We start from the raw sequence: 288,358 nt of genomic DNA on the forward strand, positions 1-288,358 counted from the left end.
CAGTATCATCACCACTGGGAAGCAACACATTTGAGATGCTCTATCACTGCGTGTCTGGACTGGTACACTGAAAGGTTAATTAACCGCCAACATTTGATCAGTTTGGAGGCTCCTCTCTAGCACTAGGGAGAAGCATGTTTCCTTAGAGATGACGCGACCTTTCAGTCAAGTAGAGGATCCTTGGTGGGACCCAAGTTGGTATTTGTTTGGCGCTACCTTTGGGTTTTGGTAGCTGACTGCCGGGCTCCAGGTACTCAGTTCCTTCTGGACCGCAGGAGTAGGGAAAGGGAGCGGTAGCCACCAGGGAGGCTGGCTGGGGAAGGCTGCCGAGGGCTGGAGGGCTGCAGCTCCGCGGCCAGCAATCATCCCATCTCGCTGCTTAGGGGGGGATGTTGAAAAGCTATTTGCCCCAGAGCCGGAGCAGGCGGCGCCCAGAGGCGAGGGCACTCCCGCAGCCTGCCGAGGCTCGGCTGCGGGCAGGACGCACGCCTCGAGCTCCAGGTGGGCACCTCCTCGCCGGGAGACGGCCTCTCCTGTGCAGAGCGTGCAAGCTACTCCTGGGAGGAGGAGCTTTCAAATCCAGACCGCTCGTCTGGCGGCGCTGGAGGAGAGGGGCGGAAACCAGCCTGGGGGAGCGAGCTCGTGACCGCCAAGCCAGCGGGCAGCAGAGGTGAAGCAAGCACCCCGGAGGCTCTGAGATCTCCTTCGGCAGGACGCATCAGGGCCTCAAGCCCAGCTTACTAGCCCACCACCCTACTGCAAACTCGTTGTAACTCCCAGCTTCCGGTCAAGGGTCCCGGGTACGGCTTGCCGGCCACCAGTAACACCCGGAGCGCGGGCCCCAGCGAGGCCGGAGCGGCGGGCCCGGGCCCGGACGCACCCAGTGCGCACGCGCAGGGGTGGGCCGCCGGGTCAGCCGGAGCAGTGACGAGCCCGGAAGCGCCGGCGCGCGCCCCTCCGGCCGCAGAACTAGTTTTGTGCGGTGTCCTCGGGACGCGAGCCCTTCGGAGATACCCCGGACGCACCCGCCCGCTCGCCGGCACCGCCGCGATGTCTAGCAACAGTTTCGCTTACAACGAGCAGCCGGGAGGAGGGGAGGCGGCGGAGCTGGGGCAGGAGGCCACCTCGACCATCTCTCCCTCGGGCGCCTTCGGCCTCTTCAGCAGCGATTGGAAGAAGTGAGGAACCGGGTGCGGGGACGCGAGGCGGCTCCTGAGCATCTCCTGTTGCGGGGGCGGGTGAGGTGGGCCCGCTGCGGGCGAGGCTTGCCGGGGAAGGCTGTTTTTGCCAAAGGCGGCGCTGGTGGTTTTCAAACTTTAGTGGGGGCAGGGGAAAGACAACCAGTTGTTGAGCCGAGGTCCCACTTCCCAAACCGTTGACCGAGCTCATAAGGGGTTTGAATTTTGAACTTCTGGTGAATTTAAGGTCTACAGGATCAGACCTTGAGAAAGTCACTTATTGAAGGTAACGAGAGTATTTGGGGAGAGGAGTTGAGAGAGGGTCTGCTGCTCGTCGGACCCTGCAATGTAGGGGCTGAGCAGTGGTTTGGGCTGTATGAATAACAAACTGGTTTTACCACCTTGGTTTACCACTTGGTTTTTACATGATGATCTTTGCATCAGCCCCCAAAGCATTGAGCTAAAATATAAGTAGAAGGTTGTTGTGAACCAATCATAATTTAGTTATTTACAAATAACTATTTACAAATAGTGTGGATTAAAAAAATTACCAGCACACACGTAATTTTTAAAAGGTTATTAAGGGATCATGTCAGATACCACCCAGAATTGAAAACATCCTTAGAGGTTTCCTTACGGGGGGGGGGGGAGGGTAGAGGGGGAGATTGGGTTGTGTATAAAAGTACAGAATTATGACAACTATGTTTAATTATTGTTTCCCACCCCTTTCTGACATGTAATCTTGGCTGGCCTGGAACTCATTATATAGAGCAGGCTGACCTGGAAATCAGAGAAATCCACTTGCCTCTGCCTCCCCAGTGCACACACCACCTTGACAGTCCACATTTTTATTACTTTTGATCTCTTAGCATTACACAATGTGGTGAAACTTAATAGACCATTACTAGATTGCGCACATTAAAGAAACTGGGCTGATAGTTTTGTGGTGTCAAGAGATTATAATAAAGTAAGAATTTGGGGGCTGGAGAGATGGCTTAGAGGTTAAGAGCACTTGCTGTTCTTCCAAAGGTCCTGAGTTCAATTCCCAGCAACCACAAGGTGGCTCACAACCATCTATACTGTGATCTGGTGCCCTCTTTCTGGCTTACAGGCACACATGCAGGCAGAATACTATATACTGTATAAATAATAAATAAATCTTTAAGAAGTAAGAATTTGGTGGGAAAGTGATTATAGACAAGAGTCTAGTTCTGTAGCTCAGGTTGGCCTCACACTGGAACTTGCCATCCTCCTGCATCTGCCTCCTAGGTTCTGGAATTACAGGTATGAACTGTCAATACCCATTTTTAATTCAAATTTTAATACAGTTGGGTAGACTATGAAGTGCTAATATTTGAAACAGTTAAATTTTGACTCTATTGACTGCTGTCTTGTATATAGCATATTAATTATCTTTGTGTTCATTATTTCCAGGATAGGAAAGCTTAAGAAAATGATTGATGTTATTTGCCTTTGTGTGGATTTAGGTGACTGATCTAACAAGGAGTTTCTTCTAACCACATTTTTCTCAGCAAAATATTTCAGTTGGTGAATTTGCATGTGACTTGTTCATCTACTTTTCTCATTTGTGAGGATCTAAGGTGTTCTTTTAGATTCTATGAAGTTGGGTCTGATATAGTGTAATTGAAGTTAGTGTTGAATTAAAATGAGCTAACATTGAGTGCTTGTGGGTTTGCGTGTGTTTGTGTGCTGGGTCTCGCCTTGATGAGTGCTCTGCTGGAGTTAACATCACCAGTCCTCAGTCCTTCCGGGATGATATCATGTACTTCTCTGATTCCATTTTATGGGTGAGGTATTTGGAGTCCAGTGGTTAGTCTGCCCCAGGTCACAAAGCTGCATGGATTTGAACCCAGACATTATAATCTCAGTCCTTTTTAATGTTTGTACTTTTAACTACTGTTACTAGCACTACAAGTACTGCTAACTACTTGAAATTTATGCTGTTTTTTTTGTTAGGGAATGCATACACATCAGCAAAGATTTAAAACTTTGAATAGCAGCCATAGATACTATAACCTTGACGTTTTTTTTAGGAGTTGAAACATTTTGGCTACTGAGCTGCATTGTAATGGAGCTAATTGTGTAGAAACAAATAGACTCCTATTCTGGAAGTGACCACTTAATCTCTACTGAGCTTTTATTTAAAAACACATGGCAGAGGCAGAGGCAGAGGCAGAGGCAGGCAGATCTCTGTGAGTTTGAGCCCAGCCTGGCCTACAAAGAGAGATCCAGGACAGACATGCCCCCCTCCCAAAATAAAAGGTCTTTTGAGACAGTATCTCACTGTATCCCAGGTTGGCCTCAAACTTGTAACCCTTCTGTCTTACACTATTGAGTGCTTGGATTTACAAGCATGACCTTTCACACCTGGCACCTTTGTTCTACTTTTTAATGGATTATTTTGAAATCCACTAAATTTCTGTTTGTTTTGTTTTTACTTTAAAATCATTTCGAAAGTTTTTACTTTTACTTCTATTTTTCAGTGTGTGGGTTTGTGCAGTACCCACAGAGGCCAGAAGAAGGCATTAGATGCCTTTGGAACTGGTGTTAATAGGCGGTTGTGAGCTGCCTGAAGTGCTGCTGGATATCAAACTGGGGTCTTTGGCAAGATCGGCATGTGCTGTTAACAGCTGAGCTGTCTCTCCAGTCCAGAATCACCAATAAAACAAGAGTTGCTGTTCTGTGTACATGCTGCCCTCCCTTCCCCTCCGCTCCCTTCTCCACCCTTCCTCTCTACCTTCCTCCTTGTCCCTTTCTTTTCACGTTCATACACACTTGGAAGGTACACACATGTCACATGAATTGTTGTCTTCTGAGCTATGGAGATTAAGTTGTTTATATTGTGCCCTTTATCCTTAAAACCTTAGTATATGTTTTTGGTAATAAAAAGTCTTTTATGCAGTCACGGTTACAGATATGATCAAGAAGTCTAATATTGCTACAGGATAGTGTATAACCCAGTTTTGCCCTTTGTTTTGGTAGTGCCCTTTTCTTTCTTTTAGGATGTTCTCATTATTACAGGAGCCAGTCTAGTGTCACACAGTGTTTTATTTGGCGATCACATCTCTTTAACCTCCGTTAATGATTTCTTAGCCTTTTTCGTCTTACATGACCCCCTGACAGATTTAAAGAGTACTAGCCAGTTATTTTATGGCATGCTAATCAACAGGGATTTGCTGGTGTCTTGTTAGCGTTAGGTTTGGGCTGTATGGCTCTGATTAGAGCACTGCCATAGGTGATCTGTCTTCCAACTGACTAGAGACAAATGACGCCTGATCTTCCTAATTTTCTGGTACCTTGACTATGTCATTACTGTTTTTACCATTACCCCCCCCCCCCCGTTTGTAGGAAGATAACATTGAAACTGTGTAGTTAGTTTTGTCATTAAAGTCTTCAGCAGCCAGACATGAATCTTCTGTTTTATTTTTATTTTTGTGTCTGTGAATGTGTGTGTCTCTCTTGAGTATGTGCATGTAAGTGGAGGTGATCAAAGAGGCCAGGAGAGGGCATCAGATGACCCTGGATTGGAGTTACACATGGTTGTGAGCTGCCTGATGTGGGTGTTGGGAAACACTCAGGTTGCCTTCACTGATTGAGCCACCCCTAGTCTTAAGATACCAGACTGAACCTGCCTTTACAGCTGTGGTTGTGAGTGGGGTGCACCTGTTCCCTGTATCCTCTGAGATGTGCTCTCTCATCCCATGTCTTGGGACCCTGTGTCCTCACTCACTGTTCCGAGGATGTCTGATCTCTTCCTGGTCAGTTACTGATTTTTGTTTCCAGAATCTTACCTGTAATTTTTAACCCTTCAAACAAGACCAGAGGTAGGATTATATAGTTTTATGAAAGCAGATCCTTAACACAGTTGTTTCGTTAATTATGCCCATGTGTTATTTTATTGGCCTTAAGCTTTATTTCTTCACTTTTAAATGTAAAGAACTAATTTCTTTGTCCCCCTTATTATTTTCGAATAGTTTAAACTTTCATTGCTTTTAGTTATCTTCTAAGTTATATTTCTTCATCTTAAAAAAAATAAAGAAAAAACCTTTCTTAGTCTATTTGAGTGTACGTGTAAAGAAATAATTTCATTTTTTTCTAGCTTAAGCATTTAATTGCAAAGCAGTTTCTAGATGAAACATAAGACTAGTCAATTTTCTGATTCTTTTGAATATCGAAGTGTGTTTTATGTATCTCATTACAAAATTTAAGTCAGCATTTAAAAATTTTTATTACCGTGTAGTAATGTGTATATTTATGCTGCTCATTGTATTTCAACGTGTGTACATTATGTATTGATCAAACCAGGGTAAATTAGCAACTCTGCCTCCTTATTTTTATGTTTAGAGCCTTTGGCTTCTCACTTCTTTCTAACAAATCTGAAATCGTTCATCGAGAATTATAATTGGCTCTCTGTTCTCTGGGATGTGTCTTAGCTAGTGCTCTTGCTTTAATGAGACACCATGACCAAGGCAACTCTTATAAAGAAAAGCATTTCATTGGAGCTAGCTTCCTGTTTCAGAGGGTTAGTCCATGATCATCATGGTGCAGACAGGCCTGGCCCTGGAGCAGTATTGAGAGCTTTCTGTTCTGATCTGCAGGCAGCAGGCAGAGGGAGCAAAACTGGCTCTGGAGTGGGCATTTGAAACCTCACAGCCCACTCCTAGAAGTTTATATCCTCCAAGGCCACACCTTCTCCAACAAGGCCACTCTTGCTAAGAAGTCCCAAAGAGTACCACTGTTGGGGACCAAGGAGCCTCTGGAGGCCATTCTCATTCAAACCACCACAGGATGCTAGAACTCCTTTTATCTAGCTAGTTTCTTGTCATCCAACTCCTTTCTTTGTCTTTCTCAGTTCACCAGAAACATAGAGTGATTGCAAATGCATGATGCTGGTAATACCAGAGCACAGGGTTTCCGGAGTCTCCTGTGTTTTAGGGCATTTCAGGAGGAGGAGGAGACTAGGTTTCAGTTAGTGCTTTCCAGTGTAGCAGTGTTTTCTTGTTAAGCTTGGTTGAATTCCTCAAATTTCAGTTTCCTTGTTTCTAGAAAGGGTGTGATTAAAACTTACCTGTTCTGGGAGATTTTTGTAAGACATTGTATTTGAAGCAAAGTGCTCTCATTTTCCCTTCTTCCTTTTCTCTCTTCTCCCTGTTTTCTTTTTCTCCCTCCATCCCTTCTCCCCCCCAACCCCCAACCTCTCTCTCTGGTTGACTGTCTCTCTGTCCCACTTTCTTTGAGGTATGGTCTCCGACTGTTCAGACTGGCCTGGAACTCACTATATGTAGACCACATTAGGCCCAAACGTGAAACAGCCCTTTATTCTCAACCTCCCTGTAGTGCTTGTGTTACAAGCATGAGCCACTGTGCCCAGATGAGGGTGATTTCTAAACTAGAATCTATACTAACTTAAGGAAAACCTATTAAGAACTTCACTGAAGTGGTGATGTTGGATGCTAAGGTCTGAGGAGATTTTAACCACAAGGGTGAAAGTGGGAGATTATTTAGGTCAAGAAGCCAGGAGAGCTGCAGGAAAGGATCCATGTTCAGATCAGAATGATTTGGACCTCAAGGTTCTGGGCAGCAGATAGGAAATCATGAGGACAGTTGACCCAACCAAGGAGAGTTTGTTATAAGAGGGGCAGTGCAGAAAAAAGGCATTTGCTGCTAAATAAAAGAATTATGAAAGTGCAGCGTGAGGATAAATATGAAGGCAGCAGAGGCCCTTGCATTTAATAATTCAACAGTCCATCACCTACTGACCTACATTAAGGTGGCAGTTACCCTCTGCTGAGGTTGGAGTGGATTTGTGACTTTAGGTCCACAGAGCAGGTTTAGTGACTACGGAAGGGCTGCACAGTTTCCTGAAGTGGGCATTATGTTAATGTACATTTTCATTGCACTCTCAGCTTTACAGTGTCTGTCAGCTGTGGGCATCCCTTCATTCCCTCCCTTTTTAAATTTTTTTTTAACATTTTTATTTATTTATTATGTATATATACATTGTTCTGCCTGCTCGTCAGAAGAGGGCACCAGATCTCATTATATATGGTTGTGAGCCACCATGTGATTGCCGGGAATTGGACTCAAGACCTCTGGAAGAGCAACCACTGCTTTTAACCTCTGAGCCATCTCTCCAGCCCCTCCCTTTTGTCTTTAATCCCAGTGTGTCTCACTGCTGCTGAGCAGGGAGATCCACACATACCTGGTTAGTATGAAGTTGCTGCATGTTTAGCTTTATCTCTGCCACTTTTTCTGTCTTTCAGGAAGGCAGTAGACATGCACCAAATGAGATAGACTGTTTAGAGAATGTCCTTAAGTATATTTTCAAAATAAGCCAGTTCGAGGTGTCTGTCCTTCACTAATAGTAAAACATTATTCTTGACAGAGCTTACATGTTGTCACTGTCTCATAATATGAGGCTGTAGATACGTTTATGTTACTGTTTTAGTTTCCATGGATGTTTTGTTTTACTGGGACCTGTATCATGTCTTTATTGTTTTGTTCAATGCTTCTTTATGGTTCCAGTTGTAAAAGCTAGGTTTCCTCTCTTCTTACTCTGCTATTTCTGACTGATATGTTTACTTTGTTTAGTAGTTCTGTGTTCTTGGGATTCTGGACGCTCAGTGGATACTTGTTGAACATTTACCTAGGGCAGTGGTTCTCAGCCCTCCTAATGCTGCGGCCCCCAACATGTCCCCCAACAGGTCCTTATGTTTTGCTGGCCCCCAACCATAGCATTATTTGGCTGCTACTTCATAACCTTAATTTGGCTGCTGTTATGAATCATAACGTAAACGCCTGATATGCAGGATATCTGCTATGCGACCCCTAAGGGTCTGCTGACTTAGAGAAGTCCCTCACACATTGTAATAGGAAATGACCTAATTAATGCAAAGTGGATTAGGAAAATATATTTTTGGTTCATAATTTTGCCAGACAGGTATTTTAAGGTCTTTTACACTGTTCAGGGATTCTGACTGTATCAGGATTGCTGTCTGATTAGTCAGTGCTGTTCCGATGTGGAGGCTTAGGGAGAGAGATGACTGGCACTGAGAGCATGGGCTGCCCTAGTAGAGGACTGCAGTTCAGTTCCCAGTACTGACAGTGCTGGCTCACAGCTGCCTGTAACTCCAGCTTCAGTTATTTGACAGCTTGTTTCAGCCAGTGTGGATACCTGCACACATGTGCAAACTTCACACACTGACACACAGTCACAAAGACACACACATACTCTCACACACTCATACACAGGATGGCTGGGGCCCTTGCTCAGTGATAGATTTCGTATGTAGTCTTCTGTGTTAAACGTGTGGCTTGATCCCGTCCACCTTGTAAGGAGAGGGTAGTTGTTCTGTGGCCCCTGTACAAAAGGCAGCTTATCATCTGAAATGGTTTGGAATAGCTGTTTTCTTCATGGCACTGCTTTTGTCTTGACAGTGTAAGGTTTCATTAACTTGGAATTGTCATGTCAATCAAGATTTTAAGTCTCATACTCTTCACAGGCACGTTTTATTAAAACTTGGGATCATCACATACACGTTCCTTTGTGTTTCTGTTTGCCTTGGTGCTGTGATCTGATGCAGGGTCTTGTCATCTGCCATGAGCTGGACTCCCAGCCCATGTGTACAGTGTTTCTCCTGTAGATATTCATCTCCTGACAGTAATATAGTCGGGTAATTACTGTTAAATTGTGTTAGAATTCCTGCCTAGTCGGTATATGTATCAAATGCCATTTGTTAATATAATTTAATGTTTGAGACATTTTGAACTAAATGTGATGAATAAAAATTTGATGAAACATGCCTGTAAGCAGAGCCCTACTTTCTATAGTGTTTCCTCTTGCTTTGCTTCATGTGGGCTCATTCTTGGAGGAGAGTCAGCTCTGACTTGATACTTAAGCAAATCAGCCAGGAAAACTGCTTACCTCTTGATAGAGGCTACTTTAAGATCACTGAAATGTCTAATAATCTGAATTGTTACATTTCTGGTTTGTCAGATGACAAGCTGTGAGGTAGTGTTATCTTAGGAGACATTTAGAGCTTTGAGCATTATTTCTGGGAAGGAATGATTTTAAACATCAGCAATACCAAAAAGCAGACAGATGGTTCACTGAAATGTTTTTTTTTTAATGTGTTAAAGTTACACTCACAGAATGACAAATGTGTCGTAGTAAAATAATATGACAGCATCGTGCATAAATGAACCACTGACAAAAACAAATTACCCCCAGTCCAAATTGAAAATTTAAAGTGAAGAGCCCAAAGTAGAATAATCAGGGAGGAAATGATTTTTTGTATTTCTTATTATGAGCAGTGCTGGTTGTATTTAGGAAAGACATTTAGCAAATCAGCTGTAACAAGTCTACAGATCCACAAGCAGACATTTTGTAGCCAATGCCTGCTCACTGAGGGGCTGATTATTTTGTATTGCTGATAGGAGCTGATCTCCTAATCCGAAGGCCAGCATCTAATCCTTCAGCAGAATGTGTGGGCATGGAGGTCAAACAAGGGGGAGGCAGTAAATGAAGCTGGTTCCAAAACCATGGTTTGGCAGAGTGCATCATCTTTGCTCTTGGAATGGGTGAAGAATATGATCCTGAAGGATGGGGAAGAAATTGGTACATGAGGGCAGAATGGTAAGGAGTAGAGTGCAAGGTGGGGCCAGTTTGTACAGGCTCCAGAACTAAGGGGTTTGGAATTTGTACAGCCAAGCAAAGCCATTGGAGAGTTTGAAGCAGAATATGTTTAGAACATGGGTAACTGTTAAGTGTCACTTGTGTGACAGATCTATTTCAATAACCAAAACATTTTAGAAGTAATTTATTGATTGATTCAACACATAGAAATGTCTGAATGCTAGGCATTGCTCTTTAAAAATATTCTTCCTTCTCTCTCCTCTCTCCTCTGCCCTCTCCCCTTTCTTTGTGTGTTGTGTGTGTGTATATGTGTATGTGCATGCACCTGTAAGTATGTTCCATTCCATATTGGGATCCGTGGACAGCTTTTGGAAATTGGTTCTCTCTTTTTGCCAAATGGTCCTGGGGATCAAACTCAGACTGAAGGCTTGGTGGCATATGTCTTTGCCCTCCAAGTTGTCTCAGTGGCTCCAGCCACTGTTGTTGATGCTGAGAGTAGGCTGTGAATAAGGTGCTGTCCTGGAGTTGATATTTCTAGCTGGAAAAGATAGGCACTAAACAAGTTACCGTGAGGCCATCTGATGATAAAAAATGCAGTGGATGGTGGAGTAAAGGATAGTTTAGAGTGGGGTTGGGATGGAGTTTCCAGTGTAGAGCCAGGAGAAAATCTGTGGGCATAAGTGAAGGAGGTGAGGGAGTGTTGTGGCTGTCTGCTCATCCACAGGGAATAACAATTGCTTAGGCATCAAGGCAGGAGAATTTCTGACCCATGAGAGGATCAAGAGAGGGGCCAGTGTGGCTGGAGAAAGCAAGGGAGGAACAGTGAAAAAACAATATGAGTTGAGAAGAGGTAGGGTTTGGGATGCAGGAGGGGGACCAGCTTGCAAAAGGACCTTGAAAAGACTTGGGATATTTTCCTTCCTTCTCTGTTCTTGGAGTGGATTAAGAACTGGAGAAAGAAGTAATGCCATTGTGGGGTTTGAGGAAGATGACCCCTTTAACTTTTAAAAGATCTAAAAGACTCCTCCTAAACTAGTAGTTATTTACAGGTCTGAAATCATCACCACAAGAAGATGATCAAACATCTTGCTGATGCTTTAGCGATGGTAAATGGGTTAAGAGTAAGATACAGTGGTTATATTAGGGTTTTATTGCCGTGAAGAGACATCATGACCACAGTCGTTCTTTTTTAAAAAAAAATTAGATTTATTTATTTATTTATTTATTTAATGTGTGTGAGTGCTCTATCTGTATGTATACCAGAAGAGGGCATCAGATCACATTATAGATGGTTGTGAGTCACCGTGTGGTTGCTGGGAATTGAACTCAGCACCTCTGGAAGGGTAGCCAGTGCTCTTAACCACTGAGCTATCTCTCTAGCCCTGACCACAGCAGGTCTTTTTTTTTTTTTTTTAAGATTTATTTATTTATTTATTATATATACAGTGTTCTGCCTGCATGAATGCCTGCAAGCCATCAGAGGGCACCAGATCTCATTATAAATGGTTGTGAGCCACCATATGGGTGCTGGAATTGAACTCAGGACCTCTGGAAGAACAGACAGTGCTCTTAACTACTGAGCCATCTCTCCAGCCTCTAGCAGGTATTAAAAAAGAAAACATTTAATTGGGGCTGGTTTACAGTTCCAGAGGTTTAGTCCATTATCGCCATGGTGGGAAACATGGCAAAGTGTAGACAGACATGGTGCTGGAGGAGCTGAGAGTTCTCTATCTTGACCCAAAGGCAGCAGAAGGGTACTGGATTCCACACTGGGTGGAGCTTCAGCATAGACCTCAAAGCCCCCCTCCCCCCCACAGTGGCACACTTCCTCCAACGGGGCCACACCTACTCCAACAAGGCCACATAGCCTAATAGTGCAACTCCCTGTGTGCTACCACTCAAACACATGAGTCTTTGGGGGCCATTCCTATTCAAACAACGTTTTGCGTATGTGGTGGAAGTTTAGAATTGCCACTGAACACAATGAAGATGACTATATGAAGACAAAAAAGCAGACAGACAAAAACCGCAAAGCCAGCGGCCAGGGACTTGGATACGTTAAGGTTGAAGGTTGTGTTGGGTATGGAAGTAGAGTTGGTAAGTAGGCAGCTGGATCTGTGAGTATGGATCTGGAGTGCAAAGGAGGAACGAGGCTGGAGACACAATGGAGATGCCATGGGGTGAGAGTGGGGAGAGAAAGGAGCTGGAGCACGATGCACTAGGACATCTTTGGGTTAACAGGGTCAGAGCATACAGACAGGTCAGGGAAAGTGACCACTGAGAAGTGAGTTTGGGTTGGTTGGTGTGGAGAATTTGGTAATCCCTCCTACCCCACCCCACACCTCCCGAGACAGGGTTTCTCTGTGTAGCCTTGGCTGTCCTGGAACTCTCTCTATAGACCAGGCTGGTCTCAAACTCACAGAGATCCTCCTGCCTCTGCCTCCCAAGTGCTAGGATTAAAAGTGTGTGCTGCCACCACCTGTCAAATTTGATAATCTTGACCAGCATCTTAGGTACAGTGCCACGTCCGAGTAGACTTGAGATAAAAGTGAGGAATTATAGTTAATTGTTATTACAGGGAACAAAGAAAAGGCAATGCAAGGAGAGATGTGTGAACGGGTTTTGTGTAAGGTGGCAGCAACTGCTACCATCCTTGTTTATGGGACCAGCTGATGGAGAGCGCCAAACACAAAGAAGGAGAACCATGGGAACAACACAAAACACTTAGCACATGCTCACCAGCTCTAAAATAAGCCCCATTTGATGCCCAGAGAGAACCCGTTAACTCCGTAGAGACTGGATTCCTCCCTTTTCTGCTACTCTCCCTGGATGGGGCTTTTTTGTAAGAAATATGCATTTTAGATGTTGATAGTGAACACAGACGTAGAATAAACAACTGTGGCATGCAAAAATATATATTTCATACACATACACAGAGAATGAAACCTTATTAATTATGATAGAATTACCTAAGGAAGAATGAGTATTTCCTCATGTACCTGTCTGTAGCTTGCAGAGGGAATCAAATAGACACAGGTTCAGAGCTGTGCTGTTTATTAGGGCTATTAGCCAAATGGAATTATTTAACTTTAATTGAAATCAAAGACTCAGTTTCTCATTCCCACTGGAATGAGTCTGTAGGACCCTGTAGCTAGCAGTTACCATATTGGGTAGAGGGATAGTGCAGATATATTCTTTTTTATTTTTTAAGATTTATTTATTTATTATTTATATAGTATTCTGCCTCCTTGTGTCCCTGCAGGCTGGAAGATGGTACCAGATCTCACTATAGATGGTTGTGAGCCACATGTGGTTGCTGGGAATTGAACGCAGGACCTCTGGAAGAACAGACAGTGCTCTTAACCTCTGAGCCATCTCTCCAGTCCCAGATATATTCTTTTATCACAGGACATCCAAGGACAACTGTTGGTTTATGGGCAGTGATGTAGAGCTCATTGGGAACATGAGAAAGTTCAGTTGGAGCAGAGTGCAGAGCTGGGAGGAAATGAAGGATGAGGTTTAGGTAGCCAGAGCCTGCATACAAATCATGTGGCACTCTGTGCTGAGTGTTTTGGACTTTGTTTGTACTATAAGGAAGTTTGTGCAGTAAGGACCTGTAAGGAATTCTAAGTAGAATTATGAATTTAATGAGATTTGTTTTCAACACGTATGGGATATTAAATTGGACCAGCATGAATGATGGTATTGTATGATGTTGGAAAAACAAATAGAACAAGTTTGAAGTGAGGAAGGGGGGGGTGTTGAGTTCTGTTTTAGATTGCTTGAGTTTGAACTGATAGACAAACATCTCTTAAGCAGTCATGTTGGCAGGTGTAGCTTCATACCTAGGCTGGTGACAGACATCTGCTAGTTACCATTTACTAGGTGATGTTGGACCCCATTGAGTAAGCATGTGAAAGGCCAGCGTGGACTCTTGGTAAAGCCTCCATGAGGAGAAGGAGGAACTAGCGCTCACTTGGAAAGCCAAGAACAGAGAATTCAGTTTGGAGAAAGCTGTGGAGTTGACTGTACACACAGTTAATGCATTGTGGTTAAGATTTGCCACAAAGGCCAGATCTTCTGAAAGAAAAAAGATGGGTATCTGACTTTTTATGAGCTTCTGAGGCAGGAGGGCATGCTGCTCAGCCATGCCCCCTTGGGCTAGTCTGCCTGGTGGGAAAGCCTGTCATAAAGTGGCTGGTGTGCGAGGCAGGCTACTTAACCACTCTTGGCCCCGGAATTTCTTGGGTGTGAAATAGGGATGAAGGTAGCAGTAGAACCTCTGAGGATTAAAAGGTCTAACAAACTGTTAAATGTAGACTGTTAACTTATTTAAGATAAACTGTTTGTATTTACTAATAGCCGTATGCAGTTAGTAGTGCTTGCTTGATATATAATACAGTAGTTAGTACCACTATTGTAACACCATTAAGATCCACTGAGTTTTTAAAGATTTGTTTTGCCCTTTTCTGCTTTTATGATTATAAAATCATTGATAATTTTCACATTAACCATTGCTGTACTTTTTCATTTTTCAAATTATTGCTGTTTTTGTATTGCTGTTTTTTTCTGAATCATATTTCACCAGTATCTGGAATAACTAAATTATATAAAGTACCTTTTATGTGACCGTACAAAAATAAATAAGGTTAATAAGTACCAGGTGAATTCTTCAGGGTTTTGTGAACAGTGTTTATATAGTACAAGGTGATAAGGTTTTGTCTTAAACTTTTAGTTAACATTTACTGTTTGCTTTTGCTTGCTTGTGTGTCTGCAGGGCCAGAGTTGTACCCTGAGCTGCATCCCTGGCCAACCTTCCAGGCATTCTGTTCTTTTCAGGCAGTCTCTCAAGCTCATTTCTGAAAGAAGAGAACTTCCAGCAGAAATGAAAAGTGTTTCTAGAAGGTCTACCAGCAGGAGAGCTAGCCACTGGTGATAGTGAAGGACAGTGAGGTCAGGAAATGTGATTGGATTTGGTGGCTCAGCATTTGTCAGTGACCCTTGTGGTGATGAAGCAACATAAAAGTATCTTGGAAATCAAATTGTAATAGATGGACAAAAGAATGAGCAGTAAGTGAAAGATGGCCATGTCTCTAGAGAAATTTGGCTTCCAGGGAAGAGAGAAAATAGGCGACTATAGGAAGACACAGAATCTTGGGTGCTTTTTTTGAGAAAGGATAGACGATGCCAACATGGTGAGCAGAAGGAGACAGTAGAGGAGGGTGGGAATGTAAGAGAGAGAGCCAGGTAACAGCAGAGGAGGACAGGATGGATTTGGAGTCTGCACGTGAAAAGGCAGATGGTTAGGTCATCAGAGAAATGGAGACATGGCTGGAGAAGACTTGCGGGCAGTGGAGAGCTGGTGAGACAGTGGAGGCTGGAGGCTTGTGACTGAGCAGCTAGGGCGTGTGGTGACTGAGATTAGAGCCTTGTCTGTGTTGTCCTGTTCTCTGGCAATGCTCAGTTGTCAAGGTTCACTGTATGGACTGCGGTTCTGTTAAGTGGGAACTTTGAATGTCTGTTTGGACAAGAAGTTTAGGATATTGGTACCAAAAGATGCTAGGTTAAAAACGATATATAGGCTGGAGTGGGAAGAATAGTAGGGAAAACTTACTTGTTGAACTAGAAGTTTTTAAGAAGACAAAGATGTAGGAGGAGTAATGATTGAGACTGCTGTAAGGGTAAGTAAAAGACTGATTTTAAAAGTCATAGGATTTTAATGATTCAGAGGTTGAGCAGTTTTGGGTGTTCATAAGGCTTCGGACTGTGGAAGTGGCCAGCTGAACTTAAGACTATAAGGGCAAGGAAGTTAGAAATCATGGCATGAGATGGCCTTTTCAGCTTAAGGTGGAGCGCCTAGAATAGCCAGGTTAAAGTGTCTCAGTGGAGTGGAGGAATGGTAGGTGACAAAGCCAAGATGGCAGGGTTCTGTGACAGCTGGAAGACTCAGAGCAAAATTTATAGTACTTAGTTAAAGTGTGTGTGGAACTGTGTGGCATCACTTTGGGGCCCTAATCTTCTCTTGCCTCTATTTTAATTTTTCTTTTCTTTTTTCCACTATATGTTGTAAGTAATTGAATACCTCCTCTTTATTACTTTAAAGTTGTGAACAGAGATTGGTGAAAATGTGTGTACTTTTGGCAACAATGAAACAGTTATTTTTGTCTTTTTCTCTCTGCCTTTCAATGCTACCATCCCTCTCATGTTATAGCCTCTGTTCTCAGCTTGGAGATGTGAGCCAGCACATACATACATACATACATACATATATATACATACATATATATACATACATATACATACATACATACATACATATATATACATATATACATACATACATATGTATACATATGTATGTATGTATGTATGTATGTATACACCTTATATAGTTGCTTTAGCTAGGGCCTCACTATGTAGCTTTGGCCAGCTTGGAAGTTTCTGTGTAGACCAGGCTGGTTGTGACCAAAGAGATCCACCTGCTTCTGCCTCCCCAGTGCTATGATAAAAGTGTGTATCACTGTGCCCAGCTTTATATAGTTTTGTTTTTTTTTCCAGTAATCTTTGGCCCTTCCTTTCATATACGTCAAGAATTTCTAAGTCTTCCCAGACATGTTACTCCCTCTGAGGAGTGAACCAGGGCTCTGTACAGGCTAGGCAGGGGCTCTGCCACCAAGTTCCATCTCCAGCCAAACATGACTCTGTGGGGATCTCTGTGCCCCTGAACCAGGCCTGTATGTCTCAGTAATTTGCACTGAGCCTCTGGTAACTCGTACCGTGGACACCAGTTACTCAGCCAGAAGCTTTTCTGGACTTGGGTGTACATGTGTTTCTGTGAGTATACCATTGCTTTCATGTCCAGAGACTCTTAGGTTCCCTCTTTGTGGACCATACCTTCAGCATCTTTTGGTCATTGTATACTTGGTACTATTTCATCTTTTTTTTTTTTAAAGATTTATTTTATTTATTTATTACAAATACAGTGGTCTGCTTCCACACCAGCAGAGGGCACCAGATCTCATTATAGAGGGTTATCAGCCACCATGTGGTTGTTGGGAATTGAGCTCAGGACCTGTTGAAGAAGAGCCAGTGCCCTTAACCTCAGAGCCCTCTCTCCAGCCCCTATTTCCTCCATTTTGACTCTGTTTTTGATTACACAAAAGGTCTCTTTCCAGAATAGTAAACTAATTCCTGTGTTGTTTGAGAACATGGGCCTATTCCTTATACTTTGGAAGGCTATGGCTTTATTTGTCCCTGAGAATTCAGGGCTCCTTCCCCTGTGCAGTTTTCATGTGCTTGTCTTTCCTGGTGTCAGAGCAGGCTGTGGAAAATGTTAACTTTAAGTGGGCCGAGGAACCCTAAAGCATCACTGTAGTAATCACTTCTAATAACTTTGTTTTTAGGATGGCAGCTGAAGTCCAACCTCCTTCAACTCTCACAGCCACCCCTCAAGCCTCCAGCTTCCCCTGATCTTTTCTTTTATCCAAATGAGCCATTGAGTGTACCTTCACAAGTATTGTACCTTCACTCTTAGTTTTCTTCTGGAATGCCCTTTATCCTTTCCTGATGTTCATTTAAAGGTCTGAGTCACAGCCACCTTGGCTAGTAGTCCCACCCTCTATTCCTCACCCCTTATCCCACTTTAAAATGACATAGCTGAGTGGTTGAAGACATTTGCTGCCTAATATTACAAGACTACCAACTTCCATCCATACCCCTTACAAAGGTGGAAGGAGAGAACAGACTTCAGAGTTGTCCCCTGACAACACACTCACCGTGGCACACCCTTCCCCAACATACTAAAATAAGGAAAATTAAAATTAAAAAAGACAATTGGAGGTAAGTATCTGTTTTCAATGATCTATAGTTTTAGATTGTATTCTGGTTGCTAGGTGGTGGTGGTGGTGCACGCCTTTAACCCCAGCACTTTGGAGGCAGAGGCAGGTGGATCTGGGTTCAAGGCCAGCCTGGTCTACAAAGTAAGTTCTGGTATAGCCAGGACTACACAGAGAAACTCTACCACAGAAAAACCAAAATAAATAAATAAAATAAAATAAAATAAATTACATCCTGTTAAGTAGGAGGGCTGGGGCATTTTTGTTGTTTTTAGATCTGCCTATGAAGCCTTCATCAGGCACTTGGAGTGACCACATGACTTAAAAAATCTGCAACAAAAACATTGATTTTTACCATTTCATATCCGCACCCTCCTTTCCTTTGAGACAAGCCCAGGCTGCCCTGGGCTGACTGAGCTTCTGATGCTCCTACCTCCAGGCGTGCTGGGATTACAGGTAGGTACCGTACCACTCCCAGTGTTGTGCTGGCCATTCTTGCCCAGACCGTGGCGTGAAGCCCTCCTCAGGGTAGAATTCAGTAGTGTAAGAACACACATGTTGCAACTCCATAGAACTTGTAGGCTTGACAGTGTCACCAGGTCACCTTTTCAAAGCTGAGTGTTAGAAACATACCTTTTCAAGAGCTTTAGGGACAGACTTATCTCAAGTAGAGATTGCATAGCAGTCTCCACAGTTTGCCCTGTGCGGAAGGCTGGTCCAACACATCAGATGGGAAACTTAACCTCCTGTGGCCTTGGAAACATGTTTTCTTTTCAAAAAAGAGTTTAAAAATTAATCTAGCTTTGAGTTGGCATGTCCTACTAACGCTGTTGTAGAAAACTTTTACTGTCATGTAGTTTATGAATTTTTTGGAGGAAGAGTGAATACTAATACTCAGACTTGATGCACCAACTGACTGCCCTGGCATGTCTGTGTTTATGCCCATCTGTTGCTGTGGCATCATGCCTATTATCATGGTGGCATGCCAGTGGCAAAGAGGTGTATGAGCCAGCAAAGATAAATTGTGTGCATGGAGTGTACTGTTCTGTAATACTGACTAATTTTGAGCTGATGAATCTATATGAGTTAATGTTAACCAAATACAGCCCAAGTACTATCAGTGAAAATAAAATGTACTTTGACTCATGCAGGAGTATATCATAGACATTTTAGATTGCCACTGAGAATAATTACAATCAGTATTTACTATAGTTCCAACAATCTATTTTCTTTGTATAAAATTAAGAGTTTAAAAGAAAATATGTAACTTTTTTCTCATGGTAGAATGTGATTAACAAGTTTATATTACTTGTGTGGTTCTTTACAGTATTGGATTTGAAAATAAGTTTTGTTTAATTCTGTGTTTTACCAATCCTAGTGTTCGGATTGTGTGCTAACACAAGTTGAGTACGGTCAGATGGACTCTTCCAGTTTGTTTTCTGTACTGGTTTCTTTATTGGTTCCATGGGAATAATGCCAGCTACATGCACTTCATCCAGCCTTTGTCTCTGAATATGACAGCAAAAAAAAGTGAAATTGGTAAATTATGGAAAACCTTGGAGCTGAGTTAATTACATGTTATAAACAGATGATGTATAGCTTCCACTCTCATATTGTCACACTTAACCATAATGAACAAGTTCTTATGTATTTTTTCATAAGAAAGAAATCAAAGGATCTTATGTAGCCACACACACAGTTCTTTCTGTGTCTTTATTTTTACTTAATAAATTTTGGAGATCTTTCTATATAACCGTATGAAACAAGTTCAGTCTCTTAACTGCAATACTGTATTCCTTGAGGTAGTAACTCTCCTCTTGGAGGACATTTGGTTGATTCACTTTTGTCAGGTATAAGCAGTTCTACAGTATATATTTTTGCACACAGCTGGTGTGAGTTTATCTGCTTACAAGAAAAACTTTTAGAAGTAGACTTATAAATCAAAGTTTATTGAACATTAAATTATGGTGGATTTGGCAGAGTTACACCAAATAACATGTTAATTTGCAGGGTTATACCAAATCCCTGTGACTAACAGTAAAGCCTGCTTTTCTTTCAAGCAGTGTCAATGCTGCATCAAGTTAAATATATTGTAATTTAGTAGGTCTAGACTTATATGTTCCCATTTCTTTTTAATTCCAGGTCTTTAAAAAACTCATTTCATGGGCTGGAGAGATAGCTCAGAGGTTAAGAGCACTGGCTGCTCTTCCAAAGGTCCTGAGTTCAATTCCCAGCAACCATATTGTGGCTCACAACCATCTAAAAATGAGATTTGGTGCCCTCTTCTGGTGAGCAGGTGTACGTGCAGGCAGAACACTGTATACATAATAAGTAAATAAATCTTTAAAAAAAAACTCATTTCATTATCTTCAAGTCTTGATATAGTGTCTTTTGAATTGGCATCAGTGTTATGGAAGGCCTGCCCATCTGTATGAGTCTTATTCGGACATAGTCAGGCCCCATAATGCATTCTCTGTCTCTTTCATGCTGCAGTGGAGATGAGTACATCAGCGATAGTTACATCAGTGATGTTGTGGCTGTGGCCCTTTGTAGAGGTTTCCAGACCTCTGTCTTAAGCTAATGTGTTTAATTTTAGATGCTAATGAGGCGGGTTTCTCATTGTTCTGTCATTTGAGTGCTACATTTGGTGTGACTTTATCTTTTCCTCTTTCCTAAGATTTTTGAAATATGTGACTTCAAGTCTCTCAGTTTGGTACAACTTCTTCAGGTATCTTTATACTTTGATTTCCCATCCTTGTTTTTGACTCTAATTAGAGCTGTTAGGTGTTTTGATGACATAGAATACATCTGGGCTGTTTCCTAGTCTTGTCTCTGAGCTTTAATTTGCTTTAATGTTTTCCCTGGACCCTGCCTTCAGTTCTGAGTCTGGTGTTAACCTGCCCAGACAGCTTTTAATTTTAGATCCTGTATTTTTCTTTCTGAATATTCTTTGGATTATTTTGTTTATATTCTTCTGGCTGGCTGTCTTTATTGTATTATCTATTTTGTCCATCTTTTAGTTGTGATTTGTAACCATATTTAATATTTAAAAATTTCTACCTGGTGACTCTAGTATTGGATTTAGTTATAGAATTTTTTCTACATTTGTTCTTTTCCTTCCTTCCATTTCCCTTTACCTTTTAGTTTCTGTCATTTGTCCCCCTCCCCATCCCTGTCCTTATCTCAAGTTTTGATCAGAATCTGGGTATGTAGGATAAAAGCTTTGCTGAATCTGAAAAAAAAGTAACCCAAGAAGGCTGACTATCTATCTATCTATCTATCCGTCCGTCCATATCTATGTTTTTTGAGACAGAGTTTCTCTCTGTAGCCTTGGTTGTCCTTAACTCATTCTGTAGACTATGCTGGCCTCCAGCTCACAGAGATCTGCTTGCCTCTGCCTCCCAGAGTACTGGGATCACAGGCGTATGCCACCATGCCTGGCTAGTTGTAATTTTTTTTTGGGGGGGGGGCAGATGTTTCTGTTCCACACTGTCTTCAGTGTCAGCTGACCACTTTGAAGTAACCACTTTAGTTTTAGTACACTTTAGTTTTGTACATTCTTTTCAGTGTCATTTTTGCTCTGTACCTCTAGTGTATCATGTCTGTGTGGCTCTTGCATGGTTTGAAGAGCCCAGGGATCCCTGGGTAAGAGGGAAGTTTATTCTTGCCCTTCTTTCTCCAGCAGTGAGCTTGTAGAAGGAAGCCTGTCCTCATATACTTACCCTCCCATGGGACATTTTCTACCTGTTTTCTTAGAATCTTCCACCCTGAAAATGTGCCAGCTACTTGAAGGAAGTGTGCAAACAGTTTTTGTGTACCTTTTGGGTACTTCTGTCTTCTTTGATTTTGCCCTTCAAGTTCCAGTCACTCTTGTGACTGAATTTCAGTTTTTGTCTCTTCAGTCACAATGTGGCTTCTCAGGTTCTGTGCTTACCAGGGGTGGCCTGGAAGTCCTGTCTGTCTGTCCTGTGTGTGCACCTGGTTTAAAGATGGCTGGTCTTTCCTTTCCTCCCTTCTTTCCTTCCTTTCCCTCCCTCCCTCCCTCCTTTCCTTTCTTCTTTTCTTTCTTCCTTCTTTCCTTCTTTCTTTGATGGCAGTTTACAAGGTGGTTTCATGAACTGGAAATCCTTATACTATGAAGATCCCCATGTTTAGACCATAGCAGCCAAGAAGGCCCTGCTAAATATATTAGATTATAGTTCTTTTTTTGAAAAACACCCATTGCTCAGTGGTTTTTAAAAAATCTCAGAGTAGCCAAGTGTGGGCGGTGCATGCCTGTGGTTCCAGCACTCAAGGAGGCAGAGGCAGGTGGATATCTGTTAGTTCCAGGCCATTCTGGCCTACAGAGCAAGTCCAGGACAGCCAAGGCTACACAGAGAAACCCTGTGTCAAAAAACAAAAAACAAAAAAAGAAAGAAAGAAAAAAATGGGATCTCAGTGTAAGCACTGCACTGCTGCCTTCCATACAGTGTCTTGTTCTCCCGCCCGTCCCACTCCCACCTGCAAAGTTAACTCTCATTTGGAAAGACCTTATTCTTTGTCCAGTGCGACCACCCTAAAACAGCTTGCTCTGTTTTCTTTGTTATCTTCTTGCCTTTTTGCTTCATTTCTGTAATGTAATGTGTTGTCTTATGACTTAGAATTTGCTTCTTAAGTGCACTTATTTTCCTTTATTTATTAGAATGAAATTTCGTGAGGGATCCCTTCCCCCCCCACCTCCCTTTTTGTCTTTTGTATGTCACGAAATGCAAATGGAACATAATGGAGGCAGGCACTTCCAGGTGGAAAAGTAGTGTTTATTTGTCTCAACCGAGAGGAATAGCCTGAAGGTTATTCCTCAGGGATGTCTACACTGGTTTTTAAATTAAGAGATTATTGTCTGTATGGGAGAAGTTTTAATAAAAGGTAAGGAGGGAAAGCTTAGCAAGGGTTAAGGGAGTGCCTATAACATAGACCCCATGTAGTCCTGTAAGCCGTATGGAGAGAAAGCTGTTTCTACTAGGGTGATTTTGGTTCCTCCTTTTATAGGGGTGATGGTAGGTGACTGGATGGTTAAAGGTTCTGGCTGGAGTAGCTGGAGTTGTTTTTTGTTTTTGTTTTCCGAGACATGGTTTCTCTGTGTAACATCCTTGACTATCCTTTGTAGATTAGGCTGGCCTTGAACTCACAGAGATCCACCTGCATCTACTTCCGGAATGCTGAGATTAAAGGCGTCTACCACCATGCCCAGCTTGGAATTTGTTTTTTACATTTTTGTTGGTAGTGAGTGAACGGCACATGCCTAAAGTATGTCCTGAAGGTTGTGGAGAGGAAGTGTAGGCAGACTGGAGCATCTCTGGAGCTGGGGCTGGTCCACAGCTTGTCGGGAAGGCCAGCAGCCTTGCTGTGGAGTTCCCAGCCCTCTCCTGCAGGGCCATTCACAATAGTAATCAGAGTTTTCTGCAGCTTTGGGGAATGTATCTCCTCTAGTCTCCACAAGATTTTGATAGCTTCTATTGGGGTACACCTCTGATGGAAGTCACTGTCCCTTAGCACGTGTGCCACACCCTTATTTTTAGATTTAAGTCTCAGATGTTGGTCTTTGTGGTACACAGCTCTTGAACTGTTTTGAGGGAAGGGAAGGTAACTGTGTAGGGTGACTGGGTAATGATTACTATTGTATATTTCAAAAGACCTCACAGAGCAAATGCTTAAGGGGCCGGCAAGTTGGTAGAAATCCTTGCAGTATAAGCCCAGAGATCTGAAGGGATATACACATACCATAAAGAAAATGTTCAAGGGGGTAAATGTCCTTACCCTGATTTGAACAGTGCAGTGTATCTGTATATCAGATATTACATGGAACCCCATAAATACCTACATTTATATCAAAAAACAAACAAGCCTGGCACAGTGATTCCTGCAAGCCAGTAATCCTAGCACTAGGGAGGCAGAGACATGGAGATCTCAGCTCTAAGACAGCTTGGCCTTTGTGGTGACACTGTCTCAAAACTAGTCATCTTAAATAAATAAAAATTAAAACTATTCACAGATTTGTGATAGCTAAAACCTGGATGAGTATTATTGAGGAAAGCTGTTGATAGATACAATGGATCTGTCATAGAAGGATCACTTAGTCTGTGTTGGCGTGGACACACAAAATGCCAGTTGCTGTGTGGTCTCTGTGGATATCCAGTTCTAGAAAAGACAAGGTCAGAGTGGTAGCAAGGTCAGGGTGTTGGGGGCTGTTCAGGAGTGTGATGGAGCCTAGCTGGAGGGAATGTCCTGTGGTTGGTTGATGGAGTGAAAACTGAACAAAGTATATACTCTTAGAATTAGAGAATGTTATTATTAGTCAAACCACAGTAAGGCTGACAGGATAATTGTGTGATGCTCTGTTCTCAACTGTTGAGGAGCTTTTCTTTCTTTGAAAAAATTCAGTCTGTCATGGATGAATACTCCTATAAAGTGCCATAAAAATAAATTACTAGAAAAATGCAGTGGAAAAAAGCATGTAAAACACCACCCCCTTTTTTATTAGATTCAATAAACATAAAATTATACTGTCAGATTGCTCTTCCAAGTTTCCAAGTGTGTATACTGCGTTTCTTCACGTGTCTGGGACTTTCTCAGGTAATGCTTGGAGCGGCACTAATGAGTGCTGGTGCCGTGTGGTTTAGATTCCTCTTAATTTACACTGTCTTTACAAGGGGTAGAGGAGGAGTGGGTGGGGGCGTGATGAGCTCTGGATTTTAGATTTATGAAAGAGTTAGGTCATTAATACTCTACAAATGCACTTCCACCTCCCCGGCTGTTCTGTGGAACTTGGTCCAATTTTGCTTTGGGCTGTATTCTGGTTCTTTTTTTTTTTTTTTTTTTTTTTTTTTCATGATAGAATACAAGCTTGCCTTGTGGTCAGAATAAGGTTTGCTTTAGCTTTTCAGTAATGTGTTTCCTGTTCCTTGAAACTTTTTGAAATGGGATAGAAAAAGTTATACCATTTAATACCACAAGATGTCACTTATGTAAAAAATAAATTTGGTTCCCTAATACTGCAGGTTAATAGTAAGTGAAGAAGCAGGTAAATAAAAAAGAAGCATGCATGTACATGTAAAAAGGTACAGCTTTTTAGCACAAGTGCTTCAAACGTTGCTAATTCAACATCATTTCAGAACATATAAACATTTTGTAATTTCTTTTTAAAAATTAATTTATTTTTTATTAATTACAATGTATTCATTTTATATCCCAGCTGTAGCCCCTTCCAACCTCCCCTCTAGTTCTGCCCTCCCTCCCTCTTCTCCTCCTATGTCCTTTTCCCCAGTCCACTGATAAGGGAGGTCCTCCTCCCCTTCCCTCTGACCCTAGTCTATCAGGTCTATCAGGACCGGCTGCATTGTCTTCTGTGGCCTGGTAAGGCTGCACCCCACCTCAGGGGGAGGTGATCAAAGAGCCAGCCACTGAGTTCATGTCAGAGACAGTCCCTATTACCAGGGAACCTACTTGGACACTGGGCTGCCATGGGCTACATCTATGCAGGGGTTCTAGGTTACCTCCATGCATGGTCCTTGTTTGGAGTATCAGTCTCAGGAAAGAACCCTGTGCCCAGATTTTTTGGTTCTGTTGCTCTGCTTGTGGAGCTCCTGTCCCCTCCAGGTTCTGTCTCTCCCTTCTTTCATAAGGTTCCCTGAGGGTCATCTGGTAGCACATGCTGCTGGTCGTTTGAATATATATCGGGAGGCGGAAAGTTAGGAGCAGGAAGCGACAGTGTACCTGTGAGCCGGAAGGTGTGAGCTTTTCTGATTCTTCCCGCTTTGGTAACAAGCAAAGGGAAGCTGGGGAAGGGTCGGTAATTACACTCGCTGTCTGGGTGGGAGGTCATTGTGACAGCTGTGGAAGGTTGGGCACTGCAGCGGGCTGAATCAACCTGGGAGTCTTTCCCTTGGATGTCAGAGTTACTAGCTTTTTCCTGGGGCAACACAAAAGGCACCCTTGTTTGTTTCGAAGACTGTCTTTTCTGTTAAACAGGAACCAAACCTTTGTCTTTAATATCCGCATCCTGTTCTCTAGTTTTTAGTGTGAGCAAACAGGTCAGGATATAGGGTGGCTAGTAGAGGCCTTGTCTGCTTGAGTGGAAGAGGAACTAGTCAGGTTTCCACTAGGACCGAACAAGGTGATGCCTGGGTGAGAGGTTGGCAGGTCATAAAATTGGTGTTTCATTCTTCATCATTGTTCATTTCTCTCTCCAGGTAACACCGGGGAGGAGAGTTCTGGAACATTCTTATGGAAAAGGAAAGGGAAACACAGGAGAAAGGTTTCCTCTTTTCTGTCATTTGGGTGTCTGATCATCTCTTATTTAGTTTCTATTCCATTTGTGTGTGTGTGTGTGTGTGTGTGTGTGTGTGTGTGTGTGTTTTAACTTGGATATAATTTAAAAGGTTTCTTGTCTTTTACTTAGGCAAATATCATTATGGAAAATGGGAAAATGGACCAAACAGTGGGAAAAGTTTCCTTGAGGTGTCATTACCATTCCCCCTAATCCCTGCTTTCTCTTGTTTTTCAGTTTTAAAGAGCCTGAGATGTTGTAAGTTTACTACAGTGAGAGTTTATAGCATTTTCATATTTAGTAGTTGTATGTCTTCAGAGACAGCCTTTTCTCTTAAAATATGTACATTTTAGGTTTATTTGCTTTATTTTTTGTGTACAAGTGTTTCTCCTGCATGTATGTATGTATACTCTATGTGAGCCTGGTGCCCTCAGAGGTCAGAGGAGGGGGTCAGGTCTCTTGGAACTGGAGTTTCAGATGGTGGTAAGCCATCTTGGAAGTGCTGGGAATGGAATCCCTGTCCTGCAGAAGAACAGCAAGTGCTCTTCACTGCAGAGGCATCTCTCCAGCCCCAAACATTTATTTACTTTTTGTTTATTTGTTTTGTGGGGGGCACATGTTCCATAGTGTGCATATGGACTTAGAGGACAGCCTGAGGCTGGTCTCTCTCATTCGTGCAGATGTGCTATGTGCTCCAGGATGGCTGGCCGAAGCTTCTGGATGATATTTCCCACCTGCCTCCCATCTCACCGTGGAGAGCTAGCATTGTAGATGTGTGCCATTGCTGCCAGCTTTTTAAGTGGGCTGTGGGACTTTGGCTCTGGCCATTGGGCTTACATGTGTGATGTCTTTACTCACTGAGCCATCTCCCCAGCCCAGCAGTTCTTATACATAGCTATTTCTACTATTTAATTCACATAAAAGCTGAGCATCTCACTGGCCCATCTTTCTCGTTGTTCTCATTTGCTGGTTGAATGTGCTGCTTGAAGGAGCCATGTGAGGGGGTTTCTTTTAAAGATGTATTTCTCCGTTTGCTGTAGACTGACAGGAGCTCATGAACTAGTGCTTGCAGTTAGTTTCACTTGCTCCCCTCTAGGCTGGTGCTTCTCAACCTCTGGGTTGTGACAGCTTCACAGGGGTTTCATATTACAATTTATAATAGTAGCAAAATTACAGTTACGAAGTAGCAATGAAATACTTTTATGGTTGGGGGTCACCACAAGGTGAAGAACTGTGGGTTGATGCTCTAGGAAGGTGAGAGCCGCTACTTTAGGCTCTGCACCCCGACAGGCTCTCTCAGTAATTGAAAGGTTTCTTCTGATGGATTTCAGGGATTTAAATTCTTGAATAAACACGAATTTACACTCTCATTTTGAAGTCTGCAAATCCATAGCCTGTCTGATCCCATATGTTGTTCTAGGGTGTAGTTTCCCATTGTGTTTAGAACGAAATGTTGTGTTTATACCTGTAGTTTCTTCTTACCCATCTTATTAGAATTAGGATTTCATGTAACCAGCTGCCCACTGAAAGCTTACACTAGAACCCCTGACAGAGGTGTGTGCGTGATCACCACCACAGGGGCAGAGTCTTCTCACCGTCCTAGACATAGAGCTTCTCTGTGCTCCCTTTCCTCCTCCGTGGTCCAGTTAACACGCAGCTGCTTCCTGTGCTGTAGCTGAGTGAATGTTACATGAATTAAGCACCACCTTACCTTTTTGTGTTTGCCTTCTTTGACTCAGACTGACGATTCTGAGCATTCCTTTAACCTGTAGCCTGGATCAGTAGTTGGTTCTTTATCATTGCTGAGAGATAAACATCCCAGCATACGGCTTTGCCACATTTTGCTGATGGACATTTAAGTTTTTTGAAGTTATTACTATTATGACATTACTATAACTAGATTTACTACAGATATTTTCATAAGTCATTTTGTAGTTACGTGCTTTTATTTCTCTTTGGAGAGGAATGGCTGAATGGTATGCCAAGTGTATACCTTAATTTGTAAGAATTTCCCATTTTCTTATATGTTTGTTTCATTTTATATTTCTGCCAACCATAGTGTGAGAATTCTGATTGCTCTGTGTTCATGTCAGATTATTATCATTCTTTTTTAGTTCCTGTATGGGTAGTAGTGCCTCACTTTTCGTTTCTCTGAAGAACCATGCTAACTTGTCATGAATTTATGTTGTTACTCTGCCTTCTGTGGTAAAGGGGATGCTTGGCGCTAACCTTTTAAACTAACAGTCAACTGAGGTGCAGTCTCTGCAACCCAACAGTTGCATGTCCTCATGTTGTGGTGACCCCTCAAGCATAAAAGTATTTCAGGGTCCCTGTAGAGTCATACTGAGTTGAAGATATGCTATAGCGATGTCCTGCGTCTCTCACCATTTCTGATGCATTCCCCTTTGCTAGGCCCGGGTAGAAAAGCACAGCCAGGATGTTGACACTGATGCAGTTCATCAGTTTTTCACACATCTTCCCAGTTTCTCTTGTGTCATTCCTGTTCGTATGACTAGCTCTGTCTTGTCATACATGTAGTTTATATGTTTGAAGTACCAAGGAAAGGGCCTCCTGTGTCCACCCCATTTCCTGTTGTTTACCCCCAGCAATCTCTAATGTGTCTACCTTCTAGCTTTGTTACTGTAAGATGTGGCCTTACAGGACTGTAATTCACGTTCAGCGTACTTCTCATAACAGCAAGGGCAAGCCACATGTGGTCAGCACGTTGTACCTGTCGAAAACATGTTTTTTCCATGTGGAGGCATGTAGACAAATAACAATAGCCAGTTGTGATGAATTCTCTAAAGTAACTCACTCCTTATCTGCTGCACTGGGGAGGGGCATGAAAACATAATCCAAGAATAATTTTGTGTTTTTGAAGAAACTGGGGTCACAAGACTGTTGTCTTGTTTTCTTGGAGTTTTCTCACAAGCACTCAGGATTCTCCTCACACAACTCCATTCTAGATGATATTCTGGGTCCCAGTACACAGACCTGTTGGCTTGGTCAGTTTATGTCTTCCCTCTTAGATTTTACTATTAGCATCCAGGAAAAACTAGGCCATTTCATCAACATGCTGCTTTAGAAATAGCCTCATTTAAATAGCCAGTGTCTTGCCCTCCCTTTACCCTTCCTCTCATCTGACTTCTCCCTCCCCTTCCTCCCTTCCCTTCCCTTTTTCTTTTTCCTTTCTTCTCACTCCCCATCCTTTGCTGTGGATTCTCCCTATGTAAGTCAGGCTGGTCTTAAACCCAGGCTCAGTTTATTCTCCAGCCTCAGCCTCCTAAGTAGCAGGATGTGCACCACAGCTTCTCACCGGCCATGTCTACTTTCTTGAAGATGTCTACTTTCCTGAACACAGTTCACCAAAGGTCTCTGCTGCTGCTTCTAACAAGAACCACCTTTCCTCTGTCTTTGCTAACAGACCCTCCTTTCTGACTGAGACCTCACAGACTCATCTTTAACACATGCGCTTCTCTCTGCTCCCTTTTCTAATGTGTGTTTTGGAACTCTTAAGTCCTTTCCCTAGAACCTACTTGGAAAAGCAATTTTTGTAGTGTCACTCTGCTTCTGGGTGCTTAGATCTGTGTTAGCTTGTCAGGCTTGTCATAACACCCAGACTAGAAGTTCGAAACACAGAGTTCCATCACACAGCTCTGGTTGTAGCCCAAGGACAGAGCATTGGTGGGCTAGTTCTCCTGAGTGTCATGAACTCTTTATCTAGCAATGTGTCTTCAAAAATTATTTCATTGTATTTAATGAAAAGTGATGAGAGATTATGAATTAAGTATTTTCTTTGGTGGGACAAGTGCACATTTGTGAATTTCCCCAGAGAAGATTAGAAGGCTGGTCATGAGCAACAAATACTGATCAGATGACCCTTCCCCTTTTCAGCTCTACCAAGTAAAGGTACAGACAGCTTTAGATTGCCTTAAGGCTGTTTAAAACAGCAGAGAGCCTTGAGAGAGAGAGATGTCCCTTCTGGTGTGCTTGCTGTACAGGGTAGCCACGCTGTCTTGGTGGTTTCTGCCCGGGAATGATGTCACCCCTCCTGGTGTCTGCTGCAGGGCTTAGTTGCTGCAGCCCACTGCCTGACTTCTCAGTAGTTCTTTCTGGACCCTGTGCTCTCCTCTTACAGCAGATGTTAAAATGATTTTAGTCTCAGCATGAAGGAGGTGTTCCTACTTACTTGTGCAGTAGGAGGTAGGAAGTTGGGATGATGTGAATGACACACAACTTAGGCAAGGCTCTTGTATACTACAGTCTGAAAATGCTTTAAGGTTTTTTTTTTTTGATGTAATATTTTTGAGCTGACTTTCTGATTATGTCAAAGAAAATTTGAGGTAACAGACTCTGATTGCCATGTTCTCGTTGACATTTCCTCAGCAAATGTAAGGCTGAAGGGCCTTTGTGTCACTCTGGGCTTTATGACAACATGCTGCATAGACTTTGTAAGATAACAGAAGAAACTAACCCTTTGATTATCCGAGTGCAGCTACTTACTGGTGTACCATTGTACTGTTTCCACTGCTCATAAGAATGATGAATTTTAATAGCTGTCTTTTGCAAAAAGTGCAAGTGTAGAGTTATGACTTCTTTTTTTGTAATAGGAATGAGGACCTGAAGCAGATGCTGGAGAGCAACAAGGATTCTGCCAAACTCGATGCTATGAAGCGGATTGTTGGGGTAGGTCAGACATCCAAGTGCTGTGAGGACTGTTGGGGTAGGTCAGATGTCTAAGTTCTGTAACTTTTGGAAGCTGAGTAGGCAGTGATTATATCCACTCTGTATGCCAAGTGGGTAAACAACATTGATTTGTTTATTCTAATTAATTTAGATTACCTGTTTGAAATGTTAAGAAGGCAGTAGCGTAAGAAGAAACTTGTTCTAATTTTAACTTTTATACCTCTGTTAGCAAGATATTTCTTCTATGAGATAGAACCAATACAAAATAAGGCAATAGTATAACCCTATTTTTACTTGAAGGTACTTGAGGACTTTTGTTTGTGACCTTATTGCCTACAGTTGTGAGCACACAGTGCCATGCGTGAGAGCTGAAATCCTTTCTTCTCTTCTCATACCAGAGTCTAAATCCCTTTATAAAGCAAAGCCCCAGGTGTTACTAGGTTGTTTAAAGTGAGGCAGTGGGAAGGGTCGATCTGAAAGGATTACTTGGTTCTTGCTTCCATTTGAGTGATGGATGACACTTGGCAATGTCAGCAAAATGCTGATGAATCTATTTTCTATATTTTACTTATAAATATTATGCTTTATACTTAATAGCATTGTGTGAACAAGAATTTCAGTCTTCATAATTTAAAGAACTCTAGCTCCCCAACACTTTCAGATTCTGCTTATAATAGTAGATTGAGTAGTTTCATCCGTTGAAATTCCGCCTGCCAGCCGTGAGTCTACAAATTACTACATAAATTCTCAGTGTTCTCATAAATCCTCAACACTTACCAGTCATTTCAGTTTTTTCAAATCAGACTGATTGGTCATTATATCTATTATTCAATTTAGCTTCAGCAGCAAAAAGTGTTGTTGCATCCTTTTTTCCTGTGATATTTTCCAAAATGAATAACTGGAAGAAGGACTTGGTCTCCAAAGAAGAAACTTTAGCAAATGAAATGAAAAGTTATTATATTGCCAGTGAGCCTCATCATTAGGATTGGTAGATACTGTGGCAGTAGTTCCTGTGGAAATGGACACTGTTTTCAAGAATTAAGTTTCTAGCTGAAGGGACTTAGAAAAAGTATTTACTTAAGCAAATAAGGGGGTTTGGTTAAGAGAGCAAAGCTGACTGAAGAAGTAGTGGTATTAAAAAAAAAGAAAAGCAGCACTTCCTATTAATTAAAGGATTTCTAAGAGGTAATTGACATTACAGGTACAAAAGTTAAAATATTGGGAACCAATCAAAACTTAGAAAGGTTAAAACTGTTTACTAAGGAAGAGAAAAGATGCTGAGCCCGAGTTAAACTATGTAGCCCTGTCTGTCTGTCTGTCTGTCCTGGAACTTGCTATATGGAACAGGGTAGTCTTGAACTCACAGAAATTTACCTGCTTCTGCCTTCCAATTACTGGTATTAAATGCATGTGCCACCATACCTGGCTATTTCAATTTCTTTCTTTTTTTTCTTTTTTCTTTTTTTTTTTTTTTTTTTTTTTTTTTGTGGTACCGGGAACTGAATGCTGTTGGTTGAGAATACTAAGCAAATTCTTCACCACTGAACAATATATTCATCTTTTTTTCTTTTTTTTTTTTTTTTTGAGGTGGAGTCTTGCTGTATACTTAGTTGGCCTGGAACTTAGTATGTTGGCCAGGTTGACCTCAAATTTTCCTGCCTCTGCTTACCATGTTCCTGCCACCTGGCTTACATAAATGTATTAAAGAATCAAAGTATGGCTGTATGTACTTCCTTGATAGACTATCTCTTTATCTAGGTTTAGGTAAAAATAAATTTGGAGTTTATCTTAAAGCGATTGGTAATTATTGCTCTTATAAAAGTGATATAATTATCATTTATTACACAAATATTTATGTACACTTCCTAATTTAAAAACTCACTAAAGCTACAGTAATCAAAATGGTGGTGTGCTGAGATGGACATAAAGAGCAGTAGAGCACTGTGATGAACCCAGATGCAAACAGTGAGATATATGGCCAGCTGTGTTTTGATGAAGGCTTAAGACCATTCAGTGGAAAAAGGAGAGGTTTTACAAGAAAGTGGAGTTGGATTCCTGCCTCGGTCATACACAAAACAAATCAGAGCATAGAAGAACTTCGACCCTGAACTGATACTTTTTGAGCAGCGTTTTTCAGAAGTTCCTGGTTTGAAATAACTGTGTTTGTTATGAATAGACCAAAAGTGATGTATTCACAGGGTGGACTATTACTAGGAAGGAATGAAGTTCTAGCACACACTGCAGCAGGGCTGATAGATGATTCACATTTTGTGTAATTCTATACATATGAGACAGATGCAGAGACAGAAATAGAAGGTGGTTGCTGAGGCAATGAAAGGGAAATGGGGTGGGATGCTTTGGGTGTGTGAGTGTGGAGGTCAGAGGTCAGCCTTGGCCTTTTGAGGCAGGTCTCCTGTACCTCTTTTGTGTCTGCCAGACTAGCTAGCCTGCAGCTTCTGGGAGTCTCCTATCTCCCTGGAGGAGTGCGGGGATTACAGGCGCCCCTGCTGGCTTCTGGCTTTCGTGTGGGTTCTGGGACTAAGTGCAGGCCTCACAGTTGCACATAAGGGCTTTTTTCCTGCTCAGCCATGACCCAGCACTTAGTTCTATAAGTATGGATGGCCTCTGTTTCCTGCTCAATGTATTTGCCCATGGCTTGCTCTTTTCTTTTTCTTAGAAATCACGTCTTACTGTTTAGATGTTTGGTTTATTTTCAGAAACATTTTATTTGGGAAGAGGATGTGAGTGGAATTCTGAGTCCTTTCTGTGTGAAAGTAGATCATTTAGTAGAATTATTGAATTGTAATGTTCTTTTTTCTTCTGAAATAACATATATATATGTATATGTGTGTATATATATATATTTCTTTTTCTTCTCAGTTTGTTTGACTTTATATTCAGGAGCAAAAATATGATGCTATACTGACTGCTTTTCCCTTCCTCTTTTTGAGAACTTATTTTATCTGTCTGGAAAGATTCACTATTTTGAAGAAAATTTAATTTAATAAGATTTGGTTTGTGTTAGCTTTGGGGTAGTATTGATGAATTAGTTTTTTAAATTTTCTGCCTTGTATGATGGGGAGTTCAGTTCTGTTGCTTTCTTTCCCTTTAGCTCCCGGCTCTGTCAACATACCTGGGTTGATACAGTTTTTCTTTCTTTTATCTGACTTTTCTGTCATTCTCATGTCACTTGTGAAATTGATAATGGCTCTCCTTTCCCATCTAACTTTTGATTATATATCTGGTAAATACTTTGAGCTGGCATTGTAATTTTTTCATAAATTGTGTTTTCCCATTATCTTTTTAAAGTTGGTAATGATAATTTTTTCTGAAGGATTTCTTCCCTATTTCAAAAGTACTTTTCCATCCAAAATGCGATTTTGTCTCAAATCTTATTAAAACATAAACTTAGATATGTTTTCATCCACTTTTGTAAAAGAATGTCTTGTTTCCTTCTCCAGCAAGCTTTGTTCTTTGGAACTCTGGGATGCTTATATGTGCCTCATTTTTTACCTTGTTAGGTCTTATTTATGTATTGGGTTCTTTGAAGGGAACTACATTTGTCCAGAATGTCCTTTTGGGATTGGTTCTTTACAAACTTTCTACACTATTTTTTAAAAAAAGATTTATTAATTTATATACATGAGCGCCTGCCTGCATGATAGAAGAGGACATCAGATCACATTATAGATGGTTGTGAGCCACCATGTGGTTGCTGGGAATTGAACTCAGGACCTCTGAAAGAGCAGACAGTGCTCTTAACTGCTGAGCCATTTCTCCAGCCCAACAAATTTTCTACACTATTAACTAGTATGGTTAGGCTCAGATGCTACTAGACAAAGTGTTTGCAGAGCAGAGTGGAAGGACCAGTTAGCCAGAGCTCTGCATCCTTTGTCTCTGTAATTGATACCCATGTTTTATTAAGTATACCAACAGACGTAAATTTCATCCTTTTTTTTTTTTTTTAAAGTTGGAAATAGGTAGAATAGTTTGCTTTGGTATGTGTAGGTGTTAGAAAAGCAATATGAGAGCCAAGATCTATTAGGATCAGGTGGAACTTATTCTGTGGAGGGGTGTTGTCCTGAACCTGCTATTCCCTAGATTGTTACTAATGAGCAGAAAGTTATTTTCTAAAATATCACTAATTAATCCCTATGCAGAAATCTATTCATTTTTCATGGTGTGGATGGAATATAGGTGATTAAAAATATTCTAGATTCACTCAGTAGCAAAGTGGAGATGACAAAGAACTCAGAAGTTGTAGCTAGATCATTAGAGCTATATTCAAGCTAAGAATAAGCCGTTTACAATAACAGAATAGAAAGAAAAAATAATATGGATCCTCAGAGTCCTTTCGCTTGATTTCCACCTCCACTTCCTCTTCCTTCCCACTTGCCTTTCTCTTTCTCTTTTGAGACATGGTCTCACTATGTAGTCTAGGCTAGCCTAAAACTCACTATGTAGACAGACCAGCCTTGAACTCACAGAGTTCTTCCTGACTCTGCCTTCTTAGTGCTGGGATTAAATCAGCATGTGACACCATGCCCAGATTTTGTTGAATATTTCAAAAAGTCTAAGTTATTTATCATTGGAAAGTTGAAAAGAAAGGAGAAATAGACTGTGGTAAAAAAAAAAAATCATGTTTAGAGAAGCAGTAGTTAAAAACATCTCAAATTTGAAAAAAGATATAAGGAGACAATCAGGATAAAGCAAAATAAAACCATGTGTAAACATAATATTCAAACCATTGAAAACCAAAAATACAGATTGTTGAAAATAACTGAAAAAAAAAAAAAGAAAAGAACTGGGAAAAAAAATGATTCATTCATTTAAGAGAGCAGTGGATTGGAATAAACACTCACTGGTCTTCAGAAACCGTGTCCATCAGAAGAACATGCTAAAGTGCTGGGAGAAAGGAGTTGTCAATCCAGAGTTTTTACATCTAGTGAAAACACTCTTCAAGAATGAAGGACTAATATATCATCAGGCAAGGGAAGCTAGCAAGACCCATTTTTATAAAATGTTAATAGAAAATTTTCAGGCTGAAGAGAAATGATATCAGATAGAATTTTAGGGAGCTCTTTCAATGTGGTAAATATTTCGGTATGCAAAAATAACTAATTTTTTTCTCAAGACAGTTTTTACCTGTTTCTATTTTTTTATCATATTTTTCCTCCAACTTTTCCCAGATCCTCTTCTGCCTACCCCTACCTTATTCTCTTTAAATCCATGGAATTTAGTTTTTGTTTATCAGTTACATGGGATCTGTCCTAGAGTATAGTAGATATTCCTGTTGTCACCATTAAAGAAAACTGTCCTTCCCTTCCCTAGCATCCAGTAGCTCCTCTGCTAGGGATGAGACTTAGTGCCCACCTACTGTCCTCCACACTAGGATTTGACCGGCTGGAGAATGTGCAGGTCTTGTGCATGCTGTCAAATTTGCTGAGTTCATGTTTGCATCTGTCCTATTGTATCTGGAAAACACTTTTTTCTTGAAGCCATCTAACTCCTCTGACTTAATGCAACTTTCCCCTTCTTCCACTTATATTCCTGAAGCTGAGTGTGGCTGTGAACAGCTATAGTTCCAGCAGTCAGGAGACAGAGACCACCAGATCTCAGTGAGTTCAAGGCCAACGTAGTCTACATCTCAAAGCCCAGGACAGCCAGGAAGACATGGAGAAACCCAGTCTCAGAAAACAAAAGCAACCATTGCCTAGTAAGGGGAGAAGAGACAGTCTCTGACATGAACTCAGTTGCCTATTCCTTGATCACTTCTTCCTCATGGGGCAACCTAGCCAGCCCACAGAGGAAGAGGATCCAGACAGTCCTGATGGGACCTGAGAGGCTAGGATTAGAGAGTAGGGGAGGAGAAACTCCCCTGTCAGTGGACTGGGGGAGAGGAATAGGGAAGGAAGAGGGAAGGAGGATAGGACTAGAAAAAAATGAGGGGGGAGGCTACAACTGGGATTCAAAGTGAATAAATTGTAACAAAACCAAGCAAAACAAAACTAATAATAATTAAAAAAGAAAAAAAAGAAAGAAAAAAAATAAACAACCAACCAACCAAAGACAGCTCTCAAACTTGGGAAATGAAATTAACTCTAACACTGGCTTACTTAATTTGACTGATTTAACCCATGTGCTCTGAAGCCACACACATCCCTGATCCTTGTGAGGAAGGATGGGTTATAGACATTCCATTTAGTGCTGAGCACTCCATGGTCTTTTATTCTCTGCGCGTGTGGGTCTCTGTGTTAAATACCATCTACTGCAAGAAGAAGCTTCTGACAAGGATTGAATGAAGCAGTGATCTGTAGGTAAAGCAGTAAGTTACTGCTGTGTCCATTTAGTATAAAAATAGTAGTACCTTTTCCTCTAGGGCTCATGGCCTCTCCAGCCACAGATCTGTCTAAGAAATTCTTAATGGACATAGATATCATATATATGACAGCTGTATCAGGAAGGCTAGTGGGAAGATAAGATTAAAAGAGTCCACACTGTCATAAATTTAATGTGCTTTAGGTGGCCTGACCAGTGTTAACTCTGAGTAGATTAAGATATATATATATATACATATATCTGTCATTTATGTATCTATTTGTTCATCCCTGTTCCTCCATCTCCCCTTCTACTCTTTCACCCCTCAAGAAAAAATATGCATATATTATTATTATTTACAATTTATTCACTTTGTAACCCAGTTGTAGCCCCCTCCCTTGCCTTCTCCCATTCCTACCCTCCCTCTCTCTTCCTCCCTTATCCCTCTCTCCTAGTCCACTCATAGGGGAAGACCTCCTCCCCTACTCTCTAACCCTAGCCTCTCAGGTCCCATCAGGACTGTCTGGATCCTCTTCCTCTGTGGGCTGGCTAGGTTGCCCCACGAGGGAGAAGTGATCAAGGTGTAGGCAACTGAGTTCATGTCTGAGACTGTCTCTTCTTCCTTTATTAGGAAACCCACAGGGAGACGGAGCTGTCTATTGGCTACATCTGAGCAGGGGATCTGTGTCCTCTCTATGCATGGTTGATGCATCAGTCTCTGCAGTCCTCCATGACTCCAGCTTTTTTGTCTTTGTTGGTCTCCTTGTGGGGCTGGCTCCTGTCTCTTCTGGGTCCTTCTATCTCCCTGTTCTTTCATAAGACTCCCTGCCATCTGTTAGGCTGTGAATCTCTGCACCTACTGGGTGGAGTCTTTTAAAGAACATCTACGGTAGGTTCCTATCCTGTTCCCTCTCTTTTACCACTTCTGATGGCTATCCTGATTTTTCCTTTGAATGAGAATTAAGAATCTTCCCTAGGGTCCGCCTTGTTTAGCTTCTTTAGGTCTGTAGATTTTAGTATGTTCATCCTATATTATATGGCTAATATCGACTTACTAGTGAGTATATATGATATGTGTCTTTCTGCTTCCAGGTAGCCTCACTCACGGTGCTCTTTTTTAGTTCCATCCATTTGCCTGCAAATTTCATGATTTCCTTGTTTTTTTTTTAATTATTTATTTTTATTTTATGTGCATTTGTATTTTGTCTGCATGCATGTATATATGAAGGTGTCAGATCTTGGGGTTACAGACAGTTTTGAGCTGCTATGTGGGTGTTGGGAATTGAACCTCTGGAAGAGCCGTCAGTGCCCTTAACCACTGAGCCATCTCTCCAGCCCCGATTTCCTTGTTTTTAATAGCTGAGTAGTATCTTGTAAATGTACTACAATTTCTGTATCCATTCTCCCATTGAGGGCATCTAGGTTGTTTCCAGATTTTGGCTATTATGAAAAAAGCTGCTATGAACATAGTTGAGCAGATGTCCTTGTATGGTTGAGCATCTTTTGGATATATGCCTAGGACTGTATAGCTGGGTCTTGAGGTATAACTATTCCCAGTTTTCTGAGAAAGTGCCAGATTGATTTCCAAAGTACAATTTTACACTCCCACCAGCAATGGAGGAGTGTTCTCTTTCTCCATCATTTGAGATTTTGATTTTAACCATTCAGATGGGTGTGAGATGAAATCTCAGAGTTATTTTGAATTGTTTTTCTTGATGACTAAGGACGTTGAGCATTTCAAGTGTTTTCTCCCCCATTAGATATTCTACTTTTGAGAATTCTCTCTTTAGCTCTGTATCCCATTTTTAAATTGAATTATTTGGTTTGTTGGTGTCTAATTTCTTGAGTTCTTTATATATTCAAGATATTAGTTCTCTATTAGATGTAGGGTTGGTGAAGATCTTTTCCCAGTCTGTAGGCTGTTGTTTTGTTCTGTTGACTGTGTCCTTTGCTTTACAAAAGCTTTTCAGTTTCATGAAGTCCCATTTATTGATTGTTGATTTTAGAGCCTGAGCTGTTGGTGTTCTGTTCCAGAAGTTGTCTCCTATGCCAATAGGATCAAGACTATTCTCCACTTTTTCTAACAGGTTTAGTGTGTCTGGTTTTATGTTGAGGTCTTTGATCCACTTGGACTTTTACTTTTGTGCAGGGTGATAAGTATGGATCTATTTGCATTTTTCTTCATGAAGATGTCCAGTTAGACCAGCACCGGTTGTTGAAGATGCTATCTTTTTTCCATTGTATGGTTTTAGCTTCTTTGTCAAAAATCAGGTGTCTGTAGGTGTGTGGGTTTATTTCTGGGTCTTCTATTTGATTCTATTGATCATCTGGTCTGTTTCTATGCTAGTATGATGCTGTTTTTATTACTGTTGTTTTACAGTTCAGCTTGAGATCAGGTATGGAGATACCCCCTGAAGCTCTTTTATTGTACAGGATTATTTTAGCGGTTCTGTTTTTTTTTTTTTTCCTTATGAAATTGAGAATTGTTCTTTTCAAGGTATACAAAGCATTGTGTTGGAATTTTGATGGGAATGCATTGAATCTATAGATTGCTTTTGGTAGGATGGCCATTTTTCACTATGTTAATCCTACTGATCTATGAGCAGGGGAGATCTTTCCATCTTCTGATACTTCTTCAGTTTCTTTCTTCAGAGACTTGAAGTTTTTCTCATACAAGTCTTTCACTTGCTTAATTAGAGTTACACGAAGGTACTATGCCTTTCACTCTGGTTGGCTAAAGGTTTGGCTATCTTGTTTATTTTTTGTAAGAACCAGCTCTTGGTTTCATTGACTCTTTGAATTGTTTTCTTTGTTTCTAATTTATTGATTTCCTCTCTGAGTTTTATTACTTCTAGCCCTTTACTCCTCTTAGGTGTGTCTTTTTTTTTTTTTTTCCTAGTGCTTTCAGGTATGCTGTTAAGTTGCATGTATGAGATGTTTCGAATTTATTTATAAAGGCACTTAGTGCTATGAACTTTCCTGCTTTGTGCCCCATAAGTTTGGGCAAGTTTTGCCTTCAAATTCATTGAATTCTAGGAAGACTTTAATTTCTTTATTTCTTCCCTTACCCCGTTGTTGTTGAGTAGAGAGTTGTTCAGGTTCCATTTGTGTGTAGGCTTTTTGTCACTTTTGTTATTGTTGAGGTCTCGTTTTAGACCCTGGTCTGATATGATACATGGGATTATATCAGTCTTGTATCTGTTGAGGCTTGCTTTGTGACTGACTATATGGTCAGTTTTGGAAAAGGTTCGGTGAGCTGCTGAGTGTGTTTGGGGGGAAAAGTTCTGTAGACATCTATTAGGTCCACTTGATTTAAAGACCTCAATAAGTATTATTATTTTTCTATTTAGCTTCTGTCTTGATGATCTTCCCCTTGGTTGGAGTGGGTTGTGAAGTCTCCCACTATTAATGTGTTAGGATCTATGTGTGATTTAAGCTTTCTTTTATAACTGTAGGAGCCCTTTATTTGGGGCATAGATGTTCAGGATTGTGATGTCCTCATGGTGGGTTTTTCCTTTGAGAATGAAGTGTCCCTTCCCATCTCTTTTGATTAATTTTGCTTAAAAGTTTATTTTATTAGATATTAGAATGGCTACTCTAGTTTGGTTCTTGGGTCTGTTTGCTTGGAAAACCTTTTTCCATCCCTTTGCTCTGAGGTAGTATCTATCTTTGTTGCAGAGGTATGTTTCTTGCATGCAGCAGAATGTTATATCCTGTTTCTACAACCAGTGTGTTAGCCTGTGTCTTTTTGTTGGACAGTTGAATCCAGTGATGTTGATAGATACTGATATTAGTGACCAATGGTTGTTAGTTTCTTTTATTGTGGAATTGGTGGTGATTGTGTGTTTGTGTGCTTGTTTTCTTGTGCTTTTTTGTTGTGAAATTTGTCTTTATCCTGTGTTTTCTTGGTTGTAGTTGATCTTGTTGGGTTTGAGTTTTCCTTCTAGTCTCTTCTGTAGGGCTGAGTTGCTGCATATATATTATTTAAATTTAGTTTTGTTTTATTTATCTATGTTGATTTAAAATTTTGCTAGGTATAGTAGTCTGGGTGGGCGTCTGTGATCTCTTGGTGTCTGCATGATATCTGCCCAGGCCTTTCTGGCTTTTATAGTCTCTCTTGAGAGTGGTGTGATTCTGATAGGCCTGCCTTTATATGTAACCTTGCCTTTTTCCCTTGCTTCTTTGTTCTGTAGATTTAGTGTTGTGAATATTATGTGGCATGAAGGAATTCTTTTCTGCTCTAGTCTATTTGGTGTTCTGTAAGCCTCTTGTATGTTTAAGGGCATGTCTTTCTTGAGTTTGGGGAAATTTTCTTATATGATTTTCTTGAAAACATTTTTCTGGACCCTGGAACCTGGAGTCTTCATTTTCTTTTATTCCTATTATTCTTAGGTTTTGTTTTTTTCATGGTGTCTTTGATTTCTTGGATGTTTTGTGTCAGGAACTTTTTCGTTTTTATGTTTTCTTTGAGAGATGTATTGATTTCTTCAATTGTATCTTCAATGCCTGAAATTCTCTTCTCCATCTCTTGCATTCTGTTGATGATGCTTACCTCTGTGGTTCCTGATCTCTTCTAAGTCTCTATCTCCAGGTTTTTTTCGGTTTGTGTTTTATTGATTCTAATTGCATTTTCATGTATTGAACGATTTTATTAATTTCCTTCACCTGTTGATTGTGAATTCCTGTCTGTCATGATGGCCTCTATTTGTATGTTCATTTCCTGTTTATGTGTCTCTAATCACTGCATAATCACAGATTTAAGATCATTTTCCAGTGTTTCAGCTTCATTAGAATATCAGTTGTTTTTGGGGGATACTGGTGAAGCCATGATGTCCTGGCTTTTGTTGGTTGTATTCTTATGCTGATCATCTGGTTGTTCGTAGCCTTGACCTTTTTTTTGTTCCTGGAGCCTATATTGCAGACTGGATCCACCTGTCTCTGGAGTCTGGAGTAGTCTACCGGAAGATGAGAGCATTCTAGGGGCTCAAGATTAGGTGCAGGAAGGGAAGGGAGGTTACCGTTGTCTTGAGGGATGTGGCCCAGGCCTGGGGTGAGTGCCTTGAAGGGCAGAGCACAATTGCATGCATGGACGCATGAGAAGAGAGCAAGGCCTTTTTGTAGTTTCTGTTATCTAGGACTTTAATTTTTTTAAAGTCTCCCCTCTCCCCAAGACAGGGTTTCTCTGTGCAGCCTTGGCTGTCCTGGACTTAATTTGTAGACTGGCTGGCATTGAAGTCACAGAGATCCACCTGCCTCTGCTTCCCTGATTACAGGTGGATTACAGGTGGCCACCACCATGCCTGGCTTTTTTTTTTTTTTTTAATCTTGAAGACCAAGTTTGCTTTCAGGCATAGTGACTTTGGGGTAGGAGAGGCTGCTGCTGATACGCAGTTAAGGAGCTGAACCTCAGTCTAGGAGTTTGACATAGAGCTCTGGGGCACTGATTGTGGGTTGTAGATGTGGGAGTTCTAGGAGTAAAGTCTTGGGAATCTGGGGATCTGAAATGATGGTGGTACACAGACCTTCAGTGGCCAGAGGAGGAGACACACTGAGACGACTTCCGAAGAATTCTAGCCTGGGAAATAGGAGCACCTCTGAGAAAGCCAGAGTTAGCTTGTAAGGTCCCTGCACCCCTACCATGTACATGGTTTGGACGCTTTTTTTTTTTTTTTTTTTGAGACAAGTTTCCTGTATGTAACCTTGGCTGTCCTGGACTCGATTTGCAGACCAGGCTGGCTTCAAACTCAGTGATCCACCTGCCTAGCCTCCCTGAGTGGGTTGTGTTCTTAATATAAGAACTTGGAAGATAGGAAGATCACAAGAACACATAGGGAAAGGATATTTTCAGTGCAGTTAGCCTGTGGAAATGTTGTATGTGTGTCAATACATACCTTAATTTACTTAATATTCTGCTCCTCTTTTCCTCCTTTTCTTCTTCTTCCTCCTCTTCCTCCTTCTTGAGACAGTCTCAGATAGGCCCTGGACTTCTGATCCTCTCACCTCTGCCTTCTAGGTGCTGGGATCACAGTATATATTTGTGTATTTATGTTGAAACAGTATATATTTGTGTATTCATGCTGTGTGTAGTTGGGATGTGATTGGCACTAGAAAGGAGTTTAACTGTTATTATATAGCATGTTTTGTAACAAAATCTTACAAATACTTAGTTTGTATAGAATTTCCCAGAAAATATATTTTGTTTTCAGGTTACTAACTTAAAAGTTTCAATGCTAATTCTTCTCTTTAACCTTTTAGATGATCGCAAAGGGGAAAAATGCGTCAGAGCTCTTTCCTGCTGTTGTGAAGAATGTGGCCAGTAAAAACATCGAGGTACTGTTTGCTTTCATCGGTCTTATGACTCCTGTTGTGTAAGCCAACCCACACTTGTTATTCAGAATTCATCATATTTAAATATCATTAACTTTTTGTTATGGTAAAATGTCAGCAGTCTTAAAGTACAGCCCCAGGTGGGTTTGAACTTAGCTTTGAATTTTTGATGGAAAATGTGAAAAATAAAATTGAAGTTGTAGTGATGGTGATTCACCCAGCTTTCATGAATTCCCAAAGGCAGCTGAGTTTAACTTTTGCCATAGCGACTTAATTTTATGACAGCCCATCTCCAGTGAGGCCTAGTCAGTTCTACCCAGACTTGGGAGAAGTGGCCCTTTTGCCATGGTGTTTTGCAAACACCAGAGTTTCTCTGAAGGTTTTCCGATTATAGTGGCAGGCACTAAGTCCTCAGGATGCCTGCTAGACTGAGGCAGTAGCCTAATGCCAAAGCCGTATGCCTACATCTCTACTGCAGAGAATCTCTGGTTAAAGTGACAGATTTGTTTCCACTACTCTAAGGTTCCACCATCCTCCATATAAAATTCAAAACAAGTCACTACCACCGGTATTTGGTTGTCACTGTGATGACAGACAGCATCACAAGTGACACATATAGTGGCATTCTGAATCAGGAGACCCTGATGACATTTTACAAGAGTCCCTGTGAGTAGGAAGAGGTGATGTCAGGGAGTACTTATTTTGTGGTTTTGATAGTATTTTCTGTACATTATATGGCTTTCCCTCCTTGTACAGTTATCTCTACTTTTTATGATGATATTTGTCTTAAGAGTTTCTGTTACTGAAAGTAGCCTGAGGATGAAAAGGTTTATTTCAGCTTACAGCTCCACATCACCTTTCGTCACTGAGGAAAGAAACAGGAACCTGGAAGCAGGAGCTGATGCAGAGGCCAGGGAAAAGCACTGCTCACTGGCTTGCTTCTTCATGGCTTGCTCAGCTGCTTTCTTACAGAGCCCAGGACCACTAGCCCAGCGGTGGCACTTCCACAGTGAGCTGGGCCCTCCCCCACCAATCAAGAAACTCTACCACAGGCTTACTCAAAGGCTCATCTGTTGAGGGCATTTTCTCAACTGAGGTTCTGTCTTCTAGAACGACTGTAGCTAATTTCAAGTCAACATAATGTTAAGCAGTACAGAATTAAATATCTAAAGCACCCTGGTCAGCAGTTTTTTCCAGAGGGAAAGGGTAAGCGTTCTCTCAATGTTGATTTAGGTTATGTTCCTTTCTGCTGAGTCTGCTCTTCCAGAACATGGGCTTGGTGAAGAGAGTCCATCAGTGTGAGTAATTGTCCTTGTTATGGAGTGTGGTTGGTTGAGGGGCACTTAGAGACCTCTGTTTAGTAAAACTGGAACAGAGAGTAGCTTGGCATTGGTGCAATGATGTTGAATAGAGCTGTGGTCTTCAGGAGGGCACGGGACTTGATGCCAATGGCTGCTCCTCCTGCACATGCATACTGCTGCTTCGACCACTCTCATGCCTGAGCAATACATCACTGAGTTCCACCCAGCCCTAACTGCAGCTGCAGGCCTGTCATTGAGTGAACTCTACTGGGCAGTAAGGAACGTTCTGCTCAGTTTCTTTTTGAGTTCAGTGGTTGTTAGTGTGCTCATAGAATTTATCACAATTCCATGGTGTTTTCCTCACTCCAAAAGAGACTGATGGCAGTCACTCCCAACTCCTCCTACTTTCTGCCTCTGTGGATTTGCCTGTTCTGGGCATTTCATGTGGATCATTTTAAATGAAATCACAGGAGGTCATTGAGATTGTACTAAGGCCCCAACAGACTGACTGTAGAACATGAGCCCTGCTGAACGTAACTTGTCTCTATGCAGTGTGTTTTTGGGGTTCTCCATGCTGAAGCATTCCAACTGAAAGGCTTTTGTATTTTGTACTAAAAGAGTGTCTTGGCGATCAGGGCCATCCAAGTGCAACAAACCTCACCCAAGAGATTTATTGGATGATCCTCTGAGTGTGGATGGAAAAACAGATAGCAACAGACTAGGTTGTGATGGGCGGGCATTGTAGGGTAATGGAGTATAGGGAACACAGATGAAAGTGGAAACAAGTCGCATTAGGTATGACAGGTCCAGGGCGCTGAGTCATCCAAGGTAGGGGGAACCTGGCTACGGGTTGAGTGAGGTTCTTGGTGTACTTGTATGGCTGAGCAGCATTCTACTAAATGGCCACCTGCATTTTGTGTATCCATCCACTTACGGACATTTAGGATATTTCTGCTTTTGGTCTGTTGGAAGTAATGCTGCTCTGAGCACAGGTATCCAGGTACTCATGTGGACATTCGATGTCATGGCTGTGGACCTTAGCCTGCTGTTGCTGAAGATCTGAGAGCATCAGTTTGTATTTAAACCAGTAATGCTTGTGAGTTGTACTTTTTCATACTCTTGCTGACACCTCCCTTTTTCTCCCTCCTGTCCTCTATGTGTTCCTCCCTCTGCCTTGACACATCCCCAACCCCATTTTTCTCTCTCTCTCTTTTTTTTGATGTTGAGTATAGAACTCAGGGCTTTGTGCATAATTCAGAAATATGCTACCACTGAGCTCATCTCCTCATTAACTTTAAAAAAATGTCCATATTTTCAGTTATGGGATTTGTATTTTTCTTTGGCTGACCAAAGGCATTTGGGGTGTGTATAACAGTCTCTGTGCCGTTTTGGAGCTGCCCTGTGCACTGCATTCCTAGGTTCCGCCCCCTGGCCTTAGGTACTGGCATGTCACTTACGAACAAGCCTAAGACTTGGTGGTACTTCTGTGCAGAGCAGGTTTGACCTTTAGACTTGTGAAGCATAGTTGAAGCTGGTCGTAGTGTTACGGGAATAGGATCTTTTAACAGTAATGATTACTAACGTATGAAAATGGTCTCCATGCCAAGGTTGTTAGGGTTTCACACAAATGAACAACACTGTGAAACTCTGTGTGCATTTTACAATGAAGATTCAATGGAGTAGTTACTAAAGTCAAAAGCAGATGTATGGAAGTCAGCATCCAAGCTAGGAAGCCATCCCAGACCATCACCCTGTCAGTACCTTTTTTTGTATGTTTGATGCTTTTTAAATTCACTTGATATTCCTGGAGTTTTCATTGTGGAAATAGAACTTTTTTTGTTGTTGTTGTTGTTAATTTTTGCTCACTCAGCTGTTTATCTTGGCAAGTAGTTATCAGTAGGGAGACCTTGCTGTTTGTTCTTTTTCCCTTTTTGTGCTATGGGTCTGGTGTGTTGCCTGACATCCTGTAAGAAAAGTTTGAGTAGAAACATATCTTTTTTCTTTTTCCTTTAAAAATGTATTGAATTTTATTTTGTGTGCGTGGGTGTTTTGCCTGCTTATATGTCTTTATACCATGTGTATGTAGTGTTCATGAAAGCCAGAAGAAGGTGATGGATCGCTGAATCTGTGTCCTCTGCAAGAGCAGCCAGTGTTCTTAACCACTGATGCCTCCATTGCCGTGGGCTGTTTGTTCTTGATGTCTTTGTTCCTTAAAACTTTGTGTGTGTATGTGTTTTGAAACATACTTAATCTTCTAATATTATGGGGAAAAAATGATATAAGCTTCTTAGAAACCTGTGCTCAGAGAATTGATTGATGTTTCCTTGCTGCCAAGTGAGAAATTTCATTTTTATAAGCATATGCTGCCTTAGATACACAGATGAGGCCCATAGTACGTCATCTGATATTAGCTGTCAAATGATACCCAAAGTGACCTAGAAAGCAGCCGGTGGTTATTGTGCAAAAATAATCAAAGTGTTAGTCAATATCTCATGAAGTTTGATGTAGTGGTATCGATAAACTAATTAAACAGATCTGCCTGTGTTCTTCCAGACGGCCGGCGTTCTGCTATGATTAGCTTTATAGCGAGCAGTGTTGTAACATTGAATGAAGGTAACTGGTCAGAGAGTAGCGTAGGCACGGACCCTTAACTACTCCCATTTCTGCTCACAGAATGCTCTCAGGGAAAGTAGGCATTCTGTGCACACCTACCTGGCAGTGCATAGGCCTCTTGTGGTCAATATTGATTGATTCTTATAGCAGAACTGGAACAAATTTAGTGTTTTGCAACCTTCTGTGATTTAATATTGTTATGCTTTTTGCCATAACAGTCACAGAAATCCTTCTCCAATTGTGAATAATTATAGTGAAGCCTGCTAGCTCAGCTGTGGTTCTGAATGTTTCTGGGTACCCATTATAAATCCTAGCTGCATCCTGGAGTTCATAATAAAGTTTTAAAGCTTGCTGGCTGTCCTGATAAACAAAGGTGCTGTTGGGAAATAAATCCCAAGGAGATCAGGCCAGAGTGGATGCTTAGTTTCTCCTTTAACACTTTGCCGTGAAGAGTCAGCCTTGAGCGTTATTAGTAAGGACAAAGAGCACTTCAAGTGATTGTTAAAAACAACAGAACAAGTTGCATAGTCATCCTAATACTCGTGGTTCCTATCAGTGTGTTGATGGCTGTTAGACATTGCTATTCAGCGACTACAACTGCGTGGGACATTAGATCCTAGATGTAGTAGCCTGTTTGGAAAGTCCTAATTTTGTCAGTCCAGTGATGTTGGACTGAGATATGAGTATCTGGTGGTTACTGACCTCTTACCTGGTAATCCAATGAGTCTGGCAGAGAACAGCTTAACTCAAGCACATTTAGCTCAAGCGCCTTCATTCCAGGTGATTGAAGAACTTTCTGAGATGCGAATTTGCTATGAACCTGTCAAGCAGCAGCATTGGCTGCTTTTTAGGAGCTGTGTTCTAAGGGACTTAAAATTCTAGCTGCAGAGTTCTGGTCATCTGTTTTCAAAGAACCATCTATCGTAGTATTAAAATTATGACATCACTACTTTAATTCAGTACTTTGAATCAGAAATGTTAGGATGGCGTGGATCTTTTGGTTTCTTCCGCTTTTTTTTTTTTTTTTAAGATTTGTTTATTATGTATAGTGTTCTGCCTGCATGTGTGCCTTCACACCAGAAGAGGGCACCAGATATCATTATAGATGGTTGTGAGCCACCATGTGGTTGCTGGGAATTGAACTCAGGACCTTGGGAAGAGCAGACAGTGCTCTTAACCTCTGAGTCATCCCTCTAGCCCCCAGTTTCTGTCACTTTTAAGTTGGCTTCTCTCACCTGGTTTGGTTTATATCCAAACTGGCCTTGCTTGGTTTGGGAACCAATGGTTTGTATCTTACATAAAAAAAAATTCACTTAAGATAATTTAATGGCACGGTACTACATTTGTACTTTCATTTTTGTATTGTGCAAATTCTGAAGCTTGATAAGCACCCATTTGAACAAAAGAAATGACATGGAGTCTGATTGGAAATTGAAGCAGGGATTCTGGAACAGCATACCCTGATGTCACAGCTTTCAGGGCTAGGCTCCTCACAGTGCACATCTGGACATGGAGGTAGGGACAGGTCCTACGTAGCACGGTGTGCTGGATGTTCTATGTGACCTTGGGCCACTTGATTACTAAAGCAAAAATTGTGTTTTTCCTGCTTTAATGGAGAAGAGATCTGCGAATAGTCCTCTATATTACCAGCACTGAGAAGGTCAAGGAAGGGGATCATGAGTGCCTGGCAAATTTAGGGTATAGGGAGGCCCAGTCTCAAAGGAAAAAAAAAATCCTGATACTTTATGAAAAATTATTTTTGGGTTGTGTAATTTTACCAGGTTTTCAGATGTCTTGGGGGAAAGGTACTAACATATTTTGTTAGGGAATACTTTAATAGAAAAATTAGAGGACTCATTGATCTCATTGGCCAGAACATGTAGGAGTTAGAAAAGTGTCCCTGCCAACTTTGGACATACCCATTTGTGTCATTTTCTGGCTCTGTGACCAGCGGCAAATCTGCCTCCTCCTTGAGTGTTAGGAGTAACTACTTAGTAGGATGTGAGCATTATATAAGTAGTGGAGTTGTAGGTGGCAGGCCTTAAAGTGCTCAGCAAGTTTTAACTAGGAAGTTGGAGAGGTTGAGGTGAAGAATAAGGAAAAATGGGCAATAAAAGCTGAGCCAGAGGGAGCTTGTCTTTTCTAACCAGTATTTCCTGGTTAATTTGAATACTGGCTGGGATGATAAAAGTACTTGAAGAAAAGAAACACTGAAGAGTTTCCTCAGATGAGAGACACAATGCCTCTGTATAGTGGGACCCTGAGTCAGATTTTGGAAGTTTAAAATACGGAATACATGTAAGATAATGGGCTTGAATTGATGTTTGAAAAGTGTATGGGAGGGTCTTATGTGGGCTGCTCCAACCAGCAGTTGAAGGGACTCTCGGGGAAGGCGAGGTAGGTCTGTTGTTACCGTAGCAGGAGTTAGCACGCTTCCCACATACACCTCCTATGAACACAGAGATCTTCATCTTAGAGTAGCTTTGGGAAGAGGGAACTTTCGGAGTCCTGAGTGGGTTGGTGTCACCTGTAGAAAGAAGTGTGACACTTGACCCCTATAGTGGCGTTAGTTTGTGCCTGTCATGGCAAGGGGGCGCCACATATTGTTGACTTGGAAAAGCTCTTCATCAAGGTCAGGTTTTGTTGGTTTCTTGAGCAGGTTTAAGTCAGTTTCTGTGCTGGCAGAAGTGATCCTGTCCTAGGAATATGGAAACTTAGAAATGTTCCTGGTTCAGTCTGGCACTGCAGTCCTAGACGTGGGTGGCTGAAGCAGAGGGTTGCCGCAGTTAGCTGCTCTGTGACTTCTAGGCCAACCTGAGTGACCTACAAAGTGGGACCCTGTCTCAGGCTTCCCATGTGTATGTAGCTAGCTATGATTTTGTATTTGTTTCTTCTTTTGAGATTGGCAAAAGTGAGGTCCTATAATTTATACCATTTAATATATTAATTTTTATATAAAATTAATGCTAAATATTAGCATAGTTTCCTTGGATATAGTTTATTGTTTGTGAATTAGTCAGCATTTCATTTTTTAATTTTTGGTCTCAGAGAAGATCTTAAGTGGAATTTGGCCAGGGAGGATTTATCAGGGACAACCTGAGTGTAATTGAGATCAAAGTGAGAGTTATATTTAGGGAATTTTTTTTTTTGACTGAAAAGAAAGTGTGGGGCAGATTATTAGCTGTACTGAGTGCTAGATTAAGATTTTATTTTTAAGATTTTGTGGAACTATTTGGACATGAAGGATATGTAGAGTTTTTTTTAATTAGTTTCCTCTATAACATTGTCATATATTATAGATGAATGGATTAATACACATTCAGAATGTTCACCGTATTTACTAATTATGAGGTTTAGGAAGTGTGCTCACCAAGTTTTCATTTGTGTTTATTATGATATGAAGGTGGCTAAGAAGGTTGAATCATAGAATTAATGTCTGAAATTATCTCAGGAAAATGCTGAGAGGAGCCAGGTCTTACGTGCTGAACTTTCCTATTGATGAGTGCACAGTTTTGCTTCGAAACCCAAAAGCTTATAATAAGCACAGCTGTTCAAATGCAGTGGGCTTCCAGGTAAAGTGGACAGTTGAAATCCTGGGTTCTATTAGTGGAGGTAAGAAAACAAAATTCATACCTAGTTTGTTCTACTTAGACTTTAGTTTTGTTTGGGTGCTACACTGAAAGAAACACAGAGACACTGGAGTAGCTTTATTTATTTTTTTAATTAAAAAAAATTTGTTTATTCGAGACAGGGTTTCTTTGTATAGCCATGACTGTCCTGGACTCGCTTTGTAGATCAGGCTGGCCTTGAACTCATTTTTCTCAGAGACTCCCTGTGAAAGAAGGGGAAATTTTGAAAGGATATTTCTTCTGTGGATTGGATTACTAAAATCCTTACTTTATAAGCCTTTTCCTTTGCTGTCATTATCACACAAAATAGCATCAGCTTTGCAGTTTAAGCTGTGACTAGATTCGCTTACTTACTTGAGGAAAATTGAGAATGGATTTTGGTATATAAAATAATTGAGCTTTAAGTTTCCATTCTAGTAAGAGTGAGTGACTTTTTTTTTTCCCTCCAAATAGATCAAGAAGTTGGTATATGTTTACCTCGTCCGATATGCTGAAGAACAGCAGGACCTGGCGCTCCTGTCTATAAGCACTTTTCAGCGAGCTTTGAAGGTAATGAAGAGTGAGCAGGTAAATTACTACAAGGTGTCTGCCCAGTTGAAGGTGTGTCCTTTAAAGAAGTGGGGCAATAATCTACTAAATTGCCTAGCTGTGGCTTGAAAGGGCCCCCCAGAGTGCAGACTCAGTAGCCTTCAAAAATGATTTCTGCATAACCAGGTGGAACCTTGCCATAGAAGTTGTAGCTTGTTTCTTGATGTCTGTTTGGTCATTGTCATGTATTGAAGGACTCTTTGTACCTACTGGTTGTTGAAAGTATACGGAGACAAGACAGTGGGACATTTTTAGAAAACATTTAAATTTATGATGCATTTTACTATGAAAGAATAACAATAATGTATTGCCAGTACATTTAGTAATAGTCAACCAGCATCATACCCATCACTTTTCTTTAAAACACTGTTCAGAAAAGATGCATTTACTTCTCTTTTTCTTACCTGTTTTCAGATACCCTTGCCTGTTTGAAATTAAGGCACTTTCTTCTGCTGCTGATGCATTGATTATGCTCTGTAACACCTGCTAACTATCACACAGGTGCCCTTGAAAGTATAAACTTGAAATTTTGATGGGTGTTTTTACTGTTTTAGGACCCAAATCAACTAATTCGTGCAAGTGCCTTGAGGGTTTTATCAAGCATTAGAGTGCCAATTATCGTGCCTATCATGATGCTTGCTATTAAGGAGGCTTCAGCTGATCTGTCACCGTATGTTAGGAAGAATGCAGCCCATGCTATACAGAAGTTGTACAGGTAGGTGCTTTGTGATCACATAAGGCATCCGTAATTACATGGACTGTTGAAAGCCCGAGATACTTTTTTTTTTTTTTAAAAGATGTCTTTTATTTTTTCTTTTATTCTTCCCTCATACATTACATCTTGATCACAGTTTCTCCTCCCTCAACACCTCCTAGTTCCTCCCCCCACCTTCCCTCTCTCAGATCCACACTTTCTCCATTTCCCTTTAAATAAAAGAACAGACTTCCCAGGGATACCCACCAAACATGGCCTAACAATTTACAATAACACTTGGCACAAACCTTATATCAAGGCTGGACGAGGCAGCCTAGTAGGAGGAAAAGAGTCCCAAGAGCAGGCAAAGAGCCAAAGACACCCCCACTCCCACTGTTGGGAGTCCCATAAGAACAAGGTGCACAACCATAAGGGACTTGGCTCAGACCCATACAAGGTTTGTGTTTGTCATGTAAGTGTCTGTGAACCCCTATGAACCCCGTTTAGTTGATTTCTGTGGGTTGTGTTCTCATGGTGTCCTCATGCATTCTGGCTCTTACAGTCCTTTCTCCCCCTCCTCTGTGGAGTGGGAGGGGGAGTTTCTCTTGGCTCCAACTAGTATTGCCTGTGGGTCTTTGCATCTGCTTCCATTAGTTGCTGAATGAGGCCCCTTTGATGACAGTTGGGCTAGACTCCAATCTATGTGTATAGCAGAATACCACAAGGAATCATTTCATTTAATTTTTTTGTTTTGAATTGACAGTTGTGTTTGGTTTTATCCTTAGTCTCTGGGCTGTCTGGCCTCTGGTTCCTGGTCACTCAGGCTGTGTCAGGCGTGTGTTTCCTCTTGTGGAGTTGGCCTTGTTGGACAAGTCATTGGTTGGCCACTCCCACAAGTTCTGTGCCAGCATATCTCACAGGCAGGACAGATTATAGGCTGAAGGTCTTGTGGCTGGGTTGGTGTCCCAGTCCCATTGCTAAGAGCCTTGCCTGGTTATAGAAGATGGCCAGTTCAGGCTTTGTTTCTCCCATTACCAGAAGATTTTGCTAGGGTCACTCTCACAGATTTCAGAGAGTTTCCACTGCACCCAGATGCCCCCCAATTCCAGTCATCTCTCCCTGTACGTTTTCCTTTTCCCGACCGCATCCTGTTCCCATCCCTACCCACCCCAGTCCACCGTTCAAATCTATTCCATTTCCTCTTCTTAGGGAGATCCATACGTCCTCCCTTGGGCCTTCCTTGTTACTTAGCCTCTCTGGGTCTGTGGATCATAGCATGGTTATCCTTTCTTTACAGCTAATGTCCATAAGTGAGTACATGCCATGTATGCCATGTTTGTCTGTCTGGGTTGGGTTACCTCACTCAGGATGATTATTTTCTAGTTCCATTCATTTGTTTGCAAATTTTGTTATGTCTTTGTTTTTAACAGTTGAGTAATACTCCATTGTGTAAATACACCACATTCTTTATCTATTCTTTGAGGGACATCTACGATGTTTCTAGTTTCTGGCTATTATGAATAAAGGTGCAATGAACATGGGTAAGCAAGTGTCCTTGTGGTAGGATTGAGTGTCCTTTGGGTCCCTCCATCCAGGAGTGGTATAGCTGGGTCTTGAGGTAGATGGATTTCCAGTTTTTTGAGAAATTGCCATATTGACTTCCAAAGTGATTGTACAACTTTTCACTCCCACCACAGTGGAGGAATGTTTTCCTTGCTCCACATCCTGGTCAGCATGAGCTGTCACTTGTGGTTTTGATCTTAGCCATTGTAACAGGTGTAAGATGGAATATCAAAGTTATTTTGATTTGCATTTCCTGATGGCTAAGGATGTTGAATGTTTATTTCTTTGTTCTCAGCCATTTGAGATTCCTGTATTGAGAATTCTCTGTTTAGCTCTGTACCCCATTTTTTCATTGAGTTACTTGATTTGTTAATACCTAGTTTCTTGAGTTCTTTATATATTTTGGATATTGTCCCTCTGTTGCATGTGGAATTGGTAAAAAAAAATCTTTTCCCATTCTGTAGGCTGCTGTTTTGTCTTATTTATGGTTGTCCCTCAGCCTTACAGAAGCTTTTCAGTTTCATGAGGTCCTGTTTATTGATTGTTGATCTTAGAGCCTGTGCTGTTGGTGTTCTGTTCAGGAAGTTGTCTCCTGTGCCAATGAGTTCAAGGCTGTTCCCCACTTTTTCTTCTATTAGGCTCAGCATGTCTGCTTTTATGTTGAGGACTTTGATCTACTTGGACTTGAGTTTTGTGCAGGGTGATAGATATGGATCAATTTACATTCTTCTACTTGCTGATAACCAGTTAGACCAGCACTATTTGTTGAAGATGCTATCTTTTTTCCATTGCATATTTCTGGCTTTTTTTTTCTCAAATATCAGGTGTCCATAGGTATGTGGATATTTTTGTCTGGGTCTCTGATTCAATACCATTGATCAACCTGATTGATTTTATGCCAATACAATGAGTTTTTTTTTTTTTTTTTTTATTACTATTGTTCTGTAGTACAGAAATCAAGAATGGTGATACCTCCAGAAGTTCTCTTATTGTACAGGACTATTTCAGCTGTCCTGTGTTTTTTTTGTTTGTTTGTTTTGTTTTTCCATATGATGTTGAATATTATTCTTTCAAGGTCTGTAAAGAATTGTGTTGGAATTTTGATGGGGATTGCACTGGATCTGTAGATTGCTTTTGGTAGGATGGCCATGTTTTGCTATGTTAATCTTATTGATCCATGAGCATGGGAGATCTTTCCATCTTCTGATATCTTCTTTATTTTCTTTCTTCAAAGACTTGAAGTTTTTGTCATAAAGACCTTATTTGCTTGGTTAGAGTTAGACCAAGATATTTCATATTGTTTGTGAAGGATATTGTTTCCCTGATTTCTTTCTCAGTTAGCTTGTTATTTATGTAAAAGAGGGCTCCTGATTTTTTTTTTTCTTTTTCTTTTGAGTTAATCTTGTATCCAGCCACTTCACCAAAGGTGTTTATCAGCTGTAGGAGTTCCCTGGTACAAATTTTGGAGCTGTTCATGTATGCTATCACATCACCAGAGATATTTCTTTTTTTAGGTTCTGATGACAAGCCTATCTTTCTAGTAAATGAATCTGGCTATGGGTTTTCCCCTACAAATAATTTTTGCACATCTTTCCTTTTTTTTTCAGTGCAGTTTTTTCAGGAACCTTGAACAATCATCTGACCCTGGGGAAAGCCAGCCCACAGCTTAAATAGCCTCTGGGTAGCCAACCCAGGCGTGCCACGTGGGCAATGCAGATAGGTCCACATACATGGAAGCAAGCCAGATCCTCAGCCTTAGCCAAATGTGGAATTGTTCGTGACAGAGAGCACTCACCATCGGGAAGATGGAAGGCGGAAACCAGCTCCATCTTTAAGGCATAGCATTCCGCAGCTCTCTACAGTTCCCCCTTTTTGTTTTAGACGCATCAGGCAAGAGTAGAGGTCTGATCTCTGATATTAGAAATAAATTGGGACTTTGTGCTGTGGATGACACCTAAATGAACATCTTTACTTTTGTGCTGGTTATAAAGACTTTGAATTCTGGAGCTTATTAGAGACTGTGAATTTCTAGATTTCAAAACTTTAAAACAATCAGAATTTGAATTTTCAGTTGTATCCTGTGTCTTATACATGCCCAACATGTGCATGCATTTTCAGAAAACTGAGGGGCTGGGAGGTGTCTCAGTGGGTATGAAACATGAATGCCTAAGTGCAAATCCCCAGCACCAGCTTGTAAACCCAGCGCTGTGGGGGATGGGTGAGTAGAGATAAATAGATCCTGGGAGCTTCCTCTCAGGTCAGCCTAACCAAAATGGTGAGCAACTACTTCAGCAAGACACTTTGTCTTAAGGCAGTAAGGCGTAGAAGCATTGAGAAAGATACCCATTTTTCTCTGCTGTGCTTGCAACCACACACATACATGAAACACATGTGCGCGTACACACACACACACACACACACACACACACAGAGAGGCAGAGAGAGGTATCTTTATTTATGTATAGTAGAATTTCACATATTTTCCTTATAATTCATTTTTGTTTTCTTTTCATCTTTTCATTTTTGCTGCTCACTTGTGAAGTGTGATTCTTGCTCAGAGCCATTTTATTAATTATTTTTCAGAATGTAATTTTTTTTCAACCAGGGTCTAGCTATTTTTTTAACCTTTAATTTTATTTCATGTGTATGGGTGTTTTGCCTGCAATCCATGTCCGTGCAGAATCCAGAAGATGGCGTTGTAGCCCTTGGAGCTGGAATTATAGGTGGTTTTGGTGAACAGCTGTGTGGGTGTTGGGAATTCAAGTTGGGTCCTTTGGATGAACAGCCAGTGTTCTTAACCACTGGGCCATTTCTTTAGTCTCTATCCAGTGATTTTCAAGTATATGCTGTTGACATTTAGTAGATATATGACATCTTGATGTCTGCGAAAAAAATACCATGTAGATGAAGTTATATATCACAGTGTGTTGCTGTTTTCTGTCATCTAGTCTGCAACCCTCATGGGGATCCCTTTTGTTTCTGCTGTGCTCTCAGTGTTGTGTTCAAAAAGTTCAGTGCATGAAATCAGCAAATGTGTGGACTTGTGAATAGCATATCATATCTTGAAGGTAGAAATCAACCATATGCCAAATATCAGTTGTTTTTTGACTGCCTCATGCACATTATAGCATGTGTGGAAACTTTTCTAAGTAAATACATGTAGTTAGACTGTTAAAGAGATGTAAAGCCTCAGTAATAGTTTCAAAGTGCACCTAGTGCCAAGGCTCACTGCCCACTCCTCTCTTCCAGCTTTGCTTTCCTTAGCACTGTTTCTCTTTTCCACCAAGTGCTTTCACATAGCCCGGCCTTGCCTTCGCCCTTGCGTTTTTAGGTGCTGTGTTCTAAGGGACTTGAAATTCTAGCTGCAGAGTTCTGGTCATCTGTTTTCAAAGAACCATCTATTGTAGTATTAAAATTATGACATCAGTACTTTAATTCAGTACTTTGAATCAGAAATGTTAGGATGGCGTGGATCTTTTGGTTTCTTCCGCTTTTTTTTTTTTAAAGATTTATTTATTATGTATGGTGTTCTGCCTGCATGTGTGCCTTCACACCAGAATGATGCATGTTTCTAAAAGCTAATGTAATGTAATTAGGTTTTCTTTAGAAATGCCCTTTTTGTTTTTGGCAGTTACACACTCATAGTTTAAAACATTTACTATCTTTCTCTTTTTCCCTTTGAGGTAAAAAAGGAATTTCCAGTCAGGTACTTTTAACTCCTTCTTTAAAGTTCTCCAGCTGGCTTGGAAAGTGATTGACACCTTGTTCAGTTAGCATAAGGTGCTTTAGAGAGGAAAGGTGGCTCACTGACTAAAAAACCCACCCCAGCATTCCTAAAGTGATAAGCACTTTTGAATCTAGAACTAAGGGCTATAAATGCATGCAACTTATTTCTTCTCTTCTTCTTCTTTTTTTTTTTTTTTAAATGTTTTAGTCTTGATCCAGAGCAGAAGGAAATGTTAATTGAAGTCATTGAGAAGCTTCTGAAAGATAAGAGTACTGTGAGTATTCTTTTGATATCATTAAAGTTGTGTTTTATTTTACTATGATTTATTATGGTAGATTGGCCAGAATTGTTTTTATTGATTCCATAGTGCTATAATAATTAATGAAGCTCATGTCTAAAGTATTTAAACTGGGAATATTGGTGCAAACCTTTACTCCAAACACTGTGTGTTTGAAACCAGCTTGGTGTACGTAGTGAGTTCTAGGTTAGCAAGGGCTACAGAGCAAGACCCTATTTCAAAACAAAATAACAACAACTACCACAAACAAACAAAAAACAAAGAAAGCAAATGTTACAGACCTGTTGAAAAACGAAGAGAAGGGTTTTAGTATCACGAATGTGCATTCTTTTGTTCTCGCTGTCTTTGTTGGTTGTGTGTTTGGTTTGCAGGACAGGATCTCGTGCAAGGCAGGCTGACCTAGAGTGTACTGTTTATACCAGATTGCAGTATGACTGCAGCTTCCTGAGTGCTGCCACTACAGACACCCTCTACCATGCCCAGCTTCTGCAAATTTTCTGGACATACTGAAACAATTTCTCAAAATGTTTCTTCCCTAATAGAAATTTATAGTTGAAGAATGCTCTTTTTTTGTTTTGTTTTGTTTTGCTTTTTGTTTCTAAGGGCTGTTGTTCTAATTAAAATGAGTAGTCTTTTGAGAATGTGTGTGTCTGCCTGCATCCCTTTTTCATGTACAATTTATATGTGCAGTGTCATGACAAGACTTGGGAATAGAGGTGACCTAGGGGTGTGTGAACAGGTGACTGGAGGCATTGTCTGCTGGAGTTGGACATAGCTTTTGTACCCACTGTTTACAATTTGAAACTATTTAGCAGGTGCTTATAGGCTGCGCTGGGAACATGGGTTGTTGCCATCTGGCAGGCCTCTGTGTTTCTGGATCCTTTAGTTTGGGGGTAGCACCTGTCCCCAACACTGTGCAGTATTCTGTTGAGTAGAATGTGTGCCTGTTTGGTTAGGTAGAGTGTTTCCTAGATGTCTCCTAGGTCTGACTGCTGTATGTGTTGTTAAAACTTTCGGTTTCTTTGTTGTGCCTGTTTATTGTTTTTAATTGTACTTACTATTTTGTTTGTGTACATATGTATATATGTGTGTGGAGGTCAAACAAGTACTTGCAGATTTGGTTCCCTCTTCCTTCCCATCATGTGGGTTCTGAGGTGAGAACTGAGGTCATGGTTGTCAGACTTAGTAGTATGCGCCTTTATCCACTGAGCCGTTTGCTGGCCCATGCCTGCAGTTCATATTGAAAAGGTGGGGTGTGGAATTTCTCTTCACTCTGTCAGTGTTTATGTCGCATACTTAAGAGCTCTGATATTGATGTACTTGTTTATAGTAATATTATGTTTTTATAAAATTTATAAAATGCCTGTTTTTATATTTAATAATAATAATGCCTTTTACTTGATGTGTAGTCTAATTATTTCACTTTTATTTTTCAGAAATTCATATTCAAATGTATTTTTAATCTAGTTGCCTTCTATAGGTAGGATATAGGTGCCTTTTGACTTAATTAAATCTAGCAGTAACTGCATTCTGATTAGAACACGTGATTTACTTTCGCCTAGTTTTGTGTTACTTGAATCAGTTGAGTTATCAGCTGCTCTTTTGCTCATTCTTCTGCCTTGTTTAATTTTCATTCCTCCTTTGCTGCTGGTTTGTACAAATGAATGTTTTATTGTTTTTTGTTTTTTTTTAATTTTTTTTTAATTTCTTTATTTTACATATGAGTGCTCTATTTTGCGTATACATCTGCATGACAGAAGAGGGCACTGAATCTCATTATAGATGGTTGTGAGCCACCATATGGTTGCTGGGAATTGAACTCAGGACCTCTGGAAGAGCAGACAGTGCTCTTAACCTCTGAGCCATCTCTCCAGCCCCCAAATGAATGTTTTAATAGATACATCATATCCTTTATTTTCTTCACTGCTTATCTTGACAGTATCATCATGCTGCCATAGTTATACATGGGTAGTTCCTGGGTTCCATTACTAAGCCATCTAAAACTTCTTCAGTGCAGAATGTGTTGAAAATATTCATTGAATTTCTTCTATGCATAGTTGATATGTAGGAGGTATCAAATATAGACAAACTCCCTAAGTAAATTTAGAAAAGTCATGCTCCTTTTTGTCTGCTATATGACAGGCATGCTCTCTGCTTCAGGGATCCAAATATAAAGCCTGTTATCCATACTTGGATAACTTAATTGTAGATTAATTACTTTTTCTTTTGTCCATAGGACATTTGCTAAGTATTGTGGAGGATAGTGAGATTTAAAAGAACAGCTCCTTAGTTTATATGTAGTTTATTTTTACTTCTGCTCCATCATAAACTTAAAGAAATTTGGAGACAGCTGGGTGTAGTATTGCATGGCTCTATTCCCAGTACTGGAGAGGTAGAGGCATGCTGATCTCTGTGAGTTAAGAGTCAAGCCTGGTCTACAAAATGGGTTTCAGGACATGCAGAGCATCCAGAGCTATATAATGGTTTAAAAAAAACCAAGACAAAATGAAAAGAAAAAGAAATAGTGTTTGGAGGCTGTACTAAAATGGAAACTTTTATACACATGTATCTTTCCAGATGGGATATTGGCTCCTTCCTTCTCCTGTGTTTTTTTTCCTGTGGAGTCAGGTGAAGATTTCGTGTATAATAGCTATTGTAGGAGTCAATTCTTTCCCTTCACCGTATATGTTGGGGATTGAATTAAGTTCATTAGATTTAGCAGTAAGTACTTTTACTCACTGAGCCATCTGAGCCATTTTGACAGCCTGCTTTCTTTTTCACTTTTTTTTTGGGGGGGGGGGGACGGGGAAACGACACAAGTTCTCTTGCTGTCCTGGAGCTCACCAAGTAAGTTGCCTACGTTGACTGACTAGGGAGCCCTAGGGATCCTCCTGTCTCTTCTTCCCACCCTTGAATTACAGCCATGTGCCACCATGCAAGACTATCTTCCCCACCCCTGAAGAACAGCCATGTGCCACATGCACACTGCCTTCCCACCTCTGGGATTACAGCCACTATGCATGACTATTTTTATGACAGTTTTGGGGCTTGCTCCTCATTCTTACAAGCAAGCATCTTACTGAGTGTGCTAAATCCTCAGCCTAAATTTTTTTTTTTTTATGATTTAGTTTAAGAGATTTGATTTCAGCTTTTCCATTACCTCGTCCAATCAGTTTTTAAGTAGTCTTTTAAGAATGTTCCTTGGTTATTTCTCTTTTGTGTGGTTATTACTCAAGATTAAAAATATCTCCTAAGCCAGGCATGGGGGCACACACTTGTAATCCTAGCACTTGGGCAGGCAGGGGCCAGCAGATCTCTGTCATTTAAGGCCAGTCTGGTTTACAGAGTGAGTCCATGACAGCCAAGGCTACCAGAGAAACCCTGTCTTGAAAAACCATTTATGTATATTGATATTCTACTATCAATGTAGATATTTATTAACTTCTGGTTGTGTGTGATACTCTATTGAGAAAAGACAGGTACATCCTTCTCCATATTTATAATGCTAACATTGACATCTAAAATTAACAAGGAATCATGGATCACTCCCCACGGGGGAATAAAGACTCATGAAAATGTGGGGGGAACTTGTTGGGAAGAAGATCATCAGTGGAAGGGCAGAGGATGAGAGAGAACAATGAGGGAGTGTTATCAGAGTACACTGTATGTGTGCGGAATTGTGAAAGAATACATTTAAAAAATTAACCTCGAACCACAAATTGCATAAATTAAAATTTTCCCCTGTCAAATGAACCAGTCTAATTACTTTCATATATTTAGTTTATTCACTGGTAATGTGGGGATCATTATAAAGATGGTTTTTATGTTACTGAAAGTACAGAATGTGAAAGATGTCACTATATTTAAAACTTTTTTATTTAAGCTCTGTTGGTTTGGGGAAAAACTTACTTTTGCTTTTCTTAGCCTGTGGGGGTTTCCAAGGCCTTTTAGTGTGTGAGAGGTATGTAGCTGCAAAAAAACAAGTGTGTAGTTTTTCCTAAAAAGAAATCACTTTGGATTCAGGCACACAGTTCTGGTAAGAGCTGGACAGGCATGGCAGTGGCACATAGGTCGCTGTTGTCTGAAGGCACCTTTGTGTTTACAAAGACATTTAGAAGCTTATACCTGCAGTCAGTATATTTGTCATCTCCAGTCAGTGGTTACAGTATTTGTTTTTGTAATTTTTGTCATATCTCTCTGTATTCAGACCACTTTCATCTGCCTTCTGTGTTTAGCACAATCTCTTCGAATGTTCCATTATAAATGCATTCTTTTTTTTAAATAATTTATTTAATTTTATGTGCATTAATGTGAAGGTATCAGATCCCTTGGAACTGGAGTTACAGACAGTTGTGAGCTGACATGTGGGTGCCGAGAATTGAACCCAGGTCCTTTGGAAGAGCAGACAGTACTCTTAACCACTGAGCCATCTCTCCAGCCACCTATAAATGCATTCTTACATTTGTAACCCTTGCTTGTATTTTTTTGAAATACAGAAATTCATATTTGTTGAGCATTGAAAACATGGAACCAGGCTAGAGAAAGATGGCTCAGCAGTTAAGAACACAGACTGTTCTTCCAGAGGACCTGGGTTCAATTCCCAGTACTCACATGGAAGGTCACAGTTGTTCCAGGGGATCTGACAGCCTCATACATGCAGGCAAAACACCAATGTACATAAAGTACAAATAAACAAAGTATTAAAAAAAAAAAAGAAAACATGGAACCAGACATTTAGAATGCCTCATAGCCATTCTTATTTTCAAGTTAATTTCAGAGAAATCCTGTTAAAGGATTTAAATCCTATCAAAGGCATTTAAATTTCTCAGGAAGATAAACTGCATTAATACTTCCTGAAAAGCTGAGTTGTTTATGTATTTTTGATGACTCAAAGTTTCCTTAATTTTAGCTACCGAATTCTGTTTAATGAATAGGTCGATAGCTCATAGCTAAATTGTAGGGTTAAGATAACATTTTCTAAGTTATTAATTTAATGCTGGCAAAAAGCCTCACTGTTCTGGGGCAAAGAAGAAAGCCCACTCCTGAGTTTGTGCAGATGTTTTATTGTGATAGATCTATTATCCAGCTATTAGAAGATAAATGACTGATCTTTCCTATTTTCCATGCCTCAAGAAAATTGAAATAAGAAGGGGAATATCATTTGGGCTGTATGATTAGGGCAGGTTGGATGGCCATTAATTTAAGGGAAGAAAATCTTGGCAGCATTGCCTAACTTATACTATCTTATCAATCAAACTGTGATGCACTTCTTGTGATGACCCAGCACTCAGATTTTTTTACCGTTAATTAGAATTCATGACAAAATAGATGCAAGGAAACGTTTTGTACCCTTCATAATTTTATAGAAAATTTATTGTTATTAGGGGAACCATTTGCTTAGTGTGATTTTTTTCATTACCAGCTTGTCAACTAGCATAGATAATCTAGAGAAAATATGAACTCCATAGATGGGATGTCACTTTTGTTGATGGTTCGTGTAGTTTACCTTGGAGTACAGCTAATGGCTGAAGTTCATAGCAACAGCACAGAATAACGTGGCAACCAATGGGAGATAAATGAACCACGTTTATTGCTTTAATATAAAAAATACATAAATGGAAAGCTGCATTTGAATCTGATGAGCTCATTGCAGTTTTGTTGGAGTGATTTATTTCTACTATGTGAAGAGCTACTATTGACACAGTGAGATGGAAATTAACTGTTTGTTTTTTGGAAATCAATATTTTTGGTTTTGAAATATTCAGATCATTTTATTTTAATTCTGAATGTTTTATGGATATTGAACATTTCATAGACCCAAATGATCAGTTCTTCTGCCAGTGTTTATCAAAAATATTGTTTAAAACAAACAAACTGAACAGTGAAGTAAGTTTCTGAAATGGTCAGTGTCTTTTTGTGAAGGTGCTCTCTTTTATGTTCTTCCTATTTTTAGTGTTTCCTGAAGCCTCATTTGCCCTTAAATGATTATTTTCTTTCCTTCCTGGGATGTCTTTGGTGTTTTATACTTTGTTTTTAGTGCCCCACAGTTGCATGTTTATTGTTATGGCTTGATAAATTTAATATCCTGCAATACCTGATTTGCTATTTTGTTGTTTGGTGTCTTAATCATTAGTAAGGAAATACTTTCTGGGTTTTAAAAAACCTTTCTTGTATCTAGCATTTAAAAAGCTATTTTAAATAGCTTAAAATGAACTCAGTCCTATAGATTATACTAAGAAATACCTTATTTTTGTAATTTAACATTCCTTACCAGTTACTACTTATGATAGTAATTATTGATTTGTATATAAAATACATATTGATGTTTATGACTCATAAATAGTAGTTTGTTCTATAGTTTCATGTTCTAAACTTGGTTGTTTTAAGAGATTTTTAAATTGTTAGTTTTAGTCGTATATAATTACAGGTTATAAATTGCTGTGAATGTATTTGAAGAGTAGTTTATGTAGAACATATCAAAATGTGGAGTTGAAAACATACATTTAACTTGCTTTTCATGTCAACTGCAAATAGAAAATTAGATGTATAATACATTTTTATTTAGTTCACACATATAATCAATTCTTTGCTTTTTCGATTGAGGTGCATACATGCTGGGACCAGCAGGCACCAGTACATGGGTAGGGCTGGAGTCAATAAATGCAGCTTCACGTTTATACTGATTGGTAATTCATAAAATCCCCACAGGACTTGAAACTTGTTTAGCATAATAGCAGGTCTATATTCTGAGCTGTTTTCTTTCAATTGTGTTGTTGGTTGCATATTAATAAAGTAAGTGGCAACCAAGAAGAAGAACAAGCGCTCAAAATAGGAATATTATTGTAACTAATATTTTTCAAAAAGTACCATTTCAATAAGTTGTATTTTTATTTAATTGCTTATTTTTAGTCATTGGGGAGATTTTAGATACTAAAAGGAAAATCTGTAGGGTTTAGAAAAAATATATTAATTTGTTTTTTTCAAAACCATATTATATTGCTGGCTGACTGCACATATATCTGTGGTACACATATAGAAAAATTTGTATAGTAAAGCCTTTGCTTGCCTTGTAGTCTTATACTAAAGGAATCTTAGTTTCACCAGTTCAAAAGTCAACATTTGTGATTTCATTAATTGGGCTAGGGGAAAGCTGCCCCCTTTTGGCAATACATCATTCTAATTTTTATGCATAATATGCTAACATTTCAGTCACTATGGGATTTTTTTTTTAAATAAATTGTATTGGTTAAAAACAAATGGATTAAAATGTGGGCCGCTTAAAGTGTGTTTGCATTAAAATTATATGGAGTTCTTTGTGTACTTTAATGTAAGTCACTGTGGAGCCACTGCCAGTTAACTTTCAGCGGACAGTGGCATCTCTGTTGCCTCCAATCTTCTTAATGTTGTTGCAACTATGAAAGTATCTTTACATTAAAGTTTAAGTTTGATTGAAAAAGAAAACTGAATTGTTACTATTTAATGCATGCACAGCTTTTAGAATTTAGCCCCATAAAATGAAATAACCTGGATTTATCTATTTTCAGAAAAAGATTGGTTTTCTATATAACTACAGATCTTAACAGTATTCTTCAAGAAATGCTACTTTTGTATTACTCATTTTAGCTGAATGGCTAAAACTTCCAGTATCATAACATTGACTGTGCTAACACCAACTAGGATGTCAGATGGGTGAAGATTGTATTTTAATGCGTTAGTGTTTCTTTCTTCTTAGCTGGTGGCTGGCAGTGTGGTGATGGCTTTTGAAGAAGTGTGCCCGGATAGAATTGATCTGATTCACAGGAATTACCGAAAGCTCTGTAACCTGCTGGTGGATGTTGAAGAGTGGGGGCAGGTTGTCATCATCCACATGCTCACAAGATACGCTCGGACACAGTTTGTCAGCCCCTGGAGAGAGGTGAGTGCTGAGTGCTCTCCTGCCTACGGCGTGTGCTCAGGGAGCAGATTAACTTTACCAACCGTACAACAAACGAAGAGTAAGAAAGAATCGAAGTCTGCATTGTAGTGAGATCTCATTTTTCTGACTGTTAGGTGTTTTGTCCTTGGCTGATTCCCAGTTAAAGATGTACCATGTGATCCTTGCATGACACCTGGCGAGAGGCCCCTGCTAGGACTCGTGGTCACATGGCGTCATCAAGCCCTGGGTGTTTTGTTACTTGTAGTTGATTTTACCTTTTTGAGCTCCATTTATCGTTTGTACCTAAATTTGCAAATTTATATAATATGACTCTACCACAAATTTACAGTTGGGGTGACTGATTTCTACACTTTATAAATGAGATACTGTTGAACTTTTATAAACTTCTTTTCTCCAGTTTTATACTTTCAAAATGTTTATTTTCTTTTTTACTTGAAGTGTAGAGTCGATAGTTAAATATCTTATAAAGTGAATTTATTTTCTTTGGCAGATTATTGTTAGAAATTTGTCATATTCTTCAGAGAAAACTTAGAAATTGTAATGGTATCGTATAGTTTGCAATAGAGCTCACTTAAACTTGTATAAGGAAATCCTAAGCAGCACTATAACAGTACATTGTCTTTTCATGAATTTTTAATGCAATATTTTTTATTTCTGTGTATGTGTGCATTTTTGTATGTACGTGTGTGTGCATGTGCTTGTTTGTGTGTATATGTATGTGCATGTAAATGTTTATGTGCATGTACATGTGTGAGTTTGCACATGTGCTTGAGGGTGTGTGCTCATGTATATGTGTGTGCATATGTGTGTATGTATATTTGTGTTTTCATGTTCTTGCATGTGTGTGCATGAATGTGTTTGTGCATGCATGTGTTTTCATAATGTGTGTGTTTGTGCTCACATGCATGTGTGTGTGATCCTGCATGCATGCAGTACTCATTTGCAAGTTCCTGAGTAGGTCAGAAGAGGGTATGGATCCCCTAGAGTTGGAGTTACAGATGAGATACTATGTATGGGTCCTGGGAGCTGAGCCCAGGTTTGGAACAGCAGCAAACACTCTTAACAGATGAGCCGTCTGTCCAGTCCAGCCCCAAATCAGTTGTAAGCGCTACCAGATGAATTATATAGTGTTTAGAACATTCTGCTTTTTAAAATTAAAAATAATATATACTGAAAAGTGTTAATAAAATTTCATAAAATGGGAATAGTCTCGTAGGTATTTTAAGTGACATATCAGCTTAGAAATAATTATAAAACATTTTTATTTATTTTTATCTCCTTGAATGCTGTGTCTCTATTTGTTTTTTCTTTCTGTTTACTTTGGGGAATACTGTGTATTGACCCTTAGGCATTTGCAAGATGAGCCTATCCCTGAACTGTTACAGGCTCCTCCCAGCTCTTTCTGTGTGTGAATTCTTGTTGTTGTGTTTTTATTTTTATTTTTTTTTATTAATTACACTTTATTCACTTTGTATTCCTCCATAAACCCTTCCCTCCTCCCCTCCTAATCCCACCTTCCCTCCCCCTGTTTTGTTTTTGAGAGGTCTCGTTGTGGAGCCCCTTAACTTCTTTGTAAGTAAAGTTTTTGTATTTTTCTATACTATGTAAAGAGACTTAGGCTACGTATGACTCAAATCAAAGCACTTTTACTATTGATATACACTTCTATCTTAGAAAATTAATTTAATTCATTATTGATCAGCAAGCGCATTTTTTTGTTTGTTTTCAGCCAGCCTCTGCCACGGGCACTGCTTGGATGTTTTTCTTCCTTGTGTGTATGCACATAATTCATGTTTGTTTTTTTTTTAACCAGTGTTGTCACTTGAAATTTTTATTTTGTTTTCATTTTTATTCTCAAATTATTCCAGCACCTATATGCAAATGATCTGTTGCCTTGTTAGTGGATAGAAACTGGAGCTAAGTATACTTGTATCTTCTAAAAATATGTACCACATATTAAGACTAAAGTTTTGTAGTACATTTTCACTTTGAGTTTTATTTCATCTTATTTTAGATGAAGTAAAACCATATACAAAAGCAAAGATAAGTTAAATTGTACTCGTATATGTATATTTATGCTTTTTATGAATATAAATATTAGAGAAGACAGCTCTGGCCACTGTCTTAGCATATGGGACTTGTGTCACTTGTTTGTCACTCATCCATCTGACAGTGGTGTCTTTGTAGACCCTGTGGTTTCCAGACTGATAATGTGTTTTTAGATGTGCAGCAGTGCCAGGGGATGGAGTGTGGCGTGTACACAGGCAGGGTGTTGGAGACGTGTGATTGAGTGGCGTGATGGTGGTGGGGAGCCAGAGTGTGGAGCTGAGGGTTTCACCAACAGGGGTTTTGACTTCTCAGTGCAGCTTGCCTAAGGTTTCTTTTGAGAAGAAGGGAAATCATTTAGATAGATTTGTAAATTTTAATTTATTCATTCCTTTTTTTTAAGTTACAGAATACTTATAATGTATAAAATACAAATTAATGTATTTTTAAAAAATAACCTTGGTTGACCCTTGAGAGGCCATTGTTGGTAACCATTTAATTTCACTTATGCCAGGAGTTATAATTTTACTATGAATAAACATTTCACTTTACTTCTTAATGTAAGATGCTGTCAACTTATCTCAATCCATGGGAAAATTCTTTGATTATGTTCTATTTGAGTATCTTGTTTAGCCCAACATACTTTGGATATTAGGATTGTATCTGTGAGTTGTCTTATTATTCTGTAAAGAACCTTGGGAGAGAATGATACAGTGAATCCTTGCTGTAGTTTCATTATTAGTAATTGTAACAAGGCTCTTTGTACACACACTCTATGAAATTACACTTTGAGTGTGTGAACATTTGGGTCATGTCCACAGCACATTTCTTCCTTTAACCTACCTGAGTCTTTCTTGACTCTGCTTGCTGCAGATACTTGAGTGAGAAGCTGAGGTATTTGTACTCCTGGAGGCTTTCTGACTGTCTTCACGTTGCTTTCATCTCTGTAGTGAGAAGCTGAGGTATTTGTACTCCTGGAGGCTTTCTGACTGTCTTCACGTTGCTTTCATCTCTGTATAACCGCCTGTGGTTGATTTAGTGTAAAAGTTGTTAGCCTCGGGTCTGAAGATAGAGCTCAGTGGTAAGTTCGATGCTTTTGAGGAGCACCCAGGTTCTGTTCCTAGCACATTTGGTGGCTCACAGCTTCCTGGATTCCAGCTCTGAGGGGATCTGGTACAGGTACCTGTACTCATGTGTGCATATGTATACACAGATGTATACTTATACATATAATTGGAAAAATAAATTGTAAGATTAAAGCTCATAAAGACAATTTAGCTGCATTTGAAAGAAATAGACATATTTAGGTCTTTATCTGTTTTCTGTCTGAGATTGTTTAAAATGTTTTTATAGTAAAATTTTTTATTATAGCTAAGGTCATCACAGTGTAGAATGACACAATGGAGTAGTACTTCAAATGAAGACTGAGGAGTGACTGGCCTTCCTGGAATCAATGGAGAAAAAGATGTTTGTTTGAGTGCCTCATTCCTACATCCATAGACAGAAGTGATTCCCAAAAAAGCTGTACAGATTCCACTGTACAGTACATAAATCAAGGACAGTTTACCTTGAAAGAAGAATGTGCCAATGGGTAAATAGTATCATCAAATTAACATATCAACTTAGAAGTTATTTAAAATAGAAAATTTCATATCATACCAAATTTAGGGATTTTGGTTTCCCTCTTTTGTATTAAGGGAAAAATGATACTCTAATTTATCATTTTGCTATAGGTATGCAATGGATAGGTTGTGTTGGCCATGGGATTTTTTTACAGCAGGAGGTAATAAGGTAACTAAGGCAGGAGTGGGCTCTTGCTGTAATAGACCTGACTGAGGCAGTTTAGAGAAGAGAGAGCTTATTGTAGGCTTACAGATTCAGAGGGTCGGAGTCCATGGCCATCATAGCAGGGGTCACAGCAGTAGGCAGGCTCTGGAGCAGTAGCTAAGAGCGCTTCACACCTTGAGACACAACCATGCGACATAGAAAGCTGATTGCGAATAGCAGGAGTTTTTTGTAACCTCAAAACCCACCTCCAGTGACACATCTCCAACAAGGCCACGCCTTCTTATCCTTTCCAAACACGTCCACCAACTGGGGATCAAGCAGTCAAACCTGAGCCTATGGGGGCCATTCTATGTTGGGCTGTCAGAATTTTCTTATCTATTTATAGGCAAAAATACCAAGGCTTACAAATTTTAGCAATTCACGTAAAGTAAAAATACTGTTTAGGAAAGGTAGACTAGAAACAGTTATCTGATACTCAAGGCAACCATTCTTTACATTATATTACCTATTGACTTTAATATGGTTTATGTTCGCTTATTGGCTTCCTGTCAAAACTGATGTCAGGGCCCCTAGTCTGTGGTGCTCAATTAGATGATATCTATCATTAAATATACTTTCCAAAGAGAAAACTTTCTTTCTTTCTTTCTTTCTTTCTTTCTTTCTTTCTTTCTTTCTTTCTCTCTCTCTCTCTTCCTCCCTCCCTCCCTCCCTCCCTCCCTCCCTCCCTCCCTCCCTCCCTCCCTTCCTTCCTTTTTCCAGAAAAATACTTGAGGTTCCTGTTCTGTCACTCACACCTAAGGGTTCACTGAGATGGGATCTCTCACTGAACCTGGAGCTAGGCTGTCAGCAGCAAGCACCAGAGGTCCTCCCACAGGATTGGGTGTGGATGATCTAAAGTCAGGTCTTTATGTTTGTAAAGCAAGTACTCCTACGGTGATATCTAAAGCCCCTTTAAAAAAAATTCCTGAGACCATCTATGTAGGCTTACATTTTTCACCAAACCTACTTTACCCCCCTCCCCCACCTTATATATGAGATTAGTAGGGAAAAGGGCTTAAGTCCTCTTTTATCCACTTCCTGCTGATCAGGGTGGTTGAGTTGTTAGGGGATTACAGACTCAGTCCTTAGAATACCAGCAGTCCACTCTGAAGGCAAATTAGAAGCAGTGAAAGCCAAAAAGACTCAGTTGGATTGCCTGGGGAAGCCCTGTGGAACATTTCTCTCTGCAAAGCCAAGTGTCAAAGCATGAATATTAGGATAGTGATGTCGATCCAAAAATTGATGTCTCCTTCTACTCTGTCCTCTATATATGTCCTCTCCTCAAAGTCTACCCACAGATATTTTCAGCTGGCCAAAGTCACACCCCTCACACATAAGGGGGTCACAGCAAAACATCATGTGCCCTCACAAAGCCAATCTGGGCAAAATGTCACATGACTAAACAGTCTAGTTTTCACATCTATGTTAATATTCTTGAAGGGTAGTAAGATGTTAGCTTTTAGGAATTGAAAATTATTAGAAATAGTTCTTTAGGTGAGCTGATGTGCGTACTTTTGTCAGTCAGTTCTCAAATGAACACATCATACACAAATAAGCTTCTTCGGAGCCTGAAGAGATTTTTAATTTGGTTTATTTGCATCATTATAGATCAGTATTTAGGCTGTTTATATGTAAATGTACGATTTGAGGAACAATTAAGTGTTGACAAAGTATATCGCAGTCATATCAGTTGCAGTGCATTTTCCATAATTTTTCTAACTGACATCTTTGATGATAAATAGTGGATGCCAAGTCAAAGCCGATTATGCAGTGTACTAGGAATTCATGGGGCTGTCAGAGAGAAGACCGATTGACTTTACATTTACATATTAATGAGAAGATTTGTTAAGAGGGTGCTTGACTATAGAAAATAACAGCATATTTATAGGGCACGACATTTTATAAATAAAGCTGATGCAGGAAAATGGAAATTAAACCTTTTAGGTTAATAAATTCAAGAGACTACTAAAATTTGTATTTGCATTTTTGTTTTCTTAAATTTACCTTACTCGTTGCAGTCTGTGTCAGCTGGTTTTCCATTCTAGGTCAAGTTTGTATAATTTTCAAGGATATGACATTATTTAAGTATTTTCTTTGTCATTGAAGCCTCTTCTGGGAGAGCATGTAAATCTCTAACATAAAGTTGCTTTTATAAGAATAATGGATTGAAAATAAATACATTTACTAAGAAAATAAAACAAAGTGATTGTTAAGGAGTGATTTAATACTCTAGTTTCTCTTCAGATCATACAAATCTGCTTCTTTTAAGAGTTAAAGTAAAATGAAACCAAAAAAATGAAGTCATCCCCCCATCAAAAAAAAAAAAAAAAAAAATCAAGAAAGCTGAGCTCTGTTCTGGCATTAGCTTTAAGGTGATATTAAATGAAACTGTTTGGTCCAGACATTTCATTTTCATTTATAGATCCAATTATGTTACAGTTGCTAGGAGACGAAAGATTTATAACAATTATCAAGACTGCTTAATTCGAAACTTAAAAGTAAATATTTACTGTAGCTGTTTAGACTATGAATCCAGGTGGTGCTATTCTTGTGGCATTTGGCAACTTGGGAGTGATACACTTTTTTTTTTCTCTGTATTTATGTACTTTAATTTATAGAACCTTAGATAGATAGAAGGGCATTCTGTGGTTAGAGTTTTAAGTGTTTTAGCATGTGTCTTTTTAGAGTTGTTATAAAATAACTCATCAAAATGCAAAATGTATTGTGACCATATGCATGTATACATATTGTGTGTAGTTTTTTTCAGTAGGTTAATTTAAAAATGAACAAACATTGTAATGTGTCTTACCAATGGACCAATAGATTTTCCTGATCTATAGAATCTTTAAAAATGAAATACTGAGGATTTATCATAGATTATGGTTCTTACAATACAAATGAAATAAGATAACAACTGTTGACAAAGGCTTTAGCCCACAGTTTACTGTGGACCTGGAGCTGGGAGGAAGAGAGGGCTCTCCTCCACTTGGTTCTGAGACAGTAAAAGATACCCTGTTCTTTTGTCCACTGTTCTTGATTGAATGTTTTAACCCTATGAGATTACTTTTGTTAAGTGTTTTAATTTTATCCAAGTAATATGTACCTGTCTTCAAACCTATTTTATTTAATATTTGGCAGTTTCATACTTGTGTTCTTGATTATGTCTCTTTTCAATTTCCTGCCCCCCTTTTTTTTGGTTTAATAATACTATAAGGCTTAGAAGAGATATTTTGCTGTTGTATTCTTCACCATGCCTGACTTCCGTTATGTTTTTTGTGTGTGATTATGTGTTTACAATTACTTTTAAAATTCCTAAGTAAGGCCCCCTCTTTTTTTAAACTATTTTTTGACAGCAGTTTTACTATCAATCAACTTTCTGCTGTAGAAATGGAGACTCTCCCATTTTCGGTTCCAGAAGTTCCATTTGTTATTTTTCTCCTCAGCCTGAACAGTTTCTTGTGTGTGATGTTCTAGAAGACCTCCTGTGTGTGAATTCTTGAATTTTGTTCATCTGAAAATATCTTGGTTCTGTAGAATTTTTTCGTGGTCCATTTTTTTTTTTTTTCTGGTCGGGAGTTAGTTGTAGCCACTGTACCTCTCTATATAAAGTATTTGTATTTAAAAGATTTTATAATAATCATAATTGTATACATTGCAGTGTGATTACATTTAACTCTACTACCCCCTTTTGTCCCACTCCCATCCTGCCAACCCCAATTTTTTTCTCAGCTTGTGCTTCTTTCCCTCCCTCCCTCCCTCCCTCCCTCCTTCCCTCCCTCAGCATCTGTGTGTTTTGGTGTGCATGTGTAGTCACAACTGCTGTATGTTCATGATTGCAGTGGGCATACCATTTCCAGATAAAGAGTGCCCGCTGCATTTCTCACCATCCTTTGGTTTCTACACTTTGCCCCATTTTCTCCTCTCCCTCTCCCTCTCCCTCTCCCTCTCCCTCTCCCTCTCCCTCTCCCTCTCCCTCTCCCTCTCCCTCTCCCTCTCCCTCTCCCTCTCCCTCTCCCTCTCCCTCTCCCTCTCCCTCTCCCTCTCCCTCTCCCTCTCCCTCTCCCTCTCCCTCTCCCTCTCCCTCTCCCTCTCCCTCTCCCTCTCCCTCTCCCTCTCCCTCTCCCTCTCCCTCTCCCTCTCCCTCTCCTCCTCCCCTCCTCCCCTCCTCCTCCCCTCCTCCTCCCCTCCTCCTCCCCTCTTCCTCCTCCTCCTCTCCTCCCCTCCTCCTCCCCTCCTCCTCCTCCCCTCCTCCTCCCCTCCTGCTCCTCCCCTCCTGCTCCTCCCCTCCTCCTCTCCTCCCCTCCTCCTCCTCCTCTCCTCCTCCTCCTCTCCTCCTCCTCCTCTTTTCCTTCCCTTCCCCTCCCTCCCCTCCCTCCCTTCCCCTTCCCCCTCCTTCCTTCCTTCCTTCCTGCCTCCCAGATAATATTTCCATCTTTTGCTATTTCTCTTTACCAACTCTCTTTTCAGCTTCCTGGTACCTCTGGACTGGGATTGTTTTTGCCTTCTCATAACTTGAAAAGCTGTCTATATATTCTGTGCTTTTAGTGCACCTTTATTTAGTGCTTTATGCTGATTATGTTTATTTAATTTCTTTTTTGAGATCTATACTGTGACTAAGAGATGGTTTAAGTTCCCAACATTTTGTGCAAAACTTATTAAGTGTAATCTGATACTAGCAAATATGGCAGAACAGGGAACTCCAGGGTGTGTCCTACATAGAGACGTGTAAAATGGGGCAAAACAGAATAAACTTTAAAATTTTTAAAATCTTTTTATATTAATTACTGTTTATTCACTTTGTAGCCCAGCTGTAGCCCCTCCCTCATTCCCTCCTAATCCCACCCTCCCTCCCTCATCTTCTCCCTTGCCCAGAATAAACTTTTGAAAGGAGAAAAATAAGCTGAGGTTTACAGCAATTATTTGAATATTAAGAAATAAAAAGAGTGCTTTACATAGTTGAATTTAATGTCACCTCAGTGATAGTCCTTAACCGTAACAGCTCAGGACCACATACAGCTTAGGTTCCTGGGATGGAGTGGGGGAGGGGTCAGGGTAGGCTTTGGTCTAAAGAGTCGTGATTCTGTCTTTGATGTTTAGAGGGCGATGGTGTAAAGAATATGACTTATTTTATCTGAGCTGGAGCTTCCTCAAAGCAGATGATAACTTAGCCACAGACACCAGTAAAAGTAGTAAACACACGTAGAAGCAACGAGCGACAGGCTGCAGGGAGAAAGCCTTGGGAGAGTGCCGCTAGCAGCCTCCTGGACTGTGTGGAATTTAGGCTGAGATGCTCAAAGACTGCATGAGAACCTGAGCTTTGCTGTCTGAATGACCATAAGCTCTACAGAAATGGAAAGCAGTGACAAAGGCATAAGTAATTTTAGTGTTATGGAGGCTGCATAGCCACAGTAAAAGAAATTTTTTTCCTTTGGTAACTAACTCTAGGAAATCTCTGTTAAATCACTTGCTGATTATAAGGCTAGCAGAAGAGCAAACTCTTAAGTGACTGAGAGAGAGAAAGAATACAGCCTTTGCAAATCACTTAGGATCATGGCAAAGCAGAACATAACAGCAGCAGCAGACATGTGGGAAGGGGTAGAATCTCAGTTTTATAGAGTTATCATATCATATTATATCATCATAATCTAAATGTCAACATTAGGAAACATGCAAAGAAATAAAAGAATGGTACATTAAAAGAAAAATGAAGTAATAGAAATTGTGGCTGAAGAAGCACATACATTTAAATTGCACATGCACATTTATATTTTCGGTCTAAAACACAATAAAGCAAGTAAATGAAGTTAGATGTCCCTCCAAGTAGAGAATACCAGCATGCATGAATGCACACACACACACACACACACACACACAGAGAGAGAGAGAGAGAGAGAGAGAGAGAGAGAGAGAGAGATACAAAATAACCCAAAAGAAGCTTTCTGAAAAGTTGAGTAATTAACATGAAACATTCATGACTAGGGTTCAACAGTAGGTCTCAACAGACAGAAAATGAGTCAGTGAACTAGAAGATTGGGCAGTTTAAATTATCTAGGCTGAGGAGCAGAACATATATGAAGTAAAATGAACAGTACAACAGTAAAATCCTCATGAGGTCTGGTGGGCACCCTCAGATGTGCCCACACAATGGAATGCCCGAAAGAAAGAGGAGAGAGAAGAAGCTAAAAGGAATATCTGAAGAGACAGTGACTAAACACTCCCTGGACCTGATAACTAACAGCCATTGATCTAACGAAGAAGCTCAAACTTGTAGGTAAGAGAAACTCCTGGATCTATTCCAGGGCCAGCATCCTCCTCTGTTGAAAGTCAGGGGAGCAGCTCGAATTAGCCAGGGGGAAGGGGGCACTGTGTGCACGGTTTCTTCAGTGACGTGGCAGCTGCCTTCCTATCAGAAACCACAGCTTCTGGAAGGGGTAGTTCAAGAAGCACATGCACCCACGCACCCACCCACACCCGCCCGCCCGCCCGCCCACCCATGATTGAGACAAGGTCTCTCTGTAGCCCTGGCTGTCCCAGAATTCTCTGTAGCCCAGGCTGGCCTCAAACTCAAAAAGATCCACCTGCCTCTGCCTCTTTGAGAGCTGGGATTAAAGGTGTGCACTGCTACCTACATCTTTCATAGTATTGAAAGAAGAAAACAGTGTCAACTAGGAAGGCTGTATCTGGCAAAATTAGCTTTCAAAATGGAGAAACCAGCACACTGTGATATGGACATATCTATTCATCTAAATTTCTTGATATTTCTTTATATTTCAAGATAAATGTAGACAGCTGGTCACAGAGTTCCCAAGCAATTACTATCTTTAAAGTTCAATAATATTGAGTATTACAGTTTCTTCTGTTCATGTGGTTTCCTTTTCCTAGGTGTGGATTGCTGTTTGCTGCTGTGTGTGTGGTGTCACTATTTCACTTTAGTTCCTCCTCAGGCAAACATCCTCACTCTCTTTCCCTTCTAGTGGTATCCCCTTCTCCTTTCTTTTTGTCTTGTCTGTTTTGGAGACAAGGGCTTAACTTTGTAGCTCAGGCTGTATTTGAACTTGTACTCTTCCTGTTTCAGCTTCCTGAATGTTAGGATTACACATACACACCAGGACACATGAGTATAGTCAAATTGCCTTTATTGTTATTAATTCATTTTTTTTATCTTTTTATGTGTTTGGGGTCATGGTAGCATTATGTTTGCATACCTCGTGTGTGCCTGTTGTCTGCATGTGATAGGAGAGTCCAATCCCCTGGAACTGGAATAACAGACTGTTGTGAGCTTCGCTGTGAGTGTTGAGAATGGATCCCAGTCCTCTGGAAGATTATCCACTAAGCCGCATCTCCAGCCCCAGTCATTGAGACAGTTTGTTTATACAGCTTTTTCTAATGATTCAATGTATCCTTTAGTTTAGATATAGAATATTTGGGGATTAATTGAGATTAAATAATCCCTCAATAAAACTTTGTGTTATGTAGAGCTTTTTACTTCGATATTTTCCTTGCCCCCTCCCTTTTTTTCCCCCAAATAATTGAAATGGGAGTTTTCCAGAGCCCTGGTTCCCTACTCTTAATTTAGAACACAAACATATGTACATATGTATTATTTTCTGCTCTAAGTATTGGGGTTCCTTATTAATTAAGGAAAGGAAGTGTTACAGCCAGGCATGATGGCTTAGCTTCTAATCCTAGCGCTTGGAAGGCAGGGGCAGGAAGATGGATCTCTATGAGTTTAAGGCCAGCCAGTGCTCTACATAAGTGTTCTTCCAGGGCTACATGGTGAGACCCTGTCTCAAGGAAAAAAAAAAAAAAAGGTGGGGGCTTTATCTCTCTTGTTTAGAATTTCTAAATATGTTATGAAAGTCTTGACTTAATGCCCTAAAGAAGAATTCACCTTATCAGTTTCAGTTCCCTGTCTGTAGTGTGATCTCTGTTCCAGGGATTAGGATGAGGAAAGAGTGAATGCATAGCAAACATTTACTTCTACTGAGGATGCTTTGTAATTGAGCAAGAACTGTTCTAAAATACATCCACATCAGCCTTTGTAGCTTTTTAAATCAGTGGCTCTAGGATAATGACAGCTCTTTTTTCCAGGCTTTGGAGCCTCTGCCCTGATCAGCGTAGCTACAGGCACGTTTTATTTTAGGGAAATTTGATTTATTTTGGAAATGGATGCATTCAGAAAGTATGTTTCTTATATACTAGAGCTGAACATATAGCTGAACATATAAATGAGAAGTGTTGTGGGCAATTGAACACTGAATATTCATAGTGGCTCAACACAAAGTTACTGTGCACAGGTGTTTCCATAATTGTGATGTATTGGGGAGATTCAGTGTTCAATGGTCCTCAGCCCCATACTTCCACCTGTGTGGTAAGAGTGGTTACTGGGCTGTGGTATAAACCATGCAAAGGGAAAAGCACAGCAGTTTTCTCATGGTGGGGAGGGGGTGTCTCACAACACTGTACATACCCTGTGTTGCATAGTGAATTCTGGGAGATGACATTTCACTTTTTCTTTAGAAAAAAATTATAAAAGTATTCTTGCTGAACTCCTGCTTGCCTGTGTGCAAATAGTTGACTCGTCTGAGCAGTTAGGCTAACCACTTAGCCCTCTGCTCCTGTTAGAATAGCTCACCTTATGTCAGGGAATAATGAAACTTTAGCTCTCTAGGTAGTAGTATTTGGAGATAGTCTTTTGGAGGTAATTAGGTTTGTGTGAAGCCATCAGGGTACCTTTAGAGCAGTGGTTCTCAGCCTTCCTAAGGCTGCGATCCTTTAATACAGTTCCTTGTGGTGAACCCTAGCCTCTAAATTATTTCATTACTACTTCATAATTATAATATTGATACTGCTACGGGCTGTAATTTAAATATCTAAAATGCAGAATATCTGATAGACAACTCCTATGAAAAAGTGATTCAGTCTCCCCTGAGGGGTCGTGAACTGCATTAGAGGAACTTCTGTCCTTATAAGCAGCTGTAGCAGAGAGATTGCTTCCTTGTGTTTACACTGTGTGAGGTGGCTGTCTTCCAGGATGTATATGGCTACCACTCTTATGGTGATTTGAGGCAGTTAATGGACTGGCCTGGGTGCTGCAGGCGAGCACCCTTAAGGAACCATCTAAACCCGAAGCAGGCAGCAAGGTTGTATGATTTTGGTGTACATCTTAAGGACATTATTACAACCCTTGAGGCTGTTGTAGAATTCAGAAGGCTGGTGGTCAGCAGTTGCCAAAGTAGTAAACGGGAGACTCCGTTGACAGGAAGAAGAAAAATTGTCCCTGTGTTCAGTCCAGTCCCTTTAACATGTGAGACTATGGCTATGCATGTCTCATGTATCTTTGTTCTCTACCTGTGGACAGCGATAAATACCTGCTTCACCTCAAAACACCTGAGTTTAGAGGATTAAAATGTCCATTTCTGCCAGCACGTTACTCATATTTGAGAGGCTTGTGGTGCATGGCACCTTTTGTTTTCATGAGGCCCAGGATCTTTGTTCATATGTTGGGCAAGTATATGTTTTAGAAATATTTTCTTTTCATCAAATTTTAGACATAAAATGTTTATGGTTTTAGCCATTGCAACTTTTTTTTCTTTGTTGCTATGTAAACTGACAAAAAGATGATAGTTTGTGTTTATTTCTTACCAAACCCAGATAAAATGTCTGTCTCCTGTTTTCACATCCTTCTAAAGACCAAAGATTATTCTCAGAGCCTGGGTGCTGTGTTTGGAGCTCCCAGTGCAGGGCCTGCGGAAAGGATTGTGTGAAGTGTAGTTCCCACAGTGTGGCCTCCTACAGAGGCAGCCTGACTGTGCCTCTTCAGACTCCACCTGCAGAGTGACACATTACCTGTGGCGTTGCCGTCAGGGAGCCTGTGTGATATGTGTGTCTTCTGAGGTGAGTGCCCTATGCACAGTCAAGCTATAGTGATTAGGGAGAACTTGTCTTCCTATTCCGCAGGTTGAGATATTCCAGCCCACTGCTTTTGTTTCAGTTGTTCAAAACATAGGTTTTAAAAAAGAGAAGCCTTGGTTCAGAGTCAGATGAGTTGTAAGTGATGGGATTTCTGTGTGCCCTAGTTCTCATGCATGGATCTGTACCTTTAATGTACAGTTCTCATGCATGGATCTGTACCTTTAATGTAGCTACATTAATACATTGGCACCAGCTAAAGCCTGTAGGTTTCTGGTATGATCTGTTCATTATGTGCAGTAGTTCCCCTGTTGTAAAAATCGGCCTGGCCTGCCCATTAGTCCTGTCTGACAGGTGTTGATGGTTGTAGCTTCTCTTGGTTTATAATTTCTTAATGACATAAGCTATTGACCATCTTCTCATGTGCTTATTGGCCATCTTTAAACATGATTTTCACAACTTCATACACATACAATGTACATTGATTATATTTTCCATCACCTTTTTCCCCCACCCCCACTGAACCCTTTCTTTTTCCCAAGTACTGCCCATACTTCCATGTCTTTTGTGTGTGTGCCTTACCTCATTTAATTAGGTCATTTACTTGAATAATGGCAAATTGCCAGAGCCTACACCATCAAGGAGTATGACTCTCCCACCGGCTCCCATTACCCAGAACTGACTATAGTTCCTCCCTTTGAGCCCTTGCCGTGTTCCTCCATGCAGTGCTGATGACCCTTCACAGGCACTCAGCACTCTAGGTCATGTCCAGAAGATAGTGTTTCAGCACTCCTTCATCCTCTCACTCTACGTTGTTTGCTGCCTCTATTTCTGGATGGTTCCTGGAGGTAGGCATTAGATTTTGAGACTGAGTGAGTGTGTGTGGGAGGGGGGAGAGAGAGAGAGAGAAAGAGAGAGACACAGAGAAATAAAGAAATGGGGTAAGGGGAGAGGTTCTCTTGGGTTGCCTGTTCTCTTGTTCTCAGGGTTTGAATGTTGCTGGCATATTATGAGTAAGAGCCTTCCCCATGTGAGGCATATCTAACTCTCTTGACCTTGTCATTTTTGAGCTCGTGTGGATGCGTTATTGACAGAGGAAAAACACAAGACCTGTTTTTTTTTTTTTTTGTCTTTACTCCATAAGTACCATTTCTGCTTCTTGCATGTACTCTAGAGTGTTAAGACTTCACTAAAATTCCTCGTGAATACCGAGACTATTTCAAAGTGCAAGAGTATAGATTTTTGGTTATTTTTCCACAAAAGTGTGTTTCTTGGATTAGACTCTGCATTTTAAGTTATGAAAATGTAAACACTCCGCTGCCTGGCTCCTAGTCCTCCGTGATCCCACAGCACTCCTAGGTTCCTGTGTGGCACTCCATCACAGCATTACAGCTGTGTCTGCTCAAGCATACATTCTTAAATGCTTTGAAACCACAAAGCTTTCCTTAATACAAGTTGGACCCCACTTTTCAAAAGAGATGAGAAGATTTAAAAACAAGTCTCTGTGTGTCTGTGTCTGAGGGTGTCTCACTGTCTATGAACCTCTCTCCCTTCATATGTGGCTCCTCTGACAGTCTGAGTTACTTTTGTATTGCTGTGAAAAGACACCAAACAAAGCAACTTAGAGAAGCAAGCATTGAATTGGGCTCTTACAGTTTCAGAGGGTGAGTACATGACCATCATGGTGGAGAGCATGACAGCAGGCAGACAGGATGCTGGAGCAGCGGCTTAGAACTTAGATCTTAGCCACAGGCAGCAGGCAGAGAGAGGCATGCTGTGAATAGTGTGGGTTTATGAAACCTTGACGTTCACCCACAGTGACGTGCATCCTTCAAGAAGGCCGTGCCTCCTAATCCTCCCCAAACAGTTCCACCAGCTAGGGATCAAGCATTTAAATATATGAGGCTATGAGGACTCATGCAGTTCTCATGCAAACTGCAACACTTCCTCAATAGGAACATGTATAGTACTTGAATCTTTAAAAATTTTTGCATGTATACATTTGTGTGCAAGTGTGCTCACCCATGTTTTGTATGTGGTAGCAAGAGTTTAATGTTAGAATGTTTATTTTTTCATCAATTACCTTTTAATATTTTATATGTGTGAGTGTTTAACCTGTGTGTGTGTGTGTGTGTGTGTGTGTGTGTGTGTGTGTGTAGTACCTTCAGAGGCCAGAAGAGGGTGCTGGATGTCTTGGAACTAGATAGTTGTTGAAAGGAAAAGTATGGACTCAGGACCCCGAAGACCCAGTTCTTGCCCCAAAGGATATAAAAAGACAGAGGGCAGGGAATAAGAGGCTGCCATGAGGAATAGAGAATGGGAAAGGAGTAAGGGAGAGGGAGGAGGGTATTTGTCCCTGGGGAGAAAGGACTGCCTCTGGATAGAGAGAAGACAGATGTGGCCCTTAGGCAAGTGGCAGTTTATAAAGGTTAGAATGAGGTGTTTACATTTAATTGGGTGTGTTTATTAGGTGAGCCAAAGGGGGCTTTTGATTGCTAGACTTGAATAGCAGGACCTCGGTGTTAGCTTGAGGAGGAGGAAGTGGCCAAATAAGGGAATAAACCTTGGTGTCTGGCTGTAGAAATGTAATCTAACAGTTTTTATCAAGGCAGAGGAAATAGGAGAGAAGGGCAAGGGCTGCCAGAGCCATGCTTGACATGCTCAAGCTGGCCAGAGTCCCTTCAGTTGTGAGCGGCCATTTGCGAGCCAGGAAGCAGACCTGGCTCCTCTGCAAGAGCAGTGAGTGCTCTTAACCTCTGGGCAATCTGTCCAGCCCCACTACAGCTCTTTTAAAGGCAGTGTCTTTCCCTGAGCCTGAAGGATGCTCTTGTGGCTGGACACGTGGGCCAGTGAACCCTGGAAATGTGTTGTCTTTTCCTCCAGTGCTGGCATTGCAGGTACGCATCACCATGTCCAGCCTTTGTACTGTGGGGGTCCAAACTCAGATACGCGTGGTGGAGCCTGAGCGTTCACCCACTGAGCCACCCATGTAGCCCAATAATTGAATATTTTTGGTGGGAGCACCTCTAAAAGATGTTTCTCTTTCCATGCCCCTTGAAATAAATAAATTAGTGGGTTTTTTTTGTTGTTGTTGTTGTTATGTGTTCTGAGAAACCAGAATAACAAATACAGTAATATGAGCAGGGTACTCTGATAAGGGTTTCATGTGTGGGAGAATAGTGAAAGGCTTCCATCATAGCTTCCGTAGGTGTATGGGAGAAGCCTTTCTGCATAGCACCAAATTAACAGAGCACACTAGAGCTACCTGGTGTCACTTTACAGATCGGAAAGTATTCAACACTATAGTGGACACTGAAAATTAAGCACTTCTACTAAAAATAGAATATTTATAGATGATGTTTTTCAGTATGAGTGGAGGTGTTAGAATTGGTTTATCTTTTGTGTAACATTCTAAGTAGAACATTGGGTAATTTCTATAAAGTTCATTTCAAGGTCTTTCAAATTCATTTGTTTTTACTCTTAAGCAGACAGACCAGTTAGCTTTCTTAATATAGCTTGTTTCCCTTCGCTTGTTTAAGTTTCTATTCTGTTCCTAGATGTGGGAAAAGTAAGATTCATTCCACAATTCACATAACTTTTAACAAAGAATGACTATCTTTCAACTATTCAGTGGTGTCAAAGGTATGGCAGCTCTGAACTCAGTTAAATAAGTTATTTATTATCTTTAAGATCACACAAATCTTTTCCCATTTGATGGGTCAAAAGTGTCACAAAGTATAGTCAGTCAGTTGATATTTTTTAAAAAGATTGACAAATTTAATTAACTCTGTAATTGATTACCAAAATTATATAGCCCTTTATATAAAAATGACATAAAAATTAAATCTGACATTTCTATAAAAACTTTTTATCTCTTAATTCCTTGAACATATGAACCATGTTTGTTTTATGGTGTGTTGAGTGCAGGCTGCTCTCCACAGCTCTGGAGGCAGGAGCCTCTCCTTGGGTCGTAGGGGCCCATCTTCTTCTTGTTGACTTTGTACCAGAGGCTGACCCTATGTAAGCCTCACTAAATGAATGTAATTTCCATAGCAGTTTTATAATTCTCCTTCCCTCAGGTTTTACCATAAGTAATGACAACATTGAGAGGTTCGTAATACACTAGCAGTGACGCCGGATCGGTGTGTCCTTGTACACCCATGCTGAGCCTAGGTATCTGGCTTCCCTTTTGTTTGAAACATTTTCTCTTCATACTAGTTAAAGATCTCAAAAAACCACATCCATGGTCAATACAGACTTAACCCTGTTGTTGCTCATTGATTCCCGCCCCCGTGGAACTGTTTCTGTGTTCACGTAATGAGCCTTCCGACTCCTACCCACCTTCCCCTTCTTCTAAGTCCTGTCTCCGGACATTTGCATGCACCTGACACGGAGCCAGAGAACGGAGAGGTGGGCATGGTGGTGCATATCTGTAACCCCAACTCTCAGGGCCTGAAATGGGCCTGCTTACAGATACATAGCAAGTCTCTTTGTCTCCAAAGAAAGAAAAGATGAGAGAAAAGAAAACCAAACTGAAATTTTGTAAAAAGGTAGAGTAGAAGTTTTGAGGTGATTGTCTTTAATAAATAATTGATGTCAGCTATTTTGTCCACAGGCAATGTGCTTTCTTTTCTTTCTTCCTTTTTTTTATTTTTAAATCTCATTTTAACTTTTTGAGGTATTTAACTTTTTGTCTTCTTAGGGCCATGTGTAAATGTTATTTCAAATACTCTCTTATTTTAGGAATTTGCAAAAATTAATATAAGAATTTCTAGAAAAAAATTAAATAGTTATATAAGATCTTTGACTTTTGTGTGGGAAAATAGTAATGAAAGAAAATTACTTCGTTGAAATTTTTTGACTAAAATTATTACCATAATCCTAAACATTTTTGAGTAAAAATTGTATTAAAAACATGTTCTCCATTAAAGTAATATAATAAAATTCTAATAAAATATATTAATTAATAACGAAGAACAGAACAAATAATTGCTTATTAAAAGCAGAGTTTTTGAGCATTTTGGAATTTCATTTGCTAGCTGAAGTTTTGTGTTTGGTAGAATTTAAACATGTTTATTAGTATTGATTTAAGGTTTTAAGCAAGTGCTTATAGTTCAGCCATGATATTTGGAATACAGTAATTGCATGCTTTATACTTGATTTTTTTACACAGCGTTTCTTGGTATCCTAGAACCTGGAACCGCTTTGGCCTGGAGCTCAGTAAAGCAGCAGCCACCTCTATCCTTGCTATGAAAGTGTGTCTTACTTATAGTAGTCCTCTGTAAACACTACGAGAAAGTAGTTTGTTTAAGTGAAGGTAGTAATTTCTAGTTTACGTTTAATTTTAATTATTCAATTAATTTTGCTTTAGAAAGTCTCCCTGCGTATCCCCATTCTGGCCTGGAGCTCTCAGTCCTCCTCTGTTCTTCAGAGCTGGGCTTAAATCTTGTACCATAATAACTAGATAATTTCTAGTTTAATTTGAAGGTAGATATTATATTGTTTTTAAAAGATGTTTGTTTTCAATGAGTTTAAATTGAGTGAATTTTCTCTGGTTAACCAAGTTATTTCTTGTTTATGGGGCACGGTTTTATGGAACCTGAGCTTGCAAGGGTGACTCTGTGCTTCATTCCTCCTGAGTGCAGAGACTCCAGTGATATGCTACCAAACCAGTTTATGTGGTTGTAGGTTTCATCCCAGGGCTTTGTGCGTGCTAGGCAGGCCTTCACCAACTGCTTTGGGTTCATTCGTTTGTTCTTTCTTCTTTCTTTATTATTTTTTTAAGATTTATGTGTGTGTGGATATGCACACGTATGTACAGTTGCTAAGGCATTAGTTAGAAATTCTGGAGTTAGAGTTGCAGGTGATTGTGCATTACCTGCCTTGGGTGTTGGGAACTCAACTGAAAGCACAGTAAGTACTTTAAGTGTGGAATCATTTCTACAGCCCCATGTTTAGATAATTTCTATAAAAATTTTAATTTAGATTTAGAAACCCTTGGATAAGCCCTAAAATTTACTTTTGGTGAAAGTTTGTTTTTTTTTTCTAGTGATATTTGTGTAAGGTAAAAACTTAAGTCTTCTTGCCAAGTACTTGCAAGTGGAAGCTCTTGCAAGTGAAAAATAATAGCTTTTTTGAGAATTTCATTTATTGTTGTAATATATACATATAGAAATTGCTTTCAAGTGAGTTAGTGCTTTTATCCCCTTAATTTTTATTATTTAAACTTTTATTGTAAGAATTTATTTTAAGAAACTCACATTCAATTTTAAGAATTAATTTAGAGGGCCAGGTAGTGGTGGTGCTCGCCTTTAATCCCAGCACTTGAGAAGCAGAGGCAGGTAGATATCTGTGAGGTCAAGGCCAGCTTGGTCTACAGAGCAAGTTCCAGGACAGCCAGGGCTCTACAGAGATACCTTGTTTTAAAAAACAAATCAAACAATCAGAAAGAATTTAGGAGATCTGGTGTCCCTTTACAATAGAGACCTTTTGCAAAACTGTAGGTGAGCAGTATAATCAGGCTACTGAAAGTTCAGTAATTCCCTTTCCCTTTAATGTCTGCAGTGTTCAGCATAGCAACTTCCCCAGTCCTGAAACTCTGCTAACCACTTGTATGATTTCATCATTTCAAGAATGTTGTATACAGACTGATCAGGCTGAGCCAGCAGTCTTATGAGTTTAAGGCCACGTTGGGCTCCCTAGAAATAACCTGAGAAATTAGCCATTCTGTGGACATGTAGTGTTTTCCTATAGCAGTTTTACCTGCTCTGAAGTGACTGTGTGAGGGTGATATGTGTACAGCTGCCTCTAACACTGTTACACTTTTTTTTTATTTTCTTAGTTAGAAGTGTTAGTCTACCTGTGCCTTTAATGTCAAGTAAGTTTCTTGTATGCAGCATACAGTTGGGTTATGTGTTTTAACCTACTGGACTGGTCTTTTTAAAAATTATTTTATGTACACTGGTGTTTGACTGCATGTATGTCTGTGTAAAGGTATGTATGTCTGATCCTCTGGAACAGGAGTTAAAGACAGTTTTGAGCTGCCATGTGGGTGCTGAGAATTGAACCTGGGTGCTCTGGAGGAGCACTAGTGCCCTTAACTGCTGAGCCATCTATCTAGCCCCTGGACTTGTCTTTTAATTGACAGATTTATTTACATTCAGTCAAGTTATTGTTAAAGTTTGGTATTCAAGCTCAGTGTTTACTTATATTCCTACCTGGGATGTGATCCATCCCTGTAACTTATGTATTCTTTCTGTCCAGTAGCCTGAACTCACCTGCTATCTGTCCAAGACATTGACAGCTTCTCACACTTCCACTCTAACCCCACTCCCAGCAGAGAGTATGAACATTGCTACTAAGAATACTTCATAAATCAAAAGTTAAGAGTTTTTTTTTTTTTTTCCTGTAACTTTCTGCAGTATATTTTTGGATCTCAGATGACTCAGATAACTAAAACAGAAAAGTGAGAACAAAGTGCTGATGAAGGAGGTGCTGTATGTTTCTTGCTTTTTTTTTTTTTTTAAGTATTACCTGTAAATTGTACTTGAATGTACATAATATTGCTGTGTCTGTATATATTTGTTTGGGAGACTAAGAGTCTGTTTATAAACAGAAGCCTAGATCCCTACAGACACTCCTAATGTGAAACCTAGGCTTTCTCTTAAGGAGCTGCCTAGTTCTTAGGGGTTAGACTTTCTGCTTCTTACCACTGTCCCCAGAACTCCTCCCTTTTCTTATCCTTTGGTCCAGTTGGAATGACTACAACTTGTACACAGAGCTCCCGGTATAAGACATATATTTTCATTATGTGTCTTACTAGAATCTAATCATCATTTCCTCTCTTTGAACAACTGTGAGAATCTCTGTGATTTGCTATGTAGTATAATACAAATATTCTCTATTATAATGAGAAAAATCAACCTTTCCATGTCAGTTGTATAATGTTTTGTGTTGCCCCTAAAGCAGAATTCTACAGTAAGTTATTATTGTAGTTTTTTTTTTTTTTATTTGTTTATTTGGGTGCATGCATGTACAGAGAAGGCAGCTTTCAGTGTCATTTTTTAGGAGATGGCCACTTTTTTTTTTCTTTTTTGAGATGGTCTTTTAGGGCCAGTGAGCTTTGGGGATGACTGTGTCTCTCTAGGACTGGGATTACAAGTGTGTGCCACTGTGCCCAGCTTCCACGTGGGTACTGGGGATGGAACTGGATTGAGCCATCTCTGTATCCTCTTACTGTAGACGTTTTCAAAGTTAAAGTCCCTTTGGATGGATAGGGTGTTGACTTCGGTCTTACCTGATCTTGGGATTGTATCTTTTCTTCACAGGATGATGGTCTAGATGACAACGAAAAGAATTTCTATGAATCTGATGATGAAGAGAAGGAAAAGAATGACAAGAAGAAGCCATATGCTATGGATCCAGACCACAGGCTCTTGATTAGAAACACAAAGCCTTTGCTTCAGAGCAGGAATGCAGCGGTATGTTGAGACCAGAAAGAACTGTTTCACAGATTTAAAACCAAAACAGTGACTGAAAGCGTGTTAGTCAGTGCTGAGTGTGTGAGTGGTGTGTTCACACAGCACGTATTAATGGGTAGCTGGAAATATGTAGGATATAAGATGAAGTCTATATTCTAAATATTTTTTTAGCCTTCTTCGTTTCTAGACATGCAAAATCAGGTTTTGATGAGAATGCCTGGCTTGATACGTCATTTGCTTTTCTCTGGTTGTGTTAGCTGGCTTGTTCAAAGACGTAAGTTTACTTTGTTTCTGATTGATTGGTGACTATTAGGGCATTTGAAGGATGGAGGTGTGTCTGTCAGGTATGCTATCATAGCTGAGAATAGCAGGTACAATGGTTTTCCATGATGTTAAATCTGCCTGGTAAAGTTCCTAAGAGGCTGAAATGTAGCAGAAATGCTGGTGGTGTGGAGCACAGGGATGGGTGCATGCCTTCCATGTCTGAGGCCTCCAGCACTCAGGTGACATGCCTCATGGCAGTAAGCTTAATTGGAATTGTTAGTAATTAAAAATCATCTTTGTTTGCATCTTACATGCTTTTGCTTATTTGTTTGATATCTTTTGTCTAAAATAACCTTAAAGTTAAGACAAATATATACTAAGAATACAGACCAGAAAAACAAGTAATGCATTATAATATGTCCGCCCTCCTCACTGAAGACTTTTAAGCCTAGTTCATGCATTCAAAGTGCTAGTTAAGTATGCATTCATTTTAACCAAGAGGATTAGATTCTAGTAAGACATATAATGAAAATATATGTCTTATACTGGGAGCTCTGTGTACAAGTTGTGCATCCTGCAGATCTGCAAGGTTAGAAGAGGGTGTGGAATCCTTAGGAACTGGAGTTATAGATGGTTGTGAGCCAGCATCCTCTGCAAGAACAGTAAGTGCTCTTAACTACTGAGCCATTTCTTCAGCCCCTGACCACTGCCTTTAAGTGTCACTGAATTTATTCTTTTCTACCTTACATTTACTGATAGCAGTTATAAAGGCTTGACAGATTGAAGTTAAGCATTTCTTCAAATTTGTTTTAATTAAGAAAATAGTGAATTGTTTTCTCCATTTAGTAAAACTTTAAATATAAGGAACTTTACTTACTCTTACTCCTTTTTTTTTTTCTCCCCTGTACTTTTTGGAGAATTTAGCCTTTAGAAGTTTGTTTAACTTAGCAATTAGCAGAAGTATTTTTTTTATCTTACTATGAATAATATGATTTCCAAATCATTATTCAAAAGCCCACTCAGTCATAGTAAAATGTAAATGCATAGTGGTAAATATATGCTGAAGTTTCACTATACTCTGTAGTCTGCTTAGTGTCTGTCACTTGCCGTCTATTATTAACTCACTGTTAGCTTCATTTTGTCTAGGAAGTTGATTTTATGATTCAGATGCTTGCTGACAATGCCAGGTGTTGAATCCTAGCGTTTTTTGTTGTTTCTGTGCATATTTGGTGCTGCTTATTTGCTAGCTCACCAAATAGGCTGCCATGGTTTGGAGTACATTATGTTACCTTGTTTTGTGTACATTTAAATGAAGCCTGACTTTTGAAGAATTATGAAAGATTGAAACAAACAAACCCCTTATTCTTGCCTGATGTAGTGGCTCATACCTTTAATCCCAGCACTTAGGAAGTAGAGGCAGGTGGGTCTTTGTGAGTTAGAAGTCAGCCTGGACTACATAGGGAGTTTCAAGCCCGTTGAGACTACATAGTGAGACCTTGTTTCAAAACACACACGTGCGCGTGCACACACACACACGTTCTCAAGTTTCAAAGGCAATTTGGGAATTTGTTTCAGGAGTGTGATGGGTCAGTGTTGTGACTGCATTGGAGGCACAGCTAGGAGAAGGCTCCGAGGCTGCTCTGCCAGTGTGAGAATGGTGATGGTGACATGGGCAGCTAATAAGTGTGTAGTGATACTCTAGCTAAGGACCATGCATGTTCAAGGGAAGCCCATTGGCTGCTCAGTTTCCAAGTATGTTCCCTAGTAAGGGATACAGAGGTTGTCTCCGACATGAACTCAGTGGCCAGCTCTTTGATCAACAAACCCTGGGGCCTAGCAGCCTTACCAGGCCACAGAGGAAGATGATACAGCAGCCTTGATGAGACCTGATAGGCTAGGGTCAGATAGAAGGGGAGGAGGTCCTGCCCTATCAAGGGACTAGAAAAAGGGTATAGGGGGAGAAGACAGAGGGTGGCTGAGACTGGGAGGAGACGAGGGAGGGGTTTACAGCGGGATACAAAGTGAATAAATTGTAATAAATAAATATGTAGATAAAATAAAGTTAAACACAAAGAAGTGTGTAGTGTGGGATGGTGTACTGGAGAAGGCCTGGGGGTTGAGATCTTTTAACCAGTCTGGATTTTGGAGTTGGGAGAGTGTCCTTAGTGGCTATTAAAAATTGACCTTCAGATTTCAGATTGGTGTTAAAAAAAAATCTTAAGCTATTGTTTTCATACATAATTAAGCAAAAGGAAGGACCTTTTGGATTTGGGACTGGTATGACTAATATATTGAAAAGATGACACACCAAGCAAAAGCTCTGTCTTGACACATACAGAACAAACAGTTTATATTCTTGCATATGGGTTTGAATGTTTTGTTTATGGAAGAGACCTTAAGATCACAAGTGATCATCTTGTTCTAGAATTCCTAGGGTCTGTCTGAAAGCCACAAAGCCAATGTAATTATTACTTTTTTAAGTATTAACAAAGAACAGTACATTTAGGATCCCATAAATTGTTGTTTTTAAAGATGATTTTTAGCTCCGGAAGAATGTCTTTAGGTCAAACACCCTGGGATGTGGCATGCTATCTAGGCATGCCTAAAACTCATGCTATATACCTTTTGAACTTGGACTGAGCAGAAGTAAATTCATATTAATTTGTCCTCTGAGTCAGAAAAGTTGCTGTGTTTCTGCAGTTCCTGTACTAATCTGGGTGCTTGGTGGTGAGGGGTCTATGCTCAAATCTAAATGTAGAGGCATGTAAGAGAAGCACAGCACTGGCTTATTTTGAGAAACGTTCTGTCCCCTTAACATAGCTCTGGGCTACTTTAAGGCTGGTTTTAAAGTTGTGCATCTTAAAAAGTCAAGAGTTTTGTTACATTTTGAATGGTTTCCCTTTATTTCACAGAGCTTGCTGCTGCTCCTGCAGTCTCTGCATGGCTTAGAAGTCATGCTTGCTGCTCTTTAGAACTTCTGTGTGTCTCAGCCCCAGCACAAATGGGCAGCACACAGGTTTTTGCCCAGGGCTGCTGTCTCCTTAGGCAGTTCATTAAATGTCATTTTCTTTTCTCAGTATGTGTTAGTTTCCTGTCCTTGCTATATAAATTGCCACAATCTATGTGGAGGAGAAGGAAGGACAGGAGTTTCTTAGATTCCAGGAAGCCTGAAGACTGAAGTCAGGTGTCCCTCTCGTGGATCCAAGGGAGAAGCTGTCTCCTCATCTGAAGGTCCTTGCATTTCTTGGCTTACAGATAAATCACTTCCTGCTTTCATTTGACAGTCTTTTTTTTTCACTTTGTATCTTGTAAGGAGACTCTCACTAGATTTAGGGCCCCTTCTACTCAACACGATCACATCCTTAATGCTACCATCCTTAATGACACTAGCAGTGTTCTGCTCTCAAATGTGAGCACTTCCTGAAGTGACTTCAACCCACTACCAAGACTTGGGTATGTCATTTCACTTCACAGAAATTTTGAAGTGTTTAAAGGAAACACAGTGTGAGTATGCATCTTGACGCTGTTGCTCAGGTGTTCACTGTGCCTCCCGTGTCTCTTCTTCCAGGTGGTTATGGCTGTTGCTCAGCTGTATTGGCACATCTCACCCAAGTCAGAGGCTGGCGTTATTTCTAAATCGCTGGTGCGCCTACTTCGTAGCAATAGGTAGGTCATGGTCTCTCCGAAATAGTGTTGGAACAAATGTAATCTGTTGTCCAGTCCTGGGATATATAGTTGACTATTTCATAAATAAGATCTCATATTTAATGGATTATTATAAAATGATCTGAATGTTAATGGGGAAAAAAAAGGAAAGTTTTTAGCTTCAGGCCTAAAAGATTAAAGTATGATGTGTTTTACCTTCTAGTCATGACAGTCTTGCTGTTTCAAAGTTTTAGTTAGTCTGGAATCTCTGAAAACTTGACTGATGTGTTCTCAGTTTGGTTTGCTCAGTGTGTTAGATCTGATCGTAGAGCAATGCAGAACATGGCCACCTTTTAAATTTTTCCTCCATATAATAATTCAGTAGTTCAGATCATCAATTTGAAAAAACTTAGAGTTTCCATGATGAGTTCTTTCAAATTTAGCATTAGATTTTTATTATGTTGAAAAATATCATTCATTGTTCTGCTGTTCAGTGTACCCTAGACATTTTACAATACTAGCTGTTTGATTTAATTGTTTTCTTTTGGGATGGAAGGTGTGTGCTTATTTTTTCTTTACATATATATTCTTTTACTTTTTATTTATTTTTTTTACAATTCATTAATTTTATATCCCGATTGTAAACCCCTCCCTCATCTCACTGTCCTTCTCTTCCTCCCTTCCCCCCCATCCCCTTCCTCTAGTCCACTGAAAGGGGGAGTTCTCCTCCCCTGCTATTTGACTCTAGCTTATAAAGTTTCATCAAGACTGCCTGGATCCTCTTCCTCTGTGGCCTGGAAAGGCCACATCGCCAGGGGCAAGTGATCAAAGAGCAGGCAGTCAAGTTCATGACAGAGGCAGCCCCTGCTCCTCTTACTCAGGGTTCCACCTGGGACTGAGCTGCCAGTCAGCTACATCTGAGCAGGGGATCTAGGTCCTCTTCATGCATGGTCCTTGGTACATATTTTTGTTCCTAACTCCTTGGTCTACAACCTCAGCCATTGCTCATCTGTAGCTGATTGAGAAATAAGCCAGAAGTAGTTTCATTCAGTGATGTTCTCCTTTGCTTTATCTCTAACCATTCCTTGTTACCAGCTCAGTAATATTTCTTTCCAAAGAAATAGTTCAAAGGACACTAGAAGGATCTGGAGTGGTTCTTTGATATAAAGTCCTTACTCACATTAATGTGAATTTAATACCAGATACAGATCCTTTATTTGGTATTAGGATCTAGGGGTAACATGACTATCTTCTAATCAGGCTTGCATTCTGATTCATGATTCAATGACACTGTGAGCCTTCTGATAAGAATTTAGGCTAGCACTACGATAACATTTCCTTCAGTCATCCTAAGAATATTCCCTCCTCTTAATGTGTGCAAAGCAATGATACTGGCCTTATATTTTAGAAGTACAATATTATAAAATAGGTTCTAACTGTAGCTTTAAAATTTTAATATTCTAGAGTAAAAATGCATTAAAAAGAAGATGAAGATACCATATTTATGATCTTTGAGTATTGCATTTAAGAATTTTGTTCATACTGAGTTTTCATACAGATTCTTTTTTCTCAAAGATACTTCATTGGATATATCTACTGAAATTTCTTTTAACTTCTAGGGAAGTACAGTATATTGTCTTACAAAATATTGCAACTATGTCAATTCAGAGAAAGGTATGTATATTGTAAGTATTTAATTCAAAGAGCAAAGAAGTACCCCTGATGTGATAAATATACTTACATGTTTATTTTTGTGGACTTAGGGTATGTTTGAACCTTACCTGAAGAGTTTCTATGTCAGGTCCACTGATCCAACTATGATCAAGACACTGAAGGTCTGTATGTTTCATACAGGTTCTCTAGCACCTGTGTCCTTTGATGAGCTGTTGCAGTAGCATCTGCAAACTGTAGTCTTATGTGTGTGCGTAGGTGTGTTCAAGTGTGTATGCATTTAAGTCAAAGAACAGCCTTGCTATCATTCTTTAGATGTCTGTATTTTTCTTTTCTCTTTCCCTTTCCCTTTCCTTTTCCTTTCCCTTCCCTTCCCTTCCCTTCTTCCTTCCCTTCCCTTCTTCCTTTTCTTCCCTTCCCTTCCCCTTCCCTTCCCTTCCTCTTCCCCTTATCCTTCCCCTTCCTTTCTCTTTCCCTTATCCTTTTCTTTTCCTTTTTCCTTTCCCTTTCCTCTTTTTTCCTTCCTTCTTCCCTTCCTTTCCCTCCCTCACTCCATCCCTTCTCATTCCTCTGGGTGGCCTGGGACTCCCCAGGTAGGCAGGAAAGGCTGTCTAGAATGCCAGGAGTCCTGCATCTGTCTCCTATAAGGACACAAGTGCACACTGCATGCCCAGCGGATCGATTCAAGTCCTTGCTTTTACCAACTGAGCTATTTCCCAGCCCTGTAAATTGGAGTCTTCCTTTTTTTTTTTTTTTTAATGTATTTGAAAATTTTCTTTATACTTTGCAGCCTATTATTATATGCTGGTTATTGTGAAACATTCAGATATGTTACCTGTATCTTGGTTAACTTAACATGCTAAAATGGACAGGTGTATACATAAATAAATTTAGTGCTTTATTCTTTAGGTGGACAGTGGAGATTTGAATTAAGTCCTATAATTAAAAAAAAGTGGTTTTGATTCTGAGGGAGACTGATGAAAAACTTTCTGTGAATGTTTTTGTGGTTGGTGGGTGTGTGGATTTTTTGAGAGGCTGGGAGTAGAGATTATAAAAGCCCTGTGGTATACACTGCAGGAGAGCTACAGATTGTGGTGGTGAGACATCATGGCATTTAGACAGAGCAGTAAGTGCCTAGAAATATACCCAGGCACAGAAACATTTCTGTGTAATGTGTGTTATGTAAGAGACATTAGAAATTAATGAAGAAAGAGTAAACATTCTTCATATATCGAGACTGAGTTTATTCATAAGAGAATTGGTGAAAGACAGACACAATATTTTTTTTTCCAGTTTTTCGAGACAGGGTTTCTTTGTGTAGACCTGGTTGTCCTGGAGCTTACTCTGAAGACCAGGCTATCCTCGAACTTAGAGATCAGCCTGCCTCTATATCCTGAGTGCTTGCATTAAAAGTGTGTGCTGCTCCTGCTTTGTCATTATGAAACATTACAAGTCATGAATGTGAGCCAAAGGCATTTTTACATCAAAGGGAGTGACTAACTGCAGCTTAGGATGTCTTTGTGTTTACGTACAATTGAGGTAGTTAGTAAAACATAAACATAGAAAACAGTTGTGTGGAAGCAAAACCTTGATGTCTCATCTGCTAAGCTTGTCTTTCTTTACTCATAGGGAACAGTGTTTGGGGATGATCTTGCATCAGGATGGCAAATCTTTCCTATGTGTGTTAGTGAAAAATAGTTCTATGTAATATATACACTTAGAGTTGAGAATATTTTTTGAAAGCCGTTTGAACAAAGGCTTATATAATGTGTTTCGGTGGAAGATTGCTTGCTTCACTTGCTCAGACTAACCTAGGTTAGTTCCCAATTCTGCCAAAAAGAAAGTTTTTAAATTTGAAAAATATTAACTACTCCATGTGGTAGTACAAGTCTGTAATGCTAGACTTCACAGGGAGAGAGAGTAAGATTGGGTCATTAATTACATACTACATTTGAAGTCTACCTGGGATCCATGAAACTTTGTTTCTCCCTGCACTAAAAAATTGTTATCTCAATATTGTTATCAAAATAAAATCAATATTCAGGCCATATTGTTAGCAAATAGGTTCCCAGCAGATACAGCGAAATAAGGGATGTATGTACAGAATGTCTTAAACATTCCTTTACAATCTGTGCTTTTTAAGTGGAGAGTATATGTCGTTTACTGCTAAGGCAGTACTCGGTATGAATGTGCTGATGGGCACGTTGGGTGTGGTTTCTGCTGGCTTCATTGTCTGTGCCTGTCTGCAGAGTAATTAAATCTCCTCTGTGGGTAAAGCATGTTTCTAGTAACCTCAGTTGGTGTAGATTTTTAATTTTACATGTCTTATATTTATAAATCCAGGAATAGAGATTAAAATTGTCTAAGCATCTGGGAAGGTTGGATAAAAGATAGCCAATCAAGAAAATTAATTTGTATCTGGAAAACAGAAGTATTACATGAAGGGCAAATTGTTTTCTAACTTTATTAATAAAAAATAAAAGTTGAGCTAACAAATTGTTTAGGTTAATTAGATATAAATTGTAAAATTAAGACAATTAGTAAAGATGTGGGATTCTTTTCCTAATTATTTTTTAAGAATTATGTAATTATCTAGTTTCTGTAGACTTGAGGAAACAGATGAAGACCACCTTAAGGATACAGAGCCTCACATGATATTGATTTAAAAATATCAATCTTTAATTAGATGTTTAGCCTCTATTAAATTCACCTTTTCTGTGTTTTAAAATGTTTACTTTCTCTTTTTCTCAACTGCAGCTTGAAATTTTGACAAACTTGGCAAATGAAGCCAACATATCAACTCTTCTTCGAGAATTTCAGGTTTGTATACAATGCTAATTATAATTTCTAAAATATATTCAATCTTAAGTTAAATGAGTCTCCTACTCAATCTAGAAATATGTAGTTGCATAAATAAAACAGATTTAGGAAAAGATCAGTGACTAGGAATTTTTCTGTTTTTGAGAATAAACATTAACTACAAATATATGACCTAAAATAAACAGTCTTGTATTTCCTTTTCCATTTCTGTAGCACTGGAAAGGCTTTGGCTCATTATTTGGCTCAGAATTTTGTTTTCTATCCACACTGTAACCATCAGCTGTCCTCTCTGTTCTCTGAGAGCACTTTCTGTGCCTGTGAAAATGCATGTGTTAGCTGGCTGCCGATTCTGGTCCTTTAACTTAAGCTGTATTAAGAACAATTGTGTGGGGAGTGGTGACTCCAATATGTTGTCTTCTGGTAAAGGTGCTTGCACCTGAGCCTGATAACTGAGTTCAATCCCCAGGCTCACGTGATAGAGGAGAGAACTGATTTTGATTAGTTTATTTCATTGGCTTTATGCACTTGATGATGAAAGGACCAACTCTGAAGCCTTCATGGAATTGCACAGCCATAGCAAACCTGTGTCAGTGTTAAGAACCCCATGTCCTATACCCTGCCCTATACCATGCCCTGCAGTTACTGGTTTTCAGCATTTATAAATTTAATGAATTCTGTTGCCATGATTCTTCCATAAGCCCACACTGAATTTCTTTAACCTGAATATGGATACCAGGTTGTTTTTTAACCAGGTTCTCAACCTTCCTAATACTGTGACCTTTTAATATAGTTTCAACTATAAAATTATTTTTGTTGCTACTTCATAACTGTAATTTTTCTACTGTTAGGAATTGTAATATAAATATGTTGAGAACCACTGTTTTTTGCTATATTACTTACATTGTTTGGGAATATTAAAATTTTACTGCATGCCCATGAGTCCTTTGTTTTTACCTGGGTTACTGAACTTCCATGATGTTTATTTTTTTTCTAGAAAAATCTGTGATAATATTAGAATACCAGAGAGCATGCCAGAATATTGGGTTTCCCAGCTCTTCTAAGGCTCTTAGGCTGGAGATAGTTGTTTAGTTTTTAACTTTTTAACTCATATACTGAGGAGGAGGAGCAGCCTAACTGTTGGTCTTTGCTTGTGTCCCTATTACCTCATTTCTGGTAATTTTGTCATCTTTCTGCACACATCTAGCGCCTCCAAGACAGCAAGGCAAGCCTTTTGTGTTCTCCAGAGTAGTCAGTGAGCAATGAATAGTTAACTTGTGTAGGTTTTGTTCATCCGCTTATTTCCTGTACTGTGAGCATGTTGTATAAGATCTTTTCAGTGAAACTTTCAAATCCATCCTTCCTTTATGTGTTCATTTTTAGCACTGTCTAATTTAATACATTATTTATGTTTATGTATTTTCCTTATACTTATTTATAATTTGCTTATAACTTTGTAAGTAAAATATGGAATTTCCTGAACGACTCCAATGTGTTTTTGCTGTTGTTGTTGTTGTTGTTGTTATAGCAATGAAATGATTTATTTGGAAGCAGTTTTCAGTCTACTTTGGTTTTTCCTTTCATGAAACTAGAAAACTCCACTTGTTTCTTCAACATTTAGTCATCTCCTTGAGACTTTGCACTAAATATCTTTTATGGTTTTTTTGTTTTATTTCTCATTTAGATAACTTTTAATGCATATTTTTTAGATAGTCATAGAATTAATTCTGTAATGCATACTTAGAATTAGAGGTTTGAAATTTTTTTTTGAGAAAAAATATAAAAGCTTAAGTGTAACCAAAGTCAAAAAATATATAAGGTTGCCAAGTTGACTACTTGTAAGTTTACATTAATACGTGTCTACCCTGTGTACTTAAGGAAGTTCTGTTGGAAAATGATCTTGACTTTGTGAACATGTAGCCTTAGTGACTATCACTGTCATTCCTAAACTGTCCTGGTGGCGATTGTCGTACCAGCATATTCGCCCTTTTTTCCTTTTCTTGAACTTTTGGATTATGTTCTGAGAAGGTGGCCCCCTTCTCTCCAGGGTCCCACAGATACTGCTGGTTAAATGAACTGAGACCTTTACAGAGCATGTTCTCAGCATCTTTTCAGCCCAGCTCCTGAGCTAATTGCCATATTTGAGTGATAGATGCTCTCTACTCTATATTTGGGAGCCTGGAGCCACTCCCCACAGTGAATGACCCTGGCTGTGGAGGAAGCACATTAGGTAACAAGAGAAGAAAGATGCTATACAGGTATTCAGCCTCCTCTTGGACTTAGGAGAAGATTATGTGTTCTGAAACTTTTTGTCTTGACAAGGCTATCAAAATGGCCTTTGCTTTACCTGATAGTACCAGTATTGAGACTAATCAAATTGTTTTTAGACCTATGTGAGAAGCCAGGACAAACAGTTTGCAGCGGCCACTATTCAGACGATAGGCAGATGTGCAACCAGCATTACTGAAGTTACTGACACTTGCCTCAATGGCCTGGTCTGCCTGCTGTCCAACAGGGATGGTAAGTTCACAGTTTTATTTATATATAATTTATAATTGGATATTATATACAATATACAGGCCTATAGCTGTTATCTTTTATACTATCTTTTAGAGTTTTTCTGTATCTCAATATTCTCACAGGAAGTAGCAACTTTGTTCTCGATTTGAATGAATATTCATCTCAAAAAATAAATAATTAACAGTATTTGTTTTGCCCCCACTAAGACAATTTATCTTACTCATTCAGTAACACAGGTTCTCTGTGACTGTCTTACTGGCATGGAAGGCATGCGTACTGTCACTTCACCTGCAGAGGGTGCTAGAAGCAGGCAAATGAGTGTATAACTTGCAGCAGTGGCTGGGCCCTTAGCCTTTCAGTAGTCTCGAAGTTCACCCAGTGCTTTCCCATTGAAGACGAGCTAGCCGCACAAGCCATCACAGTGCCACAGGCTTGTGTGTACCCAGATGTCACTTCAGTGTTTGCAGAAACACGATAGAAAATCTGTTGTCTGAATGTCACTCTGTTCTGTCCTGAAGTCCCAGTTCTACCTTTGGTCATGGTTTGCGAATAAGATGAACCAGTTAGAGAAAAACAAGTTACCTTCTTACTTTTAGAAGACTTTTATTATTATTGTGAAATAGATTAAAATTAGTGTTTGCCTAAAAAAATGTGTAAGCTTGTGTAAAAATCATTTAAATGATTTATTGATTCTTATATATAGCTACGTTATGTATAGATATATATGAAAAAGTGCCCAGGAAGTCAAACTGAACAAAAGCTGATTATATTTACATTTTACTTGCTTGAAGAATAACTTTTTGCTACAATGGTCAATTTATCCATAGGCCCCCATATGTAGATATTCCTAGAAAATGCTGTTGTGTTGTGGTGAGTACTTCTAATGGGGAACCCGTGATAAACTGAAACCAAGCAAATAGTAAAACAAAATTTATTCCTGAATAACACTGACCTGTGTGTGTGTACATAGGAGATTACAGTTTAACCTATAAACTTTTGCTTGCTAGAACATTTTCCTATATAGATATTAAAACTCCAATTTTACCAAAATAACAAGGAAAGAAATTTCTAAAAAATTTATCTGTGCAGGTAAACAAGAAAGGGTAGCATGATAAATGTTGTTCACGGTGTCTGATTCACTTGGAACAGTAATGTCTTTTTGTCTGTTTCTGGGTAATAGTTTCAAGTACAATTTTAGAAACACTTTATTTTCCTGTATCTTTGGTAATCTATCAGAAATTAGTGAGAATACTGCCAGTCTTTTTAAATACAAAACATAGCACAAGTGTCTTCCCACCTATTTTTGATTCCTTTTTTTTCTGATAAGAAATATTTATATTAATTTTAAAGTAATTATTTCTGCCACATACTGGTTATTTTTTTTAAAGTTTATTACTTTTTTATTTCAAAGAATCTTTTAAGGCAGACTTAAAGCTTGCTGTAAAATAGCCCATTATCAGTGTGAAAGATTAATTTGAAAAACAGATTTCTTAAGGCTCTTTAGTTTAAGAAATTCACATTTCAATTGACTCAGGATAATTTAATTGACTATGGTAGTTTATTTTAGGTAACATATTAACAGAATTTGTTTGTCTGAATAACCTTGTTGGCACCTACTATAAAGTAAAAGAATTAGATGGAAGATTAGTTTTCAATTTTGTTTAGTTTTTTATAATTCAGTAAGCATTTAGTGAGAACTCGAATCTGTAGAGATATTTAATAAATGTTGAGTAGTTTAATAAGATACTCATTTAGCTTATACAAGTCTTTGCCTTTATGGCACTCACATTCTGATGGAAGGAGACAGTAACATAAAGTAAATGTTATAGTTTTCCCATCTACTTCTCTTACTCCATTGCCGGCTATTTGTGTATATGTAGAACTGGATTGCCTGCTTGGATGTTAATGCTCTCTTGAGTAATTAGCCAGCCTACCTGTACTCCAGATTCCTCATTTATAACATGAGGGTGGCCGTCCACTTTAATAGGTATAATATGGTGATGCTCTGTTGAGGACAGGAAGGAAACAAGAAAAGGTCCAGAACACAAGTAGCATTTGCTCATAGTTACAGAATTTTTTAATGTTTCAAAGATATTGTAGGTGCTGTGCTTGAGTTATAGACAAAATCATATAAACTCTGCTTCCGTATTTGTTTCTAAAATGATACATTGTAAGGCAAAAATGAAGTTTATTTTTTGTAAACTAAAGCCTTTAATTTTAAATATTAGTTTCCTAATATTTATTAATTTATTCCTAGAGAAAAAGATATAGCTTAAAATATGTATATTTACTCATGAATAGGTATAATAAATTTTATTTATATTCTTTGGAGTAATGTATTTCAATGAAAAATCTAACAGAACATAAACTGTGATATTTTGTATAGTAGTAAACCTTTGAAGTATATGCCCAGGGATTGTCTAATATCTGTGAAGTTCTTAATTCTTTTAAAGTCAAAATTCTGCATAAAGACACCAAGTCCCCCCCCTTTTTTGAGGGGCCATCTGTGGCATAAATAAGAGTTTGTAGAGGCTGGGGAGATTTCTTAGTCGGTAAGGACTTGCCATACAAGCCGGAGGACCTGAGTCGAGATTCCAGCACCGATAGCAGTAGGGCAAGGTGGCGTGTGTCTGTTGGACAGTTGAGGAGGTGAGGACAGAGGATCCCTGAGGCTTACTGGGTAGACAGTGTTGAATCAATGAGTTCCAGATCAGTGAGCGGGCCCATCTCAAAATATGTGGAAAATGACCAGGAAAGACACTCAGTCTTGGCTTCTGGCCTCTGCAGTTCTGCACAAATACAGGTACAGCACATGTACAAACAATGAGTCCTACATGTACATGCACATACACACAAAATAATAGCTCACACAGTAGTTACTCTGTAAGGTCAGATGTCATGTGTCTCTACTGGTGCCAATACAAAGGTGGCTACTGATGAGCCACTCCTCTGTGAAAACTTCATATCTAAACCTCTGCTTGTGAATCTGCCTCTTAGTCATTTACAGAGTAATTGTATTAAGTAAAGTCCCTGCAAGAAACAGGTGGCATGCTTGAAAAAGGGGTAATTAAAGGGAATCACTGAAGGGCTGTTTACAAGTTAGGAAGAATTAGGGCAAAGGATAAGATATTGGGTAAACAGTATGAGAAGCCAGGCACAAGGCATTTTGGATGATGCATCTGCATGCAGAGCAGCCTCTGAGGGTACCAAGTTGGGTAGGTAGGTACATGGCTTGATAGCACACATGTAGGCAATCAGTTCATGGTTATACTCACTTTGGCACTGAAGTGAATGCAGTTTCTACGGTGATTCCATTCCTGCTTCTCCTAGTCCTTACTGTTTTAAGTGTCTGGATGCATCTCTTTGGTAGGGTTTGGTATGGTTATCTTTCCTACTTCCCTCCCTCCCTGTTCAGTCTAGAATAGAGGAAAATGTTTAGATGTTAGGTATTTGATTATAAAAAAGTTCTGGCTAAAAGGCAGAACATAATGTGGAACATAATGGAACTCTTGTTGCAGGGGTGAGACAAGGATTACAGAAACTAAGAGCTAGCTACAGAGGCCAGAGGTTAGAGTGAATTCTGCATAAGACACATTCATTGCAGACCCTGGAGAGTATGCTCAGAATTACGGTTTTCATGGATTTAAAGCATTGAGGATGTTTTAGTGATTGAAATTTGCATTTTAGCAGGCAGATTACAATTGAATTGATTATACGTCTTTAATATGGTAATCTCTGTGTCTTTTAGAAATAGTTGTTGCTGAAAGTGTGGTTGTTATAAAGAAATTGTTGCAAATGCAGCCTGCACAGCATGGTGAAATTATTAAACATATGGCCAAGCTCTTGGACAGTATCACTGTGAGTATCTCTGTGTCCTGTGGACTTTGTTCAGTAAAGTGTACTTTCCTTAAATCGTTATCCCGAAGTTTACAGTAAAGGGAACTATGATGCCTGGTTTAAATTCTGACATTAGATTTGGTTCTCTTTAAGGACAGATTACAGACCTGAAGGAGGGAAGAGAAGAGTGAGCCCAACAGTGCTGGGTTCAGCGTAGGTGGTACCATCTTGGTAGGACCTAGGTGCAGATAGAGAGATATTAAAGAAGTACATATGCATGCCTGAATTTATGTGTCATATGTGAGTCCCCGATGTGTATAGCAACATGTATTTCAAAGTGCTGTCCTTTGAAAGACCTTAGCAACAGTAGTCCTGTATCAGTAAGCACACCAGGTGCAGAGATCTTCTGTTATTGTTGAGATGAACTTTAATTCCATAAAGTTTGCATTTTTAAAGTATATTATCTGGTAGGATTTGGCATACTCATAAAAGTTTGTAAATATTTTCATTACTCTTAAATAATAATTCCATACCTAAAGCCCCCGCCGCCCTTCACTGTCTCCCCTCACCACCACTAATTTACTCTTTGTTTCTATGAGTTGTTTTTTTCTTGATATTTTATATAAACAGATTTATATAGTATGTGACCTTGGTTTGAACTTCTTTCACTTAGCATGTTTTCAGGTTTATGCTTTCTTTAAATAAAAATATTTTTTAATTTAAAGAAATATTTATTTATTTATTTATTTAAAAATATTTATTTAAAATTTTTTTTTATAAAAATAGAGAAATGGCTTGTTTCAGAGCTAGGATAATGCAATAAAGAACAATGTAAACTTGGACCATTGTGTTGGGATAAAGGAAAAAGAAATGTAGAAATGTATTTATAGGCCAATAGAGCCATATTTAAAGAATGCAAAAGAAAGAAAACCAGCAAGAGCCCAGCATGAGAAGATGAGGACCTTCCACTGACTAATTTAGCAACAAAGTGAAAGACAGTAGTAGGAAATTACTTGGTGGGTACATGGCAGTCTCCTAGTCTACCCTGGAGTGAATAAACAATTGAGCAAATGAATAGAAGACTAACAGAAACTTCCATATAATTCCAAAACAGCTGAGGAATGATAGGATGAGAATTCCACTGCTGCCAACCTCTGAGATGCTAATTCATGGGAGAATTCTCAAGATGCACTATAAAAGTTTTCACCACTAGGATCAGAGTAATTGCAGAGCTATAAGTATATTCCCAGAATTACTTCTTAATTTCAAAGCTTGCAATCGGTGTTGTCGATTGCCAAGAAAAACTTAGGCGCTGCTTGGTGTGCTGACACTCTCCTTTAATCCCAGCACTCTGGAGGTAGGGCCTGGTGGATCTTTGGAAGTTCAAGGCCAGCCTGGTTTACATAGTGAGTTTCAGGCCAGCTTGGATTACATAGTGAGACCTTTTGTCAGAGTACAAAATCAAAACAAACAAAAGAACATCAGTAACTTCTCTGATTTAGGGAGACTTAAATAAAACGTTATGACAGTACCATGCAACTTAATTTAGGTATCCACTGTAGAGGACATCTATATTGATGAGGATAAGAGATAGGTCCTAGTAATAACCATGGCTGTAACAACACAGAGAACTCCAGATGGGGCTCTTGTGGAAACAGCAAGAGGCAGGAAGCCATTGTGTGCTGGGGAAGCAGAAGAGAGGACAGAGGTGTGTATTCCTGCATTGGAGCAGATGAGGCCCACGGAAGTGAAGTTACCCCCACCATGATGTGAGAGCCATGTGAGGTTAACGGAGTCCCTGCCTTCTTTTGTCTCTTCCCAGTGGACCAAGGGGAACTGGAGGGTCACATTCACACTCCAGTGCTGGTACCACCACTGATGAGCATGTGGGGGCAACTCTTTGCCCCTGTTGTTGCTCCAGTGTCCTTACGTTTCTAGTGGATTTAATGCTAGAGCCTGCGGTATACTACTTTTGTGGACATCTAACTGAGAAATCAGCGAGTTTTCAAAAGCACTGTGACAAACTGTAGATAAGGACTCTTTGGATGTTAGATGTGCAGGTTTCAATCTTTGGTTTATTTATTTATTATGTATACATGTATACAGTATTCTGCCTGCATGTGTTGCCTGTATGCTAGAAGAGGGCAGCACATCTCATTACAGATGGTTGTGAGCTACCATGTGGTTGCTGGGAATTGAACTCTGGACCTTTGGAAGAACAGCCAGTGCTGTTAACCTCTGAGCCATCACTACAGCCCGATGTGCAGATTTTAAAAAGAGGAGAACATTGATACATTTGTCATATTAAACTGATTCCATTGCTTGTTTAGGGAGTAGCATAGTCAAAAATATTAAGACTAATGTTTACATTGTGCTGCCTTTGAAGAGGTAATGGCTGTACCAGTCATCTTGTGTGTCTTGGCTGTGACCGCATTGTCCTTTGCTGTGTTCTTCATCTGCAATGAATACTGCTTTACAGTAAAGTTGCTCTGGGACAAACTGCACACTACCCAAGGATCGCCCTAGTGGCGTTTTGCATAATATTTACTAGGATAGGTGTCATGAAGGAACCCTTGGAACGTTATTCTGGAAGGACAGCTGAGTAATTCTGGAGTGCCACAGCATGCATGTTGGCCCAGATGCCTCACTGGACGCAGCTATTGATCAAGTGCAATCCCCCTGTACCCTGCCACCCTAATGCAGTTCAGATCTAAACTTTAATGCACGTTGAGCCCAGACACAGGCTATTGGGATCTGGCTTGCTGTTAGCATGCAGCTTGTTTAGATGTATACTGATTCTGCCTTTGACAAATTTAAATAAAATGGGTGATTTTGTAGGATTTACATTAGACTGTTGCCCAGTGCAGCGGGCTGTTGTTGAAACACAATACCTTTTCAATTGAACTGTTTACAGAGCAATCTGTAAAATCTTTCTAGATGTCTCTTTATAACTGTGGTGGGAGGAAGGGAGGAATCATCATTTGTTTTTGCAGGCATGTTAATGGGTTAAAATGGCAGGGGCAACTACCTCCTCTTAGAAGGCTTGAAAAGTGCACTTAACCACTTGCTCAGGGCATTTAGAGTAAAGAATCATGCAGTCGTTTACAGTCCAGTTTGTCTTTTGAGAATATTGAAAAGCAGAAGATCATGAAAACAGTGTTACGTTTGACTGTGTAGTTGTGTGTCTACATGCATGCATTCTCTGTGTGTCTACATGCATGCATTCTCTCTATGTATGTGTGCATATATGCATGCTCCTGTGTGTCTCTGTGTGTGTATTATTAGTGGAGTTTTAGTTCATTGTTTCTGTTCATTATGTGTTTGAATAAAACTGCGGAATAAGGAGGTGACTGTTTTTGTTGTTGTTTGCAGTTTTAGTTTAGAGAGAAAAGGAAGGATTGAATTTGAAGATCTTAGTTTTCTAGCTCTAGCCAAGTGCATACAAATACTGACAAATAAGGCTTAATTGTTTGGTTTTGGTTTTCAAGGCAGCCTCATGTCTGGCTGGATTCCTGCCTGCTTCCTGTTTGCTGGGTGCTAGGACTCTAGGCATATGTTTCCATGCCTATCTTCTGAAATGCTGGATAATACACTATTACCAAGCGTTTGCTATAATATTTTTATCATTTCTTATTATAAAGGGGTTTCTACATTTTTAAAATGCTTGCTTAGGATTTTTTCCCCTCAAGACAGGGTTTCTCTATGTAGCTTAAACTGTCCTGGTCTTACTTTGTAGACCAGGCTGGCCTCGAACTCACAGAGATTCATCTCCCTATGCCCTGACTGCTGAGACTACAGGAGTGTGCCACTATTAGAAATTGTGTCCCCAATTAGAAATTGTTTTTAACTCAGCTCTAGAAATTTCCAGATGTTATTTTTTTTACTCCACCATCTTGACTTTTTTTATTGTTGGCATTGATTTGTTATTTTTTTAATTCTTTCAAATGTTATTATTATGAATGCTTGAACTATTGAAATACTGTTGTTTTAATCTTAATATATTCATGAGTCTGAAATGTTTCAACATTTTCATTTTGTGGTTGTCTTTTTAATTACAAAAGAGAATTATAAGTATGTTGCTGAAAGAAAAATACTTAAAATCAAACAGTAAATTATGTTATGTTGTAGAATTCTGATTTCTAAGAGTTGCAGCATATAATAAAATATTTAAGAAAAATAAATGTAGCATAACTGAGCTCTGAGTTGCCTATATATTCTCATTTAGAAGTACCTCTCATTATGGAAGGCCACTTGAATTGCTCCAGGCTGGAAACTTAATGCGCCACTCAATTACTATTCTTTAGCCCAATTTAAAATAATACATTGGGAGTAAGGTCTTAATGCAGTGTACCCTTTGGAACATTAGAAATAACCTCTTTCTTTCCAGAACCAGGGTACAGTAAGGGTATTAGTTTTATCACACTGGGTGAATAGATTTGACATAGCCCTTAGGCCCTTTTGCACTGCATAAGTAGACTGATTTCCTCCTGTCACTAAGTTCAGCTTAAGCTTGATTTCAAGTCAATGCTTTTATAATGTTGGGAAATGTATACTTATTTCCAAGCATTTTTGATGACCTCTGATTCTGCTGACTCAGTTTGGACATTTTAATATTTTTACGTTATTATGTCTTTATTATGAAACAAATGTTTTAAAGGAATTTGACATGGTTGATACTCTTATGTTACAATTATAGCCATGGAAGGGTTCTCATTCTTGCCTTCTTCTTCTGTTGAAGTCATGCTGTGAGCATCTGTGCCTCTCTACAGGAAGCAGTGAGACTGAGGTCTCCTGAAGGGACTTGATGCAGGGCGTGTTGTCTCCTCTTGTCAGGCTACCACTTAATGGTAGCCATCAGCTTTCTCACTTAGTATAAAGCATATTTTCTATGCTAGGTGAAAATGTTCACAGGAAATAATTTACATGCCCTCTCAAATTCCTTTTGGAATAGGGGAGGGTACAAATAAGCAAATAGTAATAAAACTAATTTGCATACTCTAAAATGTTGGTCTTAATGGGTCTGATGGAAGGTTTCCAATTTGTAACAAGGCAGCGATTTTTAGGAAAACAAATTATATTGAAGTGTACTTTATTTTAAAAAAATTATAATACTAAAGTATAGTGCAGCCCACTTCTGCCACAGCAACATGAAACAGTGTCAGGAACAAGCAAAGGCACTCACCCAGATTAGGTTGAAATTTGCTGGACTCTGAAGGGACCAGATTCTAGACAACTAATTCTTACTTACTAATTCTTTCCAGGGCATTTGTTTGAAACCCAGTTGTAAATGTTCATTTATATAACATTTAGGAGCATTTTGCTTGCATGTGTGTCTGTGTACTTCATGTGTGTGTGTGGTGCCTGTGGAGGCTGGAGTTAGAGAGGGATGTGAGCTGACATGTGGGTGCTGGTGCTCACACCAAGCTCCTGTGTCAGAGCAGCCAGTGCTGTTAACCACTGAGCCATCTCCAGCGCCGCAATCAGCTTCAATGAGATTACCTTTGTGTTTGTACTTGATAACTGAAGCTAACCTTCAGTGTGGGAACAGCGCCTAGACAAGACATGCAGTGAGTAAATACGTGGAAGTCCTTGCAGTTCTAAGCCTTTTCTGTGCTGACGCTGAGAGTGTGGTTTTCCCATTTCTAATACTATGATCTGTTTTCTCATACTAGGTTCCTGTGGCTAGAGCAAGCATTCTTTGGCTAATTGGAGAAAACTGTGAACGAGTTCCTAAAATTGCCCCTGATGTTTTGAGGAAAATGGCTAAAAGTTTCACTAGTGAAGATGATCTGGTGAAATTGCAGATTTTAAATCTTGGAGCAAAGTTGTATTTAACCAATTCCAAACAGGTAAGACTCAGGTCCTTATTCATGCTGATAGGTGCTTCCAGCATTCTTACCAAGCCCCTGGCGCCTGTTCAAGAGCTACCCTGTGCACTCAACAGGATCAGGGCCTGCTTGTATTAGGTCCTGTGGTGGATGGCAGGAGTGCAAACAGAAGTCACTCTGGTCTAATAGAACAAACAGACTTAAAAGAAGACCTGTGGTAAAGGAGTTGAGACAGTGTTGGTGAGTGAGTTCAGACGGTCTGGCCTGGAAGAGGTCAGCAGACATTTATGAACTTGCTTGAGAAAGGCCTGGGGGAGGTCAGGGTGCAGTATGCAGAACAATGGAAGGAGAGAACAGGGCAGAATGCTAAAACTACCTGGGGAAATTTGTGGAGGTGCATTCATTAACATGTTTACTGCAATCTCAGTATGCATGCCCTCAAGTTAATAAGTTGACCTGCTGTCATAAATGTGATAGTTTAAGGGGGTGGGGCCTTTGATAGTTTTAGTTCAAGAGGGTGGAGTCCTTCTAAATGACATCTGGTGGCTCATACAGAAGTTGTTTTTTGTTATTATTTTCATTATTGTCACTGTGCCCTTTTCTTCATAGTGACAGATAGCCAATACCTGGATGGAGTCCTCCATTTAGAAATCCTAGAATGTGCTCAGGGTCTTTTTATTCAGTGAATTTGGAGGCACCTTTCGTGGCACTCATGATTTTGTTTGAGCTAAATCTTTATGACAATTTTGGTACAGTTTCTGAAGTATGCTATTGTATGTTTCAGGATAATTCTTCCAGATGGCTTCTGTAATCGTTACTACTTATAGGGGAAAATGCAGAATATTTTAAAACTATTTTAATATTTCATAGGGCTTATTATTTTTAAATGATATAAAAATAAATGATGTGGCCTGTGGAGTTGTGTTTTGTTTCCAGTATTTCTCACCTTTTTTTGTTTTGTTTTGTTTTGTTTTAAAAAAAAGGAGGTTGGGAAAATTACTGAGTAAAAATTAGCACTAACAAATGGTTTTGTGCCCCACCAGCTTGACAGTATGTTTTAGTTAATGTGGTTCATAACCCAGTGGATATTAGGAGAAGACTAAAGTGATTGCTTTGACTGAAATGTAAAACTGTTTCTACCTGTGTTTACTTTAGCCATTTTAAAAGCTGAATAGGGAAGAGCAGCCAGTGTTTAGAGCTGGCTTTCCACGAGATGCTAGGACTTCTTTCTAGACCTGATATCCTGGGATCATAATAACGCATTGAACCGCTCCAGAACGTTCACTAAATTACATGCTTCTAGAGAACGTGTAAGGTGGTGTTTTTTTTTTTTTTAACAAGGTTTAGTAATATTTATATAGTATTTACTATTTTTTATCTGTATGCATAGAGAATAGTTGAATACTAATTTTGCTTCTTCAGAATATCTATGCTTGCTGCTAGGGAAATGCCACAATCAGTAAAGTTCTAGCTATACAAACATGAGGACCTGAGTTTATTATTCAGGACTTCTGTAAAAACAAAGCAAAACAAAACAAAAAACACACACACACACACACACACAACTGTGGCTGTCCCTGATTACAGTCCAGCACTGGGAAGGCAGAGAATAGATCCTGGGCTGCTTGCTCACTCAGCCTGATTGGTAAGATCCATGTGAGTGGAACCCCACATCAAAAAGAAAAGGTGTATGTGGAGGTGAGGGGGCTCAGCGGGTATGAGTCTTGCCACCAAGTGTGATAGCCTGTATCTGAGCTCTCAAGAAGCACAGGATGGAAAGAGAGAATGGAGTCCTTTAAGTTGCTCTCCAGCCTTCACATCAGTGTCGGGGCAGGCTTGTGGTTGCTCTTAGGATTGCTTTGCTTCCCCTCCCCTTCTCCTCCCCTCCCCTTCTCTCTCTTCCCTTCCTTTCCTTTCTCTGAATAAATAAATAAATAATAAAAATTAATGAGGACAAACAAAAGTAAAGTGGATGGCTCCTGAGGAACAGTACCTATGGTTGACCTCTAAACTCCACAAGCTTACCCTCACAGGAACACATGCACACACACACACACACACACACACACACACAACACACGTAGAGAGAAGGACAATGACAGGCAGACACAGAGAGAGACATAACAAGAGAGAGGGGAAAATGTCTCTTCTGATCAAAAGAGAAGAGAACCAAAAGGTAAGTTTAACACCCCACTTTCAGTTGGCAAAGTAAACTCTATTTAGCGTGATCTTCCCACAGATCAGATCAAAACTGGAAACTTGAAAGCAGAACAAAAAAGCACAGCTGCCTAAGCACTCAGAGCAAAGAGAGGCAGAGCAGGAAGCTGTTGCAGGGCATGCGGAACCTGGAGGGAGCAGGAGGCACACACAGGGTAATGTCCTGAGCTGCAGTTGGCACTGTACATGGTAACTGCACTCTAAACAGGACAGTGTGCAAGCAAGCCGCAGACACAGAGTGAAGGCAGAACTCTAGAGTGCTGAGAGTGGAGGAGCCTGGGTGTCTGTGCATAAACTGCCCAGGTAGCTTTGGCTGACTCCTGAAGCAGCAAAGCAGCACCCTAACAATGGAAGACCTGGCCTGAAATTTGAGGTACAACTGGGAAATAGAATATACACTTTGAACGTCATCATGTTAATAGTGTGCTGAAACTAACAAAAACCTAGTACTAATTAAAGAATGTTCACAGTGATGAGAGTGGTGTCTGTAATATATCTGTAAGGCCAGGGTTACTCAGTATAAGGAAGACTACAGTGGAGGGTTGTGTTGTGGGTTAGCGGGTTTCAAGTTTCACTTGGGAAAGCTGAAAGAATTCTAGAGACAAATGTTGCTAATGGTTTCCTAAAAGTATAAATGTCATTGACTTATAACCTTAAAATAATAAATTTCATGTTCATTTAACATCAGTTAAAAAAAAGATAATTGGGAATATATGACCAGTTTTCAAGAAGGAAAAATCAATAAAAAAACCCAAGCTATTCTGACACATATTAGAATTTGCAGGTAAACATTTTGAAGCAACTGTTAGAAATTTGCTTTGTGATAGAAAGGGAACTATACTCATAATGAGTGACAAGATAAGTCTCTGGAGAGAAATATAAATTATTTTAAAAAGTCAAATAGTTATAAAACTGAATTGGGTGTAGCATACACCTTTAATCCCTATACTGCAGAGGCAGAGGCAGGTGGAGGACATCCTCATCTGCATAGTGAGTCCCAGGCCAGCCAGGGCTACAGAGTCAAGCCCTGTCTTGGAAATGTAAAAGTAATTCTGATAGCTGAAAATGCAACATTTGTAAAATGAACACCCTTCCTGTGGGGAGCCAGAGGCCCAGATGAAAAGACAAAGGGAGCTTTACTTTGTTGTCTTTGCCCAGGAGTGCAAAAACAGTCCTAAAACAGTCTAGGGCTGGAGCCAGTGCCTTGACTCAGTTAAGGTTCTGTTCCTAGGAACTTGGCTTTTCCTCCTAAAGAGTTACCAGTTCCAAGGTTGCTATGTGCTCTGTCTCTGAGGCTCTAGAGATGTCCTTGTTCCCTTTGTGTAATGTTGCTTGATTAGACTCCTGTTGACTCTGTCCCATTTTTTCCTCTAGAACAGTATATGAAATGCTATACTTTTCCCCCAATTTTATTGTTATTATTATTGATTACAATTTATTCACTTTGTTTCCCAGCTGTAGCCTCCCCATCACCTCCCAATCCCACCTTCCCCGCACCCATGTCCCTCCACTAGTCCATGGATAGGGGAGGTCCTCTTCCTCTACTATCAGGTCTCATCAGGGCTGTCTGAATCCTCTTTCTCTGTGGTCTAGTAAGGCCACCTTGCCAGGGGGAGATAATCAAAGAGCAGACAGCTGAGTTCATGCCAGTGACTGCTCCTGCTCCCCTTACTAGGAAATATCTACAAGACTGAGCTGCCCATTAGCTACATCTGAGCAGGGGGTCTAGGTCCTCTCCAAATGCTATACTTAATAAGTTTGCTTGGCATAAGACACAACTTATGCAAGACCTTCTGATACCCAATTTTTTTTTCAGTCTTCTTTATCTTCTGTCCTTCAGATCTTCTGATCTCCCGATCCTGTCTTTTAGGACCCTTTCACTAAAGAACAGTCTACTGGTCCAGGTCATTTACTTTGAGTGATGTGTGTGTGTTGTGTCTGTGTGTGTGTGTGTGTGTGTGTGTGTATGTGTGTTACTAAAACAGCCTAAGTATTTGTGCATGTTAGGCAAGCACTTTACCACTGAGGTAGTATACTACTAGCAGAATTACAAAACTGCTTTTTCTGGTATTAAAATCTGAATCTGTATAGCTTAAAGCTCCTTTATGTTTTTTAAAGTATGTTATAATATGACTTGAAATTTTTATTTATTTATTTTCAGGATTGGAGAAAAACCTCTATATTACATTTAATTCTCTTTTTTTTCTTTTTTAATTTTAATTTTATTTATTTAATCACTTCACAGCCAGATCCTAGTCCCGTCCCTCTTCTGCTCCCAAATAAACCTAACGTCTCAACCCAGTCTCTTTCTCATTAAAGTTTGTTCTTAGAATCCTTTGGACATATGTTTTGATTATTTTTTTCTTGTTTAAGAATTTCATACAAGCTCAGTCTTTAAGTGCGTTCCCTAGCAATGGGAACGGGGCTTTCTCTTTTATGAACTCAGTGGCTGGCTCTTCTATCACCTCCCCCTGAGAGGGGAGCAGCCTGCAGAGGCCAGAGAGGAAGATAATGCAGCCAGTCCTGATGAGACCTGATAAGCTAGGGTCAGATGGAAGGGGAGGAGGACCTCCCCCCATCAGTGGATTGGGGGAGGGGCTTGGGAGGGAACAAGGGGAGGGTACTACAGTTGGGATATAAAGTGAACAAACTTATTTATAAAAAAGATAAATTTAAAAAATTGTTCTGATTACATTTACATATGCCCCGTTATTTTCTCTCATCTTCCTCGCCCTCTGCACCTTTTTTTTTGGTTTTTTTTTTTTTTTTTTTGGCAGCAGCTTTTAATCTGCTGTGTGGTGGCTACCCTACAACTGTGTGATACCGGTGGTGGGAGCTTGTGTACATGTGAACAGGACATTATTATCTCACTGCATGCTTTCCCACTGGTTACAGTTCCTGTGTGAGACAGTTTCCCCATTAGATGAACCAGGATTTAAAATAATTTAGTCAGCCTACAGTGTTTGTGTTCTTAAAAAGCATCATGTTAAACAAAACCATACCATATCAAATGTGGGAATTGCTGGAGAGATGGAGCTCCGCTCACAGTGCTCAAAAAGCTTCAGAAATATGCTACATATTTTTTTAAGTGAGAACCTAATAAAAACAAAACCACAGTTTTATATATGGTAGTTCTTAAATACATAGACTGTTAAATGAAGCCGGAGGTTGAGTGAGGAGGCATGTGCTGATAGGTTCTGCTCCTCTGTTAGACTTCAGTAATGAGAGTCATTTGAAATCAGGGGCAAGTTCCTTGACGAGTGTGGCTCACAGCATGCAGATGTTACTGGCTCAGGTAGATGCCTGAGGTATGTATTTGGTGGATCCCTGAGCAGACAAGTTCTGCTGGGTCCATTTTTCTGCTCTCACCCACTGCTTCTTGCAGAAGAAATCAAACATAAATTCACATTATGCCTGAATTTTTTCTGGACTATGCCACCTGAATTAGAGCAAATACACGTTTACAAAACAAGCTTAGAGCAGAACTGACTAGTACTATGGGATTGTGAGGATGAAATAAGACTGTCCTGCACGTGGTGCTTAGCTCGTGGTACTTCCTCTTTTTTACTTGAGCCTAACCTCACATTTCTAGTCAACTGCAAGATTTTCTTAGGGGAAATGATTTTTCATACGAAAGAGAAATAGTTCCGCTACCAAGAATCACTTACCCCCCATCCCTGGAAGAAACCTACTCATTTGTGCCTATTCTCTTAAGAAAAGGATGATGGGGCTGGAGAGATGGCTCAGAGTTTAAGAGCACTGGCTGCTCTTCCAAAGGTCCTGAATTCAATTTCACAACCATCTATAATGAGATCTGGCGCCCTCTGCTGGCATGCAGGTGCACATGCAGGTAGAATACTGTATCCATAGTGAATAAAGTCTTTATTAAAAAAAAAAAAGAAAGAAAAGGATGATATGATCCCTCTTTTGTTATCTACTGTAGAACGACATTAGACAAAAAAATCCAGTGGCCAACACTGTTGGAGTGCTTATAAGAAAATAGTATCTGTGTGTGGAAAAGTAAAGATTTTGTGACTTGTAGTTGCTGATGTCTGGAGTTCTTGGGACAAGGCATGAACACTCAGCTTGGGTTTGGTTAAAACAATTAATAGCAATTAAAAGTGAATAAAGGGTACTTTTAAAAAACATCTTTAATAATGTCTTATAGAGGAATTTTAATTCAGAACATGGGTGCTCTCTCAAGAGATCACATCCAAAGACCTTTAGGTCTGTGTGATCCTGCTGGAATGCTGACATGCTGGGTGATGGCACCTACCTTTACTCCCAGGAGACAGAGGCAAGCAGATCTCTTGAGTTCAAGGCCAGCCTGGTGTAGAGCAAGTTTCAGGTAAAGAAAAGCGTAGATCCAGGTGTGCTGGTATACAGCTTAAATCCCAAACAATGAAGGTAAAGTTAGTTTATAGAAGGAAGTGATGTTTTATTGAGTGGCAGACAAAGTGAAGAATCAGAGAAAGATTTGACAGAATAGGATGTACCCAACTCTCACAAGAGAGGAAAGGGAAGCTGCTTAGGAGAGCAGAACAGAGAATGAGGGAGAGGAGGCACTTTTACAGAGAGAGGTTGAAGAGAGCAAGCTAGACACAGATGAAGACAGAAGGAACCAGAAAATTAGAACAGATTGCTGGAGTTAGTTTAAGGCCAAGCAGAACAATTCAGAGGCTGAGAGAAAAGCCGGATTGAATAAATCAGCAAGGAGAGAAGTTTAAGCCAGAACTGCTGAGTTGAACTAGTTCAGAAAGAAGAAAGGGTAAGCTTATTCAGCAGTCTCAGAGGCTGAAAGCATTCTAGGCCTAGCTTAGATTGTATGGCGTCTAGAAGCTTCCAGGCCTAGGCCTAGGTTAGCAGACGAGGCCTCTGTGACAATTACATTAAGCAAATAAAAGTTACTCTTATAATATCTGATGTTTTATATGTAGAGATAACTGATAGGACAATGTTGTCTCTAAGCCCTTGTTTTTATAATTATGGCAAATTGCAAACTTATAAAAAAATAACATAGCAGGAAAAGTACACATATCTGTCTACCAGTAGGACCCCATCTCGGTCAGCATTTGTTATACTTTTCAAAAATGATAGCTCTGAAGCTTCAAGTTCCTTTTCACATCTTCCTTCTTTCTCATTGGTGACCACTACTATACTGTTGCTGTGTTTCATTCAGTAAAGCTTATTTTCATTATATGGGTATGGATTAATAAAATTATTTTGCCTTGTAGTTTGAAATGTGCATTTTCCTTTATTAATGTCATGTCTTAGAAATAGTGATATGTACAGATGTGGTTCATTTGCTGTTTTACATTCTGTGAGATACTCAATTTTTACTTCTCTGTTACTTAGAGTAAGCACTTTTTACTCACTAGTGCATTTTGATTCTTACTGGGAAACTGGGAAACTGGGTAAATTGTACTGATACTTTAGGGACCTCTCCTAAAGTTAGGAGCATGCTTCTTTATTTGGACTTTTTCAAATATCTCCTTGCTTTGCCCTTTGTTCCCATTTGACAAAAGAAGGCTTTTGTGCTATGCAGTGACATCACTGCTCTGTTTTAGCCTCTCTCTCTCTCTCTCTCCCCCCATCTACTAAGAAAATTAAGTAAATATGAATTAGAAAGGAAGACTGCACTAGCGCTAGAGTGGTATACAGTGGTATTGCTCCTGCCTGACATGCCTGAGACCTTAGGCTCAATCTCTGTTACTCCTTGCTCCAGCAAAAAACAAAATACGGATATCTTATAGACAGCCTTTCAAATAGACAGGGAAGTGGTTATCAAACTAAAAATTGTGACTTAAATAGTCACAACAAAGAATCTTCTGTTGTTGAATGTATAGAACAGTAGTGCTGCTTGGATTTGCCTCTAGGGTAGGTTAAGAGGTCTATGTAGTTTCCAAACATATTCATTGATTTTTTTTTTTGCCTTCACAAATAACTTGTTATTTATGACTTTTACACAACCTTAATTATTTTGTACTGACTGTTAAACCATATTCATGCATTGTATAATGATATATTGGACATTAACAGGCCATGTGTATAGTGGTGGTTCTACTGGCCCTTAGTGATTCCAAGTTGTCCGTTTGTATAAGTGCACTCTGCCCCACAGCTATGGAGCAGCCCAAAGACAATTCCTCAGGGCATATCTTTGTGGTTAATGCAGAATTGTAGGAGAAGAATACTATGATCTGAATAAACATTGGCTACCTTATTACTTGTTTAGAATATTCAGGTAAGGATATCGTGCTCATCTCTTAGTAAGTTATTTTAAATAGTAAATTCCTTAGTTTTGTAATATTTTTTTAGATTCCTTTTTTCCTGTGTACCAATCACTATGAGGAGCATATAATTTATATATATAATTTACATATATATTATATATCTAATATATATATATGGTTTTTATATTATATATCTAATATATATATATGGTTTTTGATAGCCTTAGCTATTAGTTAGCAACAGTAGTAGTTTCTTAAATCTAAACAGGAAAGTTAAAGTAACATCAAAATTTAATAAGTTAGAGCAGAGGGTAGTGAATATTTCTGTTAGAGTACAACATATCATATTTTCTTGTTTTATGTAACTTAGTGTTTTTGACTGATATTAATATGCTGCTTTCCCGAAATGCCATCCCCTTTCTAAGTTGCCCTGGAGAGATCTAATTCATGATGATGCCTTAGTGTCCCACCCACTTACAATGTGTCCCAGTTTTAATTTTTAATGAAGCAATGTCCTTAATGGTTATGTTACAATAACACACAAGTAGATTTACTCATCTCTGCTTTGAATCATAATGCTCTTCAGTGCCACGTGAGATAAGCGCAGTGCCCCTACACTGGAACCACAGTGCTGGCAGGAGGGGAGGAGCAGACACAACTAGATCCCTTGTGCTTTTGTCCAGTCACTTACACAATCTGTGGGCTCCTCGTCCATTGAAAGACCCTGTCTCCAAACATAAGGTGGAATGCAACAGAGGAAGACACCCAAGCATACACACACATACACACTATGCATACAGCACACATATACACAAATATTTCATAATTTCTAATCATAAAATTCAATTTTGAAAAATATAAGACTGAAAATGGACTATTTTAAAAATATACATTCTTCAGAGAAAAGCCTTTGTTTCTAAATGCCATTGCTACTAAAGGCAAACGGCAAAGAAATTGGTGACTGTAGTATGTGGTGAATAATTAATATGCTTATTTAAATGCATTGTTGCATCCAGATATACCTCTTATATTCTAAAGAATTTTATTTTGAAAATATTTTAATAGAGGTGTTCTATAAGCTTAGTAATAATTTTATAGATAGAAATACATCTTTCTGATTATTTTCAATACAGTGCTTGTTAATATACCTTAAAAGTTTAATTTTACAAAACTTAGTTTATAAGCGAAATGTGTAACTGCCAGTTTGAAAAGTTGCATTAGTAGACCTCATTGCTCCAGTTAGAGTCAGTTGCAGGTTCTCAGTCTCAAAGCCCGGCTAGACTTTAGCATTCACTAGCTGTGAAGTTTCACTCTGACCGGAGGATAGTAAATGTTTCCTGAGTTCACAGCTCTCCCATGCAGGTGTTTAGGCCTCCGTGTATCACACCCTACGCAAGTTAGTGTTGAGTTGCATTTCTTATCTTTCAGATATTGGCTAATTGACATTCTTTCAAAATAACATTCTTTATAATATAATAGGAATCATAAGTCCTTTCTTTCTTTATCTATGACGCAGCATGGACAGCAGTTGTTTGTAATCAGATTTGGGAAAGATCTTTAACAAAGCTATGTTAATGCTTTTAAATACCTTGTTTCCAAAATAAGCCTACCCCACCCCCACCCCCAGTCAGTTCTCTCAGCTGACTATTATTTAAAGGGATTCCTGGTCCTGACATACTATTCTAGCATTGTCGTTGCTTCTCCCTACTTGACTGAGTCTATTTCTCTCTGTTTCTAATATATGTAAATGTTCTAATACTAATAGTCTTTGGTTGTTTTTTTTTTCCTTATTTAGTGAATTCTATTTAGTTTATATTTACAGTTGAACACATGTAGCCTTCTAAATTAAAATTGCTTTTTCATTTAAAAACACTGTAGTTTAAAGTACAAACCTATTTTGTTACATTCCAATTTTGGTTTATTAAAATCATCTCAATATACATTAATGTAGTGCGTTCAGAAGTTGACTTAGCAAGCCTGATTATGGTGTAAAAGCTTACATAAATAAATAAATGACCAATATTACTAGAGGCTATAAGCAGCATGGCGGAAAAATGGAAGAACTCTTTTATCCTAGTTTTTAGAGGGCATCAGCAGCTTGCTTTTATGAAAAAGTAACAGCTAAATGCACTGCAAATAATTTGCAGTAATCCAGTTCAGTGATTCATGTGTCTGCTTTAATGGGTCATAATTCAGGGTGAAGTAACTGAGTGCAGTCAGAGTGCAGACACTGCCTATGCCAGGAGCAGTATCTCTTCATAAAGCGCACCTCAGGAGAAGCAGTTTGCCAGCCCCTAATACTCTCTGATGTTTTGATGTCCTGCATATTTTTCCGATTAAGTTTTGAGTGCCATGTTTTTAGTTGGATTTCCACATTCATTATTCTCACGTAGACCCTTCAGCGGGTTTGCCATATATGATTATTTTTTTAATGATGCCTTTCTTTCCACTTCAGCGGTTTAATAATCTAGCACATGGCTGCTTCTCGATGCTCAGCATTCACTCCCCAGCACAGAAGAGGACATGTGCGTTGGCTTCAGAATTCCATTTGCCATGTTAGAAATGCATATTCCCCATGGAACGACATTTGTTTGACATAACCATTCATTTTTATTACATCTTTAAATATGTTTATCCAGAGTTATCAATAATCATAAATAACCATATTCTCAACTTGTTCTGTTTTTTTTTTCTAACAGACAAAATTGCTTACCCAGTACATATTAAATCTCGGCAAGTATGATCAAAACTACGACATCAGAGACCGCACAAGATTTATTAGGCAGCTTATTGTTCCGAACGAGAAGAGTGGCGCTTTAAGTAAATATGCCAAGAAAATCTTCCTCGCCCAGAAGCCTGCACCGCTGCTCGAGTCTCCCTTTAAAGGTACTATCAGGCGCAGCGCCACAGAGCACTTACCTAAGACTGTGCCAGTGTGTCCTGGGCCTGGTGTGCTTCAGATTTATGTCTGGGACGCGTACATGGCTTCTGTGTCCATACCTTGGGGCAGTGCGCGTGCGCTTGTTCGTCTCCTCAGGGCAAGTTGTAGCTTTATGTTTGTTAGCAGTCTGTGTTTCTGAAGACCTGTCCTCCCAAATAATTTCAGGGCCTCTGGGCTTTTATTCTCATTAGGCAGTTTAACTGTACAGTAGATGAAATAGCTGTTGTGTTCTTATAGATATGGGTTTTATTTCTTTTTTAAATACTTTTATTTCCTACTATCTTAATAGTATGTTAGTAATTAAATATCAGTGCATACTAATGTCAGCATCTCTAGGAGAAATTATTTCATACAAACATTTTTATGTTTAAGTACATTTTTCAAAGAAGAAACTTGTGTTCTTTTCCCCAGCTTTTTTTTTTTAAGGACTAATTAAATATCTTATTAGGTAATAAGTTGCTGTTATAGTTGGAATCACATGGTTATGTAGCTTGGCTTTCACAATGTTTCTTAATTGTTGTAAAACAGTAAATGCAATTCAGTTTGGTATAAAAACTATTGAAATTCTGAATGTGTTTGTGCCAAGGCATGTATATGGATTGTTTAACTGCGCTGTCATTCCTAATATTCACTGTAAAGTAATTTTTAGAGAAGCTACATTTCAGAGCAACACCTCTAAACACACTGACTGATTAGCTTTTTTATTGACCATTATGGGGGAGATTTTTGTAATCTATGGGCTGAAATCAGTTTTCTGACCTATTGAAGAGCTTCCTGGTTTATATTTATTCCTTGACATTTGTGGTAATATGCCAATTGCCTTGAGCTCTGATTATGATTATTATCTGTTATATACAGCTCATATTGTTTGTTTTCTATTTTCCTCCATTTTTAATAGATAGGGATCATTTCCAGCTTGGCACCTTATCTCATACTCTCAATATTAAAGCATCCGGGTACCTGGAATTATCTAATTGGCCAGAGGTGGCGCCTGACCCATCGGTTCGCAATGTAGAGGTAATAGAGCCAGTAAGTTGACCTTTCTGAGATTAATTTTGTTCTAGCAATAAGAGCTTCTGAGGTAACTACCATTTTATAGAAAGCCTTTCGGCTGAGAACGAAATGCTGTTCTTGTGTATGTGACTGTAATGTGTTAGATATACCTTGCCTCAGAAAAACTAAATAGTGTGGTTTTCTTTGCCGCTGTACGTGGACTGTTCTTTGCTTCAAGGAAAGAGAGAATTGAATTCTCTGCATCAGTGCCAGCCACATTTGTGTGATCGCATTTGTAGCAGTGTAGATTAAATTTCTAAGGTATTTAGTTTCAATGGATTGAGCTTTTTCTACTTTGTTAGAGATTCGTAAGCTTCCTGTCAGTGTTTTTATAAAAAATTTTTGATGTTCTTTTCCAGAAAATAAAAACCTGTACAAAATGTACTGGGTTTTTGGATGAGCTCTGTTTTTTATGTGACATTTAAAAATTAGTAGGGAGCATTGTGTACCAAAGATGACCTTGATGAGGTCACAAAGATGAATAATACACTTTCACATTTTTTTAAATGCCATATTAAATTTTCTGAATATCTTCCTAAAGGTACTAGTGTACATAATTAATATTCTTTACTAATATTACCTGTTTATTATTTCATAAATAAGTTGATAAAGAAAAAGGCATTTTTCTTATACTTAGAAATTGTGTGGAATATATTCATTGCTTTTTAAGGTAGAATTACTTTAAATGGAGCCATTGGAATTACATTCTTGATGCTTTCCTCATGTAAGTAGCACAGTCAGCTAGAATTCAGGTAATTAGAATCCTTTATCATTAGCTCCAGTTGTAAAGCTAGGTAGCCGCCTTGTTCCTCTCCACATGCAAAGAAGGGAGACCATCCTCACTTTAACTATAATCCCTTTAATGTGCATAGCCATTGATGATTCCCCGATAAGTGGCTTTCTTTTTAATGTGAAATTTACACTGACTTTGGAGCACCCTGCAGCAGATGGTTAATAATATCACAAACATCAAAACATCATCATTTAAACCTCATATTGATATTCTTTTTTTTTTTTTAGACAGTTTCTTTGTGTAGCTCTGGCTTTCCTGGAACTCACTGTGTAGACCAAGCTGGCCTCTAACAGAGATCCACCTGCCTTTGTCTTTGCCTCCTGAGTGTTGGGATTAAAGGGGTGTGCTATCATGCCAGACTTAGTATTTCATTTCATAGGTGAAGAAACCAAGGTTTAGAAAGCCTGTATAAATGTAAGTTCCCAAAGCTCCTGCAGACTGGGATTCTACTCTTGTGTCTGCCGTGTGCTGTGCTATCCATTCTTTTCTATATGACCAAGGAGAGGACACCTGAGCTGGTTTCTGTGCTTACTGCCATCGTTTCCATGTTATAGCAAACTATTATGAGAACTGGGGCATGGGAGATGGCTCAGTTGGTAAAGTTCTTGAAAAGCAAGGGTGAGGACCCAAGTTTGATCCCTAGTACCCATACAGATTTCCAGCTGTGGTGGGGTGGAGACATGTGGCCCTTGGCATTTGTGGCCAGCCTGTCTGGCTGAATTGCTGAGTGCCAGGCTCAGTGACGGACCCTGTCTTGTTTATGACTCTGCCCTTCACACTCAGCCTCTACCCCATGAACACATAAAACACGTGTTAAAAATAAAGGATAAGTATAATTAATAAAGTTGTGAAAATCCATTGCATGATTGTTCATCCTTGCAGGTAAGTTTGCTTATTTTTCTCCCAAACAAAAGCTCTGTTCAGCACAGTTGTCATATGTCAGATGCTGGAATATGAAGTGAGTGTTCTTCTGCAAACATGCTCTCCCTGATGTTTGTTCTTGCTTGCTGTTATGGTGCTGTCCTCTTTCTTGATTGGGTGCACAGTGCTTTGGCTCAAGTAGAACAGTCTCCTTACCTTCGAAAGAGCTTATCTTCTCAGAAGTTTATAGCAGTGCAGTTGAATTTTGTCTTGGTAGTGTTCTTAGGCTGTCTGGCTTTTTCCGTTTTCATGTGTTCTAAGCATTAACTTTTTTTTTATTAATTACACTTTATTCACTTTGTATCCCCCCATAAGCCCCTCCCTCCTCCCCTGACTTTTTTTTTATAGGAACAGGACACAAGTAATCTATTTCCTTCTCTTTATTTCAGTTGTCCTGTTTAACAGAGACAAATTGATTCCTTATTTTGCTGACTATATTTCTGAAATTAATAATTAATAACTCATGGAGAATAATTACAACTGATAGAATTTGATTTAAAGTTGTCCATATAAGCCATATAACAAACAGATTCAATCTATCACTTTCTGAGATAGTGGCTTGAAATGTTGTACGAGGGATGCAATGAAATATAAACACAGTGGAACTAGTTCTGTTCTGAGACGCAGTCATAACTGCAGAAGGTGGTGTACAGATCGCTGAACCACTCCTCCCCCCCAAAGTCATATCCATGCATTTTGTGCACATGATACACTGTATTATTCTGGGTTTACTATTGAGTGATCCTCTAAGGTCAAATCTCATTATCATGAAATATAACTTAGGAAGAAAAATGGCTGAGGCTTAGATAATTTGACATTTTAATCAAAACAACAGGGAGCCTAGTCAGGTTGACACTAGAAGTCACTTTGAATTACAAAACACCATTTCCAGGACATCAGGTGTAATGTATATTTATATTAAGGTACCCATAAGTTTTGTGGCTCCTTTAGAGTTTTTTGTTGTTGTTATTGTTATTTGTTTGTTTAGTTACAGAAAATCCTTTTTTTTCCAGTAACACAAAGACTATCTTTTGCATAGCAAGGACATTTTTCTTTATAAACAAGTAATTAACGTGCCTTCTGGAGGACCTTTTCGATTATCTCTCTCCATCTCTTCTGTTCTTTCCTTTTGTTCTTTCATTTATAGCATGGTGGCTGACATGCCAGAGTGAGAATCTAGTGGTATTAGGCTTTGGGCCTGTAATGTGTGAAACTGTGTGAGTGTGGACACTCATGTACTCAGATTGTTTTTATTAGTTTTCATTTTCCAAGTAATTTTTCAGGCTACTGGAGCTTCTCTGGGGTAGTTGGGGGTTTTTAGCATAAATATTTTTGTTTGTATTAGTATTTTAAAACATATTCCCAGAAAATTACAATGAGCCTTTGGTGTTGAGAACAGTTCTTGGATTAGAACCTGTGTTGTGTTGTAAATTCCATATTTATACACACACGTACACACACGCACACACACACTATCATGCTGGCACACACTGGAAACTCAATTAAAAGTGTAATAAATAAGTGAGTCTTAATCATTTTGACCTTTTAATAAATCTACATTTTCCTATGTTTCAGGAGAGAAGATAGGAAACGTAATTTTTTTCACAGTGAAACAAATTCATGGTTGTGACAAGTTTATAGTAGAGACTTCTCCTAATGCTGTGTTTAGTGAACACCAAAGAACATTATTTTCTTAAATGCAAACAAATATTTTCTGGCTATAAAATTCAAAGCTTTAAGGGTATACTAGGTCTAACTAATATTTATTGTGACATATTTGCAATGCTTCAATATACAGGTGCTAGAAATAAAAGTAAGTCATATAGTGTATTAGAAGGCAGCTAGTACTACTTTTTAAAGGAGTTGGAGTTTCTTTTGAAGTAGAAGAGGTGAGGGCAAGACTCTCAGAGGTCTTGGAGACTTTGAAGGAATAGTAAGAACTGGCTGGAACAGAATATGCAGAGGGAAAAGGAAGTGAGGGGACAGCCTGTCCTGCCTGGCTAGGTGGACTGTTGTAGGTGTGCTGTTTATCTGAGTGAAATAGGGAGCCTCCGAGGTTTGACAGCAGAAAACAGCTGGGCCTGACTCTATAGCTGCCATGTTCAGCAAACTTTGGATGGAATCAGTGGAGAGGAGAAGCAAATAACCAACTGGGATCCTCTTCCAACAATTGAGGAGAGACAGGTGCCTAGACCAGGGTGGAACAGCATTTCACCCTGGGTTAGACATAAGGCTAAGTCAAGTTTTAGCCTAGGAAGATGCTGAGGGCTCCTTATTGCCAATGTTCACTTTGGTTTGCTTGCTTTTTTTCTCTTAAGTATCAAGCTATAAACATATGTTGTTGTTACTGTAGGTTAAGTCATCTGTGGATCAACAAATACAAATGTTTGTTAAATAGTCTAGAAGCATAGTGTGAGTGATCTAACACTGGGTTCTAGTGAGAGTGTGTGTTCTGTGTTTAGAAGTAGATAACATGGCTGTTAGGACTTCTAGCAGTTGCTTTCTCTGTTGAGGTCTCAGTTTTTGCTGAGTTCACAGTGAACTTAAGTGGTTACATTTGCCAGGATCCTATATCCCATAATAAGAATTCCTCAATGTTTACTCTGTTTATATAAACAGGCAAAAGAATGGACCCCAGTTGGAAAAACAAAGAAGGAAAAACCTGCTAAGAAATTTTACTCTGAGTCTGAGGAGGAGGAGGAAGAAGGTGAGGAAGAGGACTCCTCTGATAGCAGCGGTGACAGTGACAGTGGTGGGTTTCATAATTTATCAGACTGTACGTTCACGCTATAGATTGCATATGGATGCCCCTATTCTTTCACCTTCCAGTCTAGTGCTAAATTTAAGATGTCTCAGCATTCATTTATTTTCAGAGCTAGGAAGCTGAGAGACAGTATGCATTGAAAAAAGCATGCTAGGTATGGATTCAGAATCCTGGGCTTCAGCTGTCCCAAGTAAATGAATCACCTACTTTTCCATCTGATAGGTGAAGAGAAAGACTTTAAAAAGTATGCCTTTAATCCCAGCACTCCAGAGGCAGATGCACGAAGATCTTTTGAGTTCAAGGCCAACATGGTCTACAGAGAGACTTCAGGATAGCCAGGGGTACATAGAAACTCTGTCTCAAAAAACAAAAAAAACAGAGAAACAAACAAAAAAATAAAAAGAAAACAAACAAACAAAAAACAAAACAAAAAACTTTATAACTAAAAATGTTTATATGATTTACATAATATCATACAAGACACTTGGAGTGTGTGTAGAACATACATATTTGCAAAAGTTTAACATGGTGGCAGCTCTGGCCTAAGACTGTCACTATTTCCTAGTTATCTACTACTTTTTCACCTGCCCTACCAAAATCTTTGTAGTATCTGATAAGTCAACTCTGTCAGCCCAGAAAGCTAACATGAAAAGCGTATAACTTGAAGAGTAATGTAGACCATTGAGAAAGATTGTTTCTATCGTTAATCATGTGTTTTATTTTAGACCCTACACATGTCTCCATCCTTTTCATTTACAAGCTTTTACCTGTTCCTAGATTATTGTTGTTCAGCATCCATTTGAAGTTCCGTTAACACTGCTATTCGTGAGCTTGTCTGAATACACAATAGTGAGCTCTGTGTGAGGGGTTCTCCGTGCCCCCACAGGAAAAATAACTGCCTAGTATGAGCTAGACCTAAATTGCCATTGATTCCCACGTGAAGACAGAAAGAGAGTGACTTTGAAGCTGTAGCTCACCCCCTTCCTTGTTCTTTGTGTGAGGGGTGGATGCTGGATGGGTGGGTGTAGTATATGCCTGTGTGTGAGAGCATTCACCTGTATGCATGCACGTGTAGGGGACAGATGTCATTGTCAGGTGTCCTCCTGTCACTGTGCATCTTATTTTTGTAAACGTTGTTTACGTGTATTCATTTTCATGTGTAGAGAGAGGCACAATCCATGGCACTTGTGTAGAGACCAGAGGACAACTTGAAGGATCAGTTTCCTCCTTCCACCCTGAGGGTTCAAGGGATCTAACTCAGTTTGGCAACAAGCACCATCTTTGCAGCCCTGCACCTTATTTGTTGAGACAGTCTCTCCCTGAATCTAGAGCTCACTGTTTTCTTCTAGGCTGACTAATGAGCTACAAGACCCCCCCCCATATGTTCTTCCCCCTTACCCAACACTTGAGTACAGAGATACACACCAGCAAGCTTGGCTTTCACTTGTGACAGGTACTGGGGAGCCAAGTACAACTTCTCATGCTGGTGCAGCAAGCACCTCCCCGCTGAGCCATCTCCCAGCTGTGTGTGTGTGTGTGTGTGTGTGTCTTTGATTTCATAACACGCTCCAAGTGTCTCTGTCTAGAAGCTTTAGGTGAGGTTTGTGAGAGATCCCATAGTGAGTGCCTTTCCATGTGCCAGTCCTGTTGTCCTCTAGTCACCTGCACATGTTTTGGATCATGTACTTGTCACAACAGCTCTGAAGTATTTTCCTTGCTGAAAGGAAACTGAGAGCCAAAGGTTGCATAACTTCCAGACTTAGAGCTGGTTAGTGTATAGCCAGGATTTGAACCTGGACATTCTCATGGAAGAACCCTGCTTCATACTCCACTCTGTGGCAGTCTAAAAGTACCAGCCATCCTGGCTGTGCACTGTGATGTAGAAAGGAATCTTGATGAAGCATGTGTTGGAACAGTGTTTAACTGCAGGTTGTTTGTGCTAAGGACACTGGGTAGGTGATAAGCAGGGACAGTGGTTTGTTCTTTAGTGTACAGCTCTGCACCTATAATCATTTGTAATAGTAAAAAATATGCTGCATTTTAATGCATATACTAATACGCACATATTTTGAGAGAAGGGCCCACACATAGCCCAGGCTGGCTTTGAACTCAAGCTTATCCATCTTGCCTCAGCCTCCTGAATCCTAGAATTACAAGTGTACTCCATCATGCCCAGCCCTTAATGCATCGCTTCTGCAAGAACACTATTATGCCATGTTATCTCAGACTGGGAGACTCCTAGGCTAGCAAAAGTAAGTCACAACTCTAGGAATTCTTAAACGCTCTTATCTCTCTCAAAATTGGTTCCTAGGAAGATCTAACTATTGCTTTACTTTTTACTAAGCAAAAATTTCTGGAGCAAGTAGTAGAATTTAAAATTATTTCTTTCTTATACCACTGTTAAGCATTCTTAAAAAAATGCATACTGTAGCTAGCTGCTTTAGTTTAAAAGAGAGACTCTCTCAAATTGGCTTCCTTGTGTATCTTGTCTTTGCTCTACCCATTGTCAGGGCATCTTCTCTCTGTCTGGGTACCTTCCAGAGCACCACGTTGAACCCATGCCTCGCACCAGACAAGGTGCATCTCAGTCAGCAGCTCTCCCTGTCAGTGTCCTCTCTCCCTGTTGGTAGTGTGTACTTCTCCATGTCATTAAATGGTTCTGAGTGAAAGAGCAGCCTGTCTGTCTTTCAGAGACTGGGTCTGGAGGTGAGAGTGGAGACACAGGCAGGAGCAGTGAGGACAGCAGCGAGGACTCCTCCAGTGAACAAGAGAGCGAGACTGGAAGCGAGGCAGATGCAGAACGCAAAACCAAGAGGAAAAGGTGAGGTACTTTCTCAGTTTTTCTCTAGAAGTTTCCCAGAGCTACTATTTCTCCTTAATTCTCCGAGTTAGAAAATGCCCATGTAAACCTTGGCTTACCTTATTTAGATTTCATTTTGAACAGATTTTAGGGTACATTTTTAAACGTGGTATCACCTTGTAAGGCTGCCTTCAGTGACCAAGCAGTAGGGATGAAACACTTAATTACCTTTTGCAGCAATTTTGCTGAGGGCTAAAATTAAATCCTTCAGCACTTTGCCATTGTATAACTAAGACAATTGATTTTTCTAAATAATGTTACATTAAAAGATCATGATCCGGATATCAGAGTCAAGGGCTGTGAAGGAAGACGGTCAGAGGATACTTAAAGGTTAGTGCTTTTCCAGCTCTGCCGTTACAAACAGCGTCCTCATGTGTTAAGGTGTCGTTAAGAGTTTGAGTAATTGGGGCTAATACTTTGGATTGTGTGGCTCTGTTCTCCCCGCTGCTGCTAGAGTGGCCTGCACTGACTCCCTGGCCTTTCTCAGGGGCCTGCTGCCCGCTCCTGTGATGAGCTTGCAGCTTGGGCTCAGTGGTGGCTGACAGCACTGATTGGGCGCAGTACGCTCTCTGCTCCTTTTATTACAGACAGTAATTAAAGCAGCTCGCCCTGCCACTTCCATAACAAACACAGCATAATGCCCTAATTATGACTTTATTAATTTAAGTCAGGATTTAATGATTTTAAAAGTGATTTATATTGTTTTTCCTGTTCAGAACAAATGAAATCTGTAGGTTAAATTAATACAGGCTTTTCATCATTGCAAAGTTAAAAACCTAGTTACCAGTAAATTCCTCTCATTAGGTTAACATCTGAAACTCTAAGCAGTAAGGTAAACAATAATTACCATCAGAATTGAGTGATGCGTAATAAAATAACACTTTTACCTTTAAAATCCTATCTGCAGTGCCAGGAGTGATGTCTCCTTAGAAGAGCTCCCTTGCTGCGGGGAGTGCCTTGGCTTGTAATTGCCTGGTGACCGCAGGCTCTGTGCTTGGCTTTGACTGCAGGCTAGCTGGGATGATCGGGTTGGGAAAGTGTTTTGAGAAAAGGAACATGGTCATCAGCACAGCAGTGTTTCCTCAGATGGCAGATGTCATCATAGAATATACTTTTAATCACATGTTAGTTTCATATTTTTTTCCTTCAGAAATGTTTTTGTTAAATTTTTATTTATGTTTGAATTTAAAGTAACTGTTACACCAAAGTGAACCACAAATACATTCTAAGCCATTTTATTTGCAGGTACTTGTTCTCAGCAGTGCATTGGGAATAATATATATTGCTATTATTTTGTAGGAGAGAAAACAACATATTTTTCCATCTTCAGATATAATTACATGTGCTCTGAGATGTTGCCATTGCTCCATTTTTTAATAAACAGCAATCATATTTCCTCTACAAAAATCAATTCTGAGAACTATTGATTCTTCTTTCCTCACCACTCTGCCTCCTCCTGTGTTTCTCAGCCTGTCTCTTAGAATTTGTTTATTGTTTGCCAGCACATTTAAAGTTCTTGATAATCTTTAAGTATCTTCAGAAACTACTTTTTAGTAGTGACAAGTGTTTGTTATTAAATTTGAATTTTACATCCCGAAGTATCTTCATGATAGACACAGTCGTATATTACAGGGGAAGTTGGTCCTCAGAAGGAGACAGATGTGAATTCAAAGTATTTGAATTCAGAGTTCATGATTTCCTCTCCTGCCAGTGTGTCCTTAAAGGTATTTAACCTCAAATGTTGGTTTCCTTACCGTAAGGGTGTTAATGTACCCAGTAAGTGAGTGTCTACAGCAGATCACTGGGATGAAGTACCCAGCACTGCCTGGCCCAAGGTAGATTATTAAAACCAAAACCACAAACCTTAGGTTGATTGATTGATTGTGTGTTTGAATGTGTTATGTACATACATGTGTGTGCGTGAGTGCATGTGCACCATATCACATAGGAGCCTGAGGAAGTTAGGACAAAGTCTTGGATTCCCTGGAACTGGAATTCTAGGTAGTTGTAAGCTGCCATGGGGATGCTTAGAACTGAACGCAAGGTCTTTTTTAAGAGCTCCAAGCTCTCTTAACTGCAGAGCTAGCTCTCTAGTCCCCAACGTAGGTTTTTAAAAGAGCTGGCACATGTGCATGCATTCATGCACACATGCGCAAGCACACACAGTGAAAGGAACTGGACTTTGCATTTTGGGGGAAAGTCTCAGCACCTCATGGCAGCTAGTTTGTCTCTCTTCACTCTCTTTGTTCTCTTTGGGGAATATTTCTAACTTGCCCAGTTACCTTGCTTCTGCTCTCAAGTTATATCCTTTGCTAAAGAAGATTCCTAATCTTGGTTATCTAGTGTGTGTGCCCCTTTGAGTGTTCTTACAAAACCTCTGTACTTTGCAGCTTCTTGCTTCCGTGTCTTGTCACTGCCGTTGTATTTCTCTGTATGCGCCAGTGCCCCACAGACACTGTAAGCTGACACACAAATCATCCGTGTCTCACCACCACTATCTTTAGTACCTAGCATGGGCCTAACAAATTAGTAATAACTACTAGTTGACTAAGAGAATAGCACTTTTAGTGAAATGGCATATTAAAGGAGTCCTGTGAGAGTGTGATGTGGCATGCACCTTCTCAGCATTTAGGGGTGTGAGGCTATCCTGGGCTACATAGCAACAAAGCAAAACCCTATCTCTAAATAAACAAATAGGAATTTTCTCTTGGCTAATTTAATATTTTCTTGTATAATATATTTAAGATCACATTTGTGTGCTTGTCTAATTGATTTTTTTAAGAAAGAAACAAAATCTACCAAAGCAGGTCTGTTGACAGAAGTAGATGTGTAAACATTTGTTTGTTTGTTTTTGTTTTTCTTGAGACAGGGTTTTTCTTTGTAGCCCTGGCTGTCCTGGAACTGTCTCAGTAGACCAGGCTGGCCTTGAACTCATGGATATCCACCTGCCTCTGCCTACCAAGTGCTGGAATTAAGGGTGTATGTCACCACCACTGTCCAGCATTGTCTGAACTCTTAAAATTATCAGTAAGCAATATTTTGAGATATCATTTTAAAAATCAGCCTAAGTTCTGAGAATTTCTTAATGTTAGCTCTTAATTCTAGAAAACCAACTGGCTGTCTCGTAGTATTTTTCTGTGTTGTTGTTGATTGTCAGTTAGTGTTGTTCTATGATTCTGCACTAGCTGTCGGGCCACCTTACTTGGTTGCAGGCAGCATTACCCTTAGCGTTCATTAAATCGAATTTACTTGTGTGTAAGCACATCTTCCTCGTGCCCTGCGTGGAGATCAGGGAACCACCTGTGGGATCCCAGTCTGTCCTTCTGTGCAGGCCCTGAAGATCTGACTCAGGGTGTCAGGCTTGTCAGCAGGGACCTCCACCCAAGACCCACCTCAGCAGCTCTTACTTAATTTTCACATTTTAGAATTTTAAGCCATCTTTATTATGTTTTATAAAATCATTTATATTTGTATACATAAGGGATTTGCAATTTATATTTCAAAATTTGTCTTTATTCATAGTGATTCAGAAGATGGGGAGAAGAAAAATGAAAAATCCAAAGCTTCTGAATCATCCAGTGAGGACTCCAGTTCCATTGAAGAATGTTCTTCAGAGTCAGAGTCAGGGTCCGACAGTGACCCTGCACCTCGAAAACTGGCTAAGGTGAGACCAGGCCTGTGCTTTGACTGATGGCCGTACATCATGTAATTCTTGCCACTTAACTTAAGTATTTCTTAAGTATTAAGAAATACTTTTGGTGGGGCAGTGGTGGTGCACGTACCTTTTTGTCTGACTCAGGAGGCAGAGGCAGGTGGATTTCTGGGTTCGAGGCCAATCTGATCTACAAAGAGTTCCAGGGCTACAGGAAGGAACCCTGTCTCAAAAAACCAAAACCAAACAAACATAAAAGAATCAACACTTTGGCAGATTGAATGTTTTGTTAGAAAGAAGGTAAGGACAATGCCTTCAAGAGTGTCACTACAACTCTGATGGATACATTATCCTCACCCCCCCGCCCCGCCCCCTGTGGTTTCGCTCCCCAATGATCTTCCTGATAACCCAGCTCTGTACTCACTCTTGCTTCTGAGATTTTCAGGTAGGCCAAGACAGAATTTACTTTTGCTGAGAGGAATGTGAATAGAAGCATCAGAAATAGATAGCACTGAGCACAGGACTACAAATGTAGAGACATTAAGATCCTGATTTTGGCATGCGTTTAAAAAAATATTTAGCGGTAAATATGTGATACATAAAAAGTACAAAATGTTTTCAAAGTTTTAAGTTATATGTTATTTAGCTAGTTACATTTACTTCTTTTAGAGCAAGCATTCAGGAATCATGTATTTGAATTGCATATGTGTGAATTGCACATTGAATGTTTTATCTGGTTAGTATGAAAGCTCACATTGTAAATAAAGGTGTGATACGAAGTTGAGCTCTGCCAAGGCTTGTCTTTGTGCTCTCAGATTGTCACAGCTTTCATGTAAGTGATCACACTGATAAACAGGGTTAGTATGCTCACCTCTCTCTTCCCCCAAGTCTAGAATAGTGACTGTCAGAAGTTGCCATTCACGGAATTCTGTTTCTTCCTAATCCAGTATTGTAAGAGATTTACTTTTTAATTCTGTGAATTTGAATTTCCTTAGTATGTTATCTCAGTAGCCAGAAATTAAAATAAAGTCATTCAAATAGGCCCCCCACATCTGGATTCACTGTTAAGAATAAGTATATTTAAAATGCTGCTAGTGTTTATCTTGTCACATTTGAAATACTCTTGCAAATGGTAAAACTTATGTTAAAATTGAATTCTTATATAACAAAATTTAAGATTTCTGTTTTCAAAAATTCATATAAACTTGTAGAGATTTTGAGTTATTAATGTGGACTCATAAAAACATACGGAGGATTTCACATGTCCTCATTTTTTACTTTAAACAAGCTAAACATATTATTTTAAATAAAGAGCTTTGGATGGTGACAGGAAGTACAACCCAAGGGGGGTAGGAATCAGTGTTTTATAAATGATGTATAATTAAAGTAAGTTATTTCTTACAGTTTTGTAAAATTAAAAAATTATAGACTCCATTGCCTATGCTGTGCTAGCACCCACAGAGGCACCCCAAAGTTAGCATCCCCTTTGTTCCCTTCTCATTGGGGACTTCAATGATAATTGATGATGTTAAGAGCAGGGTCCCAAGCCAAGCTTCTTGAGTGAGAAATTCAAGCTGTACATTGTTTTATGCCTATGAGTTCCTCAGGTCACACACTGTCTATCCTAGAGTGCCATTTTCTCCCGGAGTTAGGTGGAAAGGCTAGCATTTGTGTTTATTTATTAACTTCTGCTTTAATTTTACAATTGAACCAGATAATCCCTGCATTTCAGCTACCATATTTTTATCTTCGTTTTATTCTGAATGTCTTGAAGAGTACCGTGTGATCATAAGTGTACCAAATTTTTAATAATAGGTGACTTTATAGTTGTGAAAAATTTCCCCTTCTATGAAATGCTGTGGCTTTTACTCAAATTATGAGTAATGAAGCCAGATGGTGGCCCCTTTGCCTTCATTTAGCTGGCAGAGTGTTGGCACTGAAAATTCGTGTCTTCAATTTGCAGCTTGCATCTTACTATTTTTCTTTCATCTGGACAATGCATTTGGGGGCACATTGAGTATGAACATGAGACCTTGGAGATAGCTTGAGTATATGGCTTTCAAACTTTGAAATTTTGTGGTGGTTCATGAGGCTAGCATGGTGTTCCTGTTGTCAGGTAGTACCTTATGCTCTAGTCTCCGTCTATAAAGCAGACCCCAGTGCCTACTTTGTCACGTTATGTCTTATGGGAAAGAAATACACAAAAGCAGCATGAAGTGCTGTTGGGGGTTTTTGTTGTTGTTTGGTTGGTTTGGTTTTGGTTTTTTGAGACAGACTAGATTTTCCAAATAACCAAGTATCTTGAGATATGTGAAATATCTTTTTTCTATTTTTTTTATCTCAGATATCTTGAGATAGCCCTGGCTACCCTAGAACTTGCTTCCTCATCTCACTGCGGTTTTCATCCTGTTTAACTAGGACCTGTACTGAAAGAACCCTGGACTCCCTGTGGCTCTTGTCTCCTGTGGTTTTCTACTCTTTTTAAATAATACTGACCGAAATATTAAGTCTTTTTCAGTTGTGACAACTGTGAGTCACATAGCACTCTGTCTTCTGAGCTCACAATCTCCAGCTACCCACCTTTTCTGTAAGATTTAGCTCTGGTAGGTACTCTCCACTCATATAGCCAAGATCAAGCTGTGCCTCCTTGGACCTGCTTTGTGAGTCAGCATCTACCGTTTTGGTTCTTTAGTCTTTATCTGCTAGTTTCTCTTTGGCCGTCCAGACCCTCAAGTGGTTTAAAGGGGAGCTGGAAGTGGAGCAGAGTGAGAGTCAAAAGAATAATTTTCATTCCCTCCATCTCCTACATTTTAACTCGGCTACTTCTTAGTAATCTCATAGCTGCAGATACTGCTCTGCAGGCGCCATCAGGATCCTGTGTGTTTCCTGCTGTGAAACCTCCTTTGCTTCTATAGCCCACTAGTGCACTAACACATAGCACTAATGCCTCTCTGTCACTCTATTTGCACATCTTTTCCCCAGTTTTTGACCAGATGCTTAGGCCTGTGAGGGGCTGTTGGATCTTTAGCCTAGCACTTACCTGACACTGCACACCAGCTGTCTACCCTGGTTCTGTGCTTTCCTGTGACTCCTTCTACTCTGTGTAGATAGTTTCCAAGGCTCCCAGATTTTGCCTCCAGTTTTTCATATCTGTTTTTCCTTTCCTCCTGTCTCTGTCTAGATTCATTCTTCTTCAGCTTCAGTATACCTTTGCCATAGTCATCCTTAGACTGAGGCTTTTCCAACCCCTGCCTTCAGCACAGTGGCTGGATCAAGTGATGCTTGCTGCCATTTGAGTTCAGTAAACTCCTTAGCTACCATATGTAAATCCATCCTCTCATTTTATTCTGTTCGTTTTTGGGCCTAATACTTAGGCTTTTCTTGTGAAACTATGTGCTTGGCTGTTTCCGAGCCTTTCTTTGTTCATCTTTGCATTTTTCTCTTACCAAAGAAAACAGAAGGTGAGGAGGCAGAGGCCTATTAGACTGCAGTCTTCACTTCTCCGCAAGGATGGTGACTGCAAGGAACTGAAATGGTACTGATGGGAGAGAGTCACTCCTGGATATCTATATTCAGGGTTCATCACTTAATACTGTCTTGTGATCAGTAATGGCCATAGAACATGATCTTCCTTCAGATTTAATTATTTTATGGACAAGTGTACCTTTACGTACAGGTGTTCTATTCTGAAAATGTATCCAAAAATGTTTTGAGTATTGGCCTTTTTATAAAATAATTTTTTTCTGTGTGTGTGTGTATTTTGAGTCAGGGTTTCTCTGTGTAGCCTTGGTTGTCCTGGTCCTGTTTTGTAGACTAGCCTGGCTTCAAACTCACAGCAATTTGCCTGTGTCTGCCTCCTTGAGTGCTGGGATTAAAGGCATGTGCCACCATGCTCTGCTATAAAATAATTATTTTTTTCCAAGTAATACCTATACCAAATTTTTTTTTTTTTAGATTTATCTAATTTTTATTTTGTGTGTATATTTGTTAGCCTGCACGTGTAAGCATGCATGCCCACAGTGGCCAGAAGAGGGCGTGGAACCACAGTAGCAGACACTTGTGAGCCACTGTGGGCACTAGGAACTGAACGTATGTCCTCTGCAAGAGTAGCCAGTGCTCTTAATCGCTGAACCATCTGCAGCACCTCAAAACCCCTCTCAATAGTTCCATATTGTAAGCACTTTTACATGCTTTATATGATGTAAGGGAAAATATTTTTATATGGAAGAGTAGAGAAAAAACTTAGCAACAGAGACATATGTGGAAATCATTTTCATTTGTACCCATGTCTTAGATTTTTTGTAACATAAACAACTTATACCATGCACATTAAGATGTGTTTAGCAGCCGGGTACAGTGGCGCACTCCTATATTCCCAACATTTCGGAGGCAGAGGCAGGTGGATCTTTGAGTTCCAGGCCAGCCTGGTATAAAAAGTGAGTCCAAGACCACAGAGAAATGCTATCTCGAAAACAGAAAACAGACAGACAGACAAAAAGATGTGTGTAGCAGATGGTAAGCATTTTATACTTAAGCAAACTCTGTTTTTCCTTCATTGAACCTAGGGTTCAGTATTCCTGTAGCAGCATGTTGGGATGCTCCTTCATCCTAAGGTTGTGTCAGTGGGGTAATATTCTGCTGTTCATACATTAGCTGTGCTGTCCTGTGATCTCTGTGCTATGTGTACCAGCTCCTACAGAGAGAGAGATAATGAGGAAAGTGGTCTTTTGAAATCATGGTTATAATGTGATGTGAATGCATCTGTTGTATACGTGTTAACACTGTTTTGTCTGGGGTATTGTGTGGTGCTGAGTGTAGGTACTAACTGAGTGCAATGTATGTGTATGTATATGAGTGTAGAGGACTGAGGTTGGTATCAGGTGCCTTCCTCAATCACTTCCCACCTTATTTTTTGAGCAAGATTTGTCATTGAACCTAGACTTCCCAGATTTGGTTCGACTAGTTGGCCAGTGACCACTGGGGATCTTGCCTGTGTTGGCATCATAGGTGCTAGCATTACAGTCAAGTCCTGTGCCGGGCTCTGTGTGTGTGTGGTAGGGACCTGAATTTAGGTTCCATGCTCGCATAACAAGCATTGACCACTGACATATCACTCCAGCTCTGTTAACAATGTTTTCATTACATATACCATATTTAAGGTGGAATAGCCTATCAGTGTTAAATAAGTATGAAGTATTTAGTATTCTTGTCCCTAACACTTAATAAATGTTAAAAATATATCTTTATGGCTGGATCATGAGATTAATGTGTGACCTATCTATGGAAATCTGTGTATTTCTAACAGTGTGTGAAAAGTCCATAATTATCTCAGGGTTTCTGTACCTTAGAACTTCGCTGTTCCTCTGTGGTGGGTACTATGAAATTTATAATCTCCCTAGTGGTCTCAGAATCAGTCACTGTCTGCAAATGTTAAGATTTCCTTAACATAAAGGCCTAGTGATACAGATAACTGACCTGTGACAACGCAGTTTTACTACTTGGTATGGAGTGAATCCTGCAAAAGGTCCAAAGAAACGATGTGCAGGCTGCCTTCTGTTCTTTGTGAAGTAAGGTCAAGTCTGTCTGCTCACAGGCTTGTACAGCTGTTGAAATCCTTAACTTCTGTGACTATTGAGGAATGTTGGTCTTTAATCTAAAAATTTGAAGCTTTGTCTCTTTCAGTGTTTTGTCTTTCTCAGTTTAGTTCACATTTTAAATTCTTCAAGAAAGAAATGTCTGATTGTTTTGAGATCTTTAAAGCAAAGGGAGACCACAGTCAGTCGTTGCTGCTGAGGCAGGAGTTTCTCTGATGGGGAAGGTGGCCAGGTCCCTTGTATTGCTCATTAATATTAATCTGATCTAGATTTTAAGAACAGTAGGGGATGGAGAAGCTTTTCATAGGGTCGGTCCTGTTATATAGTTTTGCATTCCAACCTTTGTACAATAGAAGCATGTCTTGTGCTTATCACACTTTTCTGTAATCAGTATGCAAATGGATATTCATGATGCATGAAAAAATATCACAGATTGTTACATATTTTTGCTTGTGTTTCGAACTTAAGATCCTTTATTTATTTATTTTTTGAAGTGAAATACATTAACTAGAATTTATTTTCTTAACCCTGTAATTTTGTATTTCATTTTGAAAATGTTCCTGTGTTGGTGTAATGAATACCATAGGGACAGAATGGAGATTTGTAGGCAATGGGTTGATAGATAAGTAGATATGCTTTGCAGCAAGATCTTAAGATCAGTAACTGTTGTCCTTATAAAAGTCAAATACAGTTACTCAGCTGTTAAAAACCTAATTCTCTATTTAAAAAAATATACAAAAACAAATTGTCTATCTTTCTGCTTGATCTCCTTTCAAGTACTAACACAATGGAAACAGTGGGTGATCTGTCAGTGTGTTTGCTTTGTCAATGGTGGTTTTTATAAATATTGGGAGGGTAAGAAATAAAATTCACAGTAAAATATGATTTCATCTGCCTTTTCTCCGCAGCTCCGTGGCTCATGCCGCGGTGTGAAATCCTCATTTTACACACTTTGCAGGCCGAGTACATGAATTATGCATTGAGCAAGAAGAATCTCCTGCCTCAAGTCCTATATGCATTTGCCCAGGTTCTGTCTCTATTACCAAGATGAATTGCAAATGGAGAAATGTTTGATGGAATGGGGCTCTTAACTTCTTTGTTTAGAATTCAGATTTTTATTTTTATAGTAGATCCTTTAAGTATGAAAATGTTGTGAACTTACTATGGATTTCTTAAAATGAAAAATGAAATATAATGTAGGAGAAGCGTGCTAGCATATCATGCAGCGTTTTATAGCTGTGATTCGGAATGCAAGGCTTTTCCAATTTGGTGGAAATGACCGTCATCTATTGCTAATGTTGTATTTCAGTCACTGCTTATTTGCTCTCCTTAAAAAGTCAATGGGATTTTTTTTCCTTTTTAGGGTCCACTTTCTTCTCTTCTAGCCTTCTGGTGAGAGACCACAGCTGATTCACATGTAGCTCTCCTCTGTGTTGTGTGGACCTGGTTTGTGCCTGATAGACACTGCCACACATTCTTGGCTTTGAAGTAAAAAATAGGGTGTAGGCTTGCCTTCAGCTCTAATTTTATCTGGCAGTGAATAGGTTTCTAATTTTTCAGGTGGTGAGCTTACAGTTTAATAAATTATTAGACAGTTTTGTTATTGCAGCTGCTGGGAAGCTACACCCATTTAGCAGCATTTTGATGAGCCATATACTGATAACCTTTTGGTTATGTTTTTGTTTGGAGGAATGAAAGTCTAGTTGGAATGACGTTTGTATTCTGAATTGGCTTTCATTAACTTGTAACTTAAATTTCAGTCTCAGAACTGACATCTCTTCTGTTTGTTTTCCTGCAGACTAGACGTTGTTTCTCACATGCAGAGCTTAGACAGGGGCAGGTGCTGTTTGGTGGTTAAAGAAGTATGGAGTTAAAAGATACCTAGAAGGCTTTGAGCTTTCAGTGGTGGGAGGAAAGAAAACAATGCTGATTTTTCTTTTAGTTACAATCTTTTTGGTTTTATCATGCATTCTTTTCTAACCCTTGAACAAGTCTCAGAGTGTTGGCATGCAGGAGAATATAAGCAGAATGTTAAACATATGAAAACATTATTTCCCAGATGCTTTTTGTGGGTGTGGTTCCACCCACACTGTTTGAAGTGCACCAGGAGTAGAGTGGACCCTTTGCTTCAGTGACATAATCTTTGCTTACAATAAGCTCAAAATTCTGTTGGTAAATCCTGTTATTTGGAAGTGGGAACTTTATCTAAGTAATTATTTCCATTGCTGAGCACAGAATCTGATACATATTTAAATTTCTGTATGTATCTATTGAATGAAAGAATGAACGAATAAACAAAAGAAAATTTTTTTATTTTGAAATTGAAAATTTATCAAAAAGAAAAAGACAGATTAAGTGGCATTGATACAGATGTGTCCATTTAATATTCTGTTTCTTTTTCTTTTTTTGCTTGCTGTGCTATTTAGCTGTTCTTATTCATGTACTAGGGGGCAGGGATGAGTGTGTGTTCCTGTGTGTGGTTGCATGTGTGTGTATGTGTACACTCACCTGCTTATTTGTGTAGAAGCCTGAGATCAACATCTAGTGTTTTTCTCATTTAAATTTTCTTCTAAAGCTCTTTTATATTCTTTAAGCATGAAGTATTTTAACATAACAGTTTGTGTGATGAGGAAGATATATTTTATGCTAACAGAAACTTGACTTGGGAAAGGGAAAGCATTCCTATCACTCTATAGAAGTTTAAATTGTTTCTGTTTCTAAGACAAAGAATGGAAAACATGCTGGTTTTGTAGTGGTAAGAATACTTCATGGTTTCCTTTAGACAGGAGTTGAAGGGAGGTTTTTATATTTTACAGGCAAAAGAAAGAAAACCCCAGCAAGAAAGACAGCCTCCCTCCAAAGATGTTTTTCTTCTGGATCTAGATGATTGTAAGTACTGGAACAGCTTAGTCTTTTTTTTTTTTTTTAATAATTTATTAACTTATTTTATGTGTCAGATCACTAGAACTGGAGTTACAGACAAGCTGCCACATGGGTCATTTGGAAGATTATCCAGTGCTCTTAACCACTGAGCCATCCCTCCAGCCCACTGGAACTTCTTTTTGTTCTGTGTTTGAGTGTTCTGTATTTTTATAGTACTTCTGTTGTAGTAAATAAAATGGTATGTGTTGGGTTATATATGTTTATTATTAGACATAAGATGATCACGGTGGTATTATTTAACCCGCTCTTACAAATAATAAGACATAGATACCTGTTAGATTTATAATTGCCTTATTTACCTTGGGCTGGGCAGATAGTTTCTTTACACTGTCTCAGTATCCTCACCATCCATCTCCCAGTCCCCATCCAATGCCGTCTGCCTTAATCCTCATCTGGTCTCCCTTCTGTATATAATCCCACGGTACTGGCTTTTATTCTTCATCTGGCCTTTCCACACCATTATTGGAGTCCTTTCTTTTGTCTCACATGGTTTCTTCTCCATGCTAACCCATCGTGGCATCCTCCTTCCTCTCTTTCTGTCCATCTGTTTCCCATGATTCTCTCTTGAACCCGAAAGCCCAGGAACCTTAGCCATACCCCATTCTGCCCTGCCTAGATATAGGCCATTTAACCAACCAGTCAGGTATGTCTTAGGCAGGTTTACAAAGCAAGGATAAATGGAACCAGATCTTGAGGCCAATAACATGCATTAGACTAACCTCCAACATACTTCTCATGCAGGTTTCCTAATTTTTAGATAGATTTAAAGATTTAAAAGATGTAAAAGATTTTAAAGGTGGGAATTTTGCAGCCAGTGGTTTCAGTGCCTTTCATTGGTTCAGCCTTTCAGTTCTGTGTCATGTGAATAGAGCACCAGATGTGTTCTGCTTTGGTAATTTGTCCTTGCATTACCAAATAATGATTCTGCCTCACGGCATCCACATCCTGAGGTCCTAGCTGTGGGGACTGACTCAGGTAACTAAGAAAACAGGAGGGAACTAGGAGAGTAATGGAAGAAAGACAGCACCATCTTCTATTTGCCACAGCAGCTTATGAAGCCTTGTCTGGCCACCTTGGCACTTCCTTCAGTGCTTTAACATCAAAAAGTCTTCATTCAAGCAAATATGCTTCTAAGGATTCAGACACCTACAACTTTACTCACCAAAGTATACATAGTCACAACTCTTAAGTCATTAAGCGTGGTGGGCGCTGGGTAGTGCTGTGAAGGTTTTTGCTAGGTAGACTCTACTAGGAAAGCAATTAAGTATATGTTCTTAAATATTAAAGGGTCTCATTTTCAATGTACTTTTCTTATGTGAAGGATGAGTTGGTTTGGGGTTACATTTGTCATAGATACATTCTATTTCTATTTATGTTATCTATTGTGATAGCCATAGCAAATTCTTAATAGAAAAAAAGAAAAGTGTTTAATATAGAAATTCTTACTTTAGAGAAATTGAACATGTTTGACCGTATTGGCACTGATAATAAGGTTTGGTATCCTCATGTGTTGCTGCAGTTAGTTGAAGTAGAGGGAGTATATATGCAGCATTGATGGAACTAGAAGTCACGTTAAGTAAGGTAGAATAAAAGACAAGCATTGCCATTTTGTCCCATGTGGCATCTGGGCTTGGAGAGATCATGAAAGCAGATAGAAGACTACAAGAGAAAAGAGAAGGGACAGGGAGTGGGTAAATGAGGGCAATATGATAGAACTTATCATATGCATAATTGAGAGTGCCATACAAAAGCCATTGCTTTTACAACTAACATGATGCTTTTTAAACTTAGAAGCAAGTCTGGATCATTTTATTTATACTAGCAAAAGATTTGTAAAGTTTGCAGCATCTGGTACCACTAAGGGTCAGAGTGACAACACTGTGCTGTGGAGCATGTGCTCTCCACAGGAGTGCAGATAGCACTGCATGGGCTGAATATTTTGGCTCATGGATTCAGCCCACCTTACCTTGGGCCTTGAGGTGAAAGTGAAGCATCATACCAGCTCCTATAGCTAAGGACTCATCACCTAAAGAAACGTGTAGCATCTCTCAAAGGTTCACTATCACTGGGGACCACACCTCCAACACTTGACCTCTGAGAACAGGTCATGTTCAGACCTGACAGCTGCATTGAGAATGCCAGGAATGAATTTTTGAAATGAGAGACACACCAGTGTACTCTTAGGGTTGTGGCCTCTAATCAGTCTCCCAGCACTATCAGTACATCCCGTCAGCCTGTGTTAACAAAGTGATGGGATGTGGGAGAGCACACTTGGGAGGCGTCGCTAAGCTGGGCTGAATAGGGGCGTGGAGAAGAGTAAGAGCCCCTCCAGAAGTCTCCAGGAAGTTCCAGCAATAGACTGGTTGAGTCACAAAACAATTCTGCAGTTTGAATAAACCCAACTGATGCAGTAGTTGAGGACACTGCCATAAGCACAGGCATGAGCCCAGCAGACCTTTTACTAGTTTCATAGGTTAATTTCTCTGTCTCATTTGTTCTTAAAATGGTAATGAAAAAGGTTGTTCAGTTTTTGCCAATTCCTTTAGATTATGAAGTTACTTGACTCTGTGTGTGTCAGGAGAAAATATCCACGCCAGAATAATGTATGACCTGTAGCCTGTTGTTGGACTTTGAGAAAGCAATTTTCTTTCTGCGTGTGTGTGTGTGTGTGTGTGTATGTATGTATGTATAAGGGGGTCTTTTATCTTTCTGGAAACTAGAATATCTTAGTCCTCTATACCAAATTATCTAAAGGATTTGCTCATAATGCAGCAATCACTCCCATATTCTTTTGTAGGGAGGGTAACCTGTTCAGTGCACTCCGATTTCAGCTAGCTGAGAAGCCTTTCAGGATAGCAGCTTCATAAGCTGTGTGGTCTCCAGCATCACACTATTGGGTGGTGTGTGGCTAAGTCAGTACAGCAAGATGGCTAAGAGGACAAGACGAGTGTGAGGGTTTGCTTTCCATGTTGAGACTGTCTCAATTGTGGAGCCCTGGTTGACCTGGAAATGACTGTTTAGACCAGGTTGCCCTCAAACTCACAGAGCTCTATCTGTGAGCTTTTTCTGGAGTGCTGTAGTTACTAAAGTCATGTACCACAATACCTGGACAGCAGACAGTTTGAATCTCAGTTCTTTTTACTTATCTGTGTTACATTGGTTGCTTTGTTTGGCTTCTATATTAATGAGTGTTCTTTCTAGGAACAGAACCAATAGAATGAATGCATATTGAAAGGGCTTATTATTAGCCTGTCTTACATGATGTGGTCTAGGTAGTCCCACAATGGCTGCCTTCACACAGGAGCCTGGCAGCTGCTCAGTTCATATGGACTTGTGCCTTGGCAGTTCCAGTCTTTGACTGAAGGCTGAGGGTCTAGAGGATTCCTAGAGTCACTGGTCTTCGGTTCTCCTTAGAAGGCTGAAGAAGCTGAACTCTAATATCAGTGAGGAATGGTGGCGGTGGCAACAGAAGCCTCAGCAGCCAGATGCCAGCAGGGAAGAGGAACTTGCCAGCACAATGTGAAAGCAAGCAGGCAAGAAGCGAAAGTTTTTCCTCTGCAAATCTTTTTACCTAGCCTGTCACCAGAAGATGCTACCACACTTTGGGTGGGTCTTCTCACTGTGGTTGAACTCATCCAGAAAGTCCCTCGGAGGCACACTCAACACTATGTCTCTTAATTGACTCTAGACACACTCACACTGATAACTAACAGAAACATCACCCCTCTGTGCTTTAGTTGCTGGGTCTACAAAACTAAACAAATACTGTCCTGGGGACTGAGTGAATGGTGACATGTGAAAATATTTGTCCATGCACCTCATATGTGGCAAGTGTTTTTAAGAGTTGATGACTGTAGCCAGTGAGGCAGCCAGTCACCTTGGATATGCAGAGTAGCCACAGACTTGGCCTTGTGTACTACTGCTGCGTTCAATTTTGAACCAGAATTTTAATCACAAGAGTAATTGTGTAACTGCTGTGTTATACTTACTGTAGCAAAGAAGAGTGTTTTGTTGAAAGTCTTAAAAAAATACAGGGTTGGGGAGATGGCTCAGTGGGTAAAGCGCTTTCCGTGCAAGAAGATGGATGTTTGAGACACAGAAACCTGGGCGTGTTCGCACATACCTGCAGTCTCAGCACTCCAGCAGATTAGGAGGGAAATAGGAGAATGCATGGTGGCTTGTATGCCAGCGAGCATGGGGTACATGGCAGCAAATAGAAGAGATCCTGCCTCTGACCACCATGTGGGCACCCCCCAACACACCAAGCATAGGTGTGTATCAACAGTGCTTCAGCCATGCTCCGTATAAAGGCAGTGGGAAAGCCAAGGACTGGAGTCACGCCGACACCCAGGCCTGCCTCTGCTTTTTTGTGGTATGTGTGTACATTGTTGAAGATTTCCTTGAAAGGTTTTCTTTCTTGGCACCATCACTTCCAAACTATAGTGTTTCTTTATTTTTTTAGGGGTGTTTATCTTTTTCCCTCAAATAACTTGACAAAGACCTTATCTTGCAAAAGAGACATTTCATTATTAATTTTATGAATTAACACTTTTCTTCCTAATTCCCAGGATATTGTAAGAAATCTGAAAAGTGGCATCAAATTAAGTACTTTACAGCTTTACTGTGGAGAGAGGGTTTGTTAGAAGCTAAAACTTTTCTGCATTCTAGTTTTCTTTTAGATTCAACAGTTGAGACAGTACTAAAGACTAAAAGCCAGTAAGGCAAAGTATTCATGGTTAATAAAACCTAAAACATTCAAGGCACAAACTGTGTCAGGGTTTGGCTACATAAACCAATGGTGGAGACTGCAGTGTCTTTGAAGGCAGGCTGATTACCATCATAAGAATGGTAATCAAGTCACGTAATGTTGTGGTTTTTTTTGTTGTTGTTGTTTTGTTTTGTTTTTAATTTTGAACAGATTTTCAGGATCTAGGTTTCTGTTCTCGGCTGCATGCCAGCTTCAGCACATAGCTTTGCGGCAATGGATAATTATCAGGCAATTATCCAGCTGGACCCTAATTGGTTAGAGGAGAATAAACTAAAGAAATGAGTTAAGCATCCTTAAAAAACTTCTGACTCAGCTGGAAATCTCTCCTTACATTATTCCTATGTTAGTGTGGAAAATGTATCTTACCATTTTCTTTTAGTGAAGTTCTGGGTGATAAATGTTAGCAATAAAAATTTTCAAAAACTGTTGCTCAAGTTATTTATACCTTGCTTTGTTGTAGCTTTGCCTTATGTTTGAAAGCTCAGACTAATCACTGCTGTGATTCAGTAATAATGCAACTAAATCAGGATGTTAAATAGAATTGTCATACTTCCATTAATCAAAGTAATTTAATTAGATTTACTAACAAAGTAGATTGTTGCTTTTAATAATAGGAATTAAATTTTCATGCACACTTACTTATTTGGGCCTTTTCTTCCAGTTAACCCAGTTTCCACTCCCGTTGCCCTTCCTACACCAGCCCTTTCTCCGAGCTTGATAGCTGATCTTGAAGGTCTAAACTTGTCAACTCCTTCGTCAGTCATCAACGTAAGTGATTTTCGTGTAACACTTATGACCATATGATAGATATGGTCTTTCTTATGAAAAAATTTTTTTTCTTAGTCTTCAGTAGTACCTCTTCTAACAGAAGTTGGATTCAGACAGACTTTTGATTTTGTAATTATTTTTAAATTTATCCACCCTTTATCTTCTCAGCTTGCTTCTGCTTGTTAGCTACATTTAACGTGTACTTTTTTTTTTTTTGATGTCTTATATAACATACAGGGGTTCTTTGCCAAAGAGAGGTATTGTATAGACAGTCATGTGCCTCTTTCTGATGAGGATATGAAGTGTGATGCTTACAAACTCAAACAAGCAATCATCGTACACACACACACAGTACATTGTTAGGTAACTTTATTGTGGGAACATAGACTGCTCATGCGCGTGCTCATGTGCGTGCACACACACACACACTCATAGACATATACTGTGCATTGTTAGATAATTTCAATCTGGACACACAGACTGTGCCTACACAAAGTAAGGCAGAGAATAAACTTTAATTATTGTGTGTATTAACCGATAATCCTTCTGTTCTCACCACAGGGCTACTAAAAGTTCACTATTATCTTCATTTTAAAAGCCCAGGATTGAATTTCTTATTGTGTCATCTTCACAGATTTATCTATATATACTGGTATCTTAAAAAAAAAATTGTGTTATCTGGGGCTATGACTTTAATGATGTGAGAATTCTGCCGTCACAAAACATCAACCTCTCAATGTCTGAAACTGCAATAATTTTTCTGTATGTTAGCGTGTTTTGCCCACCAACCTTTCACTTTGAATCAAGTGTGCTTCTGAGGATGTACAGCCTGTTGCTATGGCTGGCCTTCTGCTGAGCAATACTAGTAAGCTTTCAGTGAGCACACATCGCTGGACAGGAAGTTGCAGGGTACGTTCTGCTGATCTGAGCAGCCCAGGAAACATGGAGCTGCTTCCCTTAAAAGAGGAGAAGCATGTCAAAGCCTTGTATGTCATTCCAAAGGTATTCCTCTTCAGAGTAATGCTCCACAGGGCTGTGCTGAGAAGAGCAAGTTACTTGCATTTGTTCCTTCTTGGTGAGCTCACACAAAGCACTGGTGAAAACTAGTAAGCTGCGGTGGCCTGTTCAAATGTAGAATGCGATTTTCTCTTGGCTGCTAAGAAAAGTAAGTGGTGGTTGGGGTTTCAGGTTGTTACTCTTTCTAAAGGAAAATGCATATGAAAGTATATTTTAAAAGATGAGAAAGCTTTGAAAATTGGTAGTAAAGTCTTTCATTTACTCAGATAATAAGTGTTTATTGAGCATTTGTGTTAGCCTCTGAGGAGAAAGTGGTGATCTACGGTGAAAATCTATAGTAAACTCAGGCGGCAGTAAGGTAGGACACTCAAATACCAGATGTGCAGGACACAAGTCCTTGTTTTGACACTCACTAGCTTCTGTGACTTTGCTGCAGCCTGGCAAGTAGCACCTCTGTACTTCATTGTCCTATGACAACAATGTCTTCCTGGATTGTGACATTGCATTTAGAGCAGAGATTGGCACATTACATCATTCAATAAACTATTCTTGAGCTCCTCTCTCTCTCTCTCTCTCTCAGTTTGGGATACGTAAGACTTGGGAGCATATTTGCCAGACTTGGGGTCTGTGTTTTTTTATTTGATTGTTGTTTTCTTCACTTAAAACAAGGATGTGGCCTCACGCAATTGGCTACTCTGCCTATCTGCTCACAGAGAGATCATATTCACCGAGGTAACAGTTTATGATCACTTATTAATCTCCCTCCCTCTCTCTGTATATGTACACTTTTCTATAATTAGCTTTTCTATAATTAACTTTTCTATAATTTCTATAATTAATTAATTTCATTTAATTCGGTTTAAACTTTGTTACTTTGTTTTCTTTGTTCTTGGTTTTGAGATCTTTGTTATTTCTTTTGAGACAAGTTCTCTCTATAGCCCATAATGTTCTGCCACAGTATTGCAAGTATTATTATAAGTGTCCCTACCTTTACTAATTCTTAAAAAAACAAACAAACAAAAAAAAAACAAAACAGAACTGTTAGCACAAAAACAGGCAGGAGCACAAAGCCAGTCAAACTCCTTAGGTGTTGGAGCAGAGGTTACTCTGAGGAGAGAAGTGGTGCTCAGAAGGGACATGAGGAAGCTCTGGGGTACTGCCCATGTTCTGTCCTGTGATGGCTGCCCTTGGGTGGGCGTGTTCCACTTAGGGAGAAAAGTCATTGAACAGCTGTGCACTTAAAACATGCTTTTCTGTATGTATATTATATGCTAGTAAAACAGTTTTTAAGTAGACAGATGATAAAAATTGATTATAAATACAAGAGGAAGTACAGATGATAATGGATGGATGGAAATGTGCAGTCACAGTAATGATTAAATGTAAAGTTGAAGAACCGTTTTGCCTGGCTTTAGCAAAATACTGCAAAATCCAGGATCTGCAGGTGAGGAGACAGTGAAATGGGCATTTTGTTACCAGCTCGTTCCTGATAACATCAAGTGCATCCTTCTAGGTGATATCATGGCTGCCTAAAGCAGAGTCATCTAAACACTTATTCTTCCACTTCTAGGGAAATAATAATAAATGCAGAGATACATATGCATGGTTATAAACCTATTTGTTTAATGGAAAATTAATGGTTATATAAAATTGGAAAATAATTTAAGAAAATGTTTATAATCAATAAAATATATTCTAGTATGAAGAGAAGGAACAGATCCATAAATGTAACATATATACATTTCACTTTTACAAAATTATACAATGGTAAACTAGGAAAAATAAAGATAGTATAAACTTATCATAGTGTTCATGAACTGTTTTATGAACTGTGAGATTATGGATTTTTGTTTATTTTTTTATATTTTAATTTAATCAAGCTGCAAGTACATATATTGTACAAAACAGTACTTTTAAAAGAAATACGGAGAGGGCATCTATGACTAAGATGTTTCCAGTACAGCCCTTTTCTGTTTGTCTGTCTGTCTGTCTGTCTGTCTGTCTGTCTGTCTAGATTACTACCAATAGTTAGGTGAGTGAGACTGAGGCTATCATTTGATTTGTCATCTCTCAAATGATGATGGTAGGACAGAATTCAAATGTTTGTTTTTAATTCTAGCATTCTGTGTATATGTAAACCTAAGAAGCAGTAAAAAACAGCCATGGTGGGATGATTTCAAGTAGGTTTGTTAAAATAAATAGGTAAAACTTTTCTTTATATGTGTGGCTGTGTTGTTCATAGGTTTGTTTTTTGTTTTTTTTTTTTTTTAAACTTATTCCAGTAGATTGTTTTCTTCTGTCTCAGATAGGTTTTGTTTCTTGTAATTAATCAAAACATATGTATAGAAAACCAAAGAACAATTTTTCACACCAAATGTTTTTTAATAAAACATTTCCTACAGACTTGAGTATGTTGGCTAAATGGGAGGGTGAGGTAGGAGGATCGAAAATTTAAGGCCTGGACCACACAGTGAGGAGGAAAGAGATTACTGTTAAGAAGTGAGTTTAAATCAAGTCCTGATGACACAGATGGAGCAGTCTTCTACATATTTGGCTTCTTGTGGGGATGAAGAAAATAAAGAGATGGTTTTGTCTTTAAGAAAAATGTGAACAAAAATTAAATACTTCTAGAATTGTTGAAATGACCTAACAATTTGGATGGCTTTGTACTTTTGGATCACATATTACTATGAAAATAACAGGTAATGTTATCCATCTGGGGTAGGAAGATGGCTCAGTCGATGCAGCATTGTGTTTCCTGTGTGAAGATGTAGGTTGGCATCCCGACGTCCACATAAAAGCTAGCCACAGTAGCGCGTACCTGCAAAGCCCAGCATTGGAGAGGAAGACACAGGAGGACAGCTGGGTCACTCAGTTCCAGGTTTCATGGAGAAGACACCCAATGTCACTCTCCTATCTCAGCATGCACATACATGAACACATACATACCATATGTTTTTTAAAAGCCATTTTAGTTTGTCTGATCAGTAATGTCACCATGAACATGGCTCATCCATTTCAATTTTTATGTTTCTTCCCAGACTTTTAATGTTCATTAATTTAGTCGCCTGGTGGTTAAGATTGTGTTTCTATGGAAACACCTTTTCTGGGTTATAAAATTCTTAGGCAGTCTACCACATTGCAGCAGCTATAATGGATGTACAGTGCCCATGTTTCTTTAGCACCTGCCCACAAGCCAGAAGCTCACACGGGAGGACTGGGTGATAGGAGAAGTGCAGAGTTGAGGACACAGGGGCCTGATTCTACTCTGTTCTAGGCTGCTTTTTATTGTTGTGACTTAGATGTATTAACTTGGAATTTGAGCCTTACAACATTGGTATCTACAAGTATTTTGTGAAAATTAAGTAAAAAGACAACCTTAACCAATGTTTGGTTAACTCCTAAAATATGGCTTTATATCCCTGGAAGGTAGTATGCTTGGTCATTTGGGGATAGACCATAAACTCCAATATGAAGATATCAGGGCTTAGAGGGCTAGAGGAAGAACTTGACAAAGATTTGGGGGCAGGGTTTAGAAGTTCTGGGCCTTTGTGTTTACTAAATGCAGAGTCAGCTCACATGGCCTACCCCTCGCCCTCCAACTTGATGTTGGATAATGCACACACCAAGCTGAAAGAACCAGGAAGCAGGCACCTGGTGCTAGGCCCCATGGCTCAGGAGGTTCCCTTGTGCCCAAGAACCCAAACCCACCTAGGCAGCATAATAAAACTCCATCTCAGAAACCAAAAGGAAAGCAGAAGGAAAATTTACTGAGTGAAACAAAAAGATACGGTCCCCAGGAAGCACAGAGAGCAGCAGCATGGGAAGCCATCTCTGTGGAGGAAGGCACGGTTTCTACGGTTTCTGTTTTTTCATGCTTAAAAATCACTGTAGACCAATTCTAAACATTTGTTGTGGAAGTCTGATTTTTTTTTTAATGTCTCAAAATTCAAACTGAAAGTAACACTTAGCTTTAAAATGTTTGAATTCCCTCTGTAGGTGTTACCTCTAGAAAAAGAGTATATTCAGAATCTTTAAAGAAAGTTTTATACATCTATTCCTAAAGAAACATAGGAGGGACAGTGAGTGATGCATGTCATTCCTGAGTCACATCTTTTTAGTTATGTTTACTGTGACTAGGGCCAGTGTTTTAGTAGCCCATAATATACCACAAGCCATAGGCACCACTACGAAAAGTGGGGTTTTCTGGATTTCATGAAGCTTGCTTCTGAGCATGCTTCTTCCTTGTGTGAGAGTGTGTTGAAGAAGACATCCACACTCTGTGAACTGGAAAGAAACACCCACAGGTCCTGCCATCTCTGTGTAGACTTCTTCGACTTAAGAGCAGGGGGTTTGCTACACCTCTAGCAAGTATAATTCAAGGCTGTCTGAACCCCAACCTCTCATTGGTCTTCCCGTGTTGTGAATGACCAAGGCACCCTTCCTCCATGTGTGTTTGATGCTGCATGGGCCTGTGCCTCTGTTCTCAGCTGGCTTAGAGTCTTATATCTCCATCTGATTATTGAATTCACACATGGGGCCTGGGAACTGAGACTTAATAAGATGGTGTCTAGATGGCTGCAGTGAAGGAATCATACCCTTAGCAGAGGCACCTGAAGGCTGCAAAACTGAAGAAGCTAAGAACTACAGAAATGGTCCTCGTGGTGGCTACAGTAACCAGGCCTGGGGCCAGGAACTGTGCTTTGTCATCCTGGGAATTGTAGTAACGATCCCTTAACTCCTTTCTAATCTTGCCTTGTCCTGACACAGATTAAGCGGTAGTATGTGTGACATGCTGAGGTGAAGAGCATGCTAGGAGTGTTTCAGACACTCCAGCTGCCACAGGCCACCTGGCACCTGACACAACAGCACTGTGCAGTGGGGAAGCTCTGACTTTGTGACCATAAAAAGTGGCCTACATGGATCACTTGTCTCCTTATGGAATTTACTTAGCATAGTGAATTATGGCTCATTAAGAAAGCTGATCAGTGTAGAATAAAAGTATAGTGTATTGTGGAAGAAAAGTGACGAAAAGTGACAGAGCTGATGGGAGTGTGTGTTAATTTGTTAAAGTATAAAAGTACAGTGTATTGTGGAAGAAAAGGACGAAAAGTGACAGAGCTGATGGGGTGTGTATGTGCTAACTTGTTAAAGTATAAAAGTACAGTGTATTGTGGAAGAAAAGGACGAAAAGTGACAGAGCTGATGGGGGTGTGTGTGCTAACTTGTTAAAGTATGTTACTATAGAGTTAGTTAGCCAAACTCAAGGTAAATTGGGCGTGGTCCTTCTACAGAGTCCTACATCGGCCCAAGATCTCTGGTGACAAGTACATCAAAGGTTTTCCCCAGACTACCCTCAGGTTTAGTAAAGAACTCAGGAAAGGTTAAGATTTTTTTTTTCATCCAAAGAGTTAGTCATGTAAGTGGATTCTGAGAGAGTCACAAATGCCACACCCTGTGTGACAGCAGGATGTGGTGCTGTCCATACTCTTGCTGAGCAGGGAAGCTCACTAACTTTGCTGTTGCAGAGTTTTTACTGAGGCTTCATTATGTGGGCAAGGTTGAATCGCTGCTGTGTGTTTAATCTGCAGCCCTTCCCACTCCCTAAAAGTTGCAGAGAAGTGCCTTGAAGCTCAGAGTGGTTGCTCGGGCAAGGCCAGGTCCCATCCTGCATTCCCTTGGTTTGTTTGTTTTTCATTTTTTTCTTCAAGATTTATTTATTCATTATTTATACAGCATGTGTGCTTGTTCACCAGAAGAAGGCACCAGATCACTGTAGATGGTTATAAGCCACCATGTGGTTGCTGGTAATTGAACTTTGGAAGAACAGCCAGGGTTCTTAACCTCTGAGCCATCTCTCCAGACCCCCTGAATTCCCTTTTAATGTAAGCTGTCTGGGTGCCTCCCTCCCATGACTCATCACAGTGACATAGGTGGGCAGGTATAGACCCTTTGGGGCCTGCATGTAACAGTTCCTGTTATAACTGGGGTGATCCCAACATTTCACAGTGGCCTCTCAGGAGCTAGTCTTTTCTGGGAGTGGAGAGGGAGGCCAAGACTCCATTATTCCAGTTTTTTTCATTGGGGTATTTGTTCAGGCCAAGACTGAGTGGTGAGCAGAATAGGGAAGACTTGGGTTTTCCCTGTGGCATATGAAGAAGAAGAAAATGTGCCCAACAGCAAGTGCTTTTTCTTTTTTCTTTTTTTTTTTTTTGCAAGTGCTTTTTCATCTTTGTAGTATGGTCTTGCTCATGGAAATTCCATAGCTGTAATTGCCATTATGTGCTGTTATTTTTCTCATATTCTAAACAATATTGCTATTCACTGAGCCCTACATCCCTGCCATGATCTTCTACCTTTAACATGGATTAAGGTTGAGATGTCCAAGCTACTTTTGCTCTTAAACATACAATGGAAGTCTAAATTTTTACAACCTTCTCTTCATTTGCTTTCTTCAAGTTTGCATGTGTGGGCCCTTGTTTCATCCTTCTCCGACACTGTGGTGCAAACAGTGGCAACACTAGCATCATGCCAGAATGTGTGCATTTTCCAAGCTGAGAAAAGATGGAGTTAAATCTGATGACAGCACGCCTAAGAGACATGCGGCTAATGGCCCTTCTCCCCAGGGAATGACAGTGCAGTGTGTGGAAAAAAAAAAAAAAGCCCACATGGAACTCATGGATTTGGCCAAGGAAACCCACACTACACTCATACACAAAAACAGCTTCTAGAGTTAGTTTTGCCATTAGTTGTGGCAATAAATCTAGAAATTTAACTGCCAAATACGCTTATGGCTTTTTGCTGTAGGAAAATGGCATCTAATGATACCAGCATTCTTCTTGTTAAGGGGTGTGGTCTTTACCAGGTTTTATAAAAATTTAATGTAAGAACAGAGAAGAGCCTCCATCAGACCTGCTTTATTATGGAGATCATTCAGTTGACTTAAAAATATTATGAAAGCAAAAGCAAACCAAATCTGAGGCTGAAGAAATGGATTTTCCATCTGAAATATCTTAAAGCGCATTTGGAATTCTGGGATAATTATACATAATAATGATGATCATGATTGAAGTTGCTTAGCTCCAAGCTAAGAGACAGGTCCAGCTAAAATCAAATTCCTTTGAGTTTAGAAGAGAAGAAATTATGAGTCAAATTTTAAGATAATTTTTGTCATTTTAAATTTGGGGGAAGCCCTTTATTTGTTCTGATGAAAATGTCAGTAGTCATGGAACTGTGGTAAAAATAATGAAAAATCACTGGCCTGGGTCTGCTTAAATTGAAAACATTTTTTAATTAAAGTTTGACAGTATTTTGTGCTTCCATTGCCTAGCCACGTCCTGTCTCATTCTTTTATTCAGTTCTTTTCTGGGTGGGAACTGATTTAATTTTGAAATTAAACTTGAAGGCATGCCCATGCTGTGGCCTGGTGTTTTTTTCCCTGTTTTGCTCAGAGGCTCCATTGTTGCCAGAGGCCATTCTCTTCCATCCCTATTCCTTTTCTAGACTGAGAAGGAGGCTGCTTTTAAAAGGGGAAATGATGGTAACTGATTTTGAGTTGCAGTATTGTAATTGGTTTAAACAAACACATGCCAATTTAAGTCTTTTATTTTAAAAATTGCATTATTATAGGGAAAGGTCAGAGGACAACTTGTGGGGGTTGGTTAGTTGCCAGTAAGCAACCTGGGTCTTGGGATGTAATTTGAGTCGTCAGGCTCAGCTGTGGTTGCCTTTGCTCGCTGAACATCCCAACAGGAGAGAGAGAGACAGACAGACAGACAGCCACCAGGTTAAGTCTTAAGTGTGAAGAATACTTCTAGTACTTTGTGTGACGATAGAGCTCTCCCCAGTTAGTGGATGCTAATTATAGATAGTAGTGAGCACAGAACACAGAGGACATACACATCTACAAAGTTAACAGATGGAGGAGTTGGGAATAATGAAAGCCCATGCCCCTCTCCTGGGTCATTCTCTTTGTGTGGCTCTAGGTCATCATTTTCAGAGCTGAGATGGTTCACTGCTCATCTGCTGCTGCTTTCTTAAGATTAGGATTTTGGCTTTTACTTTTTATACTCCACTACAGTAGGAAATGGGAAGGACTTTAAAATGTAATTTGTTATTAACACTTTGTGTGGCTGTCAGCTGTAAGCCTTCAGGTGTGGCTGCTTCTGTTGAATTTTGCCATTTGCAGTGAAAAGGTCTTACTCTCCTACTTTTTAGTATCATAGATAACTATATGTTGGCCAGTCACATTTTAAATACTTGTTGTGTGTCATTTATACTAACTTCTGTTACCACTCTTCACTCTCTCTGTTTCCCAAATACATAGCATGATAAGAAAAATAAATAAATCTTATTTAATAGTGTTAAATCTTTGAACATGGAAGCCTGAGAAATACTTTGGTAATATTCATAAAGACTTTGTTTCCTTTCCAAGGAAGATAAAATGAATTCAGCTGTAGGGTACATCCCCAACTAACACTACAAAATTAATTTATTACCAGAGACGAGAGCATGAAGTAAAAATAGATAAGTACAGTATATGACCCTAATATCTAAGAAAAGTAAAAACCACTTATCTTGGAATAGATCAGACACACTGTTATTCAAACCATTCAGGAATATAATTACATACATCTTTTATAAGCCTATCAACCAGGGTTATTTCTCTAAGTTTGCAGTTCTACATTACTGGATTTATAAATACCTCCTCAGAATGTTAAAGAAGCACTAAAGACAGATATCACACTGGCTCAAAGAAACAACCACTCCAGAAGTGTACATAGAGAAAATTTGAGCAAGTTTGCTGTTATGCAAACTTGAGATGTAGTGAAAGCCATGTGTAGTGTGTGTGTCCTTCTGTGTCTGTTCAAGCAGAGCAGCTCCACGAGGATGTACGAAATAGCCAAGGAAATAGGAAGATGAATTCTTGAAGAGGAAATTAAGGAAATGGGTTTTAGGTATGAAATACAGTATTTTGGGGTTTTTTCATAAAAAAGACATAAACCAAGTTTGTTGATAAAATTATGTTGAAATTTGTTTTTTAGTGTCTCAGAAGTAGAATAAAATATTGGATTAGACAGACTAGCCAGATCCTAACACAGATGGTCTTTGTCTTCTCCCCCTCTGTTGTAGTGATGGGGTCCAACCCAGGGTCTCATGCATGTAAGCCCACATACTTTCTTGGTGCTAAATGGACATGACATGTGAAACTTAGTGAGAGGGCCTCAGTGTTTATTAGATTAGTTTCTCTGTTCTGTGTTCATTTGAAATTTTCTCTACTGAGTTTTTTAATATGTAAATTCATATGACATTTGCTAGAATTATGATCTGGTGCAGTAGCTTGTAATTTTAAACCCATCGTTAGTGTTAAAATAAGTTAAGAACCTCATCTGTGAAATTATGCAAGTGAAATAATTGCATCTCAGCTCCTTTTCAGCTCTAAGTTTTTGGAAATCTATATACATTAAATAAATATATATATCAGATAAAGGAAGGTTGACTTTTTTCTATTCTATAGAAAATAGAATGAGACTTGGAGTCTGAGTCCCTACAAAACAGGGTAGTGCCTCTTCCCTCACACACACACACATACACACACACACACACACACACACACACAGTGCTCAATCTGAAAGGTGTTCATCAGACATGTTTTAAGTCGATGAAATTACTCCTTGTCATCTTCCCGCTTCATAGGACTTGTTCCCACTGATGTCACTTTAAAGAGCTCTGCTGTCAGTGTTATGACATCATTAAGTAAATTATCCCCACCAGGTGCTCATCTAGAAAGTAGAACTCAGAGGCTTCCAGGTGGCTCATTCGGTGAAAGTCCTTGCCGCCAAGCCTGACAGCCTGTGTTCCGTCCCCAGAACTCACGTGGTGAAAGGAGAGAGCCAACTCCCTCAGGCAGAATTCAATGGGTGTGTTGAGGCATGTTCACGTGCGCGCACAGACATGCACCTGTCAAGTAGATGTCAGCCTCTTAAAGAAAATAGTGCTTATTGACACACTTCTTTTGTTACTCAAGGTCTGCTGTTTGAGACCGTGAGGTGGAAAGTGAGCTGCTGCTCAAAGGTATCTCACTGAGCGCATCTTTGTGCCCCATGCTCCACATTCCTTGTGTGCCCTCTTAATTTGGTTAAAAGTATGTCATGAGAAACTGGGACTCTGAAAATAAGATTGTGAGCTTATTTTCCTGTCAACAGCTAACTCCTTCAAATTGAGAGCACATCTCTCTAAGGTAACATTTACTTGCTCACATCTTCAGCAGCTGTCAGACATAACATCGGACATATCCATTGACCCTAAAATTTTTCACCAGAACCTGCACTGAAAGGGGGCAGCCCCAGCCAGACAACAGGCTCATTTCAATTTTAATGGCTGTAATTAAAGGTTAATTCAGTGAGTCAGGATTAACGAGGAAAGTACAAATGATAGGCAAGCAGCTGCCTTTATGATACAAGATGAGAACAATGCAATTACAGTAAGAATTAGAAAGAAATCAACTTCCAGAAGAGGGTCCTCTAATGAGCGAATTGAACTGTGACCACTAAACACAAATGTATGAAATGACGCTTCTTAAGGAGTCGTATAAATTGACACTGTACACCTAAGTGCATTCTGTCACAGCAGGAACAAGGGCTAAGACCAGGAAGTCTCTTATTTCTAAGTTGCCAAAATGTATGAGGCTCTATTTAAATATGATGCTTTCAGGTGGCAGAGTGCCCTCTGCAGCTGGGACCACCCTCTTCTTGACATTCAATGCTCTCTGTGGAGTTATAATTGGTTCTTTCTTCCTGCCCAGCTCTGCCAAGTACTTTTTATATTTTGGACCCATTTTTCTTATTATAACCATCCTAAAACTCCTGTTTATCTAATGTTAACTTGAAAACTGACACATAACATGATTTTCAGTTATATTATATTTGTATCTTTTATAATTTTTCTTAAAACTCAAGCTCAATTTTATATTTTATCTAGATCATTTTACTTTATTTCTGTGTGACACATCTTTAACCTTGGGGCACTAATCTAAGCTTTCATATATGCTGTAACCCGCTAGAAAATTATTAGTTACTTTTTATCCTTGACATTCTTTTATGGAATCCTTCTGTAGTGGTTGGTACATAGTAGGACTTAGGATATGTTACTGTCTTAAGCTGTTTTTATGCTAGTATAATCCAAGCTACATACTTGTTTTTAATTTTTTGAGTCCTATGTTCTGTCGTATAGTTATCACCTGTCACATAATGCAAAAATAAATTATGCACACTTAAGCTTAAGCCTTAAAGGTATAAAGAATATCATAAATACAGACTGTAGGCCATTAGTCCTGGAAGCTTACATTTTGTCCATTGCATTTGAGCTGGTTCTATGCGGTAAATCATATGCTGGAGCAAATCTGAATATTGATGCCCAGAAGCTAATAATCTGGTAAGATGCTTCCTGGAAAAGGAGAAAATGTTACGTGTAGATTGTGTCATCTGTGATACATAAAACTAGGAGCTACTGCTGCTTGTGGAAGAATTGGCACAGGTTTACCTGAGAGATGATCTTTTTATTTGTTGTTACGTTGCTGGAGAATTCACTCTGCATGTACATCATGGGAAACCTGAGGAAAATTGATAGTGTTTCCCTGGTATTTAGATTAACCCAAGAATTTTATGTGGAGTGGTACAGCATGCTGTTTTGAACAATATTTTGACATTAAGAACTCCACAAAATAGTATTTAAGCCCCTTTTGGCGTAGGCAGTTGATAACTTTTCATTCATAATTAGCTCATAGAGAACCGGGAGACATTTCAGGGAAATTGAACTGTCAGTGGGTAGAAACAGGCATTTGACCTCATCACATTGAGTGGGGCCCATCATAATTTGTTCATTTGGTGCCCATCAGCTCAGCCTCATCCCTCATACAGCACCTTGCTGACCTTCCCTCTCCAATTCCGCTCAGTTCAGCTTTAATTATGACTCTGCAGACCTGAAGAAATATTGCAGCTTGCTCTCAAAAACCCTGAACTGCCACTCACCAAAAGATTGGTTTTTAACAGGTAATAAATGCCCAGAGGAAATGGTACTGTGTCCACACACACACACACACACACACAGAGCGTGTGCTTCCGTAGAGCTTTGGCTGGCTCTCCATGCACCACTGTTGCCCACAGCCTTAGGAGTAATGGAGCTACTGACTGGCCCCACCCCTAGAAGGGAACCTCACAGGTTCTTAGTGTGGGCGCCTTTGCGGTTGCTTGGTTCTCTGGTGACTCCCAAAGCCTGTTGAGGAACAGTGGGCCAGTAGTTGAGGGGGAAGTGTTAGTGCTTTTATGATTCTGCATTTTCACTTTTCTATTTTGGCTAATAATTGCGCTTTTAAATTGGCTATCCCAAAGAGAGAAAATGAGAACAATAAGAGCCTCTTCCATCAGGAAAATTCCCTATAGTCCTTTCACCCTGGACACAGGAGCCCTGCTGAGTCAAGTGTTGACTCTAATGACAAGCAAACAATGAGGTGTAAAGCAGCTTCCAAGCTGCACTCCCACTCCCTGCTGCTGAGTGTTCTCTGTCCCACCCGGGCTCTTCCTGAGCCATTTCATATCAGGGACTGCTTAGGAGGAAAGCACAAAGCTTCACAAAATAGATAACTTAACCTTTGCTTTCAAATTCTGTCTCTCTAGACTTCAATGCAAATAAAAATACCGAGACCTGTAGGCCCATACTGCATATCCTTGTACTGAATGTTGAACTGTCAGCAGGATTTTCAGGTCATTTGACAAAAAGGATACAGGTGCAGTAGCTAGCACTGAAGGTGACTGCTGGCTTCATCAATCACTTTGCCTTTCTTTAAGTTGATACATAATGGACCCCTTCAATCAGCTTCCATGTTCGTTGTCACTTGTTTGGAAAGAAGAAAAAAAAAAATAAAAGGGAAGGAAGGTGGAAAGGCTGGGCTGTGAAGTCAAGGTTAGGAAATGAATTGTCATTTACTGAGGGTCTAGAGGTGTCATTGTAAAAACATTCAGTTTGAGCTGGGTGGTGATACATAGCTTGAAGCTCCTGTAGGTCTCTCCATGGACCATGCTGTTCAGAGTAGTGATCTGAAATGTGAACTTGAATTAAGACATTGTGTTGTGGCAGAGACATGTTTTTTGTGCCAGGAAAAGAAAGTTGAAATCACCATTCCTTTTACTTCCCGAAACGACACCACGTGCTTGATTATGAGAGCGCCCTCTCCGGGGAGTGCGAGACGGACCAGCCGCCCACAGCTTAGCTTCCTATCTTCCATCGTGCTAGTCAGAACTTTGCCAGGTTGTTGGGAGGAGAGAAAGAAGGGGGAGTGGAGTTTGTAAGGTTCCCCTGTTTTCCAGAATGCATAGTTAATACTGTTCACCAGGTTTGAATTGCCCAGTTTAAACAGACAGCAAGGCAGCAGATAGGACAATTTAAAAAAATTATTAGAAATTAGCATCTGGCATGGCAGTTTCCCCTGGGAAAACAACTCCCTTTAATTCTTTGAAGAATGAGACACACCTAGAGAAGGTTATTAACTCATCAATATTTTGGTAAACAGGCACACAGGAATCCTAACAAAGCCCTCCCCTCCCATTCCTTCCATCTTCAATGAGGTTATATGTATTCTAAGATTGACCAGTGTGTTTCATAGGGGTCTGTGTTTATAAATATGCTGCTTTAAGCCTCTATTTTACTTCAGAGCCTCAATCAGAAGGCTCTTATGTCAGCAGGCAGTGTGGTGACCTGAGCAGGTGTTAGATTACACAGGGAAATTATGTATCCTAGCTGTGTGAAATTTGCTTCCCAGTTTGCAAAGGATGGATTGGATAGAATAAAGAATATGGCTTAATGTTCTTTTTAGTCTTTGCAGATTTGGCTTTTGTGTCTGGGGTGAATTCTCTTTTGCTTTCAAGTAAAAGTTTAGAGATTGGGTTTTTTGTTGTTGTTGTTGTTGTTGTTGTTTGTTGTTGTTGTTTTTTTATGTGCACTGGTATAAGGGTGTCAGATCCTTTGGAACTGGAGTTATAGACAGTTGTAAGCTGCCATGTAGGTGCTGGGAATTGAACCTGGGGTCTTTGGAAGAGCAGACAGTACCCTTAACCATTGAGCCCCCAGAGGTTATGGTTTCTTTATGAAAGTTTTCATTCTCAAAGCTAAATGATTCTATTAATAAATGTGTGTGGAAGGTAGGTGCAGAGGCTCACATGAAATCCAAGGTACATGGAGATAAGACCAGAGTATCTTGAGTTCAAGACCTTGTCTGGGCAACATAGTGAGACCCTGGCTCAAGAAATAAATGTGCACAATGTCTTCTACTTTCTGAATATTGCAGTCTTAGGTTGTAGTAAACAATTAAGCCATGCTGCAGTCTCCAGGCGTGTCTTACATACTAGGGAGGGAGAAATCATGGAGAGCTGCTGTGGAAGAGGAGAGCTGAGCTGCAGAGATGCTTATGCAGAGGGTGTGTGCAGGACAACGACCAGTGTTGCCTGCCAAGTCTGCAGGAAAAAACAGCCTGCTTGTACTTGTAATAGTGGCCTGAATTAAAGCAAATGCCTCTTTAACATCCTTTACATTTGTGGAATTTCTACCAAGACACATTTGCCGTTCCATCCATACTGGCTTCTGTCAGATTGGTACAGGCCTAAATTGATGCTTCTCGGTTGCATTTGCTGCATATCTGGTGACTTTTTTCCGAAGCACTCATTGACACGTGTTCCTCATCCCTACAGTTGTAGCGTGTGACAGACAGGTGAATTTTTTCATACAAAGAGCTGCAAGATGATTAGAGCCTGCATTCAGAGACCCACATAACCTTTGTAAACATCAGACTCTTTTTTGTGTGTGTTTGTTTTGTTTTGTTGTTTTTTGAGACAGGATTCCTCTTTGTAGCCTTGGCTGCCCTGGAATAAACTCCATAGACCATGCTGGCCTCAAACTTAGAGATCTGACTGCCTCTGGGCCCTGAGTGCCAGGATGCAAAGTGTGTGCCATGCCACCCAGCTAAACATCAGACCTTTGTTATTTTTGTTTCCAAAAGAGATGTTTCTAGCAAAGTTGCCTTTTTAAAAAAATTTTTTTTAGGTAATGTTCTTTGTTAATACCTCCCCACTCCTTTCTAGCTCAGCTGTCTCATTATCATTTTATTCTGTCCTGCCCAGAGTACCTTCCATTTTTGTTTTCCTTCCTTTTTCCTGTTGAAAAGTGTCTGTTCTGTAGTTCACCAAAGTCTATCACTGGTGCTAATATTAACCTAAGAGTAATCCCATTTTGCATTCATCTCTTACCAAAAAGACTGGTACCTGCCACCTGAAGCAGGTTAAGATGCAGTGACCTTGTTCCTAGTGCCTGCCAGTTAAGACCACAATCAACTCATGGTACTCACTAAAATGAAAGGGTGGCTGCTGGGGTGAGTATCCTTTTAAACCAATCCTTTGGCAAACAGATCCAGGCTGAGAACCATTCACGCCCATTAGTGTCTGTGGCAGTTGTGTTGATGCCAATGCTGAAGCTCTGCAGAGGGAGGCTGCTGCCTCTCCTGTCTCCCACCTCCTGCGAAAGTTTCCTGCTCTCATTTGTCCCACACTCTTCACGTGTAGATCTCAGCACAAGAATCCACAGCAGGAGGTTTTAGAGACACAGTTTTCTTCCTAAGGCAAGTTATTTCCACACACTTGATGGTTTAAAGCAATGCAAACTTATTGTCCTTTTGAATTTCATTTTATGTATGAGTGTTTTGCCTATATGTATGTATGTATACCATATGTGTGTAATGGCTGCAGAGACCATAAGAGGGCATTGGAGTTACAGATGGTGCTGAGTCATACCACATGGGTTCTAGGAACCTAACCCAGGTCTTCTATGAAAGCACCAAGTACTGTTAACTGTTGAGCCATCTCTTGAGCCCCACAGACATATTATTGAATACTCCTTGAAGTCAGGGCTCCAAAATAGGTCTCACTGACCTAAATTGAAAATCAGCCTGGCTCTGCTCTTTCTGGAGATGTAGGGAAAATGGAATTCTTACCCTTTCTGCAGTGCAGCCTTCTAGAGACAGCTCACATTCATTGGAGGCCATTGAAGGCCACTATAATATGTCTTCTTTGACCATCTTAGGTTCAGTTGGAGTTCTTGCTATTATGGTTTCCTGCCTAATTAAACCATTGCCTCTTTCGATCCTCTCAAATTTTTTTTTGAAAATTTCAGAGTAAATTAAGTTTCACCTCTTCTTAGTGCTATTTTTGATGTGTAAGAAAATAACACATATTTCAATAGAGTCAGAATTACAATAGGTTTTTTACAAAAACATTAATTTATCTCATTAAATAACTCATTTATGCTTTTAAGGCATCAGAGAAATGTTATTTGTGTTTTGGAAAAACTAAAACATACAAAGAAATTGTATTATTTAGGATTACCACATTGCTAGTTAACACGGGGCATAAGAATATGTATAAAGGTAAATGACAACTAAATTAAAATAGTGATGTCAAAATGGAGGGCAGTTAAGACCTGTGGCAGCAGGTGTAGCAGTGAGAAGAGTTGGCCTGCAGATGGCCCCTGTATTCTCAGTAATATTTGGTATTTAACTTAACTTACTAGGAAAAGGCTGGATAACAAGTAAGTGATGGTTTACTGTGATTTAAGTAAATTAAAAGTGCAGTGTTCTTTGTGCAAGACCGGAAAAAAATAAAGTCACTAAGATCTAAGGTTGAGGCACACTGTGCCTAGGAAGCTATATTTTGAGTTGTTTTTTTTTTTTTTAAACATCCATTAAAGTGTTGTGAATCTAATAAAAGTTATTTTTAAAATGTGGTGATTCTTTTAGCAAAGGCCCATTCCAACAAGAAATGTAAAAATTGTCTCATATCTTGTATTCCCCAGGCTAGTAGTGTTTTGTGTTGTTATGAAAGGGTTAATCACTGCTGACCTATCTCAGAACCTACTGTCTGTCAGACTTAATGCTTTAAACCAAATGATACCATTCATGCTGCCCTCCCTCACAGCTGAGTCTGGCGAGTAAGCCAGCATGAATACCACTGTCTCCTTCTAGTGGAGTTTAAAGTGGTGCTCAGTGGGCAGAAGTTGGGCAATCAGAACAGCAGGATAGGAGTTGAGAACAGGGTTAGCCCTGAGGTAGGTGGAGCTTTAATGAGGGAGCAGTGAGGCGGGGTTGTATTTGTGTCCTAGGAATTCTTAGACTGGTTTGGCTGCAATTCTGTTCCTATTTGTATGTTCAGCAAGTAGGCAGAGGAAACAGTAGAAGGGCACTGCTCAATGATTGGGTGGTGGACAGCATCCTGTATAGATGTGGTACTTGGCTTTTGAAGAGTTGGATTTATTTCCAGACACCAGCCTTCTTAAAGGCAATGCATCAGCCTCCATCCACGGATGCTGCTATAGCCAGTAATCTGTTGGCTTGTCCATTTTCAGCTCGTAGTACAAAATAAATGAAAGCCAAGGGCATTACAATTGGGAGGGAAGGAGGAGGACTGTTATTTAAAAGGCTTTTAAATGATGTCTCTATATATTCTTTTAACAACATCCTCTAAAAGCCTTTGGAAAAAAAAAAAAAAAACAGTCCCTACCTCCCTTCGTTGTTAACAAAGATGGTGCAGGGACTGCTCTTTAAAAGGCTGTTAAATGGTGATCCTATATATTTTAACATCAACATCATTTAGAAACCTTTTAGAGACAGTCTCCTCAGCTACTGCTAACTGAGAGGGAAAAGGACATGGGGGAAGGGATTGCTTTTTTAAAGGCCTTTGGATGGCACTATCAATAAATATAGCAATATTGTTATAAAAGCCTTTTTCCGATGATGATTCAGCTTTTTTGATGTGTACTTTTAACCTCATGACCCTTTGTCATCTGACAGATTGCTGCTTCAACATGACTGAAAACTCAGTTTACTAATAATCCCCCAAATGCCATTTATTTAATTTTGTAGAGCTTAAAAATCAGTTACACATATACTATCTCATTTGGCCCTCACAACAACTAGGTAAAACAGGAAAGATCTGTAGAATTAGCCCCATTTTGTAGAGAAGAAAGAGAAGCCTAGGGAGTTGTGATGCTAGGCATCCAGACTAATGCCTGAGCTCTGCCCACTATCATGTCACCTTCCCTCACTGTTCATTCACTTCCTCTCTCCCTCCCTCCAGTCATTCACTCACTCACTTGTTTACTTATTTGTTTATTTATGACAGGATCTCACTATGTAGTTCTGGTTGCTCTGGAATTTGTTATATGTGTATGAGGCTAGCCTCAAACTCACAAAAGATCTGCTTGTGTCTGCCTCTCAAGTGCTGGGATTAAAGGTGTGTGCCAACACCCCAGACATTCTTAATAGTAGTATTCTGACTTGTTTTTCTGAAGAGTGCCCAAATACTAAGAGTTAATATTTTTGATTAGCGTGAAAATAAAGTTCTGCAGCTGAAATTCTGAAGGCAGACATGGAGAGGTGCAGTAGAAGGCAGTTAACACAGAGACCCACAGCTGGTCAGTGACAGAGACTTTGGAGTGCACAGTCCTAAATGGGACATGTAAGGTCCCTCCCCCCCTCAAGATGCAGTGATCTTCACAGAGATGGGGTAGAAAGAGGAGAAGAGCTCAAGCGATGAATGATTTCAAGGACTTAGGAGTTTCTGAATGTAACAGGACAAGTAAACATACGAATTTTGAACTTTCATGACTTCATGCTCAAGACTTGCCAAGATCAAGCCAGACAAAATCCCAGGTGCGGGAGGGGAAGTGGAAAGGAACCTGGTTGAGAAGCTGTTGTCCCTGAGTGGGTGCTGCTGGGTGAGGGAAAGTCAGTTTTCTTTACTGATGTGATTCCTGCACGGTGGACCACACTCCAGGGCAGGCTTCATGCCAGGGGTAGTGGGCCAAAACAAACTGGACTTGGAAGAGGTGAGGGAATGGAATGAATATGATTAAAATACATTGTATAGAATTCTCAAATAATTAAAGCATTTAACCTAGAAAAACAGATTAATGTAAATTTGAATAGGGGTGCAGGTCATCAAATGGCTTTCCTTCACATACTTGGACTCTAAAGAACCTAAGGTTCCTGTGCAAGTTCTCTGTCAGTGAGAGATTTTAAATATCTGTACACAAATCAGAAAGATTGTGTATATGATTATACAAGTGTTTGTGTCTCTCTTTCTGTCTTTTGATCTCGGAGAACCAATTGCCCATCTTTGGAGAAGACTGTTCTGTCAGAGTTAATAAGGCATCCTGGGTGGGTCTTTTATTTCAAATTAACATATATGTACATGTGTATGTACATATGTAAACATACAATGTAACATAATGTACATGGACTGAGATATCTTTTCATATTCCTGAGATGAGATCCATGTCCCTCATCCTGGAACCCATATCCCTAACTTATAGTTCAGTTGACTGCAAGGGGGATACAGCACATCTGTGAACATATGTGCATCAGTCTGTGTCTAGAAAACAGTGTTTGCTGGATGTCCCCCAATCCTCTCTAGCTCTTATACTCTTTCTGCCTCTTCTGCAAAGTTCTCTGAATCCTTGGGGGTTAGGGGATTGATGGAGACATCCCACTTAGAACTGTGTGTTCCAGGCTGTCTTACTCTTTGCACATTGTCCAGTGTGGGTCTCTATGCTAGTCCCCATCTGCTGTGGGAGGATGTTGAAGCCCTGCTTTTAAGAGAAGCATTTTTATAGGGGCTTATGGTACTGATAGGAATAGAAGGGATTTAAAAGCACACTAGCATATCATTATGTAGTATGGGAAAGAGAAAAAAAGAAAACGGAGTTGGGGAGCATTTCCTAAAATCAGGAAAGAGACAAGGATGCCTACTCTCCACTCTCTTAGCCCATATAGTGATTAAAGTCTTAGCTATGGCAAGAGAAAGACAAGAAGGTAGAATTAAGAAAGGAAGAATTCAGATCATTCTTATTTGTGATGACATAGAGACGATGGGGTTCTAAGAAACTCTTAATGTTCATAAGCACAGTAAAGTTTCAGGATACAAACATCAGCAACATAGCAAGCCTTCATATATACCAGGAGTGTACTATCAGAGAAAAAGACTGAGAAAAATATATCCCATTCATAGTAGTTTCCCCCCCAATCTCCCTTAATTTAAGTACCTAGGAATAAACTTAACCTAAAATGTGAAAGATCTCTACAATGAAAATAGAAGACACAGAAAGGAACTCAAAAGAATATGCTGGAGATGAAAAGATCCTCCATGTTCCTATATTGGCAGAATTAATATTGTGGAAATGGCTGTACTGCTAGAATTTACAGATTTAATGTAATACCCATAAAATTCCAGTGATATATTTTATAAATCTAGAAAAAAATCTAGTAATTTCAGTGGAAGCATAAAAGAACATGAATAGCCAAAGCAATGCTAAAGGAGAACAACACAGCCAGAGGTATCTAAAGTCATGTGACCTACCAAAATTAAAGCTAGAAGATATAAATAACTTAAATAGACGCATTACAAGTAGTGAGAGTGAAACTGTTAGCAAGTTCCCCAACAAGGAAAAGCCCAGGTCCATAATAACTGCTGAATTCTTACCAAACTTTTAAGGAAGAGTTAATGACAATTCTTAACTTAGTCCATGAAATAGAAGGTGAAGCACTAGAAGAGTTTATTCAACAAAGCCACTATTATCCTGATACCAAAACTAGGTAAACAGGACAATCTATAGATCAATTTTTTTTTCTGATAAACACAGATGCAGAATTTCTCAGCAAAATACTTGCAGACCCAGTTCAGGAACATGTTAACAAGATCTAGAGCATGAGCAAGTGGTTTTCATCGTGGAGATGCAAGGGCAAGGCTGCTGCACGGTACATAAATCCAGAAATGTAGTACAGCATATAAACAGACTGATGGGCAGGAACTGCGAAATCATCTGTTGATGCAGAAAAGGCCTCTGACAAAGTTCAACATGCTGAAGTCCTGGAGATGTTAGGAAGGAAGTCTATAAACAGCAAGCCTATAGCCAAATTCTACTAAGCAGATTTTTGTTTTAATTAAATGTGTTGCTAGTAAAGCTTATAGACTTGTCTTTGGAGAAAGGAAAGAACAGAATGTTGTGAAGTAACTTCTTCTACAGAATAAGTGCAGAATGACACATTCTTTATGTGGGGCCAGAAACCTTCATAGGTAGTGTTAGGGATGGAACCATAGGGCCTTGTACTTGGTGAACAAGTACTGTACAGTTGAGTCTTCAGCCCCAGGTTCTTTGTAAAGGAGGGCCAGACAGTGTGAGACTTGTAGACTGTAGCCAGTCAATGGCGTCATCATGGGACAAAAACAGCCTGAGAGAGAGAGTATAAAAATGAACATGCATCTGTTCTAAGAAATATTTTAGAAACTAAAATATAAGCCTTACATGTTTTTAATATCATAAAATACATGATTTTACAACCACTTAAAATGTTAAAGCCATTTTTAGGGCACAGACTCACACAAATAGACAATGCTTCCTGGTCCCTGTTTACTGGCATGCATATATTAATGACTTCATTAAGTGTACAAGTGTTCAGATATGCCTACAAAGAAATTTTCCATTCTTTACTTTTTGTCTGAGTCTTTTGCTAGCTTGTATGTCTGTGTACCACATGCGCACCTGGTGGTCACAGAGGTCAGAAGAGGGCATTGGATCCACTAGAGTTTTACATGGTATGAGACACCAGGTGTAATCAGACCCAGGTACTACACCAAGGCAAGTGCTCTGAACCATTGGTTTCTCTCTCCAGACCCTACAGATTTTTACCATGTATTGATTGTTACCAAAAAAAAAAAAAACTTCCATTTTTCATGATCTGTGCTCATTACTCAAAATATTAGAAATTAGCACAGTTACTTTGTACAATAGTCAGATTTACAGACGTGACTAAGAAGTTATCCTTAAGATAACAGACTATTAATTTAAAGTAATGCTTTCTGGAAGGTTCCAATATATTTCTTTGAATCTGTGTTTCCAGGTAGGGGTAAAGCAAATTTGCCCTTTGCTTTTTGAAATCTATACTAGGTGCTGTCCAGTGCAGTGTACTGGTGATACAGTGGGCTCGCTTTCTGCATTTACTGGGTAAATAAGACAATATTGAGGCCTTCTGCCTTATAATTCTTACCAATTGAGATGTATATTGGTTTTAAAAACAGTAATATAAAAGATGCGGTGTACCTCTGCTTACAACCACTTCTTACCTCATCACTTTTATAAATCATATCTGAGTAGACACTGCTGTAAAATAAGCCAAACAAACAAGGCACAAAGAGAGCAGCTTATTCTATATTACAGCTCTTCAGAGTTTTTTTTGAAATTTGAAAACAAAACAGATTGATAATACTTAAAGATGATTGTGTAACTAAATACAGATTAAAGCATAAAAGGCTGAAAAACATCGTTTTCATAAAGCTTTATGTGGAAATGTCATCTCTGAAATAGTAGAGCAGCTGCTGACAGAGGCTTGTTATAATCCACTCAGTCGATACTCTGTGTTTTATTTTTCAAGTCTCATTTCAAATTTTATAATTCAATCATTTTGAACAGCTATGTTCAAAAGAAGTTTTACAACTTTAATCTTAATAATCTGAAGAAAAAGCAGACATGCTATGTCATAAAATAACTATTAGTGACTAGTTTGTACCCTATAAATCTAACTTGAGTTGATAATATGGTCCATTACCTGCTAACTGCACAGAGTATTTTTCACTTTACACTCTTCAGTTACTTTTTAGTGAAGTGTTAAAAAATATGAAGCCTTTCTCCTCTCTAAAATCGCACGCTGTCTGTCTGTTATTAGGGAGATAACAGCTCTTATAAATGTTTCAGTAAGCACTAAGTAGACAGTTATGTGCGCTCTCATTCCACGCTTATTTGCTTACTGTAATAAACTGGTAAAATATGTGTGCTTTGTCTCTGTGTATCTACAGGCGTCATGAGTCACATAGATTTCCTTTAGAAATAATGTTGTGGCTGCAGAATTGATTGCTTATTTTTATAAACCATCTAAAGGTACACGAACGACGTTTATTATTTAAACATGTGCTGGGGAAGATTTGTAGAGAGCATCTTTCTGGTGCTTGATACTTTTTGTTCTCCTCCCTCTAGGGAAGCTTTTTATTGTAGTGTCACTGCAGCTGGTGAACTAATTACCTTCCAGGAATCCGTGTGAGGATGGCCCATGTTATTGGCTTAGAATACAGCAAACTTTTAACTTTTAGAACATTCATTATTACAAAATTAAAACTAGTGCTTTCAGGGCTGAAGAGATGGCTTAGCGTTTGAGAGTATTCTCTACTCCTCCAAAGGATTGGGGTTCAGGGTTCAACCCACATGGCCACCACAACTGTCTGTAACTTCAATTTCAGGGCATCTCACACATACATGCAGGCAAAACTCCAGTGCACATAAAATAAAAATAATAAATCATTTAAAAAACCTGCTGTTGTCAGCATTATTTTTCATTCAGTCTTGGGTGGTACAGATTTTATTAAAATTTTATTAAAATTCTTATTAAAATGCATCTGTATGTTTCTAACATTTTTTCATAGAACTCCTCATCAATAAAGGTATACACCTTTAGAAGTAGGTTTTTCTGTTGTTAATTCTGTTTTTTATATATGTACACACACACACACATACATACAAAATAGAAATTTTAAGCAAATGTTGATGCTCATTGACACTCCACTTACCACCACACTGTGCTCCAGTAAGCCTGTAGTATTTTTAGGAAATTTGAACACTTAGTATCAAATAAAGTATAGTTACAGCCAACACTACAGGAGATTATTGGGAAATTCCATAATATTTAAAATGGTGAAACTATGCTTTGAGTTTTAAAAATGGATAAAATTGTTTTAGTGGGAATAGGAAGCCAGATAAGAAATATAATAAGTAAATTAAATACTGAGTTATGATTGTGCTGGAATACACCTTCAGTATCAGTACGCTGTGAGCAGAGACAGGTGGGTCTCTGTAAATTCTAGGCCAGCCTGGTCTACAAAGCAAATTCTAGGCCGTACAGGGCTACTTAGAGATGTGGGGTCAAAATGAAGGAAATGAGGGAGATGAGTGAGAGGAAGAGGAACATGGTATTAAGTGACAGTGGGAAAAGATAAGGGAAAACAAGGAAGAAAAAGAAATTATATTAAGCTTCACTAGGAAAGTAACACTGGAGGCAAAGACATACCAGAGCTGAGACGGGTGGGTATACAGAGAAATCACACTCCAGGCAAAGTGAACTACAAACACCAAGGGCTAATGGTGGGTGTGTGGGCTTTTGTGTTAAAGGGGGCAAGGACATCGGGGTCACTGGAATAGAGTGAGCAGTGGTGTGGAGGAGAGGAAGTCAGCAGGGACCTAAGCACTGTTTTTTTCTGGGCCTTTGTAAAGGCTTTTTACTTTCACTCCTCATGAGGCTGGAGGGGCTTCTGCAGAGGGATGACACAGTGCTAGCTTGTCACGACGACTGGTTCTGGCCACTGTTCCCATAGACTGCACACAGTACCTGTTGGGTAGGATGCAGGAGCAGAAGCCAGAAAACCAGTGAGACAGCTGAGAGACTGCGGGTGAGAGGGGGCTCAGAAGAGGGCTCGACAGTGGAAGCAGAGAGCACTGGTGCCATTGTACTGAGTTTGCTCAAGTAGCTGGACGCTTTCCTGTCTCTAAATTGTCAGTCCTGTCTGTTTAGAGAAGGCTGCTGGGGCTACCTTTGTTGTAGCATTCATCACACTGATTGGTTTGCCTAGTTCTCTGAAAACTTTGTATTACAGCACTTAGTATCATGGTTAGCACAGAGTGTCAATAAATGTGAGGTGAAAGTAAGAGTAAATAAGTGATTAGAGAGAGTAATCTCTGCTTTGTGCTTGAAATGATGGTGTCCTCCTTAGAAAGCCTTGAGATAACTCATCCTTACATGAGCCCATGGAGAAATAGCTTTGGAGTTCAAAGAAAGATAACTGCTAAAACTATAATGCATGTTCTTAATAACTCAAGCCTTGTGGTAGGCCCCACTCTTAAAGACGTCCAACCCTTCCCACAGTGCCAAGCTGACCTTTACCACAAAGCCTTTAGGATTGACGACACAAACTCAAACGGTAGCAGTGTGCTGCACTTAATCCTCTCTGGCCTTCTAGGCACCTTCCTTTCTATACTGTGTGAAGCCGAGCCTTTATGGGTTTCCAGAAGAGCCAAACAGCCTGCATCAGCATCTCCTGAATGACTTAATAGGGTCACATCTCAAGAATGCTGTAGGTTGAAGTGACCCGTTTAGACTCCAGTGTACACAGTGTCTACTTAGGGAGTCAGCTTGTGATACTGGAAAATAGCCACTCAGCAGCTGATGGCTTGTGTTTAGATTGGTTGTTGTAACGTCAGTGGTGTCGCTCTACCCACATGTAGACACTCTTTGTTTTGAGACCAGGTCTTGCTGTGTACCACAGGAAGATGCCAGACTCATGACCAGAGTTGTGCCTGCAGGTGCGTACCACTGAGCCTAGCTGAAAGAAACAAACACTAGGGCTCACCAGGCATCTTTGAAGACCTACGTTTGATCCTTAGCACTGCAGAAGACCAACGTAAACCTAGTGGAGACCATTATTATCATCATCAGGAAGGTTAGGTGGAGGAATTGGCTTAATGGGAGGAAAATGCTGAACAAATTTTGAGATTTAAGCAGCTTTTTTTTTAAATTTATCATGCAAATAAATTTACAGAAGTTTACAAAAGTTACTTTAAATTCTAATACTAGTTGGTTTTTTATAGAATATAAATATTATATATATTGTATATACATTAGGCAGGTTTATCATTTCATATTGTTATTTTGTTGAAGTTAAAATTATTAAAACGTATTTATTGTCAGTTATTTGTAGCAAGCCTGATGTACTATAATACTTAGATTTTGAAAGAAAAGATGGCTATCTTGTGGTTTTAGAATAGACAGCTTCTCTTTCTTTAATTTGCTACTTGTGATTTCAATTAAAATACAATTAAGGGCAGAATTTAACTAGTAGACAGAGATGATTTCCCATTAAAGTTCTGGAGGAATTTCAGTGAAGATCACCTAATCTCAAAATAGGTGTATTGGTTATTTTTCTTGGTCCTGTGACAAAACACCAGAAGAAAACATTTTTAAAGAAGAGGGATTTCTTTGGCTCGTGGCTTAAGAGCAGACATAGCCTATCACGGTGGAAAGCTTGGCAGCAGGGCTGTGTAGAATATGAAGCAGAGAGAAATGCTTGTAGGGGCTCCTCTATTTAGGGTGGATTTTCCTTAGTTAATCCAGGCGCTTCCTAGGCGACTAAATCTCCTCCAGTAGACCTTGAAGATTATTCATCCCAATAGGGAAGGTCATTTTAATCAGTAAAATAATGGGTGAAGCCACCTCAAAATGGAGTTCACAGTGGAAGAAGTTTAAAGAGAACCGATGTTCATGGTTGGCCACACCTGACGGTGAATGCCATAATCCCAGGACTCAGGAAGTTGAGGCAGAAGGATTGAAGGGTCCAGGCAAACCTGTGCTACCCAGTGAGAAGCTGAGGCAGTCAGGAAGGCATAGCATTTTCCTTATTGGTATGGATGTCACAGAGTTGAGCATCCAAGAAAACAAACTGGAAAACTACCAAAACCGATTATAAAGTTACCATGAAGGCTATATATGAACTATTTAGGTTAAAAAGTAAAAACAAAGCTTACATACTGTTTGTAAAAGGAAAATGTTTACATATGCAGGGCCTACGGCCCACTTCTGTCATTCCAGCTCTCAACACTAAAACCGGGGGTTCCCGAAGGTCTAAGCTAACCTAGGTCACATAGTAAACAGGTCTCCCCACCAGAGTCATTCTTGTTTTCTACTGTTAAAATATTTTAATATATACTGTTATTCGCAGATCTTAGGGTCCCCAAAGACCACCAGGGTCCTGATCACATATGCAAGAGCAAATAGCTTTATTTGGGCTCAAGCTTGGTCTCTCCCTGGTCACAGTGGATCAGAGAGGAAAGTCCCGAGCAGCTGCATGGCAGGGTTTTTATTGGGGTTTGAGCAAGAACTGGGATTCCCAGCTTTGTAGTTACACGATTGGATTGGATGACATTCAGCAAGGGAAAGCTTGTTACAAAGTGGTTGGCTAACTAACATAACATTGAGCAAGCTTTAGACATCAGGAATGTTAGGTATTTTCTGTGCCATGAAATATTCTACTACAAGGTCTGTGGGCTGCCCAGCAGAGATGCCCCACCTTGAGATAAGATACCTTCCCATTCTTGTGGTTATCCTCAGGCTGTTCCTTGGGTAGGAAATATTATGACCTTGTTTCTGGAATTGGTGAATTGTGGCTTAGTTCCTGGTGACTTTTGGGGATGTCAGCCCTGGTTCTCTCAATACCTGCAGAGTAAAATAAAGCGGTTTGGTTGGGCTTTTTTTGAGACAGGGCTTTTCAGTATTCCTGGCTGTCCTGGAACTTACTCTGTAGACCAGGCTGGCCTCAAACTCAGAGATCCACCTGCCTCTGCCTCCCAGGTGCTGGGGGTGTGTGCCATCACTGCCTGGCAAAATAAAGTTTTAATACTCCTTTGAAGGTATTAACTTTGTAATTTTAAATCATCTGTGTGTTATCTTCTAATGTTTGTTGTTGTGTTTTATATAATAACTTAGGGCAAGCAACATGTCATACTTTATTTTCTAAAAGAAATAATAAGTGTCTGAACTACCTCATTCTCTCTTCCTCCTATGCGTATAGGTCAGTACACCTGTCTTCGTGCCAACAAAAACCCATGAGCTGCTTCACCGAATGAGTGGGAAAGGACTGGCAGCCCAGTATTGCTTCCCAAGACAGCCTTGCATTTTTGGTGACAAGATGGTCTCTGTCCAGATAACCCTGAATAACACTTCTGACCGAAAGATAGAGAGCATTCACATAGGGGAAAAAAGGCTTCCTGGACGCATGCAGATGCATGGTTTTCATCCAGTAGGTAAATACTAATTCTTATTTGATACTTGGTAGCTAAGTGTTTTCATTTTAAAGCAGATCATTTCAGAAAAAGAGAAAATACAGCATTAGTTTACTAACTGTGAGAGTGCCCTGGGTCTTCCCCGGGATTCTACCCCTAGGCTATATTCTCAACCTTCTTCTTCTTCTTTTTTTTTTTTTTTTTTTTTTACTGAATTTATCATGTAAGAGAAATGTATTTGTTTGCCCTTAGTGAATCAGGTCTTAGCAGTCATAACCTCAGTGATGAGACGTGAGTCTGAGGAATCCTAGTGGCCACCTGTTTCCCCTGTGTGCATCACCTCCTCTCCCCTCTCCTCACTTTCTTCCCCTCCCGTTTTAAATAACTAACTGTGTACTACAAGCAGGAAAATCAGACTACCCGTGGAATCTAGTGCCTCTTGCAGCACTGTCCTGATTCGTTTATAATCCATTAGGTGAGAAGGAGAGGAACTAGGGTAAACACTGTTCTGCTATCTTCCTGTTTGTGCACAGGATATAGAGCACCTATGGTGTGTGGTTGCATTTATTTGTGTTTTAAGTGTCTTTGCTCTGTTACTGCCATTTAGAATTAAAAAACAAAAACAAACAAAAAAAAAAACAGAAAAGGGAAACCTGACTTTCCCTAAAGCACCAGAGGCAGCTGCCACTGGATGCTGATTGCCTCCTAGGTGCCCATCAGAGTGTCGGGGCTTTCGGTTGTACCTCTTGACAGTTTCAAGTATTTTCTCAAAATATTTAGTTTTTATGAGTGGAAACAATCCTAAGGTACAGTTGGAAGGAACTTCAGGCAAAATCTCCATTAAAGGTAGTGAACTTTGTTGTCTGAGTTGTGTTTGAAGACACCTGAGTATGACCACCAAGAGCCTCACATAAACCCCACCTGAGGTGGAGGCAGGAGGGTCAGAAACTCAATGTCCCCTTTAGCTACTGGAGGGCAGTCTGAGCCATTCAGCCTCTAAAAGAAGATTTCTGTCACTGTAGCCTTAATATCAGCTCTAGGGAGTAGAGCCCTTGACCCAGGACAAAGTCAGGAAGCTTCGCTCCTTACCCCACTGCACAGGACTGTTGTGGTTTTCTCCATCTGAGCCCTGGCACTGTGGAACTTCCCTGAGGCTTTTGGTAAACAGCAGCATGCTTTGTATGGGTTTTATTTTTCATAAGGGGAATAATGATTTCTAACACAAAGCCTAGTAGAATTTCATAAGCAACCAGAGTAAAGTGGAATTAAAGTTTATTCAAACCACACTGAATGCTAGTGTTTTATGCTTTGATAATTAAGAAAATTTAAATAGTGCACACTATTCTAATTTCTACTGGATTATTTTGCAGATTTGATATGTTGCCAAGGAATTACAGAATATGTCAATTTGTGTTTTGGTTTTTTTTTTTTTCTTCTTTTTCTTTTTACTCTTTGCAATCTAGCTCTTTTTACCTAGTTTAAAAATTAGTTTAGTTAAGTAATGTCGAGTAGCTGATGTATGGGTTGTCTGGGTTGGAAATGTTATCCAAAGGTTAAAACAGTAGAACAGTATTAATGCTTCCTTGGGCTGGCATAATGAGTTGATGAGTTGACCTTTTATTGGCCTATGTAGAATAGAAGAAATAAATACAATAAATTTCATAGTATGACGTTAATACAGCATTAAAATATGAATACCATTGCCTCAGTACTACTTACAGGCTTTTTGTTCGGAGGAAATTTTTATGGCTACAATATTTCATTCATTTTTGGGGCATTGATTGAATGCTTATAAGATAAAGAGTTCTTTTTCATGTGGGTTAACATGGCCCAGACCCTACCACTAATAGATTTGAACCAGTTACAGTGTGTGATAGATCTAAATTAGCCCTCTAAAATCGTCTTAAGAGTACAACAAAACGAAAAGTTTTGTTTATGTTTTAGTGAAAAACAAAAGGAAGGAGCCAAGATCTTTTATTCATTAAATGTGTGTCCATCTTAAAGGGCCCAGAAGTATTCTTAGTGGTTACCAATCTGTTTTATTTTGCCTTCAGATCTCTGGAATGTGCTCTTCTATTAGCAGGGACCTGGATTCCTTCTAAGAATATTAGGATTTATTTGCCTAGTTTTCCAAAGAAATTAAGAACATAAAGGATTTGGTGAGCAGGGGATCAAGACTAGCATCAGGCCATTTTCAAGTGCACAACAGCAAGTCCAGAAAGAGAATGCGAGTATAGTCACCCTCTTGGATCGCCCCAAGTATTATAAAACTTGATTATATGGATAATTTTATGCTGATCATTTTGCCCTTGAAGTGTTCATGTAGTAAAGCATGCCGTTGATCATGTGCTGTCCTCCAGAATTAACACAACACTAAGCTTGATGTTCATTATTGTAACACTGAAGTGGGGCATCTTGAGAGCTGTCACTTCCTCATGAAACATGGGAGCATGTTTAATGTGAGAGGTCTGAATTGTGAATGCAGTCATGTTTGAGAGATGACAGAATTAGCTACCCACTGTAGTAGATGATACAAATAAGACCAAACCTCAGTATGCTTGTAGTGCAAAAAAATGATGTCAGGGATTCACTGAAGGATAGCGGGGCTGTGCCTCAGAAGTAGAATGCTTTCTTGCCTGGGTTCTATCTTCTGCATGGAAAGGGAAAAAGAATAGCCTTAAGTTACAAGATTGACAGCTGGGAGCTCATGTCAGTGTGCAGCTGTAGAAGAGGTAGCAGTAGAAATGGACCTTGTGTGTGCATATGTGTGTGATTATATGACTGTAGTCCTAAAGAAACCCTGATTGCCAGAGATTTAAGCAACAAGTCTTACAGTGGTTGGATAGCTAGCTAGTAAAATGTAAGTTATGTAAGCAAATGAAATTGAGAAAACCAACGTAGATACCACTGAGCAAAACAAGAACATTTTAAAATGAGTCTCAAACATGGACCATTTTTTAATACCGAGTCTGCATTGAGCCTGTGAGAAATAAACATAATTTTTATATAGTATCTTACTGAATTATTCTTAGTTCTATTTCTATTATTCCTGTCTATGGTGAGCATTAAGGGGCCAGTCATACCAGCAAACTCTGGGAGGTGTTTCAGTCTACTGAAATAGAAGTGTGCTTGCTAAAATATAATGGCATGATGTGCATAAACAGATAAAATTGGGTATAAATGTCTTATATAATGTAGTTGTAGCTATTCTGAAAACTTTGAGCACAGTGAAATCAAAGATATTTTCTACTTATGTGTTATATCTATATATTTGTGTGTATATATATATATATATATATATGTTCATACATACTTAGGGTACCCCATTATTGTATGATATCTTAATGACAATGAACATTTGTAATTATTTGCATTGTCTTCTTTTTCCACCACCCCCTTTAAAAAAAAAAAAACAAAAAACAAAAGGACAACAGTATTATGTCTTTAAATACTTGTTTCCTACACTTGGTTAGTTTATAGTTGAAGCTTCAAAATTTTCAAATACATACAAATACTACTTTTATTTGTTAAGATAACTGAGCCTACCATTAATTTCACCCTTGTAAGTCTCTGAATAGTGCAGTTAGACTTATTTTGGTTCTGGTAATGCCAGCATTGTTGGCTAATGTGGTTACATCTTTTTTTTTTCTCTCTCTCACAATTACAGACATTTTATTTCAGAAAAGAAGCTGCTGCTTAAATTTTACTATGTTATGCACATTACTTATTAATTCAATTCATAGACAATATAAATATTCCAATTGTAATTCCATGACAGTAACTGAGATAAATAGTACATGAACTAAATACCTCTTCTCTTTGTTATTTTTGGGAGTATAACAGGGCATTGGTTGGCATTTGAGATTCTCTATATAACAGGCAAAACAATCTCTGCAAAGGGGAAGGGCTTTTAAACAGGTTGAGCCTGTGGCAGCTTTATTTGTAATAGCCAGAAGCTGGAAACAACCCAGATGCCCCTCAACTGAGGAATGAATACAGAAAGTATGGTACATTTATACAATGGAATACTACTCAGCAATAAAAAAACAAGGAAATCATGAAATTTGCAGGTAAATGGTGGGAACTGGAAAAGATGATCCTGAGTGAGCTGCCCCAGAAGCAGAAAGACACACACGGTATATGCTCACTCATTTAGACATATAATATAGGATAAACCTACTAAAATCTGTACACCTAAAGAAACTAATCAAGATGGAGGACTCTTTTGGTTAAAATGCTCAATCTCCATCCAGAAAGGCAAAGAGGATGGACATCAGAAGGAGAAAACAGGGAACAAGTTAGGAGCCTGCCACAGATGGCCTCTGAAAGGCTCTGCCCTGCAGACTACCAAAGCAGATGTTGAGACTTATGGCCAAAACTTCGGGCAGAATGCAGGGAATCTTATGAAAGAAGTGGGAAATAGTAAGATCTGGAAAGGACAGGAGCTCCACAAGCAGAGCAACAGAACCAAAAAATCTGAGCACATGGGTCTTTCTGAGACTGATACTCCAACCAAGAACTGTTCATGGAGATAACCTAGAACCCCTGCACAGATGTGGTTACATCTTAATGCCATCATCCAACTTTACTTTAGCTTGAATTTTAAGTTGGATCCTTTTTCTTGTTGAAATTTTAGACCAATGTTTAAATTTTACTTTTTATATCTAAGTATTCAACAGTTTTCAATGTATTTTTTTTATACATTTCAAAAGCTCAATGATTGCCATGAATTATAGTCCATTTTGATCTACATACAGAGTCCAAGACCAGCCAGGGCTGCCTACCTACACTCTGTCTTAAGGGGGAAAAAAAAAAAAAAATGAAAAATGTCCACTGCCTATGGAGGCAGGAGACAGTCTAGAAATCATGTGTCTCTGTCCTCAGAAAAAGAAATAGGAATGGCCAAAAAGCACTTGGCAAAGTATTCAGCACCTTTCTCGATCAGGAAAATGCAAATGAAAACTGCTTTGACATTTTATCTCACCCCCCAGCCCCTGCCCTTGTCTGAGTGAATTCATCATGAAGACAAAGGGCAGCTAATGAGGGAAAGGTGTGGAGAGAGTGATGTGCATTGCTGGTGTGGATATAAGCCTACTTAGCTGCTGTGAGAGTCCCTGTGGAGTGTCCTCAAAACACTGATATGTACAAAGAACTGATATGTGACCATTATGTGTACACTTGAGGACTGTAATTACAAGCTCATCTGCTCACTTCAAAGATACTTGCACATGCATGTTTATTGCTGCACTGGTCATAGTAGCTAGATGACCATAAAATGACCACAAACAGAAAAAAAATGCAGGACATGCACAGAGTAGAATTTTTCTCAGCTGTAAAGAGAAATGGCATGACATCTGTAGCAAAATAGAGGAAACTAGGGATCATTGCAGGATTATTACATTAAACAGAACAAGTTAGATTCGTACCTCTTGTTTTTGCTCATGTAGAGAGAGAGATAGATTTTATAGATCATGACTGAAAAGAGACCATGAGTGGGGAAGAGATCTCTTAAGAGACGTCTTGTTTGCTTTTCTGTCACTGTGTTAAGATACCACAACCAAAACAACTTATAAAGCAGACCATTTAATTTGGGACTCACAGTTCCAGAGGATAGTAGAGTCCATGTCCATCCTGGTGGGAGCGTGGTAGGAGACAGGCAGGCAGGCAGTGTAGCTAAGAGCTTATATCTTATCTTTAAGTTGGGGGCCTAAAGAGAAAAAGCTAACTGGGAGTGGTGTGGGCTTTTGAAGCCTCAAAGCCCACAACCAGTGGCACCTCCTTTAAGAAGGCCACACTTCCCAGTCCTTCCCAAACAGTTCCACCAACAAGGGACCAGACATTCAAACATATGAGCTCATAGAGGCCATTCTTATTCAAACCACCATGGTAGGAAAAGGCAAGGGAAGTTCATGGGTAGTGGAATTTATGTGACATGAAAACAGTAGAGAGGACTGTTTGAAGAATTGAAGGGGACCAGCAAAATAGGGGCAGTTTGAAGGGGAAGACAAAGAGAACTAATATAAGTGATATAATACATGAAAATGCTGTGAATCCTTCCACCGAGTCAGTAACTTAAACAGTGAATTTTAAAAATAAAGGAAAAAGTGTCTCAAATGTAATGTGATCATTGCAGAATGTTCAGAGTTACTTTGAAGAGAGCAGCTTCATGAGTTTATAAGTTCCTTTAATATTCTTAGTTTAAATTTTCTTATGAGCCATAATTAAATCTTTTGGTGTGAATGGCACAAATGTTCAGTGTTTCCTTTGCCTCTTTCTCATGTCCTCCATGTGTTAATGTCTAAATTACCCTCTTTCCTAGATTCCCTGGAGCCTGAGGGGTCCGTTACTGTCTCAATGGGTATTGACTTCTGTGATTCTACACAGACTGCCAGTTTCCAGTTGTGGTAAGTTCCATTGTTGTTCTGTTTTTATATTGCCTGTAAAGAACAGAAAATGTAAAGTGAGGCTCTGAGTATTTTTTCCTGTAAGACTAAACATTTAAACAAATGTGTCTGACAATGCATACCTTCCATGGAATGCTTGCTTAAACGTCATGTTCTGTGTGGGCATTCTTAGTAGTTCTTACGTGCCTACCATTATAGTGTGCTGTATGCAAATGAAATCTGTGCTTTGTTGGCTAAAGATAAAAGGCTATTACTACTTCTTCTTTTTAAATTTATCACTATAGTACTAGAAATTCAGGAGAAATGGACAGTTTGAGAATATTGCTGAATAGCCAGGACAAGGTACCTTGGGAGGCAGAGTATCTTTTTGAGATACAATGAGTTTCCTGAATAGAATATTATTGATTCTAAACCTTTCTAAAACATTTTTCTTTTTTATGTTAATTTTACAAACTGCTTGATTAAGATGTCGTAACAAATGTGAGTTCTAGACTTTATTGCTTTTATGTAGTGTGTCTATGCTGATGAACTCCAGAGGCCACTGGGGAAGCAAAGCAGAGGTAGAGCAGCTGAGGGCCACCCTTGAGTTCCTTTTTCTGTGGCTTTCTGATACAGGGTGTGATTGTTTTATAACTGGCAGTTACTTTTTTTTCTTTAAAAATTGAAGTATTTTATGTATCTGAATTTTAGCCAGCTTAGGATGGGTTTAATTAGGATTTAAAATTTTTATGACCAAAATACTTTAAAGTAAATGTATAGGTTAAATGCACCAAACTTTTCTTTGTCATTTTCCCAGGAACTCAGGCTCATGTTATTTCTTTTATTTCCAAGAGCTGGCAGTGATGAATATAAACAATGCAGTTTGCACATTGATTTTATGCAGATCATCACCTTTATGTTTTGGGAGGTCTGCTTTATTAGTGATATATAAAAACTGATTACTTTTCCCAACATTGCCTAGTAATTGTTTATTATTTTTCTATTAGACAAACAACACAGATCAATATCAGTGAACACAGGCCGTGAGTAACACCACTCTAAACAGATTTGCTTCCCGCACCAGAGGTGTATTCATTTTAATGATTCAACGATGTGAGCCCAATGACAAAGCCTGTACCAAGTTAGACCAAAATTAAAACCTAAAATATTCTTTTATCTTACCACTTTACAGTCAGGTGTGTTCTTATCTTTCCATTTTTTTTCTTAATTACAAAGTCTTTCTTATCATTTCTTAGACTATATTTTCATTTTGTCTTCTACAGTTAGCCAAGACCTTTTAGGGAGAAATACACACTGTAGTGTTTGATTTTTGTCTTATATTGAGTAGTATGTGTGAACAGTTTTCTTTCAGTGTCTCTTTAAGTTAATTTTAGGAAAATGACAAATGTATCTCACATAGCAATTAGCTTTCTGTTATAAACACTTGCATTAATACATTTTCTGCAGTGAAGGTACAAATTACTAAGTTATTTTATATTTCATCTTGCACCAAAGCATGTTAGATCAAAAATTATTTTTTTGTGTGTTCTGAAAAGAGCACTTTGTCTTGCATCAAGTGTAATTGATCCTGAAGCAGCGTAATCACAATTACTCACTTTCTTAATTGGCCTGCCCAAAATCAGAAAATGGAAACCGATCGGCAGTGCCTCAATCAATAGCTTCATAGTAGTGCTAGTGGGGGTAGGGAGATGGTGGTAATGGGGAGATCAATTGGTCTTAGGTGCCAGTCACTGACTGCCTTTTGCATAGTAAGTGGCACCTTTTGCTTAGTGATGTGCTGTAATACTCTTGGTAGTTCATTAAAAAAAGAGAAGAGTTAGACTGGCTGGTATTGCTTTTTTATTTTGTCTGAAATACATTATATAAATCAATATGTAAAATTATGGGTAATAAGCGTATTTGATAATAAGCCTTTGGAAATGCTGAAACATTTAGGTCTCTTTTGTTATGAGGAGAATAAGAACAAAGGTAAAGTGATACTACTTTATTCAAGATTATGATAAGATGGGTAGATGGATGGAGAGATGTGTTTTATAACAATTCCTTTTTACTTTGTATTATAAAACATTAACAAATTAATTTCTTGCTTAAAATATTCAATTAAAAATACATAACACCCATAGATAGAGCTCTTTAAAGTGAATACTGGATGAGCAAATTCCTGCCCTGGCTGTGAGTGACTAGAACTATGTCAAAGATAACACACTGTGGCTTAAGTTAGCTACAAGACACACTTGCATCCACTGTTTCTGTCCAAGATCCACTAGAAGGAAAAATAATGCATCTTTACAAGATGCGTGCAGAGCTGAGTGGTGGTGCACACTTTTAGTCCCAGCACTCAGGAGGCAGAGGCGGGCAGATCTCTTGAGTTCAGGGTGAGTCTGGGCTACACGGTGGGGAAAAAAAAAAAGGTAAGTGTAGAAAGAGGCAGAGAGACAGAGAAAATACCATTAGCTGACCAACCAGAAATTGCAAAGAATTATTGGCCATTAGAAAACAAACAGGGGCAGATGAATACTTAATGAGAAATGAAAACCACAGGGCAAATAAGAGACAACATGAACAGTGAAAACAAACCAGGAGACTGTTGAGCACTGAGTGTGTGAGCAAGAGAAAGTTAGGAGGAGTAGGGAGGCCACTCAGGGATCAAAGAGCTGCTAATCCGGCCTCCGCCCCCAGCTTCACCTCTGTAGCAGACATCATCTGAGGCCCAAGGCTCTCTGGAAGGGCTTCATGGATATGAGGGCCACAGGAGCACAGCAGGGACTACACTTTTGCTCAGGGAAGCCCAAGTGATCAGGAATGGAATAAAAAGCAGTTCTGTCTTAGAATAGAAGTCTCAGATCCTCCCTGGCTCAGGGAAAGCAGCCTCAATGAGTGTTGCCTTCCTGCCTCCTCTGCTTATACCCACGTATACTAGTCCATATCTCACTCACTTACTGAACTCCATACCCCAGCCAGTAGGACTCCAGTTTCTACCAGGACTGTAATTGCTAGCATTTAAGTAAGTCCTTAGAATGTGGTCATTTCTGTTGCAAACACTTACAACATTTGTTTAATTTCCACATTGGTTCTTAACGTATTATTGCCCCCATTTTACAGGTTAGTAAACTGAGACATAGGAAAAAAAGATGTCATTACTACTGTGTAACAGAACTTTGTGTGTTCTGTTTTTAAAAAAAAAAAAAAAAAAAAAAAAACTGCACTGTTGGGGATGACCAAGCTTTGGAGAAAAAGCTAAAAACTGCAACTTAAAAGAGAAGGCTGAAGATGGATACAAAGACCTAAGGGATTGTGAAGGAAGCAGATATGCAGTAGAGTGGACACTCTGAACACTGATTAGTGCTCAAGAAAACAGGACCAAGGAGATAACTAGAACAGAGAACAGAAACAGTAGGAGCTTGAGACTAGGAAATTAAAAAAGATATCAAAGGACAGAAAAGAGATAATTAAATTATGAAAAAGCACTTCCCCAAACAAAAGAAAACACAACTGTCAGATTGAAAGGGCTTAGGAGATGAGAGAGACTCAGAAGACTACATTCTGCTGAAAATGTTGAAAAGAAAACTATCCCAGTAACTTCTGTAGTTAAAAAACAAAACAAAACAGCTTCCCTAAAAATGAGCAATGGGAAAGGAGTGAGATCTCTCCCGTGTTCTCTCACATTCTCTTCAAACAAGCAGGGATTCTATCTTTTTGCCACTAATAAGTCCTCTGTGAAAGATTCACTTAAATTCCTTTGTCTGCTACAGAGAAAGACAGACAAATGGGAAGTAATCGATGGAGATTTCACCTGAAAAGTCTGTTGCTGTGTGAAAAATAAGTATAGGGAAAATATAAAATATAAGTGTAAAATCATAAACCAAACCCAGAATCTCAACATAGATGAGTATGAGAAGGGATACCAGGCTCTTCCTGTCATGTTTTGTGTGTGAATTGATTGATGACAAATTTAAATGTTTTAAAATAATGAAATATCACTAAGATCATTGACAACCCAGACAAGAAAGGAAATGAAAGAGTCATTAAAACATGAGTCCTTTTAATTTGAAATGGAAATAAGTGAGCTAAATAAAAAACTAAATAATTTAGCGGGGTGTGTGCCTCTTCCTGCAGAGACGAGCAAACCATGTATACATCCGGCTAGAGTACTAACAACAAGCTAAGGGGAGGCTAAGGAAACAGTCTTTACCTGTCTGTGGTGAGCGAGTGTGTTTGCTAGGGTCACTTACAGGAGCACAGTTGAGGGGCTGCTGGCTCACAGGAGCGTGGGTGATGCAAGGCAGCTGGATCCCTACAGAGCAGGAAAGTCCCTCCTGTTATGGGGGAACGCCGTGAAAGCTGCGTTGCTAGTGTTCCCTGCTCAGCTTATGGACAGCTCCATCCCCCAGCATTGGCTGTATGTAGAACCTTGGGGCAATGCCCGTGAATCTTGTAACATTCTTGAGCTTCCTAAGCTGTGGAATTGTGCTAGCTCCCTGAGTCCTGTGAGCCTCGCCCCTCCCTCAGGAGTAGCCCCTCTGCAGCCTGTCCACACTAGTTTTTACAAGTCATGTATCCTTTATTGAACAGCTAAAAGATAAAATTTAGAGCATTTATAATAACCCTACCTGAGAGAGAATGACATAGAAACTAAAGAAAAGGATGAAGTACATGTTTACCTAATGGATGCACAAGAAAAGACTAAGCATAAATAATGTTTGTTGCAATCTTAACAACACAATATAAATTATAAACCTTTAAGGTGTGAAATGTATAAAGCAGAAACAGTAGAGGAAGTTGACAAAGCTGTGGTGTGTTTAACACACATCAGAAACTGTACCTTGCCCCATTTATATACAGCTATAAAGTTAGTATTAATAATTCAGTTTCCAGGGCTGGAGAGATGGCTCAGAGGTTAAGAGCACTGGCTGTTCTACCAAAGGTCCTGAGTTCAATTCCCAGCAACCACATGGTGGCTCACAGCCATCTATAATGAGATCCTGTGCCCTTTTCTGACATGTAGGTGTACGTGCAGGCAGAATAATGTATAAATAATAAATATTTAAAAAAATAATTCAGTTACCAAAATATGTAGGTTCTCCCCCCCCAAAAAAAAAACCCAGTTGTTAGGTTTCTGTTCAAGTATAGAATATAATTTGAAGAGTAGTTGTAAAATGTATTATTAATATGTAAAAAAAAAAACTGAGCTGGTATGATTAAAGAAAAAGACAAAGATTTGAAATGAAACTTAAAAGAGCTTTGCAGGAATTTAAAATAATGCTGTGTGTAATTTTCTAATATGTTGGGATGTTTGTATGAAGTTAATTTCTTTCATAGAAAAATATGAATGAGAATAAAAAGGACTACTTGAACTTCGCAGAAAGCATCTTTGTTTTAAAAGTTTGTAGAACAAGAAAGAAATCACCTTTGCACTCCTTGTCTTAAGCCTCCCTAACGCCTCCCCCAGGGTAACCCACAGTGAGCACATCGCCTGGGTGGTGAATTCACTGATATCCGGGAGCCACAGGTTTTCCGTGGCCTGGAGTCATTGGAGCATCCTAAGTCAGAATGGGATGAGAGAAGTGCCCTCACAGCTGTTCACATTCTGATGGAGGTTCTAGCCGGCATCGAAAGACAACTAACTAACTGAAAGCAAAAGATTCCTAGGATTATTTGCTCCCAACATCTTGGAATGAAGAGAAAGTCTAATGCGCTTTAAGAATGTTATAGACTTCTGGGATTGGCAGTGCAACGTTCCTAAAAGCCTTAAAAGAATACACAAACAAAATACTTTAATTGGGAGGAAGCAAATACTAAGAAGAAAAACATGGTGTTTGTTTTTAAGTGGGAGGCCGGATGTTCATCAGGCAACCACTCTCAGCATCTTTGTCTTCACACACAACATGACAGCCTGGGTTCCATGCAGGAAAGCTTTTAGGGAATTCAGAATATTTTTTAAAATTTTATTAACTATTTATTACAATTTATTCACTTTATATCCCGGCTGTGGCCCCCTCCCAATCTCCTCCCAATTCCTCCCTCTCTCCCTCCCTCTTCTCCTTCTAAGATGACTCTCCCCTAGTCCACTGATAGGGCAGGTCCTCTTCCCCTTCCATCTGACCCTAGCCAATCAGGTCTCATCAGGACTGACTGCATTGTCCTCCTGTGTGGCCTGGCAAGGCTGCAGCCTCCAGGGGGAGGTGATCAAAGAGCCAGCCACTGAGTTCATGTAAGAGACAGCTCCTGCTCCCCTTACTAGGGAACCCACTTGGAGACTGAGTGTATGGGCTACACCTGAGCAGGGGTTTTAAGTCTTCTGCATGCATGGTCCTTGGTTGGGGTATCAGTCTCTGCAGGTCCCCCAGGGCCCAGGTTTTTTTGTTTTGTTTTGATTTTGTTTTTGTTTTTTTTGGCTCTGTGGGTCTCCTTTTGGAGCTCCTGTCTCCTCCAGGTCTTTCTATCACCCCACAGAGGTTTTTTTGTTTTGTTTTGTTTTGTTTTTGTTTTTTTGGCTCTGTGGGTCTCCTTTTGGAGCTCCTGTCTCCTCCAGGTCTTTCTATCACCCCACAGAGGTTTTTGTTTTGTTTTGTTTTGTTTTTGTTTTTTGTTTTTTTATTTAGGCTACAGGAACATTTCCTTTGGCATTGTCATGGGTACCAGTAAAATAGAATTGAGAATTTAGAAATTGTATCTTGAGGGGGCTTTCAGGTCACTTGGGGAAGAACACACTTTCTGTAAATGGTGTGAATTGTGCCTTGGGAAGCAGTTAGAGAGCTTCCTCCATAGATCACTCCTGAATAAATTAACGATTGTATCTTCAAAACTGTAAACATGTTAAGTAGAGACCAGGGAAATATTCTGAGACTGTTTGTAGGCAGGAATCTTAAAAGCAAAATATATCCAGAAAAAAAAAAAGGAAAATTATTTCATTAAGAATGTAAAATTTGGGCTGGTGAGATGGCTCAGAGGTTAAGAGCACTGTCTGCTCTCCCAGAGGTCCTGAGTTCAATTCCAGCACCCACATGGTAGCTCACAACCATCTATTACAAGATCTGGTGCCCTCTTCTGGTGTGTAAGTATGTAGAACATTGTTTACATAATAAAATAAATAAATCTAAAAAAATTAAAAAAGAATGTAAAAATTTTCTTACGTTAAAGAAACAGTAGGAGCCATAGTTAGGGAGTAGAAAACACCGGAGCATCTGGAACAGAGAGGAGTTCAGTAGGCCAGATAAATAAGGACTCACATAATGTGATTAGCATGCAATCAAAAAGTGGACGAGGAGGCAGCTTATAAAGAAGGCTGGAGAGCTGGCTGTGTGGTTGAGAGCGCTTGCTGCTCTTGCAGAGGACCACAGGTCTGTACCTAGCCACATCGTGGCTCACAGCTACCTCTAGGTCCAGTTCTGAGGACCTGACACCTTTCCGTCTTCCATAGGAATCAGACACCCGGAGGGCACATGCACACTCATGCAGGCAAAACCACTCACACACACACATTTTTTTTTAATTTAAAAAAGAAAATAAATGCAAATTGCAAGTAAGCATAAAAGGATGTATAGCATGCCTAGGATTTGGGGAAAATAAAAAATTGAGATGTTTCACCTATTATTGACTAAATTTCAAAATAATTATAATATCTGGTATTGCTGAGAAAGGCAGAGAACATTGTGTACTTCTTGTACCATGTATGATTCTTAAACTGTCATCGCTTTATTAATTTGACACTTTCTATCCAAGTGCTAATACTCATTGTTTTTACTTGAACAATTTCATCTGTAGAGAAAAGCAGTTGTGTTTGATTAGAGAAAGATCTGTGATCCATCTGGATCTTATATGTAAGTTTTGAGTCCCTGTGATGCATTGTCCTGGATGTTTTATTTCATGTAATAGTTAAAACTATCTCTGAGGGGTTATTACTCTCCGTAGACAAGGACCTTGAGTCTCAGGACCAGTAAGCAGCTTGCACACTCCATCTCTTCTCTTACTAAGACAATTTACCAATTTGGATCATAGGCATCTGTGAAATGGGGGTGTATGTGGGTTGCGTGTACATCACAGTTAAACACACAACAAGTAAATCTTACCTAACATTAAACTGTTGTACCATCCAATTCTGTGTAGCTTAGTTGTATTGAGCTATCGTGATAATACTACTTTATTTGTCTGGTCATCTGATAGGTTAACATCTCACCAGTCCTTATCTATGTTGAGATATGTATGAGTAGAAAAGGACATAGTGATTTCTCCATGTTAAACCAAAGGAGATGTAAAGAGAAGGGGAGATAAGGACAATCTGGGTCTGGCAACATGTTGTGTGAGCCAAAAGCCTGAGTTTGATACCCAGAACCCACATAAAAGTGGAAGGAAAACTCTACCTTCTAAAGTTATCCTCTGAGCTTACCCATTTGCTATGACACATGTCTCCCACCCACCATACACACAGATACACACACACAAACCCATCATACATACACTTAAATTTTTAAATTATTCTTTTTTAAATTTTTTATTTTATTAATTATACTTTATTCACTTTGTATTCCCCCATAAGCCCCTCCCTCCTCCCCTCCCTATCCCACCCTCCTACCCCCTTCTTCACACATGCCCCTCCCCAAGTCCACTGAGAGGGGAGGTCCTCCTCTCCTTCCTTCTGATCCTAGTCTATCAGATCACATCAGGAATGGCTGCATTATCATCTTCTGTGACCTGGTAAGGCTGCTCCCCCCTCAGGGGGAGGTGATCAAAGAGCAGGCCAATCATATTATGTCAGAGGCAGTCCCTCTTCCCATTACTATGTAACCCACTTGGACACTAAACTGCCATGGGCTACATCTGTGTAGGGGTTCTAGGTTATCTCCATGCATGGTACTTGGTTGGAGTATGTGTCTCTGGGAAGACCCCTGTATTCAAATTTCTGGTTCTGTTGCTCTCCTTGTGGAGTTCCTGTCCTCTCCAGATCTTACTATTTCCCACTTCTTACATAAGATTCCATGCACACTGCCCAACAGTTGGCCATAAGTTTCAGCATCTGCTTTGATAGTCTGTAGGGCAGAGCCTTTCAGAGGCCCTCTGTGGCAGGTTTCTAGCTTGTTTCCTGTTTTTTTCTTCTTCTTCTGATGTCCATCCTCTTTGCCTTTCAGGATGGGGATTGAGCATTTTAGTCAAGGTCCTCTCTCTTGATTAGTTTCTTTAGGTGTATAGATTTTAGTAGGTTTATCCTACATGTCTATATGAGTGAGTATGTACCATGTATGTCTTTCTGCTTCTGGGATACCTCACTCAGGATGATCCTTTCCAGGTCCCACCATTTACTTGCAAATTTCATGATTTTCTTATTTTTCATTGCTGAGTAATATTCCATTGTGTAGATGTACCACAATTTCTGCATCCATTCTTCAGTTGAGGGGCATCTGGGCTGTTTCTAGCTTCTGGCTATTACAAATAAAGCTGCTACAAATATGGTTGAGCAAATGTCCTTATTGTGTACTTGAGCCTCTTTTGGATATATGCCTAGGAGTGGTATGGCTGGATCTTGAGGAAATGCTATTCCTAGTTGTCTGAGAAAGCGCCAGATTGATTTCCAGAGTGGTTGTACAAGTTTACATTCCCACAATGAGTGGAGGAGGGTTCCCCTTTCTCCACAGCCTCTCCATCATGTGTTGTCACTTGAGTTTTTCATCTTGGCTATTCTGATGGGTGTAAGGTGAAATCTCAGGGTCATTTTGATTTGCATTTCCCTAATGGCTAATGACGTTGAGCATTTCTTTAAGTGTTTCTCTGTCATTTGATATTCCTCTACAGAGAGTTCTCTGTTTAGCTCTGTTCCCCATTTTTTAATTGGATTACTTGGTTTGCTGCTTTTCAGCTTCTTTAGAAACTTAAAAAAATCCCACTGAAATCAGGGACAAGGCAAGGCTGCCCACTCTCCATATCTCTTCAACATAGTTCTAGAAGTCCTTGCTAGAGCAGTAAGACAGTTGAAGGAGATCAAGGGGATACAAATTGGAAAGGAAGAAGTCAAATTATCACTATTTGCAGATGATATGATAGTATACCTGAGTGACCCCAAAAACTCTACCAGGGAACTCCTACAGCTGATAAACACCTTCAGCAAAGTGGCCAGATACAAAATTAACTCAAAAAAATCAGTAGCCCTCCTGTATACAAAAGACAAAAAAGCTGAGAAAGAAATTAGGGAAACAACACCCTTCACAATAGCCACAAATGACATAAAGTACCTTGGTGTAACCCTAACGAAGCAAGTCAAAGACTTGTATGAAAAAAATTTCAAGTCTCTGAAGAAAGAATTAGAAGAAGATATCAGAAGATGGAAAGATCTCCCATGCTCGTGGCTTGGCAGGATTAACATAGTAAAATGGCCATCTTACAAAAAACAATCTACAGATTCAATGCAATTCCCATCAAATTACCAACACAATTCTTTACAGACCTGGAAAGAAAAATTCTCAACTTCATATGGAATAACAAGAAACCCAGAATTGCTAAAACAATCCTCTACAATAAAGGATCTTCTGGAGGTATCTCCATTCCTGATCTTAAGCTGTACTGTAGAAAAACAGTAATAAAAACTGCATGATACTGGCATAGAAACAGAATGGTGGATCAGTGGAACTGAACAGAAGACCCAGAAATAAACCCACACACTTATAGCCACCTGATCTTTGACAAAGATGCCAAAACCATACAATGGAAAAAAGTTAGCATCTTCAACAAATGATGCTGGTCTAACTGGATGTCTACATGTAGAAAAATGCAAATAGATCCATACTTATCACCCTGCATAAAACTAAAGTCCAAGTGGATCAAAGACCTCAACATAAAACCAGACACATTAAATCGGTTAGAAGAAAAAGTGGGGAAGAGCCTAGAACTCATTGGTACAGGAGACAACTTCCCGAACAGAACGCCAACAGCACAGGCTCTAAGAGCAATAATCAATAAATGGGACCTCATGAAACTGAAAAGCTTCTGTAAAGCAAAGGACACCGTCATCAAAACAGAACGACTGCCTACAGATTGGGAAAGAATCTTCACCAACCCTTTATCTGACAGAGGGCTAATATCCAGTATATATAAAGAATTATTTAAAAAAAAAGAATAGCTGTAAAGAGAATGAAACAAATAGAAAAGAAGGCAAAGCAATAGGAAAGAAGAAATGAAGTAATGATAAGCATGGTCCCTAAACTACCTCACCTTCCCCATTCTAAATGCTCTTTGACCCATAGAGGCAGCATGGTCCAGCAGAATAAGCCTGGGCTTTGAGGCAGGGACCCTGGGTGCACAGTCCAGTGCACACTGCTGCTTACAGTTGTGTGGCCCTGCCTGTACTGGTTAAATTCTCTTGGGGTTTTGGCTTTGAGTGTTGTGGCACTCAAACCTAGGGCCTGCACATGCCAGCAAGCACTCTACTGCTGAGCCACAGCTGCAGCCTTCTCCCATTGCCAGTAAATTTTGTATAACAGAAACTGCCTCTTAGAGACACTATTAGGATTTAGTAAGTAAAATATACAGTAAATGCTAGGAACACCTGCCCCTTACCCAGACTTCAATGATCTCTCAGCTCACTGGTTTCTTAGGTGCAGATGGAATCTATGCTTAAGAGATGGTTTGTTGTTGCTTTAAGAAACATTAAAACTGGACTAGAGAGATGGTGCCATGGTTAAGAGCACTTGCTTTTCTTCAGAGTACTCAGGGTCCATTCCCAGCACCCACATCATCAGCTCCAGGGCATCTGATGCTCTCTTCTGGCCTCCTGGATACCCACATGCATACACAAGAACACACATAAATAAAAAGGAATCTTTAAAACTTAGACCTTGAAAGTGCTTGGTGCTGGTTCTATGAACAAAGTGTGCGTATACCTCTCTGACCATGCTTATTATTATACTTTGGAGAGTGCAGAGATGGGATGGCCAGGATTCCAGGAAACAGCCTTGAACTGGAGAGCTCCATAGAAAACTGGGATGGGTGGGCATGCTGTATATAGAGCCTGCTCTGTGCGGTGGTCCTCATCCATAGGCTTGCCTGGCTGCCCTACATTCCTAAAATGCAGGCTCGGCAGAAAATTTCTCCTCCCTTCAAAACTGTTAAGCAAAGCAGCCTGGGCTGCACCTTTCCCCATCGCTCTAGTGCCCTGATGGTCACTCCACTACACAGGAAGTTTGTCTTCATCCTACTGGACCTGTATTAAGATCCAGTCGCACTTTAAATTCCCCAGATATTTATACAGTACATAAGAGCACAGCTTTGTTCAGTAAATGTTTCTTGGGTGTACACATAAAGAGGTTATACTGGTTTGCCTTGAACAATCCATGTGTGGAAAGGTGTAAGTAGCTTACACTATAGAGTATCTTGGGCAGAGGGGTAGGGTGAGTAAGTTTGTGCTACATTTGTCTAGAATGCATTAGGTTTGGCCCCAAGCACTAAGAAGAAAACAAATCAGTAGTAACAGAAAATATAAGTAGGTTTTATGTTTCTTCTGTCAGCCCCTACTTCACCTTACCTTAATCTAATGATACATTGTATCTGTAACACCTATCTCCCAAGTCACTGTAGCCTTGCTCATTGGGATCTAGTGGGACCTGAAAGGAATAATCCCTCTGTAGACAGCTCAGAGAAGCTTTTGTTTTCCTGCCTCAGAAAAAAGAACAGGTTTGATTGGCTCATTTATTCACCACAGCTTTACCATGTTCCCTCTTCAGCTGGAATGGAGACATTGTACCTGGAGATTTAGCAGCCAACTGGCAATCACGAGGAAAGCCAGCATCCTGTGGATGGTGGAGTGGAAAGCTAGGGGAATCTGGGCCCTTGAGGGTTTCTTTAAGCCACATAATGAGCCTGTGTCTGTCACTCTAAGACATGTATTCTAGACAACAAACACCTGCTTCTCCAGCAACCCTAGCTGGGGTTCCAGGTTCTCTACAGCCAAGTGCATTCCTAATGGGGGTGCTCATCAGCCAACCTCAGCTGCATTCCCACAGTATATCTGGAAGTTTTTATTAATAGGAATAACATAAGGTTTAAGAAAGCAATTGTACTCTGTATTGTTCTCCATTAACACTAGAAACAGTGATTTTCTTAAATTTGTCACATCCTGTCAGTGAAAACAACTTTTCATGCCGGTGAATGACACAATTAGAAGAGAACATTTTCATGTTATATAAAGGAAGTTTGGATCTGGGACCTGAGTTGGATCCCCTCAAGACACATAAAGGTGAAAAGAGAGAACGGACTTCACAAGTTGTCCTGTGACCTCCACACTTGGGCATGTATGTGCGCAGTGCGCTTGTACACACAGCTTAAACCCGGTAGATAAATAACAAAAGCCAGATATGATGGCAGGAACCCACAATCTCTGTGCTTTGGAGGTTGAGGTAGGATCAGAAATGGAAGGCCATTCTGGATTACAGGAGACCCTGTCTCGCAATGCGAAACAGACTGAAGAATAAAGTGCTGAGGGTGTGGGGATGTGGCTCACTGTGTGGAGTGCTCGCCTCATTCGGGAAGCCTTGGGCTCTCTTCAGTGCATGGAGTGAGCATGGTAGCGCAAGCTGGAGTGCACCATCCCGGAGGCCGAAGCGGGAGGGTCGGAAGTGCAAGTTTCACTGTTTCCTGTGAGACTGTACACTGTTTAAAAGTACAGATTTTTTTAACCATTTGGTCATCTTCGGGTCTTTTGTTTTTGTTTTTTTAGCACCAAGGATGATTGCTTCAATGTGAGCATCCAGCCACCTGTTGGGGAACTACTTTTACCTGTGGCCATGTCAGAGAAGGACTTCAAGAAGGAGCAAGGTGAGAGGTGACTACAGTTTGCTAGGAAGCTCTGCACTAAACAGTATACGTACGCCTGTGCTTCCAACCCAGCCCTAGGAGTTCCACTTCTGCCTAGCCATTGACAGTCCTTTGCACACTCTTGCCATTTTTTTCTAAAGCGTGCACTCATACTTTAAAAGTACATGTCTATGTGTATTCCTGGCAGCCTGGGAAATGAGTTACTACGTCTTTAAAATAACAGATTGATCCTTAATCAGTTGTTCAATTCTGAGAGTTGTTTTTAGCCCCACAGTATGCTCATGTGTGTTGAATTCCAGGAATTGGAGCCTCATTGATGTTGCACCACTGTTAGCCTTAGGTCTGCATTTGTCTGGGCTCTTATAAAGCTGGTTTCCCTCTCCTCCGAATGTGTTTTTCCAGATTCACAGTAACACACTTTGCCCTTCAGAATAAAGCCATAATTGTACTAGTGAAATACCTCTATTTTCTTTTGATCGGATTCTATTAAAGAAATACTTTGACGAAACCAGCTCTGAAAGATTTTAAATACACACCAAAGAAAATATGCAGCAGAATGCAGCTGCTAATATTGTTCTTGCCCAGACTCAAGCATGCTTTCTAATAAAAGTGAGGGACCTTTTATGTATGGATTTTATATGTTTAAGAACAGTGTTCATAATGGGAGGGTTTATTTAAAGGCTGTTATCAGCAATGTGTAAAAGTTTACGTGAGCCTAAAGAAGTTTTCCCTTTGGAGGGCATATTCAAAGATCCTTTTATGTGGAAGCCATCCAGTCAGTTCCATCCATCTTCCAGGAATTACTGCACACACAGAACTCCCCAGTTATGAAGAGGCTGTGCTTCCTGGCACTGGGTGATTGTCTTGTCGAGTGTTTATTTCACATCAGCCCTGACTGTTTGTGGGATCAGAGACCTGTTCAAAGCATCCCACCATGGAGACCTCAGACAACACAGTCAGTGTAGAATCTGCCCCTGCCCCCACCCCTCAGGCCTTGCCAAGTGCTTTTTAAAAAGGAATAACTAAATTCAACTTTGCATTTGTCTTTCTAAAAGTTGAGTATTGCTGTAGAAGAAATTGTCTTTGTGGCTTTCTTTTTCCAATGACAAACAAATTGATTCTCGTGTTTGCTATTCTGCCCTTTGCTGGCTAAAGCCTGCCTCTCTGCTTTACATCTGCTCAGCAAACCAAGGTGAGTGGCGCTCCAGGAAGGAAGGCGCCGACGGCAGGGGATATCCTGCTTTCGGGGTGCAGCTTAAATCTACCCCAGAGATTACTGCATGCCCTTGCTTTCCTTCAGCTTCTGTTTAGAATACTTGTGATTTTCATCAGATGTTTTGTACTCTGCTGTGACTGAGGGATTTTTCGCTGACTAGCCATACAGAACCACAAGTGCACAAGAGAGGCTCACGTGGAGAATAGCCGCTGTCCTCTGTGGGCTTGTTGCCAAAATTCCTTTTTCTTCTGCCATTTTACTCCTATGGTTGTTGATTATTTGTCTGAATAAATCTGGCAGCTGTTTGCTATGTTTAATAGAGCAGAAAGGCTACTCTGAATAAAGCTATTTGAAAATGTGTTTATATGAAGTATTTGTAAATCCTCGAAGGTCTCTTGGCATTTCTGTATCATTCTCTCTGTCTTCCTGAATTCATCCTTTGATGTGGGACTTGATTCTGGCAGATTTACCACAGGCTTTCTTAGTACCATCTTTTTAGTTACGGGTTTCAGCGGGTGTGGTAATGGAAGTCTCAGTCCATAACTTCACACTCGGATTTGTGAAACTGCTCCAGGAAAGGATCTGACCTCTCACAGAAGATCCCTTAAAATGGCTTGCCAGTGAGATATCCTAAACCAAAATGAAAAATCACTTATTTGTATTTTGTCAGTGTAAAGTTCTAGAAGGTGAGATGCAATTCAGTTGAAGAAGTGTGTGTGTATGTGCTACACACTAGCTTTAAAACCTGTTTCTATTTTGATAAATACAAATAACATAATTAGTATCTCATTTCACAGGACATATGTTTTAAGACTCAAAAAGTACATTGAAAAATTATGAAGAAGAAACAGGAAGAATTTGGTTCCATTTTACTTGAACAAAAGTATTTTTTTATTTTATTCCAAAACTGGAAAGTATGTACAGTATTAGAAGTGTCTTAGCAGACATGCTACATTCATATGTCTTAAAACTAAAGCTTTATTTCAAGTATACTCCTAGATCCGTCGCTTTCTCTAAGTTGTGGAACATCCATGGTCAGAACGACAGAAGTGGAGGCCAGGTCCTCAGTCAGATTCAGCTGTCCTGTGTATTGAAAGTGCTAGAGTATTCATATTATTGAGCTTTCACTGAAGTGTGATATATTTGTTACGAGTTTGGAGCATTACAGTTAGTTAATGGGCTATGTGTGAGAGCCTTTGAATACTATAAAGTGTACTGGAAAATGAATTTAGTTTCTTCAGACAGTATTCATTTCAGAAGCCTCAGGCCAGTGGTTTATTCCAGGCTGCCTGCTTTCCATCATTCTCCTCCTGCCACTTAAACTGCAAATCTAAAATTTAGAAAAATCTTTTTAAGTAAGATTTCATTGCATGTCATGGTTTTCATTTTAGCTATTAATTACATTCAGTGAGCCTAAATTAAGTCTTGTCTGATAGCTTGAACAAAATGTTGTTAGGTTACAGTGAACCACAGCCTTTCCCTCAGACGGCTTCAGAGTACTCCCCTGCATCTTTACTCGTATATATGTGTGTGGGCAAACATTAATGATCACCATGGTACATTTTTTTTTCTTGTTAATTCAAGAATACCTGATACGTTTTCATTAAGCAAAACCTCTGGTTTAAGGAACCTAAAATGCTTGCCTAATTTTATTGTGATTTATGCATCCATCTTATGGGTTCCTAGCTCGCAAGATGCTAATTCCTTAAATGGTCAGACATTCGCTATTTTCTGGCCCTTAACTACCACAAGCAATCATATTTGATGCCCCTTAATTAGAGTACCTTTCCCTTTCCAGGTTCCTTTCCACCTCAGCAATCGAGACAATACATTTGCTTACCATGCTGCTCTCCTAAGTGTGCTTTTGCATGTAAATTAATCTTGATTCAGTTTACACTGTCATGCTGAGTGGTACAAATTGCCTATAACAATAAAACAGCATGAGTTAAAAATAAAGGGGGGTGGAAAGGCAGATTGAACGTGTGCCTTACTCGATAGGATGTTACTTTGCTTTATGCCAATACATTAGCTGACGATAATGAATCTTCTGTTCTGAAAAGCATGGTTTAGTTGATTTTTTTAATTTTACTTCAATGGAGCAGTACCTTGTCTTTTATAGAACAAGTTAGACAAACCATTAATGACAAGAGTGTTAAGGTTAAATATGAAGCAATGCATTCACTTCTCTGAGTGCTATCCATCTTTCCATTTACAGGAGCTTGACAAAAGTACTGGCTTTGTGCAGCATTTCCTTTAATTACATGCTGCGGGAAACAGGCTTTTAACATAAACATAGTTGCATTCATTTATTCAGCGGTTGCTCTTCAATAGAGCTTAATGGAGACGGTTTAAATCCTAAATGAGCACACACATCTCCTGGCAGTCTTATGTCAGCCTCTGTGCTTCACTTAAAAGCAGTTTGGCTGCTTGTGTACTTGTTAAGGCTTCTGCCTAATGCTCCAGTTAACCGGCCTAAGACAGAACATAGTGTTCCTGGGGCTTGAAAGCGGTTACTAAGCGCGCTCCTTGTTGGATGTAGATGGCTCTGGGTTTAGGACAGGAACAGGGCTTTTGCAGTGTTGTTAGCCTGTAGTGTCGCTCTGCTGTTGACCAGGGGGCTTTTGAATTGTTCAGATTTCCTCTGCAGTAAAGAACTAAAGTGCATATAGGCTTGAAGGTTAAATAAGAAGGACGGTGTATGTTTTTTGAAAACATGAAATCAGAATTTACCATTTTCATAAATTATCTACCATTTTTATAAATTGTCATAAAATGTCTCAAAGTTGTGTTTAATAGACACCATTAGTGCTCATCACTTAACATCACAGATGCAAATGGGTGTGGCTTTTACTGACATTATTTTGGTTTTTAGCCCAGGTACTAAATTTCAATATTTTCCGAGTTTGGTATATTACTGAGTTTGTTGTCTAAATATTTCCACAATCAGCTCTAATGTTAATGGTTTGCCTGTTGTTCACTGTGGGGTTTGTTTATAATTTGGCTTCACTTAGTTTCTTTTCTGCTATTATTTGAAATGCCCTGGAATTTAGAATTTTGTGATTTACATTTTTCCTATTGTCAAACTTCTCGCTTCAAAAATTCCCATTTGTGTCTTTGGCTCTAGTTCTGTTCACCAGACAAATGGCTTTATTGTTGAATGTAGCTTAGAGCATCAGTGTTCTAGAAGTGCATTGACTGTTGAATGACTTCTAGTCATTGCTGCCATCACAGAGCTGTCACTTGGAAGCCACTCATCAGGTACCACTGCTGGGGCTGGATCACTGAGTTTGTTGTCAGACAGCATGATGCTAATCTTGGAAGGAACAGGATAAATAGCTAATGATATTAAGAAGTAAGTATATAGCCACGTAAGAGCAAAGCAGTTTACATGACCCTGGTTAATTTTATTTAGAGTTCTTGGGTTCCATCCTGTGCTAGTTAAAGTCAGATTTATAAAGAATGCTCTTTTTGTTTTTTTTTTTTTTTTTTTTTCAGCATCTTAGGTATTTTCCTACATAGTAAAGATTTTTTATCTTCTAAACACTGGTATCATTCTAATGTTATGTACTTAATACACTAAATTCTAAAGTAGTGTCTATCCCTTTCACTGAAGAATGGTAAAGTTTGTAAGCTTAGAGCTGTTCAGATCCCTTTTTCAACAAGGCCAGCTGAATGGAACCTCCTTCGCTGTTACAGGAATGCTCACGGGAATGAATGAGACCTCGGCTACAGTCATCGCTGCACCACAGAACTTCACCCCCTCCATGATCCTCCAGAAGGTTGTAAATGTTGCCAATGTCGGCGCAGTGCCTTCCGGCCAAGATAACATACACAGGTGGGCCTACTGATCTGTGGTGTGGGGAGAACTCGTGTATTTATAAGCATAACTTTTAACCCATTGTGAACTTTGGCGGTAATAACCACATTGCTCTGGTGGTCTTCTTGATTGTGGGTTTGAGGCAAAGCCACATCCCCTGTCACAGCACCCTCCTGATGCTAGCATGGCTGCTTCTAAAGGATGTTCCAACAACAGCTATGATTTACAATAACATTTCTTAAGATACCTCTTTGGAGGCGGTTAAGAATTCACTGTATCTTTCTAGATTTGGGTTTCTAGGGAACTTTGCTCTAACAGTAGACTGGGGCACCAGGCACCTCAGAGTCAGCCTTCCCTGCAGGCTCTTCCCTCAGGCTGCTTCCGGTTTATAAAGGGCTGCTAGGTAGCCAGCAGTCCATGTGCAGCTTCTGTGCTCACCCCGAGCACCTCCTAACCCCATGAAGCCCAGCACTCAGGTCCCAGGTCCTGAGAGGCAGTGGCAAGGGTGGCTTGTTTACACTATCCTGATGATAGCTGCACCTTTAAGTGAAGGATAGGAAGAATCGCCGCTTACCCGCATGTTGTGAGCTCAAAGGAGTGATCACAAGCTGCATCATGGCACACTTTCGCCATGCAGATACGTGCACGCTGTATTTGCTCTGTCCTTTCTCATATAGTCACCAGTTACAGAAGTAAATCTGGGCTCAAAAGGCAGAGCATCAGGCCTGTTGTGTTTTGCTTGTCTTCTTCAGTGGTGCAGAAACAGTAGAGGCTCTGTGTGAAGCAGGCCATAGGTGGTTTGGCTGTGTAGACCTGCTGTATGAGGCAGGTTATGCATTCTCCTTATGGGCTTACCTTTGCCACTTATTCAGAAATGGGGAGAAAGCTAAAGCAGGGGCTGAACTAAAATCCCGTGACGGCTACAGAAGAATGCAGGCCTGCTCTCAGCAGAGCTGAGAGGCCATTGTTCACAGCTGCCTGATTGCTCTGTGCTCTGTGGGACAGAATCCAGTGTGTGTGCTACTCAGAAAACACATGTGCTTTATTTTTATGTTTGTTTACAGCAATTCAAGGGGATGGAATGTTAGGTAAATTGGTCTGGAACACTGAGGTTTACCATCTTAATTTGTAAGAAACTATGTCCATCTCAGGAGGGAGGGTGGGGATTAAAGTAAGCAAATGGAAGAAAAGTCATCACTCCAGCACCAAAATGCAAACTCCACCGTCTGTCAAGTAATGTTCGACAGGAGAGAAAGGGAGTCTTGGTTCTGAGTTTTTCTGTCTGATTCCCTGTTCTTCCTCTTGTACAAGCAGGCTCTCCCCATTGAGCTGTCTCAGCCGGACTACTTCCTTTTGCTTTCCCGTGGGTTTTCTCTAATATTTATGACTTCCTGGAAACATGAAAACTCAACAATGCCATTGTCAGGTTTACCTTCTGGCTCATTGGGGAGTGTTCTGTCCGCTCGAGAGCCTCAGCATACTGTGGGCTTCAGCACCCCCATATGAGCAGGAGACAGGATGGTTGTCGCTCTTGCCCGACCTCTGCTTTACTTTCTGTGTTTGACTTTAGGTTGTGCTTCTTTCTCTTTGGAAAACTAGGTGGTCTGCAGATTTTTATTTCTGAGATGTAAAGAATTAAAATTACCTTCTTAAATTAATCCAAATAATATGAAATGTATGTTACTTATCTAAGATGGAAGAGCAACAAAGGTTTTTTTGGTTTTGTTTGTTTGTTCCCCCCCCCCCCCCCCCGACTACCGACAGAAATAGACAGTTTATTACAGAAGAAAAAGTCATGCCTAGGAATGGAAGTGGACTGGATTGCCAGGACAGGTCTGAGATCCAAAAGCGAGCTTTATAATTTTGATTATCAGAAATTTCCTGAACCTGCTCTGAAGGTTTGCAGCCTCCTGCCTGGTCAAATGACTTTAATTAAAAACCACAGTCAGTGCTCCATTATTATTGCTAATGCAAAGGAGGCAGATAACTCAGAGCCACTTACATGTGACTTTAGTGCAGATATAGCACTCAGCCGTAATATGCTCCAACCTCATGTACCAGGATCTCATGGTGCTTTTCTGTTTCGCTGCATCATTAATAGCCTGGCTTTGGGCTTAGCCTGGGGAGGAGAGTCAAAGGGAGCAAAATGTCTGTGTAGACTTAATAAACTGTGCTGTCCTAACTTGTCTACTACACCAAAAAATGTTTCATGTGTTGCAAAAAAAAAAAAAAAGGTTATATAATGCCCTAAACATTTTTAAGCCTTTCATGCCATAAGCACCTCATCATTGTATTTTTTCCAATCAAATTGATTGAATTTATTTTGCTTAATCACCTAACATTGTCATTCTTTCAGTGGTTTATAAAACCTATACCAGTGCTTTTCTTCATTTCCCTTAAAAGAAGTAACAATTGCTGATGACAGTTTGACGTAAATTGACAGTTTACTCATTTTTTGAGCCGTGTTTCGTCAAGACTGTAGTGTTTGCTCTGTTATCCCACGGGAAGTCGTTCTTTTCTCCAAGCCTAGACATCGTCTGCTGATGCCCTTGAAAATCCTACAAGGCTTTTAATGACTCCCGTACTTTTCTCCAAGAGCTTTTTTGAGTTTATGAAAGACCCGGGCCAATCACACTCTAACATTTCTAAACAATAATTTATTATTTTTAAAATACCAAGCATGGAAAGCATTTGACTGTTAGTACTGAAGACAGTAAATTTTGTTATATAACAAAATGGCATATGTTCTCCTTAATTTTCAATATTGTTTCTTTCTTCCAGGATTTTAAACAATGTCATTGTATCTTCCTAACCAATCAATGAATAAAATTCTCATTGCCTTGCTTTGAAATAGTCTAGTCCTACAGCTCCCCCAAATTTGAATATTTTTGTGTTAAGTACCAATTTTTAAAATGTGTAAGAGTTCCTAAGAAGAGTAAACCTCATTGAATTTGTAAGGGTGTGCAACAGTATGAAGCGGGAGATTTCATTGAGCAAGGACCTGTCATTTCCACAGTAATACCCTCACTAAGAAAGAGGTAGCTGGCCCTGCTAACGTAGACTTGTAACGTAGCTACGCAGGGGCTGAGACTAGGGGCTAGGAAGTTCAAGGCCTGCCTCAGCTTATGAGTGAGTTCAAGATCAGCCTGGACAGTCTAGTGTGAGACTGACTCTAAATAGAAAGTAAAGCACAGGCTGGGAATGCAGCTGAGTCAGAGCACTTGCTGGGGATTCATGCTGCCCAAGGCTCCTCCAGTACTGTGAGAAAAGAAGGAGAGGCGGGAGAAGGACAAGTATAAGTTGTATGGGTTTTACAGAACTCATTTCAACGACATCTCCTAATTAGTTAATATTTTTGAAGATCAACTGAGGAAGTGTACCCACCTTTAGATTGTGTGCTATTTAAATGGGATTTTCCTGAACAGCTGGTAGAACCAGGAAGCCTGTGTACCATGGACCATCTGACAACTCCGTCTTCCTTACTGCTATTAGGAAAGGTTCTGGGAGAAGAGCCTTCGCAGCCATCTTAGTGAGTGGCCAGCCAGTGTTCTAGCCTCTGCTTTCCAGGTCACAATTACACTTAGGAATGGACAGCGCAGGAATGAGAAGTTCTGCTAATACTGCCAACATCTACTAAAAATGTAGTGAAGTAGCTTTCTTTCCTTTTGTAAAATGTATGAGGTACACTGTGCATTGGAGGAGTCTTAAGTCAGAGCTACAAAGGTAATCCACGTCTGTGTGAGTCTGTGTGAGGCAGGATGGCCAGTATTACTCGTGTCCAGTGTTTCTAAGGAAGGCTTCTGTGGGCAGTGTTAGGCCTGAGGTGCCATTGCTCAGCTGGACTGCAGATAAGTGATACTGTACCCAAACCCAAATGTCCATCTGTAATGCCCCAACCTCTAAAGATTTTCTCTGAAAAGAACTAGCTGGGAGATTGTGTGACACAGGCGAATGTGGGCACTCATTCGCCTGGAACTTGTGTGAGACGTCAGCATGGCAGGGACCAGCCTGGGATCTGCATGTATGTTCCCAAGTCCACAGCTTGGGGTGGCCCTGGGTTACCTAGTTAAGGAGAGCTACGTGACATACATAAAACTACTATATTTTCCACTGTTTGATTTTTTTCAAAACCAGATCAGTCAGTAAGGGATACTAGAGGGTGAAGTGCATATGGAATCCAGGCCGCACACATGCTAGCAGTATCAAGCTGTGCTCTGCCGCTGAAGCTGCCCTTTTGCCCCAGCTGAGCAGTTCTACAGGCTCTTTTGTGAGACCCCCATTAGCTGCAGCCAGGCCTGTAAAGCAGTCTTTGGCATCGCCACCAGGTTCAGTTCCAACATTTGCATCAGTATTATATATCTAGGTCTTTTCTTGTCATGTCACGGACAGCAGGTTTATCCAGTGGCCATAAACTGGGAAATGTGATATTTGGGTGCAGGCGGACGTCGGTGCTGCCATGAGTCTTCGGTGCTTAGCTGTCCAGCTAGGTGGTTGTAGACCCTCTGTCTTTATTAGCGCACATTCACTGCTTCTGTTCCTTTTCCCGTATGTATTGGTTAGGGTTCGTCTTCTGTCTACACTTTTTTAATTTTAAATTTGTTGACATATACACCTTGTAGATAGTATCGATCTTAAGATAAGTGGTACACTATTCTTACTCTTGAGGCTAATTAGTAAGAAAGCCAGGTGTTCTAAATTAAATAGTATATCCATGACAGTCTTGGTCACTGATTTATCAATACATATTAATGTTTATTTCGGGCTTAAAATTAAATCTTTCTAAAGTACGGGTACAAATCATTTTTTTTTTTTCTAGCCTTAAGCTCATCCCAGTAAGTCCTATTACCATGAGATCCTCATGAGTCTCTCATGGACGGTCACCTCTCGGTGAGGGGCCCAATAACTGCCTTTCTTTCATCCTTAGGTTGATTAAATTTGGGATAGTTTATGGGGGTTTGTTCTGTTTGCTTGTTGTTTGGTTTCAGTTTGGTTTTTTGCCTGGTATGGTTGGTTGTGGGTTTTTTTGTTTTGTTCTGCGATTACAGCCTTGCCTATCTCCTGGATTGGCCTGGAACTTGCCTCAGCCTCGCAGATGCTGAGATTATACGTGTAAGCCACCATGTCTGGCACCAGGGTACTGTTTTTGTTTATTGATTGTTTTCCTTTCTCATAGAATCTTTAGATTTAAATTCCTTGTGTTCTTTGAGGATGGTAATGGAAGGAAATTTGACTTAGCCTGTGATACTGTCTCTGTGCACACATTTCAGAAGTTCTGAGACTACTGCCAATCCTTATTTAATCTGTCCTGAAAAAAAGGGTTTATACAAACATTTATTGATGTAATGAGAGCCAACTGGGTCTTTTCTCCAGTCTGACACATTTTTGAGTCCACCGGAACTGAGAGTTAGGAAAACATAAGTGACCGGTGCCTCTTTCGCGGACAGGCGGCTGTCCACTAGAGGGCAGCACTGCTTTTGAATAAGCTTTCAAACCTTAAGGCCCTCAGAGCAGAGTCTCATTTGAAAGCAAATGCAGACCTCTGTTAATTTTACACAGAAAGCCAGTGTAAATAATTCAGGCATAACCAGAATACATAGCTGATTTTTCCTTTAAAACATTCTGTATTTAACTTTTGTTTCATTTCTCCATTTGTAATGTAATAATACCCTATAATGCTGCAGTTTATTAAGAATAAATAGATGTTTTCATATTAAAAATAACGATGAGAAAAAAGTATTGTGGGCTGACAGTTATGTCAGGGATCAGTGAGAAGGGGGAAATTGGCTTTACTCTTGGTTTCTCTTGTGAACAGTGTCTCGACCCACACCCCACCAGGCAGGCAAACCAGAAAGGCTGTGGAAGGATGGGCCGTTGCATTTTCTTTGGAAAGGCACATAAGTTTTAGCTTTTCTGTATGCAGAATGCATCCCTGAGCTGGCGGGTTGGGTGATTTTTACACTACCTCTCGTGGTTAGACTAGGAATCTGAGTTCTAATGGAAGCTCGTTTCTCCTCACTCTTTTCACCTACATGTTGAGACATGCATCCCCAGTGTTCCAGGTCAGTTTTTAAAGCACTTGTCTTGGATAAATAAATACTCTGAGTTTTAATCTCCTGTGATTGTTTTCTTCCCATTAGTAATATAGTGGACTGATCTTGAAATACAATTTTATAGTCATGAAATAGAATTCTTTGCAACATATAGAATCTCCATCTGTTTAAAATGTCCTACTCTATTAAGCCAAGGCAGTAAAGATTTACAATTTTGAATCCTTTGGAAGATAATGTTCCAAATCACACGCTTTAGTATTGATGTTTAAGACCTCATTCAAGCCAGCCTTTCTTACATATAATGATTGTGCGACTTCATTACACATTTGTCAACTTTGGACTAATTATTTTTATACAGCTAGGGCAGGGCAGTGCATCGTGTGGTCGTCTTTCTTACTAATAGGATTCTGTCTGCTTCAGCAGGCAGTAATTGAAGGCTTCATGTACAGAGCCGGGGAAAAAAAAGTTTTAGCCTGAGTGGGCCATTGTCACAGTTTCTGATAACCAGTAGAACAGAAAGCAGGAGAAAATTGAACTTAGAATAGAAAAATCAGAGAGCAGGAAGACTATCCAAGAGAAGAAGAAGCATGTTGTCAGGCTGTTGTTAGTCAGCCAGTCTGCCTCTGTGAAAGGAGCTTATGTGTGTGGGTGCGCTGAGGTGGGCTCAGCCTCTCAGGGAGACTTGCATTCATTCATGTTCTGCTGTTTGCCTTTACTCCTTAGAACAATTCAGCTGTGGTGCTTCCTTTCTTTGGGTGGGGGGGGGGGGGGAATGTTTATGGTTCAGAGCCAGTGTTTCACAAACTTAAATGAATTACAGACAATATATTTATTCAGAATTTGTTGTTATGTACCAGTTTTCTTTTTCCAACAGTAGTTACCAAATAACTTTTTAAAAGGGTAAAAAGTTTTCTTTTGTTTTGTTTTGTTTTTTCTCACTTAGGTCACAACAAGAGCTTATTTGGCCTTTTTCTTGAATCTTAAAGATTCAGCAAAGATTAAAGGTCAATTGCTAGAGATAGCGAGTAAGACTTTTAGTAGAATGGCGTGCAGATACATCCCGGCAGTTCTGCTTCTCAGCCAGTGATTATAAACAGTGAGTGCTTGGTGTTCGGATGAAAGGAAAAACAGCCAGACGCTGTCCTCTTACTAACACAGAGCCGTTGGGCACAGGCAGTGCAGCTCTGCCTGTTGTCACACTTGTCCTCACTTGTGGTTCCCAGATTGGATTGCTCTCCCAGCATCCCCTCCCTGTTACAGCGTCACTCAAAAAGATTTTATATTTTTCATTACTGGTGACTTTGGAAGGAATAGGTAGAGGATAATTTTTTAATCTCTTAGAGCAAGGATTAAAAATATGACAGAATTAAGTAAGGATGCTTTGACTTACAGAATATTCAAAGTAAGCATGTAATTTTGAATGGAAAAAAATCTTAATGTTTCTGGCATAATGATAGGTTATACACATGCTCAGTAAATTGAAAAAAAATAATCTGACTGTTAAAAACAAAATCTGAGTGTGCTTTTACATCTGTTGATAGACAGTATGTAACCTGGATTTACAATGTTTTGGTGTGATCTCATGTTGTGCCACGTATTGGCCCTGTGTCCCAGGTACATGGCTCCAGATCTGTGGGCCTTGGCCCTCATCTCTGTCAGTCCCCTGCCTTGGTGGGTCAGATGAAATTGTGTAAGTACTTAGCCACCTCTAGTCACATGGTACAAACAGTAGCTATTGTGTAGTGGTCAGAACTTCTGCCTCCTGCAAAAATATGTCACAGTAGGACCTTGGGTGTGACCACGTATTGAGGACCTGCTGTCACCCATCAAATTTAGCTTATATTTACAATCAGGGTTTCTAGCTCTTGCTTATTGACTAGTATTATTCCCATAACTATAAATGTATCTAAAACGTAGCCTGTTGAGAATTTAAATAATTAGTAACTTTGGGGAGTGGTTTTGCCAGTTGTAATCATGCCATGTTCCATTTCAGTTAAATCCATTCGTTTTGAACTGTGAAGTGGGTGTGTCGGAACATCTGATTTCCTGGTTTCTGCTTTAAAGCATAACTTGCAGCCTGTGTGCTGCCTGGACACAGCAGCCTGCATCAGGGACAGCAGCGTGCGCTCGGTTGCTAAGGTGCTTGCTTTAGCGCTTCGCCACTGCAGTCTAAGCAGACGCCTCTGCTTTCACGCTCCTGCTCTTTCAGGCACTAGGACTTTTGTAACAGGATTTGAAAAACATTCCCAAGATTTTAATCTCTGTAAACACACTGACATTTGTCTTTGCCTAGTCGGTGTTATTGTGACATTAGCTCTTTAAGATTTTAATGGAAGAGAAATAAAATGTGCCTTGGGGCTATGTAGCCCTGAAAGTCAAATGGTGCTTTGTGTTCTCATTCAGGCATAGTCTTCTCTGAGGTCCCAAGGCACAAATGTTAAGTAAATAAAGGGACTAAAGAAGACTGTTGTTCATATAACTGTATGGTCAGAAATAGAGACCACTGTTGAAATATTTGTTGAATGAATTACAAGTATGGTGACCAAATCTATGGGGAAAGTTGAGTAGATGAATGGGAGTATAGTCATTGTATTCTTATAACTAGTTTAGCAAACTATAGAAATATCTTTCTCCTGTAAAGCTAAGCAGCCTTTAAATCTTAGACAAGGAGGCTGGGGAGGTGGCTCAGTAGAGATCACTGATCTTCAGAGGTCCTGTGTTCCAGTTCCCAGCATCTACATTGGATAACTCACAACTGACTGTCTTTAACTACAGGGAACCCCACCCCCTCTTCTGCATTCTGTGGGCCCACACACATGTTCATACACACACATTTACATACACCTACACAGACACATGTACATAAAGGTTTTTTTATTTAATTTAGAAGAACTACATGAATCTGTACGGAGTGATAAGAGGTGAGGGAAAGGCATGTATTCTCAGAGGGAGACTGAGGTGCTTAGAGTGCTGAACGTCTTATGTGTTTGTATAAAAAGCAGACAGATGTATGTGAAGCTTACAACAACCTCCTTAGGAACAGGGTTGTGCTTTATACTCCTAATATGGTTCACCTCTCTGTAGGAACTGTCTCTCCAATTCCTGCAAGTTCCCAGCATGTTTGAAGACACATGGAAAATGGTTAGAAAGATTGCTGATGCACTTTGCTAATGAGCCATTAGCTAACGTTTTACTATGTGTTGTCAAAGTGCTGTCAATATTTTCAGCCAACTAAGATGAGTATAGTTGTTTTGTTGAATTATTCTAATTGTTGAAGAATAATGATTTTCATTATTCTATTTAGGCCAAACATGGCTTGTTAAAATTTTAAAAAGAAGAATCTAATGTGTTAGATAAGATCTTGATGTCATTTTTAAAAACTCAAAAAAGAAATTACTTTTCATTTAAAGAGAATCTGCTTCCTGCTTAAGTGGCTAATATTTTAATTAAGTCGGGAGTGAAGTTTTTCTGAGTGTCTTCTGATAAACTCCTTCTTTTATGTTGATGGTAATTAAACAGATCCCTGAGGACACTGTGGGCTCTGTTCGAGGCCCATGCTAATTGTCAGACATGAGACACTGACCAGTTGGTTTGCTCTTGAGTAGACCACAGCATGCTGTCAGCTCGGCAGTTTTATTTTTATGTATTGTGAGCTGTTGTCAGGGCTAACTGGGTGCCATTGTGGCTGAAGATGTTGCGCAAATTGAGGCAGATGGCTCAGATTCAGACACGTGTCACCCAGAGAGGGGAAAGGGGATTGGCCCTGCAAAGTGGGGTCACAGCAGGTCACAGACCTGCTCCACACTTGTTAGTGTTTTCAAAAGCTCATGTGCAGCAACTTTGTTTTTCTCCAGTCATCCTTGCAATCAGACTCCCTCCCCCCAAAATGTACAGAACATGGTCCATGAGGGGGGAAAAGGAGGCGTAGAAGGGGGTGGTAGTCTCCCCTAGTCTTGAGCTCCACTGTGCTTGCAGTTGCAGGGTGAAGAGCAGGACTGACAGAGTGCACTGTGCCTCCAGCAGCTTCCCAGCCCATCGCAGTGTGAAAAGGCTGGTTTTGCTGTTAAGTCCTTGTAATTAGTAGGTTCTTCCTGTCTTGGAATTTAGTAATAGCACATTAGACTTCAAGTTCCCTTTATTATACCCTAAAGCAAAAAGAAGGATCTAATGTCCTGAGTATTAAAGCGGGTATGGGGTGGGACTTGGCTGCCATGTGACATTGCTTCATGTTACTGTTAACGATAGAGATTGAATCTGAATATTTTTATATAAGTGACTGCTCTGAGACTTAAGAATTTTATAATGTACATAAAATTATCTAATTTCTTACACAATCGTTTTCAGATATGAGGAATTAAATTCCAAGCTCTTTGAGAAAAGTACCTTTTCTTAACGTGTTTTAAAAATAAAAATATGTCAGCATATTTGAAACAGCCCTAAGCATGGTAAAATGTTAGCTCACAAGCAAATGGGTGTTTCCTAAGTATGTCATGATGGAGAATACCAGCGTGCATCTGCCACTCAAACTAGTAAGTGAAACAGGCTCCTTTCTTCATTCTGCTGGTAAAATGCACCAAGGTGGCCCGTGTGCTAAGCATGGGCTGGGTAGTTTATTGATTTTTTTTTTTTTTTTCCCCCCAAGAGTGCTTGCTTTGGGTGTGGAGCAGTAAGTAACCTTTGAATTTCATTTACAAAAAAGAGTTGCTTTAAGCCTGTTTGAACAGATGTGGTCTCCTCCTCTTCTCCTCTCAGGATAAAAAGTCTCTCTTTTATTTTTTTCTCACAGGTTTGCAGCTAAAACTGTGCACAGTGGGTCATTGATGCTAGTCACTGTGGAACTGAAGGAAGGCTCCACAGCCCAACTTATCATAAACACCGAGAAAACCGTGATTGGCTCTGTTCTGCTGCGGGAGCTGAAGCCTGTCCTGTCCCAGGGGTAACCTGCTTACATCTGGACTTTAGAATCTGGCACACAACCAAAGTGCCTGGCATCCAGTCCCGCTGCCTTTCATTTACAACAATAGCCCTTCCATCTGGCATGGGGAAGAGCACGCTCTTGACATTCTTGTCTCCTGCTTTAGAACGCTGGTGTGTATCTATCATGTATGCAGTCCCTTCCCCTCTTCGCTTTGCTAACCAAAGAACATATATTTTACTGTCAGTTTTCTCAACTCCTGAGTCCATGTGGCATTTCCTCTGTCCTCTGATTACCTTTGGCCTCATTTTCCTTCTGGTTTTTGAGAATGATGGACGTGAATCAGATACTGAAAGTGCACTGGGAGTCATCCTTCCTACAGCAGTAAGCAAAAATTAGCAAGGAAATCATATAAATGGCCTCTCAGCTTCGTATATGAAAAGGAAATAGCATACTTTTTTAAATTAAATGCAAAAAAAAAAAAATGGTCTCTGCAAAAATCCCCTTCTTTGAACTTCCTGGTATTGTAATTGGTTATTGACAATTGTCATCATAAAATTGCCCCTGAATAATAAGATAAATAAACTAGCATATGAACAGCATTTGCTTCCCCTGATCCTCACTGGCTGAACGTCTTTATTCAAAGTATTTCTGGTCACAACTTTGGGGAATCATGGGACTTCGTTAATGAAAGAGAAGCTACTCCCAACAAGGGAAAGGGTCTCGTTGAATTTCGCTCTTTTGTTTGAGTATCTGAGATGGGTTTCATGGAGCAGGCTGCACTGGCCTTAAACTTGAAATCCCCCCTCTGCTCCTCAGAGCCAGGACGGTGGGCATGCGTCAGCACCCTCCGCTCTCTGAACTGGGGAAGTGTGTAACTGTGCCGCACTCTGGCTGATGGCTGCCTCGGGGAGAGAGCAGAAGCTGTGCGGAACGTCAGGTGCCTCTCTGTGCATTTTAACCTTAGGAGAGAGCTGACCACCAGGCTACACCTGATAAGTAAAACCCGAGATCCATGTTCCTTTTAAAAATCTTGGTGCCCAAGATCGTTATTAATTTTTGATAAAACTAACTATTGCACAGTTGATTATGTGCTATTTAAAATTGTATGATGTGTGTGTGTTCGCATCTTTCTGTAGATCATTTGCTATTATAGGCAAGTAACCATCCTCACTAAAATTGTTCTATATAAATCAGAATACCTTTCTAATGCTTTTATATTTTGTTTTGTTATTGCTGTTGTTGAGATGGGCCCTGCTGGCCTGGAACTGACCTCGTAGACCAGGCTGGCCTCAAGCTTCCTGTCATCCTCCTGCCTCCACCTTCCAAGTGCCGGCCTTACAAGTGTAGCAGCATGCCTGGTTGGTGCATGATTTAATTCCAGCACTCAGGAGGCAGAAGCAGGTGCATCTCTGTGCGTTCAGGGCCAGCCTGGTCTACATAAAGAGTTCCAGGACAGCCAGGACTACATAGTTGAGGTATTTTAGTGACCTTTCTGACACAGGCGGTGCCATCATGATAACACTTCCGTCCCCTTCAGTATTAAGCATGTTCTCACTGTGTCTGACACTAGCTGGCTTGCTACTCCTGGCCTCCAGTGATCTCCCACATCAGACTCCAAGGTAGCAAGGACTTGTGCCTCCAAGCCTGTCAACAGTCGTTTTTAATTGATTTTTATTATTTTTAGTTTTGTGTATTTATGTGGGAGTGGGTGCATTTTATCTTCATAGGCCAGAGGTATGCAATCCCCCTGGAGCCACCTGATGAGGGTGCTGGGGTTGAACTCAGGTCCTCTGAAAGAACCATATGTGTTCTTCACTGCTGAGCTCCAACATAACAAGAATGGTTTTTGAAAGAAATTGTGCTGGGGGGAGGGAGCCGCATTGAAACATGGAGTATACATGAGCACTTAAAATCTAAACTCAGTACTTTTGAATCATAGTAAGAAGAGCAAACAGGGTGCAGGGAAGCTACATATTTAATCTTCTACAATGAGGAAAGTAAACATGGTGGTTAAGCTCTCTATTCTTAGTCAGAATACATCTGTAATCTCAGCAAAGCTGAGGCAAGAAGATCACAGTTCCAGGCCAAAAAAACAAAACAAAACGAAAATTTCTGCTCCCCAAATAGAGCAGTGACTCAGAGTAAAGAGAATGGTCGCATGTCACATGTAACAGAGGTCCTATAAGATTTTTGTCAACCAGTGACATCACACCCATATTATTTTGTGGAAGAACACACTGTGTTTGCACAATGATACAGCATTTTTCAGAACACATCTCTGTTGCTAAGCAACACCTCATCATGTAGCCCTGGAAGCCCATGTTCTCTTTACTCTGGGATCATATATGAGGGATATATCAGTCCTGACTCTCAGAACCCCCTGAATGGTCTGCAGTCCTTCGGCATTCCCGTTGGGCACCCCATTGCTCTGGCTTCAGAACCGTAGCTATTTAGTAATATTTTAAGATGTTATCAGGCTGCTTTTCTGGAGAGGAGGTTACTGTCATCAGTCAGAGGGAGAAGTGCATGTTACAATATAGAAAGTCTCTTATTTTTCTTAGGGGTCACATCTTGGAAAAAGAATCATGTATTTATAATTTTGTAACTAAGAATTTCTGTGAGACTTCCTTTTTTAATAAGTTACTTTTGGCTGCCAGCTTCCATATTTAAAGTCTGTTAGAGCTGGAGAGATAGCTTGGAGTGTTTCTCAACCTATGGACTTGACTCCTTTGAGACGTCAAAGGCTCCTTAGCCCGGGGGTTTCCTAGTACCATCAGAAAACATAGACACTTACATTACAGTTCGTAAAAGTAGCAAAATTAGAGTTATGAAGTAGCAATAAAAACGATTTTATGGCTGGGGTCACCACAGCATGAGGAACTGCATTAAAGGGTTGCAGCATTAGGAGGGTTGAGAAGCACTGGCTACATGGGTAATGACACCTCCCAAGCCTGGTAGCCTGAGTTCCAATTCCTGGAACTTGTATAAGGATCTAGTTCAGCAGCACACAGCTATACCCCAGCACTCCTGTGTACTGAAGTGGGAGGTGAGGACGGGATCGTCACCTGGAAACCTGCAGGCCAGCTAGCTTGAGGAGGCAAAAACAAGGTGGCTGGCAAAAACCAACTCCACTGCCCTGGTATATGCGACGCCCTCTCTCTCTCTCTCTCTCACACACACACACACACACGTCTGCAGTCCTGCAGGAGGACCAGCACACCAGCTCTAGAGCTCATAAAGGGGGCTCACTGGAGCAAAGTGGCAGACCCCCGAGACTGGGAGTCCTGAGGACTTCAGGCTGTCATGTCTGCTGTAGCCCTTGTGGTCACCACATCCCTCACAATGCATGGTTATAGGAGAGCTCTAAGGCCCTCACTGGCACTCACAGAGCAATGCTTGTTTCTCATTCGGGCGTTGCTGCTGGGGCAGGCTAACGATTCAGCCACCCCTGACAGGAACCTAGAGGGGGAGATGGCTAGCGGTGGCCACTAAGAAAGAATTTGGAAAAATAGATTGTTTGACAAGGATAGGTAGAGAGGTTTTTGCTAGTGGCTCTGGTGTAGAAAATCTTAGAGAACAACTTGAAGTTTAGAAAATTACACTCTTAATAGTAAACCTTAAAACTTTTTAAGGTTGACGAGCGAAGACAATAGGCCAAGGTAGCACTGGCTGACCTGACACTTTGAAGCTGGGCCAGTGACTGAGGTAACAATTTCCTTACACTTGTTTTTCGCCCTCAGCTTCCTGATACGACTTAATAAAAATTATTAATGAGTAGATGTGCACCTTAAAGAATTAAAGTTGAAATGGCTGATTATTTTTATATAAAAGTTTAGATTTGTGATTCTTTTAAGATTTTTATAAGATACCTTTTCAGATAATTGGTTTTTTCCTTGTAACTGCAAATTGCAGCCTGCCAGTAAAGAAAAAGCTGGCTGAGAAATTCCCTTGCTTGCTCATACTCTGTTAATAATAATATAAACAAGTTGCTTAGTTACATATGTGTACGGGTTCTTGGGAATAACTTGTTTTTCATATTTGTTTTTCACCCATAATACGTAAAACATTTGATCATGTTGAAGGTATTCGGGAATGTTTTTCTTACATATATACTCATTGTAATCATTTAAAGAAAAATAGAATGTAACCACATTGTCATTTTTGTACTGTTTGAAAGATCTTGCTGGGATAGATAAGCTGTGGGAAAAAGAATAAAACTATGGTTTGAAACTCACTCTTCGGAGTTTGTTCCATCCACCAAGATGTGTGTATGTGTCTGTTATGTATGTAGGCTTGAATTGGAGCTCGCTCTGTGGAGTTTGCTCCATCTACCCAATATGTGAACATGTATGCATGCGTGTGTGTGTGTGTGTGTGTAAAGTACAAAAAGCCTGTAAGAGAAGCTAAGTGAAGAGAAGTTAAATAAAAAGAAGCTATCTGCCAGAATCTGTCTTCATCAAGTGTAAGTGTGTGTGTGTGTGGTCTTTTTCTCTCCCCTTCTTCTTTCTTTTTTAGGCGCTTTGCCTCTGCCAGTTGAAAGCTCCCAGTAGAGCCAATAGCCCTAGCTCCCACTTACCTTAATAGGTATAAGCCCATTTCAGGACGCTCCCAGCAACTGACCCGCTGCCAGCAATTTAATTCTGGCCCCTTAGTTTGCCACTATCAATGGAAGCTATGGTTGGAGACTGTCAGTTCCATACTGAAAAGTTGTCCTCAGAAAAGGTCTGTTGGCTGACCAGCCAACTGTCAGGCTACGCCTTGACTGAGTTTACCCTGTCATGTCTTTGATACACACACACACGAAGTGTGTGTCAATTTGACATAGACTGGAGTCACCTGGGAAGAGGAGAAACCTCAGAGGATTTGTCTTCTTTGGAGTGGCCTGGGGCACATAGCTGGGGCAAGTCTTAACTGGTGTGCCACGCACGCTAGGCCAGTGACCACCTGAACTGACACAAGCCAGTAAGCATTGTTCTTCCATTTCTCTGCTTCAGCTCCTGCCTCCAGGTTCCTGCCCCGGCCTCCCTCTGTCGTAGACTGAGATTAGGACATGTACACCACATTAAGTCTTACCTTCTGGAGTTGCTTTTTGGTCAGTGTTTCATCACAGCATAGAAAATACACACAAAGGTTGCTTTTTTTTAATATATGTTAAATCAATAAATAGTATGAACCAGTTGGCAATAAGATGATGTTTATGGTGTAAACTACCAGCTGAAATCATTTTGCCATTTATAGTTTAATGTTATTAAGATCATTTTCACATGAAAAATCAGGAAATGACAGGTGTCCCATGTTTCAGGCTTTTTTTCTTTTTGTGACAGTGCTCTGAGTCCTTGCCACATTGCTCCTTTAATTTGGTTATAATTGTGGTTATCTTTAAACTGTTCGTTGAACCAGGCCAGTCAATGATCTGACTACTGGTCATTTGAACAACAACTTGGAACAGGTGTGAAGGCTGAGGTCACTGGAGGTCTCAACTGAGGCAATGGTCTAGGCCCTAAAAGTAGCATGGGGTTTAGGAGAGAAGGAGAGTTTCCAGGAATGGAATAAGAATCTAATGTTCTCCGTTGAGGCTATGTCTTCAAAGATTTTAGAAGCCTTCAGACAGAAAGCTTTGTTGACCAACGTGCCAGGAAATTAGGTTCCCTGTCTTGACTAGCCCCTCCGCCTCACCTCCAACTGGCCCCCAGCAGCCTGTAGAAGTTTAGCAGAGGCATGGCTGCTACCATCCGTACCAGAATGTGAGTCTCTGCTAACAGTGGAAGACAAAAACTGAAGTCTAAAACCACCAGCCTGGAGAAGCAGGCCTTCAAGGTCTGACTGTCTGCTGTAGATCAATTACACAGACTTCTTTTGCCATGTTATTTTCTGAGTCATTTTGTCTGTGTAGTCCCTTGAACATCTGATCACTAGCTGATGCAGTCAGTGTGTTTGTGTATGCACTAAAGAGCCTAGACCGTCAGCTGAGAGTGCAGTTCAGTGGTAGAGCACTTGCTAGCTTAGGGAAGACCATAAGTTCAGTCGCCAGCACTAAAAAAGAGGAAAACAAACAAACAAACAGTCTTTTACAACTCTAAGAACCAGATGTATCAAAGATCTAGATTTAAATACAAAAGCCAGCCAGGGGCAGTGTGGCATACTGTGATCCCAGCACTCAGGAGGCAGAGGCAGGAGGATCTCTGTGAGTTTGAGGCCAGCCTGGTCAATAAAGGGAGTCCAGGACAGCCAAGGCTACACAGAGAAACCCTGTCTGGAAAAAATTAAATAAGTAAATAAATGCAGAAAAACCTGTTTGCTTCAAGCTCCCAATAGGCTCCTTTATGCCCAGCCTGACACATGGCTGCTTGAAGAGACCGTATCATCCATCCCAGCACAGGATGCGGTAGGATGGAGAGAAAGCATAGCAGTAAGAGGAGATAAGCTTCTTCACAATGTATCGAGTTTTGCCCACTAGACAGCAGCTTCCCGCCCTACTCTTTTTCAGAGCTGTATGATGACTTGTTTTTAGTGAGAGCTCGTCTTATCATATGGCCTGCCTTCCCATGGACAATAGACAAGAATTGTTAGGACAGTAACTACAGAAATAATGACTGTGGGCCCAGCCTAACCAAGTCACTTGTACCAGCCCCTCTAAGGCTCTGCGAGCATTGTGGAAGAGGAGGCAGGAAGTAGGTAAGAGCCAGAAGATGGGAGGAGGACTATGAAACGCCAGCCCTAGGTGTGATAAAAGTACTGCAACCATTAACTCACGTCAGCTGTAGTCACTGCACTGGGCCCACACAAGACCAGCCCTGTCACACCCAGTCAAGGAAGTGGGAGGGAGGCTTACAGAGGCCTACCCTTTACCTATGAACTATTGGCTACTAATAGAGTCCTGGTTAGGAACTACCACTGTCTTTAGTTACAGCCCTCTGCTGAGCCCACCAGCCCCCAGTGAATCATTTAAAACCCGTGTTCACACAGATGGCCCTGGTTAAATTCAGTGGGTTACAAAAGAAAATGAATAGACGTCAACTTGATACATATGTGGAATTGTAAAATAAATAAAATTGTGGTTTTTAGACAGTATCTCTATGTCCTGAAAATATATATATATATGTATAAAATTAAAAAGATGTGACCTACATAAAAATGTTAAATTCTGCCCATGGCAGAGCAGTGAAGAACATGAACAAAGATAGACCCCTTGGTCTACTGTATCCCTGTTCCGGTGAGTTTATTTTCTTATGCATCTTCATCTTTATGAGCTATATCTGCTACAAGGAGTGTTCACCAGGAGACGCTGCTGCCAGGGATGGGGTGGGCTTCTTCAGAGTGTGAGAAAACCCCAATATCCTTCCAACTTCTGTCTGAGTTTTGAGATTTTTAAAAGGGCCTCTTAGTGGCATCACACAAAATCACCGTCACTCTCCTGGGTGCTCTTTCCTTGACCCCAGCGTTTCAGTCTTGGTCCAGGCTTCATCAAGACTATACAGCCTAAATATAAATATTTTGTAAACAAAGTTATGGATGGCTCAGATTTTTAATTGAAAGTAATCATGGTTTCTATGTGGCAGTGTAATTACCTAAAAAAATGTTATTTGATGATTAAGATTCTGGAGTGAATTGTGTTCTTTGGGCCTTCGCTCTGTTCCCCCATCAGGGACTGGGTTTCAGCGGAGTGCAGCTGTTGGAGTTGATTTACAGAGCTGCGGCTGTGGCTGGTCATAAATAAATCCTCTTATATAGTTGTTATGAACACCTGTTAGATCAGCTGTCAGCACAGAGCTGTTCACATTTATCATGGCGCGGTAGTTATTTTACCCCAATCCATTTCCAACTGACTCAGCCTCCATCGCGGGGTTACCATTCCCCCCCATAATCGCTTGTTCCCACTCTGCGTTACAACTTGCAGATAAAAGATTTCACTACTTGGCCAAATTTCATAAATAAAGGAGCAGTTCAGTGCAGTAAAAGTTTATTTTTGTCATCATTTGTCACCCCATTATTCTATAAATCAAGTGGAATAGCACTGTTGCCAGCTCAGGCATTGCTGTCAGCCTTAGGCATGGAAATGGCCCGTTTCTTCCTTTTAGATGAGATGACATGTCTTTCAGACTTAACTGGTTTGTGGCTTTGTTCCACCCATTTTATTTTATTACCCCTTCTGAAAAATCCTTGGGGAGCAGAAACTTAAGGAGTGAGGTGGAGACAGAAAACAGAGTGGAGCGTGATGCTCAGTGCCAGGATGGGCATCCCACCTCCTCCCCCATTAGGAACCTGACCAGACCCCACTCTCCACGCTGTAGACATGACTGCGCCTGCAGTTCACAAACTTCTGGGGGGGGTATAGTCTCCACTTTGGAAAGGCCGTTATGACATGGAGTTACAGATAATGAAACAGCCGACGGGTGTCCTTGGAGATCTCTCGGTTTGACAGGCTTTATGCAAAGAAAAGACTTACAGGTTTGTTTTCCAAAAGGCATCTGCAGCTCTGGAATGGAATGACCCAACCCCTCGAGGCCTGTCCACCTTGGTGCCCTGGAGAAGTCTGAGAAGTCTAACAACCCTGGAGGATTCGCTAACAAGCTGCAAACTCTGCCTCTGAGTTTGAAGAGGGCAATGTGCCTGGGTTCAAGGGAGAGGACAGAAAAGCTGGAGGGATGGGGTAATGACAGAAAAGAGCTTATAGTTGAGACTTCTGAGTTGGTTCTAATTCCAGGTACAGTCTCCACAGTCATTATGTAGCCCATAAATTCAATAGAGGGTTTTACTGATTCTATAAAAATGACAGGAGGGGGTTTTATGCTGTAAGTTTCGTTAGTTGCTCTTCCTGTTTTATGTTGAAGTTCTCAGGCCATTATGTCATTAAACTCCTTGGAGTCTGAAGGGCTTGGGGGACCCCATGTCTTTCTTTCTGCACACTTGACCAGGACAAATGTCAGCCCAGGCCAGCATGGGCCACCATTCGCCTAAAGCCAGTGGCTGTGGAGCCCAGAGGCTGAGGCTGTTGGAATCTGTTGTTTCGTGAGAAATAGCTTAGATCTGTATGGTGGTATAGTGCAGGGCAGAGTGGCTAGAGCTGGCAGGAATGCCCTAGGCAGTGGCCTCTGGGTACCAGTATTCTTCTTACCCTCCTTTAATTCAGGAGGAGGACCTGCTGGTTGCACTGCAAGAAACTGGAGCCTGACGACCTGGGACTTCTGTGCATTGAAGAGCAGCTGCCTGGCCCCTTGGTTTTCTTGCTAACCATCACCACTCTAAGTCCCTAGTTCTAAGCAGATTCAAGGTGGAAGCTTAGGGAGTTCTTTTTGCTGCTGGTTTTGAAAGGAAGTGCCACTCTGACCTGTCTTTCTCCTTCCTGTCTGGAAGGCTCAAAGGAGATTTCTGCTCTGGGAAACTCTTGCTCCCTCCAGATGTTTGTTCCAGAATATCCACATGGAAGCAGCAGCTACTAATTCTCTGGCCAGAGTGCACCGAGGCCTTAATCTAAAGCCTCCCATCCCGCCAGCTGTCTGGCACTTGCTATTATAGGGCAGCAACGGAGAAATGAGGCTGTGGCTTTATCAATGCACCCTGGGTGACAACTTGATTTTCTGCTTTCACCGCAGGCAGCAGCAGCCCAACATGATGGGGTTGCTAATTTGTGCATTTCATGGTGTGTGTCAGGGGGCTGGAGGAGGAGGGCTGGGGGGAAGGGAACGGAGCATGGCCCAGCCGAGGAAGCACCTGTCTGCATTGACGGCACAGAGCACTTCCTATTAGTGTGCGGGTCTCCAAATGCAGCGCTGGGATGACAGCCTGGCATCCCAGCACCCACACGCGGTGACAGCGCCGGCAGCCGGTCCCATTGTTTGCCCTTGATGAGCATGTCATTAATGGAAATGGAAGAAAGTGAGGACCACATCAGTATTCAAATAGCCTCCATTCTCTCTGCCATTCACCCGCTGGCTCAGCCTGCTGCACATTTCCCTCTGTGAGCTCCTCAGACTTTTTTTTTTTTAACAGATTTATTACCATGGCATACAAATCCTTTCCATGTTGTTCCTGGTTTCTTCCAATCCTGTGTTTACACCCACCTCTTTGGACCGGATTTAGGGAGATCAAAGGAGATTTGGGTTCTAGTGTCTTGCTAAGGTCTAATTAACAAATGCTTGCTCTTTGCAGAAAAAAAAAAAAAAAAAAACCCAGCAAGTTGCCACTTTTGAAACCCAAACCCAAGTGCCTCCTGAGTCCTGAATCCACCAGGAAGGTTCACACTGCCTTGTCTCAGAATAGCGGGGGGTGGGGGGGGTGGGGGTGGGAGACGGGGCGGGGGGAGACTCCTGTGGCAAGGCTTGCACAGAGTACAGCAATTCCCTTCTGAGTATATAGGAAGTGACGTGTCCGGTAGCAAACTTGGCTGGAAAGAGCCCTGCTTCACACATAGTTGTTTACAGCCAAGTAGAGAATGGCTGGACCCGAATCCATGTTCCCGTCGTCCTCAGACCCTGTGTTGCTGTGTTTGCCTAATAATGTAATTAGTGCTCAGAGGGGGAATATTGATGCTGCCAGCAGTTACTGCTCTTCCGTGCATTTCCAGGCCAGCCCTGCTGCCCACTTGGCTTTCACACGCCTGGTTTTGTACTCCGAGCGGTTTACCCCACCTTCCTCCCGTACACCTCAGAAGAGCCTCGGTGGCCCATCCGTGCACATCCTAGCAGTCTAGTCCTGCACCGCTTACACACGGAGGTGGAATGTGAGACCAGCCTGCCTTCTCTCCGGCCTTTCAGGAAGGACAGGTCAGCAGAACTGCTCCCTGCTTTTCGGCAGTGTGCCCTCTCTGGTGTTAATCTGTCATCATGTCCTCCTCCCTAGCTCTAACCTGTCGGTGCCGTCAACTATGGCCCCTTAGACGACACGGGTGGGTCGTCTAAGCTGATCTCCAGCAGTGCGACTCTGTTGCTGACTGCCTGGAAACGGACCTCGTGGCTGAGGTCTCAGGCCCCCTCCTTAGGCTAGTGAGAAGGAAGAAAGTCAGAGGCACCATTCTGAGGTATGGCCTCCACGGAAAGGTTAGGAATGAGTGGTCTCATTCCAGCTTTCCACCCCCAACCCACCAACTGTATCTAAAGAGCCTGAGAACAGATTCTCACATGTTTATGTGACAGAGACCCCATCCTTTCTCTAGAAGAAGCCCAGAGGTGTGATTACAGTTTAAAAAGTCAAGTCATAAATCAGGCTTTTTTTTCCTACTCACTTGCTTTGCAGCAGGGGAAATCCGCAGAGGGTGATTTAAAAGGAAAAAGGACTGAGAAAAAAGGGGGGGGGGGATCAACACTTTAGAGTTAGTGCCAGTGATGGAAAACAAATTTCACATTTGATTAATTATTAAGGAGCCCGTTTAATAAAATATAGAGTGGTTTTTTTTTCTCTCTCTGCAGTCGTTAGCATGACCCAGGACCCCTGTTTTGGAGGTGAACAAAAAGCTATTGAGGTATAACAATAAATTTTGTCCCCAAGGGTTTTTGCAGAAGTGGCCACAGGGCCATCCTGACAGATTTAAGGCAGAAATCTTCCGAGGCTGATACTGAACGTGTCAAATGCAGTGGCTTCCCTTGGCAAGCCAGTCACCAGCCTCACCCAGACATGCAAATAGAACAGAACCATTGACCTCGGAGGAAGCTGGATGTCTAGCTGGCACCACTTCTTTATTTTACTCAGGATGATTTCTCTAAAAATGCCCTTTCAAACCTTAGCATTCTTGATAGGCTGCTGATTTCAAAAGCAAAAAGTCATCCAGGAATTTTATTCATTAAATATAACACTTTGGAAGCCCCGCACAATCCTTCCTCTTGCTTGAATTTCAGTGGGATTATCAAGGTCAATGAGGAAATACCCTGTTGAAAAGAATTGGGTTTCTTCTTCTAACTTCCTAAAAACTGTAGTTTTATCTATAAGTTTAGAATTTATTCTATATGGCTGCATGAACCCAAACTTCATATAAAACATTATCATTTAATTAGCATGAATGCACACACTAAATATTTCATCTGCTGTCCAGACATGCTGTAAGAAGCAATCAGGCTGGGCATGGTGGCACACACCTTTAACCCCAGCACTCAGGGAACTGAGGCAGGTGGATAACTGTCAGTTGGAGGCCAGCCTGGTCTACAAAGCGCGTCCAGCACAGCCAAGGCTACACAGAGAAACCCTGCCTCAAAAAGAAGAAGGAGAAGGAGAAGCAATCAGTCAGACTAGCATGGTGCTGCTTCACAGCCTTTCATTGTTTTTACCTATGTTCGCAAGCTTCTTGCCCTGCATTCCCAAGGAATGTCCCTCTGGGTCAGGCAGCATGGAGCAGTTCCTTTCTGACATTTGGTGGCAAAGGTCAAGCTCTCCCCTGTGTGAGGCCTGTGCAGAAGTCACAGGCTGTTCCCCGGTGGAGCCGACACAAAGTCACATGTCTTCGTTCAGTCCCCAGCCCTGCGCCGGTGTGGTCATAGCTTAAATGTCCCATCAGTGCCACATTGTTTGAAAGTAGACTCAGAACATTCTGGAAGGAATTCCATTGCCGTCCATCTGTGAATATTCTCACTTCCCTGCAGTGTCAACTTCTGGATGGGAAGTGCAGCATGGAAAAAACGTCGCAAGGCTCAGATGAAGTGGGAGGGGACAAGCAGGTTCCTATCTCCACCTGGCCAGATGCTGGCAGGAGCTCAGTGGAAGGCACATGGCCTCAGACTCCATTGCTATTCCTCCAGGCCTCGTGGGGAGCACCTCTGGACCAAAACAAGGATGAGCCATTCTTCTCTCTGGAGCCCCCAAAATCAGGAAAATGTATAAGCACATTCATATGTAAACAGGAAGAAAACACTGAAGCCTCTAGTCATTTTATTGTTTATCTTATGTTTCTCAGCTATACTTTGTATGCAGCTAATATTGGTACAGAACAGCCATAAATACTCAAGTGTAACTAGTGAGTCGTGTATGTAATTAGTAATACACTGTAAGTCATAATTCAGGTTAAATACTCAGTCAGTACTATATATCACATCCAAAAGTAGCTGTGCAGCTGACTCTTCAGTCCGAACTTCACTGGCCACCACAGGCTCCCAGAGGACACTGCTGTGGGATGCACAGCCCAGGACCGTGGGTGGAGACCCTGCTTATTTTTCCCATAACTGAGAGACCACTTTGTCAAAACACCAGGACGTGTTCTTCTCAGACTGCAATGAGAATGCTGTTAGCGTCTCCCACCTGCAGCTCCATTTTCCTCTGGGCCAGTTAGAGAAAAAGAACAAAACTCAGGGGAAGGGAGTAGACACCCTCCCAGGCAGGTTCACTGTGGGGACCTGGGCACCGCCTTGGAGAAGTTGGCAGGCCAGGCTCAGGAGCAGCCCAGCCTCCGGGGGGGAGTGCAGAGGTGGGCTGGCATCTGGGTACACCTCGTTAGGAGTGAGGAATGACTCACGACTCACAAAAGGTCATTGCCTACTGAGTTAGATAAATTACCTCGGCAGAGTTGGAGGACCTATTTGGTAAAGAAGTTTTCATTAAATCAAAGATTTTATGGCTTCTATTTTGTTGCCTAGGAAAAGAGAAATAATTAGAAATTGAGAAAGTAAGTGCATGGAATAAAGGAAGGTAATGTTATTCTAATAGGCCTTGTCCTGGTCTTTAAGTTTTTACTTGCAGGCTGCATTATTTTTTAACTCAGATGTATAAAAATCACACTGAGAAGGTGGAACTGATTGCAGTTAAACAAGCGAGGGGAACACTAAGCAGTAATGGGTGAGGCTTTAAAGCGCCATAAATATTGGCCCTCTTTATCGTGCTTGATTCTGGACGATTCCCATAACCATCGGTTATGTACCCACATGCTAAGCTAACGCTCAGTGTGCTTCAGTGTTAGAACTATAAGGCAGAACACACGCAGGCCCCACGCCACCTGTGAGGTGAGCTTTTCAGTTCTGTTTCTGTGCTGTTTCTCAGCTTTGGAGAGCCTCAGAGTCCAACAGAAGCGACCCTAGGTTGGGGGCTGAACGGGAAATGTACCACCCTCCCTGACCCCATGTGGCCCCAGACTCACGTTTTTCAACACTTGGTCTCTGGCCCTACTTTGAGAAGTTGTAGAGCCTTTTGGAACATGGGACATAGGTGGTTGGAATGAGAATGGCCCCCTGGGCTCATAGAATTGAATGCTTGGTCCTCAGTTGGTGGACTTGTTCTGGAAAGGATTAGGAGGTGTGGCCTTGGTGGAGAAAGTGTGCTCCAAGGGCTGGGCTTAAAGCCCACAGCAGCCCCAGTCTCTAGCTCTCTCTGCCTCCAACTTTTGGATCAGGTGTATGCTCTTAGCTACTGCGCCAGCACCTGTCTGCCTGTCGCCTCCACTCTTCCCACCATGAGAGCTATGGACTTACCTTCTGAACTTCCAGCAAGCTCCCAGTTAAGTGTTTTCTTTTATAAATTGTTTTGGGCATGGTATCTCTTCACAGCAATAGAAAAGTAACTAAGATACAGGTCCTCTCGGGTAGACCCAGGCTGGAGGGTTCTAGGCAGGCTCAGCTTTCTGGGCAGCTGAGGTGTGAGGAGAGGCAATCCTGCAAGCTCTGGCCACCATGCCTTCACCTCCACAATGGTTCTCTTGAACCATGAGCCAAAACAAACCCTTGCTCCCAGAAGTTGCTTCAGCTGGATCTTTTCATCACAGCAACAAGAGATAATTGATACAAACTCAAATTCCCAAGAGAGGACTAGTAAGATGGCTCCATGGTAAAAGCACTTGCCCTCAAGACTGATGGCCCAGGGCATCCTTGGACTCTGGACCCATGGGGTCCTGAAAGTTGTTTGTTAATCTACACACATGTGCCACGGCACACACAACACGTGCACACACACACACACACATACACACACACACAAGATTGTGCACACAATCTCTTGAAAGATGAATTTATCTTAAACCCTTGGAATGCCATTGTCCCTTATCAGTTGGGCAGATTTTCATGGCATGAAAACACTGGAACTTTCCTGTCTGTGAAATGCTAACTGACATTTACATGGCCACAAGTATTTCTTCTTTTGAGTGATTACTGCCTTTTTAACTCAATTAAATCTACTCTGAAGAAGAATTGTGCAAATGTGGGTCTCAGGCTTTAAGAACAAAAGACAAGTGGAAAACAGCAAAGTGGGGAAGGAGGATAGTAAATTCACACTGATTATCCTTACTGTTTTAATGATACCTTCCATAAGTGGAAGGCTTATTCTATTTGGTCTTGGTCTAATTATTTTTAAATTATATATTTCTTTCCTTCTAGGCTTGTAACAGCAAGATTTGGAAGTGGCTGTCTTCATTCACCTTTTCCAGATGAGAAAACATGAGAGAGCCTGTCCTCTGAAAAGCCCATGCTACTTCTGAGTCAGCCAGGCCAGACCAGGATCTGCCTGGGTCACACACCAAGTAAGAAAAAATTTCCTCCATTTATTGGGTGTAGTGGTGTACACCTTTAATCCTAGCATTCAGAAAGGAAGATCTCTGAGTTTGAAGCCACCTTGGTCTGTAGAGAGACTCCCAGGCCAGCCAGGGCTATTTAGTGAGACCCTGTCTCTAAATAAATAAAGAAAATACTTAAAAAGGAAATTCCTCTGCTTTTTTTATCCAACCCCTTTAAGAACAATTCAGGAGGGAAAATGAAAAGTCGCTACTTGAGGTCCAGTGCCCAGCCCGGTGCCGGCACTCTTTAAACACGGTTGCTGGTGTTTTATATAAACGTATCCAGGTCATAGGGATTCTGCACCTAGAGGATGGAAGAAGGAGAGTTATGTAAGTGCACTATAAAAAAGAAGCCACCTCCAAAAGCAGGATGTGGCCCCATCCTGTGGCTCTTTCCAAAATACTCACCACTACCACCACCACCTTCCGCTGGTCAGTCCTCTGTGTAAAGCCCAGCGCACAGAAGGTCAGCTCCACCCATCAGTAGACCTCACTGTCAGGGGTCTTACCTGGACAGTGAGTAACCTCCCTGGTCACTGCATTCTGAAGTGGGGCCCCCTCCAACTTTGGATGGCTTCCATAACATTGGAGGGAGGGGCATCACTAGCCTATCTACCCAGGGAGGGGCATCTATCCCAACTCTCTGCAGCCCATGGAACTCGGGAGAACAGAGAACTGGTGGGCAGAAGTGAGGGCAAGAGGGGATTTCCCACAGCATTCCTCCTCCTACGGCGGGGTGTCGCTGTCCTTCACCCTGTCAGGGAGCCTGCTTGCCCACACTCTGAGCATCCGTGCTGGGGAAGCCCACTCTGTATGTCTGTCAGCGCTCCCCTTCCTGTGCTGCAGGAGTCCTGTTCAATACTCCTTGAGATTTTTCAAGTCACATCATAAATATGCAGTCACCTTTCCTCTACATCTCGGCCTTCTGTGCTTGGTTTCTACTCTATCACACAAAAAGGGAGGCTGGAGATGGGGGTAGGCCACATTTCCAGAGGTATCACAGCTTTCCAGGCGCTCAGAGGAAGCCAGAATCCTGAAAGGCCTTCACAGAAATCGTGTGTCTCTTGGGAAATTGCCTAGTTTAATTGTTTGGCCCCAAGAAAATTAGCATTTCATTAACCTACCTATCCTTTTCTACTCTGCTTCAAGAGGGTAGTAGATAGTTCATTTTAAAATGCAGCAGGCGTTGCATTTGTATTTACTTTTTTAATGCCACAAACAATGCGCTTGGTATTGAGTTGAACAGTGCGCTGAGAGAAAATGCAATTAATGAATAGTCACAAGGTTGCTAATCTGATCAATGTTGGGTGATAGGACATTTAATCTGATTGTCTGTGACTGCAATTGCACAGAGCCTGTGGTGGCAGAGGAGCGCATTGGCTGATGGGAGGCGGGTAGGGGCCTGAAAATAGATATGGAGTGGAAAGGTGTTCAGTAGGACCTTATCCCACAGAACGTGTGGCACTTTTCATGCCTGTGTCCCAGTGGGCAGCCCCAAACTAGGAAGACAGGGAAAACAAAGCCTTCCTCGGGGCTGTCATTCTCCACAACGCTTGCCTGTCATGCAGAATGCCCTTGGGTTTGACCCCCATTGCTGCATAGCAGCTGGGTGCAATGGTGCATCCCAAGGATCAGAAGTTTGGGGTTAACCTTGGCTGCATAGTAGGTCAGCCTGATATACATGAGACCCTGTCTCACAATACATACATACATATGTACATACATACAACAAATACCTTCAGACCTCCATATCATTTAGGCACTGTTAGATCTAAGCACAGGAAGGCAACAGGAGATTATCATTAATTAAGGAACAGCATGGGGTCTTAGAGGATATAGAGATTCTTCAGCTTGCCCCAGATAAAAAGCAGCAACTACTGCCCACATAAGCATGGCCATGTTTGGGGCTGGCAGGGGGGATGGCCAGGCACCATCTTCAGTCTCTTCCATGAGGGCCATCTAAAGGACCGGGAATAAACCTGAAGATAGATTATCAGACTTGGCTGAATCTCCCTTTCCTGACCTGCTGGTCCCTCCCTCCTCATAGACCTGGAACAACTTCCGCTGGCCTTTGTGGGCTGAGTGGGAACAGAGCTGTGCTTACGCTCATAGGTGGCTAAGCACCCTCAGATATGTTCCCTTGCTGCTGAAGCATTTGCCTCCAGTATTCCTGCTGCTTGGGTTTTCCTTGCTGTAGACACCAGATACTTTCTCAACCCAGTGGCATCCAGCCCAGATGTGCAGGGATCGTGATGTGAGGCCCATGACCTTAAGGGCCCACAGCTCAGTGCAAAAATAAAACAAACAAACAAACAAACAAAAATGTCAAGCTAAGAGCAGGCTCTTATCCGTTGTGTTGACATATTAAAAGTGGTCAGCCCAAGGCTAAAGGGACTCTACTGGCCTTTTGAAATGCATCCCTGGGCTTCTCTGGAGGCTCTCTGCCTTTTACCCTGGCAGCACACACACTTCATAGGGAGTCAGCCACATATTGACCAGTGTCACAGCCAGTAACAAACCATCATGCCCATATATGACAGAGCAGTTGAGATCCCGGAGTGGCAGGGGGGTGAAAGCCACAAGAGGGTTGTTTGTGCTCAGCACCTTTGTGGGGCTCATGTTCTCCATCTACACCCCAAGATGTCCGCAGGCTCTGTTTCCAGGCTCTGCATTTAAACCAGGGCTGGCCATGGAGGGACCCAGGATGAGCTCAAAGAAAGATGTGGTGTATGACTCCAGTGGCTGTCTGTGAGTCGCTCATTCTGTTAGGATGTCCCATTCTCAGCTAATGGGCAGAAGTGTGCAAGCGAAGAGAAAAGGGAAGAGCGCCAGCCAGCTTCGCTCTTAGGGCAACATCCCCTGAGCAGAAAAACAGCCTCAAGAGTCTTTTCAAAGACCTAGTTTTGTTCCAAAGTTGCTTGTGTGTGTCTCCCCCTTTTGAAAACACGACAATCAGGCATTTATTAAACAATTGAGGATGTACTTCTATGAGCTACTTAAGCGCAAAAGCCTCAAAGAAGGAAGATGGGCAGTACCAGTCTAATTGATTCCCTTCTATAATAAAAGGGAAAGCTCAAGCAGAATAGAAAACAGCGCTCACCTTTGTTGGCCGCTCTGGAGACTCGTGAATAGGGGCGGCATTCAGTGTTGGGTTTGGGGTAAGGGAGGAGGGTTATGATGATAAAATGGCAATTAGGTCGAGAACCACCGGAGGTGACCTGTGTAAGTAGTTCAGTACCCCGAGGCAGAGTGGCTCTGGGGTGGGGACGCCTCCCCTCCTGCCCCACTGTGGGAGCACTGTGTCTCTCCTCTTGCAGGTAGGCTTTCTCCCTTCTTTCCTGTAGAGTGTAAACACAGCAGAGTCCTGCCCTAGGAGCGTGAGAAGCCATTTCTTCCCTGTTAACTAGAAAAAGCCCACCCCTGAGAAACCTTGTTCCCAATGCCTGTGTGCTGCTAATGGAATTTTTAACTTGCCCTAACCGCACCTGAAGGTAATCAGCTGTGGGCCAATTGTGCCTTCACAGTCCCTGTCAGGCTGACAAGGGGCAGAATTAGATGGTTTGATAACCTTTCCCTGGGGGCGGGGGCCATGGCAACCGTGTTGGGGCAAGTGCCCAGGGAAGGACATTGGTCCCCTGCTCTCCACACTAAGTCAGGACAGTGGACTCTGATGTTGGCATGGGTGCTCTGACCCAAGGGACAGAGTGTGGTTTTCAGCCATCATTGCGCACTTCCTTCCCAGGAGGCTAAGACTCAGGGTGTCAAGATGAGGTCTGCACTGGAAAACCCTCCTCAGACAAACCATGGGTACACCCTAGTTTTCAGAATTCACCCCGTCGCTCAAGGCGAAGGGGTTTGTCCAGCAGTGCCCACTCACGGAGAAGGCAACCCCCTGAAGAGGAGTTTGCTGGGAACAGTCTTCAGGCTGGAACATTTAAGCAGTGGGACTGGGGCGCGGAAGCAGGAGGCCTTTTGAGAAAGCTCTCTAGTCAAGTGTAGAATCTCTATCTCTCTCCTGTCCCTCACTCCAACTCTTTTTGAAGCTTGAGGATATAGTTTTGTTGCCTTTTACCAAGTTTGTGTTTTTCGATTTGACAAACATTGATACGTTTTCTGAGTCTCAAATGGAGGTGAAGTTATTTGTCTGCTTCTTAAACAAAAATAAACAACTTCAATATGTAAGCCCCAGACCATGCAAGAATGCCTCACCCAGGAATGTGGGCTCTGCAGCAGGATTAACATGTCACATGGCTGCAGAAGCAAGCCTGTTTGGACTTGTGAAAATTACAGAGAAAATGAAATTTTTCAGTCAAAGACTGGGAAGTTAAAAATCAAGAGTCCAGGAATCCAGGGACCAAATTACTTTTATTCTGAAATAATTTTAAGTTCAGAATCAGACTCTAAAACTGCATGCCTGCTAATTCTGTTTCACTTCTTAAATATTTGCCTTTCTAAAGCTTGTTGGAGGAGGCCATTAAAGGAGTGTGATGAAGAAATTGTAATGCCCGACTTTACAAGATAATTGGTAGTAATAAGCAGAAGTCATAGAGGATGGTGAGTATGTAACGTGCTCCGACAGTCCAGGCTGCACACGGAACTGGCCCTGGTTGATTGCCCTGGAAGGGGGCCTGGCTTTGATTTGCAGCAACCCATCTCAGTTCCGAGGAATCTGACATCCTCTGACCTCTGCAGGCACCTAAACATAAAACTTACACGTGAGTAAAAATAATAAATGCAGTAAAAAGACTCAGGCAATCTGAATAAGACTTACAAACTAATGAAAAACAGGAAAAATGTTTTTAAAAAGACATGTCAAAGAACAGAAATACCCATTAGAATCTGAACTTGTGGGCCCTGACCCCTTTGGAAGTTGAATGACCCTTTCACAGGTGTCACCTAAAACCACCAGAAAACACAGATATTTATATACGATTCACAACAGTAGCAAAATTACAGCTATGAAATAGCAACAAGAATAATTTTATGGTTGGGGCCACCACAACATGAGAAAATGTATTAAGGGGTCACAGCATTGGGGAAGGTTGAGATCTGCTGCATTAGATCATGAAAAGATATTCAAGACCATGAGTCTCACGGAAGTGCAAATTAAAACTGTAGTGATGCCCTACTACCCACTCATCAAGATTGTGAAAATTAAAAAGCAACATTGTATCAAGTGCTGAGGAGGAAAGCTGGAACTTTCTCAAAGCTGACTGGTAAGGGCTGCTTTGGGGACAGCTGCTTTCTCAAATGCTGAATGTGTACTCCAGAAAACTTACCATGTGCTCAATAGAAACAGAAATATTTTCCTGTAAAGAGAATATCTTTCTAAGTTTTAATGTTTAAATTTAATGCTAAGTTTAGAACATTTTCATTTATAGATGAGTCTCAAAAACATTCTGGGAAATAAAAGAAGCCAGAAACAAAAGGCTGCACGAGGCATGGTTCCATTTGGTTGCCATGCTAGAAAAGGCACATTTTAGGTTAAGAACCCTGAGAGATCTTGGGTGATCCTAGCAGGCTATCAGTTCAATCACAAGTGTCCCTAGGAGAGGGCTGCAGAGAGAGCTTTGGCACGGAGGGGAAGGGGGTCATGTGACAGAAGCAGAATCAGAGGGAAGATAACAGGACTATGCCTGATGGAGGAAGAACGCATGGCCAGGCAATGCAAGGAACATAGCTGTCGGTGCAGGAAAGGCCTGCAGCGGAGTCCCTCTGAAGGAGCCGCCAAGCTGACACCACCTGACACACATTTCTAATTTCTGACCTCTAGAGCTGTGTGACCACACTTTGTCCTGTATCAAGATACGGCAGCCATCAGAACCGGACACCGTAAGGAGTAAATAGAAACTGCAACACAGATCGCAATGAGAGGCCTGGTGCCCTGGGTCAGCAGCCGTCAGTGTAAGAATCATCTGAGATGCTCTCTTAAAGAGATGAGCGTCCCCACCCCTAGTTTGTCTCATCCTTCACTGACTGGTCCCGCTGACCTTGCTCAGCCAGAGGGTGGACATTAGGCAGCTATGTCTGGCTTAATGCTAAGAGCCTAGGTACCCCAAACTAGTCTAGACAGAGTGTTTCCTGTTTATATCACAATCCATTTCTTCGGTAGAACATTTTGTCTGGTGCAGGTTATCAAGCCAGCATCGTCAGCAAGTATATTTATCTATTTAATAACTCTAAACACAAACCTCTCCTGTGACGTCTTTGCAGAGTGAATCTCACAACGCGATCCTTGTTATTATCCTGCTCTCCATCATTTAACAAAAAGCCATTGGTAGGGAGGCCATCTTGGCGAAGCATGTCATTTGTTCCACTTTATGACTCCCATTTGCCTTTTGTAGGTTTTAGAAGCAGCAGCAGCAGTGGGCAGACTTTCCGCATCTCGAAAGGGAGGTGAGGGGAGGGTGCTCAGAGGTGCGCATAAACAACCTTTGTTCTTTTACTTTTGTACTCTGTCCATGAAGTCCACTGTCCATCTAGTTCCAATGCTGGACGTGGTAATCCAGGGGCCAGCTGTGCCTCTTTCTCTTTGATATCCTCCTTCCGTGTTGGGAAGTGGGACTTCCATAACTGGGTACCAAGACCAACCTGGTAGGGCTAGTGTTTTCTGGAGAATGTAGAGAAGCCACCTGGAGGAGGCTTCCATGTTACAAATGAGTGTTTGTGTCTCAGAGTGTATGTAAGATGTGTGTCACTGAGGGGAGACAGCACACCCCTTGATCCCTTTCTTGTTGCTTCTGCTGGATAATAGCTAAGAGAAGACTGCAAATGTCTGGGCACCAGTGTGAGATGTATTTAGCTTAGTGAAGTTGATGGTCTGCACAGTGCGGGGCTCATCCAACAAGAACCCAGCTGCTGGGAGAGGAGAAAAAGACAGAGCTGATTGTAAGGCTGGAATCCCAGAACTGTCTGTTTGTATGCAGGTAAATTTATATTTCCGTGAGAACTGCTGGACCACTCTGGAGTGTTAGCAATGCATTGCTCTTCCCCTGCCTATCAAATATTTAAACATCTCATTTTTTTTGAGCCATAATGTCTGCTGAATACGAAAGTGAGAGAAAAATGAACTTTCTTTTTTTGCAGCAAGATTCCAGTGGCAACTCCTGACCCACCACCATCCATCCCATTTATGGAAGTCACATGGATCCTTTTATTCGCTAGGAAAATAAATAAATATCTCATTCTGTGTCTCCCATAAATACATATTATCTAGGTCCAAATCAATTGACTGATCTATCACAACATCAATTGATCAATAGCATCTGTCTATTTATTCATTGGAGAGAGACGCAGATGACATATAATTAGTTTCATAATGCAGTAACTCTTTTCCTCCAATGAGCACAACCATAAATGTGAGAAGGACCTATTTCTTGAAGACAAATAATATTTATTAATTGCCCTGTGCCAGCACTATCTCATCAATTTAGGGACTGAAAATCTCCTGTTTAAAGTGAGTGTCATGGGTCAGACGTACGTGTTTTGAGCATGGTGCCTTTCAGCAGCCTGTGAACCTCCGCTGCAAGTGATTGAAGTTCCAGTAAGTGAAACCTATGCCCAAACCAGCTCACTCATTATGACAGACAGCAATCAGCGACTCCATGAAATGACTGAGGCCAAAACTAGTAGTCTGCATTCCCAGAAGCAACTGTATAGCAAATAAGCCATAGAAAGGAATATACACATTCATTTTTCCCCCGAGACTGGCATGGATGACCCTGTGGGAATCAGCACACTGATACCTAACTACTGTCGGAAATGGTGCTTGTTGAAGGAGCTGGCGTCTCCTCTCCCAGCTTTCCATTCCCCGGGCTTGGCAGGGGCCCTGAGGCGAAGTTGGGATTTATCTGCATGGTGTCAAAGACATATTTTAGAGAAGTGACGTGTTCCAGTGTCCCCCAGTCATCTTAGTGGGCAGACTGCTTGTTCCAGAGAAAACTGATATTTTTATGACACAGAGTTTGGGTCAAGAATGAAAAGTTTTGAAGATTTACATTTTCCTCCAGTATGACCTTTTGGCTTTATTCCTTAATTAAGCTAAGACATGGCAGCTAAAGGGAGTATTATGGGCTGCTGTATCCCCAGGGTGTTCTGAGACACCAGGCACAGCTCAGCTATCTCAAGACAACCATGTTCTCTGGAGTTATTTTATTGCTATTATAAAAAATCTTTATTATGGGAAAAATATGTATTTTTATGCCAGAAGAAGATGAAGATGACAGTTAAGCTGTTGAACGGTAGTTTCAGTTGGGCTTCTGCCCACAGAGACTGTAAAACACCCAAGACTCAGGGAAGCCTCCTGATAGAATCTTAAGAAACCTAACGGGCTATATTAATCTTTGTGAAATTCATAGTTGGAACAGGTAGCCATTAACTGGCACTTTCCAGTTATCAAGGTATTTTATGAAACCGAAAAAAGTCCCATTACACTTGCTAACAGAACCAAGTTTGGGGGTGTGCCTAATGAAATCATCTTCCAGCTTGGGAATCTGGAATGCCCAAGATGGCTGCTACTTGGCCAGCTTCTGGCGTGAGGAGGGAGAGGGGCTGCAGGCCTCCAGACCCCTTGCCTTTTTTTTCCCTTTCACTAAGATAATGAAAACTGTTCATAGAAGCATAGCTTTTCTCTTCTCCCTCCAAAATCTAGCATCTCTTTCCTCTGGGTTTTGTTATTATTTTGCTTGTTTTTTTGGGGGGGGGCATTGTTTTTGATGTGCGTGTCTGTCTGTGTGTGTGTGTGTGTGTGTGTGTGTGTGTGTCTGTGTGCGTATTGCTGGAGATTAAACCCGAGACCATATTAGGTAACCTACCATTGAGCCACACACACCCTTCTCTTGTTTCCCTGTTTTATTTTATTGTTTAAGTCTGTTTGATTTTGTTTTGTAAGGGTCTCACTCCATTGCTAGGGTTACAGGTGTGAGACACTCTGCCTGGCTTCGGGTTTTGTTTTTGAAGTAAACAGTTTGTCCTCTCCACAACTGGGGAGGGAGATGGGACTCCTACAACCTTATCATACTGTAATGTCAGCTGCAGACAGTTTTCATGAAAAACCCAAACAGGACCAGATTCTGAACTCTCCAGCCAAAGCCTTGAAGAACAACAGTTAAACCTCTACCCACCACTCAACAGCGAGGGCCTCTTTTCCTTGGCCTCTTTGTGGCCAGTGGGATTTGGAAGACTCAGGATCATTCAATACCAAAACACCCTGCTAAGTGCAAGGAGTCAGGATTTCTTGTCTGCTGAAGCTATGGAGTCACGGGTCTTCACCCAGTTAGGTGGGGTTTTACCGAAGCCAACAGTCAGACTGGGGTAAATCTTTGCAGTTTCTATTAATCAAACCCATGACTGGGAACTGGCTTTGATGGGCATGTGAGAACATGTGTGTGCTTGATGTCAGTTGTCTTCAAGTAATTCAGCTTCCAATGAGTCTCTGCAGATGCCCCTAATCGCACCTTGATCAAAGACAAGAGGCTCAGAAAAGTTGACAACAATAAGTAATAGCTGGACTCTCTGGCAGCCTTTGGATTACTTGGCTATTTCATTTAAACCTTGAGCCACAGCGCCAGCTGAGGAGTTGGTTTTCCATGTTGTTTAAGAACCAAGTACCCTAACCCTGCTACATGCATAGTGTTTCAACTATTTCCCGACACACCCAAGCTGCACAGCATCGCCTCAGTGGTGGCAGTCACTTCCCTCTGGCCACAGGCAGTGAGTGAGACTGGAGACTTCCCATTATTTTAAACCTGTTTGATAAAATCGGTTGAAAGTAGGAAAATTATAAGTTGGTTTTCCATGTGCTTTAAAGCCCATTTTTCCTACATTGCTCACCCTGGGTCATTGCGGCAAGTCTTTTTCCTGGGACTCCTGAGTGGCAGAGGGACCGCAGGAAGAGCACACAGCGCCACGGAAGAGAACGCACGTAACTCAATAAGCTCTGAAAATTGATGAAATGAAATGGTGAAATTGTGAATCTATATATTTTGGCAGCAAGGCTTTGGAGACATTCAGTGTCACCAGTCTTCTGAGATCATCCACTTCCTAGTATGAGGAGAGATCTGCACATTTGAAGTCTCTCAGAGGCCAAGCCAAAGGCCGACGTTTGTTACTGAGGAAGAAATCCGGAGCTACATGCCAAATAGCTTGGTTACAATGCACATATTTGGGCATCTTTCCTGGGGGTGAGCCAGCCACTGTGTGCCAGGAAGCAAGTCCTGCCGAAAATATAATGAAACACAAGATGCACATGACCCATTCCAGGAAACTGGGTACCCAGCAAAAGTTCCCTGCACGAGGGAATGACACTGATGGGTGGAGGCTGTGCAGACCATAGCGACAAGGATGTGTCTTATTTGCACCTCAGTCCTTACCCTTCCCACACCCAGGTTGTCTTTTCTTTTTGATTCACAAACATAGAACCCATGATGGCCTCAGTTTTCCATTTCATAGGGTGAAGGAGAGAAACAGATTCTTCTCCATTGTGACAGAACATTCTTAACAGAGGCAAAAATGATGGCTCACTCCACAACTCCAGCTTCCTTCTTTCCACACAACTACAAAGATATTTTGTAGACTGTTGGCTTGCCACAGAAGGTGATGCAATTTCGCCTAATTGGGTGACTGTGTAGCTTCAGCAGACAAGAAATCCTGACTCCTTGCACTTAGCAGGGTGTTTTGGTATTGAATGATCCCGAGTCTTCCAAATTCCGCTGGCCACTGGCTCAGGAAAGGAGGCCCTCGCTGTTGAGTGTTGGGTAGAAGTGTAACTATTGCTGCTCTCTGAAGGCTTTGGCCGGAGAGTTCAGAATCTGACCCTGTTTGGGCTTTGCATGAAAACTGTCTGCAGCTGACAGTACAGTATGATTAGGCTGTGGGAGTCTTAACTGGTTTTGGAGCATAGATCGGTCCCTCATTAGTTTCTCAGGGTCTTCGTATTTTCTGGCGGCTTGCCACTTCAAGCCAACGATGGAATAAGGAGAATAGCAGTCTTTGTCCTTATTTCTTTGCAGCATCATTACAATTCTGTTGCAATGTTTACCTCTCCTCTTTCCTTAGTAAACTGGGTTACTTCCTCATCTGAACCCTGCCGGGGAGTCAGAAAGCCAACGTTTGAAGTAACGTGGCAATGCATTTTAAGGAGAATCGGCTCCTGAGAAGTGGGGAGACAATCTATTACCGGGCTTTGCAGAGGCAAACACGCCCCAGCAGGTTAGAGGAGGTTCCGAAGAGTGGCGTCCTGGAGGCTGCCGGTCCCTGTCCGCCCTCCTACTGTGCGGGGCGTCGGTTGCTTGAAGCCGGGCCCCAGTCGCCCACGATCCCCTGGGGGCTGGGCCCTCACGCTCCCTCCAGGATGGGACAGGATATGACAGCCTGGTTTGTGCACCAGCATCCTTAATATTTCCTTCCTTTCAGAAGCAAATAGAGCGTTCCCTTATCTGAATGCTAATTTCCTAGTTAAAAACCCTCCCTTGCTGACAAGGGACTGAAAGAGTTTTAAATCACAGATGTAGAGTATCAAATGCAATAATGCTCTTGCAATAGTGCATTGAAGCCTCAATTAATTAACCCTTGGGCTAAGTAGGCAGGTACATGGCGGTGGCCGCAGGCGGTGGATGGATGAGATTTAAATGTGCATCTCATTTCCCCAGCACGGAGCATGCCGTTTGGTTCAGAAAGGAGTCATTTTGCACACTCGCCTCATTTACTCGCCTCTTTAATCCTCTTAATTCCACCTGAGATCGGGGGAGAATTGAAAAGGAAGGCCGGGAGCAGGAGCTGCGGGCCCGGCTTTTGTTGCGCCGGGTCTCGGGGGATGTCACAGCGCCGGGCCGCCCAGGGGGAGCCGCGAGGCCAGAACAAGGGGACTCGGCCGGGTTTGCTGGTTTAGGGCGTGCCGGCAGCGCGGGAGGGGAAGGCCGGGCTCGGGGACCCGCGGGGTGCAGGGCCGAATTCCGAGGCGTCCCGGAGTCCCCGGGTCCCGGGTTCGGGGACCGACTCCCCTCCACGCCCCGCCTGGGCGCAGAGTAACTCTCCAGCTCATTTCTCTCCACGCGATTTACCATCTGTGAACTCGTCTTTAACCTAATAAAAATCATCTAGCTTTTGACTAACAAGAAAAGGAAACAGTGCTCATTGTGGGGTTTGGGGAAAATGGCTTCACTAATGTGCAGGATGAGAACAGAGTGATTTATAGGCGGTTTTAACTGTAGGCTATGATTAGGGGGCTGGTAGTAAGTGCATTAGATGTCTAAGTGTGGCAATAGAGTAAATAGGCGTTTTATTTATCGCGGTGCCAGGGGCCTCTTAGCGGAAGAGCGCTTCTCCAAATTGAAATATAGCAGAGTTTACACTCCTGATTAGGGTTTCAAGCGCAGAGCCCAAGGCTATCAGCTAAGCAGAAACAACGCTCGCTGACACCTAATTGTCACTGGATTAATGTGCAAACAGGGACAGTGAACAGCAACAACAAATAACCTCGTGTCAGAGCCGTTGGTGGCAGTGTCCACTCGCGGGGACTTGGGGCCAAATTGGAGTTTATATGTCAAAACGGGCTGGGATCAATGTGCCGGCTTCCTCCTGCACAGGGCGGGGGGTGCGGCGGCTGTTGATCTATGCGTGTGTGCAGGCGTATTATGTGCAGGGGAGAGGAGGGGAGCAGGCAGACGGAGGAGGTGAAATGCCTTTCCATTAATTTTTTTTTTCTGCTTTATGCTCCCGAATCCACAGCTATTAAGATAAATTTATGTGAATCAGGTCTTTCTCTCCAGGATCCTGTGACTTTCGCCTGTCTCCATATAAAATTTAATAACCCTGTTTGTGAATCAAATCATTCCCACAACAACAGATCCAATCTGGGTTGCCACCTGTCTGGCTTTGGACAGGAGCGACTGAACTGGGCAGCTGGGTTCCAGCTTTTGGTGGGGGTTGCCGGTTGGTGTCTGCTGTAGGCTCCTTTGCCCCATTGCCCCATTGCCCCAGGGCTTCCCAAAGCCCAGCTAGTACTGGCTGGCATCTGAATGCAAGCTGGAAGGCAGACCCCATATTTCCAAGGCGTTCCTTGATTTTTTTATATTGACAGAATTCGTGTCAGCCTTATAAAAAACAAACAAACCAAAACCCCAAACTAAACAAACAAGAAACAAGCAAACAAAACCAAAGCCCACAGAGACTCATAAGCAAGAAAATGCAGGAAGAGGCCAAGACGTTCCTGTGCATGTTCGTTTCCCCTACAACTCGCCACAGAGGAGGGGGAAAGTCACAAATACATGAATTATGTTCTTCAATGTATTTCTAAAGTTCTTAAGTTTTATTGAGCATGAAAGTTGGTCTTTCTCCATGTTAAGGACTGAGGAAGTCTATACAACTAGCTAGTAGCTCAATGGTGCAAAGTGGTATGATTTAAACTTGACATTTGCAATTTTTTTTTTGTCGTAAAATATTACTTTCTTTATTTCAGGACTTTAGTTGGAAACCTCGTAATTCCCTTTAAGCTCCATTTGATTGTCAATTGCACAACTCTAAAGCTTGGGGCTCATGATTTTCACACACACACACACACACTCTCTCTCTCTCTCTCTCACACACACACACACTCACACACACGATGGGTGCTTTGTGCATCACATTGGAATGTAGTTGGCTACAGAAGCCACTTATTTCTCTCACATCCCTGAAAGCATTTTCTTTTAAGAAATGAGCACTTTATGGTGAAGATAGAAAAAAGTTGTGACATGACTATAACCTTGAATTGCCCCAAATTGCCCACCCCCCCATCCATTTTTGCCGTATTTAGACTTCTGTGCCACTCCATTTAATGTATTTTCATAGTATGGTATTCTAGGTATTTGAATAACAGAATGAAATAGATCTCAATGTTGAGAATTTTAATAAGTGGCCCCAGAAAGCGCCTGCATTGCCTTCTGTACGGCGGATGGATAGCATTCTCTATGCAGCTGGCCCTGGTAACAGGGAATTCCCAGTGTGTTACTGAGGACATGATGCTAGATTCGAGAGATCAGATTCTAAGCTCATCCAAGCTGCAGACTGGAGCTTCCAGTTTGAGTTAAGGTTCCATGTGAGAACAATACTTAAACAAAACATCACGTGGGGATTGCAGATTTTTTTTTTTCTGGAAAACTAATGTTGTTGTGGCAAAGAATAGAATTCAGGCCAGGAACGTTTTGTTAATTCTGTTATAGTTTGTAGATCATACTTTGTGAACTTCTAAAAATTGGAGGAAATTGAAGTGCCAACCTCCCTCCACAGTCCTACTAAGAGATGGAGAAACTGAGGCACACACACAGTTTTCTTAATCAGATTATGATTATTAAAACTATGTGGCTCTACCTTGTCAATATTAATTATTTGGATATTTATAAACATAAATGGTTTTTCTGGCACATGCATTGGGGTGCAGCTCAGGGGAAGAACACTTGTTTATATGCTCAAGGTCCTAGATATGATCTATAGCACTGAAAAAAACTTGTCACACAACCCTATTGATTTACTTATTGGTGTTGGGGATCAAACTCATGACCTTGAACATGCTAAGCAAGTAATCTGCCTCCGAGTCAGGTCCCAATCAAAATCTGACTTTTTAGTTATCACTCAAAGAAATAATATGAGGGTGTTATTTCTTAGCTCTGTATCTAGAAGTTGCAAAAAAGAACTAAATTTCAAGTTTTAGTCTTTGAAATATTGACATGTTGACTACTGGAGGTCAGACTCACCATTCCTTTATCCTTTCCTCTCTGCTAGGTGAGTTTGTTACCTTTAGGCTGAACATGGAGGAAGTCAGGGCTCAGAGAAGTGGATTCTATCATTGCTCGATGAGATATTTCATGGAGAAAGTAGGACAGAATTACCGGAAAGGACGGAATTTGATTGTCATACTTCTCCCTGGCTCGAAACATGATTTGTAGAAGAAAGATAATATTTGATAGGTTTTAGAAGAATTCTGCATGAGAATTATCTATATAGGAATCACTCTTGGCATTCCCATGCCTGCCGTTAGGGTGCTCCTTTAATGATGTGCTTAAATTAGTAGATATTTGCATAGGTAAGTTAACTGAAATCAATTAAGTTAGCCGAAAAAACAATTGGTGACCCCCCCCACTCTCTCCCAGAATCTTGGGTGTTACTGTCTGAACCATACCTAACCTGAAATTCCTGGCCGTCCTTTGGATGGTGGTTGGGAGCCTTGGAAAGAAAGGGTGGTCATTCCAAGGAAATTTCTAAACCCAAATTTGAGTTCCCCAGGCCCTGGGATCTGTAGTCTGGCTACAGTTTACATGGAACAGTTCCATCTCCTTTTCTCCACTCCATCCCACATTCTTGAGGGTTTCATAGTTAGCATCCAAATAGCAGGGCAGTTTCAGGCAAAAAGAAAGCAGATCCCAATTTCGTAAGTAGAAATGTCAACACAAAAAGGAGTGGAGACAAGAAAGAGGAGGTGAGCACTCTAAAATGGTCCCCATGAGGGGAACTAAGGTGGGCATATTTGGCGGGCACATTGATGGTAACCATGACAGTGTGGGTGTGGAGTGGAGGGGATGGCTGTGACAGGGTTGCAGGGACACATGGGGTGTGGCTAGGCCACTGGGGCCACCTTCTGGGGTGACCTTGAGCAAGACACAATCAAACACCCTCGAGGCAACCAAGGGACAGTGTGCACAACCCTGAAGAAGATGTTCATGAGGCACGAAGGTCAGCATCCAGCGGCTTCTCCATGGGGTTCCAGTGTGCTCTAGAGTTGGAAACATGAGTGGTATGAATGTGAATTTTGTAATTACTTATGCTTTATCTATTTGAACTCTTTTGTTTGCTAGCTTAATACAGGCTCCCTGTGTAGCACTGGCTGTCCTGGATCTCAATCAGTAGACCAGGCTGGCCTTAAACTCACAGAAATCCACCTGCCTCTGCCTCCCTAGTTACGGAATTAAAGGTGGGCACCATCATGTGCTACACGATTTGAAGTCTTAACATTAGAGTTTGTAGGAAAGACTTGAAGAGCTAGAGGTGACTGATCTAAACTGTCCCTTCATTCTAGCGTATGCTTCGTTAGGCAAACCGTTCAAGGACTTCCTTCTCAAATGATCCGTTCTACTGACAAATGTCAGCAGCAGACATTGTCTCCACCTCCACAAACCCACATCAGCTCTTGTAATTAACAGAAATGTTCTGTGGATTAAACATGCTGTAGCATGCCCCGTCTCCCCCACCCCCAGCTTCCTTGTTTAAATTGCTATTTTCTGTTTCTGAGAAGTATCAGCAGTTCATATATAAAGTAAGGTGGTTTCATTAATTTATTACATTTTCAACTTCTGAAATAAGATGAAAACCAAAAATATCTCAAATAAAAATGCCTGTAGGAGTAAGCAAGGAGCCTGTTTATTGGCCTCAAAAAAGCTGTGTGTCTACATGGTTTCTTAAAGGTATGGAAGGTAGACAAATTCCCAACATGCACTTCTTGTTTGGCAAGAAATTTGTAGAAATAACTTTTTTTCTACTCCAGTGCCAGAGACCTAATTTCATTTTCCTTTATAACTGGATTTTAAAATCCAAGGTTTTTTTAATTTTGTTTTGGTTTTGGGTTTTTTTTTTTTTTTTTTTTTTTTTTTTTTTTTTTTTTTGCAGGAAGTTTGAAGAGAAATATGCATCAGACACATTGAATATCAATCTGAGTTCTTAAACTATCTCTAATCAACACTGGGTGGCGAGCGGTAGCATATTGGGAGCATTCTGTGTCTTCTTTGAAATCGGGATCCTCCCCGACCTGTGGGAAGTTTTTCTAAGAGCTTGTCTTTCTAATGGTATTCTTTCCCCTTCTCAGTGAGGAGCTATTGATTGAGTGGACTCTGGCTTTCGGTAGCTGCTCCGGGCTGCCAGCTGCAGAGCTCCCATGATTGATTTTATTCAGCACCTTTATACCTGGGAACTCCCAAAGCACTTAACAAAGCCATGAGTGAGTGTGGTGCTGATAGCAATGGCTCAGGCAAACCCTGCACCAGCCATTCCTGTGGCCCCAGACTGCAAACTCTCCAGAGGACTGGCTGGCAGGTCACCACTTCTGATGTGCTTCCAATATCCAATCCAGAAAGGATGCTCAGCACAGATGTGACTGGCCACTCCCTCTGGCTTCAGGCAGTCCACTTCTCCAAGTCTCCATTTCCTGGTTGGAAGAGTAGCTGTGATGGTCTCATCCATTCAGAGTATCCAAGATTTGCGTTCTCACTTCTTTCTTGATCCTGGAGCCAAGCTCAGCAATGAGGCAGCATTTGCTTAGAGAAGGGAAGCCCTTTTGGCCACCATTAGGGTTAGGTAAATGCAAAATAGGATGTCTTCAGAGATGTAGGCTTCCTCGGTGCGAGAGGTAGGGTATGTCTTGTGTGTGTATATATTTTGTGTATGGGGGATATTTTGGGGTGGGGAGGCATGACACAATCTCAGGTGTCATTCCTCAGGTGATGTCTACTTTTGTTTTTCATCGGCCTAAAACTCACCAAGTAGGGGAGGCCCCATCAGGCTCCAGGGGACCATCTCTCTCCATCTCCCCAGTGAAGGGGCTACAGTCATGAGTCACCATGCCTGGCTTTGGGAACCTCATACTTGCAAGGCAAGCAGCTTACCAACTGAGCTAGCCAGCCCCACTACTCATGTCTTAACACCTGGCATAGTGATTAGCACATAATAGCCCCTCAATAAATGTTTGGTAAATATATAAAGATGAAATGTCTTTAAGTGTCAGAGAAAGAGCCAGCACAGGAGCTCTTTACAGCCTAGCATTGTCTGTCTTAGCGTTAACTGTAAAATACAAAAACAGCATAAGTGGGGCAGAAATAATACTACTGTCTCTTCTCTTCTCTGTGCAAAAGCAAAGCTGTTTGGCTTGTAGCTTGTGAGAGAAAAAGAAACAAAGTTGACAGAAATAAGAACAGAGGCTGGAGAGATGGCTCAGAGGTGAAGAGCATTGGTGACTCTTGCAGAGGACCAGAGTTCAGTTCCCAGCTCCCACACAGTACCTCATAGCTGCCTGTAACTACAGTTCCAGGGAACCTGACACTCTCCACAGGCATCAGGCATGCACACACATACTTGCAAAAAAACAAAACAAAACAAAACAAACCCACTCATGCATATATGTGTGTGTGTGTACATACATATATATACACAATGAAAATAAAGACATCTTTAAAACAAACAAACCGAAACATAAACAACAATAAAACAGACATTAAGCTCCAAGGAAGTGTGGTCTACAAATCTGCAAAAAAATGAATCTCAGGCAGGAGGGCCTAGAAGGTCTCTGAAGGAAGAGCCTCAGCGGTCTGGCAATGTCAGGTCTGACAGTGACAACAATTATCAGTAAGGCACATTCTGTTCTTAGAATTCAGACTCTTGCTGGTTCTCAGACATAAGCTTCCCGAGTGTCTCATGCAGAGAGCTAGAGGATGGCTAGGGAGAGAAGGGCAAAGCTAGTCCTACAATCCCACACCCACGGACGGAAGTGGGGGAAGTAGTGAAGCGACTGCGGGGAAGGAAAGTGTTGGTGGCACCCCGTGGCTTTGGCTGGGGTGTACACAGGTATCTGCGTGCCGTCACACATCTCACAACACAGTCCTCTCATTCAAGAGGCAGGTTCCGAGGGCTCTGCACTAAAACACCTCTCCTCCTTGCCTCCTCCTCCTCAGCAACACCCCCTGTCCTCGGCCCCGCCTCCTGGCCTCGGCCCCACCCCCTGTCCTTCTCACCTGTGTTCTCTTCTTTTTATGGAGATGCTCATCGCTGTGGAATTGACTTTCAGCAGCTGATTTATTTCTGTCGCATGCAGTAAACTGGCACACAGTAGTAACACCTTTGCTCTTAGGTAGCTCAGGGAAGCCGCTGGCATTATGAGTCCCATTTTACACAGGAGGAAACTTGGGGTCCAGAGAGGATAAGGGGCTCCCTGAAGGTCACATAGCTAGAAAACTGTGGAGCTGAAATTCAGATTGGGTACTAGATGACATGTCTCATTTCCTGTCCTCTAAGCCTTGCCATCTTTATCTCAAACTGAATTGTATCTCCTGCTTACAGAGGAATTTTGTTGTTCTTTTTATTGTCCGACATTCCAGTGTTCAAAGGACTGCGTTGTGAATGTTTGTTGTTTACCTTTGGGCTCAGATCATAACTAAGCTGCTTACTATCTCCTGTCCTAGGCTACAACGGACTTCTTTCTATTTAATGAGCCTCTTTGTAGGAACAGGAATAAACACGATTTTCACTCATCAGGTTTATTTCTATGTCTATTGACTCTATCTGGGCCACGCTCCAGACCTCTAAGATGAAAGAGGTGGCGCCCCAAGACTCCCTTAGCTCCAAGAGCCTGTGACTACAAGCAAGTGACCTGAACCAGTTGGAGCAACAGCGGGGCAGGACTGGCACCTCGAGGTCACTGGGCTCAGGGCTGGGCACATAAACACATACAATTCCGAGGAGAACTGAATATAAGGCTTTTCTCCTGCAGGGTCTGAATAAGCATTTAGTGTCACATGGATGTTATTGGTGCTTTCTGGAGTGTGCTCCTTGTAGCTGGAGCAACTTCAAGAAAGTCACAGCCAACTCATCTTCCTTCTGTGATCTGGGAGAAAGAAAGTCCTTTTCTAATGACCATACTGAGTGGGCATCTCTGGCATGCAGAGATGAAAGGCATGCAGAGGCTGAATTCTGAATCAAATGGCTAGCACCGGTGTGTGTGTGTGTGTGTGTGTGTGTGTGTGTGTGTGTGTGTGTGTGATAAACCATTCTGTTGTCTTCTTGGGAGACTTTAAGGATATGCCTGGACCTGCCTCAGAGGTAGGGTGAAGGGTGTAAGACTTGTGCTATTTCTGATTGAAATGAAATGAGCTGAAAGAACCTCACTAGGAAGGTAAGGACTACTTCAAGGAGGGGCAGGAGTGGGGATCACATGCTAGTTTTGTTTGGGAGAAAAGCCAGGCAAAGCCACAGGAAACCCTCAAAAGGCCAAAGAAGAGAGAGTTGTTCCCTTGGAGAGAATGGCATTTTGGAAAACTGAAAATCGCCCCAGTAATATTGAATATGAGAATCTTTGTAACCAAAAAGAAATGCAATCAGCTTCTCGGCTTGAAGGCTTCTCTGGTACTTTACAAATCACATAATCATCTCCAGCTCTTGGCACAAAGGAAAACCCACAGGACAAGCCTTACGAAACATTAGCAGTATCAGGAGGAGCGCATCTGCAGAATACCAATGAAGCCATCCCCACCTGCAGCTCTGTTTTCAAAAGCGGGAGGCAGAGGGTCCGTCTCTTTTCCTGTTAAAATTGGAAATCAGTGTTTGAGTATTCCACAAAGTTCTTCAGGTTCATTAACAAGGTCAAAATCAATGTTATTTTACTGTTTGGAATCATTTTTGGCGGAACAATGAAAAGAAACCATTGTAGAACAAGTCTTAATATAATCATTTTCTTTTCATTGTTCTTTATGGGAAAATAATTTGGCCCGAAATTTAGTGGTCCCATCAGGGAGGTGATATCTTTAAAAAGGTGGTCTGAAGGACAGGTTTTACTGTACTTTAATAGGCTTACAGATTAATATAAATCTTAATATTCATAATCTTTACCATTTCCTTTCTCAATATCTACTGTCTATACATCTATTTATAATGTATGTTTCAAACACAAGATATCCTTGATTTTTATTGAATATACTGATGGTGCTACAGGGACGGCCATTTGACCTAGTTTTTAAAGAAAAAGAATTAATGGGTCAAATTTATGCATAGTCTATTGCTACAAACAGGATTTTACAAATGCCATGGCCTGGGAACAGGGCTGGATTTCATACATGTGTGCTTTCATTTTAGTATAGTCAGGTCAGTAAAATAAATATGTAGGCTTCCGTGTCAAGTGTGTAGACCACCAATATGGAATATAGACTCCTCCACTGGCAGCGGGAATTTCTAACCAAACACATGGCATTTTCAAGTATGGAGGTTCACAAAAGAAAGGTACCATTATACAAAATATGATGTTTACCATTGGCTGGAGGAGGTAAGAAGCTATGCAGGGCTTGCCAGGAATGAAGAAACATATGGCAATTCATTTCATGTAGACATTTAATATGTAGCAATACTATTATAATATATAACATGCTGATATATAATGCAAAATATACAAATACATCTTTTTACTGATAATAATAACAATAATACACCCTCATTATAGAAAACTTAACAAAATGTGGGGAAACAATAATTCATCACTCAGATAATCATGCTAATGCTGTACAAAGTTAAACATAGGCTTATAAATCTCCATCATAATGCCATAACCTCTGTTTCCCATTAGTTGGATATTTGTGTCTTGTTTACATGCTTCCTCTTAAGTCTTTGCATTTTGGATAGTCTCTCCAAGAGCTAGTCCCAAAGATGGCCTGAATTCAATGCATGGCCACTTCAGCTATATGTTGCCAAAGCTGTTTCCACAAAGCTGAGGCCAACTTACAGCGTGAACACATTTTAAGATGGCGTGATGTATTTCAGTCCCATTATGGAAGCAGTATGGTTGCACCAAGTTTCAAACAAGTGAAGGGGTACAGGCGTGTTTGTTTGAGGTCCTGAGGTTTTTTTGTTTTGTTTTCTGATTGATTGACATGAGGGGTCTGTTCTTTTTAAATGATGAGCTAATCAGGAGTGTTATGCAGTATTTCAAACATTGTTATTAACTGAAAGAAAAAGCGAACTCAGCCCACCTCCCTTGTATCTGCTTCACTTTCATACACTCTCTTTTTGGTAATGCAAACGGACCTCTGTTAAAGCACATCTCCACTTTACTAACCATCTTCCACTCTCTAACATAGTCTGTCAGGCACATCATATTATGTTCCTGTGTCTTGCACTGATCGAGGATGTGGGTCTCTTGATGGTTTCGCTGAAGCTGGGTTCTCTCAAGGCAGGGGAAGTCCTTTTCTTAGTCCCTGCTTTGTGATTTCTCCTTATTGGTCATTCATTTCACACATGCTGGGCTCTGGTTGACTGATAACATCTATTTACTGCACTTACAACTGTTTAAATCCACAGTATCTGTTAAGAGTTAGTTAAGACTTCTCAGTGTGAGTCTGAGCTTTGGAAATTAGGCGAAGAGGGAAGGCTAGACCCTCTCTTACTCTAAGGTAAAATCGAGGGTTGGGGGCTGCTCTGTTGAAACTTTTTGCTGCCAGTATGTGGCTTTGACCATCCTAGATGTTGGTTCTTGGATCTTTAGTTTCTGGCTTTTGCATTGGCAATGAAATACCATTTCTTCAGAGCAAAAGCAGGAAGTGCTAACAGGCTTCTCTCCTTGGGTTCCCTTAGCCGGCTTAGGGTCCTTTGACAGGGAGAAGCAGGGAATCAAAGTTTTTTTTAATTCTTTATTAATTACACTTGATTCACTTTGTATCCCCCCTGTGATTCCCTCCCTCCTCCTGTCCCAATCCCTCCCTTCCTCCACCCTCTGCATGCATGCCCCTCCCCAAGTCTACTGATAGGGGAGGTCTTCTTTTCCTTCCTTCTGACCCTAGTCAATTAGGTCTCATCAGGAGTGGCTGCATTGTCTTCTTCTGTGGCCTGGTAATGCTGCTTCCCCTCAGGGGGAGGTGATCAAAGAGCAGACCAATCAGTTCATGTCAGAGACAGTCCCTGTTCCTATTACAATGGAACCCACTTGGATATTGAACTGCCATGGGCTACATCTGTGCAGGGGCCTTAGGTTATCTCCTTGCATAGTCCTTGGTTGGAGTATGAGTCTTAGGAAAGACCCCTGTGCTCAGATTTTTTGGTTCTGTTGCTCTCCTTGTGGAGTTCCTGTCCTCTCCAGATCTTACTGTTTCCCACTTCTTTCATAAGATTCCCTACACTCTGCCCAAAGGTTGCCCATAAGTCTCAGCATCTGTATTGATAGTTTGCAGGGCAGAGCCTTTCAGAGGTCCTCTGTGTCAGGTTCCTGAGTTGTCCCCTTTTTTCTCCTTCTGATGTTCATCCTCTTTGCCTTTCTGGATAGGAATTGAGCATTTTAGCAAGAGTCCTCCCTCTTGATTATTTTCTTTTGGTGTACAGATTTTAGTAGGTTTATCCTATATTATATGTCTATATGAGTGAGTATATACCGTGTGCATCTTTCTGCTTCTAGGATAGCTCACTCAGGATGATCTTTTCCAGATCCCCCATGCCCATGGCTTGGCAGGATTAATATAGTAAAAATGGCCATCTTACCAAAAGCAATCTACAGATTCAATGCAATTCCTGTCAAATTACCAACACAATTCTTTACAGACCTTGAAAGAAAAATTCTCACCTTCATATGGAACAATAAGAAACCCAGAATCGCTAAAACAATTCTCTATAGTAAAAGATCTTCAGGAGGTATCTCCATCCCTGTTCTCAAGCTACTATAGAGCAACAACACTAAAAACTACATGGTACTGGCATAGAAATAGACTAGTGGATCAATGGAATCGAATAGAAGACCCTGACATAAATCCACACACTTATGGACACCTGATTTTTGACAAAGATGCCAAATCCGTTCAATGGAAAAAGACAGCATCTTTAACAAATGGTGCTGGTCTAACTGGAAGTCTACATGTAGAAAAATGCAAATAGATCCATACTTATCACCCTGCACAAAACTAAAGTCCAAGTGGATCAAAGTTTTTTTCATGCAAGGTGACCATTCCTCAGAAAGTGGTCAGGCTGTTAATGACCAATTCCAGTTGCTTCCCACCCCTCCAAGGCAAGTCCCAAGAAAAGCTTGAGGACCTGGGACTGGACAGTGGCCCTGATGGGAATAAGCCAGCCTCATGTAATGTCTGATCTTGTCCAGAAACTAATTACACAGAATATTAGTAGTTTTTTATTTTATTTGAAGTAGATCTTGCCATATTTCAAAGTAGTTTACAACTCTGTATAAAATATCATATCTTTCCTGGAGATAGTGAAAACTAAATAGGACTACCAACATGAATATTGCCCTGTGCCTCACAAAAGACAGCTGCTAAGTTTTGCTACATTAGAAAGATACATTTAGCTACCAACTTCATTGTCATTGTGAAAAATTGCACAAACTAACATGTGTAAGTGAATAATTTTGCATATAGTTAGTGTCTTTTTGGATTAAGGAAGCTGTGTAAAGAACATATTAACTATGCATCTTACCTCGTCTATGCGGCTGACACAGCTGTATGAGTGGACTAGCCGGCTGTGGACGGACAGGGTGCAGCTGTGAGAAAAGACATTAAATTCATCCTACCTGGGATAGTTTTTCTTTTCAAAAGAAAGGAAATCGGAGATAATATTTAATTTGCAAACATAAGGGTTTTGGGTGAATGTCAGGGCCGGCAAGTGTTCAGGACATGGAGGGAAGGCTGTGTCCTCATTTCCCAGAAGGACTTTCCATAGTGGTGGCAGGTGATGTGTAGGGCAGTCACCATCCACATCAAGCAGAGGGCACACGTCAAGAGTGATCAGATTTTGCTGTTTGCATTTTAGTTGTCATGAAAACAATTCTAAACGTTGGGGCTTTATGAAGGCCAGGCTGCACCCTTTCACAAGAAGTGCACATGGGAAGGACGTGGCTACCAGTCCAATGGCGCTTACACTGGCCTCTCTGAAAGCAGGACATCCTGTCCAGGAACACTTCCTGACAGTGAGGACCTCTCACTGTCCATGGCGCAGCAGGTACCATCTGTGCTCCGTGGGCTCCCCCAGCCCAGGATAGTGGCTTTTTGAACTGGACAGCTTTACAAAAGCTGCATGAAAATTGGGATTGTCAAAGTCATTTGCCATTTGCTAACTCACTCTCTGTGCTTTTTGAATCTGCATCAATAAAAACTTCAATCTTCTACCCAGTTTAGCAACAACCTATCCCGACGCATTGTTCTTCCCCTAATCTCTGCAAGTTCTGGTTGCACAGCCATCCATTTTCAATGATATTCATTTTAAAAGGTTAACAAACGAGAAACTAAACCAACCATACAAATAACAGCCCAAAGAGCACTTTCCACAATGTGTTGCTGTAGGGCCATTTCAAATTTAATATTCATGCCGAGGAAAGCTAAAGACCACCAAACCAGGTGGATAAAATGGTAGCGCAGTTTATGACTCCGTCCTAAATGAAATCTCTTAAATATTGCTAATGAAGCCAGCTCTCCCACACAGCCTGCCAGGCGCCCTTTCTAGCCGCTTCAGTTCCATTTCCCTGTCTAGCAATTTGCCCCAGGCCCCTATTAAATGAATTATCACGGCCCCTAAATCATCTCTGCGGGGGTTTCCTCTAATCCCATCAAGACACTTAACTCCCTTTCTTCCTTCCTGGTGACATAATGAGTTATTATTTCACGGGGAGCCATTAAAGAGGCCCCTTTGGAAGAGTGGAATGTGCTGGGCTCGGGCGGCCTGGAAGCTGGTGGCTCCAAGTGCCTGCCAGGGACAAAGAGGCCACCCGGGCCACCGAGCGCCGCAGGCCCCGAGCTGCAGTTCTATCCATGAGGCCCTGGGCAGCTGCTCCCAGCCCTGCGCAGGGCAGGTACAAATGCTTTCCTTAACCAGAGGAAGCAGGGCACTCACAAACCACTTGCGGGGTAGATTAAGCTAATTTATTAAACATAGTGTGCCTGGTGACTGAGTTGAGCAGAGTAATGATTTACAATTAAAAAAAAGAAACATTAATAAGAGAAAGCAGAGACCACTGCAGCCCGGATGCTGGGGACCACAGCTGTCTCGATAGGCTGGGTTGGGGACCCAGGGCAACTCGTGACTGGTCATGGTGGCCAGTGCCTTGGAAGGACTAGAGCAAGGGATAGCTGAGCCCTGGAGAGGGTTGCTGTCCTTGGGATTGGGGGAGCAACTGTTCTCACAGAAGAGGACGCAGTGGCTCGTGTTTATTACAGTTGGTTTCTGAGGTGCTCAGACCACTGGGGCCCAAACATCCATCCTGATAATTTCGGAGACTTTACATACCTCCCTTCCCCAGAGGCTCTCAGCAGTGCAGGCATCACATCGCTCTAATCAACATAAACATTCTCTAACACCTCTCCCGCTCTACTAGGAAGTAAAGAGCTCCAGCCATTCCTCCCACCCAGACACATACAAAAGAAGAAAAAAGAAGGGAGGGAGGAAAAGAAAAAAAGAAATAGAATAAAAACATTAAAAGTAGATCTGTTTATAAAGGAAAATACTGTTATGACTTTTAATGGATACACTCTCTACCATGACTACTGAGGAGTATCCAAACGCAGCACCAGTTTATAATCAAATGTTAATTTGTGGGAAAACTATTCCCTTGTCTGTAGTTGATGCTCTTTCTTCAGAATTCGTTTTTCAACAGAGGATGATATTTACTCAAATATGTAGATACTCAAGCGTGACAGCTTTGCTTTCACACTGGCAGAATTGTTTCAAGAGTAAGGTGGGGCATCTTCAAATCCCAGGAGAGAAATAGGCTTGTTGTCAATGACATGCTTTTCCAAGATGGAGAACAACTCTCAGTAAAATTCCAACCTATGCAATTGGTATTCCTGGAAAATTTTGTGTATTAAATGCATATAAAATAAAAAATAATAACAAGTAAAAATATTTAAAAAGTGTATAAAAGTACTTTCTGTTACATGAAAAGGGCGCTACCAAGGCCCCTTTTGCGAGGACAGTCAAAAGCGCCTATGGCCCGAACAGTTGTTTGAGCACTGATACATTGTATCTTTGAGACTGGCAACCTCCTTTGGCACCCAGTGGCCCAGAACATTGAGTTTTAGATGTTTATTTTGTTTTATGTGTGTGGGACTTTTGCCAGTATGTATGTCAGCGCAGTCCTTACAGGAGGTACCTGTGGATACCAGGAGAGGGTGTTAGATTCTGCGCAAGTGGAATTGCAGGCAGTGGTGAGCTGAGACATGGTGCAGGAAACCAATCCTGTGTCTGCTCTTAGCTGTTGAGCCACCTCTCCACCCCTGAGCATTGATATCTGTGAAACTACATGTTTCACAGTTAGAGGGTCCTTTGAAGGCCATTCCTGGACGCTGCACAGAATCCAGCTGCTCCAGTTTATGAATTCTGGTTACGGTGGAAATGGGGCTAGAGGTTCTCCCTCGGAGCTGCTGCTCACCCTCCTGTGAAGGCTTCCCTGCAGCCATGTCTCCTCTGAGTTATGAATATTATATCAAGGGAGGCCACCGTTAGTTACCTTGTTCAGTCCTCAAGTGGAATTGAGATAATTTGGCAGTTCACACACTGTCCACTTCTCCTGAAGCTGTGTCGGTGAAGGCCCAGTCCTGCTCTGCTTGTTCTTATTAAGATGTCTCACTCCAGAGCATGAGTGAGATGCTGATGTGTATTCATGTATTCATGTAAAGCTGTGGTGGCTAGAATAAAAATGAGCCTCATAGGCTCATCGGGAATGACATTATTATAAGGTGTGGCCTTGTTGGAGGAAGTATGTCACTGGGGGTGGACTTTGAGGTTTCAGAAGCTCAAGCCAGGCCCACTGTCACTCTCTCTGTCAACTGACCGGATGTGAAACTCTCAGCTACCTCTCCAGTACCATGTCTACCTGTGTTTCACCATGCTTCCTGCCAAGATGACAATGGACTAACCCTCTGAAACTGTAAGCCAGCCCCAATTAAATGCTTTCCTTTGTAAAACTTGCTGTGGTCATGATGTCTCTTTATAGCAATAGAACCCTAACTAAGACAAGCACCTTGTTGGAGCTGACCTTATGGGGGGGGGGGGTGGCCGGCAGGTGTTGTTGTTTTAAGACAGGGTCTCTCTGTGTATCCTTGGCTGTCCTGGTATTCACTTTGTAGACTAGGCTGGCCTTGAACTCACAGAGACCTTTCTGCCTCTGCCACTCTGAATGCTGGGATTAAAGGCATGTGCCACCATGCTCAGCTCAGAGCTGAGTCTTTTTGTTGGGCTGTCTAGACATTTTAGATACTGAGTCTACTTTTGAATTTATTAGCTTACCTTTCCAGGACATGCCATCTCCACATCAGAATCTCAGGGTTTCTTATTTAAAATGTTAAAAATTAAGTGCAGGAAAGCTACATGGTTTCTTTTTCCAGTTGTTACATTATGAGTCCATTGACTAGCAGGAGCCATCATGGCCATCCTAGCACCAAACATTAGAGCTAAAAGAATAAGGCAGTGGTCCTGAGAATATTATGGGGTTCATTTTTTATGTTTGGCATTTGTTTTAAGACTTTGGGAAGATTGGTACTGTCCACCCTCAATACTGGCATTTTGTTAATCCTGATGACTAACAACAAAAAAAGATTATTCCTTAATTAAGATAATTTTTAAGAGACAGAAATTTTCTGCAACCCTATTATTCTAACAAAATCGCTTTTGGTTTTTTCTGTGTTCATTTCCATGGCTTCTAGTTTTTATTCAGGCCTTTTTTTTTCACCATTAGCTTATTTTTTCTGTTTTCTTTAAAAATATCTTTTCATATTTTTAATTAATATGCAACATCTGTGCATATTTTACTTGGCACAGATTTCAATGCATGTATGTAACATGTAATGCTAGATTCAGAATTGTGAGGTAATTTTTTAATTTCTCGTTCTAGATCTCTGGTATGATTAGGTTTACTTAGGTTTACTGTAGATGCATCCAACTGAACTAAAATGGGCAATAAAATGGCCCAGCCTTGAGGAAGTGGCATAAGCTAGCATATTTGCAGGCCGTACAGACCTGTTGTGAGAGAAGCTGGTAACAGCAACATAGCCCCTCACTTACACACCACGAGACATTTGTACAGTAAGAAGTGTGAGGACCAACAGGCCCTGAGCTGCTTGCCAAGGCCAGCCCAGTTTTATTCAGTGACTCCTGTCCTGAGTTTGGCTTCAGCTGTGCGAGAGAATGGCACAGTGTGTGTGGCTGGGCACTAAAGCACAGGGTAGGGAGGAACCCACACACATATTGTCTGGTTTTGAGGGCGCGGAGAGCGGGTGCTATGGCCTCCTCATTTCAGTGTCTCTGTCCCACTCCCCACAGTGTCAGCACCTTGGAGGAATGAGTCCTTATGAGGAGACCCAGCCCCGGCCAAGAAGTCCGAGAAGCCTCACCTAATGTCTGATTTAAAAACTGCCTTCTCTCCTCAGACGCTGGCTGTTCTGTAGGATGTCTCACTGGGAGCAGATCCTTTAGAAGACTGCCCTTTACAGCCTGTGCCAAGTGTCTTTATATTTCACAACAACCTTATGAAATAGAATGTCTCTCCTTTAGAGGTAAGAAATCATCAGAGTTTAAGTGTCTTGCCCAGAACAGTGACTGGCTTACTCCCATAGTCCAAGGTAATTTCATTGTATGATATTATATCTATTTAAGAACATATATATGAGCACTATAAAACAACACTCTAAGATCCCAAGATTTATCTCTCATTTAGGAAGTCAGGAGAAGGTGAACAGAGAGACCCAGGGCTTTTCAACAGCTGGAAGAAGATGCGACTTCCCCTTGACTTCTCTTTAAACAGAGCACAGGATATTCCTGGAAGAAGGGAAGGGCAAAGATTTGGAAAGTTTGCAAAAGAAGGAATAACCCTAAAGCAAGATGGCCTCAGAGGCAGGCCTGACACATTTCTCATCATACAAAATGTCAAATTCAAAACACATATGTGGGCGTCCCAGCAAAAACCCAGTAGGGCTCATGGCCTGGGCAGCTTCCGCTGACATCACTGCAGAAGTAGTCAGGCCCAGTGAATGGCCTGACTTGGGGAGCCTGCCTGGAGACCAGCAGCCAATGGCAGGCTTGGAGATGCTGTGGAAGAGCCTGACTGGTTACCCGAAGCTATATAACGTGCTCTCTCTTCTGGGAGTGAACGAGTCTGCATCTGTTTGCCCTGGTCTGTGTGATGACTTCACGCCTCTGCCTCTCACCCCCTCGGCCCGGACCCCCTGGACCTCCTTTCCTCTCACCCATGGCCTGGGCCCTTGGGAGGAGGACCAACACATACATCATCACACAGACTTCGAGTAGGTTCCACAGGCTGCAGTTGTGTCCATGCTTGATAAAAACACATACATAATGGTTTTCTAGCATTAGTAACAATTCTTTAAGATGGAGTAAGGCAAACCTGGCCTCATTTATCAATATGCACTGCCTGGAATGGGAACAATCAAGCCAGACACCATAATGCAATTGTCTCTCTTCCCTTAAGTTTTTTTTTTTTTAATTTTTAATTGTGTGTGTGTGTGTGTGTGTGTGTGTGTGAGAGAGAGAGAGAGAGAGAGAGAGAGAGAGAGAGGACATGTTTGCCCTGGTGTGCCTTCATGTGTATAGGCCCATGTCACTAGGGTGTTGTTCCTCAAGAGGCAGCCACATTGTTTTCTGAGACAGGGTCGTTCACTGGAACTTGAAGACTAGGCTAGGATGGCTGGCCAGTGGGCCACAGGGAGCTAGCTGCCTGTCTCTGCCTCCCCTGCACTGGGATTCAAGTGTGCACCATCATGGCTGTCTTTACACACCGGTTCTGGGAGTTGAACTCTCAATCCCAGATTGTATGGCAAGTCCTTTAAATTCTTATTATATTTTATTTTTATGATGTGAGTGTGTGTGTGTGTGTGTGTGTGTGTGTGTATGTGCACACATGTAAGCTTGCATGGCACTTACGTGGAAGTCAGAGGATAACTCCGGAGAGTCACTTATTTCCTTCCACCATATGGTTCCCAGGGATCTAACTCAAGTCATCAGGCTTGCCAGCTCTTTACCGGCTGAGCCTTATGCTGGCCCATTCATTACACAAAGAGGCCGATACCTGATCTTGGTAATGTCAAGTGAATATAAAGATTATTGAGTTTTACTGATTCTAAATGGTTTTGTTTTTGAAATGAAACAAGAGCTTTTTGAGGATAACTGCACCCCTAGTCTGATCTCCTGCCTCTGGAGGTCTGAATCCAATGACTACATGACTAACAAGGGCCATATTTAGTGTGCAGCCCCTGCAAACAAGTATCACAATTTGTAGCATGGCTAAGTCTTCTCTTTTCTAAATGGTTGCTGTCACTGTACAGGTGTGCAGTGACAGCCTGGGCCCTGATCAGCTGACCCTCAACAATACAACTCAGAACAAGATAAAGGTGCCCACTGTATTTTTGCTCTAGCTCCCAGACAGGGTGCTTAGTCCACAGCAAGAAAAAGATAGAATATTTCAATTCCCAGGAACTCATTACCAGGGCAAAAGAAATATCACAGAGCACAATTTCACTTGTCATGTAATTACCTATCTTCTGGTGAGATGGCACACACAGTCACAGAAACAGGCAGAGCTAACCTGTCTTTTGTTCCAAGCCTTAGTTTCTTGCCTGAAAAACTGATATGAGACCTCCAACCCTAACTGTCTTGTCCAGCATTGCTTGGTCCTGGAAACCTGACTGGAGGCAACGAGAGAATGCAAACAGACAGACACACAGACATGGGTATAGAAAAGCTGGGTTCAGGAGTTCTACTGGAGTGGTAGCAACTAGGTGAGCAACTGGGGGCCTCAGAGCTTTCCTTACACCCAGTGAGAGAGGGCAGGTCTCCACAGGAGCTCTCAAGCAGCCACAGGGTGCAGTCAATCAGTTGTTTGTAAACACTCAAACTTGGACCAGAGGAACACTTTGCAGATTCCCATGGATCTGAGGTGTTGGGTACCTGAGGCGGATGTGCCCATGTTAACAGTGACTATTGACTCAGGGCTTCCTCAGCTCCTCACACCCAGCCTCTCTGTCAGCCACAGTGGTAGGCCTGCTCATACAGGATTGGCCGTTTTCAATCTTAAATCTCTTAGTGCCGCCTCCAGTTTGTGCCACACAGCTACTCAGTTCCTGCAATGTGCTTCCTCATAGGCACAGAGCTAAAGAGGGTGCCAGTGCCTTAGGGGACCAGTAATTATTGGGACGTGTCACTGTAATGGCTTCACCGTAGTTTTATTTTTTTATTATTTATCTATTTTTTAAAATAAATATTTATTTATATTTTTATTTTTTTATTTTTTTTCCATAATTTTATTTTTCTCATTAGTTACATTTTGTTAATTCTGTATCCCAGATGGATCCCTCATTCCCTCCCCAATCCCACCCTCCCTCCCTCATCTCCTCCCTGCCCCTTTCCAAGTCCACTAATAGGGGAGGACCTCCTCCCCTTTCATATGACTCGCTTTTGTCAGGTATTTTCCGGACTGGCTGCAAAGTCCTCCTCTGTGGCCTAACAGTACTGCTCCTCCCTTGGGAGGTGGGGAGGTCAAAGAGCCAGTCATTGAGTTCCTGTTAGAAATAGTCCTTGTTCCCCTTACTATGGGAAACCAATTGATTACTGAGCTAACACGGGTCACATCCGAGCAGAGGTTCTAGGTTTTATCCTCTCATGGACTTTGGTTGAGTGTCCATCTCAGAAAAGACCCTGTGCCCAGATACGTTTGGTCCTTGTGGAGCTCCTATCCTTTCCACATCAAACTCCCCTTCTTTCATATGATTCCCTGCACTCATAGGTTTGGTTGTAAGTATTAGTATCTATTTTGGAGCACTGCTAGGTAGAGTCTTTCAGATGCTTTCTGCGGTAGACTCCTGTCATACGTTCAATGCATATCCCATTTGTCTTTCTAAATGCGGATAGATAATCTTACCCCGTGTCTGCTTTCTTGATTATCTCCTTTAGGTGTGTAGATTTCATTATGTTTATCCTATCTTTTAGATCTATATAAGCGAGTATATTCCATGTTTGTCTTTCTCCTTCTGGGATACTTCACTCAGAATGATCTTTTCTAGATCCCACGCAAATTTCATGATTTCCTCCTTTTTGATTGCTGAGTAGTATTCCATTGTGTAGAAATACCACAATTTCTGTATCCATTCCTCCTTTGATGGACATCTGGGTTGTTTCCAGGTTCTGGCTATTACAAATAAAGCTGCTACAAACATGGTTGAGCAAATGTCCTTATTGTGTACTTGAGCAAATGTCCTTATTGTGTACTTGAGCAAATTTTGGGTATATGCCTAGCAGTGGTATAGCTGGGTCTTGAGGAAGCGCTATTCCTAATTGTCTGAGAAAGTGCCAGATTGACTTCCGAAGTGGTTGTACCAGATTACATTCCCACCAGCAATGGAGGAGGGTTCCCCTTTCTCCACAATCTCTCCAACATGTGTTATCATTTGTGTTTTTCATCTTGGCCATTCTGATGGGTGTAAGGTGAAATTTTAGGGTCGTTTTGATTTGCATTTCCCTAATGGCTAATGACGTTGAGCATTTCTTTAAGTGTTTCTCTGCCATTCTATATTCCTCTACAGATAATTCTCTGTTTAGCTCCGTTCCCCATATATTTTTATTTTTTATCATTCTCTTCTTTGCTTCTCCCTTCTTTGTTCCCATTTGGTCCTATTTTTTATCTTCTCAAATTTGAGCAACCATTCTTGAAAACAAGCTCTGTCAAGCATTTATGTTTTCTTGTGCTCACAGTCCTAAACAAATCTTAATGGATTTCCTCTGCTTAGCATATGTGCCATCCATTCTCAGACTGCCAAGGTAGGAGTCGGGGCTGGTGTTGCCACACTGCCATGGAGCAAGCAAGGTCACACACTTCCTACCCAGTAGGCATCCCTACTGATCCCTGAGGACCTGACGAAGCTCTAGTCCCCATCTCTCTGCAAATTCACTTCATCTGTACCATCCCTTCTTGGAGTGAGATTTCTTTGGAACAGAAAACTAGGAAACAGTGATGACTAATGCCCTCCCTTCTTGTCTTTATGGATGAAAATCAACTATTGCCAGGCAATGTATTTTCTGAGCCTCACTAGTGTACGAATGATAGAAAGTTCTGAGAGGTCTCTGGACTCCTTCCTAGTGTGTATTGCTGTCATTCTAGGATTCAAAACAACAACAAAAACAAACAATAACAACAACAAAAAGCCAAAGTAGTAGCTTTGCAGTATGAGAGAATAAAACAAAACTCTCCAAGTTTTCCTCTAGGCCAGCCCTTTGAATTACTTCTATCTTGGCAACAATGGGATGGTTTTTGCTCTCTTACTCTGAGACTTGCTTGAAGAAAGTGCCTTGGAGTCATCACCCTCATACAGCTATTTCTGCTGGAGTAGAGGTGGCTTATCCTTGGTGGTGCAGTCAAGGGAGTGAAATAGAAAAACAATATATTATATCTAGGCCTGCAGTTGTGATAGGAGAGCTGTCACTGTTTCCTGCAGAAGGAGGAGTGGACCCGTCAAATCCTCACCTGAGATTCTATCCACGTCTGTGTCCTACCTTCCAGGCACACAAGGTCATGGGAGATGCTGAAATGTGCAGGAAGTAGAGGGTTAGCTGAAGATGGGAGTCTAGTGATGTAGCTCTGCTCCCATGGTAACAACAAACTCATGGGCTCACCAAGCTGGACTTGGGTAGGGCCACTTCTTTTGTTTGTCAGCATTGCTGTATCTGGGATGAAGAGGCCCTTCCTGTCTCCCCTGGGACAGTCCTCCTGCTCCGCCACAGCGGATGTCATGCCTTCCTTTGTGTAGAGATATGCAGACAATGAACCTGGGAACTCTATGGTAGACACAGGGTTTACACTTAAAGTCATACTTTTACCTGCTTAAAAATATTCCCAGTCCATCCTCAGTTGTTGGTGGTGTTTGGGGACGTTTAGGTCAGTGGCCTCGCTGCAGGAACTATGTCACTAGGGGTGAGCTTTGAGATTTCAGAGCCAGCACCATTCTCAGTCCACTCTCTGCTTCTACTAGTGGTTCAAGACGTGAACCGTTAGTCCCCTGTTTCTGCCACCATGCCTGCCTTTCTCTCCCTCCCCAGCTCTGCAGCCACACTTATCCCTCTGGAACCAGATGCCTCAAATAAATTCTTTTTCTTATAACTTGCCTTGGTCATGGTGTTTTATCCCAGCATAGGAAAGTGGCTAAGACAAGCATTGTTTCATAACCAGCAAGAAATCTTCAGCTTTGTTTCTAAGGAAGCCTGACCTATGATGACTCAGGCAAAAATATTAGGGATGACATAGGCAGCTTAAAGGGAGGGTCTTAAGCATCCAGGTCTAATTTTTCCAGCAATTATTATACTCATGGAAGAACTTTGGGATATCAGTCACAAACATGAAAAGAGAATAAATTATATTTAGATTATTTCAATAAAAGAGGTATGCATTTTGGAACATTCTTTTTTAAATAAAAGCATCAAAATATCACTTTAAACATCATCATTATGAAAACTAAAATTTTATCAAGTAGAATATTATTACTGAAAGTCTGAGTTAAAGAGTGATGTTTATACCTTGATGTTTTTCAGGAAGTTAATGGCTTGGGATTATAGATGCTTAGAGTGATTAAGCACCTGGAAGACTAGGCCCCAGTTAGAAGAATGAAAACAAAAAACAAAAACCAACCAGCCATCAGAGCTCTGTTTTAACACTTTACCCCACGTGGGTACCTCATCAAGACTTTTCTCAAGCTGGGCGCAGTGGTGCACTCCTGTAATGCCAGCACTCCGGGGGTTTTTGTTTTCTTGGTGTTTAGTATTTTGAGTTCTTTGTATGTTTGGTTGTAGGACATAGAGAAATCAGTTTTGAAATGACCAGGACATTCTACCTGCTGGCTAACTTTCATAGTGCTGGCAGGTGCTAGTCAGGCTTCTGGAGGAGAAAGATGTCAGTGGTCTTACCCAGCACTGGACCCTGCACAATACAATGCTAACATAACAGACAAGATGTGCCCACTGCTGCAGTAGTGACAAGATTGTTTATGCGGAGACCAACCCTCCCTCAATTAGAACTGAATCATGCTCCACTGGAGGAAACTTACGTCTGGTATTAGAAACATGATTGAAACCCATGGCTAAAAAATGATAACCCCTACTGATAACAAGAACCTACAATGTTGTCTTTCTAAACATTGCCAACTATCTTTTATATTTATATCCATAAATTTGTGTTGTTCCCAACTTTGGTCAGAGAAGCTTCTTATTGCAATGGGCAGCAGTCAGTCTTCTAAAAGACTGTTCAAGTACTTAAGTGTGACTTCTCAGCTGTAGATAGTCTGTATCAACCTCCTCTGAATAGCTCAGGGGAACACTGAAGAATGGTGGGGAGAGAGAACGTAAAAGCCAGAGAACGTGAGGGTGCTGTGTGTAAGACGCTGTTCTCTAGACATGACATAGCAGTTGTGCACATGAATTCACAAAAGCTGTGGTTATCTGTACAAGATTGGCTCAAGATAAGCCAGTCAAGATTTTCAGGATGGATGGAAGTGGGAAGGTGGTGTTCCCAAGGTTCCATCTCTAGTGGAAGAGCTGTTGGTAGTTCCCGGGAGAAGGAGAGCCACTTTCTTTGCAAATGTGGCCACTAGTAGGTTCCCCAGGCCCCAGGGGGTCACCCCACATTCATGTACATATGGGCAGCACTAATTGGGCTCAGTGAGTTAAAAAACAATTTAAACAAATAAATAATTAGAAAAGGAAGACAAAATTAGGAGGGAGACACGCTGGGTGATGCCGGGAGAACTGGAGGAGGGAGGAAGTGTGGATGTGTTCAGCATACCTTAGAGATAGTTATGACATTTTTAAAGGTTAGAGGTTTTTCTCTTTCTTTCTTTTGTTTCCTTTCTTTCTTTTTATTAAGAATTTTGATGTTGCATTAAATCTAGGGATGTTAGAATTCTTTGGAGGATCAAACTATCTTTATGAAACAAATTAAGTACAACTGCCCTCTAATACAAATTTTTAGTTTTTATCAAAATGCAATTACATTTTCTTCTTCACAAATAATTCATTTGAACATGCCTACAAAATAATTCCTTTAAAAATACCCAAATTTAAATTTTACTCTAAACCTATTGTCAAAATGACCTAAACATTTGCTTTGACTTGGTTTTATCCAGACTCCTTCTTAGGCACTAAAAGTAGGATGTGTGAGTGTGTGTAGGGGGGAGGCTTGCTTCAATCACTCAGTTTTTGTTTATATTTTTGCATGAATCTTTTCTTTTTCAGCGGTAAAGATCTTCTTTGCTGCTCCAGCCCTGGTCTGCAAAGTAAATCGCAAAAAAGCTACTGAAGTCTGGCTATGTCCTCATAGCGACTGTTTAAATCCATTACTTTCTCTTTTAATCAAATCACTGTTGTGTCAAAATATACGGTTCTCGCCATGAATCTCCCCAGCTTGTTACAGGTCACTGGTTGCACCTTGAAAATGTTTGCTCTCCTAAGCGTCTTCTCTCCAGCCTCAGCTAAATTGCTCCACACCAAGCCTGCTCATTTTTTCTATATACATAGAACTCTAATTAATATAAACATGATGGCAAAGAGAACTGTACTTTACAAAGAAAGAAAGGCAGAAAAAAAAACCTAGCTGAATGACACATGGTGCCTTGTTTAAATAAGGTGGTCATTTACATAGAAAAAAAATATTCTAATAGCAATCAGAAACCACAACCAAAAGCAAGCCTGAAAATTCCTTACCTCAGAATTGCTGAGAGTGTTTTTTTTTTTTTTTTTTTTCTGCTTTAAGAAATATCTTATATAAAGCTGCCAGAGGACTGGTAAGGGAAATTGTAATTACGTTTAAACAGCCAACATTTCACTAGCATAAAATATTTGTACAGGCTTTTAAACATGGAGTTAAGTGCCAGAGGCTATTTTCATTGTTTAATGTATTAAGTAAATAAAAATGTATCTAAGATGTGGACACACAATTAGTTTTGAGTTATTTATCCTGGAGTTTGTATGGCTTAGAAAAACTCCATCTTCTTGGCTGTTGCTGTCCTAATGCATTTAACTTCAGCCATCAGCCATGATTAAACACCTGCTGTTGTGGGAAACAAAGCACACTAATCCAATATGTATTTCTGACATCTTAAATATCACCCAGTCCCCCGACATCAGGTACAGCTTTTCGGCGGGATGGAATTCCACAGCATATTTTTCTAATTTATGGATGGACAATAAATCAAAATTAAGCCTTGGGCAATGAAATATACATCAGTGCAGAATGAACTGACTGCAAACGAGGACCCTGCACAGCCGAGGGGAAAAGGATACATTAATGGAATCCTAAGCTGCAACACTGTTCCGAATTAAGGAAGTTTATTTCACATTTTGTCCCAATAAAAGCAAGATGCAAAGGCAGGAAATGAGAAGTTCTTTTTTTTTTTTTTTTTTTTTTAATTCATGCATAGCACCAGATGAGCAGGGCTTTTGGTTTGTTTTGAAAAAAGAAAAGTCACTGTTATGAAATATTGGCATGTGTGTGATTTTAGAAAGAAAGCCCTGTATCTCCAATGCTTTTTTTCTTATTTTCAATATTTAATGTTTGAAGTGCTTGGTGTTTTGCTTTCTGTAAGACTAAACAAAGGCCCCTGTAACCAGTCTTCTGAGATACACCAGAAGGGAAGACAACCATCCAGGCCAGGTGAGTGGGCTGGGAGGCATCCAGCCTTTTCATTGACCTGTCCTGGGACTTGGAGAAGGGAGGTAGCCCCACAGCTTTGTTCTCATCAGATTTCCCTGGAGCCTCGGCCTGACTCTGATCAGCCCTCTCTGTTCATCCTAGACTCAAGTTGGGGCTCCACACTGGCTCACCCTTCACCCTGGCCGCTGCCAGTCACTACTCATCAGGAGCAAAGCCTGCCAGGCCAGTCATCATGTTATCAAGGATCATATTTTGTGTTACACGAATGCTGGGCTCTTAAGGAATGGATCTCAGGGCACCCCTGTAAATGGGACAAGCTACAGATATCATCCAAACATTAGGAATGGAGACAGGTCCAAATGGAGTGCTTTGGGTTATGTTACAAGGCAAATGAGTGTGTGTGTCTGTGTGTCTGTGTATCTGTGTGTCTGTGTTGATGAACAAAAGCACATCAGTATAACACTAAGTCTATCCAATCTTCCATTTTAGTTAATTAAAAATAGTTTCAAATATAATAACGTCTAGACTTTGTTTACAAAACTGCAAATTATTAAAAAAAATAGAATGGCCATTAACTTTGCCATTAGAATATCCTGCACTTTTCAAAATCCTCAGATCTAATTTTTATCCACGTCCCAGACATCATGCAAAGCCCTCAGGCTTAGTGTGCATATACACATGTATGTTGGGGGTCTCGTTGAGTTGAGTGTGGTGAACGCTAGCTTTGGAAGGGCAGTAGAAGAGTATGCAGAATGAGGGCAAAGCCTTCCTGATACTCCAGTGCTCTCTCTTGGCATGGCCCACACAACATTGTCTAAAAGCAAAGCCTCGAGATCTTTGGTCTACTTTTCCACCATGACAGCCTTTGACATTCCAAGTTTGCAGACTTGCGCCTGCTAATTCCAGCTTCAAGAGATCAGTCCTGTCTAACCACAGCTAACTCTTCAGCTGGGACTCTAGTCAGGAATAGCATGCAGGTTATATGTTTTCTTCACAGTGATGTGAAATTTAGGTAACATATAATTAGTCATTTGAAAGTGAACGATTTGGTGTTTGTGCACAACCATCATGTCTAATTCCAAAACATTTCATTGCCAGAAAGGATACACAGTTCCTGCTAAGTGACAATGCCCTGTTCTTCTCAGGTGTTGACAACCATTAAGTCTGGCCGTTTCTATAGACTGAACTCTTCTCCATATTTCATCTAAAGGGAACTGTGTATCATGTGACCTGTGCTTGTGGCTTCTTTCACTTAGCATAGTGCTGTCGAGAGTGGCACAAGATGCACCAGTACTTCACTCTCATTAGGCTGAATGACACCCCATGCATGACTTGTTCATTAATTACCCACTGATGGGTAAACACTGTTTCTGTCCTTTGGTAACTGGGAATGCTACGCTTATGAACACCCATGTGTATTTGGTTTAGATTCTTCTAGGTCTGTCTTTTAAAAAATAACCTTTTATTTTTGACTAAAAGTATAGAGAGATTAATCTATCCACTACCCAGTCTCCCTGATGTCAATTTAGTATATCCAGGGTGCCAGAAGTGGGAAACCAACATCACTACAATGATGCCTGATGAACACTAGGTTTTATCTGGATTTTACTGTCAGCTTCTTCCATCTTCACTGTTCTAGGATCCCGTCCACGATGCCACATTGTGGTTAGACACCACACTTCCTCTCCTAGACATCTCTTTTTTTTTCCTTTTTTTTATTGTTTGTTATTATTAGTTACATTTTATTACCTAGACATCTCTTGTCTTTCCTTGATTCTTAAGACCTTGACAGTTTTAAGAAATTCTCATTAGTTTTTTCTTTTATTGTCTTATACTTTGATTTTTCCAATGTGTTTCTCATGTCTGCTCTGAAGCTTGGAGAAGCCCCCTATCTGTTCCATGATACCACAGGGCACATGTTGTGGCTGTGACCCATCTCTCTGGAGATGTTGACCTTGACCAGGGGGCTGGGTCGTGCTTTGCTGGGTTCTTACTATCCACTCTGCTCTTGGGAAGGAGCACACACTCAGGAGGGTGGAGAAATTGATGCCTCTTTCTTGGAGGGAAGAGTACGTGCATAGATTATTTAGAGCTCTTCTTGGAGGATAATTTTTGTCTCTTTTCCCTCATTTGTTTAGTCAATCATTTTTGCATAGTATGGACTCTTGAAGCTGATTTTTATAGTTTATGGTTGTTAAAGGTCATATTTCCTGGGTCTGTCAGAGAAGTGTCTGAAGCAAGACAGTGCAGTGCAATGTGCTTTTGAGTCAAGAAGACCTTGGGCTTGATGAAAGAAAGAAAGAAAGAAAGAAAGAAAGAAAGAAAGAAAGAAAGAAAGAAAAAAGAAAAAAGAAAAAAGAAAAAAGAAAAAAAGAAAGAAATTTATACAACAAGAGGAAGTGGCTCGTGTACAATTCAGTAGCAAAGGGGCTTAACCAATGTTTACTAAGAACACACAGGACACATTTTGGCATGACCTTTCAAAGGAGACTATCAAATATTTTAAGAGTTTGGCTAGGAGTTAGGTTTTCTGATTCTATTTTCACTGAAGAATTCTAAAGCTGACTTCAAGAATTATGGTGCTTCTTAGTACAGTGGGGTATGATGGTACTCTGGAGGCTGAGGCAGGAGAATAATGGATAGAAAGCAGCCAAAGCTGTACACTAAGACCTCAAACCGAACTAAAGCAACAAACCTGTATAGCAACAATAGATCTCAAAAGGGATGTTTAAAGAATCCGCATTTAGACACATAGTAGGAAGGCTGTAAAACATTAAAGTCAGGTAGAAGTGATTTGATCCATTCAGAGAAAAATGGTGCTCTATAAAGGAGCTATATTTAGGCTGCTGCTGACTTCTTTATGGCAACAATAAAAGCCACAGTGCAGCAAATAATATCTTCAAAGTGCTTAGAGAAGAAAATTACAAAGGGCTGTGACTACAGCTAATGATCATACAAGAATAAAGGAGAAATGAAAATGTTTCCATATAAACATTGAAAAGTCTCTCTCTCTTTCTCTCTCTCTCTCTCTCTCTCTCTCTCTCCCATTCCCCCCTTTTTTGTGGGCCAGGGTCTTGCTATGTGGCCCAGTCTGGCCTCAAATTCATGGTTCTCTTGCTTCAGTCTCCAGGGCGCTAGAACTGCAAGTGTGTGTCACCATACCTCATTCTAGAGTTTGCTTAAATTCATATTCAATATTTTTAGACTTGCAATGCATGATCATTGAAATCGATACAGCTGCCAAACTCAAAGGGGAGGAGAAATGGGTGGAGGACAAAGTGCAGTTAACGCTAAAGACAGCAAGAAGAAAAGAAAAGATAAAAACAAAACAAAACAAAACAAAACAAAACAAAACAAAACAAAAAACCCATTAGCGTGAGTCAGGGGAGTCCTGACAGCTTGGCTTCACAGTAAAAGCCTGTCTCAAAAAGAAAAAAAATCTAAGAAAGAAAATAAAAAAATAAGATGGTGGCAGTAAGTTAACAAATGTTATAATCATAGCAAACACACAACAAACACTCTTCCTAATCTGCTAGTTTGAAGGGATTTTAGGGGTGAGAGACGTGGTTTGGTGGTAGAACGCTTGCTTAGCATGCACAGGACTCTGAAGAAAAAAGAAAGAAAAATAAAGAAAAGAAAGAAAAGAAAGAAAAAAGAAAAAAGAAAAAAATCTCCAGCACTACAGAAGAAAACCAAACACAAAAAGAGAGAGACTATCAAATTGGAATTCTAAATTCCGGCTGCAGTTTGCTTAGCCTATGTTTCCAAGAAACAGCTAGAGGCTAAAAGCAAGAATGGAAGAAGAAGGTTGATAGCTTCATTATTGCCAACGGGATAAGGCGAAGAGTATCATCAGGGAGAAGACATACAGCCAGTGTCTAGAGGAAGCCCTCTGAAGAGTGTCCATGGGTGGAGGCGAGATTCTCCATCAAAGCACCCAGCTTATTCTGCCTGGCTCCAAAGTGTAAATGCGCACTATAAGTTACAGGGAGCCAGGTGCTGACTCAGTGTGTTGGAAAGAACTTCCTAACAATGAGCTCTCTGAAATGAAAACTTCTTGGTGCTGAGGGTATTGAGGCCACAGCTCTGGATCCGTGTGGGCTGAGCTAAACAGATGGCATCCAAATGTGAGCATCACAATCACCTGGAAAGCTTTTTTAAAATGTACATTTTGGGGTCTCTTTGCAGGATTAACATCAGACTCTGTACCAAAGCAATGTGTGCGCCTATGAACTGCTCCCCAAATGCCTTGATGTGCATTCAGGAGTGACTTCTGGGATGGTGACTGTGACTCACAGGCCAGAAGATAATCATCCGGGAAACACAGCCTGGGCTTCTGCTGGCCACACATTTCCTAACAGTTTCCCTCAACTCTCTATACTTAGGAACTTCCTTCTTCCTCTTCCTCTTCTTCTTCTTGCCAAGATAAGCTGAACTTCACAGCCTGAAGACCTGATTTCTACCTTAGTGTTGCTGTGAGATAAGAGTCTGGAAATGGCAATTTGTGGCTCGCAGAAGCCCAGGGACATGAGAGTCAGAGCAACAGCTTGGCGCTAAGAGCCCGGGAACTCAGATTTCTGTTTCCACACCTAAAATGATGGTTCATCAAAAGAACAGAACTCTCAGCTTAGGGCATTTTTTAAAAAAATCCATTCTACGTGGTGTTATTCTTAAAACTATCATCCTTTTATAAGCTACTCAATCTTTCTGTGATTGGCTTATTCCTGGTATACTGACTAGAGCTGTTAGGCTTTTTTGCTTGTGTGTGTGTGTGTGTGTTTGTGTGTGTGTGTGTGTGTGTAGATTTCATTTTGGGGGATCTTTCATTGCTTTCATAGCCTCGAAGTCTCTGAAGGACATTTTGGTTAACTTTACCTCTTTGCCTTCAAGGTTTTTTTTTTTTTTTTTTTGCTTGTCTGCAGTGCTGAGGGTTGAACACTCTAACATTGAACTATATCCCCACACACTTTGGGGGGGGGCAAGATCTTAGGTAACAGGCTGGAGAGATGGCTCAGAGGTTAAGAGCACTGGCTGCTTTTCCAGAGGTCCTGAGTTCAATTCAATTCCCAGCAACCACATGGTGGCTCACAACCATCTATAATGAGATCTGGTGCCTTCTTCTGGTCTGCAAGCAGAGCACTGTATACTAATAAATAAATAAATCTTTAAAAAAAGAAAAAAAAAAAGATCTTAGGTAACTAAGGCTGGTCCTTACCTTTTTATCTTCCTGCCTCTACCTCCTAGGTGCTAGGATTAAACAGGTGCCACCATGGCCTGCAATATATTTAGTAATGAAATACATTTCCTATAAAATCAACCATTTTAAAAAGATCTAGCCCTCAGTATTTAACACCCACCACCTCTACGCCATTCCAAACATGTTTTAACCTCCGCTATCATCTACCCATCAAGCAGTCATTCCCTAATTCTACACACTCCTAACCTTGCAGCCAGTGTCCGCTTTCTGTCTAAATGGACAACCCATTCTGTTTCATATAGATGGACTCATGCATGTGACCATGTGTGGGGCATCTCTCCTCAGGATGTTTCATCCACATCATAAGGCAGTTCAGCACTTTTTTTGATAACCTACCATGCCGTTATAGCACAAATAATTTATCCCTTTGTCTGTCAGTGAACATTTTGGCTTTTGTGAACAATGCTGTTGTAAATGTTTGCATACAAGTTCTGTTTTCCATAGCTGACTTTATTTTTTCAATGTACCTATTTGTTTTTAAAGCTGGGTTGAGAAAAAGTATTTTACCAGCAAGGGGCAAGCTCAAAGTGACTCCCTTAAGTTCCAAAGAGACACAGAATGTCAAACTTCTGTCAGTGAGTCTGGTGCCCTTTCAACTAAGAGAGTGGCCATTCTGGTTATGCTGAAGTGGGCATGGAGAAGCCTGTCCACGCGCTTGGAACCGTAAGGCACTGGATGTGCGTTATGCTGTGGGTGGGGTTTGATGTGAGCAGTGAAGCTGTAGGAGCGGGTTCCCACGCGGAGGTCAGCATGTGCTGTCTCTATTACGGAGATTTTAGAATTGCAAACGGCATCACAGCGTGGCTGGACACCAGCAAGGGAGTTTGACAAGGCTGTCGCATCTGTTCAATATTTCTACGGATATAATCGCAGCTATTGCTGCTGATGGTAACCATAGTGGTATTAAGGTTGGCAGAAGGAGATGATGTAATCTGGAGGGCGCTGATGACATTCTGGCTGCTGAGTCTGTGATTTCTGTACTGGAAAAGCTGGGACCAAAGACTAGTGATGATTTAGATGCTGATAAAGGCAGGTCTGCAGCAGAATATTTCAGGAATAGAGCAAATTTGAAGTAAGAAAGGCAATGAAGGGTTAGGCTGCCCAGTTTATGATAGGTGGTGAGAGTCGGCAGTCCCTGGCTTATAAGAGATATGGCAGATGAAATAGTCAGGAGCACAGGTCCACAGGGGCAGCATCTGGCTTCTCAGTCATTGAGAGCCCTTCTTTGGTTTTGAGTGCTGGTGGATGACTGGCACAAGCCAGAGTCTATAAGCTTTGACCAGAAGAGGAGAGGGAGATGTGGTCAGACATGTAGCTACTGTCAAGCCACGTTAAACCTAGAAAGATGGCAACAATAGTTTCAAGGAGAAGGATGACAACAGGCTGAAAAAAACACCATCTGTTTCCAGAATCCTGGATGGCTTCCTCTGGAAATACCTCATTCTGTGTGTCTTGATTTTCTGAGAAGTAAATCTTGAAGACCAGAGCTGGCGTTCATCAGGAGCACGCGAGTCTTGGGGAGGATTTGTGATAGAGTTTCTGGAAAGTGCTTTGAAGAATTTATCTTTGTGTGAGCATTATTGAAATCCCCTTTGAAATAAAAAGCAAAATAGATCTTTAAGGCTGGGACTGTCGATTAGTGGGGGTGAGCACGTGATTAGCACACGGAGGGCTCAGGTATCAAGAAAATAAACCAACCAACAAAATTGATCTTTAAATTTTATGTGTGCTATTTCCCCACCTCAAGATATTGCTCTGCAGCTCAGGCTGGCTTTGAACTTGTCTTTTTCTTTTTCTTTTAATCTTTTCTAGGAATACACATATGTGCCACCATGCTCAGCTTTGTTATTTTTATTTTGAGGAAAGCATAGACTCATTGTAGAAAATTTATTGAATTATGGATGTAATAAGAGAAACAGTAAGGCGTATTATCACAATTTAAAAAGTAATAATCCAGCTGGGAATGGTGGTGCACACCTTTAATCCCAGTACTTGGGAGACAGAAAGCAGTGGATATCTGTGAATTCAAAGCCAGCCTGGTCTAAAAACAAAAACAAAAAAACTAAAAAATGAAATCATGAAAGTTGCCATTTGTGTTTCTCCCAACCTTGGCATAGATGCTTCTTACTGTAATGGGCAGTGGTTAATGCAGACACTCATTCCTGTTCAGAGTGCCGAGAACAACTGTGAGTACTTGGCCTTAAATGAGGACTCTCCACCAAGACCTCCTGTCCCCTTGAAAAAGAGAGGACAGAAAATTTTAAGGGCCAAAGGATGGGGAAGAGGGCTGTGAAATGCTGCCCTCTGCACAGGAAATGTTGCAGGTAGTCACGGTAGCTGTGGTTACCCACACAAGATCTGCGCAAGGTCAAGCCAGTTAAAAATTCCAGCATGGAGTCAGGAGAGGCTCCTGGGAGCCCACTCCTCCTTGTGGGTAGCTGGTGGCTGCTGAGAGAGGGAGAATCACTTCTCTTTAGAAGAGGTCCACACATGTACATATGCACAGTACTAATTAGGTTCAATGGCTTGAAAATAACGACAATAATAACTTACAATAAAAAGAATCAGCTAACATTGTACCCCATATTCTTGTTCACACACACACCCACCCACCCACACGCTTTTTCGAGAAGCCCTGTGGGTAGTCCTGGTTGTTCTGGCCTCCAACTCATGGAGATCCACCTGTCTCTGCCTTCTGAGTGCTGGGATTAAAAGCGTGCACCACCACCCCTGATTTTTGTAATGTTTTGTATGTCTATTTTTATGTATTTGAGATGTTATCGTAAGAAAGTTACACATTGGTGGCTATAGTTCTGGATGTTTCTCTGGATCTGAGAGTCATCCTCAGATTGACTTAATAAAGGCAATATATTCTCAGCTAGACCAGAAGAAAATGAAGTCCTAGAGTGTCCATCTTTAGGAGCTTGAGGTAGGGCTCAGAAAACATTCTCTTTAGTGTAGTTCAAAGTTGTCCATTTTCCCAATGCTTGGAAGAACTGTTGACCTCTAGGAGATTTTAGATGCCTTTAGAAACTTCTGTGGGGAAGGCTGATTCTTCTTTGCAAATTAAATCCAGTTTACTATAGCAATATTAAGACATGGATCTCCTTATGTTGAAGTAGATATATAACACCTGCGGTGGATGAGCATTGTGTGTGTGTGTGTGAGTGAACAAGAAAGCAAGCGAGGCTCAGATTATGGTAGGTCTAGACATTACTCTAGAATGTCCTTTCCATTTCTTCCTGCTTCTCTAGATCCTCTTCATGTTTATGGGACCATTTGAGACCAGTCTCTTCCCATGAAAATCTTTTTCTGCTATCTCCCTTTTTCTTATCTCAGATTTTACTAATGATTCTGTCCTGGCAGTCTGGTTCTCGGATCATGGAGTGACTAACGGTGCTTCACAACCCTCAGCATTAAACACGCATAGTAATAGTCTCTGGGACAGATTAGAGACAGCCACTAACTCTCCTCCCATTCAGAAGTGGGTCTGTGTCCCCCTCCCCAAGAATTTAGGTGGTGTTATGGTTTGAATGTGAGGTGCCACCCAAAGTCTCAATGCTGAGCCTTTGCTCCTCAGATGTGGTACTGTTTTGAGAAGTTCTATAAATTTTAGAGATAGGGACTCTTTTTGAAAGGTAAGCACTTGAGGAAGATTTGCGTTGTGTGATTCTCAAAGGCCTTTCAGTTGGGGAAATCAATGGTTCTAGTAGCTTAACAAATGAAAACACTGAGCTAAAGTGGAGCTTCTCCAAGTGTGATCTCTGGATCTGTTTGCATTTGTGTTGTGTAAATTTGTTGAAAATATCACTACACCCCAGTCCTGCCAAATCATAGTTGGAGAAGGGTAGGTATCTCATATTGAGCAAGAGCCCTAGGAAATTCATGTGCGCTTTGAAAGAAAGAGTCATGATTGAAGAAAACAGAGTTCTGTCCTGAGTGTGTGCTTCTGTCTAGGCAGGCGAATTGTGTCACCTTCCTGGGTCTCTATTTCTCATTCCATTACATAAAGAACACTTTGCTGGATTAAATGACTTTGTGCCTGCCCCTGTGTGTATGGGTGGGTGGGTGGGTGAGGGGGTGGGTGTGCGTGTACATGAATTTGAGTACAGGTAGAGGTCAGAGGTCAATCTTGGATGTTATTTCTTTAGGACCTACCTACTTTGTATTTTGAGACAGGGTGTCTCAAAGACCTGTAACTTACAAAGCATGCTAGTGAGCCCTGAGGACCTGCCTGCCTTCACCTCTCCAGCAATGGGATTACAAAGGCGCACCATCAGACTTGGCTGTTTTTAAACGTGGCTTTGAAGAGACCACACTAGTATTCTTGCACATGCTCAGCAAGCCCTTCACTGACTGAGGTATCTCCCTAGCTCTAAACGAGATGATTTCTGTCTCTAATGCACAGTAGAGCCTATATTGCTTCTACTAGCGGTGTGACCTCTCTCTCTCCTGTCCTCTGTGACCTGAAGCTCCGGGAACACACACATTCTGTCTAGAGGAAATTATCTTCACCACTGCCTTTTTTTCTTATGCAGAAGTAGGTAAGACCAGGAACATATAATGTAGGGAATTCCACTTCATTTTTTAAAGCAAATATTAATGTCAAGGCCAAACTCTCATCAGAATAACATATACCTGTGCTCAATATTAAAATTAAACTTAAATCATTTCTGAAATTACATGTTTTAAATGGCAATTGTGCCGCCTTTCAGGTTTTCCCTTGCCTTCAGCACCATTGAGTAAATGTGTTCATGATTGAATTAGCAGACCTTTGATTTTTTAAAAGGACTTTTCACTGATCTTTTATGGTAGATTAAAAAGCAATTTACTAATTTACAGTTCATAGGAATTCCATGCCCTCCTTGAGTTTTGTAAATCAATTCTGTGCTAATATATGTGACTATCGCTCCGAGGGTTTCATTTGGGGACAGCTGGTATCATACACAACCTTGAACGCACAGTTACATCATCAATGCAGTTACGATTTCTGGGCTCTTTCTTTGGGCCAAGCATACACTCCCATTTGTACCTACAGTTTTAATGGAGAAGTTTGATCAACAGGATGGACAAATATTGCTTCCTCTTTTTCTACTTTGTTCTCTGATTGTAATGAGTAATCCTAGTTGACAGTCATACAGAAGGAACGACTCATGCAAGAGCCTTCCTATTGGAAATAGCTCTCCACGGTGAAGAAGACGGATTCCACACTGGGGGTCCATGTTCTGGAGAACACATCACCACCACCATTGTACAATCCATACATGTAGTTTGAATGTGTGTCCCCCAAAACAACAGTGTTGAAGAGAGGGATCTGCTGAGATATGATAGGTAACAGGGTTTCCATCTATATGAACGATGAAATAATTCCCTTAGTTTTTCTTTTTCTCATTTCTATCCCTGCACCAGACAAGATAACTGGCCCAGGACTCACTGTATAGCCCAGACTGGCCCTGAACTCCCATATGCTAGGATCATAGGCAGGAGACATCATACTAGCTGCAGGTTCCTTACAGCATCTGTGTGGGGGCTTTTTGTTTGTGTGTTCTGTCGCTGTTCCTCTTTCCTTTTCTCTTTAATCTTCTTTGCCGTCTCCATTCTTTGCTGTGAGATGAAATCATGGCATGAAGGTCCCCACTAGCTGCTGGTTCTCACTGGGCTTTCTAGCCTTTAGGACTACAACAAATAAAATTAATTTCAGGTGTAAATTCAATAGCTTTTGGCACTCTGTCATAGCAGCGGAAAGCTAACAGAGAAATAGCAGTTGTTACTGTGGAAAATTACCCACTCTGTGTGGTCCGACTGCTAGCTTACTCAACTCTCATAACTATGAAATTCAGATCATTAATTAACCTGTGATACATGACCTAACTGAGGAGCGGTGAGATAACCGTCCCAGGGTCCCAGAAGCAGCAAACGGGGAGACTTGGGGTTTGACGTTGGTGTCTGGCTTTGCAGCTGGTGCTGGACGCCAGTAAACCAGCTGTCTTTGGGCTTCAGACAGAGTGGTCATCACTCAGTCTCCAGATAGTGCCTGGCTTTCAAATGGGTGCTGCCTGTTTTTCCCACTGGGGGAAGGCCTAAGAGTGAAGACATACAGCTTTAAATATCAGTGCAGGAGACTGAGAGATGGCTTAGTGGTTAAAGCACTGGCTTTTCTTCCAGAGGACCTGGACTTGATTCCCAGCAACCCTGTGGCAGTTCACAACTGTCTCAGTCCTAGGGGGTCAGACGCCTTTTTCCGGCAGGTACTGTGTACGTGTGGTACAAAGACATGTAGGTAAGCCACTCACACACATAACAATAAGTAATACTTTTACTATATCCATATATAATAATAAATAATATATTTTTTAAAATTTGAAATTATAATATAATTACATCATTTCCCCTTTCCCTTCCCTCCTTCCAAACTCTTCGATACACCGTCCTTACTTTCTTTTAAGTTCATGGGCTTTCTTTTCATTAATTGCTGTTACACATGTCCCTAAATACAAGCTGTTCAGTTGGTATTTGCTTCTTGCACATAGGATTTCAGGGCTGACCAGTTAGCATTGGAGAGTCTTTCCTGGGGATACAGTTCCTCCCACTCCGAGCATTTCTTAGTTGCCTGTAGTTTCTGAGTAAGGTTGAATGAAGTCTTGTGATCTTTTCTTCATCCACTTTGGCATATGAATTTTTTTCTGTCCTTGTTCAGGTCTTGTTGGTGAGACTTCGTGGTTGTAGCTTCTGACGTTCCTAGGAGACATAATCTCCCAGCAAATTCCCTGGTCTTCTGGCTCTTATCTCTTTCTGACCTCTTTTCCTCAATATTCTCTGAGCCTTAGCTGTGGGAGTTGTGTTGTAGATTAAGCCACTGGGCCTAGGCTCTACAATTCTGCATGTTGATTGGTTGTGATTTTCTATAATGGCCTTTGTCTGTGGCAAAGAGAAGTTTCCTTGATGAAGGGTGAGGACTACATTTATCTGTGGACGTAAAGACAAATGTTTAGAGTATAGTTAGTGATTATGCTGGTTTAGTAAAGTGGTAGCTGTAGGTTTTTCTCTAAGAGCCATGACTTTACTGGATAGTTGGCTAAGTTTCCAGTACCAGGCACAATTTCCCTCTTGTGTGTGTGTATTAAGTCCAATTAATTACAGAGCTGCTGGTTACTGCCAAGGTGTGCATGCTGCTACTATACCCATAGGGTCACCACCATGCTGGTCATTGTTGTGGTTCACATGTGTCCTGTGGATACAAAGGCTTCCCTCCTTTGTAAGTTTCCATGGCACCTTCTGGCACTTAGTTAGGGTTTCATTGCTGTGAAGAGACAACATGACCATTGCAACGCTTATAAAAGAGAACATTTAATTGGGGCTGGCTCACAGTTTTAGAGGGTTAGCTTGAGCCTTAGAGGCCCCAAAGGCCACCTCCACACTTCTCCAACAAGGCCACACCTACTCCAACAAGGCCATACTCCTAATAGTGCCACGTCCTATGAGCCAAACACTGAAACACGTAAGTCTATGGGGGTCATTCCTATTCAAACCACCACAGGCACCATGAAAGCTAATGATAAGGAAGAAGGCTTTCAGCTGAAGGGGTCTCTGGGCCAATGTCTGAAATTCAGCAATAGGGACTTACTTTTCAACCCTTGGGGGAAGCCAAGGCAAATAGCAACCCCTTGTTTGTTTGGGGAGCCTCTTGGACAACTCTGGATAACCCTGAACAACTCAAAGGAGGGCTTCTCATGCCTGGTGTTGGGGGATTGTTAGACGGTCTTTGACCCTTGGAAGCAGCATGTCAGCCCCCATAAGAGAATTTCATTTAAAATATATGTGTATATTTATACCCAGACTTTTGTTGAAAATAAAATGATATCAGGCTATACATATTTATTATTATCTCTATAATTAATACAGTGGTATTATTTAACCTGCTATCACAATCAATAAGACATAGACATCTGTTAGATTTTATAATTGCCTTATAACACGTTGGGCTGGGCAGGTATTTCCACCTACGCTATCTCAATAATCTCCATCCACCTCCCAGCCCCATCCAACGCCATCTGCTTTGACCATTCCTGTCTGGCCTATCCCTATCCATAATCCCATAAATAACCTGCTTATCCTTCATCTGCATGGGTTGTCTTCACCCCCCTTTTGGAGTCCTTCTTCCCTGCCCATGTGGTTCCTTTTCCATGATAACTCATTGTGGCTCCCTCCTCTCTACTCCTTTCTCCTTCCCATGATTCTCCTGCCCCAGGAACCTTAGCCACGCCTACCTCCTTCTGCCCTGCCCATGGACAAGCTTTTTGTTTAAATAACCAATCAGGAATAATGTCTTAGTCAGATTACACAACCAGGATAGGTGTGCCTGGGCAGTAATCAGATCTAGAGGGACAGTAATTAGCATCAAAATGCAAGCAACAGACTTATTTTACAGCTGTTCATTTACTCTTCTCCTTCTTCTGTAACTCTCTCCCTCCTGTTCTCTAATTAGAGGTCCTGTTTTCATTTCCTGGATCAGATCAGTTTTGCCCTGCTATTCCCCTCTCTACTGCTCCCTCACTGCTGTGGCCCTGGCAATGGTGCCCTTTCACTTTCTTGGTTTCTGTGGTTACTCCAGGATATGTACTCACATCTGAGGATTTGGAGTTAGGAGCCTCAGATGAGGGAGAATGTGTAATGTTTGTCTTCCTGGGTCTGGGTTACCTCACTCAATATGATCTTTTCTAGTTTCACCTATTTCCCTGCAAATTTCAGGATTTTATTTTTCTTTACAGCTGAATAGTATTACATATTGTATATGCGCCACATTTTCATGATCCGTTCCTCAGCTGAGGGACATTTAGGCTGTTCCCGTTTCCTAGATGTTGTGAATAGAGCAGCAATGAACATGGTTGAGCAAGCATCTGTGCACTGTGATGTTGAGTCTTTGGGCATATGCTGAGGAGTGGAGCTGGGTCATTTTGTAGATTTATTTTTAGCTTTTTGAGAGTTCTCCACACTGACTTTCATATCGGCTGCATCAGTTTGCAATTCTACCAACAGTGAATGAAGGTTCCCTTTTCCTAACACCCTCTTTAGTGTTTCTGTTAGTTGTTTAGTTGACCTTTGCCATTCTGACTGGGGTAAGATGAAATCTCCAAGTTGTAGTGGTTTAAATTTCTCTAATTGTTAGGGATGATGAGGTATGTTTTGAGGTAGTTCTTCGTCATTTTAAAATTTTCTTCTGAGAGCCCTCTATTAAGGTCCCAGGCCCATTCTTCTAATGGGTTAATTTTTTGAACTCTTTTTTTTTGTTTTGAATTGTTTATATATTGTGAATATTAATAATCTGTCAGATATATAGCTGGCAAAGATTCTGTCCATTCTGCTGGCCTTAATTCTGGGCACACAGAGTCCTGTTTAGAAAGGTCTTTCCTGCACCTATATCCTGGAGGGAACTGCCTGCATTTCCTTCTAGCAGTTTTAGTGTTTCAGGTTCAGCTCTTTGATCTGTGTGGTGTTAGTTTCATGCAAGGTGGTAGATATTGCTCTAATTTCATCCTTCTGCATATGGACATTTAGTTTCCCCAGCACCACTTGTGGAAGATGCTTGCGATGGCCAGACTGGGCCAGGGCACTGGATATGGGACTCAGGCTAGATCTGTGCATCAGGGAGAAGGCATGGGTCATGAACACTCGCTGGGCTAGACCCTGGAGGAGGAGGTGGGAGATGGCTCTGAGAAGTTGGATGTGGCATAGGAAAGACATGTAGGTGGTGTCAGGTAGGTCTAAAAACAGTGGGGGTTTGTTTGTTTGTTTGTTTTATTAAGTCAAAGCACATAAAGGCTCCATCTGTCAACTTGTTAGGTTCTCTTTCTTTCTTTCCTTCTTTCTTTCTTTCTTTCTTTCTTTCCTTCTTTCCTTCTTTCTTTCTTTCTTTCTTTCTTTCTTTCTTTCTTTCTTTCTTTCTTTCTTTCTTTCTTTTTCTTTCTTTCTTTCTTTCTTTCTTTCTTTCTTTCTTTCTTTCTTTCTTTCTTTCTTTCTTTCTTTCTTTCTTTCATTTTGTTTCCTGTGTAGGTTCTTAGGAATGAGTCTGGCTTGTTTGGTGACAGGGCCTTTGCCTTCTTCTTCCAGGCTCTTCCACACTGGGAAAAGGATAGCAATGCAGGTTACACTGGGTTTGCCTTCTGTGGTGCTACGAGCAGAGATGAGGCTTTTCAGAGCTGTACCAACATGCCGGGAATATGGTAGGGAAACAAAGGAAGAGAATGGACAGTAAGCAGCTGACCTGAGAGCTCAGAGTGGAAGCATTAGAACAGAAGTCTTCAACCTGTGAGTGGAGAGCCCTTTGGAAGCTGAACAACCTTTTCACAGGTGTCACCTGAGACCATCAGAAAACACAAACAATATACTCAGACTCATAACTAGCAAAATTACAGTCAAGAAGTAACAATGAAAATAATGTTATACTTGGGGGGGGGGAGTGTCACCACAACATGAGGAATTGTATGAAAGGGTCACAGCCTTAGGAAGTTGAGAACCACTGTATTAGAAAGACAGAGAGCAAAGCTACACAGCCCAGATAGGACACTGAGAGCCAGGGCCATGCTAGGGGCACACTTCTCAAAGTCCTTCACCCAAAGCTTTTGAAAAATAAAAATAAACAAAACAAAAGCTTTTTCCTTCAAATCAGCAAATTATAGAAAGCCCCTTATTCTTGCTTAAACATTATACTTTGGGGTCTCCTTGGAGGAAGAATTTTAACGGAAATATCCACTGTTTTTTTTTTTTTCCCTAGAGGTAATTCCTTTTTAACCACTGAGGAAATCTAGGAGAAGAAATACTTAGAAATTGGAAGTTCAGATTTTACAGTTTGTGCTCCTTCATTTATGTGGTCTACTCTACTCTCATTTTGTAATCCTCCCAGACCTCTCTCCTTCTATGGAATGGCTGATGGGGACACAAACCATCCTGTGAAGAGGTGATGATGACAATAAAGCTTTCCCTTTAGCAGGAAGTTGTAGTCTCCAATATGTCTGGGATAGCATGAGGGTTCCAACTACAAAGGACCCCCTGGTGTGGGTGTGGTGTGGGAGAGCACCATGGCACTTAAGCACACACCTTAAACCTTCAATCTTAAACCTGCTCTTCACCCAGCCAATCACTGGGGCTAAGCCTTGTGGAAGGTTAAAGTTTAACATTGAGATGAATGCCTGTGATTCTAGCACTCAAGAGTTTGAGACAGGGGGATAAGGAGCCCAGACCAGCCTGGTACAAAGACACACGAGAGAGAGAGAGAGAGAGAGAGAGAGAGAGAGAGAGAGAGAGAGAGAATGGCATTGGAGAGTGGGAGAGTTGGAATGTGGCCTTCTTTGAGTTATCCCTAGACCAGGTAACTTGTCCCCAGGAGCAGAGACAAAGGTGATGTGGACAGATGCCTACCATTAGAAGTTACATAGAGCCACATGCCTGTCATTGCAGCACTTGGGAAGCTAAGGCTGTAAGGTCATGAGGTAGAGGCCAGACCAGGATATGAGGCAAGTTCCAAGACAGTCCAGGTTACCCAGAGAGACCCTCTCCACTCCACCCCACTCTCCAAAATGAACTGGCAAAAGTCACCTCCTTCTGTGTGTTCAAGGATCAAGGTTCTAGAAAAAGGCTTAGACTGAGATTGATTCCCCCTGTGGATTGGAGGTTACGCCTTTCTCCCAGCATTCTTACATCCTTGGCCGAGGGCATAAATGGATGTGACCCTCTTCTTCAAGTGCCAGACCCCCTTCTCCTTTTTGTCTTCCTCGTAATCTCTCCTGCCCCAAGTCTTTCCTTTTACTTCCTATTTTCAGGCGTTAACATTATAGACATTAACTGGCAGCTATCCTGTAAAGCACAAAGTCAGGAGGGGAAGGAAGGCCACCTCCAGGTTTTGCTTCATCCCTGTGGCCAGCCCAGCACTCCGAGGCATTCACTAGGGCTGCGAGCTGGCAGACGAGGATGGAAATGCACCTCCTGTGTCTGCTGCTGGAGACATGGGCTGAACAGACCTACCCCGCTTCTGCCTGCGCTGCAACCCGGAGAGACTGGGACCACTGATGATGCAGCAGCTAATTAGTAAATTCTTTGATTAGAAGACATTTATCACCCTCATAACCCAGAAGTGAATGGCTTGGCCTTAAAGGAATATGTTAATAATTTTCTAAGACTCTGTTCTGTTTCTCCTTCACAGCCCCCGATCCAGTGTTCCAGTGTTCACACAGCTGGTCCTTCCTCCTCAGGGTAACTCTGCGGGGAAGGCTAAATTATATCACACCATTTTGATGATGGGGAAACAGAGGATCAAGGGGCTGAGCAAAATGACAAGGACACAGAGGTGATCATGTATCAGGGGCCCAACAAGTGTTTTTCTTAAATGTTTCACTGTAAAAGTGACGTCATCCCATGCCCAGTCCAGGAGCAAGTTGTCCAGGGCTACTAGGTACCTGTGCTCCCTGAGAACTGTGGACAGGTGGGCTGTGCTGGCTTTTACCACACGGCTTTTGTCTCAGGGGCCCAAGCAGGCCCCTAGTCTTAGCTACTTGGGGTCTCTTTGTGCCTTCTGGTTTCTGTTTGGGAGAACACTCCCAGAATCCTCAGTTACCATGTAAGAAGCATGCCTATTCTGGGGTTTTCTCACTGTAAGCAAATCCAGACCAGCATCACAAGAAGCCAAGTGGAGAAACAGACTCAGATGTGTGTCTTGAGGAAAGGAAGGAGAGTAACTGAACCCAGGGAACTACCAGTGTCCCAGCTCCCATCTTCTGAGCTAAGCCAGCTGAAGTCTCATATATCTTAGATGATGAGCCAATTCCATCTTGTTGTCTGCATTTCTGGCAGACAAAAACCATGATATACATAATATGACTGACAAAGGATTGCTTTGGGAGGCTGGAGGTGTAGGTCAGTGTTCTGGTACATGTTTAGCAGGTACAGGACTCTGGGTTTAATCCCCAGCATGCCCTGGCTCCCAAACTACTGTTTTGAGTCATGTCAGTTTGAGGTATTTTTTTGTACAGTTAATCATTTTTATATTATTTTATATTATTACATTTTAATATTGTCTTAAGTAATAAATATGAAATGACACAATGGCCTTCATTATGCCTAGGTTCTCAAAGGTTCACTTTCAGGGATTGCTACCCTATCTGTCTCTCTGTTGACTGTTTTGAATTATAGACTTCAGGAGGAAATGGCACATTTTGGAAACCAACTGATTTTCATGTTGGCAAAATCATCAGGGCATTAATGGCAAACTAAATTGCAGTTCAGCTAAGGATAAGTGATGGGGTAAGCACCATGATGGTGCTAGGATTTCAATTGAGTATTCCAAAATTCCTGGCTTTGTTCAAAGGACATATTGATTGATGATTGAGTTCTGACACGATGGATCAATGGGCATAGATGAGCTAAAATATAGCTACGATTATCCAGTCATGAGTCTTCAAAGGAAAATCAAATAGAAGACTTTGGGTCTTTATTTTTTTTTTTTCTCTGATCCCTGTTAACATCAATTAGACTGTGCCCTACCGTGATATTCTAATTTTTAGCACAAGAAGAAAAATGAATTGATTTCAGGGTTGATATCTCCTAACATTTAAAAGGAACTACTTCTATTGAAAATATGGGCACCTTAGCAATAGAATGAATGGCTTGACATTTGTGAGGGCAAAATAGTCAATAGAAAGAGAATTCTCATATTGAGAAATAAATCATTAACCGAGCTATCTCTAAGTTCGATTTGAAAGGCTTGAATATGTCATTAATATCTTTTCCCATGTACTTTTTCTTGATTAAGGTACTTCTGTCTCAGGGAGTGGCTGCTTTCCCTGTGTCTCTGGCTCTTGGCTGTTCTAAGTCTCAATTCTTCCCCCTACCTCACTGCTGTAGTGTCAAAACAGGACCCTCCCTTGGAAAGGGCAGAAAGATTTATTAGCATGTCAGTCATGTCCCTTTGCATGGTATTGCTAAACATCAGAGCCTGATAGGGGAAGTCTGTGAAAAGTTGCCCACTCCCTTTTCAGTGACATGGCAAAGGAAATGAACACAGGCAAGAAATATATGTCCACAATCTTTCTCAAACATGTTACCATATGAAATACCCTGACATTTCCCCAGCCCGCGGCAATCTCACGCTCCTCCTCTCACAGAAGGGCTGTCCAGAGTGACTCGCTCAGATAAATGGAATGCAAAGGAAACATGCCGTGGGGCTTCTGAGTTAGGCTAGAAAACTTAGCACAGCCTGCTGGGGAAACCGTTAAGCTCTGAGGAAGCTCAGCCGCATGGAGAGGCAAGCAGCGTGGAGACATTTTAGCTGGCAGCCTGAGCAGAGGTAAGGACCGGCAGCCAACGCTGATACCATACCTAGAGAATCATGTCAGAAAGCCCTAAACATGAGCTGCTTCACCACTCTCTGTCTGCAATCAGGTCAAACAAGAGCCAGTGACACAGTAACAAAATGGTTGTGTCTGGTTGAGATTCCAAGCTTTGGAGAGGAGGCTAGATAATGAAAGCAGCAGTCAGAGTGTCTGCGTTTGGTTCTTCACTATGTAAATGGACTCCTTGATATTGCAGCTCCCTGTTAGGCTTTCTAGTTGTTTCCCCATCTCAAACGTAAGGTAAGGACTTGTCTGCAGGTCCTAGAGCAAGGAGGTACTCACAGGAGGCAGGAGAGATGGAGAGGAGAAAGTAAAATTGTGAAGGAAGGAAGCCAACAACTGCTTACAAATAAATTGCTTACTACAGTGGGCAGCTGCTGCTCGGTGCCACTGTGGGCCTCTGAGGAAATGTATAGGGTGTGCCTCAGGACAAGGGCACAGAGCACAGGAAGGCTGCAACATATGCTCCTCCTTCTCTCCTCTCTCATTGATTAGGGTTACCTGCAGGGGCAGAAACTCTTCTGCCTTTGTGGGCCAGGCTTACTGACAGATGGGTATTTCTGTAGTCCAGGAGGGGGCATGGCACAACATCCTTGCCGCCCAGGGTACATGTGGGCCACCAGTTTTGGTGCACTGAGCTGTCTGCCACATCTGTGCTCAAGTTAGGTAGGTTGAGATGGACAGCTTTACAGCTCAAATCTCCATCACATTTCTTGGTCCATTTTTCCAGCTAGGGAGAATGTTTCAAAGCACAAGACTACTTTCAAAACATTCTCCTGATTCAGGTCCTTGATTGGGTCCCCATTGTTTATAATAAGAAAGAAAGAAAGAAAGAAAGAAAGAAAGAAAGAAAGAAAGAAAGAAAGGAAGGAAGGAAGGAAGGAAGGAAGGAAGGAAGGAAGGAAGGGGAGGAGAGACAGAAAAAGGAAGGAAGGAAGGAAGGAAATCCTTACTGTGTCCATGCATGGTGTGGCCCTGTCTGTGTTCATTCTCTGAATGCAAATCACATTGCATTATTTAATTTACCCCAAAGTCCCATGTTGTTGCAAATGTGGTTAGCTGTGACTTGAGTGCTCAGCCAGTTCCCAACTGCAAGCCAACTCCATAGTTCCTACCCAGTTCTCCCATTTCAGCTCAAGCACTGCTTGAGGAAGGCTTCCATAACCTCCTTTGCACATTGCTTTGGGGTTGTAGTTATGTATACTTTTCAGTGGTCTGTCCAGTGGTATCTGTCTCTCATGATAGAGCCAAGTCCCCCCAAAATCGTGTTTTATATCCAATAGCTGTGATGTATGAAGAGAGAGGAGACATACACAGATGTACATGTCTGATATTAGATGGAAGACTATTTGACATTCTACATTCTTTGACTCCTAGAGATAGTTTAAAAGAAATAATTAGATGGGCAGTGGTGGTATCTTTAATCCCAGCAACTGAGAGGCAGAGGCAGGCATATACCTGTGAGTTCAAGGCCAGCCTGGTCTACAAAGTGAGTTCTAGGACAGCCAGGAATGTTACACAGAAAAACCTTGTCTTGAAAACAACAACAAACCAACCAACCAACCAACCAACCAACCAAACAAACAAAAAAGATAATTAACCAATGTTTCTTCTCAGGAATGGACTAGTAGTGGCATAGCTGTCATACTGTCCCAAGGGAATTTAGGTTTGCTCCTGGATCCTCAGTATTTGGGCTCACTGAGTCAACAATGAAGAAGGCAGAAGACAACACAGTGTGCTCATTGTAGACGTCGTGGCTGACAAGGATCAGCTCAAATGGTGTGAAGAAGCTCTGTGATGTTATTATGACCGCGGTCAGCACCCCTGTCAGGCCTACACCCCACCACTCCTGACTGAGAAGCTTTGCATGTCACCCACAAAACTGCTAATCAGGTACCATTCCTACTCTCAGTGACTTGAATGATACAGTGACATTGAGATCATCTAAGCTGAATCCAGCTGACTAATTCTAAATATACTTTTTTTTCTTTTCTTACCACAGAAAGCTGAGCTGGTGAGTCCAACACAATGGCCCACAACTTTCTGAGCACTGGGAAGCTGAGGCGGGAAGGTAATGAATTTGAGGCTAGAATAGCCTGAACTACATAGTGAAATCCTGTTTCAAAAAATTAAAGACATAAACAAACATTAAAAAAAAAAAAAAAAGAAAGGGCGTGTCCTCGGGTGTAGGTGGAGCTCATTGGTGTGGCCCTTGCCTAGTGTGTGAAGGCCCTTGGTTCCATCCAGAGAGAGGGAGAGGATATATGAACACATGAGAATAGACTTCCCTGTGACTCCAGCCTCTTTAAGCAGCTCCCCATTCTCTGTAGGAGGTGCCAGGGGGTGGGGGGACTTTGCAAAGCAAACCCTCCTTAATATCCCAGAGGATGTCCTCTGAGTTACTCTCTTCATCAGGTACGGCCACATCCATAGCTGAGCTATGCCTCAGACGCCTGTTTGGAAACTAGACATTTGAAGAGATAAAGGGGAAGAGAAAGGAACTCAACATTTCCAAACTTCATGTGTCAATAAAGACAGTAAGTGCCGCCTTTTAGGGGTGTCTGGGAGGGGCTGTCTGTGAGCAGGGAATTGCCCAGTCATTTGTAAAGATTGCACGGCCACAATAGGTCTGCAGCGCAGTTTCACCCACCTTGTCATAAAAGGACATTAGAGCAATGGGGAAGGCACAGCAGGGCACTGGGAACCCCCTGGGGGTTTGCAGGTCTTAGCTATTCAAAGTGATATTCTTTGACAAAGACAAGATTAAATGGAAACTCATTAAAGTATAGACAATTCTGAAGGGAGAGAAGAAGATAATTGTTTCAAGGCTATTCGAGTTAGTGTTAAACATGAGAACCAGAGGTTAGTAATGGAAGCTAGGAAAGTGAATTCAGGCAGACATTTTCTGAATGGAGGATAAGCAAATTAAACAACCAAAGATAACAATGAAAGTCACCAGTTTCACTAAGGGAGGAGCATGAACTTTCCAGTTTGTTTCATTTGTGTTAAACAGTCAAGACTAATGTATTTTTGTTTTCCATATTGAACGATTATTATTAGCAATGTTAAAACAGGCTACAAATGACCCTATAATGTTAGTCTGGCGGGGAGATTGCTGAATCAAAGAAAGATGTGGGCATCGGGCTTCTGGCCTTCTTTTTGAGCTAGGCCTGCCAAGATACCACATTATTTTGCATCAACAGTCAATCCTAATGAAATTCTTCAGGCTATAATAACGGTTTCTCAAATACTAAAGTATATCTTACTTGTCTTACATACTAAAAATTACAGGAGATGGATCATTTGCTAACATATTAAAATACTGGCTATAATGAGATGTGAATCAAAATGCTGACTGCACTCAGTAGCTTGGCTCATTCAGATCTCAGTAATCGTGGGTAACTCAGAAGTCCCTCGGAAGTACCTGCTATGTGCCAGGCACCATTGGAAGTTTAGGGCCTGCCAACTGGATGCCTGATTGACATTTGCTAATCAGATACCATCCTACTCTCAGTGACTTGAATGATACAGTGACATTGATTTCATAAAATGAGGAGAAAATGCTTTCCATGGGACAGAGGAACATGGTGAGGACCGTTTGAGCTATAGAGGCAGAGCAGTGACTGAGGCAGGCTTTGAGGTCAGTTTGAAACCCTCCTCCATTGA

At 40.9% G+C, this 288,358-nt stretch overlaps 1 protein-coding gene across 6 annotated transcripts; it reads left to right on the top strand.

Annotated features, from left to right (window-relative positions):
- Window positions 1–583: 583 nt before the first annotated feature.
- Ap3b1 (adaptor related protein complex 3 subunit beta 1) lies at window positions 584–215,454 on the top strand. 6 transcript variants are annotated; one of them, XR_009592381.1, is made up of 28 exons: window positions 584–1,178; window positions 30,585–30,660; window positions 43,234–43,308; window positions 51,302–51,397; window positions 51,991–52,151; window positions 57,628–57,694; window positions 65,451–65,633; window positions 87,767–87,919; window positions 91,752–91,849; window positions 93,448–93,502; window positions 93,592–93,663; window positions 96,257–96,319; window positions 98,704–98,836; window positions 102,585–102,694; window positions 108,346–108,522; window positions 119,648–119,834; window positions 120,788–120,918; window positions 125,276–125,408; window positions 128,112–128,241; window positions 131,803–131,944; window positions 140,343–140,415; window positions 145,899–146,005; window positions 174,781–175,012; window positions 181,311–181,395; window positions 195,095–195,192; window positions 196,348–196,384; window positions 200,105–200,243; window positions 211,062–211,197. XR_009592381.1 is itself a non-coding variant. In XM_060385579.1 (27 exons), exons 1-27 carry the CDS (start codon window positions 1,051–1,053, stop codon window positions 211,213–211,215), a joined length of 3,201 nt encoding a protein of 1,066 aa, XP_060241562.1. In that variant the 5' UTR covers window positions 593–1,050; the 3' UTR covers window positions 211,216–215,454. The 6 variants fall into 6 exon arrangements, 5 of the variants coding, with proteins under 5 accessions (XP_060241562.1, XP_060241561.1, XP_021509923.1 ...); XM_060385579.1 differs by lacking the exon at window positions 196,348–196,384 and having other exon boundaries at window positions 593–1,178; window positions 120,788–120,906; window positions 125,276–125,363; window positions 211,062–215,454; XM_060385578.1 differs by lacking the exon at window positions 196,348–196,384 and having other exon boundaries at window positions 595–1,178; window positions 125,276–125,363; window positions 211,062–215,454.
- The last annotated feature ends 72,904 nt before the right edge of the window (window positions 215,455–288,358 follow it).

This window comes from Meriones unguiculatus, chromosome 6, assembly GCF_030254825.1.
Source record: "Meriones unguiculatus strain TT.TT164.6M chromosome 6, Bangor_MerUng_6.1, whole genome shotgun sequence".
Classification (NCBI taxonomy): Eukaryota; Metazoa; Chordata; class Mammalia; order Rodentia; family Muridae; genus Meriones; species Meriones unguiculatus.

Coding starts and splice junctions, on each gene's coding strand:
- Ap3b1 (XM_021654247.2), top strand. CDS start 1,051: ATGTCTAGCAACAGTTTCGCTTACAACGAGCAGCCGGGAGGAGGGGAG. Junction 57,695..65,450: donor TTCTGAAAGATAAGAGTACT/GTGAGTATTCTT, acceptor CTTTCTTCTTAG/CTGGTGGCTGGCAGTGTGGT. Junction 102,695..108,345: donor AGCTCTTGGACAGTATCACT/GTGAGTATCTCT, acceptor TTCTCATACTAG/GTTCCTGTGGCTAGAGCAAG.